This window comes from Brassica napus, chromosome A7 (genome assembly GCF_020379485.1).
Source record: "Brassica napus cultivar Da-Ae chromosome A7, Da-Ae, whole genome shotgun sequence".
Classification (NCBI taxonomy): domain Eukaryota; kingdom Viridiplantae; phylum Streptophyta; class Magnoliopsida; order Brassicales; family Brassicaceae; genus Brassica; species Brassica napus.
The window spans coordinates 24,748,344-25,013,556 of NC_063440.1; the positions used below are offsets into that span (position 1 = coordinate 24,748,344).

At 36.5% G+C, this 265,213-nt stretch overlaps 59 protein-coding genes, 1 long non-coding RNA gene, 1 other non-coding gene and 1 pseudogene across 83 annotated transcripts; 32 read left to right on the forward strand and 30 right to left on the reverse strand.

Moving 5' to 3' along the window:
- Window positions 1-3,973: 3,973 nt before the first annotated feature.
- Window positions 3,974-5,199, reverse strand: LOC125576344 (myb-related protein 308-like). Its single transcript, XM_048736156.1, has 3 exons — window positions 4,919-5,199; window positions 4,629-4,752; window positions 3,974-4,528 (listed from the first exon to the last, which is right to left on the reverse strand). Exons 1-3 carry the CDS (start codon window positions 4,956-4,958, stop codon window positions 4,102-4,104), a joined length of 591 nt encoding a protein of 196 aa, XP_048592113.1. The 5' UTR covers window positions 4,959-5,199; the 3' UTR covers window positions 3,974-4,101.
- Window positions 5,200-7,184: 1,985 nt separating this feature from the next.
- LOC106354122 (multicopper oxidase LPR2) lies at window positions 7,185-10,108 on the reverse strand. The gene is made up of 3 exons (XM_013793986.3): window positions 9,691-10,108; window positions 7,541-8,998; window positions 7,185-7,452 (listed from the first exon to the last, which is right to left on the reverse strand). The coding sequence occupies exons 1-3, from the start codon at window positions 9,931-9,933 to the stop codon at window positions 7,399-7,401; spliced, it is 1,755 nt and encodes a 584-aa protein (XP_013649440.2). The 5' UTR covers window positions 9,934-10,108; the 3' UTR covers window positions 7,185-7,398.
- A 3,780-nt stretch (window positions 10,109-13,888) lies between these two features.
- LOC106357209 (heavy metal-associated isoprenylated plant protein 20) lies at window positions 13,889-14,823 on the reverse strand. Its single transcript, XM_013796887.3, has 3 exons — window positions 14,644-14,823; window positions 14,461-14,536; window positions 13,889-14,303 (listed from the first exon to the last, which is right to left on the reverse strand). Exons 1-3 carry the CDS (start codon window positions 14,725-14,727, stop codon window positions 14,011-14,013), a joined length of 453 nt encoding a protein of 150 aa, XP_013652341.1. The 5' UTR covers window positions 14,728-14,823; the 3' UTR covers window positions 13,889-14,010.
- A 2,636-nt stretch (window positions 14,824-17,459) lies between these two features.
- LOC106354123 (beta-glucuronosyltransferase GlcAT14A-like) lies at window positions 17,460-19,487 on the reverse strand. The gene is made up of 4 exons (XM_013793987.3): window positions 18,778-19,487; window positions 18,477-18,552; window positions 18,281-18,396; window positions 17,460-18,205 (listed from the first exon to the last, which is right to left on the reverse strand). Exons 1-4 carry the CDS (start codon window positions 19,259-19,261, stop codon window positions 17,688-17,690), a joined length of 1,194 nt encoding a protein of 397 aa, XP_013649441.2. The 5' UTR covers window positions 19,262-19,487; the 3' UTR covers window positions 17,460-17,687.
- Window positions 19,488-19,618: 131 nt separating this feature from the next.
- On the reverse strand, window positions 19,619-21,638 carry LOC106354124 (ELL-associated factor 1). The gene is made up of 4 exons (XM_013793988.3): window positions 21,345-21,638; window positions 20,894-21,267; window positions 20,752-20,794; window positions 19,619-20,213 (listed from the first exon to the last, which is right to left on the reverse strand). The coding sequence occupies exons 1-4, from the start codon at window positions 21,460-21,462 to the stop codon at window positions 19,735-19,737; spliced, it is 1,014 nt and encodes a 337-aa protein (XP_013649442.2). The 5' UTR covers window positions 21,463-21,638; the 3' UTR covers window positions 19,619-19,734.
- A 2,222-nt stretch (window positions 21,639-23,860) lies between these two features.
- BNAA07G29130D (protein PIN-LIKES 2) lies at window positions 23,861-25,722 on the forward strand. Of its 4 annotated transcripts, none has more exons than XM_013793991.3 (2): window positions 23,861-24,043; window positions 24,117-25,722. In XM_013793991.3, the coding sequence occupies exon 2, from the start codon at window positions 24,243-24,245 to the stop codon at window positions 25,620-25,622; it is 1,380 nt and encodes a 459-aa protein (XP_013649445.1). In that variant the 5' UTR covers window positions 23,861-24,043; window positions 24,117-24,242; the 3' UTR covers window positions 25,623-25,722. The 4 variants fall into 4 exon arrangements, with proteins under 4 accessions (XP_013649445.1, XP_013649446.1, XP_013649447.1 ...); XM_013793992.3 differs by having other exon boundaries at window positions 23,871-24,043; window positions 24,121-25,722; XM_013793993.3 differs by having other exon boundaries at window positions 23,887-24,028.
- A 2,805-nt stretch (window positions 25,723-28,527) lies between these two features.
- Window positions 28,528-31,573, forward strand: BNAA07G29140D. Its single transcript, XM_013793996.3, has 9 exons — window positions 28,528-28,915; window positions 29,193-29,374; window positions 29,454-29,635; window positions 29,718-30,002; window positions 30,096-30,154; window positions 30,244-30,280; window positions 30,378-30,449; window positions 30,548-30,869; window positions 30,960-31,573. The coding sequence occupies exons 1-9, from the start codon at window positions 28,786-28,788 to the stop codon at window positions 31,377-31,379; spliced, it is 1,689 nt and encodes a 562-aa protein (XP_013649450.2). The 5' UTR covers window positions 28,528-28,785; the 3' UTR covers window positions 31,380-31,573.
- A 1,064-nt stretch (window positions 31,574-32,637) lies between these two features.
- LOC106354129 (protein DETOXIFICATION 14) lies at window positions 32,638-35,118 on the forward strand. The gene is made up of 7 exons (XM_013793999.3): window positions 32,638-32,975; window positions 33,254-33,798; window positions 33,894-33,980; window positions 34,064-34,120; window positions 34,198-34,436; window positions 34,512-34,717; window positions 34,822-35,118. Exons 1-7 carry the CDS (start codon window positions 32,721-32,723, stop codon window positions 34,903-34,905), a joined length of 1,473 nt encoding a protein of 490 aa, XP_013649453.2. The 5' UTR covers window positions 32,638-32,720; the 3' UTR covers window positions 34,906-35,118.
- Window positions 35,119-35,195: 77 nt separating this feature from the next.
- On the forward strand, window positions 35,196-38,226 carry LOC106354131. Its single transcript, XM_013794001.3, has 4 exons — window positions 35,196-35,931; window positions 36,020-36,113; window positions 36,194-36,403; window positions 36,486-38,226. The coding sequence occupies exons 1-4, from the start codon at window positions 35,857-35,859 to the stop codon at window positions 37,166-37,168; spliced, it is 1,062 nt and encodes a 353-aa protein (XP_013649455.2). The 5' UTR covers window positions 35,196-35,856; the 3' UTR covers window positions 37,169-38,226.
- A 3,137-nt stretch (window positions 38,227-41,363) lies between these two features.
- On the reverse strand, window positions 41,364-43,428 carry LOC106354132 (transcription factor bHLH160-like). Of its 2 annotated transcripts, XM_013794002.3 has the most exons (3): window positions 42,614-43,428; window positions 42,154-42,504; window positions 41,364-41,690 (listed from the first exon to the last, which is right to left on the reverse strand). In XM_013794002.3, exons 1-3 carry the CDS (start codon window positions 42,902-42,904, stop codon window positions 41,616-41,618), a joined length of 717 nt encoding a protein of 238 aa, XP_013649456.2. In that variant the 5' UTR covers window positions 42,905-43,428; the 3' UTR covers window positions 41,364-41,615. The 2 variants fall into 2 exon arrangements, with proteins under 2 accessions (XP_013649456.2, XP_022544884.2); XM_022689163.2 differs by lacking the exon at window positions 41,364-41,690 and having other exon boundaries at window positions 41,926-42,504.
- Window positions 43,429-43,874: 446 nt separating this feature from the next.
- LOC106354128 (pentatricopeptide repeat-containing protein At1g71210, mitochondrial) lies at window positions 43,875-47,075 on the reverse strand. Its single transcript, XM_013793998.3, has one exon. It carries the CDS (start codon window positions 46,871-46,873, stop codon window positions 44,276-44,278), a length of 2,598 nt encoding a protein of 865 aa, XP_013649452.2. The 5' UTR covers window positions 46,874-47,075; the 3' UTR covers window positions 43,875-44,275.
- A 150-nt stretch (window positions 47,076-47,225) lies between these two features.
- Window positions 47,226-57,612, forward strand: LOC106354127 (UDP-glucose:glycoprotein glucosyltransferase). The gene is made up of 37 exons (XM_013793997.3): window positions 47,226-47,465; window positions 47,549-47,896; window positions 47,985-48,138; window positions 48,224-48,395; window positions 48,540-48,613; window positions 48,787-48,883; window positions 48,964-49,076; window positions 49,175-49,290; window positions 49,600-49,657; window positions 49,962-50,114; window positions 50,227-50,325; window positions 50,424-50,588; window positions 50,753-50,821; window positions 50,910-50,998; window positions 51,118-51,280; window positions 51,492-51,629; window positions 51,734-51,839; window positions 51,933-52,027; window positions 52,125-52,237; window positions 52,342-52,552; window positions 52,674-52,742; window positions 52,865-53,010; window positions 53,438-53,539; window positions 53,632-53,779; window positions 54,032-54,088; window positions 54,180-54,310; window positions 54,455-54,543; window positions 54,619-54,971; window positions 55,057-55,143; window positions 55,280-55,344; window positions 55,655-55,757; window positions 55,888-56,046; window positions 56,138-56,278; window positions 56,352-56,395; window positions 56,472-56,586; window positions 56,876-57,028; window positions 57,152-57,612. Exons 1-37 carry the CDS (start codon window positions 47,317-47,319, stop codon window positions 57,344-57,346), a joined length of 4,839 nt encoding a protein of 1,612 aa, XP_013649451.2. The 5' UTR covers window positions 47,226-47,316; the 3' UTR covers window positions 57,347-57,612.
- Window positions 57,541-59,988, reverse strand: LOC106354130 (tRNA-dihydrouridine(20/20a) synthase). Of its 2 annotated transcripts, none has more exons than XM_013794000.3 (12): window positions 59,759-59,988; window positions 59,549-59,675; window positions 59,339-59,466; window positions 59,190-59,259; window positions 59,006-59,108; window positions 58,797-58,914; window positions 58,625-58,706; window positions 58,477-58,538; window positions 58,320-58,392; window positions 58,143-58,226; window positions 57,987-58,067; window positions 57,541-57,898 (listed from the first exon to the last, which is right to left on the reverse strand). In XM_013794000.3, the coding sequence occupies exons 1-12, from the start codon at window positions 59,914-59,916 to the stop codon at window positions 57,731-57,733; spliced, it is 1,254 nt and encodes a 417-aa protein (XP_013649454.2). In that variant the 5' UTR covers window positions 59,917-59,988; the 3' UTR covers window positions 57,541-57,730. The 2 variants fall into 2 exon arrangements, with proteins under 2 accessions (XP_013649454.2, XP_048592115.1); XM_048736158.1 differs by having other exon boundaries at window positions 59,839-59,944.
- A 5,966-nt stretch (window positions 59,989-65,954) lies between these two features.
- LOC106354133 (uncharacterized protein At5g08430-like) lies at window positions 65,955-69,785 on the forward strand. Its single transcript, XM_013794003.3, has 9 exons — window positions 65,955-66,161; window positions 66,313-66,392; window positions 66,822-67,009; window positions 67,281-68,280; window positions 68,469-68,572; window positions 68,796-68,855; window positions 68,967-69,017; window positions 69,104-69,174; window positions 69,277-69,785. Exons 1-9 carry the CDS (start codon window positions 66,085-66,087, stop codon window positions 69,464-69,466), a joined length of 1,821 nt encoding a protein of 606 aa, XP_013649457.2. The 5' UTR covers window positions 65,955-66,084; the 3' UTR covers window positions 69,467-69,785.
- A 559-nt stretch (window positions 69,786-70,344) lies between these two features.
- On the forward strand, window positions 70,345-74,329 carry LOC106354134. Of its 3 annotated transcripts, none has more exons than XM_048736159.1 (11): window positions 70,345-70,586; window positions 70,728-70,956; window positions 71,035-71,182; window positions 71,294-71,404; window positions 71,484-71,689; window positions 71,883-72,048; window positions 72,286-72,422; window positions 72,517-73,204; window positions 73,288-73,400; window positions 73,510-73,765; window positions 73,854-74,329. In XM_048736159.1, the coding sequence occupies exons 1-11, from the start codon at window positions 70,394-70,396 to the stop codon at window positions 74,127-74,129; spliced, it is 2,523 nt and encodes an 840-aa protein (XP_048592116.1). In that variant the 5' UTR covers window positions 70,345-70,393; the 3' UTR covers window positions 74,130-74,329. The 3 variants fall into 3 exon arrangements, with proteins under 3 accessions (XP_048592116.1, XP_048592117.1, XP_048592118.1); XM_048736160.1 differs by having other exon boundaries at window positions 71,493-71,689; XM_048736161.1 differs by having other exon boundaries at window positions 71,526-71,689.
- A 260-nt stretch (window positions 74,330-74,589) lies between these two features.
- On the forward strand, window positions 74,590-76,146 carry LOC106354136 (GDSL esterase/lipase At1g71250-like). Its single transcript, XM_013794006.3, has 5 exons — window positions 74,590-74,882; window positions 74,974-75,101; window positions 75,167-75,409; window positions 75,491-75,740; window positions 75,825-76,146. Exons 1-5 carry the CDS (start codon window positions 74,627-74,629, stop codon window positions 76,046-76,048), a joined length of 1,101 nt encoding a protein of 366 aa, XP_013649460.1. The 5' UTR covers window positions 74,590-74,626; the 3' UTR covers window positions 76,049-76,146.
- LOC106354135 (single-stranded DNA-binding protein WHY2, mitochondrial) lies at window positions 76,116-77,848 on the reverse strand. Of its 2 annotated transcripts, XM_048736162.1 has the most exons (8): window positions 77,743-77,848; window positions 77,553-77,653; window positions 77,365-77,474; window positions 77,188-77,280; window positions 77,005-77,099; window positions 76,845-76,918; window positions 76,555-76,643; window positions 76,116-76,448 (listed from the first exon to the last, which is right to left on the reverse strand). In XM_048736162.1, exons 1-8 carry the CDS (start codon window positions 77,772-77,774, stop codon window positions 76,320-76,322), a joined length of 723 nt encoding a protein of 240 aa, XP_048592119.1. In that variant the 5' UTR covers window positions 77,775-77,848; the 3' UTR covers window positions 76,116-76,319. The 2 variants fall into 2 exon arrangements, with proteins under 2 accessions (XP_048592119.1, XP_022544885.2); XM_022689164.2 differs by having other exon boundaries at window positions 77,365-77,653.
- Window positions 77,849-77,978: 130 nt separating this feature from the next.
- Window positions 77,979-84,276, forward strand: LOC106354137 (vacuolar protein sorting-associated protein 52 A). The gene is made up of 20 exons (XM_013794007.3): window positions 77,979-78,143; window positions 78,235-78,329; window positions 78,423-78,480; window positions 78,608-78,703; window positions 78,803-78,904; window positions 79,067-79,150; window positions 79,241-79,321; window positions 79,627-79,770; window positions 80,195-80,286; window positions 80,535-80,616; window positions 80,926-81,108; window positions 81,610-81,725; window positions 81,814-81,872; window positions 82,070-82,170; window positions 82,608-82,658; window positions 82,873-83,052; window positions 83,145-83,279; window positions 83,369-83,443; window positions 83,627-83,684; window positions 83,758-84,276. The coding sequence occupies exons 1-20, from the start codon at window positions 78,114-78,116 to the stop codon at window positions 84,060-84,062; spliced, it is 2,127 nt and encodes a 708-aa protein (XP_013649461.2). The 5' UTR covers window positions 77,979-78,113; the 3' UTR covers window positions 84,063-84,276.
- A 4,531-nt stretch (window positions 84,277-88,807) lies between these two features.
- On the reverse strand, window positions 88,808-96,159 carry LOC106354139 (glycerophosphodiester phosphodiesterase GDPD4). The gene is made up of 8 exons (XM_013794008.3): window positions 95,823-96,159; window positions 95,652-95,749; window positions 95,523-95,583; window positions 95,376-95,456; window positions 95,181-95,273; window positions 94,813-94,902; window positions 89,170-89,297; window positions 88,808-89,083 (listed from the first exon to the last, which is right to left on the reverse strand). The coding sequence occupies exons 1-8, from the start codon at window positions 96,093-96,095 to the stop codon at window positions 88,915-88,917; spliced, it is 993 nt and encodes a 330-aa protein (XP_013649462.1). The 5' UTR covers window positions 96,096-96,159; the 3' UTR covers window positions 88,808-88,914.
- Window positions 96,160-96,735: 576 nt separating this feature from the next.
- Window positions 96,736-100,406, reverse strand: LOC106354140 (serine hydroxymethyltransferase 2, mitochondrial-like). Its single transcript, XM_013794009.3, has 15 exons — window positions 100,218-100,406; window positions 100,088-100,138; window positions 99,930-100,016; window positions 99,720-99,841; window positions 99,496-99,572; window positions 99,229-99,353; window positions 99,032-99,124; window positions 98,855-98,947; window positions 98,559-98,756; window positions 98,356-98,460; window positions 98,198-98,263; window positions 97,987-98,064; window positions 97,494-97,605; window positions 97,188-97,298; window positions 96,736-97,083 (listed from the first exon to the last, which is right to left on the reverse strand). The coding sequence occupies exons 1-15, from the start codon at window positions 100,296-100,298 to the stop codon at window positions 96,935-96,937; spliced, it is 1,548 nt and encodes a 515-aa protein (XP_013649463.1). The 5' UTR covers window positions 100,299-100,406; the 3' UTR covers window positions 96,736-96,934.
- Window positions 100,407-100,787: 381 nt separating this feature from the next.
- On the reverse strand, window positions 100,788-103,828 carry LOC106354141 (eukaryotic translation initiation factor 2D). Its single transcript, XM_013794010.3, has 8 exons — window positions 103,568-103,828; window positions 103,352-103,463; window positions 103,071-103,261; window positions 102,896-102,990; window positions 102,408-102,803; window positions 102,065-102,173; window positions 101,156-101,804; window positions 100,788-101,084 (listed from the first exon to the last, which is right to left on the reverse strand). Exons 1-8 carry the CDS (start codon window positions 103,700-103,702, stop codon window positions 100,963-100,965), a joined length of 1,809 nt encoding a protein of 602 aa, XP_013649464.1. The 5' UTR covers window positions 103,703-103,828; the 3' UTR covers window positions 100,788-100,962.
- Window positions 103,829-107,748: 3,920 nt separating this feature from the next.
- LOC106357456 (putative F-box protein At3g17500) lies at window positions 107,749-109,282 on the forward strand. The gene has a single exon (XM_013797123.3). It carries the CDS (start codon window positions 107,926-107,928, stop codon window positions 109,108-109,110), a length of 1,185 nt encoding a protein of 394 aa, XP_013652577.1. The 5' UTR covers window positions 107,749-107,925; the 3' UTR covers window positions 109,111-109,282.
- Window positions 109,283-109,476: 194 nt separating this feature from the next.
- Window positions 109,477-111,939, reverse strand: BNAA07G29290D (SUN domain-containing protein 4). 6 transcript variants are annotated; one of them, XM_048736163.1, is made up of 3 exons: window positions 111,684-111,939; window positions 111,242-111,456; window positions 109,477-111,136 (listed from the first exon to the last, which is right to left on the reverse strand). In XM_048736163.1, exons 2-3 carry the CDS (start codon window positions 111,396-111,398, stop codon window positions 109,614-109,616), a joined length of 1,680 nt encoding a protein of 559 aa, XP_048592120.1. In that variant the 5' UTR covers window positions 111,399-111,456; window positions 111,684-111,939; the 3' UTR covers window positions 109,477-109,613. The 6 variants fall into 6 exon arrangements, with proteins under 6 accessions (XP_048592120.1, XP_013649467.1, XP_048592121.1 ...); XM_013794013.3 differs by having other exon boundaries at window positions 111,233-111,456; XM_048736164.1 differs by having other exon boundaries at window positions 111,642-111,914.
- A 1,312-nt stretch (window positions 111,940-113,251) lies between these two features.
- LOC106354143 (endoglucanase 9) lies at window positions 113,252-121,670 on the reverse strand. Of its 3 annotated transcripts, XM_048736166.1 has the most exons (7): window positions 121,503-121,670; window positions 121,061-121,174; window positions 114,999-115,116; window positions 114,420-114,923; window positions 114,190-114,339; window positions 114,005-114,116; window positions 113,252-113,938 (listed from the first exon to the last, which is right to left on the reverse strand). In XM_048736166.1, the coding sequence occupies exons 2-7, from the start codon at window positions 121,081-121,083 to the stop codon at window positions 113,445-113,447; spliced, it is 1,401 nt and encodes a 466-aa protein (XP_048592123.1). In that variant the 5' UTR covers window positions 121,084-121,174; window positions 121,503-121,670; the 3' UTR covers window positions 113,252-113,444. The 3 variants fall into 3 exon arrangements, with proteins under 3 accessions (XP_048592123.1, XP_048592124.1, XP_013649470.1); XM_048736167.1 differs by lacking the exon at window positions 121,503-121,670 and having other exon boundaries at window positions 114,999-115,171; XM_013794016.3 differs by lacking the exons at window positions 121,061-121,174; window positions 121,503-121,670 and having other exon boundaries at window positions 114,999-115,229.
- A 52-nt stretch (window positions 121,671-121,722) lies between these two features.
- Window positions 121,723-124,817, forward strand: LOC106354145 (annotated as a pseudogene).
- A 1,724-nt stretch (window positions 124,818-126,541) lies between these two features.
- Window positions 126,542-129,401, forward strand: LOC106354146 (receptor-like protein 11). Its single transcript, XM_013794020.3, has one exon. The coding sequence runs from the start codon at window positions 126,889-126,891 to the stop codon at window positions 129,208-129,210; it is 2,322 nt and encodes a 773-aa protein (XP_013649474.1). The 5' UTR covers window positions 126,542-126,888; the 3' UTR covers window positions 129,211-129,401.
- LOC106396777 (SCY1-like protein 2 A) lies at window positions 129,351-137,004 on the reverse strand. 4 transcript variants are annotated; one of them, XM_022700857.2, is made up of 16 exons: window positions 133,960-137,004; window positions 133,705-133,809; window positions 133,498-133,605; window positions 133,193-133,375; window positions 132,908-133,034; window positions 132,771-132,832; window positions 132,577-132,663; window positions 132,390-132,476; window positions 131,997-132,110; window positions 131,597-131,725; window positions 131,338-131,400; window positions 131,021-131,182; window positions 130,795-130,913; window positions 129,965-130,701; window positions 129,772-129,870; window positions 129,351-129,610 (listed from the first exon to the last, which is right to left on the reverse strand). In XM_022700857.2, exons 1-15 carry the CDS (start codon window positions 134,449-134,451, stop codon window positions 129,815-129,817), a joined length of 2,631 nt encoding a protein of 876 aa, XP_022556578.1. In that variant the 5' UTR covers window positions 134,452-137,004; the 3' UTR covers window positions 129,351-129,610; window positions 129,772-129,814. The 4 variants fall into 4 exon arrangements, 3 of the variants coding, with proteins under 3 accessions (XP_022556578.1, XP_013692714.1, XP_013692713.1); XR_002657753.2 differs by having other exon boundaries at window positions 129,772-130,701; XM_013837260.3 differs by lacking the exon at window positions 129,351-129,610 and having other exon boundaries at window positions 129,619-129,870.
- Window positions 134,655-136,990, reverse strand: LOC106354148 (pentatricopeptide repeat-containing protein At1g71420-like). Its single transcript, XM_013794022.3, has one exon. The coding sequence runs from the start codon at window positions 136,988-136,990 to the stop codon at window positions 134,759-134,761; it is 2,232 nt and encodes a 743-aa protein (XP_013649476.1). The 3' UTR covers window positions 134,655-134,758.
- A 4,189-nt stretch (window positions 137,005-141,193) lies between the features above and the next one.
- LOC106354159 (NOP protein chaperone 1-like) lies at window positions 141,194-141,879 on the forward strand. The gene has a single exon (XM_013794038.3). The coding sequence runs from the start codon at window positions 141,291-141,293 to the stop codon at window positions 141,825-141,827; it is 537 nt and encodes a 178-aa protein (XP_013649492.1). The 5' UTR covers window positions 141,194-141,290; the 3' UTR covers window positions 141,828-141,879.
- LOC106354151 (tubulin-folding cofactor E-like) lies at window positions 141,791-144,928 on the reverse strand. The gene is made up of 15 exons (XM_013794026.3): window positions 144,504-144,928; window positions 144,261-144,431; window positions 144,139-144,185; window positions 143,913-144,059; window positions 143,752-143,826; window positions 143,541-143,650; window positions 143,333-143,442; window positions 143,194-143,255; window positions 142,967-143,074; window positions 142,837-142,871; window positions 142,682-142,747; window positions 142,476-142,567; window positions 142,317-142,393; window positions 142,153-142,230; window positions 141,791-142,071 (listed from the first exon to the last, which is right to left on the reverse strand). Exons 1-15 carry the CDS (start codon window positions 144,811-144,813, stop codon window positions 141,973-141,975), a joined length of 1,587 nt encoding a protein of 528 aa, XP_013649480.1. The 5' UTR covers window positions 144,814-144,928; the 3' UTR covers window positions 141,791-141,972.
- Window positions 144,929-146,712: 1,784 nt separating this feature from the next.
- Window positions 146,713-149,037, forward strand: LOC106354158 (ethylene-responsive transcription factor ERF021-like). The gene has a single exon (XM_013794037.3). It carries the CDS (start codon window positions 148,004-148,006, stop codon window positions 148,553-148,555), a length of 552 nt encoding a protein of 183 aa, XP_013649491.1. The 5' UTR covers window positions 146,713-148,003; the 3' UTR covers window positions 148,556-149,037.
- Window positions 149,013-151,343, reverse strand: LOC106354149 (pentatricopeptide repeat-containing protein At1g71460, chloroplastic). The gene has a single exon (XM_013794023.3). It carries the CDS (start codon window positions 151,282-151,284, stop codon window positions 149,218-149,220), a length of 2,067 nt encoding a protein of 688 aa, XP_013649477.1. The 5' UTR covers window positions 151,285-151,343; the 3' UTR covers window positions 149,013-149,217.
- A 403-nt stretch (window positions 151,344-151,746) lies between these two features.
- Window positions 151,747-153,041, forward strand: LOC106354156. Its single transcript, XM_013794035.2, has 5 exons — window positions 151,747-152,208; window positions 152,271-152,385; window positions 152,466-152,547; window positions 152,637-152,688; window positions 152,769-153,041. The coding sequence occupies exons 1-5, from the start codon at window positions 151,855-151,857 to the stop codon at window positions 152,829-152,831; spliced, it is 666 nt and encodes a 221-aa protein (XP_013649489.1). The 5' UTR covers window positions 151,747-151,854; the 3' UTR covers window positions 152,832-153,041.
- A 597-nt stretch (window positions 153,042-153,638) lies between these two features.
- Window positions 153,639-155,750, forward strand: LOC106354155. Its single transcript, XM_013794034.3, has 3 exons — window positions 153,639-154,190; window positions 155,005-155,265; window positions 155,352-155,750. Exons 1-3 carry the CDS (start codon window positions 153,783-153,785, stop codon window positions 155,538-155,540), a joined length of 858 nt encoding a protein of 285 aa, XP_013649488.1. The 5' UTR covers window positions 153,639-153,782; the 3' UTR covers window positions 155,541-155,750.
- Window positions 155,751-157,626: 1,876 nt separating this feature from the next.
- LOC106354160 (ethylene-responsive transcription factor ERF020-like) lies at window positions 157,627-158,491 on the forward strand. The gene has a single exon (XM_022689169.2). It carries the CDS (start codon window positions 157,892-157,894, stop codon window positions 158,309-158,311), a length of 420 nt encoding a protein of 139 aa, XP_022544890.1. The 5' UTR covers window positions 157,627-157,891; the 3' UTR covers window positions 158,312-158,491.
- Window positions 158,492-159,427: 936 nt separating this feature from the next.
- LOC106354150 (probable serine/threonine-protein kinase At1g09600) lies at window positions 159,428-163,577 on the forward strand. Its single transcript, XM_013794024.3, has 7 exons — window positions 159,428-160,220; window positions 160,294-160,578; window positions 160,652-160,969; window positions 161,336-161,563; window positions 161,655-161,755; window positions 161,824-162,196; window positions 162,291-163,577. The coding sequence occupies exons 1-7, from the start codon at window positions 159,789-159,791 to the stop codon at window positions 162,462-162,464; spliced, it is 1,911 nt and encodes a 636-aa protein (XP_013649478.1). The 5' UTR covers window positions 159,428-159,788; the 3' UTR covers window positions 162,465-163,577.
- A 187-nt stretch (window positions 163,578-163,764) lies between these two features.
- Window positions 163,765-166,469, forward strand: LOC106354152 (lysine histidine transporter-like 5). 2 transcript variants are annotated; one of them, XM_022689170.2, is made up of 8 exons: window positions 163,765-163,923; window positions 164,253-164,416; window positions 164,490-164,873; window positions 164,943-165,339; window positions 165,423-165,528; window positions 165,614-165,705; window positions 165,800-165,868; window positions 165,956-166,469. In XM_022689170.2, exons 1-8 carry the CDS (start codon window positions 163,897-163,899, stop codon window positions 166,052-166,054), a joined length of 1,338 nt encoding a protein of 445 aa, XP_022544891.1. In that variant the 5' UTR covers window positions 163,765-163,896; the 3' UTR covers window positions 166,055-166,469. The 2 variants fall into 2 exon arrangements, with proteins under 2 accessions (XP_022544891.1, XP_013649485.2); XM_013794031.2 differs by lacking the exon at window positions 163,765-163,923 and adding an exon at window positions 163,971-164,060.
- Window positions 166,470-166,792: 323 nt separating this feature from the next.
- Window positions 166,793-168,054, forward strand: LOC106354154 (glucuronoxylan 4-O-methyltransferase 3). Its single transcript, XM_013794033.3, has 2 exons — window positions 166,793-167,188; window positions 167,338-168,054. Exons 1-2 carry the CDS (start codon window positions 166,892-166,894, stop codon window positions 167,929-167,931), a joined length of 891 nt encoding a protein of 296 aa, XP_013649487.1. The 5' UTR covers window positions 166,793-166,891; the 3' UTR covers window positions 167,932-168,054.
- A 445-nt stretch (window positions 168,055-168,499) lies between these two features.
- On the reverse strand, window positions 168,500-171,927 carry LOC106354153 (GDSL esterase/lipase At1g71691-like). The gene is made up of 5 exons (XM_013794032.3): window positions 170,353-171,927; window positions 170,104-170,225; window positions 169,289-169,531; window positions 168,951-169,200; window positions 168,500-168,877 (listed from the first exon to the last, which is right to left on the reverse strand). The coding sequence occupies exons 1-5, from the start codon at window positions 171,074-171,076 to the stop codon at window positions 168,654-168,656; spliced, it is 1,563 nt and encodes a 520-aa protein (XP_013649486.2). The 5' UTR covers window positions 171,077-171,927; the 3' UTR covers window positions 168,500-168,653.
- Window positions 171,928-172,536: 609 nt separating this feature from the next.
- Window positions 172,537-175,635, reverse strand: LOC106354157 (agamous-like MADS-box protein AGL12). The gene is made up of 7 exons (XM_013794036.3): window positions 175,262-175,635; window positions 175,029-175,134; window positions 174,045-174,109; window positions 173,830-173,929; window positions 173,172-173,213; window positions 173,003-173,044; window positions 172,537-172,833 (listed from the first exon to the last, which is right to left on the reverse strand). The coding sequence occupies exons 1-7, from the start codon at window positions 175,441-175,443 to the stop codon at window positions 172,729-172,731; spliced, it is 642 nt and encodes a 213-aa protein (XP_013649490.1). The 5' UTR covers window positions 175,444-175,635; the 3' UTR covers window positions 172,537-172,728.
- Window positions 175,636-189,965: 14,330 nt separating this feature from the next.
- Window positions 189,966-192,167, forward strand: LOC106354161 (peroxidase 12). Its single transcript, XM_013794040.3, has 3 exons — window positions 189,966-190,333; window positions 191,101-191,295; window positions 191,429-192,167. The coding sequence occupies exons 1-3, from the start codon at window positions 190,058-190,060 to the stop codon at window positions 192,044-192,046; spliced, it is 1,089 nt and encodes a 362-aa protein (XP_013649494.1). The 5' UTR covers window positions 189,966-190,057; the 3' UTR covers window positions 192,047-192,167.
- Window positions 192,168-194,321: 2,154 nt separating this feature from the next.
- LOC106354162 (probable choline kinase 1) lies at window positions 194,322-196,357 on the forward strand. The gene is made up of 6 exons (XM_013794041.3): window positions 194,322-194,926; window positions 195,074-195,391; window positions 195,477-195,594; window positions 195,691-195,738; window positions 195,846-195,946; window positions 196,042-196,357. Exons 1-6 carry the CDS (start codon window positions 194,564-194,566, stop codon window positions 196,132-196,134), a joined length of 1,041 nt encoding a protein of 346 aa, XP_013649495.1. The 5' UTR covers window positions 194,322-194,563; the 3' UTR covers window positions 196,135-196,357.
- A 5-nt stretch (window positions 196,358-196,362) lies between these two features.
- On the forward strand, window positions 196,363-196,433 carry TRNAG-GCC. Its single transcript has one exon. It is a non-coding gene; the product is annotated as a tRNA-Gly (tRNA).
- A 157-nt stretch (window positions 196,434-196,590) lies between these two features.
- LOC111199309 lies at window positions 196,591-198,327 on the forward strand. Its single transcript, XR_002653285.2, has 2 exons — window positions 196,591-197,998; window positions 198,150-198,327. It is a non-coding gene; the product is annotated as an uncharacterized LOC111199309 (long non-coding RNA).
- LOC106354163 (type IV inositol polyphosphate 5-phosphatase 3) lies at window positions 198,177-201,585 on the reverse strand. The gene is made up of 9 exons (XM_013794042.3): window positions 201,332-201,585; window positions 201,103-201,238; window positions 200,903-201,034; window positions 200,686-200,758; window positions 200,339-200,443; window positions 199,365-200,232; window positions 199,107-199,291; window positions 198,789-198,897; window positions 198,177-198,675 (listed from the first exon to the last, which is right to left on the reverse strand). The coding sequence occupies exons 1-9, from the start codon at window positions 201,401-201,403 to the stop codon at window positions 198,331-198,333; spliced, it is 2,025 nt and encodes a 674-aa protein (XP_013649496.2). The 5' UTR covers window positions 201,404-201,585; the 3' UTR covers window positions 198,177-198,330.
- Window positions 201,586-209,693: 8,108 nt separating this feature from the next.
- Window positions 209,694-211,980, forward strand: BNAA07G29500D (protein PIGMENT DEFECTIVE 338, chloroplastic). The gene is made up of 8 exons (XM_013794043.3): window positions 209,694-210,566; window positions 210,667-210,741; window positions 210,822-210,893; window positions 210,972-211,052; window positions 211,133-211,230; window positions 211,321-211,446; window positions 211,542-211,590; window positions 211,716-211,980. Exons 1-8 carry the CDS (start codon window positions 209,769-209,771, stop codon window positions 211,887-211,889), a joined length of 1,473 nt encoding a protein of 490 aa, XP_013649497.1. The 5' UTR covers window positions 209,694-209,768; the 3' UTR covers window positions 211,890-211,980.
- On the reverse strand, window positions 211,972-213,461 carry BNAA07G29510D (embryogenesis-like protein). Its single transcript, XM_013794044.3, has one exon. It carries the CDS (start codon window positions 212,625-212,627, stop codon window positions 212,166-212,168), a length of 462 nt encoding a protein of 153 aa, XP_013649498.1. The 5' UTR covers window positions 212,628-213,461; the 3' UTR covers window positions 211,972-212,165.
- BNAA07G29520D lies at window positions 213,032-213,575 on the forward strand. Its single transcript, XM_013794045.3, has one exon. The coding sequence runs from the start codon at window positions 213,032-213,034 to the stop codon at window positions 213,431-213,433; it is 402 nt and encodes a 133-aa protein (XP_013649499.1). The 3' UTR covers window positions 213,434-213,575.
- On the reverse strand, window positions 213,566-214,712 carry LOC106355941 (hypoxanthine-guanine phosphoribosyltransferase). Its single transcript, XM_048736170.1, has 3 exons — window positions 214,310-214,712; window positions 213,920-214,084; window positions 213,566-213,833 (listed from the first exon to the last, which is right to left on the reverse strand). Exons 1-3 carry the CDS (start codon window positions 214,607-214,609, stop codon window positions 213,735-213,737), a joined length of 564 nt encoding a protein of 187 aa, XP_048592127.1. The 5' UTR covers window positions 214,610-214,712; the 3' UTR covers window positions 213,566-213,734.
- Window positions 214,713-215,852: 1,140 nt separating this feature from the next.
- Window positions 215,853-218,047, forward strand: BNAA07G29540D. Its single transcript, XM_013794048.3, has 3 exons — window positions 215,853-217,355; window positions 217,418-217,591; window positions 217,754-218,047. Exons 1-3 carry the CDS (start codon window positions 216,989-216,991, stop codon window positions 217,975-217,977), a joined length of 765 nt encoding a protein of 254 aa, XP_013649502.1. The 5' UTR covers window positions 215,853-216,988; the 3' UTR covers window positions 217,978-218,047.
- On the reverse strand, window positions 218,031-220,956 carry LOC106354168 (polyadenylate-binding protein 5). The gene is made up of 7 exons (XM_013794047.3): window positions 220,464-220,956; window positions 219,612-220,393; window positions 219,434-219,511; window positions 219,273-219,362; window positions 218,867-219,187; window positions 218,551-218,772; window positions 218,031-218,469 (listed from the first exon to the last, which is right to left on the reverse strand). Exons 1-7 carry the CDS (start codon window positions 220,792-220,794, stop codon window positions 218,239-218,241), a joined length of 2,055 nt encoding a protein of 684 aa, XP_013649501.1. The 5' UTR covers window positions 220,795-220,956; the 3' UTR covers window positions 218,031-218,238.
- A 2,127-nt stretch (window positions 220,957-223,083) lies between these two features.
- On the reverse strand, window positions 223,084-224,080 carry LOC106354170. Its single transcript, XM_013794049.3, has 2 exons — window positions 223,668-224,080; window positions 223,084-223,494 (listed from the first exon to the last, which is right to left on the reverse strand). Exons 1-2 carry the CDS (start codon window positions 224,013-224,015, stop codon window positions 223,285-223,287), a joined length of 558 nt encoding a protein of 185 aa, XP_013649503.2. The 5' UTR covers window positions 224,016-224,080; the 3' UTR covers window positions 223,084-223,284.
- A 103-nt stretch (window positions 224,081-224,183) lies between these two features.
- Window positions 224,184-226,296, forward strand: LOC106354171 (probable F-actin-capping protein subunit beta). Its single transcript, XM_048736175.1, has 8 exons — window positions 224,184-224,413; window positions 224,604-224,674; window positions 224,873-224,986; window positions 225,163-225,245; window positions 225,330-225,403; window positions 225,544-225,663; window positions 225,782-225,877; window positions 225,962-226,296. The coding sequence occupies exons 1-8, from the start codon at window positions 224,285-224,287 to the stop codon at window positions 226,043-226,045; spliced, it is 771 nt and encodes a 256-aa protein (XP_048592132.1). The 5' UTR covers window positions 224,184-224,284; the 3' UTR covers window positions 226,046-226,296.
- A 168-nt stretch (window positions 226,297-226,464) lies between these two features.
- LOC106357210 (very-long-chain aldehyde decarbonylase GL1-9) lies at window positions 226,465-229,034 on the reverse strand. Its single transcript, XM_013796888.3, has 2 exons — window positions 227,681-229,034; window positions 226,465-227,222 (listed from the first exon to the last, which is right to left on the reverse strand). The coding sequence occupies exons 1-2, from the start codon at window positions 227,912-227,914 to the stop codon at window positions 226,674-226,676; spliced, it is 783 nt and encodes a 260-aa protein (XP_013652342.1). The 5' UTR covers window positions 227,915-229,034; the 3' UTR covers window positions 226,465-226,673.
- A 44-nt stretch (window positions 229,035-229,078) lies between these two features.
- Window positions 229,079-234,943, reverse strand: BNAA07G29590D (uncharacterized aarF domain-containing protein kinase At1g71810, chloroplastic). The gene is made up of 20 exons (XM_013794051.3): window positions 234,513-234,943; window positions 234,383-234,427; window positions 233,982-234,020; window positions 233,714-233,884; window positions 233,439-233,591; window positions 233,129-233,164; window positions 232,699-232,742; window positions 232,399-232,489; window positions 232,107-232,257; window positions 231,642-231,756; window positions 231,511-231,560; window positions 231,327-231,405; window positions 231,126-231,176; window positions 230,722-230,863; window positions 230,584-230,628; window positions 230,102-230,200; window positions 229,980-230,021; window positions 229,660-229,824; window positions 229,437-229,556; window positions 229,079-229,301 (listed from the first exon to the last, which is right to left on the reverse strand). The coding sequence occupies exons 1-20, from the start codon at window positions 234,855-234,857 to the stop codon at window positions 229,197-229,199; spliced, it is 2,088 nt and encodes a 695-aa protein (XP_013649505.1). The 5' UTR covers window positions 234,858-234,943; the 3' UTR covers window positions 229,079-229,196.
- A 569-nt stretch (window positions 234,944-235,512) lies between these two features.
- Window positions 235,513-242,871, forward strand: LOC106354173 (exocyst complex component SEC6). 2 transcript variants are annotated; one of them, XM_048736172.1, is made up of 25 exons: window positions 235,571-235,608; window positions 235,661-235,836; window positions 235,979-236,106; window positions 236,196-236,286; window positions 236,361-236,450; window positions 236,543-236,613; window positions 236,825-236,917; window positions 237,782-237,808; window positions 238,162-238,269; window positions 238,461-238,596; window positions 238,687-238,731; window positions 239,114-239,169; window positions 239,265-239,373; window positions 239,756-239,896; window positions 239,999-240,178; window positions 240,597-240,680; window positions 240,769-240,855; window positions 241,006-241,050; window positions 241,218-241,296; window positions 241,614-241,683; window positions 241,768-241,855; window positions 241,941-242,030; window positions 242,117-242,233; window positions 242,330-242,392; window positions 242,545-242,871. In XM_048736172.1, exons 2-25 carry the CDS (start codon window positions 235,708-235,710, stop codon window positions 242,674-242,676), a joined length of 2,259 nt encoding a protein of 752 aa, XP_048592129.1. In that variant the 5' UTR covers window positions 235,571-235,608; window positions 235,661-235,707; the 3' UTR covers window positions 242,677-242,871. The 2 variants fall into 2 exon arrangements, with proteins under 2 accessions (XP_048592128.1, XP_048592129.1); XM_048736171.1 differs by having other exon boundaries at window positions 235,513-235,836.
- Window positions 242,872-244,882: 2,011 nt separating this feature from the next.
- LOC106354174 (somatic embryogenesis receptor kinase 1) lies at window positions 244,883-249,160 on the forward strand. Its single transcript, XM_013794053.3, has 11 exons — window positions 244,883-245,368; window positions 245,852-245,984; window positions 246,079-246,150; window positions 246,229-246,372; window positions 246,464-246,535; window positions 246,618-246,689; window positions 246,770-246,882; window positions 246,972-247,103; window positions 247,169-247,510; window positions 247,583-247,977; window positions 248,657-249,160. Exons 1-11 carry the CDS (start codon window positions 245,281-245,283, stop codon window positions 248,969-248,971), a joined length of 1,878 nt encoding a protein of 625 aa, XP_013649507.1. The 5' UTR covers window positions 244,883-245,280; the 3' UTR covers window positions 248,972-249,160.
- A 95-nt stretch (window positions 249,161-249,255) lies between these two features.
- LOC106354175 (angio-associated migratory cell protein-like) lies at window positions 249,256-251,293 on the forward strand. The gene is made up of 8 exons (XM_013794054.3): window positions 249,256-249,515; window positions 249,588-249,638; window positions 249,713-249,754; window positions 249,817-250,082; window positions 250,150-250,381; window positions 250,464-250,579; window positions 250,663-250,821; window positions 250,915-251,293. The coding sequence occupies exons 1-8, from the start codon at window positions 249,398-249,400 to the stop codon at window positions 251,152-251,154; spliced, it is 1,224 nt and encodes a 407-aa protein (XP_013649508.1). The 5' UTR covers window positions 249,256-249,397; the 3' UTR covers window positions 251,155-251,293.
- A 1,412-nt stretch (window positions 251,294-252,705) lies between these two features.
- On the reverse strand, window positions 252,706-253,944 carry BNAA07G29640D. Of its 2 annotated transcripts, none has more exons than XM_013794056.3 (2): window positions 253,814-253,944; window positions 252,706-253,247 (listed from the first exon to the last, which is right to left on the reverse strand). In XM_013794056.3, the coding sequence occupies exon 2, from the start codon at window positions 253,174-253,176 to the stop codon at window positions 252,859-252,861; it is 318 nt and encodes a 105-aa protein (XP_013649510.1). In that variant the 5' UTR covers window positions 253,177-253,247; window positions 253,814-253,944; the 3' UTR covers window positions 252,706-252,858. The 2 variants fall into 2 exon arrangements, with proteins under 2 accessions (XP_013649510.1, XP_048592134.1); XM_048736177.1 differs by lacking the exon at window positions 253,814-253,944 and adding an exon at window positions 253,627-253,792 and having other exon boundaries at window positions 252,706-253,248.
- Window positions 253,945-254,177: 233 nt separating this feature from the next.
- Window positions 254,178-256,547, reverse strand: LOC106354176 (protein-tyrosine-phosphatase PTP1). 2 transcript variants are annotated; one of them, XM_013794055.2, is made up of 9 exons: window positions 256,216-256,547; window positions 256,040-256,136; window positions 255,880-255,962; window positions 255,659-255,808; window positions 255,076-255,210; window positions 254,837-254,988; window positions 254,611-254,752; window positions 254,436-254,522; window positions 254,178-254,353 (listed from the first exon to the last, which is right to left on the reverse strand). In XM_013794055.2, the coding sequence occupies exons 1-8, from the start codon at window positions 256,402-256,404 to the stop codon at window positions 254,439-254,441; spliced, it is 1,032 nt and encodes a 343-aa protein (XP_013649509.1). In that variant the 5' UTR covers window positions 256,405-256,547; the 3' UTR covers window positions 254,178-254,353; window positions 254,436-254,438. The 2 variants fall into 2 exon arrangements, with proteins under 2 accessions (XP_013649509.1, XP_048592131.1); XM_048736174.1 differs by having other exon boundaries at window positions 254,178-254,336; window positions 254,435-254,522; window positions 256,216-256,535.
- Window positions 256,548-257,606: 1,059 nt separating this feature from the next.
- LOC106354178 (protein WHAT'S THIS FACTOR 9, mitochondrial) lies at window positions 257,607-259,328 on the forward strand. The gene has a single exon (XM_013794057.3). It carries the CDS (start codon window positions 257,699-257,701, stop codon window positions 259,142-259,144), a length of 1,446 nt encoding a protein of 481 aa, XP_013649511.1. The 5' UTR covers window positions 257,607-257,698; the 3' UTR covers window positions 259,145-259,328.
- A 1,142-nt stretch (window positions 259,329-260,470) lies between these two features.
- On the reverse strand, window positions 260,471-263,312 carry LOC106354179 (protein DETOXIFICATION 54). The gene is made up of 2 exons (XM_013794058.3): window positions 261,920-263,312; window positions 260,471-261,157 (listed from the first exon to the last, which is right to left on the reverse strand). Exons 1-2 carry the CDS (start codon window positions 262,874-262,876, stop codon window positions 260,591-260,593), a joined length of 1,524 nt encoding a protein of 507 aa, XP_013649512.1. The 5' UTR covers window positions 262,877-263,312; the 3' UTR covers window positions 260,471-260,590.
- Between the last annotated feature and the right edge of the window lie 1,901 nt (window positions 263,313-265,213).

Consider the following 265,213-nt stretch of genomic DNA (forward strand, 5'->3'; position numbering starts at 1 on the left):
TGAATCATTTGGTAAGTAATATGCTAGATGCATTGTATTGACCATGTATACACTAAACCAAAAGGTGAAACAAAATCTTTGCCTTTGTAATTATAGCTGTCCTTCTTTTTTAAATAACTTCTTATGTGTAATTAATTATAAGTTATTTTATCATTGATTTGTTACATTTTCTGGCTTACACTAAGCCAAAAGTGAAACAATATAATTTCTTTGTGATTATAGCTATCCTTCTTTTCTTAAATAATTTCTTATGTGTAATTATAAGTTTTTTTTTTGTAACTTAAAATTATAATTATAAGTTATTTTATCATTGATTTGTTACTTTTTATGGCTTACACTAACCAAAAGGTGAAACAATATATTTTCTTTGTGATTATAGCTATCCTTCTTTTCTTAAATAATTTCTTATGTGTAATTATAAGTTATTTTATCATTGATTTGTTACTTTTAGAAGAAAAAATTCTGTCTTTAACACTTTTTTAGGAAAAATATCTATTGTAAAAGTACTTTTGTGATTTTCCAGGGAGAGACTTACATAATAGGACACAATCTGACTTTTGTTTACATTAAAAGACACATTGTCTCCTTTGCACACTTTCTCTAGACAGCTGTCTTTTCTATGACATAAATAACCTTGCTTTTTGTGTAAGGAGGAGTGTGTTTCTTTTAAGAAGGCTACCGTAAAGTGAAGAAGTAGAAACTAAGTTTGTCTTTAGTTACACAATAAATGATAAAGGTTAAAAGAAAAAGGTAACTGTATGGGAAAAAGTGAATTGTTTAAGGACGTTAGATCTATTTATATGCATAAGATCTAAGGCTGAGAATATAGTTTAAATATTTGGAGATGTGTTTGGTAATGGGTGGAGTTCGTGGTGGACAAAAAGAAGATGGTCGGATTGGGGTTCTCAGGTGTATTGTGGATGGGACTCTCGTGGTTTGTGTGATTGTTGTGGTGGTCAGATGTGTTGTGGATGGGACTCTTGTGGTTAGGGGGAGTGTTGTTGTGGTCGGGAGTGTTGTCGTCAAGGCTCTGGTGGCCAGTTTGTGAATGGATGCCGATGTTGGCTTTAGTCTGGTGACAATGCTAGTATGATCTTGTAGGCTTTAGTCTGGATGGAGGTAGTGTTGTACAACATATTAGTTAATGATATGGGAGTGGCTTCCAAGTGATTCTTCTTCCTCACATACTCAGTTCGTGGAATTAAAGTACATGAATAGACATAAGCTGAAAGGCACATTGAGAACAAAACAAAATGTGTCTATTAGGTGTATCATGTGTGGCGACATGAGACGGGTTATTGTGGTTGGGTGAGTTGTGGTCGGGTAAGTCATGGTTAGGCGTCAGCTGTATCCATATCCACCACCATAGCATCCACCATCACGACATCCATAACCACCTCCTCCTCCTCACGTCTTCTACCTCCGTATCTACATCCGCCACCACGACATCTACCATCGCGGCATCCACCACCACAATCAGACAATAAACTAACTTTTCATATATGAATCAGTTGCGAAGAGTCTCACGGGAAGACGGTGGTCTATGGCGTCCTCTGCAGAATCTGAAAAAAGGAAAAATCGTTAATGGTGGCTGTGGGTGGAAGATGAAGGAACAACGGCGGCGGAGACAGAGTACGAAACGGAACTCACCTTCCATGGCGGGTTTTTCTCAATCAACGGTGGCTGGCTGTGGTTAATGATGAAATCAACTATCGCCGGAGAGGATCTGATTTTTAGAAACTTGATTACGGTTTGGCGAAGGTTTGAGTTTCTAGATCTACAAGAAATCGGGGGAGAGATAAAACTAGGGTTTGTCTCTTGAAATCTACAAAACGAAAAAGAAAAAAAAAGATAGACTCTTTCAAAATTCAAGTAAAAAATATCTGAAAATATATTATTTGTTTTATTTTTACTAGTTAGGAAAACCAATTGTTCTGGTTAGAGAATTCATGAAACCCACTTTCACTAAGAGGTGAGGGTTAAGCTAGACATTTCACTAAGAGAAAGTGTCCACTAAGACCAAAGTGTCTTAAAGTGTAATTCATAAGATGAATTGTGTCTGTGGGCGTAAATATCTCTTTTCCAGGGCCGCATTATTAATACCTTTTAGATTTTCTTCACGAGATCCAAGACAAACTCATTTGAAAGACATGATAGACAGAGAGTACAGACTATGACTACATTAAGCATTTTCTCACAAATATAATTAATGCCACTAGGTAATAAATCCAACCAATCATAAATAAAAATGTATACCAAATAAAATGCTTGATCCAGTACACCCTGCAGTTTGGTGTTTGTGATACTAGAGGAGCTTATGTGTCTCTCTTTGAGTTTCCATGCTTAAGCATCAAGTATGTTGATTTGCTATTATATCTTTAGTACATAATATAATTAATAATCAGAAGTTGATCAAAAAAAAAATAATAATAATTAATAATCAGAATACTGGGAGTGAATGATTTTTTTTTAAAAATACTAGAACTTTTGGTCATAGTGTTTTAAGGATCTATTGTGAGTCTTAATAATAAATTTATTATGTGGGCAACTATTGCTAATCATTTAGGCATTTGGTCGAAATTTTATCAAGAGGACTCTGATCAGTACATCTGGATTGTGTTATATGCAATAATTTTTGCGAGATATGTAATCATATATATATTTGTTCACTGTACATTCAAACACTGTCGTCAAAGGACCCCTCTATCGTCTCATTCTATTTCCAGGTTTGCTCTAAATCAGTGGCGGAATTAGCACAGAACCATGGTCGTCATTTGACCCATGCGAAAAGAAAAATTCCCTCTATTTTGTAAAGAAAAATCTGAAATAATTAGCATACTAACCCATATAAAACACATTAGTTATCAAACTGACCCATGTCAAAGAATCTGATGCCTCCCGCCACTGGTCTAAATTACCAACGATTCTCTTGACACCAAAACGAAACTACCTTGGAGTCAGACGAGCTTTTGGGGAGTTACAATAGTTACAAGGTTAGCTAGCTCCTTACCTGTAGTAGAAGATACCATAGTGATTTGGCTTTGGGGTGGTTTCTCCGTGGACAATGCCACCTTAAATCATTTTTTTTAGTCTTTATCATTTATTCGCCTTTATTTTAGTAGGCGCCAGTCTTCTTCATCTAACCGCATTGCATCAATATGGATCAAATAATCCATTGGATGTAGATTCTGAGAGAGATGTGTGTCCTAATAGAGACACCAAGTCATCAAACCAAACTTTTAATGTCAAATGATCACTACGCACCTATTTTTCTTTTCTTTTTTTTTTTTTTTGCAAAAGAACGCACAATATTTTTCATGTCAATATGTAATGCTATTACAGTTATTCATCGCAAGAATACTTACGTGCTATATATATATTGCAAAAAATAATAATTCAAATTAATTAAAATAGTTAGTTTATTTTGGGGGTCAAGAAATAGTTAGTTGATTAAGTACTCATAAAAACTATTGTTTTTATTTTAGGGTAAAGAATTAGTTAGTTGATCCAGCAATAGTCTTTTGATTAAGGAATAAAAAAATCAATAATAGTAGTAATAGATTCCATTTTAATTTTGTTTTAAGTTTCAAAAGATTCTTAAAATCTCGATAAAAGACCACATATGTTGTAAAAAGATAACTAAATTTAATATTCTTCCAAAAAAGAAGATAGATTTCCTTTTGCTAGGAGAGACTTAAATTGCTTTTGCATAAAAAGATAAGTATAGTTTGGAAGAAGATGAACATACTTCTCCATTTCAAGTGTGTTAGTTCATTACTGTCGTGGAAAGCATCCATTCAAAACGTGCACCCCATTTTCTTCTCTCTGATAGCTAATATATTACGGCTTCACTGAACCGATTACCGGTTAACTTATACCAATGGTTCCACACGAAAAGAAACCTGACATTTGATTAAGAGAATAGTTGATAAAAGAGTCTGATGCAAATCAGCGGAACATTTTCAATTCGGGATTAAAAATTTCAAAAATCATTTTATTACCAAGTGGTAGGTATATATGAAGATGTGCACAAACAAATACATAATTTGAATAGTACTTTGACAAAGAGTTTTCCTTAATCTCATCTCACAGTACATTTCTTCACTGAAAAAGAAGAAGTGTTTCTTGACTCGTTGAACCATGGTTAGAGGATCCGCTAGGTTCTTGAAGGGAGCCAACTGGCAAAGAAGTCACGGTCTTTATCGGGACGAGACCGATGTTGAGGTCAGGCAACCGGCTGTTTCCAGAACTAGCATTAGCCTCAGAGCAATTGGTACTTGAAACGGGTAATAGTTTCATATCACATGATTCAGATACCGAAGAAGATTGATCACTAATAATATCGGTTTCATGTTTCTTATACGAGGCATTGATGAATCGTCTAGAAGTGTAGTTGGTGTGATGGTAGATACGATGATTAGTTGGATCGATTCCCATTTTCATGAGTTTCTTCTCTAAGTAACTTTCCCAATGGATCCTTACTTCGTCGTCGGTTCGTCCAGGCAATCTTCCCGCTATCAGTGACCATCTGAAAGCGCACCATCAAAATCTTATTATTACAAACATTCACATTATGGTATATTTTTATAATAACGCTCGAAATTGAATTAAAGAAGAAGAATGAAAACCTATTGCCAAGAAGTGCATGAAGCTTGAGGATGAGATCGTCCTCGTCTTTTGAGAAGTTGCTTTCTTTAAGTTCTGGCTTTGCGTACTTTCTCCCTCTATACCTCTTGGCACGGTGCAGCATTCCTAAAACATGATTAGGGATTAAATTTCACAAAGTAAAACGACATTTGTTGCAAACTCACTCGTGCACATGTACATATATGTAATCTATGACTTCTATACCGATCTTCAATTATGAAGAATTTGGTCATATGAAAGACAATACACAATATGGAACAAGAAACGTTACCGGAAGGCCGAGAGAGAGCGCCGTGGCTAATTTTGTTCATTTCTTTTTCAAAGGAGAGACTGGTAGGTTTCTATTGTTAGTTGATTGATTGTGAGGTTGTTTACGAGAAGCAATTGATATATAGGGGGATGATAGCTATGTGGATAGAAGTTTGACTTGGACCGGTGGGTTGAGAGAAGCGTGCATGGTCAAATCAATAATAGTTGGACGAGGAAGAAGAAGAACACATCATGATATGTGTTAAATGGTCCCACATTTATTCAATTCTAATAGACATTACCACCACGGTTATGCTCACTGACCCGTAGACTCATTAATGTGGAAAGAGCTTGCATTTAATATGCCTTACCTATATCATTCCAATCCAAACCTCTCTCGGATCCATATTTTTAAAAGGTACATACTTTCTCGCAAACTATATGGTTTTGATAGTGTAGAAAAAAAGATCTTTACCCAGACAGATAACTTTGTGAACTAGGAACTTTACACCAATATAAATTTATTCAATCAGTTATCCGGTTTGGAAAAAAAAATTAATAAAAATAAATATTAATACAAAATATCTGTTAACATTATGAATTGATAAAAAATTATACCCAATGAATAAAAATTTATTATATAACAAAAAATAATTATGAACTGGCAAAATAAATACAATTGGTAGAAATATATCCAGAATTACAAAATCAGTTCATTAGTCTCGTACATATTTTGTCCAATTATTTCAGCAAAAAATAGGAAAAAAAGATATTTCAGCAAATAAAATAATGAATATAAGAAGATATTTTGTAAGTGGCTCAAAATTATTTGGGAATATAGATAACTGATTATATCCGGAAGTTGAAGAGAAATGTCAAATTATTGAGAGACGCGATAAATTGAAAGAAAGGGACAAACTACAAAGTGTGGGTGCAGGACACGGATAAGATCGAAGAAACACGAGTATTCAGTTGAATTGACTGGTGGTTAGAGAGTCCGAGGGATTTTGTTTAATCATTCACCTCTTCTTCCCCTCTCTCACTTACCAGTTATCACCTACCCAATTTCAACCGTATTAAATGTATTATAGGACCCGTCAAAGCCCATCGTTATTAGCCCAGTTACATAGTAATCAGATTTCTTGTTTTTTTGTGTGTGTTAATAAACCGGAAATTGTAAAAACTGTAACATAACCGGTCTAAAACAGATAAAGAGCAGTAGCATCATGTAAACATCATCGGGGTAACCAAGTTCATGTGTTCTTAGAAACTGATCCAATACAACAAAAGGAAGAAGACGAGCTTTTTTGTATTAAACGGATAACTCAGTCTGAGAGACGAGAATGCCATCAGTATCAGCATAAACCCATTCACCATCACAAATCCGAGTCCCTGCAATATTAACTGGAACTCGTTGCTCTCCAAGTCCTTCCTTGCTCCAAGGTAAGTACAACCCTTTGATCTCATAGCTCACAGACTTCCGCAGTGGTCACAAACGCCATCTTCTTCCTTTTTCTCTGAGCTATGAGATCAAAGGGTTGTACTTACCTTGGAGCAGATCAAAACCCAACCAACCTTTGATAAAGCTATGTGCTACCAAATCCCTTGAATCAAGATTATCGACCCCAATCCATTGCCCTTATAACATTATTTTTTTAAGAACCACCTTGCTTCTTCAAGAGACAGAAACTTCATGCAACAATTCTTTAAGAATCACCTCCCCTTTATCTAGCTCACCAGCAAATTTCCTCAAGAAAAGCTCCCAACATTCTCTATCAACTTTCCCGCTCTTAACAGCCATCGACACAACCTTTATTAAGGGATATGTATATCCCACATTGGAAAATCAATGGGACATTAAGTAATATATAAAGGGTTAGGGTCAATCCACTAATTGCCAATTGATTTTGAGTTGGAAGCCCATAATAAACCCGAATCTAACATGGTATCAGAGCCAGGTTTCACGGGCTTCACAATCTAGGTCCGTAAGATACATATCTTACGGCCCAACATATCTCTAATAACCTTAATCCCATCCTCTTCTTTCCCTGACTCCTGCAACCCCTCGAACAATATCAAGAACGTCGTTTTATTAGGAAAACAGCCATTCTCCAGCATCTCTTCAAGAACTCTCTCACACCTTCCTTAACATTCCCCTTCTTTCGTAAAAAAAAACTTATCATGAGATTTGATTGTTAAGGTTTAATGTTGCTTGTCTCTTTAGAAAAAAATCATTTTAGATACCAGACTAAGGGTTTAGTTATATTTTGTTCTCGGAGACAATTACATTTTTGATTAATATTGTTATTATATCACCACCAAAACATAAGTTCCACACAAAAACAATGTTTTTGAGATTTATCTCGGATATGCAGTCATTTATATCTTTCTTTGTGGAGTAAAACCTCCCTTACTACACATATCACATTCCATAATTCTACGTTGTTTTCTGTAGAATTACATAACCGTATGTATCCCCATCCATCTTCCTGAAAAATCTTATCACTTGACCATCTCAAAAGGTCTCATCATCATATTGTCTTCGTGATCCAATATCTACAAATCAAAAATATATATAATTAGCTTCCATCGAAAACGGATTAAGAAAAACTAACTATTTTAATTTTAATCGACTATAACTTACATGGCAATGGTAGACGTAGCCTGGCTCTTGAGTGGCGTCGAAGGAGTAATAAGACTCGTTGGAGTGAACGTAAGAGAACCTAACGAGGATCTTCGTTACATGTCCCGGCATCATCTTGAACACGTTTTTCCATCCCCGCTCGTGTGCCGTCACCGCCGTCTTATTCCCACGTGCGTACTTGCTGATCTGGCACTTCACGGCGTCGTTTTTCTCCGTCATGCAGTCCGTGAACTTCTCAGTCTCCACTAACGCCGTTTGCTCCAGTACTTTGAACAGTCCCAAGTGAATGTGTAACGGATGGTTATCTTCCGTCAGATTAATCACTTCCCACACCTCGCTCGTGCCGATTTTTGGAGTTTCCGTTACAGGAGCGTTATAAGGCAAGCCGTTGATGTATAGATGTGTCGGCTCGTCAGCGCTCGACACGTACTCGAACATAGCTATGTAACGCGTTCGGACCGATTTTGACACGTCAGCGTGCGGGTATTGGACCAGCTTTGTCGGCATGGATGACGTGTCAGTTTCTGATTTGTGCTTGATTGTGAACTTCATGACTTTGCTGTTCTCGTCTGTCACGGGGTCTCCCGATGGGTAAGGATAAGGTGCGTTGTTGGCTAGTATCGCCGTCTTCGACGTTGACTTTGAGAAGTCAACGACGACGTCCACGATTTCAGACGGAGCGAGGAGAACCGATTTGGTCGAAACCGGTTTAGCTAGATAAGCCGAGTCCGAACCGATGACGATGAAATCGAGACCGTTGGAGAAGAAGAACCGGAAGAATCTAGCGTTACTAGCGTTTATGATTCTGAACCGGTACTTGCGGCGGCGGACGGTTAGTCTCGGCCAAGCTTTCCCGTTCACGACGATCGCGTCGCCGAAATACTCCGGCTGCCACTGCGGATGAATCGTCGGGTTGTTCCCGGTCGCGTTCATGTAAATCGAACCGTCTTTGCGGAAACTCCGGTCAAACACGATCAACGGCCGGTCAAACTCGCGACCAGTGGGTAAGTTCAGAGGCGTTTCGACAGAGCTGTGTCGGAGAATGTAAGCACCTAACAAACCTGCGAGAAGGTTGACTCTGGTCAACCCGGCAGCGTGGTCGTGGTACCACATGTTACCAGGCTGTTGCTTGTTGACGTAATGGTACGTCGGTTTAGTCCATTTGGTTCCGGTTTCTTTAAAACCGGCGGTGAACCAGGAATCAGCGTTACCGTCGCTGGAAGGTTCGTGGATTCCGCCGTGTAAGTGAACCACCGTGGGAATGCCGCCACGTTTGGCGATGGCGGGGGAGATTGTTGGGTCCCAAGGGAGGATGTGAGATGAAGGGAGGTGATTTCGCCACGTCACGTAGGTGGAGACGCCATAAACGGCTTCGATTGTAGGTCCGGGGACTGTTGCCTTGTGCTTCGATACACCGTATGCGAACACTGGCGTGGCAGGCAAATCTCTGTGGAATTTCTGTAGTTTGGAGAATATTCAAAATACAAATCATTCGATTGATTAGCAAACTAATTAAATAATTTAAAGTATGGGAGCATAATTAGCTAAGCCTAAGTGGGAGAATGGTAATCATTATTCAATGGTTAGTGGGTTACTAAGTTGCTAAAGCTCTAATCAAAATGTATATGCTAAAAGAAAAGAAGAAGAAAAACAAAGAATGTATTATTTGATGTTGTTCATAGTGCAATTAATCAAGAACAAGTGTCAAGAGAGAGCCAAGAATATTAAATCTGACTAGTCATAAAAGAAAGAGCATTGATTCGTCGGTACTAAAAATATTAGATATTTTCCTAAGAGAACAAATAAGTGAGGACAAGAGTGAAACGAATCTATTCTAATAACTTTATCAACGAGGAGCCGTAGCCACCTAAAAAGCGATTAGCCTCACTAATCTCTATGATTGCTAGTACTAATTAGTTCAAACTCAAAATTAATTTAGCCTTTTTCTTGCATGTAATACAGATGTATATCACCGAATGGTGGATGGTATGTATTTCCATCTAAATATTTTGGCCAATTATAGCCTCACGACATAAATGGAGATGATCTGGTTTCCCACGAAAGACTTGACAGTAAATCAAATTTAATAACAATACTAAAAATAGCGTCAGGAAAAACAAGAAAAAGGAAAGAAATAAAAAAGAAAATACCCATTTCTTGAAGAACATGCCGATTTGAAGAGATTTGGGTTTGAGAACGCCATTGACGATGTGGAAGCCATGAAGAGTGGGAATATGAGGAAGCTTATCCACGAACATCTCTAGCTTCTCAATATTGAACAGTCGTTCCTCTGGCTTCGTGCCTCCTGCGTCTCCGGCCACGAACCAAGTCATTGTTACGATGAGCAGCAACATCACTCTGGTCATCGTTTTCCGACAAAGCACAAACCCCATGTCTTTGTTTTTCTTCACTAGTTGTGTAAATATGTTGGAAGAAAAGTCTAAAAGTTGAGAAGAGAAGTTGAACAAGTCCTTTGGGGTTTTGTATATTTATACATGTGAATCTGTGGTGTGTGATAGCTTTATGCCCTTTGCTTTGAGACTCTTGAGTCTTCGATTTTGTTTTGTATATGTAAAGTCTAATGTTTTTTTTTGGTATATATGTCATATATGTGTAAGGAATATAACCACAATTTAAAACTTTCTCGGTTTATTTGTACATGATGTGTTTTAGATTTTTTTCCTTGTCTTCAAGATTATTTGATTTTTTAAAGATTTCTATGCAGATTTGGTCGACGAAGTTCAAAAGCTACAATGTGGTTAATTTCAATTGTACTAGTATCACTAGTTAAAGATTTTAGTCCCATTGTAAAACTTTGATTTTTTTTTGTTCTAATTGATTACATGATTCTCATTCAAGTGTATTAAGAAGACTTTCAATGACCGTTTGTATTTTTAATATACAGAAATGAACATTTGTGTTATTCATTTTTTTTATTAAATTGAATTACTTTCAGCTGAATATTAAATAATTTTTTTTGTTGATCAAATCTATATTAAATCACTTATCTTGTAGAATTTAGTCCGGGAAATTTTTCAAGAGAATATGTGCATTAGAGCATCTCCAATGTAAAACTTCATTTTTTTCTCTAAAATAAAGTTAAAGTAAAAATGGAGTAAAATTGCTTTAACCCTACTTCATTTCCCACTCCATAATAGATTGATGAACAAACAAAAAATAGATTACTTCATTTATGGAGTAAATTTCATTATAGAGTGAGATATAGAGTTGGGTTGGACTATTCCTTACTCCATATTTATTTTTACTCCATTTTAGAAGAAAAAAAAGAGTAGAGATGAAGATCCCCTTAGAGCAAAGTTCCCTTCAGACAATTAATTCGATCAACTCCACTAAGCTTTTTCAAGTTCGAATAGCAACAATGTTTTTTAGTAATGTGCTAATGTGGTTAGTCTATACTACAACGGCTGGGTTGTTATTTACTAAATAGAAACAATCTATTAGTTCATTTATCATTCAGGGAACATTAAGAATACTATAGTATATACTCCTGGCTGAGAGTGTTGAAAATTTGGTGTGTTCTAAAATCAAGTTTTTTTCAGTTTTAGTTGACTTTTTTTGTCATTTGAGGATTTCATTGATATTATGAAGTCTTGAGTCTCACAAAATCAGCAAAGGTTAATATTTCTTTTGGGAACAAGTCAAAACTATTTTTGAGATATAATAAATTACTTTATAAATTTCTGAATATTTAGGACAAAGTTTGAATAATCGGATAGTTTTGTATTAACTTGGGGTAATTTAAGAACAAAAAAATCAAACCAAATCCGACTTTGTAAATGTTTGAATATTTGTCGGTTATTAATATACTACTACCTATAAATAATCAAACCAAAACTGAAAAGATAAAACCTGAATAATTCCAAAAGAGCGTAATTGAACTACTCAATTTTTTTTAAACTAATATTCCCTCATTTTTTAAATATAAGATATTTAGATAAATACACATATATTAAAAACATTACTTTTTGTCTTAAAAATATCATCAAAATTATAAATTAATAGTATTCAATCGATTACAAAATAGATTATTAAATATAATTGATTACACATTTTTTAATAAAATAAAAATTATCTAAAAATGAAAATATTTTATATATATTTTATATATTGGAACATCAAATTATTTATAAAAATTTAGAAACTGAAGGGATATATACCTAAATAGCCATGTCCGACAAGGAAAGCAAAAACAATGCTGGTAACTAAGAAATTGTTTGCTAACCGGAGCCAAAACACCGCTTCAAAGCAAATAAAGCCGAAAACCAATCATCACTAAATAAAATTGACCAGATCGAGAGCTGAGCTGAAAAAAAAAAGAAGAAAAATGAAACCCACGCAAAAGCATTTTGGCTATGCCACACTGTCAACAAATTCTGGAGAGTTGAAAGTAAGAAACAGTACCTTTCATAAATTCAAGTGACCTGAAGGGTAAGAAGAACAAGACAATTGTTATTTGGTTGTCTTCGGCCTATAATAAGAGTATGGGTAGAAGAAACACATGATCGTTGTGTAGAACAAAAGAATGCCCATAACGAGAGACATGCTAGTCTACTATAGATTCTTCTTTGTAAGTTGGCCCAATAGAAAAAAAGGGAACCGAATCGAATTATGAAAATCAGTAGAGCGGTTGAGAAACTATACACTGGGTCCGATTGGTAATGGCTGTAGCTTTAAATATTTTGTTGTAGAAAAAAATCTGTAGACTTTTTGCTGTGGCTTTAGATTTTATTGCTGTAGAATTTTATTGAAGCACTAAAAAATTGCTTTGGATATTTGGCTCTGCAGAGCACTTGTACAGCTGTAGGATATTTTAAGAGCTGTGGTTTCAAAAAAAAATTTAAAGCTTGATTGCTCTGAATTTGGTGCTGTGGAAATAAATAGAGCTGTGGACAGCACTTACAGCAACTACCAATCACCCCCACTATCTCAAATATCTGAACCAAACCTGAATTCTATGCAGCCACAATAAATAATACGAATTAATCCCAAAAAAACTACATACCTAAATGCAGTTAAATATAGAGCAAATTTGGTATTTATCATTTTTAGTTTTTATTTTTAAAATAATAACCAAAAACTAAAATAACCAAATAAGTTTTGCAATGACCAAATGACAGTTATATCTTCATTTATAATTTTAATTGATTATTTATTAAATGTATAAATAAAAATATTTAAAAAATTAAAATATCTTTTTCAATTTTTGTTCATTTTTAGAAAACAAATTTTCTTAAACAAAAGATTATGAATCTCTTTCTGAATGCGTATAATATCTTACCGAGTTTGAAAAAATTGAATTCAAGACTGAATTCATGTGTTAATAGGTTTTTTTAATGTAACTTGTATGCAAATTTAGGAAAAAATTGTAAATATATATGTCATTTTTTCTCAATTTTATCTGTATGCATATTTAAGAAAACATTTCTCAATCTATAACATCTCTTGAAAATTTACGAAGATGCTTTTAAATATGTATAATATTTTTATAAAATTTAGATATCAAATTCATGAATGTCTTCGCTGAAATAAAATCATGAATGTGTTCCGAAAACTTTAGGAAGATGTTAAACATGTTTAAAATATCATATAATATATATATAATTCTAATACAGAATGTATTCCACATTATGAAAATATTATACATAATTATTTTCCTAAATTTTAGAAAAATCTTAGACTTACTCAAGAAGGAATTTCTAAACGCAAATTCAAGAATATATAATACATTTATGAAGGTTTTCCTAAACTTAAATTCATCAAGATATTATACATAGATATTCAAGAAAGATTCCTAAACTTTAAAAAAAAAGACAAATCGTTTATTAAAAAAAATAAGAAAAAACATTCGACAAAAAAAATTGTTCAAAAATATTATAAATTTTTGTTTTTGAAAAATTTATCTATAGAATAAAGTTATATAATTATCATTTACCTTTTTAATGAAATATGTTTTGGTCATTTTAATCTTTAAGAGCTATTTTAGTAAAAACAAATAATTTAATTGATATTCTAGGGTGTCTCTTTTAAATATATCCACATAAGAAACTGATTAAAAAAAATATTTTAGTGAAACAAAACAAGCAGATAAACTCGTGCAGTAAACGAATTGTATCATGAGAAACGCGATTTCTAACTTTCTGAAGTCTCATTAACTACTAGTGACCCGAAAGTTTTGTTACGGTTACTCTTAAGCCTCTCTTAGGTAAGATTTAATCTTATCATTCACAACATTAGGGACTTTCTAAGTTACCAATCTTTTTAATAAAACTCTAAAACCTACTGATGACAGAAAAGGCAAACCAAAGCCCTAATGATACACGCGATCAATAATAAATAATGAAAATACTACTTGCTTCTTCCTCTATGCATATTATTACCACACAAAAAAAGGAGTAAAACGTTAAGTACTATGTGCGGTGGATAGTAATATTACAATGATACTTTATTTATTACATAACGGTGCAAGCGTTGGGGTTCTCGTCGCTAAAAAGAGACATGATCACGTCGTCTGGAGCTCCAGGCAACGGCTGAGACTGCTCAGACTTCCTCACATAACCGGCCGGAGCTTTCTTGTCGTAGACTCCCACTGCATATGGATATGCAACCACGTTGTATGGAACATACGGCCACATCTCCGCCTTTTTCCCTGTTCTTTCGACTCTCTTCAACACCTTCTTCGGCTCCACGTACCCACTCACCGTCACTTTGTGTATTTTCCTGTTCAGCTCCACCGTTTCCACCCCTGCGCCATTATTAGATTCATTTCAATGGCTTGTTTTCATAACTTATAGAAATGGTTTTGGTGTTTACTTAGGTAATTATGGATATCAAGAATTACAATATTAAGGTAAACAAATTATTTATGATATTAGGAGCTAGCAGGAGCGGGAAATTTGAACCTTTCATGGAGGATACAGCGTTCTTGACTCTGCGTTCGCAGCCGTCGCAGTCCATCTTCACCTTTATATTCACCGTCTGACACCAAAATAAGAAAATGTTAAGCAAAACTAAAAAAGGTAAAATATTAGGCTTTGAATAGATTAGAAACATTTTGAGTAGCATCGTTATAAATTATATATGACCTGCTTGACTTTACGCTTCCTTCTTTTTCGAGAGACGTGGAAGTAGTCGGAGATGTATTCAGAGAGAGAATCAAGAGCTCCCATTTTCTCTCACAAGACTCAAGAGAGATCAGAGATGCATATATTATCGACTCGACGACCATATATATATAGTTGATGACTTAATGAGCAAGCAGTGTGCCGAAGATTTGTACATCAATAAGTTATAATTAAATGCATATTATTCCTAAAGTGTGATTATGGAGGTGTTTATAACTAAGAGGTGGCCCTCTAATGATGTGTTCCTCCAAATATCACACGGCGGACAACGAGGCCGTTGTTGGGGCTTGTTCACACGTCTCGGACAAAAGTATAATTTCTGTTTCATATTAGATTAACTACAATTTAAAACTAAGTATGGAATAAACAAAAGGGTGATTATTAAATGGAGCATGTAGTTAGAATCTGCAACTAAATTAAGTGATAGTTTTCTTATGCTCACAATGTCATCTATCTATCCGTTGCTATGCTTGAGTCATAAAACAATATCACGGGATTAGAGGTCTTTTCCTATTCACATCACCTCACAGTTCACATGCGTCAAATTAATGCATCGGTAATGGCAATTATTGTTGTCTCGATCTTTCTTTTGACCATCTTAAACTTTTCTTTTGGTTTGTGTTAAAATGGGTCTAGCTAGAGATTACAAATTTGGTTATGATTATTAAACCCTATACCTATAGCTATGTCGGTATGTACTTCCCATAATATATGATATTATTTTTGTAAAAGTTAAATTTATTTGATCTTTGCAATCATTTAGTATACTGTATATTATACAATGTTTTATTTGTTATTTTTTACGTCTGTTTTATTTGTTAAATTATTTTCATCATTCCATTCATTTTATTCCTGTCCTATGTTTTCTTAAACTTTTCACTTTTAAGCAAAATATTTGATAATTAGCGAAAAAAAGTTTTAAGTTTATGGGATACTTGTCATTGACTCATTGTTTATTGTAAACGACACAACCCTTTTTGTTTAGCTGTTTTGCTATTTTGGATTTATAGAAGATTTCGAATGGATGATAAATAGTGTTTATAGATAAACCAATCAATCACACATTCAATCATAAAGTTTAGGTAAGAAACAGTACAAGGGAATAGTAATGGAACTAATTAAAGAAGTAAGAAAGGAATGTATAGCGATTTAAGGGCAATGATTCCATGAGAAAATAGGGTATGTGGGGGTCCGATTTTAAGAAGTAGACAACTCAAGAAAACTATTCATGAAGTCTATATATAGTTTGAATAATAAGTTATAAGCCCCTCCACATCTTTTTTTTGTTTGCATTAATATATACATTTTGCTTGTCTTTATACTTTCCACCCTATAAACTTCGTTGGCATTTTCTTCTCTTACACCCTAATTATCACATTCTTAGTAGACCTCTTTTTCCTTTTTACAAAGTTATATTTTTCTATGTTTTCTCTTCCAACTATAATACCCATTTTTGGTGAGGAGGGAGGGTACAAGATAGTTTGTTTACATCACAAAAAGTTAATTACAACTTTATTTTGTATAATTTGTATTAATCTAAAATGGAAATGGTTTGTCATCTAAGTGTTAGCACTCGATTGATGTCCCTTCATCTCAATAAGTTGAAATGGTTTGTCATCTCAGTGTTAGCACTCGATTGATATTAAGAAGTTTCCCACAATCACACACGATATATAAAACATCTGAACCGAAGCTGTGACCAAATATGGCGCATACGTAAAACTTTGCACACAGTGAAATTAAACCATCATGACTGTAACGAGTTTACGTACTGGGCCCTAGATCCAAATATACTTCTGTACCACCACGTGTGGGTTAATGTTACCTTATCAGTATATAAATTTGAGTAATACTTTTACCGAGGCAATATATACCATTTTAGGATCGTAAGAATATATTCACCATATCAACCTTATAAGGTACTCGATAAGAGTAAAGTTCTTCCACATAGGCAAGAAGGCACACATGATCTCCATGGTTTATGAAATTTTACCTTTTATTGAAGTATCATACAAGAATTTGACCCCACCCAAAGAAAACAACAATATGCTAAAACGAAGGTTACCGATATAAAGTTAATTCCAAAAAGGATTATCCTGATATAGTCAATGAAAAAACATCTCAGCATTAAGCAATCGACGGCATTTTTTTTGAACTAACAATCGACGGCTATTATATAGTACACTTAAAATAGCATTTAGCATAGCCTGCCTTTTTAGATATTTTTAATCAGGGAGTTAAACATGATTTGATTTACTGGTAGCTTTGTCGCGAACATGATACAATAGTAAACCACAAAACATTGTAACAAAGCTACATATACTAGAGTATAGAGTAGAAATATAGTAACAAACAATTTATGACCGTATAGTCTTCCTGTCTAAGCTGCTTTGTTATTACCGGAGGATATGAGTTTGCTTTCGGACAACTTCAAGATTATGAAAAAGCAATATCAGAGATCAGACCACGATTCCGACAACTGTGTTTGTGCACTTTTGCTAGGAAAGAAAACAATCTCTACCTGCTCAGATATCCTGTAGTTCGGTATGATTTGGTTTATTATTATTTATTTTTTAAACTAACCGATTAACAAACCAAACCGATATACAAAACATGTCGAATTGAACCGAGCTAACAGATTATCGAATTAATAACCAAAACATTTTTAAAATTATTGAGTTGAGTCAAAACCAAACCTGAACCAAAATATTTATCTCCCTACAGCAGAGTCGCCAAGAGAGATGTCCTCCTTTCCAAGCGAAGCAGAAGAATCGAGAGAACAAAACAATTGTTTTTTCTTTTTAAAACTAAGAAGACCATTGTTTATGCGGAAGATACGAATACAGATACAAGAAGGTAGACGACAACTAATGAAATCTACCAGCCGCTTTACAAATACAATCAGCCGTCAAAGAATTAAAACCATTACAGACATTAAAACAATGTAAACTCGTGTCGTGTCCGTGTGTATAACTGATTCCAACACTCCCCACCATTCTCCTTCTTCACTTGCACTGATTAGTTTCTGAACTCAAATCATCAAGAAAATTCGTTACCGTCTCATCAAGCTTCTTAGCCTGAGGTCCACCTTTAACCACGTTAACATCACCCCACTCCGAACAAGGATCAGTCCACCAGCTACTATGGCTCCTCGCGCACCAAGCTCCAGGAGTCACCCTGTAACGCCCCCGTTTCAAGATCTGTCTGTCAACCATGTCCATAACCGGATCGTCTTTCTTGAACTGCCTAGCGAAAGCTGCTCCGCTCTGAGCCATCTGATCGTAATCCGATACGCTGAGGAAGTGTGGCTCCATCTTCGGCGGACTGTCCCATATCATGTAACGCAAGTCAGCGTTGACTGTCGTGTTACTAAACTCGGGAGCGTTGCAGATAACAGTGTGGAAGTAGCATTCTTCAGAGAGGATCACGTTGTTGAAGTACATGAGGAGGGTTCTTGGTAGATTGTCCCAACCGAAGATGCAATACTCCAAGAAAGATCTGCTTAGTACGATCCACGGCGAGCCTGCGTGATATATTATAAATTAGAATGAAGCATATAAAGGGCTTATGTAGTTCACATAAGGTTATAATATTTTGCCTGTGAAGACTTTGAAAGCATCTGGTGTTGGTCGCTTCTCGGTAGCAGTGAAGAGCTGTGTTCTTCTGGCTAAGTATAGTGCTGGATCCACAACAATAGGCTTGATTCTCTGAGATCTATAGAAAAATAAATGAAACTATTCATGAGTGTTAACATTGAAAGGGATTGAGAAAAAAGGAGAGTCTATGATACTTACTCTTTCCAAGAAAGATCACTAGTATGATCAATGAAGTTGATGCTTCTATTCACCGAGGCAAACACATGAGACAGGTCTGAGAACAAACATGAGTGGAGAAAACGTTACTTTTGAAATCAAAGTCATATGAAGACAAACATAAGAAGTGAGTGGATGTAATAAATATCAAAAGCATTGATTCTGCAATAAAGAGATCAGTGTCGTTATCAATAACACTAAATCACATTTCAACTAAACATAACAACAAGCTCAAAGAGAGATATCAAAACAAAAGATCTAAGAGTACAAAAGAATCACATACCGTCTTGAGTAATGAGGGGATAATCCAAGGCACTAAGCTCAATGAACCAGTTCCAAGAGCGACCAAGCTTCAACAAGATTGACACAGCGTGGAGGGTAGCAGCCGTTTTAGAAGCGCCATTGTCAGAGAGACGATCAACTCTCCCCAACACATCAACATTCCCAAAGGCGTTCACTGCAGGAACAGTTTTCAAGCGGGAGAGAAGAGAGAGCCTCTCTGCTTCAGTAGCTTCAGCGCCGAGATGGAGAAGATACCGGTTCCTAGGGTGGTAAACCGCGAGGAGCAACCGAAAGATCCGGTCGCCGTCTCCACAACCTCCGGTTATGTAGTAAGCGAAAGCTGGCGGGTGATGAGGGCCGTGACGGATAGGGGAAGGGAAAGGCTTAGAGGTGAAAGCAGAGAGAGAGTAGAGTAGTAAGAGGAGGAAGACGGAGAGGAAGACTACAGAGAAGAGAGTGAATAGCCATTTCTTCTCAGCTCCCATCTGTTTTCACCGATCAAAAGAGAGCTCATACGTGGAGGACGAGATCCGGGAGATTCAGACAAAATGGAGAGATAAAGAGAGAGAGTAGGGTTAAAGATTTGGACTTGGGAGGCTCTCAAGAAGAAGAAGAAGACAACGATTCTCGATCTCCGCTGCTCAGTCTGTTGAACTCGCTTGTTAACAGTAATAGCACACTTTCTTCCACCACTCACGGCCCTTTTAGCGCGTGTCGTCCACGTCCCTTCCTCTAGAGACAGGATTTTCTTTACACGCGCCGATTATAGCGAGTAGAGTGGGGACAGCTTTAAGACACGAGTAGAAGCTGGATTTGTTATATGTCCGAACTGGACCATAGCATTTATAAATCTGCTTTGTTCATTCTTAGTAAGTGAAAGTTAACCTTTTGGATCTTCAAAGCCAAATATTCAGACACAATAATGTCTTTAAAGTTTGGTAATATTGTTGTATTTTTGTTACACGGAGTTGACTTCATCTTCATCGTCACTCCCACCACTTCCTCCACGGCTACTGCTTCCGCTGCTACTCTGCCCACTTCCGCTGCTCACGCTTTTGCTCCTACCATCACTGTCGCTCCCGCTGCTGCTTCCACTGCTACTGCTTGAGCTTGAGCTTTCACGTTTTTGCTGCACCTCTAAGTTTACTTGCGCTCTCAGTGCTTCCGCTGCGTTCAGACCCTTCTCTCCTTCGCCGCCGCTGTCGTCGTCCACATCTGCAATCTCCTCTTCCGTGATGCTGAGCTGTTTGTTCAAGTTCTCCTCGTATTCTCCACCGACATCAGCGTTATCTTTCTCTGCATTGTCCTTCTCTGGCGTAAACGAGCCGAATATGTCAACCAAATCAATATCGTGATGCTCTTCTTCTCCGTCTTCGTTCTTGACATCATCAACTGGTGAGATCGAAGGTGTATTGTTTCTAGGGATGGCAGGTTCGGCTGCAATCAATTTTTTTCCGTTAGATACTATGACTACCACATTAGTTCTCACAGTTAAAACAAAAAAAAAACAGACATAGCTAATACATGCTTAGAAAAGGTAATTTGGATTTGTAATCAAATCGAAACAACAGTTCAAAATTCCTGCTTAGTCTCAAATCTCAATTGACTATATACTTAACCACTAGAGAAATAAATAGTCATAGCAGGCAGCTATGAGACCCATGATCAGACAGAAGAACTCAATTAACAAAGACTACTTTACAAGGTAGAGAGCTTGAGTTTCTTTAGAAAATCAGACCTCTATGCACTAGCAACCAAGCTCAACCACTAATATGTACATCAAAACCGCAGTTTATGAAGAACAGTGATGAGAACTAAGACAGGTTTATCATATTGTATTAAGGTTAAGCTCTCTTTCACTATATGCAGTGAACCTTATGATCCCAAAAAACCAAAGCCCGCTTCTGTAAAACTATACATCTATAAGATAGGACTAAAAATGCTAAATCATATCTCGCTAGAACAAACTGCTAACCTGAGTTCTCTCGCTTCCCAATTTCGATTCTTTCAACTTCAACCTGCAGAAGGCAACACATTATAACATCATCAACCAATAAACCAAATCAATAACCTGAACAACATCCAATAGACTAGTCAAAAGACATTAGGAAACTCACAGGCATATCTGGAAGCAAACTTCTATTAACATGTGGAGACTTAGCAGCACGGCCAACAGGAGGAGACACCCGATGCTCCACAGGAGGAGCCACAGCAGACTGAGAAGAAGACCCCGCCGCCGCAGCAGCAGATTCACCAGGAGTCCTGAGATGCCTCAGCTGCTTCACAGCTCTATGCAACCTCTCCAAACGAAACTTCTCCCCATCGAAAAACAGCACAGCGTCATTATCCTTATAATCCTCACTACTACCTTCAAACGTCACCTTAGGTTTACCAGGCTGGTTGTTCTGAAACTCAACGGAGACTCTGTTATCTTTCTTCTTGTGCAAAGTTCCCGACCTCTTCTTGTCAATAGAAGCGGGTTTGAACTCATCTGAGCAATTAATTACATTAAACAAAATCATTACGATTAATCTTAACCTAAAACTTATCGAAAAGATCGGAACTTACATCGCAAGGTGCAGAATTTATGAGAGGAGTCGTCTTTAGCGGAGGAGCCGAGGACGAGATCGTACCATTGATCTGTTTTCGGGGCGGTGCTGGGTTCGTCTCTGGAGTGATTCGACATCTTTCGGGAGAGCTCGATTAACCGATTGATTCAAGGCGAATCCATCAACGAAGGAGATTGAAATCGAGATTTGACACGAGGTTCTCCAATTCGGAGGTGACCCGGAACTGGGCCTAGTCACGTAGGGTTTCTCTTTTGAGTAGAAGAGACGGATCCGGGATCCGGATTTTGGATCCGGTTCACGCTTTGGATATGATTAACCAATTATAAAAAGACGCGTGTCGATAAGTCTTCGTATGTGTGGTGCCCATGTGGATCTGTTTGGTTTGTGGGAGCTATTTTATTCCCACGTGGGATTAACTGATCAAAGATTTCCACCCAAATTTTAAGACTCCAAACCGATTTTATATTATCTGTTCAAAATTCTATTATTACCCTTAATAATTCAAGTTTACATTTTGTTTAATTGTGTATAAAATCTATTCTGCACTCGTAATTAATTTAGATTCGGTTAATGATATTTCATTTAAATTATTTAACTGATTTGATCAAAATAAATATGAAGGATATAGATAGTGATCATTTTAGGAATACTAAAAATAAATAGAAAAAGAATAAAGATGAATCAAATAATAAGAATGAGTGAGAATAGTCGTTTCTTCTCAAATTTGGTGAGGAATAATTTTTTTCTATTATTCTCTACAAAAAGAAATGAGAAAGATTTTTTTTTTAAAAAATATTTCTTATATAAATTGTGTAATTTTATAGGAATAATAAGGAAGTGAATGTTCCTCCTCGTTCTTTTAATCACCATTCAAAACCAAAATAAATATTTAATAAATAAACTTACAATAAAAACTACCATAAAAAAATAAATCGTCAATTTTTATGTTTATGATGAATTTTATTTTTATGAATTTCCGTGAATCTGAAGTTGAAGCAGAGAAACTTGTTATTGTGGTTGATGCAAAATGTACTATCACAAGTATTTATATCATTTTGATAAAGATACGACATAGAATTTACAATCTTATATGTCGTAGTTAATGAGACAACACTAGTCCTTAGAATCCTTTCAAAAGAATTCTTTATATTAAAAAGGTGTTATTCAATTAATGAATGCAATAGAGTAATAAAATTCAAATTTAAAGTGAAATTCAACTGTTATTTGATTGGATATTTGTTAGATAACATATGAAATGAATTAAAGTCACATGTTATTCAATTTATATCGGATTGTGTTAGAATTTAATTTCAACGGAATTTAATGTATTTACAAAATCTTGTACTTCTAGTTAAGATTTTGGATTTCTTAGAATATATTTTATCTACGATTCTCTTTGGATTTCAACGCTTTACTTATTAAAAAAAGTTATTTAAGTTATGCGGGTTATCCACCTGCCACAACCCTTCAGTGTCAGGTGGGATGCGGTAAGGATTGATGGCGGGATGGACAGATCCACTTGGACGAATAAACTGAGCCACTCCTCGCGGTAAGATCATCTGGTGTTTTTTTTAGAAATGATCATCTGGTGTTTTGCACAATTTTTGTTAATGGACAATGTAACACTTTCCAATTTGGATATATGCCAACATAATAATTCAAGAGGTTGAGCACTACACTCCAAAAGGTAATGGACTTTTATCTCTAATAAAATATAAATGAATTTAGATTTTTAGGATCTGGTAAAATATTTAGGAATTGATGGAATTAAAATCAATGAAATTGTAGAAATGAAATACTACAAAAAATGGAATGGAATTCATTCCATTTATTCATAACAAAAAAATATATTGTGAAATGATTATCTTTATATTTTATCTATTTAGTTGTGGAATCGGTGGAATGAGTATTCCATTCCAATTATGTCAAATTACAATTCTTTTTTCTAAAATTAATAGAATAAGTCATTCCATATCACTTCATTTTAAAAATCAACAATCAAGTTGCAGGCTTAGTATTTTAGATTGTAAACTGATATGTTTAGATCTTTCTGTTTAGACTTATTTGCCAACCATACTTTTGATTTTTGAATTGTAAACCAAAACATTTTCATGATAAATGTCTATTAAGAAAACAAATATTTATTATAAATTTTGAAAATTCATTTCAGATATCAAAATCATCAAATATTTATTCTAATTCAGTTTTTAAGAGTTTTTTTTTTAAGTGAATTTTGAAGTTTTTAGATATTTGTTTGAATCGGATACATATATATCTAAACTACTACTTTGTATCTTTACATCGTATACGGATTTGGTTCGTTGTGGGTTTAAGTTTCATCTTAGTTACAATTCCAACACTGAACCGTCTGTGAACCGGTCATGGATTGACTAACTATTACTGGCTTTTGAGGGCCTACTGATTTATCAATGAAACGTTTATTGGACTTGTTTTCTTTTCCCGTGTTACCTCTAAAGCCCAATACAAATCTTTGTGACGTGTATATTAGCTTCAAAACTCACTTATCTTCTTCCCATCCCACGTGATAACCATAAAATGATTCAGACAAGACTGGATCTGAAAAAGAAAAAACTATTATAAAACCAATAATAGAGATATCGCGTGCGTGGATGGTGCATCTCATCTCTCAATCTTGTCGTCTTCTTCGATGACACCTTCCATGTGAGAGCTCTCCAGGTGTTCATTTATCTCTTCCCAATCCCAACCATCTTCCTGGTTGTGTCCTAATCAAACTTGTGTTCTGTTTCAGATAGGTCACTGTTGTGTTTGTGTTTCAGTTTGGTCTGTTTTTCTTTCCTCTGTCGTTGACTTCAAGCTTCACACGGTCAACGCTGAGACCAAAAACTCATTTTCCACAGGTAACTTTGGATCTAATATGTCAGGGAACAATGTTAGTTCTAGGGTTATGGATATCCTCAGCGGTATCGTCCCTCTGATGAAACTCATCTCCTTAACCGTCATCGGTCTCCTCCTCGCTCACCCTAAAACACAACTAGTCCCGAGAGCCACCTTCCGCCTCTTGAGCAAACTCGTCTTCGCTCTGTTCCTACCTTGCTTGATCTTCACCGAGCTAGGAGAAAGCATCACTCTAGACAACATCGTCCGCTGGTGGTTTATTCCGGTTAACGTCCTCCTCAGCACAATCATAGGCTCCTTTATAGGATACTTGGTCGTTCTCGTATGCCGACCTCCTCCGGAGTTCACCAGAGTCACAATCGTCATGACAGCTTTCGGCAACACGGGGAATCTCTTGCTAGCGATTGTCAGCTCCGTGTGTCACTCCAAGAACAACCCGTTCGGGTCGGGTTGTCACTCTAGAGGTGTTTCTTACGTGTCGTTCGCCCAGTGGGTGGCTGTGATACTTGTGTACACCGTTGTGTATCACATGATGGAGCCGCCTCTGGAGTACTACGAGGTTGTTGAGGATGAAGGTGGGGTTGAGAATCTTGAGATAGAGGAGATCGCTGTGGCTAATTCTAATGATGTTAGTAGGCCACTTCTAGTCGAAGCTGAGTGGCCAGGGATCGAGGAGAAAGAGACGGAACATTGCAAGACACCGTTCATTGCGAGAGTGTTTAATAGCATCTCGAGTTACTCGCAGACTTCTTTCCCTGAGGTTGTTGATCTCATGGGTGAAACAGGAGGAGGGGAGAGTTCAAGCCCCAGGTCGCTTCAGTGCTTAGCTGAGCCGAGAGTTATCAGGAGAATGAGAGTCGTGGCTGAACAGACACCTGTCAAACACATACTCCAACCACCAACGATAGCTTCTTTACTAGCCATCGTTGTTGGATCAGTGCCTCAGCTGAAGAGCATTGTCTTTGGTTACGAAGCTCCGCTCTCTTTTATCACAGATAGTTTGAATATTATGGCGAGTGCCATGGTTCCTTCTGTGATGCTTGTTCTCGGTGGTATGCTCTCCGAGGGACCGAGAGAATCAACTCTTGGGCTACGTACCACGGTCGGTATAACTGTTGCGAGACTCCTTGTGCTTCCTCTAGTTGGGATAGGGATTGTGATGTCAGCTGATAAGCTTGGTCTTATCTCCCCGGATCCGATGTTTAAGTTTGTGCTTCTGTTGCAGTATTCGACTCCGAGTGCTATTTTGCTTGGAGCTATAGCGAGTCTGAGGGGTTATGCGGTTAGAGAGGCCTCTGCGCTTCTGTTTTGGCAGCATGTGTTTGCGTTGTTGTCTCTTACGTTCTATATTATCGTCTTCTTCAAGCTCACCGTTGATAATGTCCAAGATGTCCCGTAAAAAAAAAGAAGGAAATGGTTTTTTCATTTGTGTGTGTTGGTGAATAATGTGACCCACTTGAAAAACTATTTGATGTATTGTATGGTCCCGGTTCCAACGATTCATTGTTTTAGAAGTAAAGCACTCGTATTAGAAAAGGGCATGAACCGTTACAAGTTACACAAAGATCTATCTTATAGGTGAAATGTTTTTGAAGTTGATTTCGAGTGAAACTATCTTAACTGTGATATGGTGAAAGGATAAGAGTTATAATTGTCAGTTGAATGCATCACACTTGTATTGTTACTGAAAATGTAAAGTTCTAATATTTTTGAATGTTTTTAACATATGTACAGATCCTTGAATTTTGGAAAAAAAATTATACAAGTTCTTAAGAAATGTTTATGCCCCAAATTCTCAGATCCGGCTTTACACACCTGTTTGGATTTTGCGGTCGCTGGCTCCAACACTCTTAGTGCTTCTTCTCTGTAAGTCGGATGTCGTAGTGTTGGAACGCAGCATCAAGAGTCTTTTGCATTGAGCACACCAGTAAAGAAACCTCATGCCGGGTAACATATGGCACAGACTCTTTCATTGCCTAAGTTGTGAATCAATATTGATCACTGCATCCTTCAACCTACCAACCTTGGTAGAAAGATATGCGCTTGTTATTGGGTAAGGCGACCAAAAATGTCTCTCTACTTCATGTAAAAAGAGAAGATGAAGCGGAATGTTAACGATATAAATTGAGCGTTGAATAACTATAACCACCGCACATGGTTTAATAGTCTTCAAATAATCTTCATGCCCACTTTAGTTCTTTAGGAAAAGAGTTACAAACAAAAGTGCTAATGGGCCATATTTCATAAACCAATGGGCTTTTCGTTATGAAATGCTTTTCAAGTTGCTTCCAGTGCAATTTGTCAAGAATCAATGTCGGCAGCCATATCCCCCTTCAACAAGGGGTATTCGTTTGCATGTTGCAGATTTCATTTTTAATCTCATTTTTTTTACTAGAAAGTAGACAATATTCACGTATGAACTATGACGAATATAATCTACATACGAATTATCAGTGTAAACATTCAGAGATCAGTTCTCATTTAGTTTTCACATTCGTTCATTTATAAATCCATACAAATACAATCGCTTAGATCTGCAATAAAGATTGGTAGAGAAGATAATAAGAGAATTGAATAATAGACACTTTCTAACTTTCTACTACGGGAGGATATAATAACATGTTATGGGCATTTTTTGTCACGGAGCAATAAAGATGCATCTCGAATTTTTAAAAAAGGTTTCACACAATTCGGGTCACATGATCCTCTCACATGCTTCTTCATGCATGTTGAGCCATCTTGACTCAACCAGATCACTCATTCTAATGGCATGTTAACATAAATAACAACCAAACATATATGAGTATATTATATAGGATTTTACTTTATTATAAGAGTAGTCTAATGCACTATATTAAAAACTAAAAAGGATAAAGTTATAAATATATGTAACCTTCTTTCGGTTTTCTATATTAAAGATAAAAGTAGAGACGTGCGTCAAATACCAAACACCACCCATATCACATTAAAGTGATTTAGGTTATTAGGTATAAAATTGTAGTCAGCTTTTTTGTACTGTATCTCTCTATGCTTGATCTAAAAATATCTTAAGATAGTTATATAAAAATGAAGGCATTAGAATGGACACTTTAATAGTTTGTATTTCCCATTCACTATCGAGAAAAAAGCTTGCCGTCACTACGAAGAGTCTAAAAAGTCTTGAGATCCCATAACCTTGACCGCAAGTTATGGTAATTCAAAGTCGTAAAGGGAGGGCCAAAAAGGAAATATTATTTTAACAATAATACTATACTAACAATGAATTTATAAAATTCCCTGAAAATTATGTATTGACAATTTTCATCACGTAACTCTTTGAAAAGTAATGAATTTATTACGTGATTACTAGGAACTTGTTTGGTAAATTACATAGACACATGGTTCTTGAATTTATTGGTCATCCATTACGTGATTACTAAGAACTTGTTTGGCAAAATTACACATACACACGGTATAGTCAAAAGCAAAACACATGGTTTCTTGAATTAATTGGTCACACACGCCAATCAATGTACCGTCCGATCTAAGGTCACACGTGGTTACAGAAACATAACGCCACTGGAGACACCGAGACGGGGAGGGCCGCAACCAACACGTTAGACCCCATGGACTGACTCTCAAGTCATTTATGGGACCCACAGGATAAATCAGTGTGCCTAATCAATTAAATTACCTTTATTACACAACCTTAATTCTCAAACAAACACATGCGGTGCTTTTTCTTAAGTGTGCACCAACAAAATAAAGAAAGCATTAGTTGTTGATTTCGTTAAAAAAAAATAAACTAATTTTATTGACACACAATTTTATATTTTTCTACAGGCTAATTAATTAATTAATTTAGGATAGATAACTATAGAAAATTCATCATCACATTCTTTTTTTACAATTTTTGACAATCTTTGGGTAATTCTATTGACAACCCTTAACTAAAATAACAAAACAAGTATATAAAACTATAGAAAATAAATTATTGCATATTGTGATATACATTAAAAAGATTGCATTTAAACGATAGTTTCAAAATAAAGTTTTACTCGCTAACAAATTTTAAGATAAACTCAACAATATGCTTCCAAATTAGGAACTAACAACTCCTTAATCTCACCAAGTTTGTTACACTTAAAACACCAACTAAATCCATCACCTGACTACGTTTTTGTTTAATTTAATTATTAATCACAAGTATATATTTTTAGTATATAAAGTGTGTGCGTGTGAAAAGCGTATATAAAAAAAAGAAGAAGGCAAGTGTGAAAATAAGAAAAGTAGTAAAGGACAATAAGAGTAAGTAAAGGTGGCCTAATAAATAAAAAAGCACCTCTCTCTTCCTCCTTTTTCACTTTCCCCCATCAAAAGGCTCATCAACGAAGTTGATGCAAGCAAAGCAAAGCAGGCATGATATAACGCGGGGATAAAATCTCTCTTCAGACTCACCCGCCACAGCTTCGACAATGGCGGCCTTTCTCATCTGAAGTGAAACGATTCTTTTCATTCCCTACTACGCTCTCTCTCTCTCATGCCTCGAAACGACGTAGCTTCTCAGTGAGGAAGAAGAAGAAATGATGAACTTGTTAGTCTTCTCTGTTTTGTTCGCTTTCGGTTTTGTTTCTCTTCCGTCTTCCGTCGCTCTATCACGTGATTCATCAGCCTCTGCCGCCGCCGCACAGGATCCTCTTAAGCTCATATTAGGTTTCTTCCTCCTCCTCTCTGTTTCACGTTTTGGTTTCTTGTGCTGTTACGTTCTATGTAATGTCATCTAGGTTTCTGGGTTTACCTTGTTGAATCAAAAGCTTTGATCTTTTTGAAGTTTCCCATTATCTGTGATCTGTTGTTTAGTGTCGGTTCCAGTTCATGTGAATGTTTGTGTCAAAGTCATTGTCTTTGGCAAGATTATCAATTAAAGATTGAAACTTGTGATGAAGTTTGTAACTTTCTGTTCTCTGATCATGTGAAATTTTACTCACAGGATCACCTAATTTTGGATCATGGAAAGGAGCAATCTCAGCTGAATCACTAGCACCAGGACCTTCAGCTGATCTCTCTGACTACCTCGTCTTGGCAGCTCACAGAACCAAGAGACCTGACATTCTCAGAGCCTTTAAGCCTTACCTTGGAGGCTGGAACATCACCAACAATCACTACTGGGCTGTAAGTCTCTTGTTCTTCTTTGTTTGTTGATTTGCTTGAGTTATAGGATCTGTAGTAATGAATGGCCATGTTCTTGCAGTCTGTTGGATTCACAGGTGCTCCTGGTTTCATCCTAGCTGCTGTCTGGATCTTGTCCTTTGGCTCTCTTCTTGTTGTATACCACTGCTTCAAATGGAGAGTATGCGAGAAAGCTAAAGGATCATCATACAATTCAAGAAGGATCTGTCTCATCTTGCTGATAGTTTTCACCTCTGCTGCTGCGTAATAATCTAAACCTTCCCCCCCATCATTCTCTTTTGCTGTTGTTGTTCCTGAGATTGAGTTGGTGTTTTCTTTTTGACAGGGTGGGATGCATTCTTTTGTCTGTTGGACAGAATAAGTTTCATACCGAAGCTTTGGACACTCTTAAGTTCGTTGTAAACCAGTCAGACTACACCGTGGGGATCTTACGGAACGTGACTCAGTATCTCTCCCTTGCGAAAACGATTAACGTGACGAGCATTTCCGTTTCATCTAATGTATTGGGTGAGATCGAGAAGCTAAACGTCAATCTGAAAGCTGCAGCAGAGACGATAGAAGAGAAAACAAGAGATAATGCTGCTAAGATTAAGAGAGTTTTCTATGCTGTGTAGGTTTCCCTTTCCCTGAGCCTTGTGTTATGCTGAAACTTGGGGATAAAGTATAAAGACTAACTCTGTATATGTATATGTACTTCTTTCAGGAGATCGGCTTTGATCACGGTGGCTACTGTGATGCTCATCCTCTCTTTTCTTGGTCTTTGTAAGTCCAGTTCATGTTCTTAAGGTTCTTTAGTATTCCCTTTTGGCTTAGCTGTGACATCCACTTGACTGTTCTTTGCTTTATTACAGTGCTTTCTGTCCTCCGCCATCAACACGCTATTCACATGTGAGCCCTTTGAACACCAACATCTTCATTTTCTTTACTTTCTAGTGTTCTAATAGAAATGTTGACCTGACACTCTTCTTGATGTATATGATAATAGATTCGTGGTGAGCGGGTGGATACTGGTGGCTGTGACATTTGTTCTCTGTGGAGTCTTTCTCATCCTAAACAAGTAAAGATCTAAAACTGTTCAATTGTTTGTTTGTTTTTTTCAGTGGTAGACTTGCAAATGTAGTTAAACTAAAACGTCATTGTTTTGTTTTGGTGCAGTGCAATTTCAGATACGTGTGTAGCCATGAAGGAATGGGTAGACCACCCTCACGCAGAAACCGCACTAAGCAGCATCCTCCCTTGCGTCAACGAGCAAACAACAAACGAGACTCTCGCTAAGAGCAAAGTCGTCATCAACAGCATCGTCACCGTCGTAAACACCTTCGTCTACGCCTACGCCAACACAAACCCATCTCCAGGCCAAAACTTCTACTACAACCAGTCCGGACCTCCAATGCCTCCTCTCTGCAGCCCCTTCGATTCAAACATGGAAGAACGCGAGTGCGGCTCTTGGGAACTGTCAATAGGAAACGCATCATCGGTACTTACTCAAACCTTAATGTATTCAACTAAACACCACATGGTCCAAGGCATCATGTCTTAATGATCTTCTTGTTCTTGATTCATTTAGGTGTGGGAGAGTTACATATGCGAGGTAACAGAATCCAATATCTGCACAACGGTGGGGAGAGTGACGCCTGATGCATACAAGCAGTTAGTAGCAGCTGTGAACGAGAGCTACGCTTTGGCGCATTACACGCCGCCGCTGCTTAGCTTTCGGGATTGCAACTTTGTGAGGGATACGTTTGAGAGTATTACTTCGGACTACTGTCCGCCGCTGGAGCGTAATCTTAGGGTTGTCAATGCGGGGCTGGGGATGATCTCTGTTGGAGTGTTGCTGTGTTTGGTGCTGTGGGTATTCTATGCGAACCGCCCCCAAAGGGAGGAAGTGTTTGCGGATCCACACCGCCCTCGAGTAAAAGATCATCATAGCTCTGGTAACGGCTTGGATAATAATGGTCACTCGGGTGATGAAACTAAGATCGTGTAGTATACAGGTATAGATAGGTAGAATCATATGTTGTATTTTTATATATAAAAAAAATAGATAATAAAAAGTCATTGTGTAGCGTTCATGTAACAGTAGTAAGTAAAGAGGAGACTAGAAGTGGAGCAAAGTTTCACTTTCTGGCTTTTGTATCCTTATAAGGGTTGTTGCAAATCTTGAATCCTTGTCTTCCACAATTACATCAATCCTCCTAGTATACCATTCCCACAACACGCATTCGAAACATCTTGTAAAAACATGATTCAGTTTTCTGATGACAGTTGAATTCCAGTTTCCATCTCAAAGATAAAATTTAATCAAACTAGATTTGATCAATGGTTTTGTTCACTTGGGTTACATTGCGTATACACAGGTTATTGAAGAAGTATTTGAAACCAAAACTCGATTCGATCAATGGTTATGGAGACTCTCAGTCCTCTCTCTCCTTAGGCAACTTAAATTCCTGACCAGAGTTTATGAGCTATGATTATATGTTAATTAGTTATGTAATGAAATTTAATTTAGGTGTCCTGCTCATTAGTTATGTAATGAACAGGACACCTATAGGTATACAAAACACATTAGTATACATTTTTTTTCCTAATATCTATTAGAAGTCTATGGAGCTTTCGGCGGTCGAAGAAAGCTTTTTTCTTTTGTTGAGTTTCTGGAGGAGTAGAAGAATCATAATACGGCAGGCCGCTTAAGTTCTAAAAATAAATATTTTTTTAATTGATATGAGATTGGAGAGAGCAATCAATCAATCATCTTTGAAGAAAACGAGAAGAAAAAGAGTGACGACACACGTTGAGTCAGGTTAAAAGAAGAAAAGGACAAATCTTCTTCTGTTGTCTGTCGATGACTAATGAAACTGAAAAAACAAGGTTGACTGGTTCACAACGTCACATCATGACATGAAGAGTTTTATTTTGTTTTGTTTCAATGCCATATGTCGCAAAATTTAATCAAATATGCAACTAAACTAATCAAAAATCGTGGACCTTATTTCATACTCCTTTAAGCAAAATACAATGTACTTAATATAATAACTTTTGTAACAATAATAATAGAAACTTTAACCAATCGTTGCACTGAGATGCTCATTCTTAATTTGGCATCAAATTGTCCCAATTAGATCCATGTATTGGCGGCTAAACGAAACCGATGTATCTGAGGTGTAGAATCATAATACGACACTCTGCTATATCCCACTAATAAAATAAACAAAAAAAAATAAAAATCCTTATAGATATATATATACTAATATAAAGTCCGTAGATTTTGATTAAAAGGTCTCAACAAAATCTCGAAATCTCCGGAGAGAAAGAAGGGAAGAACGAAAGAATGGATTCTGCGGAGAAGGGTTTGCTCGTTCTCGTCGGAGAAGAGGAAGAAGATGAACAAGTCAACATGAGAGAAGGGTTTTTCCAGGAGATGCGGAGGCTCGGTTACATCGCCGGGCCAATGGTCGCCGTGAACTCTTCAATGTATTTTCTTCAAGTCATATCGATCATGATGGTTGGTCATCTCGGCGAGCTTTTCCTCTCCAGCACCGCCATTGCCGTTTCTTTCTGCAGCGTCACAGGCTTCAGCCTCGTCGTACGTCTCTCTTCTCTTAACCTCTGTTCTTTATCAATGCGTTTAGCTTTGCTCTGTTCTCTTAACAATGCGTTTAGCTTAGCTCTGTTCTCTTAACAATGCGTTTAGCTTTGCTCTGTTTCTCTTAACAATACGCTTAGCTTTGCTCTGTTTCTCTTAACAATACGTTTAGCTTTGTTCTGTTTTCTTAACCTCTGTTCTTTAGCTTTGCTCTGTTTCTTAACCTCTGTTCTTTAGCTTTGCTCTGTTCTCTTAAGCTCTGTTTTGATTGTTAACAGTTCGGTTTAGCTACCGCGTTGGAGACGTTATGTGGCCAAGCCAACGGAGCCAAACAGTTCGAGAAGCTTGGAGAACACACTTACACAGGAATCTTCGCTCTCTTCATCGTCTCCATCCCTTTGTCTATCCTCTGGAGTTACATGGGCGAGATACTCTGTTTCATCGGACAAGACCCTCTGGTTTCTCAAGAAGCAGGAAAGTTTGCGACTTGGCTCATACCCGCACTCTTCGCTTACGCCACACTCCAGCCGCTCGTTAGGTTTTTCCAAGCGCAGAGTCTGATTCTGCCTCTGATCATGAGCTCAATCTCTGCTCTTTGTTGCCATATTGTTCTCTGCTGGTGCTTGGTCTTCAAGTTTGGGCTTGGTAGCCTTGGTGCAGCTCTTGCTATCAGTGTTTCTTATTGGCTGAACGTGATTGTGCTTGGGTTGTACATGGTGTTTTCTTCTAGCTGTGGAAAGAGCCGCGCGAAGATTTCCATGAATGTGTTTAAAGGAATGAGAGAGTTTTTCCGGTTTGGAATCCCATCTGCTTCTATGATTTGGTATGAACAAACTCTTTAACTATTTTTTTGGTTTTGGTCAACTTTTTTATTTGAGTTGACTTTAATCTCTTTGTGTGTTATGGTGTTGGTACTAGTCTTGAGTGGTGGTCATTCGAGTTTCTTGTCATGCTCTCTGGGATTTTGCCGAATCCAAGGCTAGAAACCTCTGTTCTCTCAGTGTGGTATGTTCTTTACTTATCTTGTAATGACTTAACCAAATTATTATCATACAAACTCAGTTTCTTTTTGCTTCCTTGTGTAACAGTCTATCAACAATCTCCACTTTGTACCAAATACCAGAGAGTCTAGGCGCAGCAGCAAGGTTCTTTCTCAAGTCTTTTTTATCGATTTTTCGAAGAAAGAAGCTCACACTCTATATATTTCTTCTTGTTGTTGCAGTACAAGAGTTGCAAACGAGTTAGGAGCTGGAAACTCAAAGAAAGCTAGAATGGCGGTTTACACAGTGATGGTTATAGCAGGAGTAGAATCAATATTGGTTGGTGCACTAGTCTTTGCTGCAAGAAACGTATTTGGTTACCTCTTCAGCTCTGAACCCGAAGTTGTGGATTACGTTAGATCAATGGCTCCACTGGTTGCTTTATCAGTCATATTCGATGCTCTTCACGCAGTTCTTTCAGGTCACATTCTGATCCTAATGTCATTACTAATGTATTAAATGTTAATAGTCAATTGATGTGTGGGGATTTAAACAGGTGTGGCAAGAGGATCAGGGAGGCAAGATGTTGGAGCATACGTAAACCTAGCTGCATACTATCTCTTTGGGATACCAACTGCTGTCTTATTAGGTTTTAGGTTTAAAATGAGAGGAAGAGGACTCTGGATTGGTATTACAGTTGGGTCATTTGTACAAGCTCTTTTGCTTGGTCTTATCGTCAGTCTTACCAACTGGAAACAACAGGTTTGTTAAATTAGTGAAAGTTGCTTTCATTGTTTTAGGTTTAGTCAATTTTGAGAAAGTGATGTGTATTTAATAATATCATATGAATGATCATGTGGGTGCAGGTGAGAAAGGCGAGAGAAAGAGTGATGGGTGAGGAGTTTGAAGAGAAAGACATTGACGAGGAACATGTGGCGATGATCAACTAGAATCAAAAAGACATATGTTGACTCTATTTGTCATTTAATGAAGTAGGTAGATTTTTTTTGGGGTGTTGGTTTGGTTTTCGATTATTGTAATGGGTGCAGGAGTTGAATGTGCACTCACATGTTACGTGCACATGAGTTTTGGCTTCTACTTTGTTTCCCATACACACGAGAAGATGTTCTTTTGCTCCTTTCTTATAAAAAAGTTAATAATCATTAACCAAATAATACTTGAGAAATATCCTGAATAATATTAAGGGTGGAGTTAGAATAATGATTTAGAGTTTAGAATAACTAAATCATTTTAGTATATAATTAATACTGTTTTGAATATTTTTCTTTTATGTGATATTTATCATAATTTTGTTTTTTGTATTACACTTTTGTGAATATAGATTTAGATAAGGATTCGATTAAAAGTTTTTTTTGTGAATTTGCTGAAAAAACTTGTTAAAAATGAAAAATTAAAAGAAAAGAATGGTTCAATATCTTTAGAGTTTAATGAGACTAGGTAACAAAGTTTCCTATATCCATTTTTTCAGGAGTATATTTAAGATGCTACTCGCACAGAACATCAAATTTGAGCAAAATCATTCATAGATTCATGTTGAAAAAACATAATCACATTATGGCCATCAATTAAAATCTCATAGAATTAGATCTTACTTTTAACACCATAACAAACTGATAAGAGTAAGAACACTTTTCTAAAAGTATATACTAAATGTCAAAAAGATACCTAAACTTATATAAAAAAATAAATTAATATAAATTATTAAACTAATATATAGCATAATTGTTAATATCTTAATTTTACATATATTTTCCTGATTTTTCCATATCCTTCTCGTTCTTCTAAAATTTCCAAATCCTTTTTGATATGTTTCCATAATCCTAATACTATCAAATAAAAAAAGCTAAGGATCATTGCGAGGTGAAGGAAGGAAGGAGGAGATGACGAAACCAAAGAGAGACGAACTGAATCAAATCCTTTCTAGTTATTTCGATACCATTAACGATACTCTCCAGGTTTGTTGTTGTTGTTCTTCTTCTTCTATATATGTGTTGTTAACTCGTGATTGAGTTGTAACCCTAACGGGTTGAATTAATATTGCAGTTGTTCGAGCACTCTCCGCCTCCGACACAAGTCAAAATAAACTGGAACGATGTACTTCAGATGTCTGATCACCTCTCCAGACAAGCCACCATAGGTTTTGCTTCTCTTTATATGGTTTCTCTAATCAGTTTTTTTTTGGTTCTTTTGTATTTCTTACAATTGTTTGTTTATTAGTCGGAATGCTATGGACTGGAGAACCTCCAAAAGCTGAAGCATTGAAAGAGACAATGGAGTCATACTACAACGCGCTTCAAGGGTTTTTGTTGCTTTGCCATGGAAGCATGGTTGGTGCTGTTCCTACACTTTCTTCATCCATACAAGCCTCTGTGAAGCAGATTGTTGATTCCAGCTTCAAGTTGTTGCATGGTTCTGTCTCCTTATACGGTAAAATAGCAAAAGTCTCTCAGTTCTTCTGGCTATTAATTTCATTTAAGATTACACTTAACTGTGAATGATGTTTTCTCAGGAGGTGAGAAAGACAGGAAGCCGTCAATACCGCAGCTAACAGGAGCAGTGTGGGAGGCATGCTGTAACTTAAAGAAGGTTCCTACAACAAACATCAAAGCCATTGGCCGTGCAATGACACAGGTTGCTGTTTCCGTGAAGGATGTACTTAGGGAGATGCAAGAACTTAAGCCAGCTTCAGCTTGTTCGTCACCCGAGCATGATGTTTCTGGAAACTCAGATGAAGATGATGACGATTTAGGCGATGACTTGTCACCTGGAGAGCTAGAAGTTGCTGCATTGGTAGCTGATGTTGTGTCTGAGACCCTCATAGTGGTGAAAGAACTCATTCGGGCTATTGCAAGCATGATTAAGCTAGAGAATCCAGAGGACAAGGGTGACTTTGTGGACTCGTTTGAGAAGCTACTCAAGTTATGTCAAGGAACAGGAGAACAGATTGATGAGCTTGGAGCCTGTGTGTATCCCCCACAGGAGCTGAGTCTCATTAAACAAATATTGGAGAGAATAAACGGATACATAGGTGAGGTTGAGGCTGATGTCAAGGGTTTCATGAACTCCTCTTCATCAGAAGCTTTCTTGGGAGCATGCAGAAGGGTCCAGAGTGTGATTGAACATATGGAGAACGGACTGGACACGAGAATTGAAGCTGAAGTAGTTTGCAATATGCACAATGTTACTCTTTAACACTCAAGTTTCTTACTTAGCTTTCTGCATGTGCACCGGTGACAGTTATATGAAATGAAGCTGTTGCATATATATCTTGTTAACTAATACATACTAAATCTCAGTGTTCTAAAAATTGATCTCTGGGGCAAATCAGGTTTAAGTGGAATGATTTTACTAAAGCCCTGTTCGTTTGGTTGCCGCAGGTTTCGACGGCAGCGGCAGCGGCAGCGTCAGCGGCGGCGGCAGCGTCAATGAGGACAGTTGTTGTTCGTTTCGCAGACGCTGACGCTGCCGCTGCCGCATATCATATCGCGACCGCAGGTTTTATCGGCGTCAGCCGCAGGACGCAGCGTTCGGACGCTGCCGCTGCCGCCGGTTCCTGCGTCAACGAAACGAACAAGAGTTGACGCAGAATGTTGACGCTGCCGCTGCCGCCGGTACCTGCGGCAACCAAACGAACAGCCCTTAAGACGGTTTTTCTTCTTCTAAAATAGGCATAGGCATTCAAAAAAATCGGTGTAGGCGGCTGCTTAAACAAAAATCATCTATAAAGTATTTAAGCACTGCCTATCGGTTTCTTGAACATTGCTAAGTCCTATTTCAGAATGAAATATAACAATGATTCTCTGAGAGGAGATCTAAAAGAAACAGCTCAAGAATCTAAAAACTCAGAGAGTTTTTTCCTACAATGCATGAGTGAGCTCAAGAGTATCTGTAGAAGCCTCTCTACATACAGGATACAAATGGATTCTATCAGACGAAGCATTCCTCTCTTTCGAATCAATCTCATAAATGCATTTCCAGACAGCACTATTAGCCTTAAACCCACTTCCAAACCCAATCAGCCACACATTTCCAGACAGCACTATTAGCATTCCTCTCTTTCGAATCAATCTCATAAATGATTTTTGTTCGTTTTTGCATAATTTCTTTTTGTTAAATATTTAATTTTTATTTACACTTTCTGTATAATGTTTATCAAACTACATAAATAAAAATATACTAACTTTAATCAAACCTAATATACCACTAAAAATCCGTTAAGGCTTAATATTACTATATTTATATTTCTTTATAATTTTTACATATTTATACAACATAATATACCTATAATTGAAATACATAAACCAATATGAATTTTTATGATTAATATTATTTATAATATTTTATTTTATTTTGTATACATCTAACGTATAAAGTTGCTTAGACTTTACAAAACAAAATTATTTTGTAAATATTTATATATGTTCATGAGTCTTCAAAGTTTTATTGGTAACATCTATCTATATATATATAAATATGTTCGCTTCTCTGCCAAAATAAAACAAAAGACTGAATATAAATGAATGCAGTCAGGGGTAATTGAACTCATCACCTCCAGTATTGATAATTTCTCCTAGAATCACTAGGCTAAAGTCACTTTTTATAAATATGTGGCCGCGAAAATACTTATTATCGTGTCGGCTGGAAGTCCATGCTTCTTCTGCTTGTGGCCAGAGCCGGCACTGAACTGACGTCAAGATGAAGATCGTGAAGTTAAAAACTTTGATGCAGACAGTTTTGCAATGTTTCCAACCTTTATAACTTGATGCATATAATATATATCAAAATACATTTGTTGTACACGCTATTATTAGTTTTTTTTAAAGAAGGTATTTGCAGTTATAAATGTTTTGTACCAGTGAAATAATGGTTGAAAAACCTCTATACATATGTCATTTTAAAATAACACCAACTTCTATATATAGTCAATACATATGTCCATGTTATATTTTAGACTAAATATTTTCTTTTTTAAAAATATAGAAAACAGTTTTTGTAGTCTACAAGCAAATGTTGTAGAGCAAGTATGCATTATACAAAATAATATATATTTAAAATCCATACGCAAAAACATAAAAGTTGTTATAGGTTTCTTTCTCACACATGCACACTCCACTATGAATAAGAATTAAAAAAAAAAGCAGTATTGTCATCAAACTTTATCACAATTCCACATTTGTACATCTATAATTATGAGTTGGACAATTAATTAATTTGATACAATACCAAAGCAAGAATAATCGAAAAACAACTATACCACCACATACTAATAAGTAACACATAACAGACAACCAAATTCTTGAATCTTAAAACAAATTTCAACTCGAGCATTTAGTGAATATCAAATTAACTAATATTCCGCCCGTAGGACGGTTCGACCCTAGTTAGTTATAAAACTTTGTACTTATCATCGTGTAAGTTCATCCTACTACTTTTATAAATCCACAAATATTAAATTATTCAAAATGATTTATGTATGTATATATATATAAAACTAAAACTAATCAAATTTAGTTTAACTAGAATTAAAGTTAATTGTGCTTCGATTTGAAGAAATAGTATAACTCAATATAACACAAAATGAGTATTATAAACAATCTAAATAAGTATGTCAAAAAGAATATAAATGCAAAAAAAAAAAATTAATTGAAAAGTTAATTTATTTCAGCCCAAAAAATACCATGATTAAACTTGTAGAAGTAAATAAAATTCATTATATCCAAGTAATAATCAAACCGACGTGAATATCTAAATTATATATCTAAATACAATACAATAATATTATTTAAAATAAATTATAAATAAATTTATTTGTAAAATTTATATAGTCACCTTGTAGATAATAATAAATGGATCTTTTTTTTTTAACTTGGACCATTTCCTGATAACTGTATAATATGAAAATATTAATAAAAGTATCTTTAATTAATTAAAAAAGGCCAATTGGTGAAAGTAGAATAACTCAAGCAACCGTGAGATAGAAATCCACTATAACGCTTAAGAACTACTATCACCAATTGACAATCAATTTGATTGATTTACACCTTTATATACAGAATTACAATGTTGATAATTAGCGATGTGGGAGTTCTGATTATTATTTCATAATTACCCTTTTGTTTTTTTGGGCCTCTTCTCTATCACCACCACTTTGTGTATCAAATTTCTACGTTTTGAGAAAATATAACATTCTCCAAACACTCTAAAGAAAACTTTGTTGATCAAGCATAATATTGATGTAACGTTTTGAAGGCAAAGTTGTTTAAACTTAACGGCATTTCCTAATAACATTAGTTTCATGGTTAATTTAACTAGGTAAACTTTGTCTTCAATTTGGTGTGGAGTTTGATCATAAAATAACATCGAAGCGTTGTTAGCACTATGAACGTTTGCACTGTGATAAGATGATTACACAAGCTCAAAAGTGTCCAATTGGGGATGATCAACCTCAACCTCCTATACGGCTATAACTAATTCCATTTACGAGTGATTCTTAACACAACTATCAAAAGTAAAACGAATCTTATATTAACCAGAGAGTCACTAACACAACCTACCGAGTTATCTTCCACTGCTACGTTGGAGTTGGTACACTCAGAAGCTCTCTTCCTCAGATCCCTTTCCTCTACTTCTCTTCCATGTCATATACAAGCTAATCCTGTTTCAGCAAAAAATAGGGTTTAACGCGCATGATCCAGAAGAAAGGTCTGCTATGTCTGGTCATGTCGTGTATATATATATATATGAGAATTCTATACCTCTCGGTCTGAACGGTTCTTTTAGCGAGCATGAGGGTAGGGAAGACAGGGACCATAGCAGCGCACAAGTGCTTAATAGAAATATAGAATGCCCACGAACAATATGATGCGTCCAGCTATATATGGGGTAAGAACCAGAGTTAATGATGCCAAAAGTTGCGATCTGCAGCTTCTTCCACACGTGTCCACTTCTGACCCTTTCTGTTTATTACTCAGCTATTTTTATACTGGGCCATGTTGCGTTAGAGTTGCGCTCCGTTTCGTATGTCAACCTTCTCTTCTGGGATTTAAAGAATAATGTCAAGCCTTTTTTTTATTCAACCAGTTTTGGTACAACCTTATCCTATTTTCACTAGTTCAGTGTCAACCTTTGTTGATCATAATATAAGTTGCGATCTCTTTATAACTCGTGAATACGTATGGGTCTAAAGATCGTCATGATCCATGGCTTCACCTTTGAACGAGAAGATTTTACTATAATATTCCTTGAACTAGGTTTTATTAGGTCGACCTGAAATTTGGTGCGAATGGCGTGAATGTACCTACCTGGTCAGACCGAACTTGAGTTCAGAACTCAACGCCAACGTTACTTCACCGAGTTCAAACCTTTTTTTTTTAGAGTGATCCAAATGTCACAAAAACTCTTACGAATTTAATTCGACATTCTCACAACTTGTTGAGTTTGGTCATCAAATTTACTACACCTAAATATGGTGATCACTTTGTTCAAAAAAAAGGAGATTACGAGGAATAAAGCTTCTACATCTAAATATGGTTGTGAGATTTCAAACACCAGATTAAACATGATAAAACCAAGAAGAGGAATGTCAATCGCAATATGAGTCATCAAAGCTATTCTGTATTCTTCATCTCACTTTATGTTGTCAAGAGAGGGAAGAAATGATGTTGTTCTTCAACACTGTGATGTAGTCATCACCTTCACATGGCTTCTCATCCATCTACAATTTTTTTCATACATTTCTCAATTGTTAGTTCTCTAGAAATAATGCCAGTCTCATTAGCGTATATAATTGCTAAAAACTATGTATGAATTAAGTTTAGTGTTCTCGGTCCAGAGATATGGATCAGCTGTTGATAACACATGCAACTATATGTAAACCATCTCCCTCTCTTATACACAGTACCCACACTCAAATACAGGTAATCAAGATCCCAATATAGCCTCTCTTGAACTGAAATAATCAGTATCTTAAAAACTCATTCATAACTTATAAACTATCCTCCCAAGATGAACCCAATAAGCATATATTTTTGGGAGAAGATAGTAACATCTATTTTCATATTCATGTCTAAAACTTATCTACCAAACATTAATTAATGTGCCTATTGACTAGCACATTGGCTTGATATTGTACAAAAGAACTTAAAAATAAAGAAGTATATATAAGAGAAAACAATTAACTTAACATGGAAGTTGTAGCAAACCACCCTTTGATCTCGGCACACTAGAGATGTAGAAGCACTTAAAATACTCGAACCTTGCATCTCCAATACGTGAAGCAAGTTCGAGAATTCTTCTTCTTTTTCCTTTTCCATGCTTATCTGCACAACAGCCTCATCACCTGACCTCCCCAGTTCAAGAACTGAGATCGCTAGAGTGTGAGGATCTTGCCGCTCCAATCTCTGGGACTTCTTGCTCTCGATAGCTTCTACAAGCTTTTTCTTCCTGAGAGTTAGCTCTTCAACTTCATTAAGTAGCTTGGGAATGTAACTGACCACTCTATCCATTATAGACGGTGCACACCATTTCTTCTATTAATCAGTAACATCAAGAAACTAGTTCAACAATCCTAATCATAGTCAATATACATGATTGATATATGTATCATTTCAAAAATAAAAGGGAGTAAGATTATCAAACCTTGGAGGAAGACGAATGATCAGGAAGAAGAGTGCCGAGAGTGAGGTAAGAGGCATGAAGTCTCATCCTCCTTAGACGCTCATTGGCGTTACGTTCTTGTTTCTTTGCTGCACCACTTGATGAGCCATGAGCATCTTCATCATGCAACACTATTACTACTTCCTTCCCTTTGCTTTCTGAGTGAGCTCGAAAAGTGTCGTCCTTCTCTCGGAACTCCTCAACGATTGTTTCTGCAGGGATATGGAAGAGATCGTCGAGTAAACTGGATTCTAAAATCTGATGGTCGGACATACGTACCAACGGCAAGATAATAACATAAATACGCAAACAATAAAAGAGGCTTCCTTCTCTTCTTCTATTACAAGAGGTCGTCTTAATTTAAACTCATAATTGCAGGAAACAAACTTATATTAATCTCTAAACCCTAATTAAGATAACAAGATGATCATTAATGAGGATTATATAAATATGTAGGTGTGTGTATCCATTGATAATAAAGATATATATACAGGGGAGAGGAATGAGCCCAAGTCAACCCCAAAAGCAGTAGCTGTAAGAATAAATAACTATGCAATGAAGCCCCCACAAACTATTATATTTAAAATTAAAAACTGGAGAGGTATACAGTCTATGAACAAAAAATAGTAAACTCGAAAAATGATTGAAGATAATGTATAAATAAAAAAAAGAAAGGACGAACTCTTGGAATCACAGGCCACAGCTAGTTGGCCGGAGAGGAGAAAAGAAGTACGTAGTATAATATCATCGGCTCTGCAGTACAATAGAAAAAGAACCTTGCGACATAATCAGAGATTTTTCTTACCTGATTCATCTTCTTCCTAAGGTTGCAGAGGTTGTCATATAGTCAAAAGTCTCGGTTCTTGCCTGTCTGGTTTATGTGTATGTACGTGTGTCTTTTATGTAGTACAATTGGCGTTAAACTGTAGTACACAGTACTTGCATTATCATTATTTTTTAAATGTATTCATTGGGATACATGTAATCCATACTCTCCTTGTAACGTATTTGTATGTGTTTTTTAATCACTCTAATATTTTCCATAATTAATTTTATGTCTTTCCTGTTGCTGTTAAGTGTTAAACTATTTTGAGTTAAGAAAAGACACTAGTATTAGTGTTTTTATCACTTTTCTTTATAAGCAAACATGAAATAAATAAACAATTTTCACTTCCTTAAAATAATAATGTAGACAATATTTCTAAAAATGGAAATACCAACACAACTATCAAGGCGAGAACCAAGGCGAGAACCATAAATTTTCCTTGATAAACAATAAAGATTATGACAAAAAATGTTGGAAGACTGAGTTGTGTTTCTAAGAAAGAATACAAACATTTTGTATGTAATGAAGATGTGATGCTAATAACCACCCCAGTTCAGTTTGGTGGGTAACAAACGCTTCTGTCTAACGGAACACATCTTTCGCAATCCAGAGAGAAGAAAGCCTCTGCAAGTTACAACATCTACTACCTTCGAGAAGATCCAAAATCCAAAGGAGCATAAAACGAATATGGTTTTCTCACCATCACCTATCGTCAATGATCCAAAATGCAAACCCAAAATTGAATCCATCTCAACTGAGAAATTCTTTCCCTTATTTCTTAGTTCAACAAATCTAACCTCTCTCAGCGACAATACTCTTCAATATTCAAGCTGCCCTTGTCTGCTGTCCCAACCACTCCTCACTAAGTTTGCCCGAGAATTGAGATTACCTAGTATGCGCCGAGCCCGATCAAGGATCCTTTCAGTCCGTTCATTAGGCTTATACCCTCTCCGAGCTATTCTTTCAACCAACTCAAACGCATCTTCCGCCCGATTCATCACAACCCTTTTCAACAGCATATTGTACGTGTACATATCCAGAGGATAGCATTTCTCTATAACTTCATCTAACCGCTTCAGTTCTCCTTCCATTTCGACTCTCCCTGAGAACACTCCTATCAACTCACCAAGAGCCTTCATCTCAGGGATCTTCTCTTCCACATCTCTCATCCGTGTCCACGCCTCATACACCCCTTTGCTCTTTATCGCGTTATACAAAAGAACATTACCGATGAAAGATGTGATCCGCCGCCCGCTTTTCCTGAACTCATTGACTAACCCAACCGCCTCCTCGTACCTTTCTCTGTTGCATAGCTTCTGCACGAGTACTTCGTAACATTCGATACTAGGATGTCTCCCTTCTCCCTTCATCTCTTCCAAGAAATGCATAGCGTCGTCCAATCTATTCCCTCTACAGAGGCCAACGATCATTACATGGTAAAGCCTTTTTTTGACCTCACCTTTTTCCCGCAGTTCATAGAAAAAATGGAGGGCGTCAGCGATTCTTTCGTTTTTGAGATAACACTGAAGCATGAGGATGTTCGAATCCAGCGTCGGCGTGAAACCGTTTCTACCTATCAGATCATACACTAATCTCGCGAGTTTCGGGTTCCCTGCAAACCCTGCTCCTTCGATGAAGAGATTGTAGGTTCCAACTTTGTGTTCCCAACGAGACAACTGATAATTTAGCAACGTGGTGAAACAGCTTCTGTCACCGCTCTCCATCGCGCAAACACATCGGATAACATTTCGATAGAGACTATATGTCGGAGTGTAGCCCTTTTCCTGCATTCTGACGATAAGTTTAGCAGCTTTGTCTCCCCTCATCAACCTGATCGTCCCGTATATCAAGCTGACGAACATCCCAAACGTGGTGGCTACACCGCTTCTATTGAACAGCTCGTTGATCAAAATAGCGTCGTCCACTTTCCCAGCGTCGCAAAGAGCCGGTATAACCTTGCAACCACCTAGAAACTTAGGCAACGCGTCGCGCTCTGATGCAACAATAACCAGCTCCTTGGCCATGTCAGCCTTCCCGTTCCAGCACAAAGCGTTTGCAAGTATACAAAACGTCTTCCCGCCGAGAAAATGCCCCCTGTCCATCGCTCCCTTAAAGACATCATAAGCTTGCTCCACACGCCTGTCTCCACAAAGAGTCCGAACCAGATAGCTGTAAGACATGGAGGTAGGAGCGAATCCAATCTCAGACCTCGACCGGTACAACTCAAGAGCTTCGTCTACTAAACCGGCTTTGCAAAAGAAACACAACGCAGCGTTCATCGTCTTCTTGTTAGGCAAAACTCCACGCACCATCATCTCAGTCAATATATCATAAACACTCCCAAGATTGTTCTCTTTCAAAAGCTTCGAGATCAGAGAGTTATACCTAACGACTTCAATCTCACAGCCTTCCAAAGGACTAATCTGCTGCAAGAAACCTTCGATATTATCCAACAATCCAGCTCCAATAAGAGACTTAATCCAAATGCTATAAGCACGGTCCATAGGAACTGTCCCAACTACTTTAATATCATCTAACAACTTAGTAGCTTTCTGAAACTTCTCCTGAGAGCATAGAGAATCAATCAAAATCCCTAAACCAGCTCCACAACCATCAGGATCATCAGGGAGCAAGGCGCGTAGATAAGCCTCAGCCTCATCAAGCTCCCCTTGCTTACACAACTTCTTAACCAAAATCGAATGCGTAACCGCGCAGACAAACCCACGCGCGGAGATCTGTTCGTGGATCACGTCAACGGTATCGAAACACTTCTCCTCCACAAGCGCATTCAACAGCACGTGATACCCAAACGTATCCAAATCCAGACCTCGGAACCTCATGTGCCCAAAATGCTGGAGCGCCACGTCGGTGCGTCCGGCGACGGCGTAGCCGATCACGAGCGCGTCGCAGAGACGGAGCGAGTGGCGGTAGCCTTCGAAGCCGTCGCTGCCGTCTAGGAACTCGACGATGAGGCGGAAGTGGTTGGCGCCGCGGAGGATCTTGAAGATGGCGTGGAACGTGGCGCGCGTGTGGTGGAAGCTGGGCTGGTGAGCGGCCCAGTCGAAGAACTTGAGGCACGAGTGGAGGTCGTAGCGCGTGTGGTTGAGCACGTCGAGGACGAACTTCTCCGTGAGGCGGAGGCGGAGGGAGGTGAGGTGGTGGTAGAAGGCGCGGTCATCTCCGTCGCTTGAAGGCGATTTGAGGATGTCGCAGATGCGGTTGATTAGGTCGTGGCTTTGCGGAGGCGCGTCGAGTTTGAACCAGTCTTTTACTTCGCGGATTAGGATGTCTCCGGCGGCGATTGGAGGCTTGGTGAGGGAAGAGAAGTTAGAAGGAGAGGAGAGAGCGTCGCGGGTACTGTGGTTGCAGCTCCTGAGCGACGCCGAGAGCGATAGTATCCTCCGCCTGAGGAGCATAACGTTCTAATCGCATGTTCTCGGCGGAGATGGCATCGAAGCTCCCAAATCTCTTTCTTCGATCAGACGAAAAACCCTAACGGTCTACAACCAATCAGATCCATCCACGTCACTCTCATGTCGTGGCTTTTGGTCGTTTACTAATGAGTACTTCGTCTTCTATTACGAAATTACCCCGGTCAAATTCAAAATTCGTAGTACTATACACATTTGATATTCGATTTTGGTTCGGTTTTATTTTACTCGGTTTGGCCGGGTTTATTTTTTTTGCACATTCGTATATTTTTCTGTAGCGGAAGAGATGGGCGACTAATCAGATGCATCCACGTCATACTTAATGTCGTGGCTTTTGACCGTTTTTACGAAAATACCCCCTTTGAGTTCACTAATGAATACTTCTTCCCGGTAGGCTCGTTTTGGGTTTCTCTTCTCCGTCGTAAGAAATGGGGACCAATCTGAGATCCGTGATCTATGTATTTCTTCTCCTCTTCGTCGTCGTCTTCACCGTCAACGCTCAAAATCGGAGACCTAAGAATGTTCAGGTGGCAGTGAAAGCTAAGTGGCAGGGTACTCCTCTTCTCCTCGAGGCTGGGTAAATGCATCTCTTCATTTCGTTCGATCTCCATTGTTACTAAGTGGGATTCTCACTCGATGTTTTTTCTTTTCGTGTGGCAGAGAGTTGATTTCGAAAGAATCGAAGCAGCTTTTCTGGGAGTTCAACGAAGCTTGGCTTGATTCCGATGGTGACTCCGATTGTAAATCGGCTAGAGATTGTCTCCTCAAGATATCTACACAGGCCTCTACCTTATTGGCTAAGCCCGTGGCTTCTCTGTTTCAATTCTCACTTACTCTGAGATCCGCGTCGCCCCGGGTTGTGCTCTACCGTCAATTGGCGGATGAGTCTCTCTCTTCCTTCCCTCACGGAGATGATCCGTCAGCGAGTCACTGCTGTTGGGTTGATACTGGCTCTTCACTCTTTTACGATGTTGCGGATCTCCTCCCCTGGCTCGCTTCTACTGCTACGTATGCTCTGATGTTCTCTCTTCCTTTGGTTTAAGATCACGATTTGAGTTTTTTTTTTTTTGCTAAGCTGCATTTCGTTGAATGCCAGTGCTGGAGACGCTGCTCAAGGGCCTGAGCTCTTCGACTTTGATCACGTTCATTTTGATTCGAAAGCTGGAACTCCAGTTGCTGTTCTATACGGGGCTGTTGGGACTGGTTGCTTTAGGGAATTTCACCTCTCGCTTTCTCAAGCAGCTAAGGAGGTATCTCTTGTTTTCCAGATCTCGTTTCTGAGCGTCTCTCTGCTTTTATTGTGTGCATTCTGATGAAGTCTTGGTTTTTTTACAGGGGAAAGTTACATATGTTGTTAGACCAGTATTACCTTCTGGCTGTGAAAGCAAAACGAGGCCCTGTGGTGCTATTGGGGCAAGGGATAATGTTAGCTTAGCTGGTTATGGTGTGGAGCTTGCTTTGAAGAACATGGAGTACAAGGCAATGGATGATAGTGCTATAAAGAAAGGTTAGAGTTTAGCTCAATTTTTGTGTCATTTCGTCACCGGAACTTTGAAAGGAAAAGCTTATTTTTATCAGTTACTTGTTCAGTATCTTCTTTCTGTTACCGGTGAATTTGCCACCCTTTAAGTGTTATTGCTATGAGTTTCAGGTATCACTCTTGAAGATCCAAGGACTGAAGATCTTAGTCAAGATGTTAGGGGTTTTATATTCTCTAAAATCCTGGTATGTTTAATTTTCAACATTAGTAGAATAATACATCCAAACATTTTTTTAAATCTAGGCCGTTTGATTTTTTTGTTTGTTAATGGATAAGAGAGGAATGGAGGAAAATAGTTCGTAGCAGTATATCATTTTCTGTTGGGTAATCATTAGGGTCACCGATTCTTGTTTTGCAGGACAGGAAACCCGAGCTAAGATCAGAAGTCATGGCTTTTAGGGATTATCTCCTATCATCAACTGTATCAGATACGCTTGATGTTTGGGAGCTCAAAGGTAGCTATGCATCCTGCGTGTTTTGGCTTTGGTGAGAGTAGAAGTTAATAAATGTTTCATAATTTTCCTTCATTCTACAGATTTAGGACACCAAACAGCCCAGCGAATAGTCCATGCCTCTGATCCTTTGCAATCTATGCAAGAAATCAATCAAAACTTTCCAAGCGTTGTTTCTTCATTATCTCGCATGAAGGTATGTCATTGTTTATTGATGCTGTGATAGCCTTAATCTGTTGGTTGATTTGTTTCTTTTGGTTCTTCTGATTCTAACCGTCTGGTTCATTTGTGCAGCTCAATGAATCAATCAAAGATGAGATACTTTCAAACCAGAGAATGGTTCCCCCTGGCAAGGCTTTGTTGGCTCTGAATGGTGCCCTGTTAAACATTGAAGATATGGACCTATACATGTAATACCTTTTTGCACATGGTGATTTTGTCTTGATCAAGGCGCATATAGTGTAAATTAATGGTCCTTTTCTTGAAGTGAGAATGTTTTTATGGTTTGTAGAGCGGAAATTCTGTTATTTTTTCCCTAGCTCTGCCTAAGTCCACTTTAGCTATAGTATGGCCAAAGCTAGTTTCCCGTCTTTCAGTTTACTTACATTTCGACATCTGTTTTGCTGTATTGGTTTTCGTTTGCCTTTCCGTTTACTCTTTTTAAAAGCTAATATGTCTATAGTTCCTCTCCAATGATTGTCTGATCGTCTTGTCTGTAGGTTGATGGATTTGGCTCATCAGGAGTTGTCCCTGGCCAACCAGTTTTCAAAGCTTAAGGTACTCTTTACCGACCGTGTGCGCTTAAACATTTAGGCTAGTGCTGTATGAAACATCTTGTAAGAATGGTCTTAAATTTTTAGACTTTGGCCTTTTTTGCTTGTTTTGCTAGAGATCTCAGACATACACCCCACTTGTTGTTTGATGCGTGTACAACGCCGAAAAAATAATTAAAGTTTTGGTTTATATAACATGGGGGAAATATTGAAATGATACAATTTTGATGAAGATTTTCGTCTATTTAGGACACTGAGCTCTGATTACTCTTGTTCTGGATGTGCTAACATATATATGCAACTGTCAGATACCTGATGGAGCCATAAGGAAACTTTTACTAACTACCCCTCTCCCGGAGCCGGATTCATATCGGGTTGATTTCCGTTCTGAGCATGTTAATTATCTCAACAATCTGGAGGAGGATGATATGTACAAGCGCTGGCGGAGTAATCTTAACGAGGTAATTAGTACAGCTGGCATAATGGAGGATACTTATGATATTCTTTTGTGAGCAGTATGCAATTTAAAAATGATATCTCTAATTGTCTGTATTTCTCTCACGTTGTATTAAGATTTTGATGCCTGCCTTCCCTGGGCAACTACGTTACATCCGAAAGAACCTATTCCATGCAGTTTACGTCATTGATCCAGCCACTGTCTGCGGTCTTGAGGCAAGTCTCACATATGCCCTTTTCTGGCACTGCCGGCCCTTCTTCCATTCATGAGTACTGAGCGTTTGAACTGACTAACTAATGTTGGAATGTTACAGTCCATTGACACACTAAGATCTTTATACGAAAATCAAGTCCCTGTGAGATTTGGGGTGATATTATATTCCACTCAACTAATCAAGAATATCGAGGATAATGGTGGTCAAATCCAGTCTTATGATGCAGAGACAAATGCCCAAGTTAAAGAGGACATATCCACTATGGTATTCACCTCTCTTTGGAATAAGTTTACTGCTTTCAAGTTCCCAACGTTGAATTTTTGTTTTCCGCATTAATATGCTTGTTTGTATTATGTTATTTTTTATTGTTTTGCCGGAGGATGAAACTAAAAATGAATTTGTTTTCTAATGATAAACACTATTTGCAGATCATACGTCTTTTTCTGTACATCAAGGAGCACCATGGGATTCAAACAGCTTTTCAGTTTTTGGGAAATGTAATATACACTAACATTTACTCATAGCTAGAAGTGTCTTGAAGTATCCCAAACGATAGTTGCTGAACATCTTCGTGTTGGTTCACAGGTAAACAGATTAAGGACTGAATCTGCTGATTCTTCCGAAGAGGACATTGAGCAGCAGCATGTCGATGGAGCATTTGTTGAGACAATTTTGTAAGTACCCTGGATATTTAAAATCACTATTATATCGCAGATCTATGTTAATATCTTTTTTCAAGGGAAATATAGATTGTACCCATAGCACTCCTAACGTTGGATCTTTTCTATTTCAGACCAAAAGTTAAATCACCACCTCAAGAGATATTGCTGAAACTACAGCAAGAGCACACTTTGAAGGAGGCATCTGAAGCAAGCTCCATGTTTGTATTTAAGCTGGGTCTGGCGAAACTGAAGTGTTCATTTTTGATGAATGGCCTCGTCTTCGATTCTGTTGAGGTACTTTTGTGCATCTTTGTTAATATGTAAGGTTCTAATATCTTGGCAGTGCGTATTACAAATCTTCATGATGATTGTACATACAAACCGTTTCTACTTTGATTTGCATCAAATTTGACGTCTGCATACTAAAAGCTTTTGATTTTTTATCGCTATGATTTTTTTAAGACTACTGGAAATTGGTTCATGATGTTAGCTCTTGTCTCTCCAGGAAGAAACTCTTTTAAATGCAATGAATGATGAGCTTCCCAAGATACAAGAACAAGTTTATTACGGCCAGATAGAATCCCGTACTAATGTTTTGGACAAACTGCTTTCGGAAAGTGGTCTTAGCCGGTATAATCCACAGGTAGGGAGTTTTACTAACAGCATTTTTTGTTTTAATTTGTTTGTGTGCTTGTTCATTACTGATTCCAAGAAGAGTCTACCTTCTCATTATTGCATTGTTTGTAGATTATTGGCGGAGGAAAAAACAAACCCAGATATGTGTCACTGGCTTCATCTACCAAGAGTGGGGAATCTATGCTGGATGATGTTAACTACTTGCATTCTTCTGAATGTAAGTAACCGTACATTTACATAGTCAACAGCTTCTTGTCTATATCTTCTCACGCAACTAATTGGTATATATCTTCTTATCTGACAATTCCAGCTTCCGACGATGTGAAGTATGTGACTCATCTCCTTGCTGTTGATGTCACCACGAAGAAAGGAATGAAATTGTTACATGAGGGAGTCCGTTACCTGGTTAGTTGATATACCAATAGCTTCTTGTGACGTTCTTTACATCTCGACCCTCGGTTGGATCCACCCATGTTATTGATGTTCTTGCATTTTCATTCAGATTGGAGGTTCCAAAAGTGCTCGACTTGGAGTCTTATTTAGTAGCAGCCCGAATGTTGACCCATATAGCCTTCTCTTTATAAAGTTCTTTGAAATAACTGCATCATCATTTAGGTACGTCAGTTTTTGTTTTCATGTGATTGGTGATGTGTGCTTGCAGGTTGTCATTTCCTACCCTTAATCTCTGTTTGTTACGTTTGCTGTCTAATTGTTTGCAGTCATAAGGAAAAGGCCCTGCATTTCTTGGATAAACTATGCTCGTTTTACGAGCGTGAATATCTGTTTAAAACATCAGTGGAGTCAGGTAGCTCTCAGATGCCAATTGATAAAGTCCTTGAGCTTGCTGAGGAGTATGGGTTATCTTCTAAGGCGTACCGATCTCGTCTCGTAGAATCTTTGGATGAGGAATTACGTAAGCGTATGATGAAGGTATGCCGCTTTAGAAGATTTCCTATCATGCCTGAAAAAAACATGGATCCAAGAATCTTCAATTTTCCTCTGAAACAGCAATGATGTTAGCGATGGTTTTTTGCTCACTATTGTCATGTAGGTCGCCCAATTTTTGTCTTGGGAAGTTGGGCTTGAATCTGATGCAAATGCAATCATTTCAAATGGAAGGGTAAGTAAACCAATTTTTATCTTTCTCTGTTCAATATATATTTTACTATATACCTACTCTGAGTTATAGTTTCAGTTGTATAATTACGAACCTTCAGCATACTCAATTATATATTTTGGTAGGTGATTTTTCCTGTGGATGAGAGGACATTTATGGGTCATGATTTGCACCTTCTCGAGTCGATGGAGTTCAATCAGAGAGTAAAGCCTGTTCAAGAAATTATTGAAGGCATTGAATGGCAGGGTGTGGATCCTGATTTACTGACTAGGTATCGCAATTCATGCTTGAGCTGTTTCTCCTTCCCTTGCGCGCATAGTCTTTTCTAACAAACTAAAGCTTCAAAAAGTGTTTTTCTCCACCTTGTTCTTGGCGAGCAAAGCTTCTTTAGCTACACATTTCATGGGATATTGAAATTTTACTTGATAATAGGCCCGCCCTGTGCCTTTGAATTACATATAGATCATATCCTTTTTCTTCTCCATTTAGATGTGTGCTCTTGCTGCTTGTATTTTGATATTGGCTTTATCTCTCTCTAGGCTTATAATTATTCTCGTATCTTCTTCCTCAAGGACGGATGATATCATGTGTGTTTTGAAAATAGCTGATAGGATACAGCTCATCTAGGAATTGTCCCTTGTATGATTTTAAAAATGGCTGATAGAAGATTTTTTTCTTCTCTTTTTTCACACTTGCAGTAAATATTTTAGCGATGTTTTCATGCTTGTGTCATCTGCAATGGCAACACGGGACCGTAGTTCTGAAAGTGCACGTTTTGAGGTTTTGAGTTCGGAATACAGGTATGTATATTGGGTCAGTTGGTAGATGCTTTTCTTTTTTATTGTGTTGGGAATCGAAGACTGTACAACTAAGATGTCCATACGTTTTGTAGTGCGGTTCTGCTGGGAGATGAAAATGCAACTATACACATTGATGCTGTTATCGACCCTCTAAGCCCCACTGGTCAAAAATTAGCATCACTTCTTCAAGTTTTACAGAAACATGTTCAGACAAGCATGAGGATTGTTCTGAATCCCATGGTGAGTAAAACATATACTTATTGTTTTGAGCCATGTATATGTTCAAAGGGATTTTTTAGGTTTTATGTGGTTAGTATTGTTGCTCTTGTTTAGATCAATATTTATATGATTTACAGCTGCCTTACCGATGTGGTTAATTATGAAGATATTTTATGTATAATATTCTGTTTCAAGGGTCACTATTTCTTATTGGCAAAAAAACATACATATTGTTCATGTGTCTGACCTAGAGTTTTTATTTCTTCTTGGCAGAGTTCCCTTGTGGACATTCCTCTGAAGAATTACTACAGATATGTGTTACCCAATACGGTATATCAAGTGAAAAGATCTTTAAAGTACATGGCAATCCTGTTTTGTCCACATTCCCTGGCCAAATACTGATTCTGCTTATTTCTTTCAGGACGACTACAGCAGTACAAACTTTGATGTGGATGGGCCTAAGGCATTTTTTGCAAATATGCCATTGTCCAAGACACTTACCATGAATCTTGACGTTCCAGAGCCATGGCTTGTCGAACCAGTAATTGCCATGTATGGTATCTTCCCCTGAAAAATATGCTGTTCTTATTGGCTCGAAATGTTTCACTGCGTTTAAGGCATTTTTGCTTGTTTAGGTATCTTATATTTTGCTGATGCTAACTTTCTTTTCTCTCTTATGGATTTTTCCATGTCCAGTCACGATCTGGACAATATTTTGCTTGAGAACCTGGGAGATACCACTACGCTACAGGGGGTTTTCGAGGTTGAATCTCTTGTTCTCACAGGTTAGCTTTTCTAAACTTTTTCTTCTACGCTGGCAGGATATTGTTCATGTTTTTATTAACAAAATCCTTGCACAGGTCATTGCTCGGAAAAGGATCATGAAGCTCCTCGTGGTCTTCAGCTCATTTTGGGAACCAAAAATAGACCGCATTTGGTTGATACTCTTGTAATGGCTAATTTAGGTTACTGGCAGATGAAAGTATCCCCGGGGGTTTGGTATTTGCAACTTGCTCCGGGTAGAAGCTCTGAGTTATACGTTTTGAAAGGAGGTAATGATGGGAGTCAAGACCAATCCTCGTTGAAACGGATTACCATCGATGATCTGCGTGGAAAAGTTGTTCATTTAGAAGTAGTTAAGAAAAAGGGTAAGGAGCATGAAAAGCTTCTAGTTCCTACAGACGGTGATGATGGTGTGCAGCAAAACAACGAAGTAAGTACTTACTCCTACAGAAGTTTTAAGTATTAAAAACTATTGGTCTTTGAAAATACTTCTCCAATGATGCCTCTTGTTATAGCGGGGAAGCTGGAACTCAAATTTCTTAAAATGGGCGTCTGGGTTTGTTGGTGGTCGTCAACAATCGATGAAGGAAGTTGCCAAAAAAGTGAGTAGCTTCTGTAATATGACTAACTCATTTACATGTTGTAAGCTTATTGCATCTCACTTATGCATGATTTTTAACACGTGGATTACCTTTGCAACAGTTTTAATCTTGTTATTTCTATTTTTCGTCTTTTCAGGAGAACGAGAAGGGTGGGCGACATGGTAAAACGATAAATATATTCTCCATCGCTTCAGGCCATTTGTAAGTTCAAGTTTTTTTCTTAACTGTCTGAGCACATACATTGATATATAATCAACTGCGTTGAGCCATTATACTTGGAGGGGAAAGGAAAACGAATTCTCCACACCTATATATGTGCCAAGACATTTTAGATAATCTTAATTACTTAAGTGCATCACGCATATGAAAAAGAAATCATTTATGGTTTGTCTAGGTCTAGATATATCGTGTGCACTAAGAGTTTTAAGTATATCATGTGAAGAGAAAAGTTTAATATAGAAATATTTTGGAACCATTCCGTTTCTGATTCCTAGACACTGCCATTTGACAGATATGAGCGTTTCCTTAAGATCATGATTCTCAGTGTCCTGAAGAACACCAACCGTCCTGTAAAATTCTGGTTTATAAAGAATTATCTTTCTCCTCAATTTAAGGTTTGTTCATTTCTTCTTGGCATACACATAGCTTATGTCTATTTTTATTTTTACCTAGCCTTTAATGTGAATTTATCACTAGTTTTTGTAACTACTTCAAATTCATGATTGTCGTGATCTACTCTTGCAGGATGTGATTCCACATATGGCACAAGAATATAACTTTGAGTATGAGCTGATTACGTACAAGTGGCCTTCCTGGTTGCATAAACAGAAGGAAAAGCAACGAATTATTTGGGCCTACAAAATACTTTTCCTTGATGTTATTTTTCCTCTCTCACTGGAGAAGGTACGGCTGATCCCATGATGTTTTCATTTTTAACTTGCGATTTTTATGCTTGGAATGTGTCACTATAAGAAAGTCTACACGTATTCTGTAGGTTATATTTGTCGACGCAGATCAAATTATAAGGACAGACATGGGCGAACTGTACGATATGGATATAAAAGGAAGGCCTCTCGCGTATACTCCTTTCTGTGACAACAATAAGGAAATGGATGGCTATCGGTTTTGGAGACAGGTAACCACTAATCTGTTCTTTCTTGTAGTGGTAATTGGTTTTCCGTACTAACATTCTCATTTACTTGAAACAGGGTTTCTGGAGAGAACATTTACGTGGTAGGCCATACCATATCAGGTAGACCAACTATTTCACTTGAATCTTGATAAGTTACTGTTTTTCCCATTCTTGATGTGCGTTGTTCTACTTGTAGTGCTCTGTACGTTGTTGACTTGGTTAAATTCCGAGAGACGGCAGCAGGAGATAATCTAAGAGTATTCTATGAGACGCTTAGCAAGGATCCAAACAGTTTGTCCAATCTAGATCAGGCAAGTTGTTCAATATGGTTTCCACATTTGGTCAGGTTTTTTCCGTTTTTTGGAAGTCTTAGCATGTGGAACTTAGTCTAACCTAGTTTCTAAATGGCCACAGTCGTTATATGTGTGCCTTGAACCCAATAGGCAATAGTTGAGAAAAATGGACTTTTTTATCTTCTGAAGCTTATATCTGCTGCTAACTATGCTCTGAATCTTTATAACATACTCTGCTGTTTTCGGGTCATCTTCTTGAGTTCTAGGTTCAAACTTTGATGATTGGCATTGCATTATCTTGTTTCAGGATCTTCCTAATTATGCTCAGCACACTGTTCCTATATTTTCACTTCCCCAAGAGTGGTTGTGGTGTGAATCATGGTGTGGCAACGCCACAAAATCCAAGGCCAGAACCATCGATCTATGCAATAATCCCATGACAAAGGAACCAAAGCTTCAGGTAAAATTATTGCTTGTCTAATTACACTAATAATCTAGATGCTTCCAAGTTTCCCGGTAACAGTTATTTTCCATATTTACAACAATGATAAAGCATTTGTTAAATCTGGTGATTCTTCTACAGGGTGCCAGAAGAATTGTAACTGAATGGCCCGATCTTGATCTCGAGGCCCGAAAGTTCACAGCAAAAATCTTGGGTGAAGATATTGAACTCAACGAGCCAGTAGCTGCTGCTGCTACAGACGAGCCTAATCCTCCTCCATCAAGCGACATCTCTGAAGATTCAGAACAAGACTTGGAATCTAAGGATGAACTTTAAATGCAGGTTCCTGTAGCTTTTAAAGAGAAGATAGCATCACGCGTTGTTATTTTCAATGGCTAGATAAGGTTTCTAGTAATTTTGTACCATTTTCCAAGACTTTTTCAGCAGAACTATAGTGTAGCTGGGAGAGTGAACAAACAAATATAGTTCGCAGTGTTCTGTTCAACATTATCTGAAGTAGATAAACCATATGCACGAGAATAATATCACTATCATATGATTATGTTTCACAAGTTGAATAATATCAAAAGTTGACACAGCTATTATGATTAGCAAGTACAGTATTGTATACTATATTCTGTTCGAAAACATACAGATAATACTTAAGCTGAGAGAGACAATCGCCTCAAAAATACGTTACATTAGGCTCTTTGTTCCTAACTAAGCACATAACATGACTTGTTCTACAGCTTTGTAAGGAGGCGGCAATACTTTGTGCACATCAGCAAACACATCATCTTCTCCACTCTCTGGACTTTCGGAAATAGGGGAATCCAAGACAGAGTCTGGGATCGCCTTCAAGCTTTCTTCCAGCAACGATCCAACCGTCTGCAATACAGATCTCAACACTTACAGCACTTTACAAACTTTATAAGATGTTACTACGAAAAATATCATACTTGCACACACTCCTCACCTTGCATTCTTTGAAAGCAGCGTCCGCTTTTCGCTTCCACAAGCTATTTCCATTCTCTGAGTGGAAGATGTTTAGAAGAGGCTGCAATGAATTGGAACATTTTTTCAGTTCATACACAAGGCTCTTATTAGTTTTAACACACAACCTACTGCTTACCTTCACTAAATCCCTCACATTAGGCCTCCCGTTTCCCTGTGTTCCTAAGACAGAATCTGCGTATACTTGATATTGCTCTAGAACCTGCCCAACACTCAGAGACATCAGAATTTTGTTTCTTCAGCAAAGTGGCAGGTATGGCAGAGAAAGCAACTCAAAAACTGAATATTATGGAACCTGCCGGCGTGTAAGTCCACTACTTGGAACACCATAAACAGCAGTGTCAACAAGTCCTAGAGTTTGCCATGGGCTGTCAAGGATAGACAGCGGATCAAGAAGAAAAGAGAGGCTTTGATATAGAGCTCAGATCAACTAGGCTAAACTTTTCACATACTTGTTGTATGCAGCGCGGCCTACCATGACTCCGTAAGCTCCTTCCCTCAATGCAGCGTTTACCTTATAATCACAACATATTTCTCAGTCTTAACCCTACTAGAAGCCATCAGGGCATAAAGCTAGTTCCTCATATTCAAGATGGTCACCTTCGATATAGAAGTAATGCCTCCATTAATTGTGAATCTCAAGTCCGGGAAGTCACGCACAAGGGCATAGTAGTACTCATACCTAAACTACGCCCAAAAACAGGTGATTTTAAAGACAACAACTTTATTTCAGAACACGATAAACATTAAGCAAATAATGGTAAAAACATACTTTAGAGGAGGGATTCTCCTGTTATCGGCAGGGCTTATCCCACCAAGTAGTGCCTTGCGTGAATGAACAATGAAATGCCTCGTTGGTGATAGAGTAGAAACCTTGTAAACAAAGTCACCTAAGTGTAAAAGGAAAAGGTGTATAAGACACAGCCCATACACGAACTCCAAAACAGAAGGCATTTGTAAATTGTAATAAAAGAAACTCACAGAGCTCATCATAGGAATCATGATCGTCTACACCAATTCGACATTTCACAGTAACAGGGACGTTGGTATTATCAGCAATGGCAGACATTGCCTCTCCAACAAGCTTACAAACAAAAACTACCAAGCGTGAGTGAGAGAGACCAAAATATATACATATCTTAAAAAATCATGAGGAGTAACGAACCTTGGGGTTGAGCATGAGGCTAACACCAAAGCATCCATGTCCAGCTACCTTAGGACTGGGGCATCCACAGCTATCTCATGAAAAAGAAAAACAAACCCAGTTTAAGTTTCTTGATTCCATACGCAAAACCGAGCTAAAAAGAAACTAACTTGAGATTAATCTCGTCGTATCCGTAAGGATGAGAAAGCTTAGCAGCTTTTGCAAGGCTTTCCACATTGCTCCCACCGAGTTGAAGAACAATAGGATGTTGTTGCGGAGAAAACGCCAAGAACCTGTCCTGATGCACACAAGAAGAGGACATGTCTAGCGAAGATAAAGGACATAACAACAGTCATTGAATGAGTGTAAGTAATAAATACCAAATTGGTCTGCTGGTGAACTAGTGTTTGAGCAGCAATCATCTCAGTGTAAAGCCAAGCGTGCTTTGTTATGATGCGAGCAAGCGTCCTGTAATGATTATCTGTCCACTCCATCATCGGTGCGACGCTGGAAGGAGGTAAAGAGAAGGCTTTTAGTGAGGACAAGAATCAAGAAAGTAGCTGGGAAGCTGAGACAGAGAGAGAGCAAACCTGAATAAAGGAGGAAGATAAGGAGATGACTCAGATGAGAAAGTGGTGGAGAATCTAGCAGAAGTGGGTTGTTTAAGTACCGGAGAATGAAAGCGGCGGAGAGAAGAGCACTTGAACATCTCGGAGACATTAGGTCGAACACTTGGTAGGCACCACATTTAGGCTCGTCGGAGGATAACGAAACGACTGTTGGCAACAGAAGAAAGAAATGGGGAAATCGGCCAATTCCTACATTAACAAGGGTCAACGGTCCCGATCAGTACATAAACATGTTACCTGTGCGAAAACATACATCAACTAGCACAAAATTTAATTTTCATACATGAACTTTTAAAATTTGGTTTTATCATACATTGACATAATTTCCGTTAGTCAAACGTTGAGTTGTCGTTAACTGGTAATAGAAAATCGGCTAATTTCTACATCAACAAGGACCAATGGTACGGATCAATACATGAACACTTCACCTGTGCAAAAACATACATCAACTAATACAAAATTTAACTTCACTACATGAACTTTTGAAATCTGGTTTTAACATACGCTAAAACTTGACATTTACTTAATTTCCACTAGTCAAATAATATTGAAGCTAAATTTTATGTCACGGATTGATTAAATAATGTTTTTATTGTATAATATGGTAATTAAACTGTATTACGTGGTAATTGAATGAGAAAAATAAATCATATAGGTCAAACGATTTATTTCTCGTGTAATTCATTAGTTAGCTTTTCTCTTTAATTTTTTCTTCAACTTTTTCGACAACAAAAAACACCGAGAAAACGAAAGAAGACAAAATTGAACAAAGAGAAAAGAGAATGTCTTCGATAAGCTAAACATTATCCTTTCTCTCTGTCAATTACTACGTACTATGGTTTAATTATCACATAATACAATAAAAACTTTACTTAATCAACACGTGACAGACAATTTATTTTCGGTATTATTTGACTAGTGAAAACTAGGTAAATCTATTTTATTAAATTTAAGTAGAAAATAAAACTAACATTATTTTCAACATATTTATTACATATTTTCTTTCCTTATTTTCACTCAACTTAACTACTTTATTAATTACATTTTTTCCAAATAATTTGACAGCATGTCTTATAAAAATATAAAAGAGAACTTACCTATATTTAAGTGTTTTCTTATATTTTTTACATTTTTTGTACTTCTTAACTACTTCATTAAGGTATGGATATCAGGTATATGGTTGGGTATGGATTGGGTCTTTCGGATATCGAATTTTTTTTTTGTTTTGAAATTATTCTTTGTTTAGGTATTATAAATTTTCGGGTGGGATTCGAATAGGGTCTTTTCAGATCCGGGTGAGTTTGGTTTTTATGTGTAGGAACATAACAATGAACAAAAGTTTATATATTTAGGAATGTCATTAAACAATTTATAAAAAAAGTTAACAACAAATATCCGCGCGGACGCACATGTCAAGCTTTAGTGTATGTTTAAACCATATTTCGAAAGTTCATGTATTGAATTTAAATTTTGTATTAGTTGATGTATGTTTTTGCACAGGTGAAGTGTTTATGTATTGATCTGGACCATTGGTCCCTGTTGATGTAGGAATTAGCCGATTTTCTGCTACTGGTTAACGACAACTCAACGTTTGACTAACGGAAATTATGTCAATGTATGATAAGACCAAATTTTGAAAGTTCGCATATGAAAATTAAATTTTGTACTAGTTGATGTATGTTTTCGCACAGGTAACATGTTTATGTATTGATCGGGACCGTTGGCCTTTGTTGATGTAGGAATTAGCCGATTTCCCGAAAGAAATGCTCTCATCCTAGAGAAGTCGTAACAAACGACGTCGTTTCCAGAATTAAAATTAAATTGATTTGATTTCACCCAATTTGAACCGATAGCGAACCAAAAACCGAGATATGTATGGGAAAATTGTCAAACAAACCCCTGAATTTTTAAAACAAACCATATTTAACGGTTTCTCTTCTTTTTTTTCTTTTACTGAAAAATTTAATTGTCTTTACTTAGCTGTTTTCAGTGGAGATTCTTCACATGTCTGCCTTTAAACCGATTCAAATTAAAATCTATATAATTTGATCCATATTGATCCCAAAGCTATGCAACAGGATGTTGTTGGTGTAGTTGCTGCTCTTATGATTTGGTGGTGGGAACACAAGGAAAAGAAAACCTTGAACAAAAAGAAGTCAACAGTCTCACTGGAAATAAAGGCGCCAAATAACAATATTGGCCAGAGTCAGATCATAAAACGTCATGCTCCAGATAAAGCGAACCCAAAGATGATCATACTGGTCACACAAAGAATCTGATTACTTGATAAACCAAGGCTACATATACAGATCCAACAAAAGAATACCAAATCGTAACAAATCATGTTCTAAAGAAAGGGGACAAAAGGGACAAAGACGCCAAAGATGGTCAGACTTGTCACACAACAGAGTTAATTACTTCAAACAAGGATAAAAAATAGTATAGCCTTATGTTTAGAATTGTGATACACAAATATATGAGAAGAGAAATTCATTTTCAGTTTAGAGTCTACAATTCATATTGCTACTACATTTTAATAATGTAAACACAATGTTCTTCGATATAATATATATATATATATATCATTAAATCACACATATCATTTTTATATCTATTTCGAATAAATACTACAGAAAAAAAAAAGAAATGGTTGTTCATCTTCTTCCCTTAGGGTTCGTGGCCATGGATCATCAGACTCATGGTCTTAAGTCTTAGCTATCAATGGGGTTACGAAAGACGTATTATTCAACCCAGTACGAGAGTACAAGAAATATCCCACTTAACTCATCAGATCAAGAGACTATGGTTTACACTTGAAGCTGTCCTTTTGATTTCTACTTGTGTCATTTTGTTTTATTGTGTAAGAATTTACGGTAAAAAAATGTTAATAAATTCATCTTTATATTACTTGAATATAAAGATGAATTTAGGGGAATTGGGGCATATAGCCACGAAAAAAACGTTAATTAGAGGACTAGCACTTAACCCTAACGGATCGATATACGCCGTGATATATACATAATATTACTGTAAGACCCTCTTTAATTTACCGGCTCACCTGCTATGAAAAAAAATGAAAAATCATTTTCTTTTAATCCCTAAGTAAATCGTGTTTCTTCCCTTTCCACACAACCTCCATTCCCACTTTCTTCATCTACGGTTCTTCCCCCTCCATACGCTTCTCTCGCAAATCTCCTCCACCCGCTCGCCTCCGTCTCCGTCGTTCTCGCTTCAGATCGTCTCCGTCTTCTATTTTGCTTCTCGGTTCTCTCCATCTTCGCTAACGCGTTACGGTGTCGGCAGAGCCAAGTAAAACCGCCGGTGTCTTCAACTTCATATCGCCGCGGGGTTCTCAATTCTCTGCCACGACCGTAAGTTCTTGCCTCCTTATGTTTCTTCTCTGTTTCTCTGTTTTGATTATTCTATCTCGTCAAAATTAGGGTTTTTACTAGTTCTATGTATCATCGTGAAGGAACCAATAACAGATCGTATGAAGCTGTTTATACTACTATTGCTTGGAATTATCCATTTCAAATGACATAGTATTCGGGAATCACTCAACCATTTTTTGTAGTATATTATATTATATCCTGTCATATCATAGTATGTATTGTCATTTTAGGTTTCCACTTCGAATGACATAGTAATCAGGAATCACTCACCCAGGATATTTAGTAAACTATAAGTATGCAATTGCTTGATTTGCTACCGGTGATTCTGTGTTGTTTGAGTAGTATGCGCATGTTCAAAAGAACTGGCCTTAACCATTATGTGTAGTTTTGGTGTGGTTTGATTAGTAAGTTTGTCATGTCCGTTTTGTTGTTCATTTAATTAACAAGTGGAATAGAATTCAGCTACACTAACAAGACAAATAGTATACATGTCAAACTATTCCATTTCATTTCTAATAGTAAAGCCCCTAATACTATTTCCATTCTTCTATCGGTTCACCATCCTCCTAGTCTTTCATATGTACTTGTTTTCATTAATTTTTGTTAAGTGTTTAACGTCATGTGTAGGTTTACCACTCTCCCATTAGATTTGTATCCAAGTGACGTATACAGTATATGGAATGGAAAATGTCCACCAGAATATACATGTCACTACAAGCTTTGTATATAAGTTTACTATAGATTTCGCTTCCCTGTGCTGGATTGGGGTTTATATTTTTCTATCTTGGGTTTAGTATTTGATGTCAAGTGTTCTATTATCATACCCCCTATCTTTCTATTTGATTTTGCTCATGAAGAGTCTACATACATATGTCCCCTATTATGTCAGGTGAGTTTTATTCAAAAAGGTTTGGGTTCCATTAACTAGGTTTTGGGGTTTACATTCCCCTAACTTGGCTTTAGTGTTTACTCTCAAGTATTGTTTTAACACTCCCTCGTAATGAAGCATCTAAATACATATGTCCCCTATTATGCCATGTGGGTTTAATTACAAAAAGGTTTTGGTTCCGTTTACTATGTCTTGGGGTTTATATTCCCCCAACTTGGGTTAAGTGATTACTCTCAAGCGTAGTTTTAACAGGCCCTCATTAAATTTGTTTCCACCTAACTTAGTATACTGTAAATGGAATGGAATGAATATAAAACTATATAACTATCAGAATAGGATTTGGGGTTTATATTTCCCCTAACTTGGGTTTAGTGATTACTTTGTCCCCTATTATGCCATGTGGGTTTAATTAGAAAAATGTCTGGGTTCCGTTTACTTCGTCTTGGGGTTTATATTCCACTAACTTGGGTTTAGTGATTACTCTCAAGCCTAGTTTTAACAAGCTTTCATTAAACTTGTTTCCACCTCACATAGTATACTGTATGTGGAATGTAATGAATATAAAACTATATAACTATTTTGGATGGCAGAAGAAAGCTTTGATTGAAGCTAGAAACGAAATTTGGGAGAAAAACAAAATTATTGCACAATTGAAGAAGACAATTGCTGAGCTTAGTAGTGATTTGGTCAAGAAAGAAGAGATAGAAAAAGACATAATTAACCGCTTTCTTAAGATGTAATGATCTTATTGTAATGTTTAAGCGATATTATTGTAGTGCTTACGACATGTCTTGGTCGGAACTTCTTTGTAGTTCCTATAATATCGACTAGTTTTTAATTGAAGACATCATGTTTCCTTTGTCGTAGGGTGAAGGTGAATGCAAATTTCCTTTACCTTTGTATATAATCTAGCTCATTAGGAATGTAAATACAAGTCTCCCATCTCCATTATATTATTTAGATATATGTATATATGATATACTATACAGTTACTATATGATTAACATGGCTTATATAAGGTTGAATTGTAGTTCGGATCGAATATAAATGATTAAGTGATAGAAATGTACATAACATACACTATACTATATGGAATATAACTACCTTCAATTATAAATTTATTGCACTAACGACATCATCACAGACGAACTGTAACCCACAATTGCAAATTTTTTGCACTAACGACATCACCACCTTTCCCCAACCGCACACTTCACCGTCTTCGGTTGTGATTATTTTAGTAAATATAAACTGATCTATATCCGATAGAATGGAAAATATTATCATATGACATGGCGGTGACAAACTTTAAACTGTTGTTATACTATGTGTATTCTATTTGAAGTGGAACTATTTCTATATTTTGGCATCAGCATTACGATCCATGCATTCTCCGTTTATAACGTTCTTTCTTTTACACTTCTGTTTTTTTTATATTTTCATCTCTCTAAAATGTTTTCCTTCCTTTCATTTTTATTTCAGGCGTTGCCAAAATACTCTCATTGTTACTATGGTCAGTAAATCACCACGTCGTTTACTTTAGTTAAAGGAACTGGGAACCTGTTTTCTACAAGGGTATAACCGACTAGTAAGATGGTAAAAAGACAGTGAATACATTATGTCAACATCATGGCTACTCTCTTAATTTTCATCTCAAATATGGCTATTGCTGCAATAAGCCCATGAATTTATTAGTTAACGAAACATATCAGTTCCAAAAAAAAAATATAACGAAACATATTCCTACATATTAGATCACATGAAAAATACGTTAAAATTTGCAAAAAGGTACTAGATTTTCCAATATTACCCTCTGTAATTGTGCGTTGCCCAGATTCATGACGAGAGGGTATAATAGAGAAAGTAACCGAAGATCGCGTTTAACGTTTGGTGATTGGTTATAAACCTTTTTGTTGAACCAAAAAATAAAAAGGTGACACCTTTGCTTCCCGGTGGTCACTAGGTTACACCAGGTAGCGACTCGAGAGTGAAACCGACGGCAAGAGATGGCGGAGGAGAAGGAGTGGGAAGACTGGTGCTTCATCTGCAAAGACGGTGGTAGCCTAATGCTCTGCGACTACAAGTCAGTCTCTCTATCTCTCTTTTACTCTCTGAGAAGATCTACTTAAAAATCAAAACTTTCTTTATAAATCAACCGTTCAGACCATTGTTGTCACATATAGTGTGAATGAATGCATATCTTACTCAACCTCACTGTGCTGTTGTCATTTCAGGGACTGTCCTAAAGCGTATCATGCCTCTTGCGTTGAAAATGATATCTCAGCTGGAGAGAGTGACGATTCTTATATCTGCGGTTAAGTGCTAATCTTTCTCTATTTATATATTCGTTGCAGTATATTAGTATAATCATTTTGTAATTAGCACGGTTCTTTGAGCTTCCGTCACATGCCTCCTTGATTAGTTTAATTTGTTTTATGTCGGGAAATGAGAGACATTGAAGGACAATATATAGTTTGAGATTCTTATTTAATCATTAAGCATAGAAAGTTTGTTTCTTTATGCTTGCAGAAAGACATTGCTAACTCAAAGTAACAACCTTTGGGTCACTTTTTATGTCTCTTTAGCAAAACTAGTGTCTTACCTTATTAGGTTCTTGGGTCTGTTAAAGTTTCCGAACACAAATTTGATTCATTATTATAGATTAATACTGAGAAGGTTACAATTCGAAATACTTGGTTTAAAGAGGTATTGGTGTTTAATATTACAGTTTTGTCAATTTCAGAATGTCACAGTTGCTACTTGTGTGGGAAGAGACCGAAGCTACTCTGTCTTTGTTGCCCACAGTCTGTATGTGAAGGCTGTGTCACTCATGCTGAGTTCATTCACCTCAAAGAGGATAAAGGGTTATGCAACCAGTGCCAGGAGTATGTGGTTGTTCTAGAAGAGATTCGAAGATATGATGCTGCTGGGGTAATGTTTTAATCCAATAATATATATCAAAATTATTTCATTTTTTACCCAAATTTGAAAATTTGGTAGCCATCTGTTGCAGATAACTAATGTGTTTAGGAAATGATATCCGAATCCCTTTTATATTTGATGTCTTGATTGGAATGAAATATATATTGTCATCTTTTCCTTAATTAAAAAAGTGAATACAAATATTTGATACCTAAAGCTTTTTCTCCTGACATTTGAAATGTTATTCTTCTCTCTATAACATTCCTTTACTGGTTTGCAGGATAAGCTCGACCTGACTGATACCAATACATTCGAGTGTCTGTTTCTTGAGTGTTGGGAGATAGCAAAAAAACAAGAAGATATAACTTTTGAGGATGTGCTTCGCGCCAAGAGTTCACAAAGGAAAGTTACCAAGTTAAAGCACAAAGATGACCGCAGATCTTCACTCAATGACGCATACACTTCAAAGTCACAGAAGCGAATCGTCAACCTGAAGCAGCAGAAAGTGGATCGTAGTAAGCATTCACTATCTGCCCACATAGTTGATGGTTCAGAAGATTCTAAAACGGTGGGCAAAAACAAGAATATGAAGTTTACCAGATGGGGTTCGAAGCCGCTCATTGATTTCTTAACATCAATAGGGGAAGATACCAGACGTGCAATGTCGCAAGGTAGCGTGGAGTCTGTTATCCACAAGTACATTCGTCAGGAAAACCTGCTTGATCCTAAAAAGAAGAAGAAAGTTCGTTGCGATGAGAAGCTGTATTCTGTCTTCAGGAAGAGGTCTGTGAAGCAAAGAAAGATTCATAGACTTTTAGATGCTCATTTCAGAGAGAACCTTGAGAAGCAGTTGGAATGTAACACACGCTCGGAACGTGGCTTCAGTAGAAAGAGTGAAAGGGTTCTCATGCCGTGCAAGAAGAAGCAGAGAATAGAAAGGTCACATGAGAAGGAAGTGAAACCTCAAATCTGGCCAACCAAGACTTGTGAGAAGGAAGTGAAACCTCAAATCTGGTCAGCCAAGACTTGTGAAAAGGAAGTGAAACTTGAAGTGCGGCCAACGGAGACTTGTGAAAAGGAAGTGAAACCTGAAATGCGGCCAACTGGTTTCGCTGCGATCAATGCAGATAATATAAAGCTTGTCTATCTGCGGAAGAGCTTAGTTCTAGAGTTATTGAAGAAGTGTAAAGAGAGCTTTGGGGAAAAGGTAGTGGGAAGCTTTGTGAAAGTGAAGAATGACCCTAGGGACCGTATAGCGTTCCAGATCTTGCAGGTTACAGGTAACCAGGCTTTGCAGTTTCATCTTTCTAGCTTCTAGATTTTAGATAATTTTGAATGTTATCCTTTTTATGTGGTACATGGCAGCCTTAGACATTGTAATATTGTCCCATTGTCACATTTAAGCTATGAATTTCTCATCTGTGTCATGACCACTCCATCACAATCACTCTTTATGAGTTTTCTGTAGGCGCTAAAACTGCTGATGGCCAAAGTCAGGGCCTGTTTCTTGATGTCGCTGGTATGGCAAGTAGTGTTAGCATTTCCAAGTTGGATGATTCCGACATAAGCAAGGTGATATATATATGTCTGAGCTTATTTCATGTAGTCACCATTTTATTTCCTTCAGTTTTCTTTTTCTCTCCTTTGTGTTTTTGGAAAATTTATGATAATTTTTGCTACGTTTACTGAGAAGTAACCTTTATAATATTCCTCCAAGGTGACTGGTTACAAGTGGTTAAATTTCCTTTTGATTTTTACTTTCCTAAATGCCAAAACCTCCATTTTTCCTTTTCAGGAAGAGATTGAAAATTTGAAGCAAAAAGTGACGAGTGGCCTTTTGAGACAGCCAACTGTTGTAAGTTGTTAAACGAAATCCAGATCTCTGTGTGTATCACAAATGATAGGGTTCTCTGTTTCAAATATAGCTATATTATTACCTCCACTAAGGTGACAAGTCTCTTTGTAGGTTGAGATGGAGCAGAAGGCTAAGGCTCTCCATGAAGATATAACAAAACATGTGAGTATCTATCTCTGAGAAATCAAGTAAGTTTCATACTCAATGTTTTTTGGTGCTGCTTCTCACATTTCTTGTGTAAAAAACAGTGGATTGGAAGGCAGCTTATCATCCTCCAGAAACGCATCAACTGTGCTAATGAGAAAGGACGGAGAGAAGAATATCCTTTAAGATCATATATCATCTAAAAACACATTTAAATCTTCGTCTATATGATCCATAAACTGAACACCTTGACTCTATTCGGGGGACTATATTGTACATTAGATGAGTATTTGGAGCAGAGAGAACGTCTCCAAAAACCGTCAGAGCAGGAAAGACTATTAAGAGAGACTCCAAGGATCATTGAAGACCTCATCGAGGTTAAACGGGAATCAGCTGCATCCTCAGAGAGCAGCAAACAAGGGAACATGAGTGGTATGTCTCAGGAGGCAGCCATAGAGATCGACTGATGAGTAACCAAAGATTCTACAGCATCTTCAAGAGAAAGTAGATTGATATTCTCGTGGATCTTTATATGTTTGTGTGTGTGTGTAGTTTGCGTTAGGAAACTAGTATGGAAGTTATCTCTTCCATTAGAACTTAGGAAACTCGGCTAATCTCTTAATTTTGGAACTGACAGAAACATGAATCTAGGGGATGCTTTATGTTTGGGTACTTTTGCGTGATGGTCATGTAAGTGACATGACGTGTTTCATGTTCATGTATGTTGTATATGGCCAGTGACATGATCTTTTCTTAGAGAACTTGTAACCAAAGTTCAAACTATTATTTCCTCCTGCTTTGCCAATCCTTTACTGACTCGTCCAAATCCAAGAGCCTGTGATTATTATTATCCTAAAGTTGATGTTATTTTGGTTTCTAGCTTCGGTCGTTTGCGTGAGGAGTGAGGACTTTGTGTGTTGACCACAGATCGGTCGCTGTTATCTAGCTGTGTCATCTCCTCTCTTGTGTTTGTTGAGTAAGAAAATTTTAAAGCAAAATGAGAATGAATAATACGAAGTTAACACGAAATGATATGATATGTGGTAGAAACAGACCACATGGTATGTTACATCAAGATTACATATAAACGTTGAGTTTGTATCATGCTAAACTAAATTTATACAACTACTGGTTCTACTTACATCATGTTGAAAATATACACATTATCCTAAAGATTTCGTGTCAAGCGTTCAGTTTGTATTATGCTAAACTAAATTTACGAATAATGGTTTTATTTGCACAATGCTAAAAATAAATTTCATGTAATCATTTTATTAACCACATGATTCGGTAATAACAGACCACATGATTTGGTAATTAAAAAATAATAATATAACTAGTGGTGTTTTGCTACCGTACGCCTCCACTTCTTCAAGCTTTGTCGACTGCAGAAAATGGCGCAGAGAGTCGGAGGAGGAGTAAAGAGAGTGAAAGTCTCTCCTGCAGCTCTAGATCTTCCCCTTGTTTTCCGTCTTGATGGAGTTCGTGTTCATCGACGTTGCTCCTTCTCACGAAACTGTTCTTCTAATCGAAAGCCAAGACTCCGGATTGTTGCTCAGAGATGGAAACTAAACGACATCGACACAAGTACGATCCTTTTCTTCTTCTTCTTCTTCGACTTTGATTTCATTTACGCCTTTGGGAACAAACCCGAAACGTTAATTGACAGTAGCTGTTAGAAAGTTTAAATCTTTTTTTGTTTTTGTGGGTTGTCTTTGTTTCCGACAGATGCGGTGCAAGAACGGTTTAGTAAGTGGGTGTCTAAATCCCAAAAGTATCTTAGCGAGGTAGCCACTCCTTTGATTAAAAAGCGCCAGAGTCTCAAGGTCGATCTTGAGGATCAAGATGATTTTGAAGACTTGGAGGAGCTTCTTACAGTTGAACAAACGGTTCAAAGCGATACACCGAGAGGATCTCTTTCCTTTGATGCTATCATCTCCATAGAGCAGTTTAGCAGGTGAAACCAATCAAACAATCATCCTTACTTGTGATATTTTTGATGTCAATCTAATAAACTAGTTTTCTTTGTGTTCAGGATGAATGGGTTAACTGGGAAGAAGATGCAGGATATATTTGAGACACTTGTTCCTCCAGCTACGTCTACCAATGCCAGATACCTTGTGGAATACTGCTGTTTCAGGTTTTTATCAAGGGATAGCTCAGATTTTCATCCCTGTCTTAAGGTATCTGTCAGACGCTTTACAGTTTACACCGAGACTCTTATTACATCAACAAAGACCTTCTTTACATTGTTTATTGGTGTTTGAACCATTGAAACTTTGATTTCTTCATAGGAGCCTGCTTTCCAGAGACTAATCTTCATTACAATGCTCGCGTGGGCGAATCCATACTGTAAAGAAAGAAATTATGCACGCAATGATGTCTCGAAAAAACCTTCCTTTCAGGTATTTGTTAGAATAATCTCCGTTTCTATTAGGTTGGTAGTATTCTGCTCTTCTGGAAATTATGATTCACAATACTCAGGGGTTGCAGATCAGCACTGATGAATGGTTGTCGGTGTTGAAGGGACGCTTTGTTGAGGAAGAGGCATTTGTTCGTATTGCTCCAGCAATTTCTGGCGTGGCTGATAGGGCTACAGTGCATAACCTTTTCGAGGCACTAGCTGGTGCCAGTGATCAGAAAGGCATTTCTTTGGAGGTTTGGCTAGCTTACATCCAGGAACTTGTCAAGTGAGTTTAACATTTTGGTTCGCTTTCCACCACTGTCTGCAATTTTATATGCTGACCTTTTGATAAACGTGCATCTAATTGAGCATTTGATTGATATCATTAGCTTTGTAAGCACTTAGAGTTTAAATGTATGTCATAACTATAGACCCATCATTGTTTTTCCGAGCTGAGTATGTTTCCATTGTCAGAACAGAATACACGAGGGACGGAAGTCATACCAGACCACAGAGTTTCCGCAGTTGTCATCAGAGAGACTTCTATGCATGGCCTCCAACAGGAAAGGGCCTGTTTTAAAATGGGAGAATAACGTTGCTTGGCCTGGGAAACTGACTTTAACTGATAAAGCTCTCTATTTTCAGGTATTTATAGTTCTTTCTCTGCAAGTCCCTCGTAAAGGATCAATAGAACATTATTCTCCTTTAGCCCTGTGCCAACCAGTACTGTATTATATAGGATTAAACTGGCTATTGTATACCTTTTTCCTTTAGGTTCACATATGCAACTTTAGATGGAGTTCTTAGTCTCACTAGTATGGTTTTAAATCACACTGAACTGTTCTATTGGTGTCCAAATTTATTAATTGTCTTCATTTCCAGCCAATTGACTTAAAGCGCAGCAAAGGGATCATAAGACTTGATCTCGTAGGGGACAAGTCATCCGTGCAGAAAGCAAAAGTGGGTCCTCTGGGGTTCTCCCTCTTTGATTCTGCAGTAACTGTTTCATCCGGCTCCGGGTGAGTTCATATGTTCATGTAACTGATGTGGTTTTGATATCTATGTGGTTGTTTTACTTAGAGACATGCTCACCCTGTGATATGTTCATTTTAGGGATCCCACTTGGGTTCTCGAGTTCGTTGATCTAGGAGGCGATCTGAGACGAGATGTTTGGCATTCGATTATCAGCGAAGTCATAGCTCTGCACACGTTTCTACGAGAATTTGGACCAGAAGAGAATGATAGATCGCTGTCTCAAGTTTTTGGTGCAAGGAAGGGTAAAGAAAAGGCAATCGCAAGCGCATCTAACTGTATTGCAAGACTCCAAGCTCTTCAATACATGCGGAACTTGCCAGAAGATCCTATCAAACTAGCTCAGTTCTCTTTTCTTCGACAAGTAGCCTATGGTGACATCGTGTGTCAAACTCTAGCTGTAAATTTTTGGGGCGGACCATTAGTGACCAAAGTTGCAAACACTGTCTACAACCGAGGTAACATGGCCAGGGCTTCAGGAGAGTCGTATGAAAGTTTTGATAACGCCTCTGATCTAGATGGAAGTGTCTACTTGAAAAAGTGGATGAGATCTCCTTCCTGGGGCTCAAACGCGTCTATTAACTTCTGGAAAAGTTCTTCTCTAAGACAAGGCTTGATTCTGAGCAAAAACCTCGCCGTGGCTGATCTCACGCTTGTAGAGAGAGCAGCAGAGACATGCAGACAAAAATATAAGGTGGTGGAAAAAACTCAAGCCACTATTAATGCTGCAACCATCAAAGGGATACCCAGTAACATTGATCTCTTCAAGGTAACACTTATTGCAAAGATAAAATTAGTAGAGAAAGTTGTGATTCAATCTTATCCTTTACGCTTTGTTTTTTTCACTCTTAGGAACTCATCCTGCCACTGACTATAACTGCCACAAAGTTTGAGAAACTCCGGCGTTGGGAGGAGCCTTATATGACAGTCTCTTTTCTAGCATTTGCATCAACAATAATTTTCAGGTTAGTTTACAGACTCGTGCAAAAAGATCATATTATCAACTGGTGGACCTATAAGTTAGCTATCTTAGTAATGATCTGATACTACTGAGAATACTTTTTTGTGCATTAGGAACCTTTTGCAGTACGTTCTTCCAGTGTCTTTAGTGTTTTTGGCAACTGGGATGCTTACGTTGAAGGGACTCAGAAGACAAGGGCGTCTTGGAAGATTGTTTGGAATGGTTACAATTCGAGACCAGCCATCTTCAAATACTATTCAAAAAATCATTGCTGTCAAAGATGCTATGCAAGATCTGGAGAGCTGTCTCCAGAACGTGAATGTTGTGCTTCTAAAGCTACGGACAATTGTACTATCTGGCCATCCTCAGGTATGTAATGATAATTTGCAATTGATAGTTGTTGTGACAGGTAACTGTTATGTGCTGTTATTATAACCTGTTTATATAATCTTGTCAGGTAACAACGGAAGTAGCGCTGGTTTTGCTATCTGTTGCAACGGTTCTAGTCATTGTCCCATTCAAGTATGTTCTGGCATGTGTTCTCTTCGATCAATTTACTCGGGAGCTCGAGTTCCGGAAAGAAATGGTCATGAAATTCAAAGCTTTGTTAAGAGAACGTTGGGAAATGGTGCCAGCAGCTCCTGTCCTTGTTTTACCTTTTGTAAATGAAGAGTCTACACCACCTCCAACTCAAGGGAAGCAACCACCTCAGAAAACCAGTACAGATAGGTGATAGATAAAGACAGTGGCACGTTGTGTTAATGTTGTGGTATTTGCATATCAAATGTAGTAAAATAATTTATTCTCTGGTTGGTAAAATGTATATGGCAAGTACAGAGCTCTGTAGATGTTAGTTAAATCAATATTTATCTGTATGAATCTCACGAATTAGTTACTAGTTTAGCTCTTTAAGAGATCATTATCCGTTACACAGTTACAGTCGCAGATAATCTTCTCTCATTACTTTCTTGATCTTTATCTGAAGAGGGTGAGAAAGTGCGTCATGGTCTTTGTCTTAGCATATGCAATTGTAGTTTCTTGTGAAATTTCAAACGTGATGCAACCTTATTGACTCGTTTTACATGCAAGCAGCCGAAAACAAAAGAGAACCGTTACAAAAATTGAAACGTATTAACTCCTATGTGTCACATGCAGCATGTTTCGCATTAAACTTTATATAGTAAACATTCCATGCATTCTAACTTCAAAACGAACACAAACTAAAAAAATATGAGAATCCAAGTTAGAGGATATGCGTTTATAGTTGCAGTGGTGGCGTCTGTTATATTACAGCAGCCTGAGTTGTTGGTGACCGGACAAGGTACAGTGCCGGCTATGTTTGTGCTTGGAGACTCATTAGTCGATGTTGGGAACAACAACTTTCTAGCATCCGTGGCTCGAGCCAATTACTTGCCTTATGGCATAGACTTAAACTACCGTCCTACTGGCAGGTTTAGCAACGGCATGAACTTCGTTGATTTGCTTGGTAACGTTTTTAGACACTTTCTCTCTGTCAAAAATCAGTTTAATTTTAGCATAAATCTCCTCTTACTGACACTGTTCTGAAAAAATAACAGCTCAGTTGATAGGAATCTCGTCGCCTCCTCCCTTTGCGGATCCGACCACATGGGGCACTAGAATCCTCGGAGGAGTTAACTATGCCTCTGCAGCTGGTGGCATCCTCGATGAATCAGGCCAACACTATGTAATTTCTGAGTTTTGTATAATCACATTTAGTTAGTAGTGTTGATAGAGGCTTTTAATGTGCAGGGAGACAGATTCAGCCTGACCCAGCAAGTGGTGAACCTAGAGGGGACGCTGAGCCAGTTGAGAACCATGATGAGTCCCCAAAACTTTACGGACTACTTGAAAAAATCGCTTGTGGTTCTTGTTTTTGGAAGCAATGACTATCTCAACAACTACCTTATGCCTAATCTCTACTCATCCAGCTTCAGATACAGACCGCCTGAGTTCGCCAACCTACTTATCAACCAATACGCTCGACAACTTCTTGTATGCGCAACATCCGAATCTTGATATAGTCAGTATCCTTTCAATGAACCTTCTGATAATCATTTTGAAACTATTGTGTAGACTCTGTACAGCCTAGGTCTAAGGAAAGTGTTCATAGCTGGAGTAGGACCACTAGGCTGCATACCAAACCAAAGAGCCACAGCACCACCAGGGAGATGCGTTGATAACGTGAACGAGATTCTAGGCACATTTAACCAAGGGCTAAGAGCACTTGTTGACCAGCTGAACCAGCGTTCACCTGGAGCCATCTTTGTATATGGCAATACATTTCGCGCAGTTGGTGACATCTTAAACAATCCAGCTACTTACGGTATAACCTCCTCCTTAGATTACATTGCTGATGATAAAAGGAGTTTCTCTAATGAGTCTGATCAAAGGCTTATGTATGGTACAGGATTCAGTGTAGCGGACAGGGCTTGTTGCGGGACTGGTAGGAACCAAGGACAAATCACATGTTTACCGTTGCAGAATCCTTGTCCTAACAGGTCTCAGTATGTCTTTTGGGATGCATTCCATCCTACTCAGACTGCAAACTCTTTTCTGGTCAGACGAGCTTTCTATGGTCCACCTTCTGACGCATATCCTGTCAATGTCCAACAGATGATTCTCCTTCCCTAGTTGTTTCTTTTCTCTGTGTGTTTATAAGTCTTATAAAGTTGTATGTTATGATATTTGAACCTGACCATTAAGCTGAAAACCAAAATGCTTTTACCGCACAATAACATAGAAGTGCTAATGACAACGGGCAGAAGCCCCAAAATTAGTAGTCTTAGAGTTGGACAAGTTAAGATCCAAGAACAGAGCATGCCAAGTTTTGTGTACGCCAAACTAAAGCAAAAAAGAACACATGCATTGTCAATTTACTCCATTGCTACTCCCATATCAGTCTTTACTCTTTACCCCACTCCAGCTCCAACTGCATCGGATCAGCCTTTGGAAGTGAAGCAAACCCCTGCGCTGCAATACCAACGTCACCTCCTGTTATCCTATCCCAGCCTAGGATGTGTGGAAGGGCAAACTGCACATAATACAAAAGCTGGTTTTAGAAAAAAAACACAAACAGCTCTTCCTTAAGATAAGAGAACAATGAGAGAGAGAGCAGAAAATTTTAAAGCATATCTTACACTAAAAGCACTCTTCAGCACTGCAAATTCAGCTTTGGAGACAGGAACCACAATACGGTCATTACTGTTGTGGATGTTGTCGGTAACGCCTGCAATAATACCGCAGATGTTAAGTGTTTGTACATCGTTCCTATTATTAGAAGGAAAACTATTCCAAGCAAAAAATGTAATCGCCTTAACACTGATAATACAAAACCAAAACAAGTGTATTTTCAATTTTATATTTCAGTAGAATTCAGACTGGCTCTACCATTAGTTATATAAATATTGTGTAGAAGAAGAAGCCTTACTCAATTGGAAGAAGTAGCCGGAAGAATCTGCGAGTGGCTTGATAGAGAGTGACTTCCTGACTTGACCAGCATTACTGAGAGGAAACAAAGATCATCAGAAGATGATTTTTTTTTCTTCTGAATTAAGCACACATATGCAACAAGTCAGCAAATAACAAACCTTGATTTCATGGAAGGGTCATGGAAAAACTCAGAGCTGTCCTGAGGACCCATGCTGATCACAGATCCAACTTCAGTAGGTGACAAAGCAAACAACTACGACAACAACAATGAAGCAAACAGAATCACATATCAGACAAGAAATATATATAAAAGGGAAGGTAACATAGTATTAGATTAAGACCTGTTTCTTCTCCCAGTCGTACTTGCGCTCACTAACAGCAGGCATAAATGTCATCATCACGGATCCACGACGGTCTATCCTCAGATTCCCAGGCTAAAACATCATTGTACACAGTAAGTGATGATGAGAATCTCCAAAAAGTCTCACAGCAAATCACACACAAAGGGGTCTCCAAACCTCGATTTTGGTGAAAGTGGGGAGGACCGGTTCAACAGAGAGTGCAGCTCTTCCTTTGAAGATAGCGTAAGGCGCGAAGACACGACCACTACTAGGCTTAGCCGCATCAGCTTTGAAAACAAAAGGGAAACAAATTAAGGCAAAACTCAAAACAGAGACGAAAAGGAGAGCAAAGGAAGTAGCTTTACCACGTTTAGTGGTAGAGGAATCAACCCAGGTTGCGAAACCACGAAACGCCGAAGACTTAGAGCTTTCTTCGAAAAGTGAGCTGCTTTGGTTGCAAAGGCTCCTGCTTTTAGCAAAGAAACTCACTTTTGAGAGAAAGGGGTTCGATAAAGTTTGCGTTTTTATTGAAAGAAATGAGGAATTAGGGTTTACCTGGAGAGCAAAGTGCGAGCTTGCTTCATCATCTTTCTCCCGAGTGAGACGAGTGCTGCGTCACTGAGGTTTTTCTTTTGAGGTTTTATTATTGAATTAAAACGGGTTGTACCCGACCCATATAAAATAACCCGCGTCTCAGATGCAATGGGCCTTTTAGTTGTTCCTTGCTTTAGGCCCATCTCGTTGAATTGAGATTAATGGGGGCCCATTGCAATCAAATATCAGATTAGTGTAAGAGAAGACGAATCTGAAAAAAAGCAAACACTTGTGAAAACTCTACGATATGTATGACGAACTAAAAAGGTAGATCGGAGTATCAAAACGATCTTTCGACGGAGATCGAAGCATTCTTAATTTCGCCAGCAACGATGTCCGACGGCATCTCCATTGACGCATTGGTTCGTTTTCGTTTTCGCTTTTGAGTTCTGAGTAATCCTGGATCTCTGAGCCTTGGATCTCTTATTGAAGTTTGTGTCTATTCTCTCATAGGGTCAAGCCGTGGGGGACTTCAGTAATCATGAGAAACTTGGATTTGATTTGGGAGCTTATGTTGGAGATTTGGCTTTTGAAGAGGATTCAGGCAGGTAACATTGTCTCAAACCTTTTATCTGTTCCAATTTTTGGAATCAAGGAACGAATTGGTTGTGTGAGCTTTTTTCTCTCTGTTGTTATGGCAGTGAGGATATATCATTGGAGGGACTTCAGCAAGAACTAGAGGAATGTGAGAGTGATGAGGTTAAGCTTTTTCACAGATCTGTGATCAAATCGTTATAGGATTTACTCTGTACATGGATTAGTCATAGACTTTTGGTTAATCCAAGGATGTAATGTTCTCTGGATCATTGTTTGTGTGTCTGCTCAGGTTGTTGCCAATATACTGTCCAGTGGTGCGAAACTTAGAGAATATGCTAAAGGTGTAGAGAACAATCTACGGAAGGTCGAGTTGGATTCCATTGAGGTTGTTTGTCTTACCTTGTGGTACATCATGGCACTTTTTGTATTCAATTTATCCTGTAACTGGCTTTAATTTATGGATTTACCGTCCATGGATACACAGGATTACATAAAAGAAAGTGATAACCTTGTCTCACTTCACGATCAGATTCATGACTGTGACAGCATCTTGTCGCAAATGGAAACTCTCCTCAGTGGATTTCAGGTATTTGCCCATTAGCCATTTTATATAGTCGTTTGTGTGTTTTATATAGTTGGTTGTGTGTATTCTGACATTTGCATATTTAATGAAACGGATTCGGTAGTTTTTAGTTCTATCTGTAGTTTCCTTGTAATCTAAGTGCGTTCTTTGCTTCTTTTCTTTCAGGAAGAGATTGGTTCTATAAGTTCCGACATAAAGATTCTTCAAGAAAAGTCGATGGACATGGGGTTGAGATTGAAAAACCGCAGGGTATTTTAGCCAATCAGAAACCACTATTAGTATTTATCTCTCGCTGTTTCTACCAGTGACTCATCCAAATGAGCTCTTCTATTTGAACAGGTGGCTGAATCAAAGCTAGCAAAATTTGTCGAAGACATTATAGTGCCACCAAAGATGATAGATGTTATTGTGGATGGAGAGGTATTTTGCTAATCCCCTTTTTCTATTTGTTTCTGGTGTTGTAAAAGAGTTACTAGTTTGGTTCATATGCTTTATTCCAACAAAAATTGGGGGGTGGTGGGATTAAAATAATTGCTGGTTAAGCTGGGGGTAGATGCTGCCACTATGTGCAATAGCAGAACATGGTATCTTAACTTTCATTTGGTTCTTCATCACGTATTCCGAGTACTGTGTTTTGTGTTATAGGAGTGCAGTTAGGCTTAGGAATAACTGCCGATGAATAGATTTACTTTTAATCTGATAGTCGTGCTATTTTCCTTATTCAGGTGAATGAAGAGTATATTAGAACGCTTGAAATTCTGAGTAAGAAACTTAAATTTGTAGCAGCAGATCCTGCGGTTAAAAGTTCCAAAGCATTAAAAGATGTGGAACCTGAGCTAGAGAAGCTCCGGCAAAAAGCTATTTCCAAGGTAATTGATCTGCTTTCTGGGTGACATGAATCCTGCAGTTATACATTTTTGTGTTGTACTTCTTCTACGATGTCGCTGAAGGAAGTGTGATAGGTCCTAGCAATTATGTATGTTTTGACTCAAATCAGACTACATGCATGTTTCTTTAAGCTGTTAATTGTTCGATAAATAAGTACAGAAAGAGTTATGTTACTTGCATAATCTAATTCATTCTAACTCATTGAGATGAGATTGGCTATCTAAATCATTGTTCCTTCCCTCTAAGAGAGTTCATGCCCAGGAAAAAGTTGCTATCTGGCATAAGTTCAATACATGTTTGTGCCGTATTAAGTCCAAATTGTTTGTGCCTGTCTTCTCCAAGGGCATGGACGTGGAGAGAATTCTAAACCCGTTCTTATGCTATAGGTTTATTTCTGTTTTGCAGGTGTATGATTTTATTGTCCAGAAGCTTATAGCCCTAAGGAAACCCAAAACAAACATCCAGATTCTTCAACAGAGTGTGTTATTAAAGTACAAGTAAGTAATATTTCAAGCGCCTTTCCTTGGTTGTACGTATTAGAACTAGTTTTGGAAAACATTTCGTGCTTAGTTTTTTGAATGCGAGTTATGTTGGTTGTCTCCTTACAAACGATTTGGTTCGTTGTTTTGCCTGCATGACATTGGCGAAGTTGTTTTACGCACATGTTACTGATATCCAACATTGTTATATGTTTGCTTCTACATTTGGATCTATACTTCACTCACCAATTACAATTTAATGATAGGTATATTATCTCCTTCCTCAAAGAACATGGAAAAGAAGTGTTTATGGATGTTCGTGCTGCATACATTGATACCATGAACAAGGTAATATTCTTTATCTTGTTTGATTAGCGTCACTGTGCTGCAACTCCTTTGTATAGTCTGAGATACATTTGTCTTAGGGTAATGTGTGCGTATGTAAGGTAGTGAATAGTACATCCAATTGCACGATGCACGTTACATGCAAGTAGCTGTTCTGTTCTTGTTTTCATCTTCATTCAAGCTTGTTGTCTCGCTAGATCTGGGCAAAGTTATTTTTTTTGTTGATTGGGGTATGTTGTTTATAGATGTTTGTATGTTAGTTTAGGCTTTCAATCCTTGTTACACCTAATGAATTGTGAGATCTGGTTTCAGGTGTTAAGTGCACATTTTCGTGCTTATATTCAAGCTCTTGAGAAACTACAATTGGATATAGCGACAGCATATGACTTGATTGGGGTGGAGACTAGAAGCGCCGGTCTCTTCTCAAGAGCCAGGGAGCCACTAAAGAACCGTTCTGCCGTCTTTGCTCTGGGTGAGAGGATAAAAATTATAAAGGTATTCATCATTAGTTGATTAGCATTGCTGACTGATTTTTGTCAACCATTGTACATGCTCTGGCGAATTCGTTATAGAGAATGAGTTGTCTTTCTGATCTTCTATTCAAAAGTTGGTAATAGGTGTGTTTTTTTAATGGAAAATTGGATGTTGCGTTAACTTAATGTAGCCCATTGGTCTCATTTAGGTGTGCTCACATTTTTTCTTGGGTTCAGATGTCTTGATTTTAGGTTCTTGTGTAGTAATAATAGAAACTCATTTAGTTTTGGGTTTTGGGTATAAACACTATGTATGTTTATTTTAAAGGCGCCTTAAGTAGATGTAGGTTTTGGTTTGGTTTTTCTGGTATAAAAGAATCCAGATTAAATTCATGTCTGGTTTAACCGTGTTAGTTACCCTTATTTTCACTTGACCATTCTCTGTTTTTCTTATAGTTGGAGTGATGGTATTAAGTTATAAATGTTTGTTAAAAAGACTTAAGTTTCAGAATGTCCCCTGTAGGAAATCGATCAACCTGCATTGATCCCGCACATAGCTGAAGCCAGCGCTCTCAAATATCCTTATGAAGTGCTCTTCAGGAGTTTGCACAAGCTACTTATGGATACAGCCACTTCTGAGTTCTGTTTATTTACCCTTTTTCATTTCCTCTTTCTGTTGATCATCGTTCAACTCCGTGGTTAATGTCGTATATTTTTATTTTAACAGGTATATATTTTGCGATGATTTCTTTGGTGAAGAGTCTATATTTTATGAAATTTTCGCGGGTAATTTCTTATCTGTCTCCCTTTTCTTTTGCGATGATTTCAACATAGTTAGCATAGCTGTTACAGATTTACTATGGTATCGAGAAGATATAAGAAATATATTGTCTACGTCTGTACAGATAGTCGAACCCTTTCTTGCCAGATGATATGATAGTAGCACTTTTTTTTTGGTAAAATCTGAACTCTCTATTATACAGGTCCATTTTCCGTCATTGATGAGCACTTCAATCCCGTTCTTACAAACTGTTTTGACGCTATCGGTCTGATGCTTATGATTCGCATTATACACCACCATCAGGTACAAACTGTTTTGATGCTAACGGCCTGATGTTTATTTTTCTTTTGGTGAATCCATTTGGAAGTAAGGACCATCCCTTTGCATCTTTTTAGTAGCATTTTATATGTGAAAAATGTATCAGAAGTTAATGGTCCAGTGAACAACGATTGTTAGATATTTATCCTTCATCATTGGAGGTAGAAACCTCGCTGTCTTGCAAACTTAAGATTCAGATACAGTGGTCTTTAAGGAATCTGTATTTGTATTTTGTACCGTTGTCTGGTCAACGTGGACGTTCCACGAGCAGTCTACATTTTGCTTCCAGAGTATCATAGTGTAGTATAGCATATATTTCATTGGTCTCACACTCTCAGCCATTTTCAAGTGTCTTTTTAACAGAATAAAAGAGATTGTTTATGTGCTAGCGAATAACACTCAGTTTGCTATCTGTGGCACAGCTTATCATGTCTCGCCGGAGGATTCCATGCCTAGATTCATATCTGGACAAGGTGCATAACTCATCTCTTTTATTCTGTTTGATCTAATCTTAAATACATAGGTTGTTTGCAATTGAAGCAAAAAATGTCCTTATTATTGTGGATCCGCAGCTGTTTTCACTTGGTTACTCTATGTTTTCGGGCATAAGCTCTTAGATGCGCCATGGCCGATTTCCTTACGTTTTCCATATTCCTCTCACGAAGATTATTTTGCAAATGTGAGCAGGTTAATATATCTTTATGGCCTCGTTTCAAAATGGTGTTTGATTCACACATCAGCAGTCTGCGAGATGCAAACATAAAGACATTATGGGAAGATGATGTTCATCCTCACTATGTCATGAGGCGTTATGCTGAATTCACAGCTTCGTTTATTCACCTGAATGTTGAATATGGGGATGGGCAGGTTCGTTAATATCATTCCCTCTCTTTCTACCGATTTGTGTCACCTGTAGCTTGTCACTCAAAGCGCTTGACATTGCCCATGGTGCTTTGCAGCTTGATATAAATTTGGAGCGTTTAAGAATGGCTGTAGATGTCTTGATTCTCAAGCTTGCAAAGTTGTTCCCAAGGCCAAAGCAGCAAATTGTGTTTCTCATAAACAACTATGACATGACAATCGCCGTACTGAAGGTGAGTCAAATCTTTGTCCAGACTCATACGGCGAGCCTTACCTACCAATGGAAACTAGTGTGTTCATCTACATGTAATCTTAATTTCAGGAAGCTGGACCAGAAGGTGGTAAAATCCAAATGTATTTTGAGGAATTACTGAAGAGCAACACTTCGTTATTCGTGGTAAGGGCCAATGTTGCAGTTAGAAATAAACTTTTTGAAGTTTCGTTCCCTTATATATTTGCTCCTCTGGTAACACAAGCATGACTTTGTAGTTGTTTTAACCTTAAATTGGATGTCAAGTCATGCTAGTTCATGGGTTGTTATGTGTCCATTTAATTTATTTTGTTCACTTCAATCTCGCAGGAAGAATTACTGGTGGAGCATTTCAGTGATTTAATCAAATTTGTGAAATCTCGTGCTTGTAAGCAACATACTTTCGTTCTCTTATCATTTGTGAAGTCAAACCAAACACTTAACTGACAAAACATGTACAGCTGAGGATTCAAGCTTAAATCCAGAGAGATCCATCACAGTTGCTGAGGTAGATCCGCTGGTGAAAGACTTTGGAAGCAGGTGGAAGACAGCGATAGAGTTGATGCACAAAGATATCATAACCTCCTTCAGTAACTTCTTGTGTGGTATGGAGATCTTGAGAGCTGCATTGACACAACTGCTTCTCTATTACACAAGACTTACGGACTGCATCAAGAAGATACCTGGTGGATCTGGTCTGAACAAGGATCTTGTCTCCATTCAGTCTATAATGTTCGAGATCAGGAAGTACTCCAAGACTTTCTAAAAAGATAACATATGCTACTGCTTATGTAGAGAGCATGTAAGATGGTGAAATATTTCAAAGTGAATCTAAAGCCGTTGTTATGCGTTATATGATGTATTCTTGAGACGTTTTTTTTTTGCTACTGTTATCCCATTTTGGTCTTCCTTCTTTCTCTCTGCCCGAGTGTAATCGACTCACTATTGTTAAAGATTTGAAAAATGAAAATTTGAGAAAAGGACAGGAAATAGAGTTCAGTAGCCATTGCTTTAAAACATGCAATAGGAGATTCTTTACGTAAGAAAAAGTCTTCTTGAGCTCATTGCAATAATCGATTTTGAATCCTAAGAGCATGATCAATGAGGAGGTTTTTAGAATGTTGTTTTTATTACTGGAATATAAAAAATCATCTCTTAACTGTGGATTCTACCTCATGAAGCTAAAACGTAGTCTTTTTTGTAGCTTTTAACTAAAAAAAACTAACAACCGGCTCTTAAGTAACCTCTATTAATTATGCTCTAAGGCTATCAGTAAAAGCAAACTTTAGTAAAACCTCATAGAGCAAAAACGTGGGTTCTATCTCATGAAAGTTTTGAGTCGAAAGTTTAAGGTTTGATTTACAAATCCCACTTGATTTGTAAAAAAAAAACTTTTTCATAGTGTAATATTATATGAATCTGATCTGAATCTAAACGTGCATACAAAACCCAAAAAATCTAAAATCGAATAAATATATGAAATTAAAATAAACATACAAAATATGTTTTAAAATCTAAATAAATAATTCAATTTCATATTTATTTTAATAAACCTAATGTATTATCCATTGAAGCTGAAATTTGGATAAAAATAAATTTTAAACATAATTACAATATCATAAAGTTAGGTATTTAATGTTGTTGAGTTCAATGATACAAACAACTTATAATATCATTAAAGTTTAATGTTAATGAGGTGTGTCTCTATAGAAGCTTAATGATATTGTAATTATGTTTAAAATTAATATATTTAGAAAATAGGAACATGATGTATGTATTTAATGTTGTTGAGTTCAATGATAAAGTCAAGCTGATGGATGTGTTACATGGTGGATTTAATATATATTCTCAAATAAGTCTATAAAAACCATAGAACAAATTTTCAACTAGTATGTTTTTGAGTCCATAGTTGACTTCTTCAACCGCACATGAAGGAGTTGTAAATATGTTTTGAAATGAATTTAGATAAAAATATTATTTCATCGATGAAAGAAAATTGTGAGTTTAATAAACCAACATTAGAGATTATATAGCTACACGTCGTAATTTTGAGAAATGATGCATATCTTATGTGCTTGTAGCATGTCATGAATTTTTTCAAAAGGTTTCAGTTGATGCATGTGTTGGGTACATTTAAACATCTAGTTTTATCTCTTTATATAGAGAAATATCTCAATGCTAGGTAATTAAGAAAATTAAGCCATTAATTTAAGGATCCAGAAAAATTCCTTGCCTCGTAAAATGGCTAAGCATTATCATGCTCATCTTGGTATTTTGGAACAAAGGATTTCCGAGAACATATAGCGAACTAATCAAGTAGTTTAGATTTTGTTATGCACTATTTATGACCACTAAATTACTTGAAATATGATGTGATTTGGGAGGTTTTATTTTCCTTTTCTGAAATTGAATTTGAGTGTTGATAAGAGCCCATGAAGAATGTCTTATGTTTGGCATATATGATTTTCTAAACCAAAACATTACATGTTAGAAGCTACTAGCTGAATTTTAAAATATTCATGTATAAATAGTTTTATGAACTAGTTAGTAAAGATCGTAGATCAAGAATTGGTCTTGAGTCATTTCTCAAGTCTTAGTTCAATCAAATCAATACCCATATTGAATCTTATTCACCATGATTAGAGGAATGAAGAATTTCATTTGTGAAAGTCGATTCAATGTAACATCTTTAGTTGATTGCAGTTTTATGGAAACTTTTTTTTAGATAGCATGTAATGTCAAATATATGTAGATGTGTGTCTCTATAGAATTCAATAAAACATTTGTCTTAGGCATAGTAAGACTTAATAAATTTAAGAATTATTTTAACAAAATAATGCCATAGTAAAATTCTAAAAAAAAAATATAGATCACAATTGCAAATATGCTTATCTAGCAATGAGATGAACAATAACAACGAATATTTATGCTTATCGCTATCCAAACAAATCTCTATGCTTGTCTATCTATGAGATGAACAACAACCAGTCCTATGACCAAACAAGTACATTTAAAGAACGTAGATACATAATCACATCAATTAACAATTAATTATTTGTTGATGTGGTACATTAACATTTCTTAAGTTAAGCTTCTTTGAAAAAGGTTTTGAAATCCTCTTCGGACCTGAAGACATCATAGATAATATGATGCACTTTCATCAGCAGCAAGGGGAATCTACCTGCTTTGATATAGTTGTCTCATTTACACAAGCACCATCTGGACTACATTTATCACCATTTCTGATCAACAATGTGGAGAGCCAAAGAAGCCCCATAAGAGAACAAAAAAAGAGGTTATGAAACTTTGACAGCTTTAGATTGCAGCCTACAAAGTAGTACATGAGAAAAAAAAACTATATAAGTCAAAGGATTCGTAACTTCAAATTGTAATAAAATAACATAAAAACAAGAACATAACTTCAGCCTGTAATAAAATAACCCAAGTATTCGTAACAAGACAAGACTTTAGCTCCTTTTGAGGCTGCTAGATAGTTGTAGTCTTTGTCACCATGTTACATCCTGAGTCACGTCACAGACTACGATCACCATCTCATTTTGCTTCACAGAGTTATTGTCTTTGACATCTCCTGCGTTATCTGTAGAGAGTCAAAGAAGCTCCCGTAAAAAAAAAAATAACCAAAATATTTTTCATTAAGTTATTTAATTTTTTTCTTTTCGTTTCGTTCTCCGTATTTTGAGTCTCTATCTCTCTCTCTCCTTCCTTTGACACACTCTATCTCTCTCTAGTATATCTCTCTCTTCTTCTTTTTTCTATCTCTCTCTAGCGCTAGTGGGTTGTTTAAACAAAAGTCATCACCTCTATATATTTTGTGGCCCATGCTACCAACGTAATATTTTTATCTTTAAAAAAATCAAAATGTTATTTTATATTATTAATATCATTAAAATTACATGTATTATTTTACTAGCGACGGTTATGAGTTGAATATGAGTTAGAAGCTGAATCAATTATGAGTACTAAATGGGTTCTAGTTAGCTTTAGTCTATAAATTTAAATTTTGAATGGATCTGGATCCGACCCGGGCCCATGAGACACACCCGAACCTCACTGCAAGAAAAAACAAAAAACCTCACACTCCAATCTTGCTTCTTCTCATCGTTAACGGGCCATCTCCTTCAAAAAGCTAATTCCAAGGCAATTGATCTACTTTCTGTGTGACATGATTCCTGCAGTTATATATCTGTGTGGTGTACTTCTTCTACAATGTTGCTGAAGGGTCCTAGCAATTATGTATGTGTTGACTCAAAACAGACATGTGCATGTTTCTTAAACTTGTTAATTGTTCGATAACTAAGTACAGAAAGAGTTGTGCTACTTGCATAACCTAATTCATCCCAGCTCATTGAGAAGAAGATTAGCTATCTAAATCATTGTTCCTTCCCTCTAAGAAAGTTCATGCCCAGGACATACCTTCAATGAAGGTTTAATACCGTATTAAGTCCAAGTCTTCTAAATCTGTTCTTATGCGATAGGTTTTATTTCTGTTTTGCAGGTTTATGATTTTATTGTCTCAAACATGTTACAGCTGTGTCGTAATTCTATCATGTTTTACGTACTTGTCAGAAACCTGTGGTTTAGTGAAACAACATAAACGTGAAAGAACTTTATAAGAAAACTTACTTTTACTGGTTAAATCTGAGTTTCTTAATCATACTATGATCTTTAAGAATGCTTGAGTTTAACCCCTGTTCGGAAACTCGCTAGGCGCTACGCGTGCGGCACACTAGCGCCTAGCGATTTATTAGAAAATCGGAAAAAAATCGGGGAGTACGCGGGGAGGAATTTTTTATATTTTTATATGTATAATACCTTATTGTATGTATAATGAAAAATATTCTTGGTACCGAAATTATAGATTTGTAAATACATACCAACTTTTTTCACAACAATACAATTATATTATTTACACTTCAAATCTAGTAGTACAAAATATAAAAACAAATCACATATAGGAGAAAAAATGTTGTTGGAACACTTCCATAATGGAAATAATGGGGTCAAATTCTAACGATAAATATTTTATAGGGATCAATATGCAAATTTACATGAAACAATTGTCACGTGTTACCTAGCTACTGACACCGCACGCTTCAACAATAACTTTATGACCAGAGTTACCTTCTTCTTCTTCTGTATTTTTTACTGATTTTATTTTGACTGAATCTTGTTCTTATGTTAAACACACATACCGAATCACGTGCAAAGAAAAAAAGCTTTTGTTTCAGGCCAGTCCTCTCACCAAAAATTGCTTTGTCAGGGTCCGTTAACTATCACTGCGGATGAAACGAAGATTCACTGTGGAATAACCGATTTCTAACCAAGCGATTTTGTCCATTACACGGCCGAATTTTATAAATCTACACAGTCCACGCTCGTTACTCGGCTCACCGCGTAATGCAACCGAAGTGGCCTATTTCGCCACGGTGGCTAACCGAATCACGTATAATCGGCCGATTAAACGTCTCCGCGGCCGATATTTAGAACAAGGAGTTTAACGAATCGTATTAAAAATGCTATAAGTAGATGTCAAACTGAGACATGGAACTTGTAGCCATTCTAATATCAGTCCTCTGTTACTCGAACCAGAAATTTCATCATGTCCGAATTGGAAAGCCTTCTTCAATACACTCAGTTCTAAGATCTTCCATGAGACCCTGAAACATAGCTGGATTGCTCGTAACAACTGCATCCACACCTAAGTGAAGCATCCTTTTCATTGGATCAGTCTCATCCACAGTCCATGCGTAAACCTCTTTCTTTCTCCTGTTCATCGGATCAAGCAAGGTTTGTAAACACATGGAAAGCGAACGGTAGCGTGTTGGTTGAAAACATTGGATTTTACTGCTTACCGGTGCACAACTGTCAACAAGTTTTCATCGATCAAGGGATGATAGACTCCCACAACACTAGCTCCCTTCATTCTCAGTAGTTTACTTCTCACTCCAGTCAGAGGATCCACCATCACAATGTATCCCACCTGCCAAGAGAAAAACAAAAGCCCAATCACAAGGAAAACTGGACCCAACATCTCTATCCAATCCTCACATTCTGATACGATGCAGCAAGTCTACTTCCGCAAACGTACGAAGAAGACTGGAGAAGGTACTGAGCCGCGCGCGGAAGAGATGGCGCAAGTTAGCTCAGACCCATGAGCAAATGGAGTGGAGAGGAAACGAGCAAAGCCTTGGAGTCAGAGAGAGGCTTTGCGAGTCTGATAATTTACCTTATAAATATTAGGAATAAAGCTCACACCTTCCTCATGTTGAGTATTGAGAGAAGTGACGTATGTGTCCTTCAGGTTGATCATATGTGATCATTGTTTTCCTTTTGTGTAATCGATACTGAGTACTTGGGATCTGGGATTCTTAATCGGAGAGTATTATTCAGTATCTTGTGTGCGAGAGTTATTATACACGAGAGAGTGAGATCATCGAGAGTTCCTACATACAAACTTAACAAATTGGTGCGTTTGTGACTAGATCGAAACCGTGCAGTGTCATCTATGGCGGAATCAAGTCCTGCGTCAGTGGATTACGACGGTCCCCCCGGCGATCATGAGATGGCGTTCATTCGCACGGAGTGGGAACGTTTGGCACATCACGCGGAGATTACAGCAGCTCGCTTTACGGATATGGATAAGCGCCTTGCGACGTACGACACGCGCTTCGACGCGGTTGATCGTCGTTTTGATCAGCTTACCACGATCCTGATTTGCATGGAGAATAACCAGCTACCTGAAAAGGCTCAAGGAAAGGCGATCGCTTCCGCAAGCGATTCTCCGAGTCCGGCGCCGTTTTCGTCGTCTCGATCGCCTCTTGACCATCATCCTCCTGGGTTTAGTGTTCCACCGTCCGTTTTCGAGAACCGTGAGGGGTTACTGAAGAAGCTTGAGATGCCGGTTTTCTCTGGATCTAACCCATTTGGATGGATCGCTCAGGTTGAACGCTACTTTCGTTTCGGGCAGTTTCAAGGGATTGCGAGGTTGCAGATGGTCTCGATGAGTCTGGAGGGACCGGTCCTGAATTGGTTTAACGCAGAGATGGAGCATGACCCTTTCACGGACTGGCACCAGTTCAAGCGTCGTTTGGTCGCACGTTTTCGTAAAGGAATGGAAGAGGACCCAGGCAAAAGGTTGTTTTCTCTTCGTCAGACGGGGTCTATAGCTGATTATGTCAACGAGTTTGAAGAGCTGCGTTCAATTGTTACAGGAGTTGATGAGAGGAATCTGGTTCATGTGTTCTTTAATGGGTTGAAACCAGAATTTCAAGAGGTTATCAAGATGAAGGAACCGCAGGGTCTTACTCAACATATTACAGCGGTGATTGGTATGGAGGGTAGCGCTTTCTGCAAGTCTGTTAGTCTGGATGTTCAGACCGAGGGTGGAAGTTCAAAGGGATCTTACTATCACGGTGCTAAAGCTACGAGCTTTGGTTCTCAGTCAGGTTATAAAGGTGTTCAAAGTGGGGATACCAAACAAGCTGCGGGTGGTTCTTTTCGGCCACGAATGAAGTATACCCCAGCAGAGTTGGATGCTATGCGAAGAGATAACATTTGTTTCAAGTGTAAGGGCCCGTACTCAAAAACTCACATTTGCCCAAAGAAGGAACTTCACATTCTCACGGTGATTAATGGGTACGAAGTGGAGATTTTGGATGTGGGTGAAGCAGAGTGTGCAGTTACTAATGAGACTGATCAGGCAGAGCTTTCACTTAATGCATTTTTGGGTGTGGACACTCCGACTACTACGAAGCTCATGGGGGTCTTTGGCAACGTCGGAGCTGTGGTGATGATCGATAGTGGGGCTACTCACAATTTTGTGTCTCCTCGAGTAGTGGAGGCAGCAAAGTTACAGGTAGCCACCGACAAACGTTTCCAAGTGTTATTGGGCACGGGGGTTACGGTTGACGCATTAGGAGTCTGTCGGGGAGTTACGTTCTCTTTGCAAGATGCTTTCTTTGAGAGTGATTTTGTCTCCCTCGAGCTGGGTAATGTGGATGTTATACTGGGGGTACTGTGGCTACGTTGTTTGGGAAAATGTTTGGTGGATTGGGAACATCATGAGTGGTCTTTTAAACACGATGGGAAGACAGTAACACTGCGAGGCGACCCGGCGCTAACACAGCCAGCTGCGTCATTAAAAGCTTTGTATGTTTCGGAGTTTGCTGAGGTTTTGGGGTTGGGAACAACATCAGTACCTGATTCTATTCTGCTGCCTTCTATTGGCTCAGTGTTAGATAACTTTCAGGATGTTTTCGCAGTACCAACGGGGTTACCTCCACTTCGTGGTCGAGAGCATGCACTTCACTTGCAGCCAGGGGTGACGGCGATCTCCGTACGTCCGTACCGTTACCCTCACGCTAGCAAAGAAGCCATGGAAGCTATGGTTACTGAGATGCTGCAGAATGGTATTATCCGACCCAGTAGGAGCCCCTTCTCGAGTCCGGTGTTATTGGTCCGGAAGAAGGACAAGACTTGGCGTTTTTGTGTGGATTATAGGGCGGTGAATCGCGTGACGATACCAGACAAGTATCCTATTCCAATGATTGATCAATTGTTGGATGAGCTTCACGGCGCTCGTGTCTTCTCAAAGATTGATCTACGGTCTGGTTATCATCAGATTCGGATGCGAGAGGAGGATATTCATAAGACGGCTTTCCGAACTCATGAGGGCCATTACGAATTTCTTGTTATGCCCTTTGGCCTCACCAACGCTCCAGCAACGTTTCAGGCTCTGATGAATGAGATTTTTCGGCCTTATCTTCGTCGGTTTGTGTTGGTCTTTTTTGACGATATCTTAATCTACAGCTCGTCTGTTGCAGAACACGAAGAGCACTTGACGGTGGTGTTACAGGTTTTACGGGAACACTCTTTGTACGCAAACCGTAAGAAATGTACGTTTGGCCAGGCTCAAGTTGATTATCTCGGCCATATCATCTCTGCTGAAGGCGTGTCTACGGACCCTGCTAAGACTGAAGCCATGCGTTTATGGCCTACTCCACGTTCGGTCAAGAACTTGCGTGGGTTTCTGGGCCTTACTGGCTATTATCGTCACTACGTGAAGGACTATGGGCTACTGGCACGTCCTCTCACTACCTTGTTACGCAAAGATCAGTTCGCTTGGTCAGCAGAGGCTCAGGATGCCTTTGACGTCCTCAAGAAAGCTATGATGTCAACGCCGGTGCTGACATTACCTGACTTCACTCAGTTGTTCGTTGTGGAGACAGATGCTTCGGGTTTTGGTCTGGGCGCGGTGCTGATGCAAAACAAACGACCTGTCGCATATTTCAGCCACAGCCTCACGCCACGCGAACAGCTCAAGCCCATCTATGAGAGAGAGTTGATGGCTATTGTGCTCGCCGTCAACAAATGGAAACATTACCTAACAGGCCGCCGCTTCGTGGTTCATACGGATCAGCGTAGCCTTAAGTTCTTACTCGAGCAGCGTGAAGTCTCAATGGAATACCAGCGCTGGCTCACTCGTTTGATGGGATTTCAGTTTGATATCATTTACAAACCGGGAATCGAAAACAAAGCAGCCGACGGCCTTTCGCGACAGATGCAGGATTCTGTTCCGGAGGCCTGCTCAACCTTGTTCGCGTTATTGGTTCCGTCTGTTGTTCAGCTGCAAGATATTTATGCAGAAATTGCGCTAGATGAACACATTCAGACCATAAAGCGACAAGTGCGAGCCGGAGATCAGTTGAGGAAAGGGTTCTCCGTGGCTGATGATAAGTTGTGGTACAAAGGGGGATTGGTTATTCCGTCTTCCTCTCACTTCATTCCTTTGATACTCAAAGAGAACCACGACAGTCTCATAGGGGGTCATTCTGGCGTCTTCAAAACATTGAAACGTATTCAACGAACTTTCTATTGGACAGGCATGCGGCATCAGGTCCAAGACTATGTGACTCAGTGCGGTATCTGCCAAACTCACAAGTCTTCTACCCTGTCACCTGCAGGCTTACTCCAACCGCTTCCGATACCATCTCAAGTGTGGCAGGACATCAGTATGGACTTCATCGATGGTCTTCCTGCTTCACGAGGGGTTAGTGTCATCTTTGTGGTTGTGGACCGCCTTAGCAAATATGCTCATTTCTATGGGTTGAAGCACCCTTACTCTGCGGTGGATGTTGCGGGTAAGTTTACGTCGGAGGTTGTTAAACTACATGGTTTCCCTGACTCTATTGTCTCGGACCGAGACAAGATCTTCTTGAGCTCGTTTTGGAAAGAATGTTTTCGGATTGCAGGCACCACACTGAAGTACAGTACAGCGTTTCACCCACAGACGGATGGTCAAACCGAGGTCTTAAACCGCTGTTTGGAGACTTATCTACGTTGTTTCGCGTCCACTCACCCCAAGACATGGCTCCAGTATTTGAGTTGGGCTGAGTACTGGTACAATACCTGTTTCCACACTGCGATCAAGACCACTCCTTTCAAGGTTGTCTACGGTCGCGACCCGCCTGCTCTGGTTCGTTTTGAATCTGGTTCGACCACAAATTTTGAATTAGAGAAGAACTTACGCGAGCGTGACCTCATGTTGGATCAGCTTAAGTCATTTTTGGTTAAGGCTCAGGCGGCAATGAAGAAATCTGCTGATCAGCACCGCCGGGACTTGACCTTTGAAGTGGGAGATTACGTGTTCCTGAAGCTACGTCCGTACAGACAAGTCTTCTGTTGCCAAGCGCCTTTGTCAGAAGTTAGCAGCCAAGTTTTATGGGCCGTTTGAAGTCATGGAACGAATTGGGAAGGTTGCCTATCGGCTCCGCCTACCTGAGAGCTCGCGTATCCACCCGGTCTTCCACGTCTCTCAGCTTAAACCGGTGGTGGGAACGGTGCCTCAGGTTACACCTTTGCCGCAATCCTTCTCTGCGACGGGAGAGCTTATCGTGGCGCCAGAGAAGATATTGGAAACTCGTTACTCCCCATCTGGGTGTTTGGAAGTGTTGGTTCAGTGGCTGGGTTTGCCTTCGCATGAGTCATCATGGTGTCTGGGGTGGAACATAGCTCAACAGTACCCGGAGTTTCAGCTTGAGGACAAGTTGCGTTTCGTTGGGCGGGGTATTGATACGATGCAGCAAGTCTACTTCCGCAAACGTACGAAGAAGACTGGAGAAGGTACTGAGCCGCGCGCGGAAGAGATGGCGCAAGTTAGCTCAGACCCATGAGCAAATGGAGTGGAGAGGAAACGAGCAAAGCCTTGGAGTCAGAGAGAGGCTTTGCGAGTCTGATAATTTACCTTATAAATATTAGGAATAAAGCTCACACCTTCCTCATGTTGAGTATTGAGAGAAGTGACGTATGTGTCCTTCAGGTTGATCATATGTGATCATTGTTTTCCTTTTGTGTAATCGATACTGAGTACTTGGGATCTGGGATTCTTAATCGGAGAGTATTATTCAGTATCTTGTGTGCGAGAGTTATTATACACGAGAGAGTGAGATCATCGAGAGTTCCTACATACAAACTTAACACATTCATAATCTACTTACTGTAAGATCTGGTGCTTGTCTGATAAGGTCTCTAGCCAAACTGTCACTTTTGGCCCATACGATGCAATTCTTGCACTGCGCTCTCTCAATCTAATAACAACAAAAGAGGACTGATGATTCAGGTAGACAAAGAGAGATATATGACCATTAAAGTAGAGGCAAAGCATCAATACTCTGTTTTTCAAATATTTATAACGGCAGTTCTAGTTGTATGAACAAAACTTAAAGGAGAGAGCTGGTTAAGAAAGCTCATAAGTAATCAAAAACAATATTTTTATATTGCAGACATTTGGTAAGGAGCAAACAAAGATCTCGTGCCATTTGGTACTACAAGGAGAGAGCTGATAAGTAAATTGCTTAGTGCTTACAACAGAGAGAATGTCTAGTGCGAGTCCCTTTTCATACATTGGGGGTCCGACTTTAGCATCAAGAATCACTTGCCGTACTGAAGTTGATATCGCCTAAAAGATGATTGAAAGAGTAAGGTTACACTTGTTAATAATCAGCAATTACAAAGCAAACCACGAGAAGATAATAATAACAAAGCAAAAGTGTAACTTTACAGCTAAAGCATCTTCAAGTGTAGGAATCCTACGATTATCCAAGGTCCCTTTAACAATCTGTGAGACATCAAGCTCCTTGATCTGCCAAAAAGATCACAACTTTAAATCGAGATCCCATAAGATGATGGGGAATGGACATGATTAGACCTGTTTCATGCTCAGATCTCCGACTTGTACAGAAGAGTTACGAGCTATACGCTGCAGATCCCTGACTGTGATCATACGATGAAGAACATCTCCAATAATGAGAATCCAAACATAGAAGAGTTCTGTAACCTGTTGTGGAGAGCGAATAGAACACCATCGGAGGAACGAGAAACATCGACTTCAATGCAATCAACGCGAGAACCAATCGCGTAGCTGTAAGCATCCATCTGCAACAGAGAGAGAGTAAGATTTACAATAAGGGAGCAATGATCGAGATTCGAGAGTGTTGTATATACATACAGTGTTGGGGAAAGCTAAGGTGGAATCTCCGCCGTGAGCACAGACACGTGGAGGATGCTGAAGCCAATCGCACTTCTTCGCGACGTTCTGGCGGATTCGTCGGAGCTTGAAGTGGAAGAAGAGAGGAGGGACGATTGCTAAGAATACCACTGCGAATAGAATCATTCTCTTGAGTTTTCTCGAGTATAGTGGTCTGAAGGGGAGACGGCGGCGAGTTCCTCCGCCACCGTCGAGTGGTCGTCTTCTTTGTCGCCGCCACTCGAAGATCGCCATTTGGTGTAAGGTCAGAGAGGTTGGGAGATGATAGTGAAAGTGAAAGTAAGTTTATTTATCAAGTTGACTAATCACCATAAGACATGTGACTTTTGTTAACTAATAATATTTGGAAATAATTTAATCAGGAATATTTAACATTTCGATAGATTTAATAGCTCAAATACTCCCTCCATTCTAAATCTATTCATATTTTAAGAAAAAAAACTGTTTCAATTCTTTAACATTCTGATGCATTTTTATAAAAAAACAATAATAAACTGTAAACTAAAACAAAATGTGTTTATTAAATTTTGATTGGATAAATTTTTTTGGAAATAGTTAATAAAAAAATAATGTATTTATAATCAAAATTTTGGATAAAACATACAATTATTTTGGAACGAATGGAGTATTAGCTACTCATAAATCTAATCTTCACATCTTACTTTCACAAATGTACAGACATTTAATTTAGCCATTTTGCTGAAGATCAAAAAAGTTATGAGTTAAAAACAATTTATTATTTGGAAATAGTTTAATGAACATAAAACATTCAATAGGTTTCTATGTTCTCAAGTATTGTTACTCGTAAATGTAATTTTCACTTGATAATCTCTTCCACTTTCACAAATAATGGTATAATTTTGCATTAACAATACATAAAAAAAAACCTTTTATTCTCATTTGCTCAATATCTGAAGAGTGAAAGTAAGTAAAGAGTAAATGTAAAAAAAAAAAAAAAAAGCAAAAGAGGTAGCAAATGAAATCATTACAATCAAGAACTTCATAGTCTCTCTTTGGAACCATTGTGAATGCTTTGTGGAAACGTGTCGAATTTCACTTTTGATGAATGAAAACTACTCTTTGTATCTCATCGTCTCTTTCTCGAACCCAATCGTTGGGAACTGTTTAGCATATTCTTCAACCATCTCACGCAGCTTTGTCATCTCTGACTGTAATTTCTCATTTGATTGCATTGTTGCTACAAAGTCCTTCAGCTTTGTTCCTGCAAATACACATTACATTATACATCCACCCCTCGATATAGTCTCCCTTAATTTTCTGAGAGCATGCATCACACAAAATCAACATAGGAACTTATTTATATACCTTGAGACTCTGCCTTGATCTTCAAGGCTATCTTGACGGCAAAATCAAAGTATTCCGCCACTTTTGCAAAATCTTCCTCAATGAATCCTCTTGATGTGAGAGCTGGCGTTCCTGTAAGAAGAAACATATACGATTCTTTCAGTCATCACCAGGTCTCTATGATCACAGACTAAAGTAGAGTTTCAAAGATAGTTAAGTGCCAAGAAGCATATGACCATTTACTACTTTTACCACATATACTAAGTTACTAACACATTACTTCTTTCAGTGTTCATTTTCTTTCAGTGTTCATTTTAAGAGCCTTACCCATACGGATGCCGCCTGGAACCATGGCGGAAACATCACCCGGAACAGTGTTCTTGTTTGCTGCAATATGTACTGATTCTAATACTTTTTCCACTCTTGATCCATCTATTCCCTGCAATCACACAGTTTCCAATATCATCATCCATTAGCAGAGAAATTTAGCGACACTATGCACTGCTTAATGAAGTTCACAGTACAAAAACAAAACATTTAAACTTGATTTGCTACATGAGGTCAGCAAATCGCCAGTAAGAGAAATGAGATCACACAATATATATGAGAAGCAAGAAATCATAATTGATTTAGTTCACCAAGATGTCATAATCTTTAACATTGATTTCGTACTAAAACTAAATTTTGTGAGTTTAAGTTATGATCTCTAAAACCAATGAGTTTCACCACCTTTTTATGCAAACATATAAGTCGAAAGCAATGCATCTCCATCTAGACACTAAAGGGTACATAAACTAAAAAAAAATAGAATGAGAAGTACCTTATTTTTCAAGTTCACCAAGACTAAATGATTGTCAGTGCCTCCAGATACTAAGTCATATCCTTTTGATAGCAAAGTCTGCAATTACAAGCCATTTTACAAGCAAAAAGTGAGATGATTAAGTAGGCCTTATACTCGGGTATTCCACAAACATGGCAGGATACTTGAGGCATATCAACTAAGAAGATGACAATCGGCAAACACATCTCACCTCAGCAAACTTTGAGCAATTGCGGAGAACTTGATCCTGATAAGCCTTATACTCTGGTGTTTTCACCTGTAATAGAGTATATCTAGGTTATGAAAGAGAACAAGTATAGACCTTAACCAGAAAGTTGAATTCATTAAAAAGGAGTTTGATGACCGAACCTGCTTCAGAGCAACTGCTAGACCTGTTATAGTGTGATTATGTGGACCACCTTGTAGTCCAGGAAACACAGCTGCGTTAATTCTATCTTCATAGTCATACATGACCTGCCATGTACAGATTAAAACGACATGTGATCAAATTCAAATTCAGCGCCTTCAAGTAATTTATTAATTCATTTACACAAATATGACTTGAAACTCACCTCTTTCCCTTGTTTGTTAACCTCTTTCAACCCCTTCCTAAAGAATATCATAGCCCCTCTAGGACCGCGAAGAGATTTGTGAGTTGTAGTCGTAACAACATCTGCATACTCAAAAGGAGAAGGGATAACCCCAGCAGCAACCAACCCACTGATGTGAGCCATATCAGCCAGCATGACCGCCTTTTGCTTGTCACATACCTACATATTTGTCATTGCATAGTCTTGAAAAGTGCAATCCACATTTATTTTACCATACAGTTTTCGAAAATATACTTTTTCACTCGACAGCATTTTACCTTACGGATACGTGCATAGTCGTATAAACGAGCATAAGCACTTGCACCCGCAACAATAAGCTTGGGTCTGAAAAGCACCGCACTTTTCTCTAGCTGCGAATAAGTATAACAACATGTTTCTCAGAGAGTTATTTGGTAAAGATATAAACTGTGTAAGCTTAAGCTCAACTACGAAACCTGATCATAGTCAATGTAACCAGTGCTCTCATCCAATCTGTATGGCATTGTCTCAAAGAAGATGGACACAGCAGATATTTTCTTTGTGTCAGTCTGCACAGAAGCAATTAAAGAAAGATAAATTATCAATTTCACATGGAGATGAGAAAAGAAAGCTGAAAACGGACTTATACTACAGAGATTATATCCAAGGTTACCTGATAACCATGAGAAAGATGGCCACCATGAGGTAAGTCAAGTGCCATGATTCTTTCATGAGGTTTAAGTAGCGCGGTGTAAACTTGGAAGTTAGCTGGTGATCCTGATAAAGACTGCACATTGACTACAAAAAAAAAGAGAGAGAGTAGAGCTCATGTCGTAAGTGTTCTCATCCTACTAAAAACTGGTTTCTAGTAGATAATGTGTGTTAACCACCAAAACTAAGTAAAAATGTCAAATAATCAAGTAGTAAAACTCGTAGGTACCTCCCCATGTGGAAGGATCTAAGTGAAAAGCTTCGAGGGCACGTTTTTGACATAATGACTCAGCCATGTCAATGTACCTATATTATATAGACAAGAAGAGCAAATAATATTTGAGTATCGGATACTAACAAGAAAGTGTTGTAAGCATAAAAACAAATATATCTCAGAAAGTAGCACCAAAGTGAACAACACTATAGTAAAGTGGAAAAGGAAATGTTACATACTCATTGCCTCCATAGTATCTAGCACCAGGGTAGCCTTCACTATACTTGTTAGTCATAACAGAGCCAACAGCTTCCATCACCGAGGCAGATGTGAAATTCTCCGACGGTATAAGTTCAAATCCCTGAAACAGACACACACACAACATCCAGAATCTCCAAATCAAATATAAAGATTCCAGCTTTCAATAAAATGATGAATCAAGAAGATACCTTCCATTGCCTAGCCTTCTCGAGTTCGATGATATCTGCTATTTCTGGATCGATTTCTTCCAGAGGTGCATTCAGTTGCTTTATCCACTGATCAAATTCAAAAAAAAATGTTCAAAAGACAGCCTTAAAGGAATAATAAGGTGATAATTATTTATTACACTGGAACGAGATCTCTCCGAGTCCGCCATAGCCGAGGTTGGCAAAGACGACTGAACATCAAAGACATTAAAAAAAAAACGGATCAGAATCAAAACAAATACAAAGAGGGGATTGAGAATCAGATTTAACCATGGAACGGAGGGAAACGCCATTTGAGAAGATGGGCTTCTTAAGGGAAGTTGATAGTCTTCGAAGAGCCAACGCCATCATGTTTCTCTATCTGTTTCTGTGTTTGAACGTGTGCAGCAGTTCAAAGCGGCACTGACTCTGTTAAAAATGTGTTGTGGTTGGTGAGAGCAAAAGGTGGTCTGTCACTTTATTTTATTCGGTGCAATGCAACGTCACCACTTGAGAGCGACTGTGATTAAAATTAGAAGTGACATCTGTTTTTTTTCTCTTCAGATCCACCTTGACTGATCCGTGACCTTAGTCTGGGTTCAGAAAAAAATATCTCGTTGGGCGTAGAATCAAGCCCATATCCCTTATGATTAAGAGCTAAATACAAAGAGTTTAGAAGCTTATGATATAAGATCACCAATTAAAACTCATCAACTTATTATTTGGAACCATACAAACTAGTAATGATGACTTGTTATTTTCTCAACTTTAACTCATGAAATGTATTTTCATGCATCTCGGTATTAGCTTCTTTAGCAAAAATGTCATCTATTAAGTTCAGCTCATTCATGCTTCCAAGCGGACTTTTAACTGCTTGCTATTTATTCACTTCCCATTTCTCTTTTATTTTCACAAAGCGAAAAATAAAAGATTTGTTCCATAACTGAGTAAAGTAACCTCAGGGAAACTAAATAAAATTAAAAGTTTAGAACACGAAACGAAAAGTAAAACAGAAGAGAGGTAGCAGCAAATGAAATCATTTCCTAGTCTTATCCAGAACTTCAATGTATCTCTTTGGAACTCCATAGTGTTCCACCATATACCTCGCCACATCTTCAATCACTCCTCCCTGTATCAGAACCTCGTACCCTTTCTTACCTGTAAGACAAACACAATCTCTCACTAGTTTTATTCCCTTTCACACAAACAAACAGACAAAACCAACATACCTGGAAGTTCGTTAACTGAAGTACTACAAGCAAACTTCTTCTGCAGTTCTGATCCAAACGAGTCAGGATCCATCAAGAACGTCTCTATCCCTGACACCTTGGTCACTTTCTTGTTACCTTGTCTTCGCTCCGTCATTATCTGAACCGGCTTTATACCTCCTTTGCGAACCACCGGTTCGCATCCGCCTCTCATCACTACCTGATGAGGCTGCATCCTCCCTATGAACGTCGACCCAACATCCTTTTTGTGAATCTCTGACGGATACGCTGATCCCTTTTTGATAGCTCCTTTGAACAATGCGTCGCACAGGATCGGATCCAGCACCACCATTGACTTGTTTGTTGGCTTCACCAGATTCTCCTTCTCGATGTATTTGAAGACGACGTCAGAGGCTTCTGAAGCTGTGTATAGCTTTCCCTTGTCTTCCCCGACTGATGCAAATATTGCGCTGTTGTGTATGCTTGGTTTATAAACCTCTATGATTTCAAGCATTTTCTCTGACTGGGGTTTTGCTGTGGAGCTGGCGACAGAAGACTCGGAGACTTCTGCCTTCTTTTTCTCCGGCTTGAAGGATGAGTAATCAGGGTGCCTGCGGTTCACCGAGATCAGTACAATCTCCTTCTTGTGCTTGTCTTCTTTCACAGTTATCTGTGCATATGGTTAAAACAATCAGAGTGCCAATCAATACATGAGACTAAATATAATTGCAGTTATCAGTATATGAGGGTTAAATGGTAAACTACCAATGACGCAATGAGTGTTGAGATACATAAGCACTTTATGACTATAGTTGCCAAATTGATAAACCAGTCGGTGTTGGAAGGGAAAGTATACGTACACTCATATTCTATAACATAGAGCAACAAAATACAATCAAAAAAGGAGAAGTGGCAAAAAAAAAAACTAACCATTCCTGCAGAAGCTTTAGATTGCAGCCACTTTGACAGTTTTTTATGCGAAGACTTCTTAATGTCTAGTGTGATCCCAGGAGGCCTACAAGGTAATACATGATTTGCCCTGCACCACCCAAAGAAAAACCAATGTAAGCTAAACTTGGAGAGGAGAAGGAAAAAGGGTAAAGTTGTCTTGCTTGTCATTGGGAGAGTCAAGAGCTTTAGAGTGTTATAAAACAGTCCAATCCCAACAAGGTAAAGCGGGAAAAGCATACATCAGGATGTAATACTCTTAAGCAATTACTAGAAAAAAAGTTTGCTTTCAAAGTAACTCAAAGTATCTGAATGGCGTTCTTACCATAAAGTGCTTCCTGGTAAGGGAAGGTCCTTCTCTTTCAGTGTTGTATGCAATGCTTGCAAAAGGCATTGGTCAAGAAGGGCATCTACCTCCTCTGTGGAGAGAGGGTTCTGCTTCTCGGTATTCGCTTCATTAGCAGAAATGTCATCTCCTAAGTTCATCTCATTCATGCTTCCAACCATTTGTTCTTCTTCAGTACCATTCTTAGCATCAGTAGCTGAGGTCGACGCTGTTTCAAGAGCAGATTCATCTTCTTCATTTCCTGTGCTTGTCTGCTGCCCAGCTGAAGCGTCTGAAATTTCCTCACCTGAACCAGAAGCAAGGAACACTGGATCCTCCATGACAACATCCTCCCAAAACCCAGAATTTGGAACATAATGCCCCTCCGCTGATTCCCTGTGAAACACACACATTTACCACGTAAAAAGCTGAGTTCCTCCAGAGAACAACAAACAGAAAAGTAAAAAAGCATCATCTCAAGTACGTACCAGAGGAAGTCACGGTAATAATGAGCTATCCGCAAAGCCTTCCCACGCAAACCTGCTTTAAGCCCTTCTGCACTACTCATTGTGGTAAACCCAACCTTCAAAAACACGCATAACCATCATGTAACTACCCAAACTTGAAACTTGATGTTGTCAACAAAAGTATAAAGAGACTTACAGCTATAGGTGCCGCATTTCCAGGAACTTTGACAGACCATATCTCTCCAGCTGAGAAAGAAGGAAAGCCTTCGGGAGGTATCAAAATACCTGGAAACATCAAATCAGCACCGCCAAGTACATACCGTGAAACCTCACCTCCTTTCAACATAAAGGAAGGTAACATCTCAGGAGCCTCCCACAGAGCAAAAACTACAACAAAACAAATAAGAAAAAAAAACAAGAGAAACGAATCATTAAGTGTCCTTGAAGCATTTGAATCATACAAAATTATCTACAAACCTGTGGGTAGAATCTCATTCCCTCTTCCATCAATATCGAAAAACATAGGACATCCACCTTCAATACTATAGACAAGAACACGGTTCTGGAACTTTGAAACAGTTATCTCCACCTAGTAAAAGACAAGAGAGTACCGAATCAATCCATTACAAAACTCGATGCAATCTAATCAGATGTAAGAAGAAGTAATCTATCCACTTTAATCTCCAATCAAACCTTGGGAGGAAGGATGGCGTCGAGGAGCTCATCGGTGAGGAGAGAAAACCTATTTTGAACGGTTCGCCGGAGTTTTTTTCGATCGGCGCCGGAGAGACGCTGGTGAGACTTAGCCTCCACCGCCTTCTTGAACATTCTGCTGTGTCGCTTTAGCACCCGCGAGAGAGCCGAAACCACAAACCAGACCAGTACCTGTCTCTCTCTCTGACCTAAACTAAACCCTTTTTCTTCTCTCTCTCGGTTTCCTTTCCTGGCTTCGCGTCTCTACGCCTGCCACGTCACGTAAGGGTGGCAAAAAAACACAAACCCAACCGAATTAACCCAATCGAAATTAAACCGAACGCGTTTTCTACATGATCCAGTTGGTTTAAACCGATAATCCAATATGTTTTTTTCTGTTAATAAATAATAGATATATGTATAATGTATATTAATATATTGTGAAGATTTTTTAGATAAACTTGTGTTCTCCTTTTTCCTTAACTTTCTATATTTGTTTTACGTTCCAAAATATGATGCAAACAATACCATTATATATATTCTCTAACTAGGGATTAACCCGGGCTACGCCCGGGATTTTTATGTTTTTTTCAATTTAAGTTGTTAAATTATTTATATTTAGGTTATGATATATATTTATATAAATGTTAAGATGCATGTCATAATTAAAATTTATTTTTAAATTTTAACACATTAAATTAACATATTTTTTACTATTTAAATATTTTTTTGGAATTTTGTTGGCTATCTAGTTATCATATTTAGCAAAATTATCTGTTGAGTGTTGGAATAAATGTTTTAGATATTTAATCAAACTGCAGAGTATTTTCGGATCGACCATATGCTAAACAATCGATCGATCCGTAAAAAAATGGTCGATCTCCTTAGCCAGGTAAGTACAATTTTAGCAAAAATATCTTTGATTTTTAAATATTAAGTATATAACTATTCTTTTGAATATTGTTTTTTTGAATTGTATTTTCTGATTAAGTCATTGTATTATAATGTTTATGTAAATATTTTTTTGTGATGTTTGAATTTGTGTTGTTCGTATACTTAACCTAGATGATATTGATGTTTAACAATTTATTGTTTTCTGGAAATAGAAAATAATGATATATCAAAACATATCTAATACTTATTAAATGATAGTATAATGTAAATTACATCCATTATTTGAAAATACCATTTGTTGTTTTTATTTTATTTTTAAATCAGAAATTCTTTTTATTTAAAAACATTATTCATATATAGTATAATAGTTTAAGTTTGGAAGATTAATATATATATATATATATATATATATATAAATTGTATATTTAAAAAAAAAAATTAAGAAATTATATATTGAGTAACTGAATAAAAGCTGAATTTCTTATCTTGAAAATCAAATAATTATATTTTTTTCTTTATGTTATACTCACCAATCCATCATTGATATTTATAACTCAGTATGTTTTTAAAAAATTTAGTTTTAAGGAATAAACAAATTTAATAAATTAAATTCATCACCTATAATGTTCTGTAAACTATATTTGAAAACTCTCTAAAATTGTATTTTAAGCATAATATTACTATTATATAATTTAAGTTATTTTAAGCATAATATATGCTAAACCAACTTAAATTATATTTACAATAGGACCATCCTAAACCGGTTAATAAACCAAAAACAATACTAAACCAACATGAATCAATACCTGATTCGGCGAGAAAGGAAGTGTTTCGGGATAAACGCTTGAATGGTTATTAACTGTAATGGTTTGATCATGAAAGAGTTACTATGAATATTAACAATAAAATTATGGATTAGATTAATTTAAAATTGTAAGAATACCTTTGAGTCTATGAAAAGCAATTCAATTCCCATGAATAGTTTGGCTTTTGGAAGTTGCGGGTTTTCCAACAATGAATCCACCTAACAAAAAGTTCGTTGTTATAAAAAATCTCTTTCAAGGTCATTAAAGGTTTTTGGGACGGCAAGAGTTGATGGTGGAACCATTTTTTTTGCTCGAGTGCTTTGAAGTTTTCCTTGATAGTGTGAGGTTGATGTTGATGGAATAATGAGTTTTATAGAGACTTTCTTGATGTAAAACTACACATTTTTATTTTTTTTGTTTAATGTGGTATTTCTATTTTAATATAGTTTACTACCATTTTAAGATAGATGTACATTTTAAGATAGATGTTTAAATCTTAATGTACTTTTTCCATTTCTTATATTTTTTATTTACATAATATCTATATTTTATATTTTAAAATAGATATTTAAATCTTAATGTACATTTTCCATTTTTTTCAATTGTGTATTTACTTATATTATATATTTTCCATTTTAAGATAGATGTTTAATGCTTCATGAACTTTTTCCATTTTTTTTTAAAATTGTGTATTTACTTATTATTATATATATAATTCATATATTATATATTTACATTATTCACTTATTATTTATTTTCATGTTTATGTATTTCCATTTCTTGTATTTTTTATTTACTTAATGTCTCTATTTTACATTTTAAGATAGATGTTTAAATCTTAATGTATGTTTTCCATTTTTTTAAATTGTATATTTCCATTTGTTATACTTTCTATTTACGTAATATCTGTATTTTAAATTTTAAGATATATTTTTAAATCTTAATGTAATGTTCCATTTTTTAAATTGGGGATTTACTTATATTATATATTTACTTAATATTTTTTTATTGTGTATTTATATTTCTTATATTTTCTATTTACTAATAATTTTATAATTTAAGATAGATTTACATTTTAAGATAGATGTTTAAATACTAATGTAATTTTTCCATTTTTTTTCAAATTGTGTATTTCCTTTTTTTGAACTTTCTATTTGCGTAATATCTATATTTTATATTTTAAGATAGATGTTTAAATCTTAATATACTTTTTCCATTGTTTTTAAGTTGTGTATTTATTTTTCTTATACTTTCTATTTTCTTAATATCTATATTTTACATTTTAAGATAGATGTTTAATATTTAATGTACTCTTTCCATTTTTTTTAAATTGTGCATTTACTTATTATTGTATATATAATTCGTATATTAATATATTTATAATATTTAATTATTATTTATTTTTCTATATATTTATTATTTCTCTTTCTTATACTTTATATTTATTTAATATCTATATTTTATATTTTATATTTTAAGTCTCAATGTATTTTTTCATTTTAATGTAAAACGGTAATATTTAATAGAAGAACTTGGACAAATAGTCAAATAGTTATATTTATGTTTTTTTATTTTTTTATAAAATGATAATGTTACATTATGGAGATAAGCCGTTTTTTCTAGTGTAAAATGGTAATCTTACATATGTTTAATATAGTATTTTCATATTTTATGTTGTATGTTTACATATTATTTATTATTTTCAAAATTATATATAATGTTTTTTTTACAAAATAGTAATGTTACATTATGGAGATAAGACGTCTTTTTTTTAGTGAAAAATAGTAATCTTACATATGTTTGATGTAGTTTTTCCATTTTTTATGTTGTATGTTTACATATTATTTTTAAAAAAATAAAAATGTAAAATGGTAATCGTACATATGTTTAATGTAGTATTTCTATTTTTTATGTTGTATGTTTACATATATTTATTATTTTCCAAATTATATATAATGTTTTTTGTTTTTTTATAAGACGGTAATGTTACATTATGGAGATAAGCCGTCTTTTTTCAAGTGAAAAATGATAATCTTACATATGTTTAATGTAGTTTTTCCATTTTTTATGCTGTATGTTTACATATTATTTATAATTTTCGAAAATTAGTAATATTAAAATGTAAAACTATATTTTATATCACGTGTCATCTTTCGGAAGAAGTTTTTTTTGCTGATGTGGACCCTCTATGGAGCCTCAAAAGGTCACTTTTATTAGTAAGGATTTCGAAAGTAAGTAATATTAAAATGTAAAACTATATTTTATGCCACGTGTCATCTTTCGGGAGAAATTTTTTCCACTGATGTGGACGCTCTATGGAGCCTCAAAAGCTCCCTTTTATTAGTAGAGATATGTTTAATGTAGTTTTTCCATTTTTTTATGTTGTATGTTTACATATTTTTTACAATTTTCGAAAATTAGTAATATTAAAATGTAAAACTATATTTTATGCCACGTGTCATCTTTCGGGAGAAATTTTTTCCGCTGATGTGGACGCCCTATGGAGCCTCAAAAGCTCCCTTTTATTAGTAGAGATTCTAATTCTAATACATAATTACATAATACCTAAAGATTGTAAAAGGTAAAAAAACCTATAAGCATCTAAAGTTTCGTAACCGTCTCGTAGCCACCTCGCGCCTTCTTCTAATTCACTGGGTGATGATGACAAGAGAGGCATTGAGATTGCTCGATCTTCCATGGGATTTGGTACTTGAGATACTCTCTAGAGTTCCCGCTACATCTCTGGGACGATTAAGTTTTACTTGCAAGCGATGGAACGCTCTATTCAAAGATCACGAGTTCATCAAGAAGCACTTGGATAAAGCAGCAAAACAGTGTATGGTTCTCATGTCGGGTAATTCACGGAAGGTTTATTCAATGAATGTAAATCTCGATGGGATTCACGACAACTTTGTTGATCCACAAACGTTGCTTAACCTCAAAAAGTTCCACAGTCCGAAACAGTTCAACATATATAATATCTTTCACTGCGACGGGTTATTGTTATGCATAACATGGGGCGTAAGACTCGTGGTTTGGAACCCTTGTACTGGCCAAATCAGGTGGATCCCATTCTGTGGTCGTTACAAGGATCACACGGAGTTTGCTCTTGGATACGAAAATAACAAGTCTTGCCAAACCTATAAAATCTTGAGAAGCAGCTGGGATTTTTATGCCGCACAACCTCAAGATGTTGACTGTGGAATCTATGATTTTGAGTCTCATTCTTGGAAGGATCTTAATGACGTGTTTCCCAATAGCTGCAGAAAATTACTATCAAAGGCAGTGTCTTTGAAGGGGAATATTTATTGGGTTGCCAATAAAAATGATGAAGAAGATTTCTTACTTAGTTTCGATTTTTCAACAGAGAAGTATACGTGTTTATCTATTAGTTTTTCGAGTGACGACGGTGATTTTGTTCCTACAACTCTCTCAGTTGTTAGAGAAGAACGACTGGCGGTATTGTATAGCAGCTATTCTCATCCAACAAAGATTGAGATATGGATGACGACACATGATAAGATTGATCAGGCCAGACTTGTGTCGTGGAGCAAATTTTTATCACTGGAACTAGATGAGAATAATCCTCAAATAGATCTTTCAACTGACATAACTTTCTTTATCGACGAGGAGAAGAAAGCGGCCGTGTTATGCGATGTGGAATATTTTAATAAGAGGGATATGGGTATGGTATACATTGTTGGAGAGGACAATCGGTTCATGAAAATACCCGTAGGAACAAATAGTTCGGGTCCAGTTATTTACAATTATGTTCCAAGCTTGGTTCAAATCCAACAGGGTGGAGTAATGACACGAGAACGAAAAAGGAAAAACAGACATTAGTAGGTATAAACCACCGAAAAGGATTTTTCACTGTTGAATGTTTTGGGTTGATCTTTACATTATATACATCTTCGGATATTTAATCTTTTTAAAGTTTTTAATTCTGTGGACTTTGTCTTAAACTAGTGTTTTGGTTTTGACTGTTTACAGTTTTGAATGTTTTATATTGTCTGCCAAAAAAAAAAATTCTTCTAGGATCAATAAACACCAAAGATAGATGCAAATAGTCAAACCTCCAAAATTTGTTTAACAACTTGATTGTCTAAAAATTGTTTTTTTCAGAAACAAAATCCAAAAACTATTTCAAAATCTATAAACAATCAACCTCCAAAATTTATCATACGAATTGGCATAAGAGAACCATAGTAACTAGCAAAAACCAATTGAACTGGAAATTTGAGCACAACAAAACTAATCATCATCTGAAGATGAATATTTTATTCGGTATAAGAAAAGACGCAACTACCTCCTCTACAATAAAAACTAGAACAAAACTGAAAAGCTCAAAGAGACAAGACAAACATAAGGAATGTAGAGCTTATCAACAACATCAGCCAAGCCAAGCTACCAGTCATCTCTGCTCGACCGATACCCTTACCAAGAAGCACAGCTACAACCGCGATAGCCCCAAACCCAACACAGATGGTGAACACAGCCACGCCTTTCTTCTCCATCCACTCCATTCTTTCCAACACTAGCTCCAACCTCTCCTTCACTTTCTCCTTCTCCTTCTCACTGTTCTCAATCTCTATCTCTACTCTACTTCGCCACTCTCTCATCTCCATTGCTTCCTCCTTAATCTTCTCTTCACCCTCCTTCATTCTATCTACCTCTAGCCACATCTTCGCCACCTCCTCCTCTCTCTTGCTCGCCTCCTGATCCATCTCCTTGAATATCTTCCCGTATCTAGAACTCATTTCCTCCAAGTAACTCTCCAGCACTGACAAGCTCAAGTCCAGCGACCTTATCTTCTGCATCAGTATCTTCAACACCGTGTCCCCTGGCATCCTGCTCCCTGGTTGATGATGTTTTATCTCTTCCACCAGATCTGGCAGCTTTTTTTTCTCATTCGATACTTCAACCGCACTCTCTGGTGAGGTTTCTTCTTCCTTCTCCTTTTGTTTACTCATGTCGTCATCGCTCTCCTTCTTCTCTTTTTGTTCTTCTTGAGGTCTCGCTATGTTTTTGTCTTGGATAGATATCAAATCCTCTAGCATTCGTTCCACAGCGTCCACTCCATAAACTTCTAGTAAACTCAAGGTGCAATAAAACTCTGAACCGTAATGGCTTAGGAAACTTAGCTTTAGATATCTCACCCACTGTGGATCACCGAGTGTAAAGTTCTGCTCGTTCTTCATGTTTAAAGCTGTGAAGTTCCCCAGATGAACCCATGCATCAGTAGGATAAACCAAGGTTCCAAGAATCTCAAAGTCCTTGAGATTAGAAGAGTAATGCTCGAAATTTGCAATCTTGATTGTGTTCACCAACGTTTCTTCTGAAAGTTCTAAGACAACGAACTTCTCTTCAGTTGAACACGGGTTCCGTAGGTACTTGTCTTTGTCCCGGCTTATGATGCTTGTAGCTCCTTTTGCTTCCTTGTTACAAGACAATACCTTAGCTCCTTTTGAAGCTGCTGCGTAGTTGTACTCTTTCCCACCAGGCTCCATCCTGTGAGTCACGCCGCTGACTTGGCTAGACAAAGATTTGTCTGTGGAGTTGGACGGTCTGCTCTTGAACTCATCAAGGCCAAAGGGAACAGCACGAGAGAGATGATCAAGCTTTGAAGCATTCACTAGACCTGAATCATTATTAGTCATCTCACTTTGCTTCACAAAGTCACTGTCTTTGCCTTCTGTAACATTTGCTGCAACTGTGTTATTGACGTCTACTTGCTTTGATATAATGTGTACGTCTTCGATTCTTTCGGCTGAAGCTAAATCAAGAGTAGAATGAACTAAAGTAGAGTCTAGTGATGGTGCATCAACATGTCCAGCTGTCTCATTTGCACTAGCATCCTGTGGATCACCTGCAAATACCCACGAGTAAGATTTTAATACACATATTCATGATTGTACGTTCTCTGAAAAGCAGATGTTAGCCAAATTAGGAGCTTAAAGGTTACCTTTCTCACCATTTCCATGGCTGATCCACAACGTGGAGAGCAAGAGAAGCCCCCAAATGAGGAAAACGAGAGACAAAGAAACTTTGTAGAGGCGGTTCCTTCCATTAGAAGCACTCTCAGAAGCTCTTCTTCTTCTAATCAGAAGAGCTTTCCGTGATCTTTGCATTTCACATCCAGTCAAGAATCAGATCACCAAACAAACACTAGATGGCCAGTGCAGACACCTGTCATCAAAGATACGTATCAGACACACAAAGGAATACAGAGCCTTATGGTTTCAAGAAGCTAAATCGAACAGAGAAGAATGAAGAGAACGACCCATAACAAGAGAAAAGGCAATTTCAAGATCCAATTGAGCGGAAAATAGTTGTGGAGTAAATAAAATAGAGAGAATCGTAGAAAAAAAAGCCTTTTCAACGCGGCCGTCTCCGATGAGAATCCGGCGATCTACCTCGTCTCTGCAAAGCACCTCAGTCTCTGCCACTATGTTTTAAAAGCCGTTGTGGTGTAAAAAGGAAAGGAGAAGAGTCAAACAAAAGATTTTGAAACTGTAGAGTCGACAAGCACTCTGATCCGCGAAGACAATGGACAGAACAGAAGAGAGATTTAGAGATAGGTTTTATATATAGAAAAGAATTTAGGAACAATGTATATAAGATGATTGTTAGCGGTCCACAGTTTTTTTTTTTTTGAATCTTGATTTATTTCTTTACTTTAAGGTTTTCCTTAATATAGTTGCCTTCTAATCAAAATGATGTGCTTAGCTGTATACAGTTTTTTTTTTTAAATATCATTTAAAAAACGTCTTTATCTGTACGCTTTCTCCGCTGGATATTTTTCAAAATTTTTTTGTATAGATCCCCATGCATGAATGTTTGAATATTTGATTTTCATTGCTTGAAATGACTGTTCTTGGATCTAACCTAGCTTCGAATTAAACGTATACTATTGGCCTTGATTTTCATTACTATCGAACTATACACCCCGATAAACCAAGTTACTATATCCAATATTCCGGTTCACTTCACTTTCTTCCTTACCAAGAAAAGCAATCATGTGCTTTGCAAAAACTCTATTAAGCTAGACCATTTTACTCAAATTACTATTATCATAGGGAATTAAGAATGTAGGTTAAAGTTTTAAACCGTGTCTAAGTCTTCTTTTTTTTTTTGAAAAAGGGCTTACTATGTCTAAGTCATTTTTTGTTGTTGTCTATATATGTAGTTTGAATATGGTTTAGGTTATTCACTATTTTTTGCTTTCTTTTCTGGTCGCAAAAAAGAAATCTTTATGAATATGGCATCTCAACGTGTGGTTCAAATGCAACGATGTCGGTGTTGAAATGTCATTTCGTTTGTGTGTTAAGTATTACATACAAATTTTCAATAATTCTTTTTAATCGATCTTATGCAAATTTGTGTGTGTTGGTTTACATAAAAGAAATTGTTCTTTAAAAAAAATCGTGTGTCTTCCAGATTCAAATCAGCAAGAAAGGATTTACGATTTACTTTCAAAAACACTGTTATTGCTACACTGTACATAACCAATAAAAATAGTATAAAATGCTTGGTCCACTAAATTTTGAAATGAATAGAAAACTATTGAAAACGGTAGAGAAGGAGAATGACGGTCGGAATCACGGAGATGGGCCCCATGAGGCTGACTAATGATTGAGTAACTACGTGGCATTAACAGAGCCAGCTTGGATTGTTCCCTTCTTTTACGACACCTGGCGGGTTACTCTGCGTCGACCTCGCCTTGGCCGACCTCACACAGTCACACTAGTATTTCTATAAATTTTATCTTTTCGGGTTCTAATATTACATAGATATTTAAAAAATGAAGTCTTTTTCAAAACATCAGTCTTTTTCAAAACGAAAAAAACCCCAAAACTAATTTCAATAATGTAGAAGTCAATACTAATTTCATGCAGCTAAGCTACACGTCGTGCTAATTTAGAGGCATTAGCTATTGACGCTTAGATTTAATGTATATAAATATAAATATGCTCCAAACCAATAATCACAAGACCACGAGTAGAATTTCTTCCTGGCCCATTAATATATCATATTTGGGTCTTAGCCCATTAAGAGTTGTACATTTTAAATTACGTGTCCCTTACTTGAGTTTCACGTTAGGCTTGTGCCAACGGATCTAACTATAAAACAAAAGGAACTACACACACCGGAGAAATGACGTGGCAGATCCGATTTCAAGCCGATCTACCGGAGGCGAAGTACGCCAACGGCCCAACGAACGCCGCGTTGATGTAAGTCGCCGGCTCGGAGTGACTATAATCATCCCTCTGATCCGGATACCCGTCGCTCTGATTCGGCCCTCCCACGATCGCTCCCGTGAGAACATTAGGGTTAGGGTTCTGACTGTAGAACGATTGAAACCCTCCGTTGCATCCCAAAGGTTTCGAGAGAAGCGCGTGCGAAGGGAGAGACGACGCTCTGTGGTGGATCCTCTTCGGGAAGCTTTGCCCGAATCCGACCATGTACGACATCTTGATCGGATTCTCTCCGAGTATGTAGTCCACTTGCTGCTTCGATACGCTTAACAGTGCGTTGGGGACGATGACGGAGCTTCCGCAGTCGAAGGTGTGACGCGTGGCTTTCATGTATTTGGCGTAGGTTGTGAGGAGGAATGTGATGGCTGTTACGTATTGGAGATTGCTCTGTGGTAGCTTGTACATTAGTCCTCCTGATGATAACGTTTTAGAGAGTTAGATTGATTAGGATTAGTGATTGTGACTTAGCTTTGCTTTACCTTGAGTGTATTGGGTAGAGGAAGAGGGAGAGTTTGGGAGGATCTTGCACATGAAATTCTCAGCTGATTGTTTGTATTGTTCAAAGTTGCTGTCTTTGTTAAGTAATGCTCTCTGTTAAAAAAAGTAACAAGCTTTGTTGTGAGTTGATGAGTCTAATAGTGAGAATTGTAATAGTTAGACGCACCCGTGAGAGAAGAACATAGGCGCCAGCGTATTTGTTGTCCCAGCTGAAGATGTCAGGCTGATCTCCACCTCCTAGAGATTTTATTAAGTTTTCGTAATACGGGTTGTTGGTTGCTCTCAGTAGCCACGCAGCACCCCACATCAGCTCGTCCTGTTATCATAAATTCACATTTTAGTATTGAGGATCCAATGTAGCAAGTAAAGGAGTTTCAGGGGATAAGAGAAGCAGACCTTGTAACCAGAGTAAGAGCAGTAGAAAGGACAGACTGATGAAGAAAGGGAATCACTGTAAGCGCCTCTGTACTGAATAGCAAACTGCATTACGTTCTTTGCTGTCGCCAGCAGCAAGCGCGAGTACTTAGGATCAGCTTTCCTGAAAACCATAGAAGCTGCGGCCAGAGCTGCTGCGGTTTCAGCAGCTACGTCAGAGCCAGGGTTGGAAGAGGAAACAGAGTAGACTGTACGAGGCGTGTCCATGTCTTCAGGACGTTCCCAGCATTTGTGATCAACGTTAGGATCTCCTACCCCAACATAAAGCTTCCCCGGAGTGGCTCTAGCACATTTCAGGAGATAGTCAGTTCCCCAACGGATGTTCTCACGTGCGTTTTTGAGCTCAGGACCCATCCGCTTACCGTACTCAAGCGTGCTCCATGAAAGCATCGTGGTGGTAAAAGCCATTGGGAAATTGAACTTGATGTTGTCTCCCGCGTCGTAATACCCACCAGTTAAGTCCACCTGCAATATTCACATAGCTTAGTTATCAATTGTTACTGACATAACTGTAACTTGTATAACGGTTTCAGGGTGTACATGAGCGGTTGAACCATCAGAAAGGCCGGAGCTAGCCCTCCAGGAGACTTGCTGGTCTCTAGGGAGGCGACCAGATCGCTGACCTTGGAAGAAGAGCAATGACTTGGAGAGTGCTTCTCTGTAATTTGGATTAGCTTCAACATTTCTCGTGAGAAGAGACGAGAAAAGGAGAACTAAGAAGAAGAGAGAAGTCATTGTCCAAAGACGGAGAAGTTGAGTACTTTATGAGTTTTGAGGTACGAATCTATGATGTGAAGGTCCACATATTTATATACAGGGAAAGTGTGAGAGAGAGGGATTTGATCCGGCGCTGATGGAAGCGATGAATACGGCTTTTTGGGAGAAAGTGGCCTTAATTAACCTTAATTTCTCCAATCTAAATCTTTTTCTGGTTAAATGCTTAATTTATCCGACCAAATCCCCTTTTTCTTTAACTGTCTCTACTGATTACCTTTTCTTTATCCATTTAAATTCCTCTTTTTATGTCCGTTGAATCTTTTCATAAAGTGTTGAAAAAGAAAAACAGAGAATTTTATGACAGAAAATGGAATAAAACTAGGTTTGCCACCAGTATGATTTAAGAATGTGTTAGTGGTCTCCTGTTTCCGAAGAAGCAAGTAGTAGTATTTGTTTAAAAACTGGTACATGAATGACGGAAATATAAACGCACGTTACGACTTTGCGTCTGCCTAAACGTAAACTGTGATGGTCAAAAGCCAAATTCAAAAGTAGAATTGTTTTATAAGACGATGTGAAATTTAGAGAGATTTGTGATATAAATATAATGCATTCCTAATCTGCTTGAAATATTTTTTTTGAATTATTAAAGAGGTTTTAGACGATATGGATCATATAAAAGCGAAATCCAAACCATATAATAATTCAACTTTCCTTTGGAAAGAAGATTCTCCTCAAAAATTCAAACCATATATATCAAGCAGTTTAGAAAAACAGATGGAAGTCACAGTGTATGTTCATATGTTGATTTTAGGGTATAGTTAGGTAATTTATACTATTTTCTGAAGTTGTCTTATTTTTCTAACATGAAATTATAACAGATATATCAAGCAGTTTAGAAAAATAAAACAACTTCAGAAAATATATATATGGAAGTCTTACTTCATTTTATGAAATAAAAGGTATTTTAGACACATTACTTATTGGGAAAATATTACATCAATGTATTTATTTTGATGTTTACGTACGTCTTAATAATCATATCGTTAAGTTTGATTTCCCGTGCCGTTAAAAATGAGGATACTTGGATATTAGGGAGATATTATGTTCATATGTTGCTTTTAGGGTATAGTTAGGTAGTTTATAGTTAAATTAGGTTAGAGCTTAAAGGGAGGAGACAAAATTAAGATAAGAAGGAAGCGTGAATGGCGCCAAGATAACGGCGCCGAGTCTTGGGACTTAATCAAAAGAATGTTTAGTGTAATGGAGACGAAATTGATACCTTAAGTTCCTCTTTTTATGCATGTTAATTAAAGTTATTCATCGACCCTCCCGCTTTTTTCCTGGGAGTGTTTGTGTAATGACAAAAGCGAATAAAAAGGGGACAAGGTGTCTGCTCTATGTTGTTACAATGATTATTACTACTAGATTTTTTAACCGCGCTACGCGCGGATAAGATATTATATGTATTTCTCAATTCTAAAAAATATTGTATAATATTGTATTATATTATTTAAAGAATATAAAATAAGACCACATAATATAAATATATTTTTTATATTTTCTTTGTGAAAATCATTATGTTGTTTGATTGTTGTACTTAATTCACATATTTGCATAGATATTTGTGATAGATGAATAACTATATTTTTATTATCAGTAAATAATATATATTTATTATATAATATAAGAAAAATGGAATTATTTACTTTTTAACAAACTTGTCTCATGTTGGGGACTCGGTTATAGACATATCATATTCGAATGAAACATTTTTACACTTATCAATGTTCTTAACAATCAAGAAACAAATCTGAATATCAAAACAATATCTCATACGATCTCTTTGTGGAATAACTGCTCTGAAGAAATTGAATTTATGCATCAAAAAGGACTGGAAATGGATGTGCATATGTGTTATCTAAGTCAGCTTTACAAAAAACTATTTATAGTTCATATATCATTTATGTCCATCCTATTTTTTTGTCCATCATTTCTTAAACATCTTGAAATAAGTAATGCTAATTAATAATAAACTTTTTACTCACAAAATAAAAATCAAATTTGTCTAATTATCGCTTAATTTGTCTAACTGATATATGTATTTCTCAATTCTAAAAAATAATGTATAATATTGTATTACATTATTTAAAGAATATAAAATATGACTTCATAACATAAATATATTTTTTAAATTTTCTTTGTGGAAATCATTATGTTGTTTGATTGTTGTACTTGATTCACATATTGCATAGATATTTGTGATAGATGAATAACTATATTTTTATTATCAGTAAATAATATATATTGATTATATAATATAAGAAAAATAAAATTATTTACTTTTTAAACAAACTTGTCTCATGTTGGGGACTCAGTTATAGACATATCATATTCGAAAGAGACATTTTTACAGTTATCAATCTTCTTAACATTGAAAAAACAAATCTACATATCAAAACAATATCTCATACGATCTATTTGTGGAATAACTAAACTGAAGAAATTGAATTTAAGCATCAAAAAGGACTGGAAATGGATGTGCAGATATGTTATCTAAGTCTGCTTCATAAAGTACTATTCATAGTTCATATATCATTAATGTCCATCTTATTTTTTTGTCCACCATTTCTTAAACATCTTGAAATAACTGATGCTAATTAATAATAAATTTTTTGCTGGAAAAAAATCAAATTTGTCTAATTATCGCTTAAATATTTTATTAATATGGTCTAAGAAGCTTTTAAGTGATATCATAGTTTAATTTATTAGTTTTTTTTGTTAATTTTTAGAGGTTTTTGTATTTAAGATTTTTTTCCATATTAAGCTTCTATTTCTTTCACAGAATTGATATATATATATATATATATATATATATATATATATATATCATAAAAATTACCATCAAATCAGTTTTACTTATTTATTATTTTGTTTTAACGAAAATACACTTTTTAAATAATTTAATTTAAAATAAAATTATATATTAATTTGCTGTATTTTAACAATTTCATTGATTTAATTAATTTGCTTTGGTGGATAACTTAAAAAGTTTTCATATGAATCGGGGAAAGCAAGCTTATGTTGTTATATTATATTTATTTTGTGTATATAGAATCTATATACAATGCTAGTGTAATAAAGAAAGAACATTATTTTTTTGTAACTTCAAAAAGATACATTATTACAATTTGAAATGAATCAAAATTGAATAAAATGGTAATTAAATATTTGTAAATCTAATTGTTTAGTTGGATTCTCATGAAAAAAAAAATCGATTGGTTAAACAAATGTTTCAAAATTTGTTGTGGTATTGTTTTGTCTATAAATTATAAAATTTATTGAATTAATATATTTAATTATTGCATCCTTAAATAATATTTTATTAAGACATTAGAAAAATATGTTTTGAGTTGTTTTGTCAAATTGTACAAAAATCTATGCTTTTTCATATTTGTAACTTCAAAAAGATACATTATGACAATTTGAAATTAATCAAAATTGAATAAAATGGTAATTAAATATTTGTAAATCTAATTTTTTTTTATCTTGTTTAGTTGGATTCTCATGAAAAAAATCGATAGGTTAAACAAATGTTTCAAAATTTGTTGTGTTATTGTTTTGTCTATAAATTACAAAATTTATTGAATTAATATATTTAATTATTACACCCTTAAATAATATTTTATTAAGACATTAGAGAAGTATGTTTTGAGTTGTTTTGTCAAAATTTTACAAAAATCTATGCTTTTTCATATTTGTCACGAAAATTTATATGTTAAACTTACTTTTACAAAATTCTTAACTTTGTCACGAAAACAAAAATCCATGCTTTTTCATATTTGTCAACGTTCTCACACTTTCTAAGAATATATTAACTTAGCCACTTACTTTTTTTTTTTTTACAAAACAAAGTATCGGAGTCTTGAAAGTTGAATTCATATTATTGTAAATGTACATAAAAGATTGTGATTATATACTTAGTGGTTCTTTATATGTGTCCAAGAAAGTGTCAATGGCTTAGTGGTAACTGTTCTATATATATATCATACCAACCCGGGTTCGATTCTCACCTTCGCATTGTTTTTTTTGTTTTTTACGAAAAATAAATGAGATGACATGGCAATTTCGGGTTCTCTGATTGGTTGATTTTTCTATCCTATGTGGACACCCTCTCCATGGCTTATATCCCCCTTTTAGTATAGTATAGATGGGGTATATGATCTGATTACCACGGTGTCAAGCAGACGCGTGATGAAAGAGTAATATCTTATTAGTAATTGTAATCATTCGATGTCACTAATAGGACTCGAATACCATATTATTATACATTTCCCATCGTAAAAGAAAAAAGGGGTTGCATGAGATGAGACTAATGGAAGATGCGATTTCAAAACTAAGCAACCACTTTTTTCCTTCACACATACTCAGTCTCCCCCCTACGGCCCTACGTACCCAGTGATACAACTCGAAGAATTTTCATTGGTTTTCTAGCACCCATGATTTTATCAATATTATTAAAACAAGATCATGACAACAAAAAAAAATATTAAAACAAGATCACTGCTATTTTTTACCCTTACTATTCCCTGGAATATTACTTATTTTACCATTGACTTACTTTTTAAAATAAATAAAAATTATGCAACTGCATCTACAGCCACTCTATGCCCATCCCGTTTATTCTTATTTGAACTTATGGATCATGTGAAGAGTTGGGTTTACATTTAGCATGCAGTGGCCAATTCTTTATTTTAATTTTGGAAAAACGAAGTCTAACAAAGAGGTTTACAAACCCAATTTCTATTACATATGTTGTTTTTTTGGTACCAAAATAGATAGAAAATCCAAACACAAAAGTAATTAAATTTTATTTACCATTGGTAAAAGATATGCCGAAGAAAGCATAGATACACATACTATTTAATATTAATTTAATATTTATGTTTATCCAAATCCAAATTAATAGAACAATTTTATAAAATGATGTTGTTAAAATTATATATATTGACACAATATTAATATATAGTTATAATAACAATTTTTCAGTATACTTTTTAGTTTGTATGTACAATAATAATATTCATATCATGTCGAATTAGCAAAACATAACTATTAATGGATAGTTTAGATTATCCTATTTTGCCCACTTAGCAAAACATAAAATCTTTCCAACACATGTGTATCATAAAACACATATAACATTATTGAAATTTTATAAAAAATCAACAAAAATCATATCCACAGTTTATCAATATTATTAAAACATAATAATTTCTAATATTTACCTATACTACTATTTGACATTATATTTTCCCAATGAACCTAACAATCCAAATAAATGTATTCATATATTTGTTTCTACTTTTAATAATATAGTGTACTTTATTTATCGGGACCGAAAAATCCATAGTTTTTTTTCTTTTTGATGGTTACACTTTTAAAAAATCACTCCTTATTTTTGATTTAATGCATATTTGTATGATTACCGTATATTATTCTTATCATACAAATTTTTTTTATTTTAATCTGTTGCATCATATACATCATATAAAATGTTACATCATATACATCATATAAAATGTAACATGATGATGAATTAGGCATTTGGTATAATAAATATATTATTCATGTTCATTCGCGTCAATGCAACTATGTCTAAATTTGTAACAATAATATGAATATACACAACTGGTATTCAGAAACAAAGAGAAGCCAGACGAACTTCAATATGAAAGCTTTCAACCAGACTACGATAGGTAAAAGACAAGTCAGAAATAGATGTCAAAAGATGTGTCTGACCAGAGAAGACCTTAAGCAGAAATAAACATGTGCAGGGTAAGAAAAACATAACGCAGTAATGCATAAAAATTGATCAACCTTACCTTGTTAATAATAAGCTCTGCATGCTTTACAAGCAACAGTAGTGTATCTCCAGAAGCAGTCCTCAGAACAGGAACAAGAGCCGGTAGCGTTATCAACTCAAAGTCATTCCTATCCTGCAAATTTCATTTTCAGATTGCCACAACTAAGCGTTTAGTCAGACAACACTGTTGACACTCTACTGATCAAATACCTTCGTTAAAGAAAGTTCACGGTTTTGTAAGAAAGTGACAGGTTGAGAAATAACAATCTAACAAACAAACATCATTTATTACAATTAAAAATAATTGAGGGGGAACCATTGATCGTATAAAAAGTATGTGAGAAGGAAAACTAGTTCTATCTAGAAACCACTGGCACCTATAAATCAACAACAACCCATGGGAGTTATCAAAAAAAAAAAACAACAACCCATGGGACTCTGATTAACAAAATTTAAATTACCTGAGACTGCTATAGTTAGAACCATTGGCCACATGTTCTAATAGACTCCAATTATATGTTTGTTTGATTTCGTTTTTATTATTCATATAGCCAACGCTAAAATCAAATGAAAAAGAATAACTTAAATAAGACGTTGAGAGAGAGTGTGGAGAGGGTCGAATTGAGTTTATGCATGGTCCAATTCATTGATGAGAGGGAGGGGAAGACCTAAAGAAGTCAACTAAATCCGACATGTTGATCGCTAGACTTGTCAAGACACAGACCCACTAGAAATGAGAGAGTTTCTCATTCAATCCTTCTTCCTAGAAAGAACCAAAACCTTTGTTATTGGTATCATCTATTATGAAATTTATGTGGAAATATTGAGACGGGAGGCACAGTTCATTGACGAAGACAAGTCCACCAAATTTGACTAGTTGACGCAACCAAATAAGAGGTTTCTTCTTCTTCTTCTTAAAGATAGCCAGTGAAGCATACAACATAAACCCATTACTCACTACAAATACTCAAAAAAAGAAGAAGAGAGAGAGAGAGAGATGATGATGATCCTAAGTCATTGTTATTGTTTTTCTGGTATTATTATTATTACCATCTATTTCTCATTCCTAATCCACAGTACCCTTGCTTCTCCTAGGCCCCACTTTTGCCGCCACGACCAGAGGGATGCTCTTTTGGAATTCATAAACGAGTTTCCCAATGATGAATATGAGAGTGATGCTGATCAGGTTCCAATGGGGATGGTAGTGGGCGATGAGCTTTCGATTGATGAGGTTCTGAACGATAATGCTCTGAACCATGACATTTTTATTTATCCCGATGGAAGTGAGTGGAATAAGAGCAATGATTGCTGTCATTGGGCGGGTGTCACGTGCGATGATAAATATGGTCAGGTGATATCACTCGACCTTACTTACACCTCTCTCAACGGCTCTTTGAAAACTAACAGTAGCCTTTTTAGACTTCAATATCTTCGCCACCTAAGCCTTGCTTGCTGCGATCTCAAAGGAGTTATCCCTTCTTCACTAGAAAACCTTTCTCGTCTCACCCTTGTTGACCTTTCTTTTAACAATTTGGTAGGTAATATTCCAGTTTCAATCGGAAACCTTTCTCGTCTCACCATTTTTGACCTTTCGTTTAATAAATTGGTAGGTAAGATTCCAGTTTCAATTGGAAACCTTTCTCTTCTCACCCTTATTAACCTTTCTAATAATGAACTGGTAGGTGAGATTCCAGCTGTTATAGGCAATCTAAACCATCTAAGAAACCTTAGCCTTAAGTATAACCATCACACCGGAGTGATTCCTTCTTCATTAGGAAACCTTTCCCATCTTATAAAACTCGATCTTTCGATTAATCATTTGGTTGGTGAAGTCCCAGCTTCCATTGGAAACCTACACAAGCTAAGGGTCATACGGCTTGACAATAACAGCTTAAGTGGAAAGTTTCCTATTTTACCCGCCAATTTTACCAAGCTTTTTCTTTTTAGCCTCAGCTATAATAACTTGGAATCCACGCTTCCATCAGATATGAGTGGATTCCATAGCTTGGAGTATTTCGATGTTAGTAAAAACTCATTTTTTGGGCCTTTACCTACATCCTTGTTCTCGATTCCTTCGGTAAAATATGTTGATTTGGGAGGAAACCAATTCACTGGTCCTATACAATTCAATGGCCTAATCCCGGAATCCATATCTGAGTTTCTCAACCTGGCCGTCTTATATCTTAGCCACAACAATTTCACTGGATCAATCCCTAAATCTATGTCAAAGTTAGTCAACCTCACAGATTTACAGCTTTCAAAGAACAACTTGAAAGGTGAAGTACCAGGTTTCGTATGGGGATTGAGTAGCTTGAATCTTTCTCACAATTCTTTCGAAAGTTTTGAGCACTCTTCTAAAGAAACAATGATTACGAGTTTGGATCTGAGTTCAAATTCGTTCCAAGGACCATTTCCCCATCGGATATGCAAGCCTCATTGGGACTTATACTTCCTAGATTTGTCTAACAATCTCTTCAATGGATCGATTCCTCGATGTTTGAGAAATTCTGCTGTTTTTATTGAAGTCTTGATGTTGAGCAACAACAGTTTCAGCGGAGTTATTCCAGATGTATTTGCAAATGCTACCAAGTTACTATCGTTAGACGTTAGTCACAACCAGCTGGAGGGAAAATTTCCAAAGTCTTTAATCAATTGCAAAACTCTGCAGTTGGTGAATGTGGAAAGCAATAGAATCAAAGATAAGTTTCCATCTTGGTTGGGATCTCTGCCGTCATTACATGTTCTCATCCTCAGATCAAACAAGATCTATGGGCCATTGTATCAACGCCACATGTCCATTGGGTTTCAGAGTTTAAGGGTTATAGATGTGTCACATAACGAATTGACTGGAACTCTCCCACCTCACTATTTTTCCAACTGGAATGAAACAACCACGTCAGCTGAAGGATATGGATACATGAAAAATTCCTTGAATGATTCTACGATTTATCGTAATTCAATGGAAATGGTGAATAAAGGAGTAGACACCAGGTTTGAGGGAATCCGAGAAGATTTTAGCGCATCGATTTTTCTGGAAACAGATTTTATGGCAAAATCCCTGAATCTATTGGCTTCTTGACGGAATTGCATCTTCTCAACTTGTCAAACAACGCATTCACAAGCGGTATCCCACAATCTTTGGCTAATCTGACTAATCTTGAGACGTTGGACCTCTCGAGTAATAAGCTTTCAGGTCAAATCCCTCAAGATCTTGGTAAGCTCTCGTTTCTGTCATACATGAACTTCTCCCACAACCTTCTCCAAGGTCCAGTGCCAAGGGGCACACAATTCCAGAGGCAGAAATGTTCTTCATTTATGGACAACCCTGGACTCTACGGTCTCGAAGAAATCTGTGTAGAACCCCATATTCCGAATCCTGCATCACAAGCAGACGAGGAATTGTCAGAGTCGGAAGAACCAATGTTCAACTGGGTAGCTGCTGCAATAGCCTATGGACCTGGCGTATTCTTTGGTTTGGTGATCGGTTATATATTCACTTCACATAATCATGAGTGGTTTCACTGAAACGTTTGGTCGAAGAAAACTCTGAGTCACTGTTACTGCTTGTTTGATTCTCATCTCTTGTACTCTCTCTAGTAAGCATTTGTGAAGCTTATGTTGTCCAAAGTCTTGTTTGTATTTGTACTGAATTTGCCATATGTTCTTCGAAAGACTTTTGTGTTTTTGTTTGTTTGTTTGTTGTTGTAGTTTCCTATTTAATATTTTTGTAATAAACGTATTTGGTGGTATTCAATCAACATTTTGATTTGAAAATATTATACCGGAACTTCTTCGTAATCAAATCTTAAACTTGCGCTTGAAAAGTCTTCCTTCTCTTGTATACAATTAACAATCCACGCGTATTACAACCTGTTTCTTTTCACACTTCCCAAACACCCTTGCGTATTCTGTGGATTGGTTCTGTGACATATCTTCAAAAATTATCAAATCTAAGTCTAAGCCTAAACCTATTTTATCTAAAAACCTAAGCCAATTATGTAAATCTCACGCTTTTCCATTCTTTCTAATATTCTCATTTTTATATATTATGTAAAATACTCAAAAAATAAAGTGTAAGTACATATGTCAAAAAAGAAGTATAAATATATAGCCAGTGCATAATTTTGGTATGGCTAATTATCTGACCGATGTAATAGTTGTATTTCAAAATCACATGGTTACAAACTAAACTATAAGCAAGATTTTGGTGAAAATTGATGGTCCATTGGGTCTATGTGACTATGTGGAAAGTGGCACAATTCATTTGGTTGTATTTGGTTTACTAGCCTTCTAAGAATTTCCAAAGTTTGCATGTATTAGATGTCCCATGTCCCATGTCTCACATCGTGTGGGATTAATTTCCTTGGGCAATATATATGTGTTTGGACAATCCTCCATTCTAAAGCTAGCTTTTGGGTGTGAGTAGGGATGTTAACAATGGGTTTTTACCCATAGGGTACCCTAAACCCGGTTGGAATTTAAAAACCAAAACCCGTATATTCAGTTTTCAAAATTCGCGGGTTTATTTTGGGCGGGTCTTGATTTATAAATTACCCGTTCGGGTTTTACCCTATAGGGTTTCGGGTACCCTATGGGTTTAAAAAAATATATATATATAATTGAAAGGACGACTTTTACCCTAATTTTTAAGGATTTAAATGATTGAAATCAAAAATTAGATGTATAAATCAAAACATACAATGCCCACTATTAAATTTTGCACTCTCTATAACTTATTTATTTACTTACATTATGGATATAGTATAAATTTGCAAATTGAAAATTATGAATGATGAAAATTTTATTTGTTACTTTATACAGAAAATAAATTTGATAATTGAAAATTAATCAAATTTAATACAAAACATGATTAAAATTAAATATTCAATACATATAAATTTAAGTTAAAACTATAAAACTTTAACTAAAAAACCACAAAACTCAAAAAAAGGTTTTTTCGGGTACCCGTGGGTAACCCTAAAGTTCTAGGGTTTTTCGCGAGTTACCCTAATAGTACCGGGTTTTTTTCGGGTTTTATAGTTTAAGGTATTTTCTGGGCGGGTTTAGTTTGGGTTCGGGCCGGGCCGGGTTTTTTTGCCCATGACAACATCCCTAGGTGTGAGTTAGGCATATCACTAATATGGTATCAGAGCCCATGATGAAAGTCCAGCAGATGATTTTCCATATAAATAGTTGTCTACTTATGTAGCCTATAAAAATGGCCCATCTTGCTGTGGTATGTCCGAGATGTTGGGCTTAGGCTGTTTCCGATGGACCGTTTCCCACCCACATCTCGAGAGGAGCTATTAGATGTCCCATGTCCTACATCGTGTGGGATTAATTTCCTTTGGCAATATATATGTGTTTGGGCAATCCTCCACTCTAGAGCTAGTTCTTGGGTGTGAGTTAGGCTCATCACTAATAGCATGATGTCTAGACGCTAGACTATAGTTAAAGTATATTTAGAAGGGATTCATTGCTCATAACTCCTCGAAACATGTGTTTCGGGTTTAACAAAACATATACATGAATCTTTAGAATGGGTTTTTGAGGAATTGATGAAATCTTTAATGAATGCATGAATCTTTAGAATGTGTTTTCAATGAATTTAGAAAAAAGAAAAAAAAATGTACAGAACTTAAATAAAACGTTAAGTGATATTTGGGTTGATGGAGAAAGAGACGAGCCAGTATTCATTGACGAAGACTTGGCCAATCAACTACGAGTTGACGCAAGACTAACCAAGTCACTACGTTATAACTTCCTTCTATAAGAGAATTAGAGCAGCAGTGAAGCATACAACAGCATAACTCAACTACTTTAACACCACCAAACTCAAAAAGAGAGATGATGATTCGAAACCATTGTTATTGCCTTTCTAGTATTATTACCATCTATTTCTCATTCCTAATCCACAGTACTCTTGCTTCTCCTAGGCTCCACTTATGTCGCCACGACCAGAGGGATGCTCTTTTGGAATTCATGCATGAGTTTCCTGCCGCTGAGTCTTTTCCAAGTTCGTGGAACAAAAGCAGCGATTGTTGTTTTTGGGGGGTAGTCGAGTGCCATAATAAATCTGGCCAGGTTATATCACTCGACCTTTCTTTTAAATATCTCAACGGCTCTATAAAACCAAACAGTAGCCTCTTCAAACTCCAATATCTTCGTGATTTAATCCTTATTGATTGCAATCTCCAAGGAGAGATTCCTTCTTCACTAGGAAACCTTTCTCGTCTCACTCAAGTTGACCTTTATGGTAATCAATTGGTAGGTGAGATTCCGATTTCAATCGGCAATCTAAACCAACTAAGATATCTTAACCTTGGGTATAATCGTCTCAGAGGAGAGATTCCTTCTGTACTAGGAAACCTTTCTCTTCTATTATATCTTGAACTTGCGAAGAATCAATTGGAAGGTCAAATTCCAACTTCCATCGGAAACCTCAAAGAACTAAGATTGATTTGGCTGAGCAATAACAAGTTATGTGGTAAAATTCCTATTTCAGTCACCAACTTAACGAAGCTTTCCGATTTTGACATCGGCTTGAATAACTTCACTTCCACGCTTCCATCTAACATGAGTGGATTCCACAACTTGGAGACGTTTGATATTGGTGAAAACTCGTTTCATGGGCCTTTCCCTAATTCTTTGTTCTCGATTCCCTCGTTGCAATGGGTTGATTTGGGAAAAAACCATTTCACGGGATCTATACAGTTTGTGAAGAATACATCTTCATTATCATCTGAGCTTCGTTCTCTAGACCTTTCTCATAACACATTCACTGGCCTGATCCCGGAATCCATATCTAAATTTCTCGACCTTGATGATTTACGTCTTAGCCACAATAATTTCAGTGGGGCAATCCCTTGTTCTATATCAAAGTTAATCAACCTGTCTTCTCTTGGTCTTTCCAGTAACAATTTGGAAGGTAAAATACCAAGTTGCTTATGGAGATTGAGGACGCTGATGCTTATGAATCTAAGCTCGAATTATTTCCGAGGATCATTTCCCCATTGGATCTGCGATCTTAAACGGTTAATCTATTTAGATTTGTCCAAAAATTTCTTCAGCGGCTCGATTCCTCAATGTTTAAGGAACCTCATTAATGTTTCTTTAAGAGACCTACTTCTGGAGAACAACAAATTCAATGGAACTATTCCAAATATATTTGTCAATGCTACCACGTTAGAATCATTGGACGTTAGTCACAACAATCTAGAAGGAAGGTTTCCAAAGTCATTGATCAATTGCAAATCTCTGCGATTTGTGAACATGGAAGACAACGGAATCAAGGACAAGTTTCCATCGTGGTTGGGATCTCTACCATCATTACAAGTTCTCATCCTCAGATCTAACGAGTTCTACGGGCCGTTGTATCATGACCACATGTATATTGGGTTTCAGAGTTTGAGAGTTATCGATATATCAAACAATGATTTCACTGGAACTCTTCCACACTATTATTTTTTAAATTGGAGTGGAATGACCTCAACTGAACAAGGTCGGAAGGAGTACATGGAAAATCTTACGAATGTTTCTTCTATCTATCAGTCTATGGAAATGGTGAATAAAGGAGTGGAAACGAGGTTTGAGCGGATTCAACAAGACTTCATTGCCATTGATTTATCCGGAAACAGAATCTATGGTAAAATACCTGATTCAATTGGCTTATTGAAGGGATTGCGTCTTCTTAACTTGTCAGGGAATGCATTCACAAGCGATATCCCGCAAGCCTTGGCAAATCTGTCAAATCTTGAGACATTGGACCTCTCCAGTAATAAGCTGTCAGGTCAAATCCCTCAAGATCTTGGTAAGCTCTCATTTCTATCATACATGAACTTCTCCCATAACTTTCTCCAAGGTCCAGTTCCACGAGGCACACAATTTCAAATACAGAACTGTTCTTCTTTCTTGGATAACCCTGGACTCTACGGCCTCGAAGAAATCTGTCAAGAAAGCCATGTCCCCAGTAGTCCTACATCACATCAATCCGCGGAATTGTCAGAGGCAGAGGAAAAAATGTTCAGCTGGATTGCAGCTGCAATAGCCGTTGGACCTGGTTTACTCTGTGGATTGGTTATGGGACATATCTTCACTTCACACAATCAAGAATGGTTTACAGAAAGGTTTGGTCGAAGAAAAATGAGAGTCATCACAAGTGCTCGTTAAGTCCATCTCTTGCAGTCCCTCTAATAAGCATTTCTAAGGAATATGTCGTCCAACATCTTGGTGTTTGTAACGAACTTTATAGGTGTGTCCTCCAAAAGTCTTCTTCAGTTGTTTGTGTTTGTTTGTAATTTTATCTGCAATGGTTTTGTAATAAATGTTTTTGTGGTATTTGATATATCTTGGTTTGATAATGTACTCATGAACTTTCTCCTACTCGAATCTTCAACTTGTCGCAGTCCGGCGAAAAAGTCTTACAATCTCTTAAATATAGAACTTCCTATTGACATATATTATCAACTTTTAGGATCACATGTTTGTTACTAATGCAATTTTATTTCTAAAAGACAAGTGGAGAGACTGACTCCCACACTCAACTTTATATTTATGACGGATCTTGCAACTGCCAAAAACAAAAACCATTTGAAAGATGACTCAATTTTATAGTCAACAAAACCCGTATAGATGAAAATAGCGTAGAAGCTGAATGACCAAAGAAGCAACGGTGAGAGCAAGAAACCAAACAGAACAAAATTTACACAATTTGAGAGAGACGGAAACAACCTGAAAACCATGAAGCTGTAGTAAGGTTTATTTGTGAACAGAACTAATCCAAGAAGATGCTTACATCGCGCACTCTCCATGTGTATAAGCTTCTCTTCACTGCACGACCAAACACCAACCTCGGGAGCCTTTAGTCATAATAAATCTAATAAAGATGTTTGTGAACCATTGGGCTTTGAGGTGCCACCTCTACCTCTTCCCATTGTTGTTGAAGGCGGTGGCGCGAGTTTCATTGCAGGTTGACCGGTTTTGCTTGAACTGAATATAGAGCTGATGTCTGCTGGCTTCTGGTTATTGTTAGAACCGCTGGAGAAAGATGACACTCCTTGGCCCTGTCTTTGCTGGGGTGGTTGCAGCGAAGACAAGGAGGCATTGCTGAATACCCAGTTGTCATTGTTAGCTGTCTGGAATGGAGTGCCGCCTGTTAAATTGTTGCCAAAACCAGATGCGGTGCCATTGTTGAGACCAGTAGAAGCAACAGAAGTGCCGTTGTTGGGACGTGGAGGCCAATTAGCAAAAGGATCTAGTTCATCAAAACCCGGAGTAGATGATGTTCCTGTGTTTATCTGTGTCTCATCAGCTATAACTGGAGCAGTGAGGCTTGACGATTGTCTTGGAGGCCACTCAATGTCCACAGGAGAGCATGTGGTTGGCGCTGTTGACTTGTTTGGCAAAGGCTGTGACTGGTTTGAGGATTTGTTAAGCTGATCGTTTGTGACTTGATGAGAAGACGCATGATTTCTCACAGAAGAATCTTTACTCGGAGAACCCCAATCTTCATCCCAAGCTGGACTGCTCTTTGCTGCAGAAGCAACCTTCTCAGGCGTTTGGTTCGACGACTGAAACTGGACTCCATTGGCAGCAGAATGAGATTTCGCCTCTGGGATTCCAGAATCATTCACTGTAACTCCTCTCTTTTCCTCTATTTTTCTGTTGCAAGAAACACAGGCAGAGATCATAGTAAGACAACAACACTATGCAGTTGTAAGGAAATGAAAACACTATTCCTAAAGTACTGGATACCTGAGAATATCTTTGACAAATAGCATATATTTGGCAAACTGCTGGACGTTAAGTTGTTGGGCAGTGAGAAGCGGCATCATCAGAGCAAGAACATGCTCCGCTGTAAATTCAACTCCATACTACAGAACAATAACAGAGAAAGAGTGATGCTACCGAGGATAGAGAAAAGGGAAGTCAAAGAGGTTCAAATCTCAAATATGAAGGTGAATTTGAGCCAGTTTCCTACCTGTTTGAGAATTGCGTTTGCGATGGCAAGGGTACACATAAGGGTAGGTGCAGAACGATCAACAGCAGTACAACGCTGAACTGTTTGCAGAATTTCAATGACAGCGGGTCTATCAAGCGTTTGAACCAGCTCTGCTAGGCAGAGCAAAGCATTTACTCTGACCTGAACACCAAGTATATTCAATCAAAATTTTGATAAAAAGACGGGAGTAATTTCATAAGATGATGGAATCTGTAAATCGGCTTTCTCTTTATTTTACGGCTATTGATGATATTAAAAGAAAATCAGGCTTAGATAATCAACAAGTCATAACATACCGCAGCAACTGTTGTTTTGAGAGCCAAGCCATGTACGCGAGGCAAAATTGCTTCCTTCACAACCTGCAAAACAAGAAGGAAAAAGAAAATATTAACTAAAAGAACTCATCTAATGTTGAGTGACACTACTCTGCCCAACCAACCACAGAGACTAAATGTGTGCGACACTACTGTGCAGGCCACAAGTCACAATTAAATTCACCATTTTGGATAAAAATATTCTTCTAATTAAACATAAGAACAAAGCATTAAGCATCACCTGACCATCGAGTTGTTTAGCGACAGATGTTGATCTCTTAAGAACTTCCTCCTGTATGCGTACATCATTATCATTGTAGGCTCGGAGAAGCAAAGGGAGGACATGCGATACAAGGTGCTCGCTATCAGTCTGAAAAGTTGAAGAAAAATATAAGCCAAGTAAGGATCTCACCCTGTAGCTATATAAAAGAAGGGATAGTGATTTCAATTAATAAAACTTGTATTCAGAAACAAAGAGAAGCCAGACGAACAACAATATGAAAGCTTTCAACCAGACTACGATAGGTAAGAGACAAGTCAGAAATAGATGTGTCTGACTAGAGTAGCCCTTAAGCAGAATTAAATATGTGCAGGGTAAGAAAAACATAATGCAGTAATGTATACACATTGATCAACTTTACCTTGTTAATAATAAGCTCTGCATGCTTTACAAGCAAGAGTAATGTATCTCCAGAAGCAGTACTCAGAACAGGAACAAGAGCCGGTAGAGTTATTAACTCAAAGTCATTCCTATCCTGCAAACGTCATTTTCAGATTGCAACAATTAAGCATTTAGTCAAACACCACTGTTGACACTCTATTATTGATCAAAGACCATCGCTAAAGAAAGTTCAAAGTTTTGAACAGAGTGACACGTTGAGAAATATCTAACAACAAACACCATTTATTACAACTAAAAGTAATTGAGGGAGAACCATTGATCGTATAAAAGTATGTGAGAAGTAAAACCTATAAATCAACAACAATCAAGTGAAGAAACCCAAGGGATTCTGATTCACCGAATTTAAAATTACCTGAGACTGTGCTATAGTTAAAACCATTGGCAAGATGATTGGTTGCAAAACCAAATTCCTAAGTTCTGCACAAAGAGGTGGAAGCACCTACATGATAAAATCTGGTTCGCTTAGTTGATGCAAGACAAATCACTTGATCATCAAATATTATTCTATCAAGTCAAAAACAAGTCATTATAGTGATTACCTTATACCGTAATACACGGGAATCAAAATCTTTCCACATATCTGATAATGCTTTTAAGAACTCAGACTTCTGCATATTATCTCTTTCCTGCAGTAAAGACGAAAATGTCCGAAAACGTTATCAGATGTGGAAATACATTTTCCATCACCAACGCACAGCCTGTATGAAAAAAGATTCGAAGTTTATATACGTACAAGCATATGATCAAGAAAACGGAGAGCACGTAACCTAGCGTCGCTTCGAAAAAAACTAGATCCTGTCGAATAAGGGTTTAAGACAAAAATGTTTGCAATAAATCAGGAAACCTCATCAAAATTATATGTCCTCTTACCTGTGAAATCTAATGCTGTTGGTCTGTAGGTCTCGTTCATTGATAGCATCCTTTGCAAATCAGATACCAAATCCGAGGGTATAGATGAGAAAGATTCATTTGTTATATAGTTCAACGTGTTCAGGTACTGCAACAAATTTCAAGATAACCATCACCAACCGTAGATCTAAAGAAACATTTCAATTATACAAGATACCCGAAAGTACTCCAAAGACATATAGCATGCATGATACACGACAAATGAGAGCTTATATCTGAAGATCAAAAATAAGGGTTTAGAGTTACCATCTTGACATTGTTATTGCAGTCTAACAACGGTTTCCGAGCAACTAAATGATAGGCAAGGCATCCAAAACTAAAAATGTCCGACGAAGCTCCAGCTGAAGGACTTTTGCTGCGCACCAGTTCCGGTGCAGTGTAATTTAGGGATGGCTGAACTGGCAGCATCGAATCCTCGACGTCATATTCCTGCACGTTCCATATCAAAAGACAACAGTCATCATACATATAAAAGTTATCTAACGTGTCCAGTTGAATACAACAAAATAGATGCACAGCAGTCTAGTAACATTGTCAAAGTTTAAACTCACAGAATAGTGGAATGATTGCTTGTTATCCAAATTCCCAGCCTGTGCTGCTGAAATAGCAAAACCAAATCCGGCAAGCTTCCAAGAACCAGCTGAAGTAATAAGAACATTCTGCAAGGATGTTACAATACAATTCCACATGTTAATTAACCATAAACATACAACTTATAAGAAAACAAACAAGCATGCCTTTAAGAAAAAAAAAGTAACCTCGGGAGATATGGCTCGATGGATGAGCTGGGCGTTATTGTGTAGAAAGTTCAGTGTCTCGGAAATCTGGAGCAGACCATGCTTCACCTCTAACAAGCTCATCTCCTACACAATTATAGCAAACAATAACCAATCACTCATTCTCTCATTACAGCAGTTGTCTCCAAGCCAAGGTTGACCTCAAATTAAGTTGCAATGACAGTAAGCAACATGATAAAACGGATACATGAAGCTAACAGAGCACAAAAAGCTTACCATTGACTTCAGATCTTTCGGCACATTAGCCACATTCTCCACATTCCCAAGCGCATTAGCCACAGAGGCAACGAGAGGTTCCGTAACCAAAGCCATAGCATTCTTATTCTCATCAAGCGCCTGCACCACGTGGACCACACCGGGATGCCTCAACCTCACCAGCTTCCCTGCATCAGCTCGAATCAGATCAAGAAACGCGTCTTCAGCCGCCTTAGACAGCCCAGCTCGGACACGAGCCTCCGACAAAGCACGCTTGTCAAGCATCCAGACGCATACTGTCGGGTACTGCTGAGAACGCGTGGCGTCACGCGCTTTGGCTGCGTAGAGCTTCCAAGCGAGGCCAGGACCAGCGGAACCGATCTGATCGAGAAGCTCGTAGTCCTGAAGAGGCTTCGGTCCCGTGACTTCTTGTACTGTGGTTTGCACCGTCTTCTCGATCACAGCCGCTGTTCTGGCCAGAGCTTGAGTAAACGTTTTCATGTTTATAGACATTTCGGTCAGATTCCGACAATGTTAAAAAATGGTGATCCGACAAGAGATCTACGAACAAAGCAGAAGTAAGAATACGTATCTAAATGGGATCGAGGAGGAAGACGATAGCGGATCGAAGATCAGATGGTCTTCTTCCTTCCCACCTCTCTTGACAACTTGTCTGTTTGATTTTTCTTTTCTATTTTCCTTAATTGCACCACACCTAACAGTCTTTTAAAATTCTTTAAAAAATAATTTTATTGTACTTCCAAACCAGTCCTTGTCCTTGTCTTGAGATGGAAGTAACATTACGCCTCACTGTCGGCGGTTACCAGTAGTCGTTACAAGAGCAGGAAGAATCTTTAAAATGGTGAAAGCGATTCGAGTCTCTGACAAGAATCTCTTTCCCCAAAAGCTTAGAGGCCAGCTTCATGAAGTTATGGCAATCAATACATATCCTTATGTTCTTCATTATCTGTATCAAATTCAAAGCAACACCACCATCATGTGATCTTCTTCGTCCCTCCATCACTGCAAACGCTAACGCCAGTTTCTCGCTGTGATGCAACAAATGCTCTTCCTTCTGTTCTTCCTCTTCTATATCTTGCAAAGCTGACCTCATCTCTGGAACATAACCCATCTCCTTTAACCGACCAATCAGTCTCTCGAGTTCCTTGTATATGGCTTCCCTGTCTGCACGGCGCCGTCCTCCCGATGCGAATTCGTGAACTTTGTTTCCTATCTCAGTCCAGCTCAAGCCTGGTTCTTTCCTAACTCTCCACGTCTCCATCTCCTTCCTGCTTTTACTGGCTTCGTTAAAGCTACCTTCTGCACTGTATATGTTTGACAGCTGGATGTAGCTTAACGAGTTTGTTGGTTCTAGCTCTTTCAGTTTATCTGCCGCTAACTTACCTAAACGTGTGTTACCATGTTTCCTACACGAACCCAGTAGCGCACTCCAAACTACTGCATCTGGGACCATTGGCATCTGCTCGATAACTTCTTCTGCCTCGGTAAAACGCTCAGCTCGACCTAGCATGTCGATCACACAAGCGTAGTGATTTAGCTGAGGGAGAGTTTCAGGTGTCTCAAACATGGATCTGAATATTTTCATTCCTTCTTCTACTCGACCAGCGTGGCTACAAGCCGAGAGAAGGGCTATGAAAGTCGCTGAATCGGGCTTGATGTCCATTTGCATAAAGACCCGTAGAATTGAGTCTACTTGGCCGTGCAATGAGTAAGCTTTGAGCATTGAGTTCCAAGACACCACATCCCGCGAATCCATATCATCAAACACACGTTTGCACAAGTCAAGAGAGCCACACTTGGCATAAGCATGGATTAACGAGTTGTTCAGCACCGTATCAGCTCCAAAACCACCTTTGATCACCTGAGCGTGTATAGTCAAAGCTTGTCGAGCTGTGACAAGTCCCGCACAAGCTTTTAATACACTTGAGAAAGTATACCAGTCAGGGCTTAGCTTCTCCTGACGCAACTGACCAAAGAGATGAATAGCCATCTCCGGATCATACACTGCAAACGCCGTTATAATCCCAGTCCAAGCAACAATATCTCTACAATGACTCATTTCCATAAAAAGCTTGTAGCAATCACTAAACTCTCCTAAAACTTCCGAATAAACTTTAACCAACGCAGTAGCCACTTCAGCCTGAGTAACAAACCCGGACTTCACACTCAAACAATGCAGCTGAAGGCAACACTTGGAAACCTCATCAGGAACCAAGTCAGAGCATTTGTACAATGAAGAACATACATTAAGCAACGTGGCGCGATCAAACCCCACTCCATCACTACGCATCCGCATAAAAACACCAACAGCCTCTTTCCCGAGATTGCAGCACTGAAAAGATGCAATCATCGAATTCCAAGCAACCAAGTTCTTAAACTCCATGGCCTCAAACACAGTCCAAGCCTCGTATCCATCAAGACACCTACCATACATAGAGATAAGCGCATTCGCCACATAAACCGAACAGTGCAAACCAAGCTTCAGAGCAAGTCCGTGCACCTGCTTTCCAGCCTCGTACCGGCACGAAGTCAGCACGCTTGACACCGCAAACTCGTTAGGTAAACAGTGGGCTAACATAGCAGAGAAGAGACTAAAACCCTCTTGTTCGTTCCCTTCCTTTGCATAGCCTGTAATCAACGAAGTCCAGGAGACTACATTCCTCTCAGGCATTTCATCGAACACCTTGCGCGCGTATAACATTTTCCCGCATTTCGTGTACATAGTGATGAGATGGTTCGCGAGGAAAAGGTCTTGCGAATACAAACAGGGATTCGAGAGCATGTGGTGGTGTAAGGCAATGCCGTGGCGGAGATTGCGTTGCTCTGCACATGCTTGGAACAGAGCGCCGTAAGCCTGGTGGGACTGAAGCTCGAGCGGCGCAGAATAGAACAAGGAGAAGGCTCGTTGAAGATCGTTAGACCTTACTAACGTACGCAGTCTTTCAATAAGTTCGTGATTCAGTGGAGAAGGTGAAGCAGAGATAAAGCGCTTTAAGCTCCCGAAAGAGATGTGAGATACACTTGCAATCATCAGACGTCACAGATTCTTTCACCGAAACATGATAAAATTCATGTAAAGCAATAGAAGAGGAAGGTGATCGGAGCTCCGACGAAGTCGTTCCTACCGGGAAAGCCAAATAGTCCGACCCGTCAACGTTCCCGTTTTGACTAACTGTTAAGACAACCCTCTCAACTTATGCAATTGAGCTAAGAAAAGTTTTATAAACTTTTAAACCATTTCAATCTTTGTTTTTGAAAATTAGTATATGTTTAAATTAAAAATTACTGATTGGACTGTTTTACATGCGAAAAGTTGAATTTGATTTAACAGTTATATTTTCACGCTTTTTGAGCAAATATTTTCACACATATAAAATAATTTAATTGGTAATTCTCTCAAATTGTATTTTTAAAATTTTTGTCACGAAAATAGTTTTCAAAAAAAATATTAAAATAGTTTTTTTTAAAAAAAATTTGAAATCCTAATCTCAAAATTAATCCTTTTAATTTCAAACTATAAATCTAGAATAGTTAATCCTATGTATAAATATATTTTTAGTTTTTAATAAAAAAAATTTTATCATCTTTTTTTCATTAAAACTATGATTGTGACAAAAAAAATAAAAGAACTATGTAGAAAATTTCTCTAGTTTAATAGCAAAAAAAAATTAAAATAAACAAATCTATAATAATAAAACAGAGTTTTCTCTCACCTCCTTGCGCCACGTCACCATGGAGGGTGGGGCTTTTCGTGACAGGTGTCCTCACATTTGAAGCTGTTTCGTCTCTTCTTCGATGCTCAAGCGCCGTAGACCAAGGAGACCGATCTAATCCCCGATCTAAACCTCAGTATTTTGTTATTGCCTTCATCTGATACTTTAATTCTGCACGTCTGTACCACTTCCCCCACTTGCTCTCATAAATCCAAGGTAACCGATTGTAGTAGTGACTATAAATGTGTTCCTTTCCAGCGATGAATAGCCACAATCCAACGAAATCCGAAAGGCCAATCTTTGTTCAGAATCAACTCCAACTATGGCGACGTCGTAAACTGTCCTTGCCGATGTACAAACACCGCAGTTGTCCGTCTGAAATATGATGCGAAGAGCACTAAGAAGCTTTGTGTTGTATGTCCCTTCTTCTGTTTGTGTCCTTTGAATTGATGTTTTTGGCATACACGTGTTGCAAGTCCTTTTTGGGTTCTTTAGTTTATGCTTGATTTCGGAGTTGCAAGTGACCAACAATTCTGCAAAAGCTATTACTCTTAAAGTTGATGGATGTGTGACTTTGAAACCGAATTAAGATCAAGAATGATTAGTGTTCGTACTGAAGTCCTTTCTATTCATTTAATGGGCTTGCCAACGTTTGTTCTCTATGAGAATGAGATAATATCATATAGTTCCTGTTTGATGTTTTCAGGCAGTGAAGACGGAATACCTATTCTGTTCAGCTTGGTTTGAGGTAAAAAAAAATATAAATTTATGAATGATCTCTATGTTGAAGTCTTAGACAGTTGAATTTATGTGTTGTACTAACGGGTCTTTCTTCTTCCTCGACATCCATAAGCCAATGAAGAATACTTGGGAAGGATCCAAAGAAAACAGGTTAAGAATCAGTAGTGTATCTTATTATAATGAGATTAAATTTTTACTTTATATTGACATGAAAAAAGAGTCGACATGTAGAGGAAAGAAAGACGAACAGAACATAGGATTTTCAAATATCCTCTTCTTTCGTTGTTCTTCTCATGGTTTGTTATCTTGATCATAAATCACAGAAAGTTCACATTTTCAAAAATTATTTGCTCTTATTTTTAATGGGGTTGAAATTTATTTACGGTTCTGCTTAGGAATGATCCGAGTTTTGATTGTATTCATGATTATCTTGTCCTTTGTGACTGATTATCTTGCTCTGTATAAAGACAGACTTTTAGGTAATATATGTGCAGTCACAACAGCGAATAAGGCACAGACCGCACTGGAGTTGCTGAGGGATAACAGGAACAAGTTTGATCTCGTGATCAGCGATCTTGAAATGGACTTAACTGTCATTAGTATGACCTATTAAGTTTCTGTTTGATTATTTTCATGTTTCCAAGATAGAATGTTTTGATCTCTTTTTATAATGTTTTGATCTTTTTAATTATATCTTGCACTGTTACTTGCGCATAGCGATCTAATGTATGTGATGGTTGCCTGCGACTATCTCCTTAAACCAGTTCGAATTGAGGAGCTCAAGAACAGATGGCAACATGTGGTGAGGAAAATTAAGTTAAGAAGATGAAGAGCATTTTGTAAAGATCATCTTGAAGTGGAAGAAGACGAAAGAGGAAATGAAAACGATGACACGACAGCTCACAAAAACCTCGTGTAATTTGGACGCTAGAGCTGCACAACAAGTTCCTAGCTCGTCTTCTAACAACACAAGACGGGAACACAATGAACACCAACTGGTTTCAGAATGCTTAGGTTACGTAGCGCCTGAGCTAGAGTTTCAGAACTAAAGGGTCAACGAGAAATGCGATGTTTACGGGTTTGGAGTTCTGATACTCGAACTCCTGACTGGTCGGAGACTCATGGAGTATGGTGAAGACAGCTTTGTGATACTAAGCGATCATGTTCGAGTTTTGTTAGAACAAGGGAATGTGTTGGAGTGTATTGATCCTATAATGGAGGAAGAATACTCTGAGGATGAGGTTTTGCCTTTTCTGAAACTTTCTCTTGTCTGTACTTCTCAGATTCCTTCAAATTTGCCTACAATGGCAGAGATTGTTCAGATCTTGCAGGCCATCAGTTCTCCTGTTCCTCACCGTCACCGGATGCTCGATAGTTTTTCAAAAAGCTCTGTGTTAATTTGAATTTCTATTATGCAATATTTTCTTTCTTTTTATTTATTTGTTTTTACTTTTTTTGTAGAGATTGCCTTCTTTCACAATGGTATGTTCTATCTTTCTCGCTATGTCAATCATGAATCAAATTGACGATCATTGACCATTGTTATCATTAATAGGCTTTTTCTTGAGAATTTTTCATGTTTTTGTAAGTTAGCAAATAATACAAACGAACAATAATTACTGACACTGGAAAAACTAACTTTGTTTCATATCTACATGGCATTTTATTGTCTGCTTCATCATCTTGCACAAGTGTGCGTACATATTAATATGCTTTCACCTACTTACACTATAACTATTTACAGAACCACTCTGTTTCTCATATTTACAACTTCATTTGGGTATATACTACACCGACATCAAGAATTCATAGCCGACGATAACACATACCGCCACACTTCATCTGGTTTTCAAAGCACTGATGAGTTCTCCGTTTTTTTTGTACTATTTGATACATCCGATATATGAGCTTTAACCTGTAACCGCGACATTCAAGAATCCAATTATATTATTGCATACGCAATCACTCTCCTCCTTCTTCATTTTTAAAGCAATCTAAGAGTCTAAACTAAAATTTAAAGCGATACTTTTGATGATCCTATAGGTTCACAAATTCTGAAGATCGTAATCAAAAACGTGTTTGTTAGCTTACCCCTACGGAGTTCTGTTGCATGAAGCGCATATGTTGAAAGATGCACTACACATGCTTTTTTTAAAGGAGATGCGCTACACATGCACAAACGTAATCCATAATTAAAAAAAAACATACAACACGGTAAACACAATTACCAAACAAAACATAAAATCACTCTCCTCAACTGCACAAGCACACAAATCAAAACAAACAAATGCAGTTCCTTTTATATACTATGCACATGAACTTAATAGTATAAGTATGTTGTCTAAATAAAACATCAACTTTACTTCTTCTTCTTTTTCGGTCGAAAAAACATCAACTAAATGTTTATATTCCAATAAAATTAACTTTGTTATAACTATTGACTTTTTATTCTATTTTTATTAAATCTATTAGTGATATTCCACTTTAAACTAAACAACATTAAAATAAAGTAATATACTACGGTCGCTAACCAATATCAAATAGATCGGAAAAAATATTATTCTCTTTCAACATATTTTCATTTTCATATTTTTAAATATATTTTGTTTACTAAGATTATAAATGAACTTTAAATTTATTTAAGAAAAAATATACTAACCCGGCGCGTAGCGCCGGAATACCACTAGTTTAACAATATAATAAGGTAAAAGAGTCTGAATGAAATTTCAAAAACTCAAGTTTGTTTTATAAATTATTTTTATAAATTTTACTATAAAGCGACTGCTTGTACCAAAACCCTACCAGTAAAAGCGGCGACCTCGAGCTCTTTTCTAGGTCAATCCCACAGCTCTCTTCTTTCTCCAAAGTCTCGTAACCATGGGAAGGAAAGGAACTAGCAAAGATCTTCTTGAACTGGAACACAAGAATCCATCATCTTCTTCCTCCTCTGCTATCGATTCAGCACTTTTGATCTCCAAGAAGCAGAAGAAGAAGCAGAAGAAGGAGGCTCCTCCTCCTCCATCGAAGCCAACGATAGCTCCAGTTCCCAAAAGCGAGTTTCTCGACAAACTCAAAGGCTTTCTTGGAGTCATGGCGGAGGCTAACAAGAAACTTGAGCAAGAAGCAGAGGAAGGAAACTCTGAAGCTTTTGACCTCGAGGCACTTACGGGAGACGAGTCTCAAGTTATAGAGATGGATTTGATGCTCGGTGTCGCTGATCTCAACACGCCTGAAGCTGTCAAGGCTGCTGAAGCAGCTATTGCCGGTAATGGTTTGGCTAATGGAAGCAGCGATGATGAGAGTGATAGCGACGATGATGAGAGTGATAGTGGCGATGAAGATGATGATGACAAGAAGAGCTCTAAAGGTGAAGAAAGTAGTGGAAAACGAGCCAAGATCGTTGAGCTCTCTTAAAATTATGTTTCAATACTTTAATTTATATAAAACATTGCATCATCATATTTCATCAGTTGTGTTTTGTCGGAAAAAAAAAACACTTAGAAATAATGATTAGGACAGTGATCTCAAGTAACTTGCCAAAAGTGTGTCTGTGATGGTCTTAGCTCTCTTCGTCGACAAGAAGTGTACAGCCGTCGTAGATTCCAGCGTCAAGTAATCTCGATGTCTCGTCATCGATTGGTGTAGGAAACGGCGAGCCCTGTAATGGAAATATAGAGTTGTCTCATTGAGATGAACGTAATAGAGATACAAACACACACTCATAGTTCTTTTCACGAACCTCTTCATGAAGAAATAGCCTTAGCTTGATAGACCTGAGCTTGAACAAGTTCTCACATAAACTCTTTAGCTTCTTAACCTGCCCATAAACACCAACCGAAAGCATTTAACGACAATTTTCACAGTTTAGACTAAAAATTTTCAAGATAAGACGTAAGTAACAACCGTGATACTGCTTGGTAACTTGTCTGTCAGTGGAGGTTTCTCACCCATCGATGGACCAACGCATTTGAGAGTAATAGCTGCACGTGTAATAGCTATATCAAAGCAGCTTTCTATAGTATCAATGAACCATGCATGAGAAACCTTTAATAAAAGACATACAGATAAGGCCAGACGCTATATTCTTTGGGCGGGTGTTCTCAGCTGATGCCATTTCATCATCAAGTCCGTGTAGTTTCTTGAGTTCATTAAACCTAGCAATCACAAGCAGGGGAGACTTTCTTATATTAACTTCATTAATCTAAACCCTTTACAATTCTATTTGTGAAGATTAGAATAAAGAAGATATATAGTTTTGAAAAAAGTACCTAGGGTGAAGCAGCTCAATCTCCTCGAGCTTGTTACTGAACTTTGACATCACCATTCGGACATACCTACAATTATCCAAAATAGAATTAAGCATACTCCTGTCGCTAAAATCAAACAAGAAGATCGACCAAGAAGAGAAGAGTTAGCCATTTACCGGATCTCTGATTCCTTCTTCTCACGAGCTCTGACCTGTAAAAAAAAAACAAATATATTCAGATTTAATAGAGCAGTGAAAGATTGAAAGGTAACAGTATCTTGAATAATGATTCAGGCACTTGTTCTACCTCACTCCCATTCAGCACTTGTACTTTGGTCAACCGTGCAACGAGAACATATCTTGGGACACCGTCTCTTGCAAGATCCGTTATTGGGTTATCCGACAGCCTGATATCCTATTTACTTGAAGAAACATGTTCAGTTAAAGTATACGAAATTTTAAAAGTCCTATTAGATTAGTTAATTAATGCTTATTCTTGATCTATTAGACTATCAAAAAACAGAAGATCAATACCACCAACTTAGGAAACACATTCAGTGCGTCTATCGAAGCCAGGTCACCAATGTTGTTTGCTCCTGCAAATAAAAATGCAATGGGGTGAGCCAAATTGCTAAATTTCATGAAGAGGGATATAACACTTGAAGTGATTTACCTAGAAGAAGACAACGCAGACTTGGAAACGGGTCGCTGACTTTCTTTGGTGATTCATTGTCATTAAAGATGCGTGAAAGCTTATTCTTGTTCAGGTAAAGGTTCTCCAAGCTGAGAAACAACATTTTCGATGATCATTTTTTAAACAAGGATATGCAATGTGTATTATCCATCAACTACAAGTAGGAGGGAAAACATTTATTACTAACCATGGAAGTTTAGATAGCTTTAATACTTCACTCCACTCGGAGATACAATTATCCTCCAAGTTGAGAAGCCGCAGAGAATTAAATGCTTTGTCATCTGAGCATGATGTTGACTGCAACATAAAAAAAAGTTCACAGTTTACAAACTGAACTGAACGTAAAATGTAATTCAAGTATCGTCTACAAAGAGACGTTTTACAATATAGAACATTACCGTTATGGAAGAAATCATGTTTCCCATCAGATGCAACTCCTCAAGTGCAGGCAAAGAGGGCCTAAGTTTTTCAACCTGCTCCATCATGGTAAGAGACATAAAAGGTTAAAAAAACTGGCGAGGGTGATCAATCAGTTCATCTGAGAAGAATCATAGATCACCTGAGTCCAGCTCAGACCAGTATTATTCAGAACCAAAACACGGATGTTTTTCAACTGCGGCAGAGAGGTAACTTCACTTGACATAGAGTTGTAAGACAAATTAAGCGTGGTAAGTGCTGGTAAGTGCTCACAAAGAGCACCGATCTCCTGTAAGCCAGAAACAAAAGATATCAAATCACAAACTGTAAAGGAATAATCTTTTTGCTGATATGTTACAATCATGTACCTCCCAGTCAGAAATCAAGTTTCCAGTCAAATCCAGCAGCTTCAAATCTAGAACAGAGGAAGCAAACGAAATAAGTAACGTTACACACGAATATTTTAACTCAAAGAAAGAAAGAATCTTACTGGGTAGAACTGATCCCAAGTCAGATGAAACTCCAAGAGAGCCAACACCAAGAAAAGGAAGAGAAGCACTCGTAAGCTCCTCAAGGCGACTTAACTTATCCTGGATCTTGTCCCCTCCCAAAAGCTGAATCGAAACACGCTTGTTCTTCGCAGACAAAACATACATTTCATCTAAACAACAACAAAGATAACATTAGATCAGAACCAACCATGTGTACTGAGGGGATAAAGCCTATGCATTACCTTCTTCGTCTTTAGTTGAAGTGGTTTGGTATCTAAGCTCCAACGCTTGAATCAACGTGATACCGCGGCTAAGCTTCTCGGATCGAACAAAGGATGCAGAGGTCTGTGAACGGCCGTTAAAATAGAAAACGCCGTTAAAAGTTCCGTCGTGCTTCCCGTCACCGTCATTATCCCAATCAACGCCGATCCAGGCCCCTGAGTACCCTTCCACGCCTCCGACGTACTTCACCGTGCCCACTCGCCGCAGATCGTTGAGCGAGTGGACTCGCCGCCCGATTTCAAATGACTCGGTGCTTGACTCGCCGCTCATTTCGATAATTACGATAGGATAATTCGCCGGAAAATCAACCTAGCCGTCGGATTTAGTACAAACCGTACAATGTGTAACCTCGCGGAGCGACCAAGGAGTGTTCGGACACTGGCTTTTCTCACGGGGAATGGTAATGGGCTTCCGACAAAGGCAGGTCGACACTTATTGGGCTTATGAAACTTATTGGGCTTAGAAAGCCCACATGATTAAGAAAAAACGATCCTCGCGCCGACAGACAAGTATGTACTACGAATAGTCAAAGGAGATCATAAGTCCACGAAGGACTTGTGTGTTTTGGATTAAACTACTAGATTAGATTAAGACTTAAGCACACGCAGACAGGGGAGTCCAGCTGCAACTCACCATTAATATTAAGTCTACTAAATTAGGAATCCAGCTGCAACTCACCACCGCTTCATATTCATGTATACATCTCTCTTTCTCTCCATGGTCGTCTTTAGGAAGCCCAATCACCATCTTCCGTTGTTTGAGAACCATACCTTCTCTTTCTAGGAAATGTTAGTGGCAAATTAATTTTACTCTAATGTATCAAGGTATGTGCTGGTTATGTAATGAGTCAAAGCTTACATCATTGAATCTTTTACTAACAGGTAATACATTGTTTTCCCTCAACGCGTAAACCCCCATCCTTAGTGCTTATGCTGAGGATGCCACATATTACAAACTACAAAGGGAAAACAAACAAACAGCAAAAGGGAGAGGAAAAACATCCATCAGATTTGGATAACTGTTTTCGATTTGATAGGGTATTTTTTATAACTCCGCCTTTATCAAATCAGATAAATAAAACACAGATGAAGTCGGTGGTCTAAAGTCACACCTTTTTTGTTAATAAAGTTCTTTTATTTTCCTTATTGAAAATTCATCTGCTCTGTCTCCTTTCACCTTAACGTTTTATCTGCTGTCTTTCCCGAAAGACACAAAACGTATCTCCTTTTCAGACCAAGACCATTCCCTCCTACGCTCCCTTGTAAAGCAAATAGTTATGTGATTGATTATTACTATTTCTTTCCAATTAAACAGAAACAAAACTTAACTGAACTATTATTAATGGAACCTGAAATGAATTTTGGGTGACAAACTGATTTAAAAAAAAACAGAAACAAAATTTATTTGAACCCGAAATATTATTAACTAGTGTTATTTCCCGTACTACGTACGGGCACTAATATGTAAAAAAAATTTTTAGATATAATATGGAGAGTTTACAGGTAAACTAAATGTTATTTTTGAATATAAACCTAAGAAATTTTATTTTTGAGGTTTATCAGTGATAAACTTAAAACAAAATAAAAACTTTGGTTTATATTTACCATTTTTCAATATAGACGCAAGATAATTGTATCGAGTCAAAAAAAAAGACGCTAGATAATTGTAAAATATTGAATTTTCTTTTTAAAAACCAGCAAATAAATTATTAGATATAAGAATTCAGAGAAAACATATATCTTGAAAAAATAGTAAAAATATTAACCTTATTTTCTAAATAATTGTGTCAGTATCACTTGTTATCTTTTATTTCTTCTCCATGTATATAAGAAAAGATAAGGAACAATATATAAGAAAAATAAAAATAGAATGTGTAGGTTATTTCTTAAGCAAACAAAAATAATATTCTATAAAATTGTAAAAGCATCTATAAACTAAGGATAATCATCCTGAGATTAGATATGAGAGTCTTTCTTTCTTGTCTTTCTTAAACCCCGATTTTTTGTCTTTCTAATAGCAAAACAAAAGAAGAAAAAGTTATAAATAGGTTGGAAGAGAGCTCAGTTTATGAAAAAAAAAATTAAGCATGGAGATTATAGACATTTTTAGTTTCACTAACCCGGACTATAACCTTCGTTTTTCCAACTTTGCATGGTAAGCCTATCAATCCACAACATGTTTATATTCCCTTTTTTTTTCTCTTTTCATTGAAAAAAATATCTTTGTAAGACTATTAATTCTTGTGCTACTGTTTGGCCAGAACTGTTTCGGTATGGATCTAGTAAGAATTGTAAATTTGGCAAGAAGAAATGAATTTAGATTTAGGACATCGTGAGTTAATTTTATCCAGTGAAAAATGCACAGTTTCAAAAATAGTGGGATCATGGGTGTAGTGGGAGAAATATTAGCATTTTTATTTTACATAGAAAAAAATCAGTTACTATACAAAACTGTTTTTTTGGCACGAAATACAAAACTGTTTTTCTTTTTAAGCATTTACAGTTTTTCTTTTTTTTTGGCATTTTTCTATATTTATTTTAATATTTTCCACATGTCAAAAATTTATTTGTTGAGTGACTTGTGCTTTAGTATATAAGGGATATGCTTGAAGTTGAAGTTTTATTAATCGAACTCAAAATAAATTTGCATCAGAAATAATTTTTAAACAGAGATCAAATATATCTGAACTGAAAGTATTATAAACTGAAACCAATCCAAGCATATACATAAATGAAACTTAAAAATGGAACCGGAAAACCTGAGCTAAACCCGGAAACCAGGTGCTACAAAAGAAAAGATTACAAACAATTTTTTCTTTATTTTTTAATTGACTCCGTAGAGAGTTTGGGAATTTATTTTGTTACAAAAAGAAGAGGGAACTGCCACTGCCAGTGAATTTATTATTCTTGTTGAATTGACCCTGGAAGAGTACATGAACCAATGAACTTTGACATTTGTTTGAGGATAAATCCACTTTCTCCACCAACCATTAGCATCACAAGTTATGGAATGTATCACATGAGGGTCCACAGGTGATGCAACAAAACCGCGTCTTCTATAGCAAAAATCCAAACTCATCCACTCTCTACTACTTCCTTTTCTTCACTACACTTCTTTTCAATATTAAACACACAATCCAGATTCTGACTCCTCCCTTTAGATTCTCATTATTATAATCATGATATTACTATCTAAGTGAATCTACAGTATCTCCATTTGAGATATAACACTTGTTAAACCCACACACCACCTCTGAAGTTTCCTGGAAGCTGCACTTACAGAAGCCTTGAGATATTATTATAAAACATGTACACGCTTTATCTGCTGTTTTGATATGATACTAATCCACACCTATAAATATAACTGCAAACTTTGTTAACATTCCAACATCATAATCCAAGCAGACAAATTACAAAAAAGGTATAAACATTTTGAGTCACATCTTGCTTCTGTGTGTGTTATGTCTGGTCTTAGTGATTCCATTAACAATGGACGATATGATGGTCAAGCTGGTATGCCCTCTGTCTACAGGGGAGTCCGGAAGAGGAAATGGGGCAAATGGGTGTCTGAAATCCGCCAACCGGGGACCAAGAACCGTATCTGGCTAGGTAGCTTCGAGACTCCTGAAATGGCTGCAACCGCCTATGACGTTGCAGCATTCCATTTCAGGGGACGAGAGGCTCGTCTCAACTTCCCTGAGCTCGTCGGCAGCCTGCCACGTCCTGCAGACTCGAGCTCCGACAGCATTCGCATGGCGGCTCATGAGGCAGCACTCTGTCTCAGAACAGAGCCGCTGGAGTCAGACATGCATGTGGACACTTCAAGCTCTTCTAACGGAGGTCCAACGATGGTGAGGCTCTCCCCCAGAGAAATTCAAGCGATCAACGAGTCAACTTTGGGGTCTCCTACCATGTTGATGCATTCAACAGATGACTACTCAATGGGGTTTGCTAATTATATGGGGATGAATGTTTGGGATACGTACCATACTGACTCTCTTTGGGACGCTTAAAACCAGAAGAGTTTCACAGCTCAATATTGAGTTCATAACAGCTTAAGTTACTAGCCTAGACTGCTTAAGTATTAGGGTTTAGTTTCTAGAATCAAGAACAAGGGTTGTTGATTCTGACGTTATAGCAAAGAATAAAGTTTATCTGAGTTATGGAGGGAAGGACACTTGTATTCTTCAAAAGGAACAGATGAGCTTGATGGGTCCCAGATATGGACCTCTTCACCAATAGTTTCAAATTAAATAGTTTGTTACTAATATGACACATAGCTTCTATTTAATAAGCTGTGTTAAAGATTGTGAGGTGTGACTAATTTTTTATTTTTTATTTATTTTCAGTTGTTTATTACCTCTTTTGCTTATGCAATTCAATATGAATTGTAGTTTAGTAACCTGGATTTGGTTTGGTATATGTATGGATTCCTGAAAACTATACTATATTTTTTTACTCTAACTAATCTTATGAAAAGAAAATCTACATTTCATTACTGCATGACTTTTTTACAAATTGATCAAGTAGTAGTTCTTCCATTTTCAAAACCAGTACATACAATAACTCCAAGCTATTTCAAAAAAAAAAAAAACAGATTATACTCTTTAAGAAATCGTTGAAGTGCAACTTACATGATGCCTTAAGAGAAGCAAAGTAGATATCTGCTCTTCAGTCAGGTTTGTAGGGATGATGAAGAACTCATGATCGCAAGTCTTTGCGCCTCTTCAACACGACCAAACCGATTGAGAAGTTCTATAACAATTGAATACTGATCTTCTGATGGCTGCAATTTGTAGGTCTGGTGCATTAAGTGGAAGAAGCGACAAGCTTCATTAGCAAATCCGGCTTGACTGCAAATAGATAAAACTGCTGTAAAGGTGAAGGCGTTGGGAGTAAACCCTTCTGATCTCATTTGCTCAAAGCAGTTCACTGCATCTCGAAGGCGTCCATTGCATCCATAGGCTTCTATAATGGCGGTCCATGTCAAAGAGCCCTTGACAACAACAGCATCAAAGGAGAAATTAGCACTTTTGAGATCTCCACATTGTCCATACATCTTGATGATTCTTGCAGAAACAAAAGGGATCGACTCGAACTCTTTCTTCAGGATGTGTCCATGGATCTCCTTCCCCAGCTTTAATGCTTTGAGCTCGCTGCAAACAGTCAAAACCCTACCCATCGTAACAGAATCCGGCCTGTGTTTTGACAAAAGCATTGATCTAAACACTTCGATCCCTGCTTCTAAATCCCCTGTTTCCACATAGGAGTCAATCATAGCCGTCCATGCTTTCACATTCCTTTGCTCCAACCTGTCAAACAGTCTGGCAGGATACTCTGGAACACCACACTTCGAGTACATCACCATCAAGGAAGTGACTAACGAAACATTAGGCAAGTAGAGTTTCTTTAAAGCATAACAGTGAATCTCCTTTCCTTGCTTTACAGCTCTCAGCTCCGCACAAACAGGAAGAACAGTAGCAATTGTAACAACGTCTGGCTTAAACCCTTCTTGCTGCATCCAGACAATAGACCTCAAAGCTTGATCAAACCTTCCGTTGGCTGCGTATCCAGACATCAACGCAGTCCAAGAAATGGCATTCCTCTTTTTAGAGCCATAGAACACCCGTCTCCCAGAGACCATGTCCCCACACTTGCAGTAAAAATCAATCAAACCAGAGTGAACAAACGGCTGCTCCACGTAACTCTTCGATTTCAACACATGAGCATGGACCTCCTTGCCCAGTTTCAGTCCCTTAACATCCCCAAGAACAGGAAGTATCGTTGTAATTATAACAGAGTTCGGATAAATCCCTTCTTGACTTATCATCATCCTAAACAACCCCAACGCTTCCCACTGCCTTTTGTTGTGAGCCAATCCAGCAATCATCGCACCCCAAGCAACAATATCCCTCTCTTCAATCTCATCAAACACTCTACGCGCAAGCCCTACTTTACCACACTTAAAATACATATCAACAACCGAAGTCTTGAGAAAATCACTACTAAACAAACCGTTCTTAACCGCAAGAGCATGCGTCTTCAACCCCTGCCTCAAAGCAGACGCGCCAGCAAAGCTCTTAAACACGTTAGACAAACTATAAACATTCAAATCAACCCCTTGCTCTCTCATCTCCGCAAACGTAGAAACAACATCCTTATACCTCCTCTTCCCGGATATAACCGTCCCTCTAAGCAACGCGTTCCAAGAATAAACATTCGAGCTAGAACTTTCGTCGAACACCTTCTGCGCATCCTCAATCGAACCACAAGCAGTATACATATGCACGAGCTTCGTCCCAAGGAACTCGCTTTTCTCCAACCCGTTAATCCTTATATGAACGTGAACCTGCTTGCCGTGAACCAGCGACTTCCGGCGAACACAGGCGGCTAAAAGCGCGGAGAAAGTCGTGGCGTTTACGGGGATCCCTCGCTGTTCGAGGTAGTCGAGGATGGTGAGAGCGTCTTCGAGTTTGTTGCGGCGAGCGAGGTTTTGGAGGGCTCTGTGGATGATGTGTGGGTTTTTGGAGTGGAGAGGGAGGGAGGAAGGGAAGGCGTCTCTCTCCCTGAAAGGTTTGGGCTTTTTGGATTGGGGAGTTGAAGGGCGTCTGGTTCGGCTGGTTCTGGGTGGGGATTTCGTTGGGGGTCTGTCTTTGAAGGAAGGGTGAGGACGGTGGTTGAGGCTGGAGGTTAGTGTAAGGGACGGGAGGTCACGGAATCCGAGAGACGACACTACTTCCATGGTGATACTCGCCACTTGCTTAAGCTGTGGTCGTTAGTATTTATAGCATTCACTATTTAATAAATGAAAATTAGTAGTATAAAAATAGTTTTTAGCATCAAAATATTACACACAAAAAAAATCAAAATAATATTTATAAAAAAAAAACTAAACTATTTTCTGTTAATAATACATTTGAATTTTTTTTACTTCACTATATTCAATTGAAACTAGTGAAATTTTCTCATACAATTTTTTTAAAATTTAAATTTTATTTTTCATACAATTTTTAAATTTTTTTTTGTAAAATCTCTATGAATAATTTATCTCACATAATTTTATCCCACAAAATGTACATGTAATTACATTTTCAAAAGACAGAGATATAAAAAGTGATGCAAACATTTTTTACATTCCAACTAACCAATCAATAATCATGGACTAAATATTTTATGTTACTTATTCCTCTCTCATGTTTATGAATCAAATTCAAATTTTGTCAAAATGAAAAGAGGTTTGTGGATAATCCGCTATTAAAAATATCAAAGCCATTCGGGACTTCGGTAAAAATCAAATCCAAGACAAACGACGATGAGCTTCACTGTATCTCTCGCCCCTTCTCTGGCTTCTCCTCCGTCTCTCGTCCCTCCCCACCCTCTTCCTCCTTTCTTCTCCCTCAGAAACACAGTCCTGAATCCAACAGTCCTCACTCGTACACGTCAGCAATTGTTCGCATCCTATTGTCTGGCCGCAAAAGCAGCCACGTCACCGTCGGAGACAGCCAACGACGTTGTCCTCGAAACAACTCCGACGCCAGCGCATGAGGTCGTCTCCAGCTTCTACGCAGCTATCAACGTCCATGACTTATCCTCAGTCACAGACCTCATCGCTCAGGACTGCGTCTACGAGGATCTCGTCTTCTCTTCCCCTTTCGTTGGCCGAACGGTAAAACCGATGAAATTTTCACCCTTCTCAGAGCTTTCTTTACCTAACACCATTTGACACAGGCGATTCTAGAGTTCTTCGGGAAGTTCATCGAAGCAACAAGTACGGATCTTCAGTTCGTGATAGATGACATTTCGAAAGAGGACACGTCAGCTGTTGGAGTTTCATGGCATTTAGGTTAGTAGTCTTCTTTGTTACATTAAACGCAAAGCTTATATATGTTGTTGTAATGATAAACTCTTGGAGTTTTTAAATAGAATGGAAAGGCAAGAACTTCCCGTTTAGTAAAGGTTGCAGCTTTTACAAGCTGGAAGTTATTGATGGCAAGCGACAGATTGTGTAAGTACACTCTCCTCTACACAACTTTGTAGCAACGTCAATAAACCGACATTAATGCCAATTTGTCTTGCCGGGTGTTTCGTTTGCAGATATGGAAGGGACTGCGTTGAGCCTGCAATCAAACCTGGAGACACAGTTCTGGTAACATCAGCTACTATTTAATTCCGATTGCGTTGGATGCATTTGGTTTTATTAACTATCATTTTTGCATTTGTGTTTAGGCTGCTATAAAAGGAGTTACCTGGCTGCTGCAGAAATTTCCTCAACTGGCTGACCAGTTTTGAAGTAATTACAAAGCTCCTGCTTGATAAAGTAAATCACCATGTGGTATATAGGAATAATACTTACCCAAGCAAGCCCCACCCTTGTCCAAATTGTGTTTATGGCAGGAAAAGTAGTCGCCATGTGTATAACATATTGTGTCCGGTCTGATGATATATAGAATATGTGTGTTTTAACTATAAAAAGGATTCATGAGGGTCACCTTCATTCTACTTCCTGAAGTTCTTTGCCTGAACTTTGTTTCTGATAGATGGCAATGGCATAACCAGCAGCGTCTTTCATCAGCTGATTTAGTCCTTTGAACAGTGGATAGGCACAACATGCTTGAAGGCTTGATGTGTCTCCTACAGAGAACGTTGCTAACTCAGAGCCTGTGTCAATCCAAGCCTCCCAGGAGCCTTTTTCACACTCTAGTCCTTCATGATAGTCCTAACTTCAGCAAGCTTGCTCCAAGAACCAGCAGTTGCCTACTTACATATCAGTCAACATATAGTATCCTGGATTCTCTGGCTTCATCTCCAGGAGATTTTCTGCCGCCCATCCACCAATCTCTGTGTTCCCATTGACGTGGCAAGAGTTCAGTAGAATGGCACTGGATAGCATTCTGTGAATTATATCTCTGGCTTCCCCCAAGAGGCCTGCTCTGCCATAACCAATAATCACAGGCACAGCCATAAGGTCCAAGCTCATGGGGAAAGCTATGGGCTTTTTATCTAAAGGCCCATAATAGCTTCAGTGTTCTAAAGCCCATTTAAGCTAGTTTTTTTTTTTGAAATATCTGAGGAAGAGAGGGGAGAAAGAGGCGTGTTGGCAAAACAGAGGCCCATGTAGAAAAAGTGTGGCTACCATCAATCATCCTTCTTCTTCCATCGTTATCCACTTGTCCCTTCTGTTGTGTGGACAAATGCACTTCCTCTATCCTCCTCCTCTCAAGCTCTCTCTCACTCACCTCCATGGCGACGACCGCATCTCCTTCTCTCCCACGTAACTACTCCATCCCTCCTTCTTTCACCCGCAACATTTCGTTAGCCAAAACGTTGCCGCTTTATCCCATTCGTAACCGCCGGTTTACTCTCGGTTACGGATTAAACCAAAACTCGAAACAGAGGAGTATAGGAATCGTCAGATGCGAGGCGACGGAGGTTTCTCCCTCTTCTTCTTCGTCTGTTACTTCTCCCGGAAGAAACTGGGTGCCGGTGGTGCCGTTATCTGCGCTTCCGAAAGGTGAACGGAGAGTGATTATCCAAGACGATGAGACGATATTGCTGCTTTGGTATAAGAACGATGTCTTTGCGATCGAGAATCGTTCTCCGGCGGAAGGAGCTTACAGCGAGGGGCTTCTCAACGCTAAGCTCACTCAGGTTTCTCCTTCTTTTATACTTAATTCGTCGTTGTGTTTGTGCATAAAGATGAGAACTTTGCGAGTAGATAAGGTGTTTGTGAAAATGCTTGACAGAGTAAGAGTGACTGAGTTATGAATTAACGAGTTTATGAGATAGACATATTTACATCCTTACACGTGGCCTGAGTCACTTCCACTGACATAGGCTCTGATTCCTGTATGCATTAGCTTCAGTGTTGTTTGGTTCTACAGTAATTTGAAGTCTGGTTTTCGCATTGAGGAAGATATGATCAAGAACACTATAGTATGTACTAACTCGCTGTGAAATGTAGCTACCTGTATGGAATGATTAATGCTTTAATACATTGTTTAGACATGTTAAACATCTTTACCTCCTTAATCAACACATGGCTTGAGTTACTTACTTTCAGTGACAGTCTCTGGTTGCTGTCTGGATTAGCTTCATTGTTATTTGATTCTACAGTAATGTAAAGTCATGTTTTGACAATGTTGAAGTTAAGATTTTAAGAACACTATTGTATGTAGTGAAATGTAGCTAACTATATGGAATGATGAGTGCTTTATAAGATTGTTTTGGACATGTTTAACTTCTTTGCTTAGTTGGAAATTACTAGATTTGACACTGAATCAGTTACAGCTAACGTGGGTTCAAAGATTCGCTTTATAGACATATTGGTTGTACATCATATGTTCACCGTATCTTTTGTTAGGTTCGTCAACTACTGTTGTGAATCAAACAACTTGTGATGCATCAAGGTCTTAGTTTGATTACTGCTTTTTACTGACGGTTCTTTTTTTTTCCCTCACAACAGGATGGTTGCATTGTGTGCCCGGCAACGGACAGTACATTTGATCTCAGAACTGGAGAGATCAAAGAATGGTACCCAAAGAACCCGGTTCTTAGAGTCTTGACACCTGCACTGAGAAAGCTGTTTGTGTACCCTGTTAAATTTGATGAAGAAAACATCTACATCAGCATTAGAGGCAACGGGAAGAACGAGGCAGCTGCTGAAATCGTCTTCAGTGGAAAAGCTCAGCCTGGTCTCACAGCAACAAATGTCAACGTAGACGAGGTATAACAATAAAAATAAGCCCCAGACATGTAAATCTGATTCATCAAGAATACCAAAAGACTGATGATAAATTTTGTGAAAAACAGGTGAGAATGATAGTGGACGAGGGTTCTCAAGGATTTGGTTTCTCAAGGAAGAACGAAGTGATAAACGGGAAAGCAGCAGTGATAGGATTCTTACTGCTGCTAGATTTTGAGCTGCTGACAGGTAAAGGTCTATTGAAGGGGACAGGGTTCTTGGACTTCCTTTACTCTGCTTCAGATGCTTTCAAGTAGAGATCAATATATATCTCTTTGGTCTGGTTTTGCTTTACCTCCCTTGTGCAATTTGTGGAAGCATTACCCAACAAATGGAGAAACAAAGAAACATACTTTTGTAACAAAACTCTCACCATGTCCTTAGTATATGAATCACATTTTATAGAGATGTCTTGCTTTTGCTTTGTTTGTGTGTTTACCTCTTTATATAAGATATTCTTTGTTCTATCCCTTTATCACTTCCGTTTCTAAAATTTTATACCATTACATAAGTGTTAGTCCTAGACATAGCCAATGAAACAATGACATTAGCCCCCAAATTTTAAGAGGTTAATATTCATTAAGTTTATGGCCTCCAAATTATTTAAAATTAATAAAGTTACGCTAAAATGTTTAGTCTTTTAAATTTCATCTTCTACGTATTATCAATAAATATAGAGATTAACATTCTTCATATTTCTGTTTTTCTTAAAATTTTATGTTACACATATCTTCTTCCTTTTTGGGCAAATGTTAGCCATAATAAACGTTTTTGCAAGCCTAAAATAATTTGAAAAACATCTCAAGACGATCGACATGTTAACCATAATTTAGGAATATTATTTTTGTGAATGTGATAAACTATGTGGCGTGACGTGAACCTCGAATACACAAAAGAAGACATGGTCTTTGTAGATAGGTAAGGAGGAAAGTTGATTGCATTCAAATTGGGTTGCTCCAAGGTGAGTGGGATTCTTCTTCCGTGTGTAAGGAATCTTCGCAGTTCGTGTTAGATTTGTGTACCAGTGAATATAACTGCCACCAGAAACGCCATATCCTTTTTATTTTAGTTCGTTTTCTGTGTGCAGAAGGAAACAGACAGTAAACAACTTTATGTCTTTTAGTCAAACTCAGACAACAAGACTATATGATGACGTCACCCGTGATGAATTTTATCACAAACCCCAAAAAAGAAAGAAAGAGAGGCGAGTTGCATGTGGTTCACCACGTGATGTCGTGATATAGCCTATAGGGCATCAATCGTAATATATCTTTCGTTAAATGCATGTTACACCTAAATTTCTTTTTTCGGCGGATATATTTGTATTTTTGATTTATGCATGTTAAATGTTGAAGTTAAAGCCATGATTCTTATTTGCGGAAAATGTATAAGCTTTATGATGCAAATATATAGTTTATTCACATCGGTCTACGAAGCTATAAATAAATTTATGATGAACTTTTGCGCCAATTTTTTTCCTTAAGAGCATGATTAACGCTGTACGGGTTTTTATTTGATTTTTTTTTGTCTGATAAAAAAAAAGTCGAACCAATCACAGACCGCCACGTATCAGTGAGATCTACGAACAGTGCAAGAATTAAGTTAAACTCGGTCCTTATAAAAGATGTAGAAAACACGGTTCTTATAGAAACAGTGGAACCCACCCTTTAAGAACCAAGTTAATAATCACCGTTAATCAGTGGCGGAGCTATGTGGGTGGGAGGGGGGTCAGCTGACCCCTGTGATTTTTATAAAACATGAATTTCACTTATATATTTTAGGTAGTTTTCAGAATATTTCGTTAAAAACCTTTAGTTTGACCCCCATAACTCAAAACTAATTCTTTTTTTTGACCCACTTTAATATCTTCTTAACAATTTTACATAATTAGTTTAGTAAATGACCCATCTAAAATGTGATGCTAGCTCCGCCACTGCCGTTAATTATGTTCTAATAATTTTTTTTGAGCAAATGAATCACATTAATTTTACCAAAAAAATGAATCACATTAACTGGGGTTCTTCTTTAGGTATGGTAAATCTTGTATTCAATAAAATGAATGATTTGATTATCCGAATCTTTCAAAAAATGATTTCATTATCGGAAAATCATATAAAAAGCTAGTTTGATAACTAATTATATCGACATCACATTTGTTTAATCCTACATTAACCAAACTTATTTTCTGAACAAAACCTATATAAACCAAACTTGTCCCGCTTATGTAATTTGTTACGTACCGCTAAGTCTGTTGTCACAATTCAATCAATCACGCATTATGTTGAGTGATCCATCTTTTATCCACCACTTGTTTCATGTTTCATATGTTGAAATTTCATTTGTTTATCCAAATGTATTTATAGCTGATGTAAACGTTAATATGTTGAAACACAAATAAGATCATCCTAGAAAAAGAAAACATCAAATGTGCCAGCCGCATGTCAATATTACATATTCCCCCTGGTCATATCTTTGACTTTTATTATTTTTTTCTCTAACCTAAAAGTATTATATAAGTATTGCACAATTCATACAATCGGAATTGACTTTCTTCTCCTCCAAACATATTTATATTCAACAGTTCCTCTCAAGATCATCAACTCAAAAAATGGATCCTAGAGACGGCGGAGAAACCCATCAGGCCAAGTACAAAGGCATCCGTCGCCGGAAATGGGGAAAATGGGTATCGGAGATTAGGGTTCCGGGAACTCGTGAACGGCTCTGGTTAGGCTCTTTCTCCACCGCAGAAGGAGCTGCCGTAGCCCACGACGTCGCTTTTTACTGCTTGCATCGACCATCTACCCTCGACAACGAAGCTTTTAACTTCCCTCACTTGCTGCAACCTTCCCTTGCCTCCAACACATCTCCTAAGTCCATACAAAAAGCTGCCTCCGACGCTGGCATGGCTGTCGACGCAGGATTCTCCCTTAACAACGACAGCGCGAGTGGTGGCGTGGAGGAAGGCAGCGAACGGGAAACGTTGAATATCTCCGTGTACGATTATCTAGAAGACGACGGTCGCATTTGATATATTTGATTGATATCTACGAGCACCTTATATTAGTCATTAATATAGGATGTGAATAGAATTCGTTATTTTTTTTTTACTTTTGAATTTTATATTATTGCCACATGAGCTTTCATTCCCCGGCTTATTTTCTTATGATGTAATTGTAGTCTTTCATCAAGGAAACAATATTCTCATCCATGATCAGTTTGTTGTTTGCATATATCCGAATTTGATGTTCTGGATAGGAGATTTGATACTAAAAGCCGAATAGTGCCAGTTTAAAACAAAAAGGAGACTCATGATATTAGAATTGAGTTTGTGGGAAAGTTTAAAAGATATGAGGATTCACTTAAAAGAAGAAGAAAAAGTGTCAGGATTGAAATGACTGGTGGATCACCTACATTCGTTTGAAATAAGAATGTATGGAATCATGCATATGTTAATTAAACAGCATGATTATGAGCTAGTACCTGTATATTTTATTTCTGTAACATTTAAGCAGTATTTATTGTTTACGAATTTTGTCTCTATGCTTTTTTATGTTCAGTTTGTTATAATTAGGTTACTTCAATTAAAAGAAGTTATTCATTTTCTGAAGAGGTTGCTGAGAAAAATGTTATCTATTTTCTTTGCTAGATATATTTTCAAAGACATATTAAAAATGATTTGTTTAAAAAAAAACTAGTATCTACTTTCTTTGTTTCAGTAAATCTTCATCTTTTTTTTTTTTGAATAATTCAGACATTTTTTGAAGTGAAAAGTTCTTTGTACAATTCTCGCTACTGTCATATTATCAATAAATATATTTGTATTTGATTACTTGTCAGCCAATCTAAGATAAGAAAAAGAAAGAAAAAAAGATAATAGCTTGATCATATTGAAATATATGTACTATCTTGACCACATAAAAATAGCTTCAAATATTTGAGAGGTTTTAAAATCCAAGATTCTCAAAATATCTGGCATATGTGTCCAACTTGCAAGGGATATAAATGATGTCATTGTTGTACTTGAAAGGCAGAAATCCAAAGGACTCCTATACACACAAATTGTAAGATTTGATCAAATGACGCGATGTGTTTTCTTTCTTCCGTCTGTCTAAGTAAACTTCATCGGACTTGGTCATGTTATGTTGGCACGAATGAACAAGGCGACAAAAAAGAAAAAAAGACATGTTGTTGACACGAGAGAAATAATTGTCGGGCTTTGCAAGTTAAAACAGGCCCATTCAAAGAAACCAGTAAGACCCAACTACGACCAGAAGAAAGAAAAAAATCAGCCTGTTGAGTTGACAAATCGTTTTAGTCGCCTACTTACAATCATTTGAATTCTAGAAGAATCATAAAAAAAATAAAGACATTGAGTGGCACGCACGTTCCACTTCTCTATCACAAAAACGTGAGAGAGACAAACAACATTACAAAACATGAGAGCTTCTTGGTCGCCGATCATATCCGAGTAGTTAGGAGTTTTGAATGGTTGTTTGTCTGAAATAATGGGTTGTATTTGCGCTACCGCGCGTTCTCCAAACGCCGCCGTTGCCAACACTGACCTATTGGATTCAAGCAAATCCATCCTTCAACTTCTCCCTCCTCCTTCGTCCTCTTCATCTAAAACGGAAGGATCTTTCACACGTCCAAACTCTTCAGCTTCCATCACCGTCGTGGCTAATGGTTATCCAGTGGCGCGCCGTCCCTCCACCTCATCTGATCGAAACAGCAATAACCCAGTAGTTATTGTCGGAGCTCCAACCAGGAGAGTTACGGCTATGCCGGTGGGGCAGCCTAAGCAGAAGTCAGAGAGTTTGACTCTGGATAAAGCAGAATCCACTAGCGGAGAATGGCCATCTTGGTTGGCTTCTGTCGCCGGAGAAGCCATCAAGGGATGGACCCCTCGCTCCGCAGATTCCTATGAGAAGTTAGACAAAGTTAGTTAATATTTTTGAACTCATGTTTTTTTTGCTGTCTGAATCTCTTTGTGTGACCAGTTTCTTGTTATAGATTGGACAGGGGACATACAGCAGCGTGTACAAAGCCAGAGACCTTGAAACAGGAAAGATTGTGGCGATGAAGAAGGTTCGGTTTGTTAACATGGATCCAGAGAGTGTTCGGTTTATGGCCAGGGAGATTCTCATTCTTCGTAAGCTTGACCATCCTAATGTCATGAAGCTTGAAGGTCTAGTCACCTCTAGACTCTCAGGTAGTCTCTACCTTGTCTTTGAGTACATGGAACACGACCTCGCTGGTCTAGCCGCAACTCCTGGAATCAAATTCTCTGAAACTCAGGTACTATTACACCTTTTGTTTCCTTACAGACAAAAAAAAAACTCAAGTGACAATAGTCTTACTTCGTTTTCAGATCAAATGTTATATGCAACAGCTGTTTCGTGGTCTTGAACATTGCCACAGACGAGGAATCCTCCACCGTGATATCAAGGGATCTAATCTCTTGATTAATAACGAAGGTGTTCTGAAGATTGGTGACTTCGGTTTGGCTAATTTTTACCGGGGTGATGGAGATCTCCAGCTGACAAGTCGCGTTGTAACATTATGGTACAGAGCGCCTGAGCTGCTGCTTGGTGCAACTGAGTATGGACCAGCCATAGACCTCTGGAGTGCCGGTTGCATTCTCACTGAGCTCTTTGCTGGAAAGCCTATCATGCCAGGACGCACAGAAGTAATGGGAACATTCTAGTACATTTTTAGTTTCTTTGCAACATATAGCACTGACTTTATAATCCTAAACACCATATATCAGACTGATTATGAGTGTATAGTTAGAGAAAAAAATACAACTTAGGCAAATATTTGTCTCGTGTTTGTATATTGATTATGTGAATTTATAATTTACAATCGTTTAGACCTATATTTATACAGATTCAGATATCTAATATTTATTTTCTTTTTAGTTTTTTTTTATTTATCTACTAAATTCGGTTTTCCTTATCCTAAAAGTTATAACTGGTGCACTGAGAGTTAAGTCACTCCGGAATCAATACTATAGAATACAAATGATGAGATAGTTATACTTTTTGCTTCTCAGGTGGAGCAGATGCACAAGATCTTTAAGCTATGTGGTTCACCCTCAGAAGATTACTGGAGAAGAGAAACTCTACCACTTGCAACAAGCTTTAAACCAAGTCACCCTTACAAGGCTGTTCTTGGTGAGACCTTCGGTCATTTCCCTGCATCAGCTCTGGCACTTATAAACAAGCTACTAGCAATAGAACCTGAGAAACGTGGATCAGCTGCTTCTGCATTGAGGAGCGAGGTAATATATTAATACTAACCCTAAATCTATGCTTCTTTCACAAGTTATTAGATGCATTGTCATGATCAGTTGAATACTTTCTTCTATTCAGTTCTTCACCACGGAGCCACTCCCTGCTAATCCATCAAGCTTACCTAGATATCCACCAAGCAAGGAACTTGATGCTAAGCTTCGCAATGAAGAAGCAAGAAAGTAAGACTTCTTGAGTTCACTATTCTTTCTCTCTTGTGGGTCTTTTCTTATTAAAGTTTTGGTTTCAGAGTAAGGGCAGAGGATAAAAAGAGAAGAGGGGGAGAGACAGTGACAAGAGGACGGCCAAAGGATCTTAAAACTGCGCAGACACCTGAGTTTATGGTCGCAGGGCAGTCCAAGGTCACATGCATAAGCCATAAGTTCAAAACAGACGAGGAAGGCGGCACAGGGTTTAGGATTGAACCACCTAGAAAAGGGATCCAACAGAACGGCTACGCTCATGCTTCTACAGTGGTTCACCCAAGTGTTGCTGATACGGAATGGAACAGAGGAGGAAGCATCAAAAGGGAAACCAATGCAGAGCTGAAGTCAAGGGTAACACAAACAGGAGACTTGCCTGGTGATTCTTGTAGGAGAAGTTCCAGCAGAGATTACTCAACCGTAAGCCTCACGTTTCCTTTTTCTAGTTATTCTGTGTGCATTATTAACCTTTTGGTATGTTAACTGTTGAGTTGTGTTTTTGGGATGTGGTCAGGGAAACGCACCAAGGAAAAACAGGATTCATTACTCAGGACCATTGATGCCTCCTGGTGGAAATCTTGATGAAATGCTCAAAGAACACGAGAAGCAGATCCAACAAGCTGTCCGCAAAGCTCGTGTCGAAAAGTCAGGGCAACAGCAGCGTTACACAGGAAGAAATGCTCGGTAGCTAAAAGAGAGAGTGAGAGAAAGAGAGAACAAGAAGAAAAATTAAAATACATAGCAACATGTTTTGAGGTTTCATCAAAGCCATAGAAACTCATTAAGGGTTTTTGTTTTGGGCTCTTCAGTGCGTGAAGCCAGGGGTTGATGCAATGTATAGACAAGTTTATTTTTCTTAGGCCAACGAGATTGACCACACAAAATGTCAAACTTCCTTTTGTACATATACACACAAGGTTTCGGTTGACTTGAGAGTCAAGCAAACATGTGTTTGCAAGCAAAACCAAAATAACTCAAAGAAATGTGCTACTCAATTTTGAAATAGTATTTCTAAGTGACAACAATTCCGCATATCATGCTAAAGCTACACGCAGCTCTGATTTTACTCTTCAAGCTGATCTTTTCTCCACAACAAGCTGAATTCTGGAAAAATATTAAAATTTATGCATTAAGATTTATTTATCTGTTTTACATGTTAAAAATCATATCGCAAAAAGCATAAAGTAAAAAATTAAAAATCCATGATCAATTACTACAAATAAATACTGTAAGATAGTACTTAAACATGTCTCATGTTCCAAAAATAGCACAAAATCACAAAAATAACCGATTAAAAAGTAGAAAACGCGTACCCAAATAGGGTTAAATGATTAGAAATTGGTTTAAATTTTGAGGATGGGGGTTTAGGGACTAAGAGTTAGGTTTTAGGATAAAAATTGTATTTATTTATTTTAAAAAATACTTTAAATATATTTATTTATGCTAAATGTATTACTTATAAATTCATTAAATTGTAAGTTTATCTTTTCACTCTTTAATAAATGTTATTTTGGTCATTTTTGTGACAGACTATTTTGTGATATTTTAGAGATTTGCCTTTGATAGAATGCTAAAATCTCAAACAAAATTATTGGTCATATTTCAGCATTTTAAATATGATTTTCTTTTAAAACAAAAAAAGTAAGTGAACAGTGAAATTGTGTAATAAGCTGATTAGTTTTATAGTTATCTCTTAAATTGTTAGACGATTTGTAGACTTTTAAGTTTAAAAAATATTCTTCAATTGCCTTAATGAATTGTGGGAACGCTGGTTTATAGGGATGAATTAAGGCTGGAAACGTGGGTAATAAAACAAAGAAGAAGAAGAGATCAGAGAGTAAAGAAATAGGAAGAGACCAGTATCGTTGGATTTGGGGAGTAACTGCAGACTCGTTCAAAAGACCATCCTCACTTTCCTATGATCCAAGTAATTAAAAAATTACTTTCACCCTAGTTACCTCTCTATTTAAACTCTTCACTGTCCCCAATCATACCATAAAAAAAACAGTAATCACTAATTTTTTGTTTTCTTCTCTATACGTATTTTATACTAAAAAAAGAAAAATACATTTCCCTGTATTTTAATTTTTTGTGAGTATTAAAGAAAACACAAAACAAGAATGACATTCAATGCGCCTCTTTCAGCGGTAACAAGCTTTATCTGCATTACAAATATCTTTTATCTTTGTTTATATATCACATGAATAATGTAGTTTTCATCAATGGGACTGTAACATTTGATCTCTTTTTCTTTTCTTCTACAAAATGTATACTGTTTTTAAAGGTTGGTGCTCTTGAACTGAATTTAGAAAATATTTTTTTGTATCATATAAATCCTCTTATAATTTTAGCGATGAACATTAAATCATTCACTCTAATAAAACATTCTTGTAACGCCAACATATGGTAACTCAACAGTTTTCATTTTGACATTTAATGTCATCGCTATATGAATCATTACAAAACCTTGAATCAGGATGATGAGGAGAACAATAACAAGAAGCAAATGGATTACAACGATTGGTTACCGATCACCGCGTCTAGAAATGCCAAGTGGTATTACTCCGCCTTCCACAATGTCACGGCCATGGTCGGCGCCGGAGTTCTCGGTCTCCCTTTCGCGATGTCACAACTTGGCTGGTAATTTTCTTTTAAATGTTTTTTTTGGTTACTATCACAGAATAGAAGTTGTAATTAATTATTATTGTAACAGGGGACCTGGACTTGTTGCAATAATGTTATCATGGCTTATAACGTTCTACTCGTTGTGGCAAATGGTTAATTTGCATGAAAGCGTTCCCGGGAAACGGTTTGACCGTTACTCGGAGCTAGGCCAAGAGGCGTTCGGACCAAAACTAGGTTACTGGATCGTCTTGCCGCAACAGCTCATGGTCCAGATCGCTTCCGACATAGTCTACAACGTGACCGGGGGAAAATCGCTTAAGAAATTCGTCGAGCTTCTTTTTCCTCATCTCCATCATATCCGTCAAACTTATTACATCCTTGGGTTCGGTGTGCTCCAAGTCGGTCTCTCTCAGTCTCCTGACTTCAACTCTATCAAGATCATCTCTCTTCTCGCTGCCCTTATGTCTTTCTTGTATTGTCACCAAACCCAAACCCACAACACATCCTCTTGTTTTTTTTTTTCTGATCTCTTTGTTTGTAGGTACTCAATGATAGCGTCTGTAGCGTCAATAGTGAAAGGAATGGAGCATCATCCAGCTGAGTACGGAGTCAGAGGACACACCACGGCCTCAATGATCTTTGACGCGTTTAATGGCGTTGGAACCATAGCGTTTGCGTTTGCGGGACACAGTGTGGTTCTTGAGATTCAAGCTACTATTCCTTCAACACCTGAAGTCCCTTCCAAGAAACCGATGTGGAAAGGAGTCGTCGTTGCTTACTTCATCGTCATCGTTTGTTACCTCTGTGTGGCTATATCCGGTTACTGGGCTTTTGGTGCTCATGTGGAGGATGATGTCCTCATTTCCCTTGAGAAGCCTGTTTGGCTTATAGCTGCAGCTAACTTCATGGTTTTTATCCATGTTATTGGAAGTTACCAGGTCTACTTTTTTTTTTTGGCTCTTGTTCTGTTTCTTTTTCTTGAAAATGTGATTACAATGTAACTGATGATTTATCTGAACAGGTTTTTGCGATGTCGGTATTTGACGCGATCGAGTCATATCTTGTGAAAACACTGAAGTTCACTCCTTCAGTAATGCTGCGTCTAGTTGCACGTAGCACATACGTTGGTTAGTTCTCATTTATCTTTCTTTTTTCCACTTTTTTTTTTCTGGAGACATGTAAACTGATATTCACTTCTTGTGTGTTGTGTAGCAATTGTATGCCTTATAGCAATATGTATCCCCTTCTTCGGAGGTCTTTTAGGGTTCTTCGGTGGCCTTGTCTTCTCATCAACCTCATACTTCGTAAGTCATGAAACATATATCTCAAGTTGTTTGAAAACATTATATTTATATAAAAATGGATGATGTATATATAATGTACCTCTATAATTTGCAGATACCTTGCATTATATGGTTGGTGATGAAGCGACCAAAACTATTTAGCTTCCATTGGTTTGCCTCTTGGGTTAGTCTTTCTTTCTTGATTCCACATAAGCTTTAGTCACAGGGTGATTAAAATTTAATAACTCGATAACCCGTTGTTTAACTACAGTTTGCAATAACAATCGGAGTCTTGATAGCAATCTTTGCACCAATTGGAGGAATGAGACACATTATCCTTTCAGCAAAAAGCTACCAGCTCTTCTCATAGGCTTTCAAAACACACAAAAGCAACCATTATCGCATCAACTTCTTATAAAAGTTTTTTTCTACCATTTAATTTAGCATAGTTTAGATTATTGAATTCTGGGGTTTCTCATTTCTTTTGTTTTCCGTTTCATGGAGTTTCACTCTTTTCTTTCTTTTTTTTTTTGCTATAATCCTTCCGTCAAGAACTGCCTTCCGAATTGCTTCTGGATATCCGTGAAAGCTTCTACGTGGTTTGGTCCGAGGCTGTGACGGATGTTCTCTCCAACCAGTCATTTGAAATCACCTTACAAGGGAATACCATATGGTCTACAGATGTTCTACTGCAGCTAAAGTACTAAATGGCTGTGTAGAATTCAAAGCTTTTTTGGTTTTGGATTGTAATAAAACATCTGAATAATATGATTGGTTATCCGTAATTTCGCTGTTAAGTTTTTTTCTTATCAAATTCGTATTCACCATCCTTAAAAACGTAGCACCAATAGTGCTAGTGTTCTCGTATACAGATGTTTCAAAATGTATTGAAAGATAGCAAAAGAGAAATTGTAACTGCGAAGCCTATATTAACTATCTAAAATCTTTCAAACTTAATCCTCTATTAGAGTATTAGGTGATGACACCAAAGCCTATATTAACTATCTGAAGTTCTTACTTCTTATTGTTAATATCGACCAATCATATTGAGACACAAGACATTACCAAACCACCAAATGACATACATAAGCCCAAAAGAAACTTAAAATCTTTTGTCTCTTTGTCCCCTTAACCTTTTTAGTAAACTGTAACGCCTCTCACTTGAACAATTCAAATTAACACAATCACTGTCTCTCCGTCCATCACAATGACAACTAACCTCCACTTTCCGATTACACTGAAACTCATTCTCTCTACCTTAGCATCTCTCCTCGTGATCACTCTCTTCTTCATCACCAGAACCGATTTCTCACCGTCTTCATATCAGCCAGCGCCGGCCAAAACTATCCAGATCTCCAGCTCCTCCACCAGAACTAAAGTACAGAGCCAAAACTCCGTGAGTTGCGGTAAGATCCCTCCTTCGCTCGCCGATGCTCTCATCCACTACGCCGCCTCCAATGTCACTCCCCAGCAAACACTCTCTGAAATCTCCGTCACCAAGAAGGTAAAATTAACAAAAGACTAACAAAACAACATGCAAGTCAAAAACCAAAACTGAGTAACTTTTTTTTTCTTTTTTAACACGGAGGAACTTAAAAAAAAACTGAGTAAACCACGGAGTAACTTAAAAAAAAACTACTTAAATTGCATCAGGTCCTAGACAAGACATCGCCGTGCAACTTTCTTGTGTTTGGTCTTGGCCACGACAGCTTGATGTGGGCGTCACTAAACCACGGAGGAAGAACTATATTCTTAGACGAGGACGAGTCATGGATACGCCGGATCGCCGAGAAGTTCCCTTCTCTGGAATCGTACCACGTACGGTACGAGACCAAGGTGAGAGACGCGGCGGCTCTGATGTCGGCGGCGAGAGATAGAGAGGAGTGCCGTCTCGGTGCGTCGATGGATCTTAGAGTTTCCAAGTGCGAGCTTGCGCTGAAGGGCTTACCGGAGGTGGTTTACGAGAGGGAGTGGGATTTAATCATGGTGGATGCTCCGACGGGGTTTCACGAAGATGCTCCGGGGAGGATGTCGGCGATTTACACGGCGGGGATGCTCGCGAGGAGCCGAAAGAACGGAGAGACCACGGCTGTTTTTGTGCATGATGTGGATAGGACTGTGGAGGATGAGTTCTCTATGGCGTTTCTGTGCAGAGATTACATGACGGAGCAAGAGGGACGGCTCCGCCATTTTACGGTGCCTAGCCACTGGGACTCTAACATCGCCGGCGGTAAATACTGTCCCTAATCCGCCGATGATAAAATGATTTTTAAAAAAAAAAATTATATATATTTTGGCTGTGACCCGTGAGACTATCTAAATGATATTTTAATTCAACATTTTACCGTTTAATCAAATTTCTTCCACCTCTTTTTTTTTTGGACAACAATAACTAAACTATGATTTTTCTTCCATCTAATAATTTAAAACACACTTAATTTTATGTTATAATAAATAAAGTTCTTTAGTAAATTCAAACAAGTTTTGATAAGAAAAATATGGTTAATACAAATTAAATGAAACAATATTTATGTATAAAATACAGAATAATCAATTTGTATTAAATTTCTGTTAAAATAATTTAAAATAAAAATTAAATAAAAAAATTGTAAAAACTTAGTAAATAAAAGAGCAAACACATGGCACACTGATCAACACCCTAATTATACCAATTCAACTGTAAAAATTATTTATTTAACACCTTATTGTAAAATGGTCTTTCTATAGTAGTTAGATCATTATTAAAACAAAACCAGTAGATCTGAGTTGGACCGTTTGGTGATCAAATTTTGACCATTTGGTGAAGCATTTGACGTTTTCAAGAACTAAAAAGTAAAAATGATTTGACTCAAATGTTTTTAACATGAACGAAACTAATGAAAAAACGTTACAAGAACAAATGACAAAGACACGAAACAACACAAAGTTTTATATTACTTCTTGATTGACTCCATAAGAAAGTTAGTCCTCTAATTGAGTCTCGCCAGTTCCTGAATGTTGATAGGAAATGCAACGGTACGATCACCAGCGAACGCTTTCCTAGCCATAATGAGATTAACTTTCTCGGTAGGATGAAAAGCGTCCCAAAACAGGTACTGATCTCTGTTAGGACAAGGCGTCTCAAAGGGAAGACATGTGATTTGACCTCTGTTCCGTCCTATCCCACAACATCCTTTGTCCAAAGTAGTAACTCCTACAAAACCAACACAGCCATTATTACCCATAATTAAGAGTTTGTGTTAGCTAGCTTAAGATTTGGTAGTTACCATAAACCGCCGGGTTAGCGATGATGTCTTCTAACATTTGAGTGATATCGAGATAAATGAATTTAGCATCCGGGAGATTCTGGTTGAGATTGGAGATCATTGTTTTGACGTTTGTGTTGAAAGGAAGAACAAGTTGGTTAACTTCCTCCGAGCATTTACCGTCGGTTCCTTGAGCTAGAATGCTAGGAATGCATCCCATTCTTCCAAGTCCAGCCACTATAAATTTCCGACCACCGAGATTATACAGTCTCTGCATTACCAAAATAAAAACAACACATTTATGATTACATTTCAGCTTCTTGCTTAGTAAGTACTAATTAATGTTTATGATGTATTACGGTGAGATGATTGGCGTAGTGCTGAACCAAGAGATCTCCGAATTGGTGGGCGTTGAATTGGTTACGGGTAGGGAAATTGGGCAACAAGTAGTTGTTGAGATAGTCGTTGCTTCCCATTCCAATGAAGAACAAGCCTCGAGCCACCGAGTCTGCAATGGCCACCGGACCACCGGACTTGCTGGCCATCTGATCTAACGTTGTCTGGAAGTTATGAATCTGCTGGTCGAATGGTATACGCCCCATCTGACCATCGGATTATAAACTCATTACAATTTTCGATGTTTATTAAGAACAAATATATACTTATATGACCATCATGTAAGAGCTTTGAAAGTACTTGAGTTGATTTTTAATGATCAATTCATTTTAGTAAGTATGAATATAAAATTGTTACTAAAATGTATATAAATTTTTCTATAATATCACCAAAAGGATTTCTATATAAATTAAAATTTTGATTTTATACAATTGCATTTTAAAAATACAAGGTACAATATTTTAACAAGTCCTTCAATGTATTAAAAACAGAAACGAATTTAAAATAATAATTTTGCTAAATAAAACACAAACGAATAAATTAATGGTATAGTATATTGGCTTTCAAAAGTTCATATTAGAACATTATAAATGTACGTTTATATTTGAAAACCACGCAAGTATTATGCGTAGTTCTAAAATGTATACTACAAACAAAACAAAAAAAAATTCTAAGAATCGGTTGGTATACTACTACAAGTAATTATTATTAGATCTAGTAAATACATATTTACTTCTTAGTTCTTATAACAAAAGGTAAAAAGTTGCATGCAACTTACAAAGTTTCCTCCGGTGTCAGGAAGAATCCCCGCGGCTGCAGAAGCGTAGTTGACACCACGAAGCACTTGATCTCCGGTAGCTTCCGAGTACGCCGGAATCAATGGCAACCCCAATAGTTGAGCTATATGATATGTGCATGCATGCATGCATCAAATTACTTCATCGATCAGCCTCATCCAAACGTTATCATTTAAAACCTTTTTCCAAATTAGGAGGAAACGAATACCATGTTTTGAAGAGAAACGTACCAATCCCATCGACCATGGTTAAGCCATTGCAGAACCGACCGGTTGGACCGCCATTGAAATCAATGCCATAAGGGAAGTAATTGGCTTTAGCAAAGGAAGGGATGTTATTGTTGTTCCCATTGTCTATGAGAGAGTCACCAAAGACAAACAATGCCGGCACAATGGCATCATTGCCGTCTTGTTTGACTAATGGAGGCGGAGGAGCAGAAATAGGTTCCTCGACCACATGTAATGGAGGCGGAGGAGCAGAAAGAGGTTCCTCAACCACATTTAATGGAGGCGGAGGAGCAGAAATAGGTTCATTAACCACATCTAATGGAGGCGGAGGAGCAAAAATAGGTTCATTAACCACATCTAATGGAGGCGGAGGAGAAGAAGTAGGTTCCTCAATCACAACTAGTGGAGGCGGAGGAGCATAAGTAGGTTCCTCAACCACAACTAGTTGGCCGCAGACGCCATGCAAAAGCTGGATAACCACCAAGAGAAGAGCTGGAAAGTAGCATAGTCGCCGGAAGTAGAAAGCCATATTGTGAAGGTGTTTGAGTTTGATAGGGTTAATTTTATTGGGTGAAGAAAAGTAAGAATTTGAAAGATTTATAGAGGGAAAGAGAGGGGTTTTGGTGAAGAGTAGTAAATGTTTGTATCCGTCTTCTACCACACAGTAATAAAAGCAATTCACGACAATCACAATATGTGAGTTATGGTATATATATAGCATATCCATAAAATCATTATACCATATCCTGTATTTTTTATACACTATATAAACACATAATTCGAAGTGAATGACTTACGTACGTAGATATACAAACATTTATATTATTAGCAGTTAATTTTAGATCAGTTAACGGAACTTATGGTAAAAGGTATGATTAGAGAATAATGTAGTCGTTGAGCTAGTGGAAGATTTGCAAATGCTTAATCAAAAAAAAAAGAACCTCCTTTACAAACGACTACTTTTGTTAAGCTCACAAGGAAGAGGCAAATATAATCAAAAGAAGATAAAAGAAGAGAAATGTTGCATTTGTCTAAAAAAATAAAAAATAAAAAGAGAGAAAGGTTGCATTTAAATTGTCGATGTTCTCAGTGACGTTTAAGGCTTTAAGCTATAGCTTTCAAAGTCAGACAGTCGTGAAGACCAATTATGTTGAAGAAGCGAGAAAAAGCAACAAAAAAGTCTCTTCTAATTCAAGATGGTAGTTATACTAGTAGAAATTCGCATCTTGCTTCCTGAATACTGATCTATTAACTGTAGGGTTGACTTTAAATGTTTAACTTCTCAGACTGTGTGATGGAATGATACAAACGTGGGACCTACTAAATGGTAGTCGTTTTGTTTTTGCCATAAATGGTAGTTCACTCGTATCATCGAATGTTAAGCCACTTTGAAAGTTTCCACATCTATGGAGCATTGTTTTAAGTTTCATGACATTATCAGTTTTCGAATCGAGTCAAATCATTTCGATTTTGTGTTGAAATACCACTTTGTTCTTAACTATCCATTTTCTACGTTGGAGTCTAGAGGTTACATAGATAACAATGTAAATACATTGAAAAAGAGGATATGCATCCTCAGTCAACACAAACCATATAGAGTAAAAACTCTATAAATTAATAATGTTGGTACTATGCCATTTTATTAATTTATAGAATTACTAATTTACAAAAGTTTTATTTTCTGATTTTTTTTATATTTATAATATTTTTTAACAAAATAATTGATTTTACCGTATTTACATTAATTAAATTTTTGAAATTCGACTTTCACCATTAGTGTATTATTTGGTGCATATGAAATATGTTTATAATTTTTTTTAAATGTGGTTTAGATATAATTTTACTAAATATTAGTAAAATATATTGAAGTGTTAAGAAAATAAAAAATAATTCTATCGTGAAATAAAGAAAATAACACAATTGTTTGTTTGTACTTATATAAAATGTATATATACAAAAATTATTAGTTGATGCTTTTAACGGGACCATATATGTATAGGATTTTCTAAAATACTATTATGTAATTATTTTATCGATTTGTATCATATTTTGAACCGATCCAATTCGGAACCGAAAAAAATTATTAATTTATAGTGTTTATTAGTTATCGAGTATTAATTTATTGAGTTTCTATAGTAATCCATAAACTCAAAACATAGATAGAAAGAGTTTAAGTGCAAAGTATACAAACAACACTTATAGTCATTTCGCCGCTCACACCAACAAATTTAAAACAAGAGGAAAAAGTTACAAACAGATTTTCAACAGCCTAGCAAGTACCACATACCTTATTATACTTGTGCATGATTTTAAAACACTAATTATGCTTACCAAAGATTATTTGAATTCGTAAGACATAGTCTTCAAATATCCTATGGTCTAGAACTGAAATATTTCACTTGGCATGGCTAGTGGAATATAAGAATAGTTAGTCTCCACTGTTGCGAAGTTAGCATCTAATATGCTATTGTTGTTCTCCTCTATCTGCATTATTTCACCAACACAGCAACAAAGTAAAGCGTTAGGGCAAATCAGTCTAAATATCATTGGAATGTTGTGACTATAGCAAGATATACATTTGGATATAACTCTCATATAGATCTCCAACTTCATAAGAAGTGCAATTATAACAATTTCATAGTAAATTTGATACCTTATCGAGGAGATACTTGTTGGCATTTTTGAGGACTCCTTCCTTCACACAGACATACAAAACCGTTGAGCAATGTTAATTTAATGTTTTGTTTTTCTAAACCAAAATCCTGACTCATACGTACTGATTTATATGAAGCTGAATATACAATATGATGTAATGGGCTTACCTTGTTCCTCAAGGATTGAATTTCTTGAAGCATAATCTCCATCTGCAACATTACATATAAACTTCTTTATAATAGAAACATATAACTTTTTGCCAAAAAAACAGAGATATGCAGTAGAAACTCTATAAATGAATAAACACGATAAATTAATACAAAAAAATCCCGAGTTAGGCCAGTTAAATATGACACAAATCGATAAGATAATAAGATAATATTTTTTTAAGAAAATTCAATGTAAATATATAATCCTATTAAAATCATAAATTAATAATTTGTATACATATATAATCCTATTAAAATCATAAATTAATAATTTATATAAGTACAAAAAAATAATTCATCTATGTTTTCTTAACATTTCAATATATTTGACAATAATATTATAAAGCAACACTTAAATTCTATGAAAGATATTTTATGTACACCAAGTAATATAATAAAATATAAAATATCTTTCTAAAATTTCATTAATGTATATATATATCTAAAAATGAAAGTTTTATAAATTAATAACTCTATAAAGTAATAAAACACCATAATCCCAACATTATTAATTTATAGAATTTTACTGTATAATTTTCCTAATCTGCAGTATTTAATATTTATTTTCCATAACATATTGATTGTACATCTATACAAGCATTAATGTCATGTATACCTTAGCAGAGCGGATCTGAGAAATCCAATACTCAAGATGCTTCTCTAGCAGAAGAAGTTCTTCAAGATTCATCGCCCCATCTCCTCCTCCAAACATATACCTGAATCCATTTTATTATTACATATGTATGTATGTATGTATGTATGTACGAATTTATAATCCATAAGAACAACTTAGTAAGGAAGTAGCTAATGTGTAAATAGCTAAACATATACCTTATTCCTTTCTGAAGCATCTCAACCTCTTTCTTAAGCACATTGACCTCAATATCTTTCGGATCCTAAATAATCAAATCTCGTTTCAATGTTTCTATTATTTGTAAATAATAATGTTAAGTTACAATTAGGAACCATGTCCGTACTGACCGTACATATAGACAGACGTACATGTATTTATTCCAAAAATGTATAGATATCATGCGTAAAAAACAAAAAAATAGGAGTATGTACATGGTTCCGCGCGTGCCAATGACAACAGCTTAGGGCTACGTTTTTTAAGTGTCTAGGGCAACTTTTATCAAAAGACTGTGCTGAGATAAAATAATATGATACTTCGTTCGAAATATAATGTGATTAAAGAACAAAAATATTCAAATATTTTTAAAGTGTTATGGGTATTGTTGTCTCTAAAGCATCTTTTACTTTAACAGTAATAGTTTAAATTGTTTTGCTTTACCAATAAAAATTGAAACAATATTACTTGTTTTTGTTTTCATTTATACTTGTAGTACAAACGTTCCACAATATGTGAGTGACTCACACTAGTAGACAAAATTAATAAATCAGAAAATGGGAGCGGTAGTTGCAACGACTGTTTACTTCATAACTATTAATTTCATGTATAACCGGAATCTGGTGCCCTACCTAGCTTGCAGACTATTTTAATTCAAATCAGTTAATTATGAACAACGCCCAACAGAGTTTCGCTTTGCATGTCCACACGTGTTACCAAATAGCATAATATCAAAATAAGGAGTATATTTATACGGAAAAATAAGAAACAGAAAACCCCATAGAACGAAATGAAAAGAAATGATTAACGGTGTTTATGAGACGTTGAGCACCGGCTAGTTTTAATAAAACCAAAAATGGCATAACAACCAAACAGTTTCAAAAGTTAATTCCAAAACTCAAAGAGAAAAGTTTTATATAAGTCCGCAAGGAAATAAAGAATTAAAATGAAAGAGAGGAGAGACGTACAAGATTTGGGGGTTGAAATTGTTCTTGAGAAGTAAAAGTAGCAGAAGAAGAACCACGATGACCACCAGTACACTTCATGTACTTATCAATCACCCCCTCCATTGTTCTGTTTTTTATAAATCAATTTTATATATATATAAGTTTCTATTTAATTACATTAAAACACAAATAAGGGAATTCTTGAAAAAAAAAATACATATATGAAGACTATGAGATATATAATACATTAATACCCTTTAGTTGCAAGCTCAAAGAGCTTGCCCTGAGGAGAAAAAATTACAACACCAATCTCGGCGTCACAGAGCACAGAGAGCTCCTTAGCCTTTTTGAGAAGACCAGTTCTCCTTTTGCAGAACGTTACTTGTCTGTGAACCGGGTTCTCGATCCTCTTCAGCTGAATCTTTCCACGAACCATCTCTATATGATGCTTTTAAGGTTTGGATTTGTGTTTAAGTTTGGATTTGAAGTTAGAACGTGGATCAACCTCCCACTAGTTTGAACTAGCTTCAAGGTTCCCCACTTACTGTTTCGGTTTCTCTTTTTTTTTCTTGGGAGAAAACTGTGAAGTTATGACCAACACCTTCTTCTCTTTATATATAATCTCCATATACAGATCCCCCCCCCCCCCCCCCCCCCCCCCACTCACTTCTGTGCTTCTTATTAAAACACCTTTTTTTCCACAAACCCTCATTTCCATTTATATATAATATATGTATGTGCCCATATATGTTATATTATATGTAACTATGCATTCATACAAAGTATATAGCTACACAAGCGAAAGCTCCTTCTAAAGCATTGTTTGTTATTTTATGGGTTTGTATATCACACACTTTCCCTTCTTCTCTAGCTTGTATAAAATAAACTTTTAGGTTATACTTGATTGATTGATCTTACATCGGAGTGACATATGACTTGGCATGCACTAATTGATTCAACATGTATACTATATTTATATAAATTTAACTATATTATAAAATACCTAATAATCCAAATATTTTTCTAATTTAATAGGTTATTTGAAGTATGATGAAGAATGTACTTATCATTGGTAATAATTTCTAGTTTGCTACCTTTTTTTTTTTGGGAACTAGTTTGCTACCTAATATACCTATCAAAGACCAATACTCTTATAGCTTACATGTTTTGACTGAATTCATATCTAAGAGTATCTCCAAAAAGAAACTCTATAACTTCAAATATAGAGTTTTTTTAGAACAAGACTCTTATCCATCTTCTTGCTCTAAAAAAAAACTTCAAAATTTCAAATTTAGAGTTTTGAGTAGTAAAACTTCATATTTGAAATTTCACTACTCAAAACTCTAAATTTGAAGTTTCATCTTTTATTTGCATTTTGGTCATTATAAATAATTATACATCACATTTATGATTCTTAAGTATTTTCTCATTCATAGTTTTAATTAATATTTATAACTTTTGTATATTTTAAATATTTCAAATTTATTTTTATAAATTAAAATTTTACACATAAGTTTAAAAAAAAAATCAAAATAAGATTTATAATATTTTAAAAGTAGAATTAGACAACAAGAATATTACAAAAGAAACTTAATAATTTTTTTTAAAGAAGATATATACATGAAGACATAATTATTACACAAATTTAAATATTACAACAACACTAATTTTAATGAAACTTCTAAAATATTGTCTAAACAAATTTTGTATAACCGAAAATGGAGCATTAATAAAATAATTTTATGTAATGATGTGGTATTTTGCTTGTAGTTTAATATTTAATTATCTATTTCTATTTATAATTTTATATTTTAGTGTAAGATTTATTAATTAATATTACAATAATATTTTATATATGTGCTTGTTATCTACAAAAGTTTTATGAATTTATATTAATTATGACAAATATAAAGAGCATAGTATAAATTACAAATAATTTTGAAATTAAATTTAAAGTTTTGGTTTTGGATAATAACACTTTGAAACTTCAAATATAGAATTTGCAAAACTCTATAATAGAAAGTCTTTTTAGAGATGCTCTAAGAACGAATGTATATACTCGATCAATGCTCAACCGCACAACAATAATCATTGAAACGTTGATGAAATTTATATCAAGGTCAATTATGAAATTTAATGATAAGAACGACACTTTTGGTTTCTTATATATATGTTCAGTTATATACTGGTCGATGGGGATTCTTAGCCCACTCTTAACCACTAAAAGTACAAAACAAGTGATGGTCACTAAGAAATAAGTATAATTAGTCAATATCTAAAGTGGGTATTATGTTCATCTCATCGTGGTGGAGAACCAATGACCTGCCCATGTTAGGTTCCAATGTAGCCTTTTTGGCTATGTAATATATTTATCTATTTATTTGATCCATTTCAAAATGTTTTTTGGCCATCTTGCTTTGCCCTTTGTCTACGTGACAACTCCTGAATCTTATTCTTCAGCAGTACGTGGTTTTCAACTATCTTTTCTTCTTGGAATATGGAATTACTTTCCCTATACATGCATAGAAAATACGCCAATTTATTCCAAATATATATATACCTATATACATTAGTTGTTTATTTTATTTTTTTAACTGAACATTAGTTGTTTAGTTAATCTTTACAGATCATATGAAAGAACTTTTGGTTAAGCATAGTTATTTTAAGGACTAATGATGTACTTGTAACCATTTGTTTCTCTCTCTTAAATCCACTCTTATATCCTATATTTGATGTAACCGGAGATAAAGTTCGGGTAAAATATAGAGATGCAAAAAATAAACAAAAATAGTATGAAGCATTGATATTAGTAAGATTTATGGCTGAGCTTCAGAAACTGGTTGCTGTACAAAATTGTGACCTACTAACTACTTTTTTTTAATTACTAATTTTCTTGTTTAACGTACTAATGAAATTTTTACAAATTAATGTCTCCAGAAAATGATTATACCTTTATAGTACTAACAACCACAATCTGGGGCAAGCAACTGTCTCACAGTTTTTACTAAATTTGTTTCATTCTTGTATTTATTTCCAGCGTAAATTATAACATCCAAATTAAATCCCACCATGAAGAAGTAAGGATTTAATGAATGAAAAATCGTCTTCCTTTAGAGATATTTTTAGCTAATATAAGAGTATAATCCTTTTAATTAATTTGATTCATCTATACAAAATCTAAATCTATTTGAATATTTTCAACACATTTTTTTATATAATAGACAAACTTTAAAATGTAAAAGTAGAGATTAGTTTATCTCTAATATATTTTTTATAATAGAATAATGTTATATTTGACTCTATATGAAAATATCATTATTATATAAATAGAAAAAAAAACGTTCATTTATTATAAAAGAATATATTGGAGAGAAATTCACATATATTTCATATATAATTCATCTATTAAAAAATAAAAAAATAGTAGAAGTGGGTTTCAGATTGTTTAAATATATGACAATTTAGTCGGGATGTATTCAAATAATCATCTTTTTGTAGCCAAGGTTAGTATCCAAGATATTATCAGAACGGGGCTCCTCTACAAATGGTTTGAGTTTGCCGGCCACTACAACATAATAGAATTGTTGTGGAAGCAAAGTTCTAACTAGCTAAAATAGTACGTGGTCAAAAAATGTATTAGGACACTACATTACTATCTTAATCCTTTTAAAAATTTGGTTCACGGTTTGAACAGACTATTTCTAAGACAGAAGGATAAAGAGGGAGACGTTTATCTCTATAAGGTAGGTACGATGGACTGATAGGTCAGGTTAAGTAAGCAAGAAGGGAGTAGAATTAATAATCTTGGCAAATCAAAATGTGTCAAACATGCAAAATCCAGAAAGTGTGTGTTCGATCAGTTACTTATTTTGCCTTGCATCTTTGATCTCATTGGCTCTCAAGATCGTATCTATGATTGACACATGGTTTATTTTTCTTGTCTTGTAAGGCCATAAAGTGTCTTTTTATTCCCCACTCCCTATATTTTTTGTATTTAATTTTATAATATTTAATATTTATCTTAATACATGATTTTAATCTTATTCTATTTTTTCCTCTAAAATAGAGTACAGAGTAAAAATGTTCCAATTGTATTCTATTTTCTACTATATAATAGTGTAAACCTATTTTTTATTTTATATATAGAATAATTTTTTATTATTTTTTGTTTATCACTCTATTTTTTACTCTAAAATAAAATATAAACAGCATCTAATTCTATTATAGAATTATTCTATTTTAGAAGAAAAAACAGAATAAACCATTGGAGATGATTAGTTTAACTATGAGTACAATCCGATCTGCGAGTGGTTTTCTTGAGTTAACTTCAGTATAAACATTAATATAATATGTGATAGACTAATTAGTAGAATTATTACACATTCAAACCAATTATTTTTGGGTCGATGGACTTTATCGGTGACGTTAACCTTACTGGAGTATAAGATATCGGGTTCGCAAAAGTTTATGTTTCAGCCAAAAACTTTTTGGCAAGAAAAATAATATATTTTTAAACTAAAAATAATATAATTTTTTTTTTAATTTCTGCAGCTACGACCAGCACAGATCAGTGACTTTAATAGTTTAACGTATTAAAAAAAAGAACCAATGACACCATCTGCATCAAAAATATCTCAACTCAAACCTATCACCACAAAAACTAATATTTTATTACGAAAATCGTTCAAACGCTTAAAAATCTATGTCAAATTTTTTTATTTGAGAGTTTGGTATGACTTTCTTTAATTTAGACTCTCGCATTAAAATATTTGAGAGATACCGAATAATAATGCCCTTAATTAATACATATGTATGCGTTGTATATGAGTCTGTCATGTACGTGTGAAGGATAATGCTTAAGACTACGAAGGAAACAAAATAAAGGACAGTTAAAAAGGAGAAAATACAAAAGTTATTATTAATATCTAAATTTACAAGAAGCACTAAACTTATGTAGTAGTGTTCCCAACTTCCCATTGAATCATTGAATCTTTAAAAGAAAGGACTAGATGCCTTAGGATAATTAAGATTGCCTTTATATTCTTATTAATCCTCAACTAATTATGCACTATATATTTGGTTAAATACATTTGTTATTGGAGGAATCATTGTACTATTATTTTGGGGCTGATTATAAACCTCTGTAATAGTTAAGCATAGCTAACTTTGTTACAGATTAAGATTTAGTGTCTTTAGTATTTTTTAAAAACAGTTCTAGAAAATAAATTTATAACAATACAAGAATATATAAACAATAAAATAGTCTATGACTCAAGTTTGTTTAAAATATATATAGTTTTTTCTTTGTAACTTCAAATATACTCTCTTTGTTTCAAAAAAATCTATATTTAAATAAAAAAATGTTTCAAAAATATATATGTTTTACATTTTCAACATATAAATTAATTGCAAATTGTATACTGCAAAAAATATAATTGTATTTATAAAGATTGTATTAGGTTAAAAGTTGTGGGGAATAGTTGATAATGGAAAATAATGCATTGGTAATTAAAATTTGATATATTTTTTTAATAAGTGTGAAAAACTTAAAACATGCATCTTTGTAAAATGGAGAGTATATAGTTACTATCTCAAACCAATGATAGAAATAGATTCCAACCTATTCATTTCATCAACTAATAATCTTTACAGCGATCAAACATTCAAATCAGATAGAAGCTCCAACGGACAAAGTTCTTCACTCACTTTTACATACTTTTGAGTGTACCATTTTTTTTTTTTTAGTGACAAAAAAAAAAGAGTGTACCATTTTTAATTGATTAAGATTGGCTTAGTCATTATAGAGTTTTTATAAAGGAAATTCTTGCTCTTCCTCCCAATAGTTATTGTGATCTTCCTCAAATGTGCAGGCAACCTGAACCATAGTCATCCATAAATCTCCGGCGATAGATCGTTCCTCATCTTTTATAAGAACCATCCATATCACAGACATATCCAACTGGCACAAAGGATATAAGTCTACTATTTTGTCCCGAATAATTACATAATTTTTATAGGATAAATTAGTAAATATGATAACATCATATGTTTACAAAATTATTTATAAATAAATAGTTCCACTTATATCATAATCTAAATTTTTTTTATATAAATTTATGCATACAAATATTATACAACTTCATTTATACAACATTATCGGATGAGATGTTTCTAAAAATTATTTCTTTATAAATCAATATCTTCATAAATTTTCAAAATTTTCAAAATTTTAACATTATTGATTTATAAAATTTCTATATATGTATAAACAAATGCAGTCAAAAAATTAAGAGATAAAAAATATTTTGTATAAAATGATATGAGAGAAAAAAAAATTCTCTCAAAGAATCATTTTTCTATAAAAGAAATTCTAGAATGACCAGATCAGCGATGAATGATTAAAAATGAATCTTTAAAGTAATTAATATTTATTCAATAATGTTATAATTAGTGGTGGTGATGCGAGACGGGATGCAGTGGAGCATCCAGCCATCCACAAAATGGGGTCACAGCTTATAGAATAATCCGTACACCAAGTTGATTTTTAACAAACGCCAATTTGATTTAGTTAAATGGGAAATATGCAGGCTTTTGTATTTTATTTCGTTCTATTTATTTAACAATGTTTTATGATACCAACACTAATATTTTGAGGCATATGCCATATTTGGGAAAAACTATAATTCAAAAAAAAATACTATCCTTCCTTTTCCCATAACAATCATAACAATACTATACAATTAATTATGGAGAACAATGTGAATAATTATCTCCAAAGTAATTAACAATGTGTTCAAGTACTTCTGCTATTCTTCTGTTCATCGTTTCTGTGCACCAAACGAATTTTATTAAGAAGAGCTTAAGTACTTTTGTAGAAACTTTTTTCAAAAAAAAACTTTTGACACAAAAAAAATTGAGGAAAAACTGAAAGCCGAGAGATCCAGATTTTGATTTTATTTTCTTGTGCCAACTACTACCAAGAGTGAGATAGCTTGTGGAAGATAAACTAGGAGGTTGATTGTTTGTAGTTTCTAAAATGGTTTTTGATTTTTGGTTTTCTAAAAATTACTTTTTTGCCAATCAAGATTTTTGAAAAATAGATTTCCTAAATTTTAGAGAAACTAGATTTTGAAATAACTACCTAATTTTTAGCAAAAACTAAAAACTACATTTTCTTGGATTCCTTGAGCAATGTACGTGATTTGTTTTCTTTTTTTTTTCTTTTTGCTGAATTATTAGTATATCTATATCCATGCATTAATATAGTATAAACAACAAAAATACATTAGTGATAACTATTCCAAAAAATAGTAAGAATCACTAAGAAAAAATAAACAAAATTTTTTTTTGTCTATCATGTAAATTTAAATTCTAAAATTACAAAATAAAAATCATCCAAACAATCATCACCTAAGTAAAAAGCATTTGTACATATCAATAATATTTTAAAAAATTTCAACAAAATAAAATTAATTATTTAAATTTACTTTATGTAAAGTTTACATGTTTTTTAATAATCTATAGGTATTATTTGCCAAAATTTATAGTACATTTTTACTAATCATAAAAAAAAATCTTTAATGTAGTAAGACTACTTTATTAATTAAATGATATTTTATTTAGATTAAAATATTTGAATTACATAAATTTTATTTGTATTCATATTTTCTGTTTTGAAATAATTTTATCAAATAAGTTTATGTGTATTTTGATGATAATATTTTATATTTTATTATTTTAGAGTAAAGTGTTAATAATATCTATATTATTAAAGTTGAAGTACACATTGGGATTGTTTGGCAATATGAATAGTAGTTAAAAAATAGTACTGTTTGGAAACATGGATAGCAATAAATTAGAAAAAACAATAATGGGCTTATGCTACTAAAAAAAATTGAAAGTCCATTACATTATATTAAAAAGTAATGGATCTATGTTACTTGATATATATATTCAAATCAAAATAATAATTTAAAATTAATTTATATCAAAAATTCATTCAAAAATATACATATATTCAAAATTTGATTTTTACTAACATATTTTCCAATAACTATTATAATTTTTTTAAATATATATAATAAAAATACAATACAAAATCCAATTTCAAACACCAACTTAAATTATGGTTTTATATTTCACATTAAGTTTTAAAATATAATATGTGATTATTTATATGATTGTACGTATAAAATATTATTAATTATAAGAAAACTTATTTGATGGTACGTATAAAATACGATTAGTTATATGATAACACATATTTTGTAACCTATGATAACACATATAGGATATATATAATAGTGATTAGGGGTGGACGTTCGGATTCGTTTTCGGGTCTTTTTGAGATTTCGTGTTCAGTTCAGATCTTTGAAGATTTGGTTCTGATTTGGATAACCAATTTAAATAGGTTTGGTTTAAATATTTGGATAGAGAATTAATAATTATTTAAGTATTTTTAGAGTTTTGAGTATTTTTTTAACTATTTAAGATATTTACGTTTAATTATTTGTATATATTTTCAAGCATTTATGCGAACTTAAAAGTATCATATATATAAGTATATAAATCTATTTTGGATACCCAAAATAATTCGGTTCGGATCGGATTAGGTTTCAATTATTCAAATACCAAAATTTTGAATAATTCAGATATTTAATCAATTCTGGTTCGGATTTAGTACTACTTATTCGGATTAAGATCGGTTTGAATCTTCGAATTCAAGTTTTTTACTCAACCCTAAATAGTGACATAAGAAGCAAATATCATCATATTTTTTTTTAAAAAAAATAGACCCGCACGGGCGTGCGGGTCAAAATCTAGTTTTTATATTAAAATCAAAAACCAAAAACCAAAATCTAAAGCAACCATTCATGATTTTCAAAAAACTAAAAGCTACTGCAAAATCAAAAACCAAAAACTAAAAACTAAAATCCAAAAACCATTAAAACAATCATCACCTAGGTACATACAAAATTGTGGAAATATTGATGATCCTCATTCCTCACATATGTGTCAAACCGAGGTGTGCCGTAGACGCTTAATTTCGGTTGGTTTTCTCAATTCGTCGGGAGGAAGCAGTAATAGCTAATAAGGAGAACATAGAGCGGAAATCAGATTAGTTAATTAGTGGTAGACTGGTAGGCATGAAAGAAAAAGAGAGAATTATAATATACTAAAAGAAAATTGATTCGTATCCCAAAATTTTGTCATAGATTTGTTAAGAGGCATCACTGAATTGTCATGAATTTGTTGAATCCAGACAACATTATTGTAGCTCATAAACTTGTATATAATCTGAAATTTCACCAACAGTGGTTTATAATCTGGTACATTTTTAAGGCTGGTAATGCAATGAACTCAAAGAAATTTTGATTACTTTTGGTGATAAAATTAAAAACTAACTGAAAGGTTTGATCTACAGGATCATGAAAATCTTTTTTATTTTATTTTGTATTCCTCTAATTATCATTTCGTTAAATTTAAAATAGGTGTTTAAAATTTAAAATAGTTAACAAAATAAACAATAATAAAAAATATTTTCATGATTAACTATTTTAAATTTAGATAATTATCATTTATTGTTTTAGAGTTTTATGTTTATTTTATATATAATCGTTTAAATTAATTATTTGTATTCAGTTTATAATTTGATTAATAAAAATTAAGAGTTTTTCGAAATATCTTTTTGCATCACATAATGTTTGCCTCTATAATGTTTCGTCAATCCAAATTTCAAAATAAAGATGTTTATCCATATAAATACAAAAAGCTTAAGGACATGCTTTCAAGATGGTTTACTTTACCATAAAAAAATGTCATCCACAAAGTCATGCATGACTTTAGCAATGCCAATATACATCGTATGTTTCAAACTTTCAAATCTATTTGTGCAACTCTACTAAGTGCAATGGTTGATTTTTGATGGAATTCTTAAGAAAAATAAAAAAGACATTAGGTTTTTTTTTGTTAAATGGTAAATATCATTGATGACAATGAAAGTCTGGTTACAACGTAATTGAAAACCACATTCTGTTAATAGCCAATTTGACCCTAGTGACCACAAAAGACATTAGGTTGTTAAGGAAAATGTGTCTCACAAAAAGAAACAACGGAGAATTAGGGTTTAGGGGACATATATTCAATGTTTCAACCAAGCTTTGCTGGTCACATTACAAATATCTTTCCTTTCGAACAAAACTATTTCGGATTTAACATCTGTACATCAAAATCATCAATTCCCCTTAACTATAAATATTCGATTTAAGATGATACTAGATTTTGACCCGTGCAACCGCACGGGTGTTTGTTTTTACTTTTTTATAAATAAATTATTGTTTTACAACATAAATGATATATATTTTTAATGTTAATCATACACTTAAATGTTAATCAATAATTTTATAATTTACATGTTATAATTAATTAATTATTTAAACCTTATGTATTTGCCACTTTTTATTATATATTTATCTTATTATATTTGCATTTAGTTATTAAGCAAATTAATATATTCATGAGAAAATATATTTAAAAAATATTTTGTATTTAATTTAGGATAAATTCTGACCCGTATTTCAAAACTGGATTTCTTTTTACCAATATTTTTATGCTTATTCATTTTAGATAATTTATTATTGTATATATAAAAGTGTAAGATATGTTAATTTTTAGACATGTATTATATAGTTTGTTAATTTTAAGCCGTTCTATCATCATATTATATTTTAAATAAATAGTTTATATTTATGAAAATAAAATTTATAAATTTATCAATTGAATATAATTTATCATATTTATTTTAGTATAATAATTATATTTTAACATGATCATGACTATAAAAATAGATAAAATATGATATAATTTATTTATTTTCATTTCTAAACGATAACTTAAAATACATTAAGTTATTGTTTAAATATTTTTACACATATTTATTAGAATTTTTTAAATATAGTATATAAATATATACTATATTTAAAATGAAAATATATTATGATTAAAGTAGTTACAAAGATTTTATATTATTAACTTTATAGAAATACATGTTAATTTTTATACATGTATTATATAGTTTGATAATGTTAACCCATCTTACCAACATATTAGATTTTATTTTTGAACATAAATATTTTATAATTACGAAAATAAAATATATAAATATATAAATTTAATACAATTTTATTATATTTAGCTCAATATAATAATTTTATTTAGCTCAATATAATAATTTTATTTTAATATGATTGATTATGATTATATAATAAATAAAATATTATAGATTTTTTTATTTTTCTTTTTATATAACTGAATATATTAATATATAATAATATTTTAAACTAATTTCGAAATTAGTGAAAATATTTAAATATAATTTCGAAAATGAAGATCTTGTAAAAATCTTTTCAAACATATTTGTTAAATTTTTAAAATAAATATATTTATATTTAAAATGAAAAGATATCAAAAGATATTATGATTAAAATATTTTAAAATTTCTATTTATTATTAGTCTGAATTAAAATGTAGTATGAATTTCTATGAATAGGTCCATTAGGTCTATTTTTAAAAAAATCACACATGAATCAAAGTTGTGACTTCTGTTTTAATATATAAGATATTTTGAACCAAAGATTATACAAATAAACCCTAATATGAAAGGGCTATAAAGTTAAAGCCCAAATACAATTTATTGGGCCCAGGTTGTCATGATCAGGTCCAACACTAAGTTTTTTCTGGGTAAAGTTAGAACCTTTGTTCACTTTTTGTTACGTCTTTTGTTTATTATCAGCACTTTTCAAATATATATATTTTTAATTTTATCTAGTCTTTTTATATTGCAATGCATTTCTTATTACCTTTTGCAATTTGGAACGTGGGCTGCTAGTTTTGCACAATTTGTATTTTTTTAAAGGAAAAAATGATGAGAGGCTTTCTTTTGGGTAATTTAGTTTTTTTGCTTTCGGCTCTTTTTCATTATTACCTTTAATGTGCATGTTATATGGTTTAATCAAAGAACATGATGTTCGTTTTTAACTCAGTTATTTATTACTTTGAATGCTTAGATTAGATCCATATATTTAATCATTATTTTGCAGTTTGCACCAACACCTTCGGAGTTCATTCCATAAAATTAGAACGCTACAAAAATTGGAATTTCGTTTTCACCTTTTTATTGCCCACGAACTTATTATATATATAGATTTGTTTTTTTTTTTTAAAAAATTTAATAAAACAAAATTCATAAGGAATAAAAAGTACATTGACAATTGTCTAACTTCTTTAGTTATATGCTTATCGTAAGAATATAAAACTTTGGTGCTTTCAATTATTGAAAGTTTGGATTATCTCGCTGTATTTTGTTATAAGAAATTTTTGGGTTCACCCCCTAAGTGAATCTATAGATTCACCTTTTATTGGTTATTTTATATACAGATTTTTCCAAAAAAAAAACAGAATATTTAAAATTATATTTTTAAATAAAAGAATAGAAAATAAATAAAAAAGTATAATAACAATAAAAAAATGATTTTTTTAATATTGTTAAAACCGTTCATACTAAACACTAAACCCTAAACATGAAATTCTAAATCTTTAGGTAAACACTAAATCCTAAACCCTTGGATAAATCCTAAATCCATGACAAACTCATAACCTTTGGAATATATCTTTACCCAAGAGTTTAGGGTTTACCCAAGGGTTTAGGATTTACCCAAAGGTTTAGGATTTAATATTTAGAGTTTAGAGTTTAGGGTTTAGTATGAACGGCTTTAACAAAATTCTTTTTTTACAGCTGCTACTATTTTTTTTTTATATTTTACCTAATGGTTTAGGGTTTATCCAAGAGTTTATGGTTTAGGGTTTAATGTTTAGGATTTAGGGTATAGGGTTTAGTATGAGCGACTTTAACAATATTAAAAAAATTCGTTTTTATTGTTATTACATTTTTTATTTATTTTTTATCCTTTTATTTTAAAAAATAAATTCTAAATATTCTGTTTCCTTTTTTAAAAAGATCTGTATATAAAATAATCAATTTTTATTGGTTGGTGAACCAATTCTCTTTTGTTATAATGCCCTTTTAAAATGAGATAACATAAAAATGACTATCTTCGTTTTAACGATTTTAATTAATAAATTTCAAACAATTCCTCTATAGAAAAATAATGGATGTTCAAATCCAACTACTCCCTCTGTTGTCCTTAACACAAATAAAGCAGCAAAGAGAGCGTAGCTTGGACCCCTAGAAAAATATATTGTACTTTTAGTAGTGATTGTAATCATATCTTTTCTTGATGATATGATTTTTTTATATAGATTATAATCTACTTACTACAGAAAAGAGAATACAAACTTATTTTGATAGTAGTTTGATAAAAAAAAAACTTATTTTGATAATTTATTCAACAATTACACACATTTATGGAGACGAACTTGCTTTTTCAATTATATGCAAAAAAACATGTCAAATTCTGGGTGTAACGTATATCCAATGAATAATAGGAAAGAGAGAGCAGAGAGGAACGTGGCGAACACAACTAAAAGGAGTCCTCAAATACATACAGATGTCAGGTCCTGTGGAACATACTTGTTTGGTGTACAATCATATGTGCTCACTTTGCATTAGGATGTTCAAACGTCAATGTCTTTCATCCTTTTTGGTTATCTCAAATTGTCCCACCACCTCTGCAAAGTCACATACTCACCATCTTCGACTCTTCGTAAACCATTTACGATCATCAAGTGCCTTAACGAATATGCCAAAACAAAGACATTATTCCACTGTCATGAGCTTTATTCCTAAAGTGGATCAAATATGTGTTGGCCTTTCATACCGACAAAATCATTTTCTTAAGTGAACACATTATGGTTGGTTAAAATTTATACTGGTTTCGTACGTAATATGTATTTTGAACTTGTAATATATTAGCTAGTTAAACAAATTAACTTACCTGTAAATCCAAAAAATGTTAACTAAAAAGTAATATTATTACGTAACATTTTAGTTTAATATATTGTGTTTACCACGCATTGACAAAATAAGTTATGTGATATACTTGTCGGTGATAGTATTTGTTGCCTTTGGATTCTATCTAAGACTTTCGTTGCGCCGCGGTATTATTTTCCGTGGTCCCGTTCATAACAATCCAAATTGCATGCCACTAACTCGTATACTTTGACACTATACGCACATCTTAATTTTCAAATTAATGTACCACTATATATATGTGTACCCACATAGGTAGATAATTTGAATCTTACACTAATCTTTTATGTTTATAAGTACTGTTCATTTTTGTACTTGTGAAATGATCTGAATGATGAAATTATCTCCCTAAAACATAGCACATGGGTTTTAAATTGAGGTTCAATAGCGCTGGGACAAGACCCTTTAAACGGTTAGGTTGCAGACCAATTATTATTTATAACATCAAAAACAAAAAATTCACGCGACTATAAGTAGTAAAATTAAATAGTTTTTTTTTTATTTTTTAAAAATTAAATAGTTATGTATGTCCATTATTGACAAGGGTTTGACATTCATTCAAAAAAATTTGACATGAGTTTTTTTCTGTGTGTTAATTACATTGCCAATAATTATTAGAAAACTTCTCATAGGTGAACCAACTCAACAAAGTCACGAAATTGACGCTAGGGAAGAGAAAATAAACACGGTTTTGCACATATTTATCTGCTTTAATCTTGATCTGAAAAATGTAAGATGTATACCTTTTGTTATATGAAAAGAATGTTTGTTAACCAATTGATACGTTAATTATACGAAGAACGAAACGCAAACTTTTCAACTTAGATTTTAAATAAAAAGCTTTCACTTTTGAAAATATTATCTAAAGACTAGCTTTCCTTTGAACAAACAAAAAAAAGCAAATAAAATACTTTATCATTCCATTTTTTCTAATTAAATAGATATTTAAAATACAATACAAGGACCACATTTGGCTATAAAACGAAGTCCTCTTGTTTCCGAAGAACATCATTAGGCAGAGAAGATAAAAACTTTTAAAACAAAACACCAACAAGAGAGAAAAATGGGTAAGGATTTATCCAGACGTGTCCTCACTTTTCTGATATTGATCTCGTTACTGGCGGTGGCAATGAACCTTCTGTCCACGGTAGAGGCACAGAACAAGAAGAAGCCGAGGAGAGATGTTCCTCTAGTGAAAGGTCTCTCATGGAGCTTTTACCAGAAAGCATGTCCAAAAGTGGAAAGCATCATCAGGAAAGAGCTCAAGAAAGTCTTCAAGAGAGACATTGGTTTAGCCGCAGCCATCCTTCGCATACATTTCCATGACTGCTTCGTTCAGGTCTCTATCTTTTTCTTTCTTTTCTCCCTTTTGTGTTGGTCTATTAAGAAACATAAATTTGATGTTCGCTAAGCCTTATCTAAACAGCCTTACGCAAGTGATTTAACGTACTTTTGGTTTGATTAAAAGACTTGTTTTTTTTAAAGATAAGAAACCATATCCACTTATACCCACATAAAAATGAAATTTGTAAAATCAAGAAACATGTTTAACTGTTACTTATGTTATCACGTGCTAGACTAAATTCGACCAAAACTACCTCAAGAGAAAAACATAAAGTCGCCTCGAAATTCTAAAGAACAAGAAGTAAGGATTGTCCGTTCTTTATGTTTTTTTTTCTTGTAAAGAACAGTTTAATACTAATGCAAGTGTAAACACTATAGTAATTTGTTTCTGACATTACATGCATTGGGATATAGACTTGAATACAGCAGGACGTGTGGCATTAATACTACACACCCGCTTTTCGTGGGTTAGTTGAGTCGCTTTTAATGAGAGAAAAGTAAATACCCTACCAATGGTACAAAATTACAAATAAAGAGAATGCTATTGATATATATTCAGTTCATTGTGTAACAAAAAAACAGTATTCGATTTTCCTCTACACAAATACTAATCAAATTTTTGTAGCGTTAATTGCAACACCTTGTAATGAGATGTGTGGCCTCCTTTGATCAGACATATAATATAGCATAGGAAAATCTTGAATAATGTTTTTTTGTTCATTTACTGCTTTCACCATTGAGATTTAATATAAATTGAAACAGGGATGTGAAGCATCAGTGCTGCTAGATGGATCAGCGAGTGGACCAGGAGAGCAATCATCGATCCCGAATCTGACACTCCGTCAAGCCGCCTTTGTCGTCATCAATAACCTTCGTGCCCTCGTCCACAAGCAGTGTGGTCAAGTCGTCTCTTGCTCTGACATCCTCGCTCTAGCCGCCCGTGACTCCGTCGTCCTTGTAACCAAACTCTCCCTCTCTCTTCATCAAATCTCTTTGTCTATTTATATCTTTATACTATATTCCAACCACACGTGACATACCAATACTATATACTAATAATTGCTGATTACTCTTTGGCCAATTAATGAAGTCAGGAGGGCCAGACTATGCTGTACCACTTGGCCGACGCGACTCACTAGCATTCGCGAGCCAGAACACAACGTTAAACAACTTGCCGCCACCATTCGCCAACGCGAGCCAGCTCATCGCCGACTTCGCCAATAGAAACCTCGACATCACCGACTTGGTTGCACTCTCCGGTGGACACACCATCGGGATCGCGCATTGTCCGTCTTTCACAGACCGTCTCTACCCGAACCAAGACCCAACCATGAACAAGTCCTTCGCCAACAACCTTAAACGCACTTGCCCCACCGCTAACTCGAGCAACACGCAAGTGAATGACATAAGGAGCCCTGACGTGTTTGACAACAAGTACTACGTTGATCTCATGAACCGACAAGGGCTGTTTACATCAGACCAGGACCTGTTCACGGACAAGAGGACACGTGGTATCGTGGAGAGCTTTGCCATCGACCAAAAGCTGTTTTTTGATCATTTTGTGGTGGGGATGATCAAGATGGGTCAGATGAGTGTCTTGACGGGGTCACAAGGAGAGATTCGTGCAAACTGTTCCGCCAGAAACACTGAAAGTTTCATGTCTGTTTTGGAAGAAGGCATACTCGAGGAGGCTCTTTCCATGATCTAGATGAAACCATATAAAATATCGCCTCTTATTTTCCTTTGACTTTGTTTTTTTTAGTTGACGCACTTGTGGTTTGTGGAATGCTTTAAGACTATCTGATAAATAAGAGTGTTGCTTCATCTTAGCTTTGTTTTTAAGTTCATGCACGTATGCTTAATCTGTGGAATGTTCGAGATTGATTATCTGATTAATAAAGAGAGTTATCATATATCACAACTGGTAACAATCTTGAGTGAGAAAGACATTGCAGAAGGAAAATGATGCATGCAAATCCAACACACTTGTATTTCCAAGAAGTCAAGTAAAAAAAGCCTTAAATTTAAACGGGCTAAAAGAGTTGAATTAAATAGGGCCCATTAAAATATGGTGGCCCATTTCAAGCCGAGTTTGTTGTACCGTAAATTGTAGTGGCAGCTTGCTAATAGAGTTCGTATCTCTTATTCAGCTTCCCACGATTTGGGAGTACAATAGAAAGAGCATACTGAATCTTGCTGCAAGCTTAGTGAAGGTGCCACCGTTTTAATCTTTGTTTAAAGAACCAACACTTTGATCTTGTTGTATCGTTTGTTACAATAAGCCACTAGTGACTTCTCACATTTTCTGTCAGGAGTTCAGGGGAGAATCTTTTCATCAGACCAGAGAAAACGACTCCCTGGGCCAGTTATTTTTTCTTTTTTTGCTAAACTCCCTGGGCTAGTTATGGTCAAAGGAAAAAAACTATACGGTATTTACACATTAACCTTCCCTTCTAAAATTTCTTAGTTTTCATCATAATTCGTATACTATCCACGTTTAAAGCACATCATGCTTAGAACAACTCCAACAACAAGAAACCATATAAGTTCATAAGAGAAGAAAAAATTAGTATTATAGTTAGTCAATTCTATTTTTTTAATCAATAAAAATAATAACTTTCTTTTACACGTTGACATATATATATGTATCTTAGGGTTACTAATAGTTTCTAAAAATCTCTAAATTTAGAACTTTTTGTCTTTTCTTTTTTAATTTCATTTTTTAAAAAAATACTTAGAATCACTCTTCGTACCCATTGTTGAAAATGCTCTTACGCAGACTATCACTGCTTGCTTGCTCCTGTACATGAATATGAAAGTAAAATGTTATTTCCATATATTCAGCATAATGAATACAAGGGCCAAAGTATAGAAATTAGTAAGCAATATTAATCTATGGAAGCAGTAAGCAAAGACAATCCTCCAGAATATCAATAACAGTATGACTATAGGTATAGTTATACAACTATTTGCTCTAATAAGCAATCCCAGGATTTGAACCACTTGAGCCCATTCCTCGTGTAGTTGTACTTAGGTGTGTTTGGTGCTCGATCTCATCTCTTAGTAGCAATGATGAAGTCAAAGTGTGTTTGGTGTCATGTCCCTGTCTCGTTCATGTCGTGTAACTTAAATGTCTTATACTGATACGTCGCTGGCCCAACATTGTCGCAATATTATTATTATTATGTCATAAGGGGGGCATTTTTCAACTGTATACCGAAGAAAATTCAAGGTGATTAACAAAAGATAAAGTGTGATTGTTTTTCTAACGAAAGATAAACAATACGTTCACATATGAAATGTCAATGCCAAGCATGAACTAAAGTGATAACCTTTTGAATTACAAATCCATACGTGTTGTTACACGTAGCTTTCCCTTAGATTTTCTGAATACTTTTATGTACATGGATTCTCTTTTATCTTTTTTGATAGCGTACTTTATTTAGAAAGTAGTATTCTGTTTTTATTATTGAAAAGCTTTCCTTTTTAAGTTGAATCACCATCTAAGTTTGATGGTACTTGTTAATATAGTTTGATTGTACACCGAATTATACAACACTATTCAATACTTTAGAAGAAAAAAACAAATTTCTTTTAAACACAAATTTTTATCACAATTTCATATTTTAATCCTAATCAACATTAATTATTAAAAGATAATGAGTCACACATATCTTTGTGATAACACACTGATTGTAATATAATTAATTAAAGCTGGATCTTGCATAGTATTTCATATTTGATTTTGTACATCTCCAATAATTTCTGGATGAGTGAGAGATAACAGTTGACCTGGCAGACAATCAAAGCTGTAGTATTATTATTTCCCCATTCGTTGACTTCGTCATAAAAGTAACCAACCACCTCTTTACGCCGTTGAATTATCTCCCATACATATCCACGTGGTTACTCTTTATTGGCTCCAACAAACCGTCGGTCACGAAAACCGTTTTAAAAACCCGAAAAAAAAAACTTAATTCGTATCTCACACACACGGGATAAACAAGGAACGCCGAAATAACGCGTTCATCTGGGTTCTTTTTAATATATTTTCAATTTTTTTCTCTATATAATTAAATCACCCAGAAACGTAGTTTCGTTTGTGTTTCAAACTTCAAATCCCCAGATTATTTCTTTCCATAAATAAAAGATTCTTGTTGATAATCTCCTTTCTCAGAAGAATCTCATACCATCCTTAACTTTTTATCTACGTTTCATTTCCCCCATGGCGATCAAGAAGATGACTAGTTTGATTCCCAGCTGCTCTTCCCCTGAGGATCTAAAACGCGTTTTGCAAACGCTAGGCTCGACCTGGGGAGACGTGGTCGAAGATCTCGAGAGTCTCGAGGTTGTTCCGTTGAAAGGAGCCATGACCAACGAGGTTTACCAGATCAACTGGCCTACCTTAAACGGCCAAGACGCTCTCCACCGCAAAGTTCTTGTTCGGATCTACGGAGACGGCGTTGACCTTTTCTTCAACAGAGACGACGAGATCAAAACCTTCGAGTGTATGTCTCATCACGGTTATGGACCTAAGCTTCTTGGCCGCTTCTCCGATGGTCGTCTCGAAGAGTTCATCCACGCAAGAGTACGTTTTCTTGTCAAACACACAAAAAAAATAGGTTTAGAAACAGAGTTTTAGGGTTTTATGTATTGTTTGCGGTACAAGAAACCTATAGAGAGGGAGATTTGTGTATATGACATGATGAATCTATTGGTTTGGTCCGTTCACCAGACTCTTTCTGCAGGTGATCTCCGTGTAACAGAAACGTCTGATTTAATCGCGGCGAAGCTAAGAGAGTTTCACGAGCTTGATATGCCTGGTCCGAGGAACGTGCTTCTCTGGGAAAGACTCAGGACTTGGCTTAAGGAAGCTAAGAAGCTGTGTTCACCGACAGAGATTGACGAGTTTCGTTTGGAAGTTATGGGAGATGAAATCAACATGTTGGAGGAGAGGCTGACTCGGGAGGATCAAGAGATTGGTTTCTGTCATAATGATCTTCAGTATGGTAACGTCATGATCGATGAGGAAACCAACGCTATTACCATCATAGTAAGCTTGTTTTTTTTCATGAACATAACATTTCCCTCTTCATCAAGAAAGTGCTTTGTGTTAATTAGGGTTTTATCTGTTACAGGACTATGAGTATTCGAGTTTTAATCCTATTGCTTATGACATTGCGAACCACTTCTGTGAAATGGCTGCTAATTACCATTCAGACACTCCTCATGTTCTAGATTACACTCTATATCCAGGTACTTTTCTATAATTATAAACATGTTACTTGGTACGTTGCTTAGGTTACTCAAGAGTCTAATTGTGTGTGTGTGTGTGTAATGATGAACAAACAGGAGAAGAAGAACGGAGAAGGTTCATTAGCACATACCTTGGCTCTACAGGTTTTTTCCCATACCTTCTTGAATCATTAGTTACTTTTCTTCACACATCTAAAGAAAAAAAATCATCTCTTAACCAAAACATATCCCTTTTATTGTGTTAATCTCAGGTAATGCAACAAGCGAGGGAGAAGTGGAGAGATTATTGACTGATGTAGAGAGATACACTTTGGCAAATCATATATTTTGGGGCTTATGGGGAATCATCTCGGTTAGTCTCTCTCTCTCTCTCTCTCTACTTTAAGATAATTTTAGCAATTATATGGAAACTTGGTAGTAACCTATTGTGGCGTTGTTGCAAAACAGGGGCATGTGAACAAGATTGAGTTTGATTACAAGGAATATGCAAGGCAGAGATTTGAACAGTACTGGCTTAGAAGACAATTGCTCCTAGATTGACCTTGAAAGATGAAGAAGATTCACATATTGAAGCAAACTTGAATTTCTAAAAGTTTCAACAATTAGATAAAAGTAAAGGAAAAGATTTAGGTGACTATTATGCTGTTGTTACTTTCACCAATTTGTCTGTTTTCTTCCATTATATAGAGAGGTTTGTAAACTTTCAAAGCAATGGACATGGCTTGTGTTACATAAACAATATCTATAGCAATAAATTTGGACAGACAAGCACCAGTGGTCTAGTGGTAGAATAGTACCCTGCCACGGTACAGACCCGGGTTTGATTCCCGGCTGGTGCAAGCTTTTTGTAACCCAGTTATTTTCGTTAACAGTGAAAATAAGAAGACGAATCAGAAACAAAATACAGAGTAGTTGGCCTTACTTAATCTTCCTCTTCTTAAATAAATTTTCCCAAATTTTAATTGTTGTCCAAAAAAAGTAAAAAAAAAAAAGATTGATTATGGATTTGATCAAACTGCACAAATTATGAGTGGTGGATTGGAGGGGGACCTGTATTTATATAATTTTATTTTTCTTCCAAAACGAATTAGGATTATGAAAATTTTTAGTTTCCTTTTCTTTTTACTTCTTCACTTTGCGGCAGTATATTTGAATATCTTGGAAAACTGGATTTTGGAATATTATGATTTGTCTACTTTAGATAATTCGATAGAAATATTATAAATAGACATAAAATGCTGTATACATTTTACATTTTAAATATTTTATTTTCAGATACAAAAGTCTTATTCCAATATTGGATATGAAGAAGGAAAACAACCATAAAAGTATTTAATGGTTCTCAACAATAAGGAGTTCTTTTAGGTTTCACTTTAAACTTCAAATTAAACGAACACAATTTTGGTGTTTGGTCAACATTTGACTTATCATTTTTCCAAAATCCAGTTTTCCCAAGATATTCAAAATATACTGCCGCCAAAGTGAAGAAGTAAAAAAGAAAAAGGAAACTAAGTTTTTTCATAATCCTAATTCGTTTTGGAAGAAAAATAAAATTATATAAATACAGGTCCCCTCCAATCCACCTCTCATAATTTATGCAGTTTGATCAATCCATAATATTAAAGGATATGTATCCCACATTGGAAAATCAATGGGACATTAAGTAATATATAAAAGATTAGGGCCAATCCACTAATTGCCAATTGGTTTTGAGTTGGAAGCCCATAATAAACCCGAATCTAACATAGTATCAGAGCCCAGATCCTAATAAGTTAAACCCCTAATTAATATTAACCGTACCCGACCGGGTATATAGGTCGTAATTGACTCGCTCGACCGAGTATAACTGTCTTAAAGTTCTGAGATTTCTGGCCGATAAGAGCCATCATCTCGAGGAGGGGTATTAAGGGATATGTATCCCACATTGGAAAATGAATGGGACATTAAGTAATATATAAAAGGTTAGGGCCAATCCACTAATTGCCAATTGATTTTGAGTTGGAAGCCCGTAATAAAGCCCGAATCTAACACATAATCAGTCAAATCAGATATAGAGACGTGATATTTTTGAGTTGTATGTTGAGAGTTCGAGAGCAGGCGATGATCTCCTCTGACGCATCCGAAGTGTCACCACAGCACAAGAAAAGAAGTAAGAAGACGAATGAGGAGGAGGCTTCTCCATCATGGTCGTCGTTGCTAGACGCTGTGGCTCTGAGCTGTTTGGCTCGCCTCACGAAATCGGACCACGTGGCCGTGTCTCTAGTCTCTAAGAGACATCGCTCTCTTGTAGCTGCCCCTGAGCTTTGCATCACGTGGTGGCTGATAGGTTGCACCGAGGCATCTCAATATGTGGTCTGGTGTTATATTGAGAGATGATCCTCTCTCGTACTCGTATAGCCTTAAGGTCCTATATTCTGCTCCTGTCTATTCATGAAATTAAAATCTTATCACTCCTTTGGTTAAACTATTTTATTTGTCTTGTTCTAAAAAAAACTATTTATTTGTATATATCCACATTGCGGTAATTAACTTTTTCAGTATCTTTGTGTGTGTAGGTGGCTTTTATGGTGAAATCACTAAAGAAGAGAAGATAGAACTATAGTGTAATGCATCAGTAACGACACTAGAGTAATACATATCCGTTGAAAGAGAATGTCTCTTTCGCCAGTACTTCATATGCAAAGATCAAACAACAAGCAAGCACCAAATATAACCACTTCTTTGTTTCTTATTCTTCTAAGCCACTACGGCCACAAGTTTCTCGTCTTCAATCTCTCTATCTGTCAATGTCAACGCTCGCTGAAGCTTCCTCACGGAAAACACCTCGACTTCAGCCATGTATATGGCTGTTACCGGACGATGATCTGAGAAGTTCTGTTCGGTCCGCCGGTAATGAACCAGCTTCATTCCATTGCCGTAAGATAATACTCTATCACACCAAGCTGGTGTTCTCCGCGTCCCCTTTCCATCTCCACAAGTGTACTCATCGGAATGTGCTTGGTATTTATAGGTCGGTGGAAAATGTAGAGTTCCTTCTGACCATCCGTCAAATGCTCGACCTTTCTTGTACTCTTTTACCAGCTGCAATATCAATATTCATTCATAAGAAACAAAAAAAAAATGAGGAAAGTTGAGCTGTGGAGCTTAATCATATTTGAGATCTAAATCCTAATATTAACAAGTTTATTATTTACCTGATCATATTCAAGTAAGTGTGACCATTCTTTCTTGGAGATCAGGTCTCTGGCTTTCTCATAAGATAGATTAAGCCTATAGTTAAGATCGCCTAACCAGATTACTCTTCTGCAAAGAGGTGATTACAAAGTTAAGTTCTAGAAATAAAAAACTAGCTTTCTTTAGGTATCGAATGGCAAATGGATAGAACCACACCATAGTTAATAATAACAAAAGTCTATATATATGTTTTTGTTACTATTAGAACCACAATGCAATGCAGTTATTATTCCGTATGTTATCGTTAGGAAAAGATAGCAAGAAAAGAAAAGACTTACTCGTGATCATAGATAAGCTTGGGAAGTCCAAGAGCTGAGACAGAGTGGAAGATTGTTCTCTTATGTATCTCGTGAACATCAGCGTTCCTCTTGATCTGATCAACCTCTCGTTCTCCTGCCGTCAAATGTGTGCATATGAAACAGAAGAACGTCTGGTTTATCGACATACTCACAGACACAGCTCCCTGCACACCACAAAGCACATTAAAAACCATTTTGAACATATTGTAACATAAGTCCAATCTTTTTTTTATATACCTTGTTACCAATGTAACCCATGATGCCAACTCCAACCGTAGAGACTCTAACGTTTTGAATGTGTTTTCTCAAACTTCGTTTAACCCAAATGGTTAAAAGAATCCCAACCATTTGTTTACTCACTAGCCTCACATAAGCCGGTCTCCGTTTCCTCTCCATCAACAACTTCAAGTCCATCTCAGCTAATGCCAACACCTCCGGGGGAATCCCGTTGGCGTGTCCGGCTACAGACTTAAACGAACTGTAAGCCTTGAAAGAGTTTGCTGTTCTCAATGACTTCACTGTCTTTAACGACGGCTTTTTATCGAGAACGCAAGAAGGTCCTAACATGTTCAAAGGAGGCTCAGGCCAGCTCAAACCGATCCTTTCTTTCCCACTTAGCATCCGGTGTAGCGTCTTTAAACCGGGCTCAGAGGCATCATCATCCTCGTCGTTCCTTCTCTTCTCTAAGCTGTCTGAACGTAAACACACTTGTCTGTCTAGCTTCTTAGTAGAAGAGAACTGTGTATTAATCTCAACAACGGGCAAACCGGAACTGGGGTCAACGAAGGTGTTGACTTCTCCTATAACTCCACCGTCATGTTTTAGCACCCGGAGGCTTCCTTCTTCTTCCTCGTCGATGGGGTGGATCTCAATGCCAGCGTCACTATCAGTCTCGTAAGCGACTTCTCCCTCTATAACATCGTGTGTTTCCTCGAAAGGTTTGAATCTTCCTGGAGATGGTGGATCACTGTAGCTCTTAAACCCTGAGTTTTTTGGTCTGACTCTGTTCAATGATTCTCTGATCACTTCTTCCCATTTTGTAACCGGTCGGTTATCTTCTGCTCCAAGTATGTTTCCAGCATTTAAAGGAACAATCTCTTGTAAACTTCATACAAAACAAAAAAAAAACATAATGAATCTCTGAAGAAGAATGTATTGAACAGAGTTAGTTTTGTCCATGTCGTTTTGAGGAAAAGTCAAATGTGTTTTACCCAAGAACGTAGATATCAGCAGGTTGATTAATTTCGATCCAGTCATCGATGTCAAGATCAGACGGCGGTGAGATTCCTCCTACGTTCCACGTACCAACACATACTCTGCATACACACACACAACTAGTTTTAGACTTTTAGTTTATATAAAATTCCGACATGTTGTTCTAGGTCTCCCCTTAGTTTATATAAAATTCCGACATGTTGTTCTAGGTCTCCTTTTCACCAACAAGAATGATAGGATCCGAATCTATATACTATATAGTACTATTCCTACTAGAATAAAAAAAAAAATATACACTAAATAAAATAGAGTTACATCTCAAAAGAACACATCAAGATCGTACCTTATTTCTTTGTTGTAAATATATTGTGCTCTTAAAGTTTCAGAATTTCTTCTCCGTAGCTTCATTGGGGCATCTGATATCACCAAAAAAAAAGAAAAAAAATTAAAAAGACTCACTAACTTTTTTGTTTTTATTTTTAGTTCATTAAAGATTTTTTAAAATTCAGCAAAAGGGACTAAACTAACAACTCAAGAATCTCAAGAACTACCGGCATTACCATTGTTAATAAACTCTGCGGCAGCTGCGGCGGCGTCTACGGTGGCAGAAGCAGCGGCGATGGCATCCTCGGCGTTCTCACAAACCTTTGGTTGAACCGGTTCTTTTCTTTGCGTGCTCGATTCTTCACAATCTGTGAAACCAGATTAGATAACCGGGAAACAAGAACCGATGATGATGATTCTGAAAGAAGAAACAAACCTTCATCTGAGCTAGAGTCTTGGTTTTCCTCTCCAACGTCGTCGTTTTCGGATTCGTCTTCAGTATCAGCACCGTACTCAGGATCTCTAGCACTTATGTTCAACCACTTCCTCATCACCAGCTTTGCCCATAATCTCTGTGTATATCAAATCATCCACACCTTCTTTGTTTACTACCAGGTTCTTGTTTTTAAAGATCAAAATTTGTATGATGGACACACAAAGCTTACCTGAGATTTCTGACGATGGTAGCTTTTCTTTATCGTCCCGGCGGGCTCGGCAACTGAAGAAGAAGACATCATAATCGTAATTTCACAATACTGATATTTTTTTAATAGAAAAGGAAAGTGAAGAAACTTTTATAAATATGGAATATTTTATTTTTTATTTATTTATTTTTTTTGCCAACTCCAAAACTACTCGATAGAGTTTGGTCGGAAACGCGTGAGTCAGTCCTCCGTCTTTCTTTTCATCATTTTATGTAAGAAAACCCTTTTTTGTTTGGAAACAACTATGTAAATTATTTTCCCCTAACATCATGATCACCTTTTAAAACAAAATGGTAAATATGTAATTTATAACCAATCCCATGCTAGCGTCATCGAAACAAAAGTTAATTATTTTACTATTTGTATCCTTTATAATGATTGATTATGATTGTAATTAAAATTTAATAACTCGAAATGTTGTCCCTGGCTAAACTTCTAAGATGAACTTTTCAAGAATTGGACCACGTTAAATTAGTTTGTTACGTGACATTTATCACTTTTGTATGACAATGTATGTATATTTTATCAACCAACTAAAAGTTAATTTACATTTATATAATGAATTAAGAACTACGAAAATATGCACACTAGGTAACATAGTGGACTCGGTCTAACAACCTTCACGGGAGCTACTTTTTAATCTGAATCTTGACATAAACTTATGGTCTCAGTCATTTGGACTTTAACTTTTGGACCGCAACTTAACTGCTTTTATACATGTTAAAGTGGATTATTATCTGTTCTTTATAACGCAGCAAGGATGCTGTTTCAAAAAAAAAAAACGTTGCAAGGATGCTAAGAAATATATTATTTACATGGTAAATTTAAAATTGCGTATTTGATAGATAAATAAAAAGTCAGAAAAAAACAATATGAAGTGGGTATCAAAAGGGTGGTGGTAGCGTGCATCACTCGTTTGCATAATGCGTATGCCACTATACCAGCAAACTATAACTTTATACTTGTAAAGATTTATATAATTATTTTGATTTTTCATAACCAGGGATCCCTTACCAAATATCAAATTAGTGCCAAAAAATCATTTTCTTTCGTCATTTAAATCATACACAGTAGTGTTGAAAACACAATTTGTAATGGTCAACAATTATTGTTTCAAAAAAAACATAGTCAACAATTATTATAATTGTTGTGGAGCAGCGCGACCCATTATTAAAGTACTCGACAGAATTTTATTGTTCTTAAATATTAGTATGATAATGGAGAAACGTAACCATTATTCAATACATAACCTGTCAAAATTGTTCCAAAATATCATTATTAAAGATGAGTTTCAAATGTTCGAGGTTGAAAACTGAAAGCAAGACACAATAAAAAAATATTTCGAAAATTTACCCCAATATCAACCATTACGAATGCGAGGGAGAATGTGAAAAAATCAAAGTTTATTTTTGGAATACCATAAAAAGGGGGAAAAGAAACGCAGAGTACATGGCGCCGCCAAATTAGTCGATAAGGTGAAAAGCAATCTATAGAAGATCCGGTCCGGATGTCCGGTTATATTCCGGTTTACAGATAAGGTGATTAGGTCGGTAAGGTGCAATGTGGGACCCAAGAAATACACGGACCATACGAAAGAGTTGGACTCTATTGGGCCCACCTACCTTCAACTAGAGAGTCGGCGATGCAACGAGTGTGTTGTATGTTACCCAACCTATTTCTTTCATAGCTCTGGATTTTTCACCCAAAATCCAAAATCATCTAAATCAAAATAACTTTTTTTGAGAAAGATCAAAATGTTTTTTCACCTAATAAACTAATTAAACGGCTCAACTTTACTTTTAGTAGTTTGTAGTTTAATATAAAAATCAACCAGTAATAATTCAACACGAAGGTTCATTAGATTTATTTTCCAAACTGTGGACACGTATTTATTCAAGTTATGTGCTCTTGTATTTGGTAGGTGTAATAACAAGTTTTTAGAGATTTATAGTTCGATTTTATTTGACCTATATTTCAAGATAATTCCACTAGGCTCAGTCGTATATTGAACTTTTTTAAAAGTGTTTATGTGTCTTGAACTGAATTCATGGATGTCTAAAAATTATATTAAATGTCTAAGCTATTATCCAAAATAATAAAAATCCGTACAGAATTATGGATTAGAGCTTAAATCAGTGCTGAAGTTTTTTTTTTTAAGTTTACAAACACACAGATATACAGACTTTAACTAAGTAAAATTTTAAGAACACGGGAAGTCACCTTTTATCATCCAGCAGTATCCTGGGTCAGGATTACTGACCACTGCACCTGAAATGAAAGAGAAAAAACTATTGTTAATAACCGAGTGCCTAAAATTGCATGAGTGCCCTCTGCACATAAACCCTACCATGACCATCATAACGTAATAACCTAGTTTAGATGATAACTATAGATTTAATTTGCTGAAACCAGGAGTATTACAGACGTTTCAAAAACTTCACATGCCTAGTTGTTGGAGAAATAAAGGTGCAAGTCACATATGAAGAAGCTCAATAGTTCAATAGTTCAATCCATCATCGGTGATGTCTTCTTATCAAAAATAATATATATATATATATATATATCGCCTGTAATATTCAAGACTGTGTTTTATTATTTTTTAATAATTCCAAATAATTTATATTAAAACCACGAAAATTGCTATTCAGAACTAATTTTGTTGTTACTGTTGGAAGTCAGCATATATACGGCATAACATACCAACAAACATCAATTGCTTATAGTGTCTTCCAAGGACTTAGCCAAAAATATATACTGGAAAGGTACAGATAAAATATCGAACTACATATGAATTAACAAAACTATCGACGAGGATGGGGTCAGTGACTAAAGAAACAACAAAGGAATTAAGAGAGCAAAAACAAAAGGATGCAAAATAAGAGAGAATGGAGGTAAACAGATCATGAGGTAAAGAAAACATGTTTGGTCCCTTTTGGGATCACATCAATCTTGACCACACTTCACAATATAGGAATGGTCGACGCCTAATTGTTTTAGCCAGAGCTTTGGCTACACATGTCCACACCAGTCTAAAGATAACGTTGCATTTCATCTTGATTAAATTAAATAAATCACAAGGCTAACCAATTACTGTCAATCAATTAACTCAGTATTTGTTTTTTTTTTTGGAGTCAAAACTCAGTATTTCAAACCAACAAACCAAATTTTTTTTTTGGGGGGGGGGGGGGGGGGGGGGGGGGGGGTGTCAAAACTCAGTATTTTGTTTCAAACCAACAAACCAAAGCTTAAAACTCTAGACTTTTTTTTATTGAATTTTTTCTTTAAAAGTAAATTAAAAATAGTATTTACTTTCAATATTTTCACCAATTAACTTCAGAAGGATGAAGGTTTTTTTTATTCAAGTTTAATAAACTGAATACCGAAAAAAATTAAACCGAAATTTTTAACTTGTTTTTTACACCAGGACATTTTTTGTATTTTTATCCTGATGGGAACATATATACATATACCCACTTTAAACTCAGCTTTAGGTGAATCAGAACTTAGTCACGTTGAAAATGACATGAAATACTAAAGACTCTAGTCCAATCAACTACTGTCTTCGTATACATTTCAAACTTTAAACTGAACATATATATTTTCATGGTTTTAACCCCATATTTGCTTAAGAAAATGATTTGAAATATTAATTTCGCCATAAACATGTAATGTCATGAACAATGGAATTGGCTTCAAATTTTGTTATTTTATTATAACGAACAAAGACAAAAAAAACAGCTTTAGGAATTAAATCACATAATAGCTAGATATGATATTTTAGTATTATAGATTGTGTAGATAACGAGCCGAGTACAAAAACAAGTGACCAAATATATCTTTGTTTGGGAATATACTGGTCCCAAGTAACACAGTAACTCACTGTTCTTCTGTTTACTTGTTTTGTTCCTTATATATGACTGTAGACAAGGTTCACATAAATATTCCATATCCATTTTTAAGTAATAAATACGAATGTTTTTATTGGTTACATAAAAGTAATGAAGCAATAACAAGATTGGTAATTTTTATTAGATATGGAGAAGAAACTAGAAAGTAATAACAGTCACTTGCTTAAATTGAGAATCTTTTGTGTTCAGATTAAACCCTTCAAACAGTGTTTGAAAATGAAATACACAAAAGAAAAGTCTGAAATGTAACAGGAGATCAGAGCAAAGTACTTGTGACTGTGAGGAGGTGACGACTTGAAGAAGAAGAAGAAGAAGATGAAGAAGAAGAAGGCAATTAATGGCTTGTTGGGTCTTTTCTAAGTGTGAATGTGAGCCTTTTATTTTTGGGAAGGTCGAAACAAACACTTTCTTCAACCGACCTTTTGCTTCTCCACTTATACTTGTGTTTATAACTACTATTAAGCAAACATTATCATTCTTTTTATTATACACCTTACATTTCTTTCACTCTACAATTTCATGCCACGTGTACTCCTCACGAATTTTTTTTTTTGTAATTTTAAAGTTTAACTCTTAATGGTTTTTACAAAATTTAATTAATTAGGAATATTAAACTACAAAAGAAATAAATTAAATTATTATTAGTATAAAATATTTGAAAGTGTTAATTATAGTTAAAACTATAAAAGGTTTTTAATATGCGTAAAATACATTAAAATATTTTCAGAAATGAAAAAAATTTGTGATTGACAAAAAGCTTTTCTCTTCGACTCCTAGGCCTTATAGATGAATAATATTATTGCACAGTTATTTTTTTTTGTTAAAATGTTATTTGTATTATTTGGCTCTAATTATTTATGGGGGAACATGATTTTGTATCTTTTGAGTAAGAGACAAATTTTGAAAAATATCGAAAACGAAAGAAGGAAATTTAGGAATATCATCTTCTATTTTTGTATTATCATAACATCACCCAAATTACTTATCGAAAACGAGAGAAGGAAATTTTTAGGAATATCATCTTCTATTTTTGTATTATCATAACATCACCCAAATTACTTTTGTTTCTCTAATTTAGTTGCATCGTTGTGGAAATAATAAATCCTTCGACAGAGACAAAATTTGATTTCCCATTTGATCTAGACCCAAGGCAAACAAAACAAATAAAAACTATATAATTTAAATAAATATAGGAAAGTATTAAATAAAAAGAACAAATGATAATAGTAGGGAAAATGATAATGTATAAAATTTGAACAATAGTACAAATTATTTACATATTTTCTCTTTCATTGCGATAAATAAAATGTAAGATCATAATTTTTTTTTATATATATATGTTGGATATTACTCTCGACTACTAAAAAGAACTTAATAATTTAGAAAAGTTTTTTAAAAATATTAAAAAATAAAAGCCGCCTCTTTTCTTTTCTTATTTGCTATAATGAATAATTTATTTTTATCTTCTGAATTGTTTTTAGCGGCAGAAAGGTGGAAATATATTCCCATCTTTCCATTGCGATTTGTGAGTGAAAACTGGGAAAAGAATCAAAGAATCCAAGGGTGATAGTGCCCTTTCTCTTTGATTCTCTATCTCCCTAATATAATCATATACCAGTCACATTATGTTACTGTAGTTTAAAGTTTAAACCGGCGAGAAACGAAACCCAACGTCAACCCTCCTACATTATGTTACTTCCGCAGATTGGACCTCCGGTTTGTGTAACCACAGCTGTACTGGTACATCTCAGCACATGTCATTTGGACTTCAAAATCAGAAAATTAAGCAGCAAAGTTTAATTCGTTGTTAAAATCTGTGAAATTTATCGTACGTGTCATATGCATATATGATCTATGATTCGTATAAATTTAAAACTTTAGTTTACCACGCAAGTTTACAAATTGTTTTCTTCTTTCTATTATTATACGAAGAGAACGATCGAGCAAAGCTGGGACTTGTCTTACATCAGACTTCGTTTTCTTCCTAACTCACCACATATCTGTCAAGCGATAACGACGAGCTCGTTATTATTTTATTTTCTGAATAGACACCCTCATTATTACATACATTTATGACGGATGATGAGGCAAGTGTAAATATTTATCAAACTTATGAACAAATAAAGTTTCAAACTTTCAACTACTGCAACAACACGAATTTGATTGTGAATGTGTGGTATAGTAATATATGACCTTTGAAAGTGAACTTAACATCTTGTAAGCCTACCTTAAAAATGCTTAGTACATACTCTTCTGGTTCTATAACCACTAATCTCAATCTATGAATTTATTAAATTATTGCACTACGAGAGAGAAACAAATAAATTCTGATGCTAATCAGCGAGCACAAAAAGACTGATAGACTATGACTAATTGATTAAGTAAAACATTTAATCTATAATTATTTATATAATTGTGGATAGGTGGGAATTGGGAAAGCCATCGCTAATCATAATCGATCGGTGAGTTTTATTTTTATTGTTTCTATGGCCATCACAATTATGTTAATTAAACAGAGATATTTATTTAAAGTGATGTTGGGTTTTTGTCAGGCAAGAACTTGATAATCATAAACAAGTATCATCTCGTCTCCATCTTCGTAATAATTTACGATTTGAAATTTTGCATTTCGTCTAATCGCTGTATAGTGTCTACTAGTTTCACTATAATCCAACAATTTTTATATATGAACAAAACTTCTCTTTCATGAATTATTAAAAAGAAGAGTATTAAAAAAAATTAAATGTAGTGTGCATACTGTATTTTATTGGCCGACGCAAATGATTTTTAAACCACAAAGCAGTATGTTCAGGTTCACTATAAGTTTTACCACTTATATTGCTAATTAAAGTTACTATTTTTTTGTTTTTTTCAACTGAAAACAATATTAACATGAGAGTTACTTAAATCATACTTTCTGCCTAAATTTTAAATTAATATAATTTTACATTAATTAATATAAAGTTTGACATTTTATCAAAAAGACTAAGCGTTTATAATAATCAAACTTTTGTTATTTAAAGCGAGAAAAAGATTATAACATAATATATATATTATTAACATAAAGGAACTATATATACATAAATATATCAGACACATAGTAGAGTATTTTAGATATAATAACAATTCATTTTTCGAATCGTACTAATTAAATTAAAATTTCATAAGGTGATCCAACCTAGGAAATGCTAAAGTTCAAATATTTTTAGTAAATTAAAATCTCAAAGTACATTTAGATATGGGTATATATTGTAAATAAAAAAACTAAAACACAATATCTCGTAAGTCAGACAAAACATCAATTTGAAACCAATAATGTTGTATTTCTGGCGGATCAAAAATTCAATTTTTTTTAATCAATATGAGTCTTGCAAAATTAAACATTCACATAATTAAACATTCACATAATTAATATACACTCTAAATTGATGTTTGTCTCAATCGAATTTTACTCTCTTAAGTTTTTTTTTTCAAAATTAGTTTGCATTTATCCACAACATGTGCCAACTTGATAACCATTTATGTGTGGACACAAAACTTACTAATTTAATTTTATGTAATTAGAAATTGAAAAACTACCACTTAAAAATGAACTATATGATAATTAATCATCAAATTTGTATGGTGCCCAGAACCTTCCAAATTGGCATAGAGCGTCTAACACACAGTCTCCAAAAACCAAAATGGCTAGTACCGTCTAAACCGCTTGGCATCGAGTAAGGCAGGTTCTCTTCTTGTGCATTGATTCAAAAAATTTCTTGGTTAAAGAATTAATAAGCATCTGATGAAGAGTGGATTGTTCTTGACCGATCAAGCAACTTAACGAGTCTATTCGAGTTAAGATAACTGAGTAGAATACTGGAGGTTTTCCCAACCGAATTGAGGTAGGCTTCACATGTTTGCCTAGAGTTCACACCAATTTAGTAGTATATGATTACAACATATGCAACTGTATGAAAACACACATATGCCAACTTTGACAACCATATATGTCTGAACCCAAAACTTAAAAACCACCACCTAAAAATGATAACTAATCATCAATTGTGTAGGGTTGCCTAAATCTTCAAAGCGCCATAGAAATGTTTAATACAGTCTCTAATAACCAAGACGCCTAGCACCGTCCAAACTCCCCAAACCAAAAATGCTTTCACCACTCTTAAAACGTTCTGGAATCAATTGAACCGCCGACCGATTATTGATAGGTTGTTTAATAATGGTTTAATAAACGCGAAGGCCCATATAAAAGACAGCTCCATTCTTATTAGGTCCACTTTCAATGTTGGGCCTATTGTTAAGTTGTCGTCAAAAGTTCGTTGTTAAAACTCGACAAGTATGGGCTCTATTGTTACATTTCAAACTTCCTGCCCGATTTAATAAATCGTACAAACTTAGAGGACACATTCTGCAAAACCAGCGAAATAGCAAATGGATAAAATAAAACCGTTTGAAGAATCCTCTGCGCGGCGGATAAGAGAGGAGACAAGAAGATGCAAACGCTTCTCATTCAGCCATCTAAGTCTCTCTTCCCTTCCTCGATTCACAGCTCCGGCGACGTCAGAGACTGTATCCACTTCAAACCATCGGAGAAAGCTTCTCGGTTTCAGTTTCACAGAGCCCTAAGCCCCTCTCCGTTTCGCAGTTTCGCTGCTCGAAGAGCCTACGGGATCAGATTCTGCTCGCGCGACGGCGTCTCCGATGTACGAAACGTGGCGGAGGTGGAGGAGGAGGAGATTGAGCTATTGAACAGGCCTAATCCTCAGAAACCAGAGGAAGAGGAGAAGGAGAAGCCTGACGATGACGAGATCCTTGAGCCGTTTTTGAAATTCTTCAAGCATGGAGAACGAGAAGAAGAGGAAGAAGAAGAAGAAGGAGACGAAGAATCGGAGAGACTCACCGTGGAGTATTACGATCCCAAGCCGGGTGAATTTGTCGTTGGAGTTGTGGTTTCAGGTAACGAGAACAAGCTCGATGTGAGTATAGGTGCGGATATGTTGGGGACTATGTTGACGAAGGAGATTCTTCCGTTATACGACAAAGAGTTGGATTACTTGCTGTGTGATTTGAAGTACGACGCTGAGGAGTTCTTGGTTCACGGTAAAATGGGGATTGTTAAGGATGAGGAGGATGATGGTGTTGAGGTGATGGAGTTTGCAAGGCAAGGGAGGCCTGTGGTGGAGGTAGGGACGGTGATTTTCGCGGAGGTTTTGGGGAGGACGTTGAGTGGGAGGCCTTTGCTTTCTTCTAGACGTTACTTTAGGAGAATCGCTTGGCACCGTGTGAGGCAGGTTCTTATTCTTGTCTCCTTGATTTTCAAACAACTGTTGTTGGTTTGGTGTATGATGAAGATGATAATGTAAGAGTGGATTGTTGTGGTGGTGGTGATAGATTAAGCAGATTAATGAGCCTATTGAAGTGAAGATAACTGAGTGGAATACTGGAGGGCTGCTTACCCGGATTGAGGTTTGGGGATTCACATGTTTGTTTAGAGTTTGTACGTATTGAAGTGGATGATCGATGGAATTGAGTTGGTTTGATTTCAGGGTTTGAGAGGGTTTATTCCGAAGCAGGAGCTGGTGAAGAGAGTGAATAGCTTCACTGAGTTGAAGGAAAACGTAAAGCAAGAGTTTCTTCTTCTTCAGCTGTAACCCATTTTGTTTTCTTTGCTGAATGCTGTTTTCTGTGCGTTCTAGGTGGGTCGTAGATTGGTTGTACAGATTACGAGATTGAATGAAGACAAAAACGACTTGATACTGAGTGAAAAAACAGCCTGGGTTGGTTTCACTTTCTGTCTTGTGTTGATAAGGAAAACCAACGATTAGACTAAATGATATGTCGCATGATGCTGTAACAGGAGAAGCGGTACCTTAGAGAAGGAACACTCTTAGAAGGAACAGTTGCCAGAATCTTACCGTATGGAGCCCAAGTCAGACTCGGTGAAAGTAGTAGAAGGTTAGTGTTCATGTCTACTGCTTCTATAAGTTTGTTCTCTTTCATGGTGACTACTAATTTTGACTTCATTTCGTATGCATGTTTTCATAGTGGACTGCTACACATTTCAAACATTACCCGCAGAAGAATTGGATCTGTTAGCGATGTGCTTCAGGTGGACGAAAGCTTAAAGGTTCTCGTTGTGAAATCTCTATTTCCAGACAAGATCTCTCTAAGGTAAACACCTTAACTACAAACACAACCAAAACTCACTGGTCCTCAGTAACAGCTAAAACATGTTTCTTCCTACTCTTTTTTCTTCGTCTCGACAGCATTGCAGATCTTGAAAGCGAGCCGGGTTTGTTCATCACCAACAGAGAGGTACAACTTGCAAAACCTTTAACTGACAGTGTTCGTTCACTCATAACAGGCTTAATCATGTTCTATTTTATTACAAAGACGCCATTTAGTCCCTTAAAAGCTATACTGTAATCTTGTCGAAGCAGAAAGTGTTTATGGAGGCTGAAGAGATGGCGCAGAAGTACAGAGCAAAGATGCCTACGGTGACAACAAGAAGCGAGATTTCTACTGATCATCCTCCGATCACAAGCAGCTTCCCTCAGGGAAAAGATGAAGAAATCTATGCTAACTGGGACTGGTTCAAGTTCGAGAGTCAGTGACATATTAGCAGATTCTGTTAACGAAACTGTTGTACAATTTGAATTTTGCGATTTGTTATATGTTAATGTTATTATGAGTAAATTATTTCAAGTTCTTCCTCATAAAAAGCTTGTTCCTTTAACAGAAGATGTGTATCTATGTAAAGATCAAAACACACAACGTAAGCTGCTCGGTAACGAGTACATTTATTGAATAAGACAAGAACAAAGGTTCGGTAATAATACCGCAGAGGAACTGTTCTGCTAACCTCTTCGTTCTTCACAAAAATCAAACAATCATTCGTTAAGCTGTTGAAGCTCAGCTTTGAGCTGTTCCATCTTTAACCCCATGGATCGCTGCAGAGACGATTTCTCTTTCTCCGTTACCTTCCCGAGCAAACCCTCGAACATCTCCATAACCTCCGCCACGGCTGCTCTCGCGCACTCCGCCTCCTCGTTGAAGTAAACCGTCTCCTTCGCATCCATCGCCATTTCTATCTCCTCGCGCGCCTCTGCGAACTTCAGATTGATCTCGTCCACCACCTTGTTCACATCTGGCGGCGAGCCGCCGGTGCTGAATTTCCTCTGGATCATTGAGCTGAATGATGCTTTGATGAGATTGGATGTCGAATAAGGAGACGGCGAAGGAGGTGTAGAGTTTACGGCAGCTGGAGAAGAGGTAATGCTTCGATTAAGAGGGAGTCGTGGAGAGTTTCTGGTGAATAGGCATCGGAGAGCGATTGCTGAGTGACGACGCATGGTTTCCTCCGCCGGGTTAGGTTTCTCGGAGAATCTGTTTGTCGGCGGCGCAGAGACGAAATGAACTTCAGATTGCGTACAGAAAAAAGAAGGGGAAGAGAGTTTTGGGTTTAATGGGCTTTAAATTTAGGCCCACTAATAAGTTCACACACAAAAAGAACTTGCCACGTGGAGAAAGCGCTAACACGGCATTGGTCGCACAAAAAAAGTCAAAAGAAGACTGGTTAAAGTCAAACCATCAACCAAACCACATAAGCACCTAAACCTGAACCAAAAGCTTCTCACTGACCTTTCATGACTAACCACTCCATTTCCACTGACTTATACCACTACATAACCCCCTGAACTCAAAGACAGTATCAACTCACAACCCTTGAGCTGCAACACCAACGATCTACACATCAATGGCTAGTACCGTTCCAGCATCTAAAACGCAGTCGCATACATTTTTTCAAATTGGTCTAGCCGTAGCAAAACAGCTTGTGTCCGGCGTTTCAGGTTTCGCTTCTAATTCAAAGAGGAAGCTCCGCCGTTGGACTGCATGTTATGGCTATAGAGATCATGAACCTGTTATACATCTCCAAAACGACATGACGATGATGATTGGTGGTGTTTATGAGCCAGACAACGGTGAGCCGAGCATGCTGCTGAGTGGGGATCAGAGACGTGGTCCGTTGTGGCAGAAGAACATTCTCATGGGTGGAAAATGCCAGCTTCCAGATTTCTCAGGTGTTATATTGTATGATTCTGAAGGACTTGTTGTTCCTCCTGCCAAGAACTCTCTTCCTCTGCTCACCTGGAAGTAACCAAGCAAAAGAAAGAAGATACATCCTCACCTTATTGTCCGTTATTACCCATTTGTTTGTTTGTATCTCTATTTCTTGGAATATAATGTATTGTATTGTTTATGAAATTTATGTATTGTGTGAAGCTCTTGCTGAACGAACATATCAAACCTTATTGCATAAGAATCATTGTCAAAGTGTAGTATAACTTTGTATTTCACTGCTTTGAACAACAATATAAAGGAGCCAGGTCACAAAACTTCTCATGACTGCCCAATAAATTCTTTTAAAGATATATGAAATCAGTTAATGTAATATTTGATCACATGTAATATTCAGGCTTCAGTACGCCAATGTAAGGTAGGTTGCGGTACTGCTCTGCAAAGTCCATGCCATAGCCCACAACAAACTCATCTGGACACTGCATATATTCAGAAGGCGCAACACATGTTCAACACAATCCCATGAAAAATAAATAGTGTTAGTCCCCTAGTAGAAGCAGCTTACTTCAAAACCACTGTAGAACTTCCCGTCTCCAACCAGTTTGAAATAAACCTTTCTTCTCGATGGCTTGTCGAGAAAAGTACAGACCGAAACAGATGATGCTTTCTTCAACGTCATGTGCTCTATCAGGCAGCTGACTGTATTACCAGTATCCACAATATCCTCGACCTTGAAAACAGAAAACAAAACATCATAGCTAGTTAACAAAAAAAAGGCAGTGAGAATTTCTAATGCTTGTACCTAGACAACGTCCAAGGTGGTCTCTTGTCTAATTACACATTTCGCGTATCACTACTATGTTCTTATTAAACACAAAAAATTTCAAACTTTTCAAGAAATTCATATGAATCTGATACTGCATGACATGAGATGAATCGAACGGAGACTACTTACCAAGATGACGTGCTTGTCCGTGATGTCGAGCTTCAAGTCAAATGAAATTCTGGGAGATCCATTGGAGACTGTACCAGAGCCATACGAATCGGCTCTGATGAAATCGATGGAGATGGGAAGGTCGATTCGCCTGACGAGATCGGCCAAGAAGAGGCAAGCACCGGTGGCTACTCCGACGAAAACAGGAGGATCTGAGTCGCCGGAGAACTCGGAGGTAATCTCGGATCCGAGCTGAGCCACCCGCTCAGCGATTACTTCGGCGCTGTAAAGCACCTTCTCCATGTGCTTATCTAGCGACATGGTCTTTTACTCTCCCACCTACTATCTACACGATTTGGGTTTTTAGGGTTGAGTGTTGATTGCGAATTGCGAGTGCAAGAAAACGCGGGAGGTTACCGAAGCTTCCTTATATTTTTTTTAGGGTTTTTAGTAATTAAACCCCTCAACTAAAGATGAATCGTAAAAAAACCCTCAACTAAAAATCCTGTGAAATAAACCTTCAACTTTAGTTCCGTTAACATATGTTACCCTCCGTTTAAAAAACCGTAACGGAGGGTGACATATGTTAACGGTTTATAAGTTGAGGGTTTATTTCAATGGATTTTTAGTTGAGGGTTTTTTTCACGATTCATCTTTAGTTGAGGGGTTTTATCACTAAAAGTCATTAAATATTATTAAATTATTTATTATCATTTATACATTGTTTTAAGATTTATAAGCCTTTAAAACTAATTTATAAATTTTAATACATTAATATATTTGTATATTAATTTATACATCTTAAATTAATAATTTTTAACACTACTTACAACTTATTATAACTTTGAAATATTAAATTATTTGATATTTAGAAATAGTGATATAAAAAAAATTTGTGTGTTTATATCGTCATTGTCAAATATGAAATAATTGAAAGTTTCTAAGTTATATTAAGTCTTAAGTAGTGTCGAGATAATTCATCCATAAAGTCAATCTTTCTATTTAGAGTATGACGCACTTTTTCTTTTTTTCATGATTTCTGTCATCCGGTTCATACTTCTCCCCCTCCAAAATAATGCATGACTATTTTTATTCTCATTGATTTCTGAATAACTACATTATATTTTTATTTTCTTGATCAATAATATATTTGAAACATAAAGTAATACAATAAATCAAGAACAATATAGGAAAATAGGAAAGTATGAGTCTGATGACGAAAATCATGAAAATAAGAAAAAGTACGTCATACTCCAAATAGAAAGATTGACTTCATGGATGAATTATCCTCAACACTACTTAAGATTTAATATAACTTAGAAACTTTCAATTATTTGATATTTGAAAATGACGATATAAACACACAATTTTTTTTATATCACTATTGCCAAATATCAAATAATTTAATATTTTGAATTTATAATAAGTTGTAAATCGTGTTGAAAATTATTAATTTAAAATGTATAAATTAATTTTATAATAGATTAATGTATTAATAATATACATTAGTTTTAAAGGCTTACAAATCAATCTAAAACAATGTATAAATGAATAATAAATAACTTAAAAATCCTTTAATGACTTTTAGTGATAAAATCCCTCAACTATTTTTGAATCGTAAAAAAAACCCTCAACTAAGTTTTCAACATTATAAACCCTCAACTTATAAACCGTTAACATATGTCACCCTCCGTCACAGTTTTTTAAACGGAGGGTAACATATGTTAACGGAACTAAAGTTGAGGGTTTATTTCACAGGATTTTTAGTTGAGGGTTTTTTTTACGATTCATCTTTAGTTGAGGGGTTTAATTACTAAAAACCTTTTTTTTTATTAGTCTTGATTATGTGGAACTAAAAGAATCTTATCGAATCGAATCGAATAATTAAGGTAGTCAATGGTGACATAAGAGCGGAATTTAATTAATTTTTTTATAAGTCCGCAGTGTTTACATTATGGTTCCGGGGTTGGCTTACTTTTATTTTCTCAACCAGTAATTAGCCAGCTTTTTTTGAGTTCGGCGTTAAAAACATAAAATTTTTTTTTATTTTTATTTTTGTATTTAGTTTTTTTTTTTTTTCCCTGAAGCTTGCGAATTTCTTACAGTATACTTAGATCTTGTGCATATTAACAGATCCAAATAATCAAACTGAATCAAATTAATTTGAATAATCAGAACAGTTTCCTACTTATATGTATTCAAAATAATTGCAACGGATGAAAATTAGATAGAAAATTAATTGAATATACTAATATCTAAAATATAACTCATAGGTCGGGATATTCCATGTTAATAAAAAAATTATATGTATTCTTCTAGTTATTCAGATTATATGCTATTTTATATAAACGACTTAGTTATCTAAATTAAAACCAAACTGAGCCTGATATCTTTTGGATATTATATAACTTTTAATTTTACTATCCAACCAAACCAAAAAAAAAAAAAAATTAAAAGAACCCACCTAAAGCTTACTTAAATATCATAAATATCCGGAACTCTCTATATTTATATACCCACTACTAAAATAACCGAGTTGAACCAAAACAAATGTGCTACTAACCAAACCGGATACAGAATAATCTCGAATTTCCCAAAATTCGCTAACTTGGCGCTTAAAAACACTTGAAAGAACGAAAATACATTTAAAGCCGAAAATCAAAATCCCTAGAGAGCAGCAGAAGGAGAAGAAGAAGGAAAATGTCGAGTGTTCTCTTCTTGGCTCTACAATGTTGCGAATGCTCAACGATGCAAGTGAAGCAGAAGAAGAAAAGCAGCAACAACTGGGTTTGCGTCATTTGCAATCAGAAGCAGTCGGTGCGGAGAGTGTTCGCTCAGGGCTACAAGGCCAAGGACCTTCGTCTCTTCGTACAGTCCTTCAACATGTCTCGTAAAGTCGCCGACGAGGAGAAGCAGGAGGTCGCAGATACGTTTCCGGAGGTTGAAGCTGATGAGGAGGTTGAGGAGATTCGAGGTAAGAAGCGATCTGATTGGAGTGAGTACCTCGATTCCGATCCACCTAATGAACGGCGGAGATTAATCGTAGAGGAAGACGGCGAAGAAGAAGGTAATATTTAGTTTTTGAAAATCGAAAGAATGAACATATACTGATATGTTTTTGTTTCACAGATTTGAAGATTGTGACTGAGATTCCGAACGAGATGTTCAAAAGGCCCAAGCTTAACAGATACTCTAACGACGGTGGATATTCATCAGCTAAGGACGGCGTTCAAAGAAACGATAAGGAGCCCTTAAAGCCCTCCTTCTCAAGAAGCTGCATCCCAAAGCAAAGATTTTCTTCAGGTAAGAGGAGGACCTCTGCTACATACATGTTTCTGCTTGGTTTTCATATTGGGTGATTGAATCATATTTGATTTGACATACATTATCACTTTTTGAATGGTTAAATATAACTAAGGGTAATATCTTTGGTGTTTAGTTAACTTATGCCTTTCCATTATGCAGATGGAGTAATGAAGAGGAAGAAGGATACAGAGCAAGGAAACTTCAAACCAGCAAGAGTTACTAAGCCAACGTCAAAATGGGACGCTTACTTGATAGATGACGAGGGAGAACACCAAGCAGCAAGAGGAGCTTCGAAGGATGATTGTGTTGGAGAATGGGACAGAGGTATTACGGATGTAAGTTACCAGATTGTAGATGACGAGGTACATCCCGATTTCATGTAGATTAGAGAAAGTATTATGTTAAGGACAAGGAGGTTCCAGATTAGAGAAGAGACTTGCTTGAGTTAAATCATTAGATAAAGACTCAAAACAAAAAAAAAAAACTACATAAAGGTGCTAAAGAGTAGAAGTCTCAAAAGAAAAGAAACGATAAGAGTTGAACTCAAAACAAACTAAAGTTGCAAAAGAGAGATTCCTAAAAGTTTTTTTGAAGTCTAATAAAGCCAGAAATAAATAATGCCTTTGAGTAAATAAGTCAGATCATCACTCGGTTGCCGAGGGTGCGAACTGGTCATCAACGGAGGACACAGCTGGCGGATTAGCAGAGAGCCTGAGCACATCCAGAGCTTCAGAGACTTTGGCCTTAAGTGCTTCAGGAGACTCGAGAAGGTGCAGGATCTCGGCCTGGTCCATCTCCAGCAACATCCCTGTAACTTTGGCCGTGTGGACTGGCTCCTGCTTCTCCACCAGAGGGTAAAGCTGCTCCCCAAGCATCTGTCATCATTTCACAATTCTTCAACAAACCAACTCTAATGCAACTCTGAGATGAGATAAGAGAATCACAAAGACAAAAACCTGTGGGTGACTAGCAGGGTTAGCCAGAGCCAAGGCAGACATGAGCTTAGAAATGGGGAGGAGTGGTGGCTTCTGTGGGTTTTGAGAAGCATTGTGAGAGATTGCAGATGCATCCAACGGCAAAGGGATGATGCCTTGTGGAGCAGTTCCTTCCATTCCATTCCTCCTGTTGCCTGGGCCTCCCATGTATCTCATACCCGGACTTGCATTTTGCTGCATCATCTGCCAGTTTCAAGATAACAACAAACCCCTAGCCAAGTTGAAGATAACAAACTTTCTACTATCCATTGATCTGAACAAAATAAGCATTACACACCTGTTGCTGCTGGAAGTGCTGCTGCATGTTAGTAGCACCACGCCTGAACCCAACACGGGGACCAGGCTGGTTTTGCCTTTGAAGAGGGTAAGGCATCATGAAGTTAGATGGACCAGAACCTGGACGTACCCCAGGCATGAACTGAAGCTGGTAACCATACCCCATAGGCTGCGATGGCACCAGACCTTGACCGTTCTGGCCCACGTACATGGGATGGTGTGGTCCTGCCATTGCACCACCTGGTGGGTGGTGATGGAAACCAGGCATTGGTGATGCCATTGGCGACATTGTCCCATTTGGCCTCATATGGGAAAATAAAGTCTAAAACATGACAACATAAAAGAGAATTTGAGGATCATTGTCACTATACAAGTCATCCAGTTCAGAGAAAGAGTAGGATAAGAACCTGGAGGTGGCTCCTCCTCTCTTCCTTGCGTTGAGCCAAAGCAATGTAAAGAGGTTTCCTTCCTATCATCTTCCCATTCATTTCATTCATCTGTATAATCATCATCTCAAATGAACATCAGCATTAGTAAAATATATATTGAGGATTTAATTGACACATACAGCTCTTAAAGCTTCTTCAGGACATGAATAAGCAACGAAACCAAACCCTCTGCTCACACCTTCTGAGTTCATCATAACCTAAAAATGACCACAAACATAACACTTAATTGAGCTTAGTCTAAGTCTAACTAAACTAATCAATCATTATAAAATGTATTTTAAGATCAAGAACAAAAACCTTGCATGAGGTCACATTCCCATACTCAGAAAACATCTCCTTGAGCTTCTCATCATTCACACTATCATCAAGATTCTTCAAATACAAATTCGAACCTTGCAACTTCTCAAACCTACTGATCCTCTCAAGCTCAAACTTCCTCCTCAGCTCCTCCTCCCTCTCAGACTTCTTCTGCGCCCTCCCAACGTACAGCACATCCTCCCCAAGACTAATCCCATTCATCTTCTCAACCGCCACCGCAGCCGCCTCGGGGCTCTCGAAGTTCACAAACCCAAAACACCTCGAGCTCCCACTCTGATCCTTCATCACAACCGCGCTCGAAATGTCACCGTACTTCCCAAACGTCTTCTTCAGCTCATCATCACCAATCTCCTTAGGAAGATTCTTCACATACACGTTAGTAAACCTAGGGACCGTCCCGCTCTCGGACCGAGCCCTGTCCTGACGCCTAACAAAGTGTCCCACGAACACTTGCTTGTCATTAAGCAGCATTCCGTTAAGCTTGTCGATAGCAGCCTCAGCGGTCTCCTCCTTCTCAAACTGAACAAAGCCGTAACCTTTGGACCTTCCCGTAACATCCATTGCCACCTTGCAAGAGAGTATAGTCCCGAAGATGGAGAACGTATCGTACAAAGCTTTGTTATCAATCGATACGTCGAGGTTCTTGATGAAAACATTGCCTTTACCGCTAAGTCTCGTGCTCGGGTCACGGTTCGAACGCATGATCCTTATGGGCCTGTCTTTGATGGGAGTGTAGTTCAGACTATCCATCGCTCGCATCGCTATTACAATAAAAAAATAACAATATTATAATCATTTTATTATTATAATAATATTTAAATTAACAAGTACCATCATCGGGATTAGCGAAGTTGACGTAAGCGTAACCAAGAGAACGGCGAGTGAGATCACGACAAACCCTAACTGTCTGAACAGGAGCAACTTGGTTGAACAGATCCAACAGATGTGCCTCATTGACACTTTGGTCTAAATCTCCCACGTAGAGCGACGAGTTAGGGTGCGCTTGTAACGCCTCGGCGGCTGCAGCCGCTGCAGCCACAGCGGCTACCTGAGTGAATGGAGTTGTGGATTGAGGAGACGCAACCGTGACCGATGGTTGGTTAGGGACTTGATCAACCATAGCCGTCGTCGGGGCAATTCCTGATGCAACAGCCGCCGCCATAGGTGGATGATCTCTAGGGGTTTTTTTAGGCGTTGCGGAAAGAGATTCGCGTGGGTTGTGTGTGTTTTCCAGATTGTGAGATTTTATTTTTTATTTGATGTTTTGATTTTTTTCCGTTTTTAGGTTATACTCTCAGAGAGAAACGTAAGGAGTAAAGAGAGTGGAAGGTATGTTGTGTGTATTTATACATTCGATAACCAACGAAACGGTCTTAAGGATCTGAGTTTGATCATCTTGTGTCTCTTCATTCTTTTGACCGAGTTTTACGTTGGACATTAGACTGAATCATTTTTTTTTTTACTATTGAATTATCTATATTATTATTGAAACTAAAATATTGTTTTTTTTTAAATAAACCTTACTTCATCTTAGTAATTACACATGCCATTCAGTTTTTTTTTTCCATCTGAAGTTTATGCCATTCAGTTATAATTAAAATCTCTTAAAATCTAAAACTTCCAGTGAGATAATTGTCATTTATAATTTCACTTTGAAACAATGAATTTAGGCCAAAAGCCAATTAATTATATAGTCCAGCATTAACATTGACACTAACACTAACACTATATCATTATCAACAATAATTATTATTTGGTCTGACTACAAAATCATTTGTTGACAGAAACATTCGATCTTATAGTTAAAAGCATATTACAAGGTGGTACTATATGTTGACCCTATCAAATTCTATATATTACAGACAAATGCACATATGATCATATTATGATTATGGGAATTAGTACTCTAATTCAGTAGATCACGGGTTATGTTTCGGTGATTATAGATTTAATGCACCCTGTTAAGTAATCCACCGGTTCTAGATTTCATATCACTTTTTCTCACCTATACGAATATTTTAAAAGTACTTTAAAATATGAACTATTCTGTAGAAAGACACTCATTGTTGTATGTAATATCTTTACGTGCTAAATAAAGTATCACTATCTAATTTGTAAACAAAATACTGCTGAAATATAGATACCAATTGAAAATCAAATCTCTAACCTTTATTTTATACTTATAATAAAACTACATTTTATATATGAACAAATCTATTTCACTCATCTTTTGGTTTTAATATTATTGATGAAATATTTAATGTGATTATAACAATATCTTCTATCCAATACAAATATCATTCCAAATACATAAACAAATTAATGAGTATTCAAGAAAGCAATCAATGGATTAGTAATGTTTATCAAGGCTTTGTCCACATAAAAAAAACTTGTCAAAATCGTAAACAAGGCAAAAATAGGACAACTTGATTTGACATAGTTTGAAAAATTCATTGTTATTAATTTCTATGATTTGTTTATATATTAGGAATGTTATCATCATTATATGGATTATTCATTGTTATTATTTTCTATTGATTACGTTGAATATTCACTAATATGTAAAACAAGAGAACTGAGTGAATGTTATATTGTGTCTCTTCGAATTTGACTATACATTCTCTTTAAGCAGTGGAACGGTCCCTATGGATCTGAATTTGATATTGTGTCTCTTTGGATTTGACCGAGTTTTACGTGAACTGATGTGTAGGAGTCACATGTTATTGTGTTTGAGTGAAGTAGATGCTTTTTTGGTCGCCTGATTTGTGAATCTTCATGAAGTGGTAATAACATGAGAATATTTATTTTAACCAAATCAAATCATCTCCTATTTTTGTGTTGCTTATGAATTGACAAAGTCTTGATAGCATAAACGAAAATTTAGGTCAAGTCCTTATTTACCATCTTGTAGTTTAGGAGTAGTGCTTTTTTTTAATGTATTTTAGACGACTTTTTGTTTTAAAATATCAGTGTGTGATCGGTCTGAGTTTAATAATAATTATTTTTATCTAACATCTAATGAGGATATCATTTTCAAAATGTATAAACAAAATAATAGATGATGCATATTTGAATTTGTAACAATATAGTCATTACAAATCTAATTGTACTTGACAATTTTATTACGGCTAATTTTGTTTGGAGATGCCTATTTTGTTGGTGAATGCATAAATCCTTTTCTTCTTACAAATAAATGTGGTAAACAAAAGGATTGACATTTAACCATATAAACATGGTTCTTGAAAAATATTTAAAAATACAAAATTCATGTCACAATCCTGCATAGTTAAATTCCAATCTTCTCTAGTACTAGATTTTTAAAAATGGTTCATGACATGATTATGACAAGAAGTTTTCTTATGTACGTTTTCAGATATAGATAAAAGTATCAGTTTCCATAACGCATACACATGAAAATTCATAAAACTATCAAACTCAACAAGATGCAAAATGGAGAAAAATGCTTGCTCTCTCTTGGTTCTGAAAGCAAGCAAATTGGCGCATGAGGCCTTATCAAAGAAACAAAGAGTGGTTAACAAGGAAGGGAACTTGCTGGGTTGAGACAAGACATAACATCTCTATATATGGTCGATGGAAGACTACAATATCGACCACATTTCAAGCCAAGACGAGTGTTAAAAGATCTGTGAAACTACCACCCACACTTCCTAAAGAAGTCTCTGGTTCTCTTCCTCGCTCGGGTGAATACTATTACTATGCACGCGAGCACCCACGGAGGGAAGTTCCCAATGGAGATGTTGTTCTTGATCCACGCTGGCGGGTCCTTCATTAGAAACGTTATTAACGCCGTAGCAAACACGACTCCGAGAATGATTCTTGTGATCGGTTGGACCATAGAATCCTGAAAACAAATCATTATAATTCCAAATTAAAGTAAATTCACCAAAAATTCATATACTCTATTCAATAAATCAGTAAGGCTAAACAACACAATCACTTTCTTCTTCCTCATATGAAAGTCAACTCAGAATCAAAAACAATCAGAAGACTCCAAAGGAAGAAGAGATTGATTACCTGAGGTTCGCCGTCGATGTAAACGGTGGCACCATCTCTGTACGTCAGCACAGACCGGCCATTCCTTTGAAATCGGATCGGGACGCCTCGACCTTTGTCGACGTTGAAAGCGAAGATTGATTTCAATCCGTATTTCTCGAGAATAGCTCGAACCTCGAGCTGATCCTGCTCCCAACCTCCGAGATTCGATTTGAACACGTCGATCGGTCCTTTCTCGGATCGATACAGATGGATCTCCACCTCCGGCACCTTCGTCGTCGCAGATTGCGATCTCGATTCGCCGTTGGGTTGAGAATCGTCGAGCAACGGAGCAGTCTCTTCGATCTCCTGCATCGCTCCTATTGACATGATTAACGGATTCGCCGGAGCGATTCAGAGGTTTTCTGTTATTAAATGAAGAAAGCAAAAACAAATATTGGATACGCAACGACGCCGTTTTAGTGTGAGTAGTATACAGATTGGGCCTTATAATGGGCCTAAATAAATTTTAGAGGATAACGACGGCCCGTTAGACCATTGGTTTATGCGGTTACCAGCGGTTGTTTCCCTTCGGTCGTCTTCCTTTTTTACCTCATCCATCGGAGATATTGATTTCTCCGGCGACTGAGGTTGTAAAAATGGAAGCAGCTTTGGGGCTTCTCAGAAGAATGCCGCCGAAGCAATCGGAGACAGCTCTATCAGCACTACTCAGCCTCTTGCCTCAACATTCTTCCGATCTCCTCTCTCAAGTCGATCTCCCTCTCCAGGTATCTCTCTTACTCGAGATTTGAAATTTCATTTTTGTTTCTTCTGCCTGAGTCGTGCTTATCTATCGATTCTTCCGGTCTAATACAATTGATTCCTAGTTAATTGGTGTGACACTTAAAATTGATTCCTTTTTGTATTGTGTTCTGTCTTCATGTGTGAAAAGAATGTAAGTTCTTTGTACTGAAACAGGTGTTACGTGATGCTGAAAGTAGGAAAGATTTCATCTTGTGTGAGTACAATAGAGATGCAGATTCCTACAGGTATTTTTTTTTTTTTGCTAGTTGTTTTTTTTATTACATACTTTAATGTTCGGTTGGCTTTGGTTTGGTGGTCGGAGTCATGTTAGAAAGAAATAAGTTATATAGGATGAGAGCTATTATGAATATAACTAAGGACCTAAGTTACATCTTTGTTCATAGTTAAATTGTTTCTTTTAATTTTTTTGACTTTTTTTGCAGATCACCGTGGTCAAATAAGTATCATCCTCCGCTAGAGGATGCTCTTTACCCATCTTCAGAGTTAAGAAAGCTCGAAGTTGAAGCCAACGACATCTTTGCTATCTATCGTGACCAGTGAGGTTCTTTCACCTACCTCGTTGGTTCAACTTGATAAGCGATCTGAGTTAAATCTTAAAATGGATGCATATTTAGCATCTGATCTGTAAAAGGGTTGAGAGATGAATCACATTTTCTCGTGCTTATTAAAAATTATACCTGTTTTAATCATTTTTTTTTTCTTTTTCTTACAGGTATTATGAAGGAGGTATATCTTCAGTCTACATGTGGGAGGATGATAATGAAGGCTTTGTGGCATGTTTCCTTATCAAGAAAGGTATTTTATTTCTTTGGAGTTCAAATCACAACCAAAGGTTACTCTTTACCTGAGCCGTTCTGCTTTTTTTTTTCCGTCTCGAAGATGGGTCAAAGTCGGGACATGGTCGGAGAGGATGCCTGGAAGAAGGAGCTTGGGATGCCATACATGTTATTCAGGTGACTCTCCTAACATAGTCAATACATACCATCACCATGCATGCCTGCATTTGGTGTCCACAGCTGCAACTATCATATTTTCCCAAGCAGCTCTTTCATGACTTGCTTTGCTTATAACACTTAAGGTTGTCTCAATCTAGGTTGGTCCAGAGGAGGAGGAAATGGCACAGTACTGCTTAACAAGTACTATTATGCTCTCTCTGACCACCGATGACGAACCCTCTGGCAAATTCGGCTTATCCGGATCAATTAGAAGACAAGTAAGCTTTACCTTCTACATAACTCCATCCATGCCTTTTGCAGATAAAGATCCTAGTAGACATACTTAATATTTCTCTAAAACAATAACATCCTTGTCTCTGATACTGGTGAAATCAGATGAAAATGGAGCTCGCTGTAGCAGAGGGGCATTTGTGCAATATGGGGAGAATGATTGAAGAATTGGAAGGCAAACTGAGAAACTCACTTGATCAGGTTATAGGATCTCACAAATCAGAATCTTTAAAAACACTGATGTGTGGTTCCAAAGGTTTGAGAGTTGTTTGGTGAAAAACGCAGGTTTACTTTGGGAAGACAAGAGAGATGGTTTGCACGCTGCGTCCACCTGCTGAGATCGTACAGATGAGACTACCCGACTCCTGATGCTCCCCCTCCTCATCAATCTTTTATAACACTTCATATCACATCACTTCTTTTTTTTGTTTGTCTGTCTGATTTTTAATCGTTTCTCCCAGTGTCTTGTGTGAATCTTGTGTGAATGCCTCTTACTTACTTTGATCACGTGTTGTCTCTTGGCTAGCTTCACAATTTATCATCATGTGACTGTTTTGTTCCATAGATATGCAACAGAACGATGCGCTTTTTAAGGTCGTAGATATCTCTTTTGATATACCTTTAACTTCTCCAAATCTATAGAATAAGTACTGACACTATTATCAATTATCAATAATAACTGACACTATTATAAATGGTAGATTTTGACATATGTTACTGAATGAAAAGTAACGTTAATTATCAGATGAGTAAAGCTAATTGCATGGAAATTAATTTCAAGATTAATCTAGTTATTATATATACTCTCTCCATTTTATTTTAGTCAACGTTTTAGGTTTTTCCATACAGATTAAGATGCATATACATCTAACCATATATAAAGAAAATAGAAAAATAAAATGGAAAATTTTGTTAATAAATTTTAAAACAACATTGATTGATTTTGAAACGAAAATTTTGACTCTGACCAATTAAACTTAAACAAGGGAGCATATAATTATGAACGTTTCTTCATCATCCTAACCTCGAACCCTCCTCCGGGCCGTTTCATGACGTTATACGGCATGTAAGTCCCCATAACTCTGTCCCAGAACGTGAAAAACGGCTGCGAGTAGTTATACTTAACGCCGTTAACCTGGTGGTGAACGTCGTGATAAGCGCCGTTATTCTTGAACAGAACGTGGAACAAGTTCCCCGGAAGCCGTAGACCGCTGTGATCATCTACGGCCTTGACGGTGATGAGGCAGAAGAGCCAAACGCTAGTTCTCGGCGTCATCCCTGACCCGAAGAACGCAGCGGCTCCGCCGAGCATGTCGGATATGACTTCCACCGGGTGGTTGTAGAGAGCCCCGACCGCGTAAGGGACCACGAGGCGGTGGTGGTGCGAGTGGACGTGGCGGTAGAGGAACTTGTTGTGGTGCATGTAACGGTGGACGAAGTACTGACATGTGTCGAATATGAACATGGCTATTAATATCTGAAGGATCTGGATTGGTACTGAGGGTTGGACCGTTGGCCTTGAGGTTTCCTCTGTATAGGAAGTAATCTACAAAGAACAAAAAAATCATTATGACCAATGGTTGAGGTCCTGAGCTACATCAAAGCCTTGTTTTGATGCAATTATTTGCATCTATTAGTTTTTTTTTTTGGTCAAAGCATCTATTAGTTTATCATCGGTTTGTTTTACATCATATTAACAAACATCTATGACTTTTTATTGAACGTATATAACTTTGCATAATGTTTAACAATTATTTATACAAAATATTGTAAGAGAAGAGTTATAAGCTTTTTTCTGTAACTTAGATTATACTGAATCATATTCATTCCTAAACATAATTAACTAAGGTATGTGTTCAATTTAGTACGCTTCCACATAAATTTCTCACATCATCAGAGTTTATGAACTCCAAAACGGCGTAATTCCATATTAATCCCGAAAAATATTAACTACATAATGCAAATATCATTTTCTTGAAATGCATATAAATAGTATTGACTCACAAAGAATCCAAGTTGGGTAATTAAGATCTGGAGAAGCTGTTGAAGCAAGACTCCTTTGACCACTGTGATGATCGGTATTACGTTTTTTCCATTCTCTTCATCAAGGGTGTGAAGCCGGAACTTATCTAAAGAAGGGCTAAGAAACTGGTTAACTCCAGCGTAAACCCAATAGACAATAATGGGAGCTATAGTGCCCATCGTCTCATCACTCACGTACCCTTCCCACACCACCATTCTATTATACCACCACAAAGTACTTCAAAGAATTATAAAATGGCGTTTTGAGGAAGCTTTCTTTTGTTGTTGAAAGTTTCTTGACAAGTAATCTATTATATATTATTTGAGAACCACTACAACATTTTAACTAGACACTTCATCAGTAGAATTTATATTATTAAACTGAATTACTTTTTGAAAATAACTTTTATTTCATTTTATAAATTACAGATTCTGTCAATGAAATTTTAACTATTTGTAGATTTCATCATTAATTATTTTTGTCATTTAAAACAAACTTATAACATACCTTAACTGTTTCTAACTAATTAGTGATAAAACATATTATTCTTCATCTTCTAAGATAAATAAGAAAGAAATATCTTAGTGTTTCTCAACATAATGTTTATAAAATCCCCCAATATATCATTAGTTATATAAATGATAAATCTATCCAAAACACGAATTACTGGGTAGGTTTAAATATTTATTTAAGCCCAGTTTTTTATGCTTTCGATCCCTTAGCATTTTCAAATTCTAAATCAAAAAAATAACTAAACCTCCTAAAACATAAATTATTAGTGCACATGATTATTTAAATAAGAAATAAAATAAAATAAAATTTCTACATAATTAATTAATTACATATCGATAATAAATCAATGGCAATATTCTTAAATGTTTACAATAAGAAAGGTCACAACATAAGTGAATCACGATTAATATATATGCAAAATATTTCCCTAGAAAGTTACATGAATAAGCATTAATTTTGTTTATATATAATTCAGTATATGTATTATGTATGAGACCGGAAAACGTGGGAGCTAAGTCTTAAATTGGGTTTCCATATTTTAGATTGTTTCAATAGTTTGTCAATATTTAGGATTTTTTTTTTTTTTTTTTGATTATGCCATTTTCTAAATATATATTGTGATATCTAATTAATTACATATCGATAATAATTTTAAAATATTCGTAACTGATTTTTAATTTGACAAAAAGTAAATATGAAAAAAATGTCAATATAAATTTGATCCGACTCAACAGACAGTACTACAGTGAATAAAAATATCTTATTTCTTCAATACACAAGAACTTACGACTAACTCAATGGACAGTTTTGTTCCAAAAAAAAAAAAAAAAAAAAAAAAAAAAAAAAAAACTCAATGGACAGTGTGATTCTCATGAAAAATATATAAAGAAATAACTCATGTGACAATGGAGTTTATATAAAATACTATAGTACTGTTATAAAGTACTAAGAATTCTTTAAATGCATTTATGTAATCGGACGACATCAAAGAAACATCCGACGAATGGTTCTAGCGAAAGCTCGAGACACCAATCTTCCAACTAAGTCACCTGGCAACTGAAGCAACCGCTGTTGCGACTCTTGCGGAAGCTGCAACATTCGTTCGAACAGCCCCCAAAAAAAAGAAGCCAGGAGAATTAATCTCAAATAATAAATAAATAAAAAATGTAGGGATGAGCCAAAACACTTTGAAAGTGTTGGTGATGTGTTATGCAGAGACGTTACCTCGGGTAAGATGGAGAGAATCGGGAGCATCTCTTCAGCTGATGGAAGCTGATACATGACTAGTGATGCTTCTTCTAGAGGCGTGAGTGCCTCGCCACCTTTACTAATCGCTTTTACTTGCTGCAAAATCGATGACGACGCGAACATTAATGATAGAAATAGCAAAACAATATTTTGCTCTTACTTATTTTCACAAAGCAGAACGAAGAGAGGACATTCTTACCGTTTCAGCACCCCGCACCCCTGAGAACAACGAGATGAGTCGATAGAACGTTCTTAGGTTTATCATATCTTCTTCTGTCAAGGAGTTGAATGGCCTTGAACTAGAAAATGGCATCGTCGTAGATGTGAAAGAGTCCAAAGTCGCCAATCCATATGCATCAAGACCCTGATGGATAACATTTAATAATAAGCAACAAAGATAACCAATCCTTTTGATCACCAAAGACTGATATTTTTGCGAACAACTTAATAACCAAATATATATATATATATATATATATATATATATATATATATATATAACACGTTTTCAATGCTCACCTTAGCGAATTCTCGAAGAAGGATTTCTCTTACAAAAGAACCCTGTTCAATGTTTCAAGATCTCAGTAGTTGTAACATTAGTTTTTATAATTCGCAGTACAAAAGCTACAGCTTATATATACCTGTTCCGTGAAAGTAAAAGCAAGTATTTGCTTCATGACGATCTTAGAGTCAGCGCCTTCCACCGGTTTCTGAACCAATGCTGTCTCTGTTCTAAGAGACTGCAGAAAGAAGACAGTGATAAGAACCAAATGATATTATTTATTCTTTAAACAGCCAAACCCTAAAACATCCAAGCTAATCATTTCCTACTACCATACACTTGGTCGAGGAGTAGGACATGTTTTCATAGTGTTCACCCAAATCATCATGCAGATTTAACAGTCTTTGGTTGGCTCTTAGACCATCTAGTTGTATGATTATTCAGCTAGCTATCTGCTGACTAATTTGTCATTGAACAGGGATACGCACAATCCCAAACCAAAGATACAAGCTCAGTAACAATGAGGAAAAACTGGCGCACTAATGCACAAGAAAAGAAGCAACTATATTCACCAACCCATATAGATAGTCCAACAACGAAAGGAAATTAATCCAGTCTCACCTCGGTAACCAAAGACTCAAGACGATCAATTCGGAAAACACCATCCTGGACGAGACACATATAAAGGAGGGTACGTTCAGGAAGAAACAGAATGCAAAATGAGGATGTTCAGTCTAACTAGACAAGATAGTTTAGTACCTCGTACAAAAGAGACTGAAGAGAACTTTTCAGCTGGGGAGAGCTGTCAGTTAGGATTTTCCTAGCAATCCAAGGGTATGTACTACCCAATACCTTGTAGTTTGGGTTAATACCAATGGCAATGCCCTCCAAAACAGCAAGGCTGGGGAATAAAAGATGAGAAACCAGAAATCATGTGAATGCTGTCTCAGTATACAGAAAAAAAAAGACTAATCACACATAAGCCGAGGTTGAGAGTAAAACTAGGATAAATTTAAATTAATCATATAACGCATAGACCAGTTGGACCTACAATCTTCTGCAAAAGCTCTTAGAAAGCTTTAAAACTCTCAACATCGCAAAACAAGAATGTCCACTATACCAGCAAAACGGCGGGATGACTCTACAACGAATATATATAATACCTGCGGATAACGAGAGAAAAATAGGGCGGTATTCTGAACTTGAATTGGTACCTGAGAGTTTGACAAATGAATATCAGCATCTAATAAGTAATCATAACATATGCAAGTAGAGCTCTTGCAAATGTCCCACTTCCAGAGGTATATTGGTAAAAAATAATAAAATCTTATGGTATGTGTTAGTTTAAGTACAAGTGTTACTACATAGTTTTTCCTAAGTCGCCAGACAGGTCACCAAAGCTTATATTGCGAACCCCTCTGGCAATTGCATCTTGAAAAACGTCTGTAGAGAGAAGATATTTGTTTCAGAACGCAACATAAATTTTTGATACAAACATGTAGCTGCAAATTAACACTCTTTTTTCCCAAACCGAAAGCCAGAACAAACCTGTTAAAGCCTTTGTCACAGCGCCCTTCTCAGCTGTCGGTGGAAGAAGCCTATAGAAGTTGTGAAGATAAGATTAGGAAATGTCAAAAGTTAAAAGTTCAGATTCAAATGGACACCAATGACCAGAGTACCCCAGAGTTACAAAGTCTTTAGCCAGCGATTTGAAGTCACGATTAACGAGATGAAGACATGCTTCCATGAATCCATCTCGTAGTTCTGGCCTAAAGTCCCCCATCATACCAAAATCTGGCAGAAAACAAACGAAAATTTCAATCAGTTATAAACAAAAGTTACTTTTTAGGACAATAAATAAGATATCCAGAGAGGCAGGAAAAGTCCCCACTTTTTGCTTCAGTGGTATTATATAAAAAAACAGAAAAAACAGCGAGTAAAAAAGTCACACAAGTGTACATGTTTCTGGTTATTAACTGTATGATCAAATAGATTAGCTGAAACACAGGTGGAATCTACCACCATAGCATCAGCGACTAGTCTCTTTTCTTTGAGAAAAGAAACAACTATACACCAACAATATAATCTGGGGCATGGAATGCAGCATGATAACACAAAAAGTTAGTATTGAGATTGAGGAGTACCTAAGTATGCAAGTTGACCATCGTATGTGCGAAGAAAATTCCCAGGGTGGGGATCGGCATGATAAAAACCATACTCCAGAAGTTGATTAAACGAACAGTATACGCCAACCTCAACTAAATAAAGATCATTAACTTCAGCAAGCTTCTGACCCTGCAATAGAGAAAGTAACTACATGAAACTAAACTAATATGTGCTTCAGAAATATAAAATTCGCTTTGACTGAGGGAAGACATAAAAGAAAAATACACAACTCTTTGACTGATTCTTTATTTGCAACGTCTAACGACATACCTCCACCCACTCCATTACAAGAACTTTGCTGGTACTGTACTCTGTGTACATCTTTGGAACCAAGACATCCTTGATGCTACCATACAACTTCCTATTCAAGAATACATAATGTTACTTACAGAATCCCTTATAGAAGATTTTTAACCATTAGATGAGCAAGTACCACAATTAAGCAACATGGTCTATAGCTCAGAGCCTCAGATCAATAATTTATAATGAGAATACAATGGACTGGTCATAGCCATAACATAAGTGGCGATCAAACAAGGCAGGTGAGACTCAAACCTTAGCAGGCTTTACCTAAATTTTATTCCGTTTTGGGCTTCTTTCAAGTAATCCATCTCCTGCATTCAATGTGATTTACCTGTATTCAATATAAAGCTCTAAGATATTCCTCGAACAAGAGTATTTTAAAATGCAACAACTAGTCCATCAAAATCATCTTTCGATGAATTATATAAAAATCGTTTGCATCTATCCATTACTCACATAATAGCTAGAGATGGAGTTTATCTTTTCCCAGTATCAACTTAAGAGCGTCAAATTTCATTTTCTACGGAACATAAAGGTAGATTGCACAAAGAGAAAACAGTGTGACACTCTTTCCTCAATGGCGGAGAAGAGAAGCATCAAGAACTTACCAATTTTATTTTAAGCAAAATATACTCTACTAGCCCGAATAAAAATGTCTACGCAAAACATGTACTTGTGGTGAATGTGAATGATTTACCTTAAAAAGACTTGTTGCCCATTCATCAACAACTGCCTGCAAATGAAATTTCACACTTCAGCATTGGAACGGGTTAACAGTACACTGTGATTTACTTAAAATTCCATTTTTTCTCTCAGATAGTGGGAACCAGTTTTATCCAACATAAAAAAACTTCTACTAGAATCGTCTGAAATGAATATTAGACTACGTCTCAACACATTTCAGATGTTCTTCTGCATAGCTAAGTTCAAAAAGTGAAGTAATGTTGAAGAAAACATTTGATAATCAGTTCAGAGGAAGGGCCAAATTTACACAAGTTTTACGTCACCTGGAGATCTGAGTTGAATCTCCCAGCCTTTTTAATCAAACCCGCTAAGTATCGCAGAATTAGTGTGTCCAAAGCAATAGCAGCTCGTACACCAGGACGCTGCACTTTAACAGCAACAACCTCTCCACTTCTACGGAGCCTAGCTTGATATACCTGACACGTAGACCAAAAGTTGAAATCCCACATAATAAGAGAAGCTCTCATACATAAATTTGGGAATAAGAAACTAGTACTAGGATAAGGTTTAGACCCTGAATAACATGATTTATGTGTACCTGTCCAAGGGAGGCTGCAGCTACAGGCTCTGGAGAAATCTCAGAGAAAAGCTCATCTATAGGAAGACCAAGTTCATCCTCAATCATACTGAAAGCAACTTCGGTTGAAAACGGAGTTATTTGATCTTGTAGCAGGGAGAGTTCATCCAAGTATATAGGCGGTATCAAATCCTATCAAATGATTCAAAAACCATATCTTAATAGCACAAGAAATATAGTGTGGACAATGATATACTAAAGCCTGAAGAACACATAAGGATAAACTTACAGGACGAGATGAGACGGCCTGAGCTATTTTTACATACGCCTGAAAACAAGACAAGAGAAAAAAACACTCGTAGTGAGCAATGTGATATTGAACTTCAAAGGAATCTGTAAGTTAAGGCTTTGATTGGTAACACAAATCCTAAGTATTTTTAATATATAAAGTATTTTGAAATTTTGTTCTGTATGATTTATATTCTTCCACAAGTATTTTAATATATAAAATATTTTGAAATTTTGTTTTGTCTCATTTATATTCAGTCACCCTACAAAATTTATCTAATCATAAAAAAAACATTCCAAAGTTTTTCATTCCGCATATTTTTTAATTAGTTCCAATTCATGATTAAACAGTGTTACCAATCAGAGCCTAAATCTCAGAGAGAATGAGAGAAGCAGCCATACCGGACCTAGCTCCACCAGTAACTTCCTAAGCTCCGCCGCTCGTACCTAATCAGAACCAGTCATCAAAACGATGCATGAGAACAAAACCATCAAGAGAAAACATCAAAGACCATCATCACATCTAGCATACCTTGAACATTTGCTGAGAGCGATCGAGAGCCTCATCGGCCAAGCGAAGACCAAACCAGAAACCAAACGTAGTCCCAATCTGAGCCAACCGGCGCAGCAGAATCAGAGGCTTCTTCTTATACATCGCATCGATCCTCGGAAAATTGTACTCCGACAAAGAATCAGCCTCATCGGCGCTGAGATTGAACAGATAACCGGATTTACTCGTGAAGCTATCTACATCTCTAGAAGCAGCGGAGACGACGGGGGAGTTGTCTCGTCGCCGAGGCCAATACGGTGGCGAAGATAGCAGTAGAGTGGGATTGGCGGGAAATGAGGCGATTGGAGGAGCAGGGAGCAGAATCATCTCTCCCAGAAATTGTACGGTTATTTTGTTGACGACGATTATTATTTTTATTTGGTTCGTCCACTCTTTATTATCTCTTGTTTTTTTTTCGTCGTTCACATTCTTTATACGTTTACTGGGATTTTCCGAATTTTCTGTATCACACAATTGGCACCAGTGTATTTAATCAAAATAATAATAATAATAATTAGTATCCACATATTAATAATTATTTTATACATATCAAAACCTTGATTTTTATTATAATATGCTTTTCATTTTTAATATTACTATTTTACAGATTTTTTTCTTCAACTTACATTTTTTCAATATAAATTTTTGTAGTCTTATATCATTTGAATTATTTTTTGGGAAATTTTCATATTTACCAATTTGTTGGTATCATTATTAGTTAAATTGTGTTTATATAAATATATGTTTTTTATTAAAAATAAAAATAAATATTTTCCTATTTATGTGGAAAATTATAAACATTTTGTTTCCAAAAAAAATACAATAATTGTTAACAATCTATCATTGTTATTAATAAAATTTTATCTTTTGAAATTATTTTTTTAAAAGATAATTTATCTTTAAAAATGCATGGGATAATTATCCTACAAAAACACACGTTTATAGACAGACCGACTATGGGTGGTATGTATATATGCGTTTTGCTCACCGGATCAGCGTTTAGCGTTTGCGAGAGAAAAAAAAAAATCCACAACAGCCGTCGAGGTGAAGGAATTTTCAGCGTTTCGGAACGACGGAAGTAAACGCTTTGGCTCTTCGAATTGGGATCTTCAATATTTCTTTCAGATAAGGTCTTCAATTTAGGATCGGAGTTGCTAAATAAAGTGATCTAGCGAAGATGATGGTCGAGGATCTCGGTGTGGAAGCCAAGGAGGCGGCTGTACGCGAGGTGGCGAAGCTCTTGCCCTTACCTGAGCTTTTACAATCTATTTCTGCAATCAAAGCCGATTACATCGCTCGTCAACAGGTTTGCCTTCTTGATTTCAATTGCAATCGGAACTAAATTGCCTTTAGAAATATCGATTGCACCGAGTATCAGCTGTTTCTGAGTGATTCTAGGTTTGAATCGTTAGGTTCCTATATGTATGACCTTTGCTGTTTTTCCTCAGGCGAACGATGCACAGCTTAGTACCATGGTTGCTGAGCAGGTTGAACAAGCTGAAGCTGGATTGGAGTCGCTTTCCTCATCTGAGAAAACAATCTATGAGCTGCGTGATAACTTCATCTCTATAGACAAGTATGTATTATCTTGGCGAGAGATTTGAGAAGTGGAGTTTTGAATTTTGGTGTATTTTTCCTCTAACTTCACTGCTTATTGTTCCACAGGCTTTGTCAGGAATGCCAAACTTTGATTGATAATCATGACCAGATAAAGCTGCTGAGTAACGCCAGGAACAATCTAAACAAAACTCTAAAGGTAGATACATACGCCAACGAGCTCTGATTCCATTGCTCAAAACGTTTATTTTATATCACATTGTTGTTTTCCAGGATGTAGAAGGTATGATGTCAATTTCTGTGGAAGCTGCTGCTGCTCGCGAGTCTCTGAGTGATGATAAAGAAATTGTTAACACTTACGAGGTAGCATGAGTTCTCTTCCTGTGCATTCCAGAAATTTTCTGAGAAAGTGAATGTCAGGTGTAAGACATAATATTCTTTTTGTTCGTCTATAGAGACTAACTGCACTTGATGGTAAACGGAGATTTGCCTTAGCAGCTGCTGGAGAGGAGGTTGGGAGGCTAAGGTTTGTATTTACTTCACCCTTTTCCTTAATCCTAATTACATGAGGAAACTAGGTTCCTATGCTAATGTAAATGAACCAGTACATGGAACTGTGGTTCTTTTGATAGTTGCCAATGATGCATGATATAGTCCCGCCTCTGGAGTCTGGATTATCTTATCTTTTTACATTATCACGCACACCAATTTCTGAAGAGTTCTTTTGATGAATTCAGGGAGTATTTTGAAGACGTTGATAGAACATGGGAAACATTCGAGAAGACACTATGGGGTCATGTTTCCAACTTTTACAAACTTTCTAAAGAAAGGTATTTTGAGTAAATATAGGCTCTGATGCTAGAAACCTCTCCGCCTAATCAAATTTTGTTCAGATCTAAGCATGATTTATATTTATAATTTATCGTCCTTGCTGGTATTTGTTAAGAATGAGGCTAAAAGCAAGTTAGATCAAGGAAAAAGCAATGTCAATAGACGAGAGGGACGTTGTTAGAATGTACTAATTATGCGGTATCTAGATATGAGCATTTATATAGGTCTAGGCATAAAATCCGTAATACCCGGTCTGAAATGTAAAAAATACCCAAATGGGTTTTGTAAGGTGTTACAAAACATATCTGAACCCGAAGTGTAATTAGCCGAACCCGGATAATCCAAAAAACCCGAAAAACCAAAAAATATCCAAAGAAACCGATCCGAATGTCTAAATTAATACAATATAAATATTTAAAACATTAATATGTATTTAAAATATTCAATTTCTTAATTTTGATATGATATCTAATAAGTATTTAAAATTTAAATAAATACCTTTAATACTCTGTTATCCATGTTATATCCGAATCTGATCCGTACTTGTAAATTTACTAGAATGGGACCTAGGAAGTGTTATAAATAGAACCGAAATCCGAAAAACCAATCCGAACATCCAGACCTACATTTATATATGACAAGACATAGTTTATGCAATGCTCTACTCTGCTCTCTGTTTTATTTTGTTAGCCAGATAGGGCGTAAGTCCACATTTGAAATTTGTGCCTTGTTGATACAAGTAGTTCATCGCTGTCAAACTCTTAACTCTGCTAAGATATCAAGTGTTACATATTTTTGGGTTTTGTCAAAATTACTTATTAGTTACTTCACTCTTGTTACTGATGTACCTCTTTGTTCCACAGTCCACAAACGCTGGTTCGTGCTTTGAGGTATGATTCCCCTCCATCGACATCCTTCATCTTTGTCTATTGCATATATTACCAATATTTTTACTTTTCAGTAAATTTGTTGCAAGGAAATCTAATTGAATATGCAAGGAAGATTATGGAAAAATAATTTCTGATGATTAGTGTTTAGTACCTAGATCAGTTCAAATTGGTAAACAGGATAGTGAAATTGTGTTACCGTGACAACCTGTTTTGGACAATCAAACTGTGTCTTTCTAATCTCATGCAACATACATTGCAATACCGTGGATTAAATGCTGGCATTTGAAGTCCTCTAAACATGGGATGATGTCTCATATGCTGGTACTAACTTACAATGATCTCTTCTTTCAAAGGGTTGTTGAGATGCAAGAAATTCTTGACCAACAACTTGCTGAAGAAGCAGCGGAGGCTGAGGGAGAAGGTGTGATGGCATCTGTAGCGAATCCTCGGAGGCCTGGCAAGTAAGTGATAACTTTTTGTTTATTTTCTTCTTCTTGATCTGTTGTCTCAGAATCTCTCACTTCTTCGCTGTGCATATAACTAAGATAAGTGATGCACTGATCTAGACATCTAGTCTCCTGAAAAGCAATAGTAGTTTGTTGAATTTCCCATAATCACTTGTGCCACTTTTTTGTGTGTGTGTTTAATCCAGGAAATCGACTACAACGTCAGCTTCGTCAAAGGGTCTTGCACAGCAGAAGTTAAAGGTCCAAGGGAAAGGCTACAAGGACAAATGCTACGAGCAGATTCGAAAGTCAGTCGAAGATCGGTTCAACAGGCTTTTGACGGTGGGACTTTCTTTTTGAAAATTATCCTTTGGTGGCATAGCTAAATTAATATGTTCTGTGAGTTCATGCTAACGCTGAATTATTGACCAGCTTGTATTTGAAGATCTGAAAGCTGCTTTGGAGGAAGCTAGAATGGTTTGTGCAACTGATTCCTTTGCTTGCATACTCTTCTACTTCATTGTGTATTTCTGAAGTTCATTGAATTGTTTCTCAACTATTTTTGTTTCTGCTAGGTGTATCAGTAGATCTCCTTTAGTTGCTGAATTAGTTAAAAGTCGTCTTCTTTTGTATTTTATGAATATGGTTGATGATCTAGTATGTTATTGTATTGTTGTTCCACATAGACCTGCCAATTTTATACTGATGTTCCTGTTCCGTAGACGTTAATCCCCAGTTTAACCTTTTTTCCACGGTTATAATGATTGATGTCAACCTCGTTTTCTTCTGTTATCATTGACCATTTTTGTTTGTAATTTAACTGGGTTTTCACTCTCTTGCTATTGTGTTTGACGACTAGATTGGAGAAGAACTTGGAGATATTTATGACTATGTGGCTCCATGTTTTCCTCCAAGGTTTTTTCCTATATCAACTTCCTTTTTATCCTCTAAAACAGCGATTACTTCACCCGGTAAAAATTATCATCTTAATAATTTTTTTCTGTTGGCAGATATGAGATCTTTCAGCTTATGGTGAACCTGTATACCGAGAGATTCATACATATGCTCAGATTGCTCAGTGACAGGGCAAACGATCTGACTAATATTGAGATATTAAAGGTGTGTAAAGCTTAATTCTTTGTAGTGTTATTTCCATGTTGTGTCGCAACTCAGTCTTTGCATATTTTACCTGTGTTTGCTCCGTGATTCCTGGCTTAGTACCAAGGACATTTTTAATCAATCATGCATGACATTCAAGCAATTGTCAAGCTAGTGCGAGTTATTTACAGGGAATACCATTGAATTTTCTAAGGGGGTAGTATTTTGTGGTTTCCACATTTCCACCTTTGTATTCATGCGCTAACACATTGCGCAATATGCCTCATTTGTTTTATCTTGTTTATGTTGTGCAATATGCCTCATTCGTTTTATCTCATCTCTGTGCATCAGATATTCTATTGAAAGTAATGCATATCCTCTTTCTCTTTTGGATCCCTTGTAGGTTACTGGTTGGGTGGTAGAGTACCAAGAAAACTTGATTGCACTTGGTGTTGATGATTCACTAGCTCAGGTGTGTTCAGAGAGTGGTTCAATGGACCCTCTAATGAATGCATATGTTGAACGAATGCAAGCTACAACGAAGGTAATGAGATGCACGTTTGACAAGCTAGTGCTGGTTTTAAGGCCTACAGTTATAATAAGTCTTTTTGCTTAAACTTTAGTTGCCAATCGTCTCTGGTTGCAGAAATGGTACATGAACATCCTTGAGGCGGATAAGGTGCAACCACCTAAGAAAACAGAGGAAGGAAAATTATACACACCGGCTGCTGTAGATTTATTCAGAATACTTGGAGAGCAAGTGCAAATTGTCAGAGATAATAGCACCGATGTCATGTTGTACAGGATTGCGTTGGCGATTATTCAGGCAAGTCAGAGAAGTTGGAAATGTTTTTTTGGTTTCCCCCAATATCTTTGCGTGTCTATGAATTGAAATGGGTTATAATTGGAGACTATTCATCTTCCTTCTCAGGCTTTTCATTGTCTATATACTGAGCAATTTCAAATCGTTCTTGCGTTCTTCTAGGACTCTTGTTAACGTTAATACTGGATACTTTACCAGTTCCAGCTATTTTCCATATTTCACCCTATTGTCCAGTTCCATTTATTTATTTTTCTTTCCCCTTTCAACTTTTTCCCCTCTTCATTTAAGCTGGTCTTAAATTTTCTACAACAATCTATCCTTCATTTATTGTTTAACTTCTATACCTTTTAAATTTCTTAGGTAATGTATCATAAGCCATATGCATGTTCTCTGTTTTGATTCATATTGTTGATTACTTCAGGTTATGATCGATTTCCAAGCAGCTGAAAGGAAGAGAGTTGCAGAACCCGCTTCTGACATTGGTCTGGAACCGCTTTGCGCTATGGTATGTCAGAACATACGACTCTTTATATGACACAGTACCACTCTTCCATTTTTTCATATAAGTTTATCTTTGTTAATACTTCCAACAGATAAACAACAACCTTCGCTGCTATGACCTTGCCATGGAGTTGAGTAATAGCACTTTAGAAGCTCTTCCACAGAACTACGCGGAGCAGGTAACCCCAACTGCCATTTTCTGATCTCGATTTCCTTGCAATATATTATTTTGATCGAAATTGTTAGATTCCACTCTATCATGCCCATGCCCGCAATCACCCTCTTTTGCATGCTAAGAAAATGTTTTTGAACTGTTGTGTTTCTTTCAGGTAAATTTTGAAGACACTTGCAAAGGTTTCTTGGAGGTGGCTAAGGTGCGTTAAAGATTCTTATTTCTCCCGTCTGTAATTCAAATGTACTTCTTGCGTTTGTATTGCCTGACCTTGAAGTTTCCGGGAAGAGAAATTTAACCTGACCAATCTATTAAGATAAAATATTTGTTTGGATTTTACACGAGTGACACCTTGTCTTCTGATCGCAGGAAGCAGTGCATCAAACAGTTTGTGTTATCTTTGAGGATCCAGGAGTTCAGGAATTACTTGTCAAGCTTTACCAGAAAGGTATCTACCATTATGTGGGACTAGTCTATTTAACCTTGTTACTTTTGCTACTAATCTCCACTAATTTTTAATAAATTTGGACTATTTTCATCCGCATTAGATTTTCTATATGTTTCTTAATGTCATAGTTTTTAAAAAAATTTGTAACACACCATTTAGGAATCAAGTCACGCTCTTTCATACTTCTTATATGTTTTCCTCCTATAACAGCATTATGGACATGTTATCTCTCAGCGAGATGACATTCATACTTGGTACTTGTTCTTGGCTTGGTCCTTCTATGGTTTCGTTCCTAACCTTGGCTGTTTACTTTATAGAATGGTGCGAAGGACAGGTTACCGAGTATCTCGTGGCAACTTTTAGTGATTATTTCACAGATGTGAAAATGTAAGTTTGTCGTGTTCTCGTTTATGTAGCAGAACTTATATAACCGCAACTCTACTAAGCGCTTAGTGATGAATGGTGATGCAGGTATGTCGAAGAGAGATCATTTAGAAGATTTGTCGAAGCTTGCCTGGAAGAAACAGTCGTTGTTTATGTTGATCATCTCCTCACACAGGTTTCTCCATCTATTCTCTCAGTCTTTGCCTTCAATGTATCATCAGTATACATACGTTCTGAACCTTGGGTGTTGATAATTCCAGAAAAACTACATCAAGGAAGAAACTATTGAACGGATGAGGCTGGACGAGGAGGTTCTCATGGATTTCTTTAGAGAGTATATAAGTGCATCTGTAAGTTGGTTAAGCAACCTGGAAAATTTTATTTCATTTAGTACGACTTCATAACCAGCGATGTCCACTGTGGGTTTGTGATACAGAAAGTGGAGAGCAGACTCAGAATAATGAGTGATCTGAGAGAACTTGCTTCCGCGGAGAGTCTAGATGCATTTACACTGGTGTACTCGAACATTCTTGAGCACCAGCCTGACTGCCCGGTAAATAATATACTAAATTAACAAAGCCTACTCTTTTGATTTTGCAAAAATAATCTCTTTTCAATTTACATAAAGCTGTAATAAATCAATTTGCAGGCCGAGGTTGTGGAGAAACTTGTTGGACTGCGTGAAGGCATACCACGAAAGGACACAAAAGAGGTAAACACCAAACTCTGTTTTTAGGAACAGGTTAAGTTTAGGACAACACGGGTTCTAAGAAGGATTGTATACATCACGGTCTTGAGATTTGAATAGGAACAAAACAATAACAGTGTTGATTAAAATGGTTATTGTAATGAAAAAAAAAACAGGTGGTACAAGAGTGCAGAGAAATATATGAGAACACTCTGGTAGATGGTAACCCTCCAAAGACAGGCTTTGTGTTCCCGAGAGTCAAGTGCTTAGCTGCTTCCAAAGGATCTATTTGGCGTAAACTCACTTAGAACAACGTTAAGCGTTTGCGTCCTTTTCTTCTCTTTTTTCTTTTGCATGATATCTTTTTCTTTTGTAAATTCTACTATGTTCTTAGATTCTCGCTCTACTTTTTTGCTTTTGTTTTTACCTCTTCCTCACCTGAAACGTCTGTTGGCCACTTGCACTTAGATTATTTTATGGCGATGGTATCTTTATGCGGCGTATATTTATCGTGAACTTGAATTTGTTCTTTTATTGGCTTTAGATTTCTTTGCAATTTTATCACATCTTTTGTTTCAAAATTTGATTAAATAGCACCAGATCTAACTCAATAGAGTTCTCTTTATAATAATCAGGGACATTATGAGAAGTGAACTTACAATTCACTCACTAGACAGATGCTGATTATATGAATGTTATAGCCACACGCATAATTAATAATTGTAGGCATTATTTTGAAAATGTTTCTGAACTGACTGGTAGGCTCGTTTTTATTTTTAGATTTTTTTGTTCTAGAAACCTTTTCAGCATAAAGAGTCCACCACATGGTGTAAGCATAATGTGTGATATTTACAGGGTAACAAATACATTTTGCCTTTTTCTTTATTTTACTTTCTGCACTACTCAATGTGTTCATTGAATGGGAAAAATATTGGAAGAAGACAATTTCAAGACGAGTTTCTGTAATATTGTGGAATAGTAGTAAAGTAATTGAGAGCACACCATACTACTCCACAGTGGAACTTGGCCAAATTTTGTCTTTGCCGTCTCTACAGTATCTTCCACCAAATTGTTGACAAAAACTCAATTTGAAAAGGCTTCTTTCCATTTCTTCTCTGCGGAAGTTACGTTGTGAAAAACATAAAAACTATTACCTACGGTTTTCTACAAAGTTTATGAATGTTTTTACATCGGAAAGTCTAGAATCCAACATTGTAAATATAATTTCTATAGATTAGTTGAAGTTCAAGAATGAAGAGATAATGATAATCTTCTTAAAAATGAAGGTGTAACCTTTTTTCTTTAAGAGGTCTTCCAGGATTTACAGTCTCATACCTATATAACGTTTTCTTGTAAGACTAGACTTCTTGTGGGTCTGTCTCTCTAGGAGTCTACCTTTTTCGTTTCTCATGTCTTTCTTTCTCTTACGTTTATTATATGTTTTTTTGTCAACCATTTGAGATATGTATTGATGGAAAATTTACCTAATAGTTTATGTTCAGGCCGGTTTTGTGAAATTTTGGAGCTGTCCCATCAGCCCAGCTTTGGTCAAATGCAGGTTTTCAGTTGCACGATAGTGAAGCAGACCTTTTAGGTGCATAGATTCACGGCATTTTCGTTAGAGCCGCAATTTGAAAGATTCTTCCTTTGTAAATTTTTGCGGAATGCGTGTCAGTTTACTAATCATATTCAAAGGCAATGGCGTAGATTATAGTATAAATCATTATTCTCAACAAATGACTGAGAACTTTTCATTCTAATCATGTTCTTTCAAATTTGGGATTTGTGAACGCCTTAGAACATTTTTACCACATAAGATTATCTACGACCCAATTTCATAATTTACTTTAAAATTGAGTTAAAAAAAGAAGAAGCTCCAGTCCCATTTTAGTTTCTATTCCATAATGACATAAATTTACTTCTTAAAGAGGGTAATTTTTTTAAATTTTTATTCATTACTCTATTTTTCACTCTAAAAATAGAGCAAGACTGAAATAAATTCAACTCTATTATAAAATTAAAATTACTCAAGAGAAAAATGAAGTTTTAAATTGGCAATCGTTGAATCTCTCTAAAAAATATTTAACAAAAGCAAAAACAAAAGTGAGAGAATGATGAGAGGTTTTAAAACAAGAATCTTGAAAATATTTGTAAAAACTCTTATGCCATCTATATTCTATTCTTGATTTCTTTCATTTCATTTTATTATATAATTTGTTTTTCATAAAGTGTATATATATATATATATATTTTTTTTTTTTGGAGCAATATATATATTTTTTCTTTATCGGAGACACACACATAGGTTTGACCAGGACGAAAAACGGAGCTTCAACTACTGCCCAAAATCAAAGTGACGTCGTTTTCATCGATCTCGCGCGAACCCGTTTATTTGACTGGCAAAAGCGGGCAGCACCGTTACGGGCAGCTATATGCCTCGTCTTCATCACTCACACACTGCATGACCATAAATAAGAGAAGCATGCTGAGATATAAAAAACTAAAATTCATAATATTTTATTCAAAAATAAGAGAAAAAAAATAAAATAAAAAGGATAAGAGCGGAAGAACAGTAGTAATCATAGTTTCTCTGGCAGGCTTTGTTGTTTGCGGCTTAATAAGATTTATTTTAAAAAGAGAGCTCTTTGTTATTATTACTTCACGTAGATCTTTCCCAAAAGCAAAACCTTTTTCTCAAAGCTAGAGAGAGAGAGAGTGTGTGCGTGAGTGTGGTTTGATTGAGAAAAGACGACGAGAACGCCGGAAAGCAAGGATTTTTATTCTCTAACTCATTGCTATCGATAATGGGTTTCCTTCGTTAGCTCAGAGATTGATTAGGGATTTGGATTTTGTGGGTTTCTCGGAGGTGATGTTGGATCTGAGGGTTGATTAGCATTGTTGTGGAATCAAAAATGGAAACGATTCATCTGGTGTTTATCTTACTTTCGCTCATCTTACTTCCGATTCAGACCTTCTGGCTTGTATCTGCTAATCTGGAAGGTTTGTAAGCTACTCAACGCTCTGATTTAATTAATTGGTTATGTGGAGTGGATCCTCTCTCACATTGTCAAATGGGTTCTTGATAAAGATTTGGTTTTGAGTTTTACTTGAGTTCTTTGTATGCTTTGAAGATGTTTGTTCATTGTTTTCTATTATGAGAAGATGTGTTGTTCTGTGGATGTTCAGAGTTAGTGGCTATTCCACTATTTACAGACCACTGTTTCTTCTTTCCATGTGCTGATAAAAGTTTGGTGTGAATTGGATCTTTGTGATTCATTGCTCCTGTCTGTTACAGATTGAAGTTTATATTGTTTGTGATTGGTGTGTCTTGATACTGTGTATGTTTCTTGATCCAGACATGTCTCTGACAGACTTTATTTTTTTTTCATTTTATATCAGTTTTGGTGGTTGAATCTCTTAATTATATTGTAAATTAGACCATTTTTGTCGCTAATCTGGAGGATCTGTGGTTCTTGTTTACAGGTGATGCGTTGCATACTCTGAGGGTCACTCTTGTTGATCCCAACAATGTCTTGCAGAGCTGGGATCCTACTCTTGTGAATCCTTGCACATGGTTCCACGTCACTTGCAACAACGAGAACAGCGTCATCAGAGTGTAAAGCCTCCTACTAAACCCTCTCTCTTTTAACTTTGAATTTTCAATGTGCTTCCCTCCCTGACATGGCTTGTATCTTTTGTGTCGACTACAGCGATTTGGGAAATGCAGAGTTGTCTGGCCATTTAGTTCCGGATCTTGGTGTTCTCAAGAATTTGCAGTATTTGTGAGTGCACACTTATATTAGATAGCAGTTGTAGTTTTAAATCTTCTTATTAAAGTTGTTTCTTTGCTCTCTTAACAGGGAGCTTTACAGTAACAACATAACTGGCCCTATTCCTAGTAATCTTGGAAACCTGACGAACTTAGTGAGCTTGGATCTTTACTTAAATAGCTTCACCGGTCCCATCCCTGAATCATTGGGGAAGCTTTCAAAGCTTAGGTTTCTGTGAGTACACTTACTTCACCTGCTCAGTCACATTATTGTTTAATCTTGGTGTAGTCACAGTTTCTGACTGTTTGCTTTCATGCAAGAATAGCCGGCTTAACAACAACACTCTCACTGGCTCTATTCCCATGTCACTGACCAATATCACCACCCTTCAAGTGCTGTGAGTCCTTTCATCAAGTTTCATTCTATGGCTGCTTTATCCTCCTTTAGTTGATTTGTTTGAGTTAATGCAATTAACACAGAGATCTATCAAATAACCAACTCTCTGGTTCGGTTCCTGACAATGGCTCCTTCTCACTCTTCACACCCATCAGGTTTACATTTCAGTTATATCAGTTATCATGTCAGTGTCTGAACTTATCAACAACTGAAACCCTCATTTGACTTTGTGCAGTTTTGCTAATAACTTAGACCTCTGTGGACCTGTTACAAGTCACCCATGTCCTGGATCTCCCCCGTTCTCTCCTCCACCGCCTTTTATTCCACCTCCTCCTGTTTCCACCCCTAGTAAGTTGCCTCTTTTCAGTTTACATCAGCAGAATATAAGATCTTCGCTTCTCTATCAAGTTTTTTAATGCATCTAATATGATTTTCAGGTGGGTACGGTATAACTGGAGCAATAGCAGGTGGAGTAGCCGCAGGTGCTGCTTTGCTTTTCGCTGCTCCTGCAATAGCATTTGCTTGGTGGCGTCGAAGAAAGCCACAAGATATCTTCTTCGACGTACCAGGTGATTACTATTAGTAACTACAAACTCTTTTGAGTAAAATTTTGAACTTCAAAATTATTATGCAGCCGAGGAGGATCCAGAGGTTCATCTAGGACAGCTCAAGAGGTTTTCTCTGCGTGAGCTCCAAGTTGCAAGCGACGGGTTCAGCAACAAGAACATACTGGGAAGAGGCGGGTTCGGGAAAGTCTACAAGGGCCGTTTAGCTGACGGGACTCTCGTTGCCGTCAAGAGACTGAAGGAAGAGCGAACACCAGGAGGAGAGCTTCAGTTTCAGACAGAAGTAGAGATGATTAGCATGGCGGTTCACAGAAACCTCCTGAGATTGCGTGGTTTCTGCATGACACCAACAGAGAGATTGCTCGTGTATCCTTACATGGCCAACGGAAGCGTTGCTTCATGTCTCAGAGGTAACTAATTAAAAAAAAATGTTTTAAAATGTTTTTTTTCTTTCTCTAATGGATTGGTTTATTACAACGCAGAGAGGCCACCGTCACAGCCTCCACTAGATTGGCCAACGCGTAAGAGGATAGCACTAGGGTCAGCTCGTGGTTTGTGTTACTTACACGACCACTGCGACCCTAAGATCATTCACCGCGATGTGAAAGCTGCGAACATTCTGCTGGATGAGGACTTTGAAGCTGTGGTTGGTGACTTTGGATTAGCGAAGCTGATGGACTACAAAGATACTCATGTGACGACAGCTGTTCGTGGGACTATTGGTCACATCGCTCCTGAGTATCTCTCGACGGGGAAGTCATCGGAGAAAACGGATGTGTTCGGTTACGGTATCATGCTTTTGGAGCTCATCACGGGACAAAGAGCTTTCGATCTTGCGAGGCTTGCTAACGACGACGACGTCATGTTGCTTGACTGGGTAAGACATAAAACTGCTAACTTTTGATCACGAGAACCCTCAATGAAACTGCTAAGTTCTAGGCTTGGGCATTTGGTTTCGGTCCGGGTTAGGTTCGGGTATTTTGGTTTTTGATTTTTCGGTTCTAAAAATTTAGAAACTGTTTGGGTATTTACAAAATTTAGGTCGGTTTTTCGTTCAGTTTGGATTAGCGAAGTTGGAAACCGACTAATATCCTAGAATTTAAAAATTCTAGTCCAGTTTGGTTCCCGTTCTGGTTTAAAAATAGGTTAAAACTTCACATAATTCGGGTTTTTCAGTTTTAATATTGGGTAATTTGGATCATTCGGATAATTTTTAATATTTTGATAATAAAATTTGGATAGTTCAATTTATAAATAGTGTTTGTAGGATATTTAGTTATTTAGAAATTAAATAATTAATATTTAGATATATAATTTGTATTTTAAATAGTATTTGTAGGATATTCGGTTTTCGGTTTCTGTTTTAGAGATAGGATCCGCTCGGTTATTTTTGAATTTTGATTTGGTTTCTTGGTCTCGGATAAATGTGCAAGCCTGGATAAATGTGCAAGCCTGTTTCTAACTTTGATCCCAAGAACCCTCAATGAAGTTTCTAACTTTGATCTCAAGAATCCTCAGTGAAGCTTCTAACTTTCTGTGTGTTTTGTGTGTTTTAGGTGAAAGGGTTGTTGAAGGAGAAGAAGCTAGAGATGTTGGTGGATCCTGATCTTCAGACGAACTACGAGCAGAGAGAGTTGGAACAGGTGATCCAAGTGGCGTTGCTTTGCACGCAAGGTTCACCGATGGAAAGACCAAAGATGTCTGAAGTCGTGAGGATGCTGGAAGGAGATGGGCTTGCGGAGAGATGGGACGAGTGGCAGAAAGGGGAGATACTGAGGGAAGAGATTGATTTGAGTCCGAATCCTCACTCTGATTGGATCGTTGATTCTACTTACAATCTGCATGCTGTTGAGTTGTCTGGTCCTAGGTAACCCCAAAAAAACATATTTTAAAGAGAGAAAAATAATTATTTTTATAAAATTAGGTAAGTTTTCACTTCTTTTTTTTTTCTTTCTTTATTTGACAGTTAACAATAACATTCGAAGATAATGTGATTTTGTTGTGTAAGATTTGTCTCAGATTGTGTATAAAAATGAATAACAAATTGCATACTTGCAACATTATGACGTCATTTTTTACATTTATCTGACGTTGGCTCTTTGATTAACAATCTAATCAAGTTAAACGACGTAGTTTTGTGGAAAAACATTTAAAAAGGTTTTTTTTTTGTAAAGTCTGTCTCCGAGCTTAATCGTCGTGACACGTCACACCTCCCTCTCCGCCGCCTCTCTGTTTCTTTTCTTCGCCCATTTGCTTGCTTCTTCGTCGTGGTGAGGTAAGAGAGGAAGGAGTAGAAGATGAGTAACTCAGCGAAAAATAATAACCCAACAGTGGAAGAGGAAGAAGAAGAAGATGAGGGAGACGTTTTCCTCGGTGAATCCGATGTTATCCATGAGTTCGATGTCGACGCTGAAGGTTTTTTTTATTTCTCTTTTCTTTAAAGTCGTGACCTTTAAGCTGTATGTGACTCTTGTGTTGTGGATTCAGATCTTCCTGAAGCAGATGATGATGATGATGGCAATGAAGAAGAAGAGTTTGGTACTGACTCTCCACCACACCTCTTGTATATTCCCTTGTGTTCCTTTGAGCTTACGGTTGTTTTGTTGTTGCAGATGAAAACGATGACTCTGTTCACACATTCACTGGTCACAAAGGTAACGACTTTCCATCATTTTGATGTTTTCATGAAACTAAGGATGTTATATCTTTTGCACAGGTGAGGTTTATGCATTGGCTTGCAGCCCAACGGATCCAACCCTTGTAGCAACTGGAGGTGGAGATGATAAAGGCTTTCTCTTCAAGATTGGTAACGGAGATTGGGCTGCTGAGCTTCCTGGTCACAAGGACTCTGTTTCCTCTTTAGCTTTTAGCTACGATGGACAGTTACTTGCTTCCGGAGGATTGGATGGTGTTGTTCAGATCTTTGATGCATCGTCAGGGACTTTGAAGTGTGTTTTGGACGGTCCTGGTGGTGGAATCGAGGTAATATAAACCATGATGGTTACTCTCTTCTGATCTCATAATACTAAAACATGTGTGATGTTTTCAGTGGGTGAAGTGGCATCCAAGAGGACACATTGTGTTGGCTGGATCAGAAGATTGTTCTTTGTGGATGTGGAATGCTGATAAAGAGGCTTATCTTAATATGTTTTCTGGTCATAACCAAAGTGTTACTTGCGGTGACTTCACCCCTGACGGTAAACTAATTTGTACTGGCTCTGATGATGGTAGTTTGATTGTGTGGAACCCGAAGACTTGTGAAAGCATTCATGTGGTTAAAGGCAAGTGAAAATCACTCTCTCCATCGGTTTACATGTTGCTTATGTACACTAAGTTTGGAACCTAACTTTTCATTTCATGTAGGTCATTTGTTTCATACGGAAGGGCTGATATGCTTGGACATCAACTCGAGCTCCAGTCTTGTTATCAGTGGCTCAAAAGACGGTTCTGTTCACATTGTCAACACAGTCACCGGAAAGGTTTGCCTTATTGGTTCATTTATCTGTATCATCTCAATTGACAATAATTGTGTTTGTGCTTGTGCATAATCATACCAACACAGGTTGTGAGCTCTTTGACTTCTCATACAGAGTCAGTTGAATGTGTGAAGTTTTCACCAAGCTCAGCAACCATCCCTATGGCTGCAACCGGTGGAATGGACAAGAAGCTTATAATCTGGGATCTTCAACACTCAACTCCCAGGTTCATCTGCGACCACGCGGTATAAGTTTTTCTTATGAGATAGATATACAAAACAGAAATTGGAATGAAATAACAAGAAGCCCTTCTTCTCTTTTTTGCTTTTCAATTACAGGAAGGTGTGACATGCGTGACTTGGATAGGAACCTCCAAGTACTTAGCCACTGGCTGTGCTGATGGTACAGTTAGCGTTTGGGACAGCTTATTAGGCAACTGCGTCCATACCTTCCATGGTCATCAAGATGTGGTCCAGGCAATCTCAGTGTCGGCCAACACCGAGTTCATTGTTTCGGTCTCTGTTGATAACACTGCTCGTGTCTACGAGACATCTGAGTTCCTAAACAAAACGGCATAGGCAAGTGAGAAAACACTTGTTAACAACACACATGTCCAGTTTTATATGGTACTTATTTACCTCTCGTTATGTGTTCGGATAAGGGATGAAAACATTTTACTTCAATTATCTATGCAATGCAATATCAATAGTTATGTTTCTTGTGTAGCTGATAAGCAATATCAGTTAGCTCTTAGCAGTTTAGTTGAGCAGCACACATCACACTATCAAGCTAGCTCACACATCACATTATTAATTTGTGGCTCACACATCACAATTTTTTCTAAAGACAATTTGTTAAGACTTAAGTCACTTAAACCATTCACTTTATTATCTTATTAACTTTTAAACACTAATCAACTTTTAAAAAAGAAAGAGCATTTAAATTAATTCTTTCGCAATAATGAATCGATGATCTGTTGTCAACATATCCGGATCAGGCTCATATGATAAGGACACGTGTTGGTGCTGCTTAGGCGTTACTATGTCTATAGGCTGCTCCGAAATTAATGTCAGGGACGACGCCCAATTCAGTTACGAAGATTTATCCCATAAATGTCCCCAAAAATCAACAATAGAATTACTATAAAATATACTAGTATTATTTAGTAATATAATATTAAAGATATTTTTGTAGAATTTATGTGAGAAATGCTAAAACGGCTATGTTGGAAGTAAATGAGAGTGAACAAAGAGTGAGGACTTCATTAATAGCAAGGTCTCTAGGAGTCACGTTTGATGGCAGGTAGGACTTTGATGATGGTGAGTTTATACATATTAATACAGATAATATGTGTGTGCATGCCAGTGTATTGCCAGAATATGAATTGAGAAATAAAGCAAAACAGTATGAAGATTGAAAATTAATTGATAAGGATCAAAGAATGTGAAAGCCTTTGAAAAGTAAAGGATGAATAAAAAATGAGGATGAATCATGTGAATCTAACACTATTTCATTTAAAATGTTACTGTCACTCTCTTATATATATCTTCGTCGATCTTCAACTCTACACTTCATCGTATCTTCATAACAACATTTTCAAAGGAGTTTTTTTATATGAGAACCTGAATCATAACTAAATGAAATCTGCATCTTTGTTCGTGTTCCTTCTTCTTCTTCTCCATCTCTTTATTAGTACTAATAGTTTCCGAGTCGACCTCTTTAATGGTGAGTATTATTTGGAAACTACATGATTCAATCTCAAAGAATCAAAACTATATATTATAGACATCTTATGTTGTATTTGTGTTATATAACCTTGACGAGTGATTGTTTGGTTGTAGATGTGGCAAGCGGGTCAAGCATACCGGACTGCACGAACGCCTGTGGACCATGTAGACCATGCAAGCTCGTTGTGGTTACTTCCACGTGCTCTTCCTCCGAGGCTTGCCCTGTCGTTTACAAGTGCTTGTGCAAAGGCAAATTCTATCACGTGCCTTCCAACGCCTAACCCCCTCCTCACATCACGTGACCAGTTTGTTTTAACATTTTTAAGACAGCTTAAGAGATAGTTCTTAGACTGTATGTTGTTGCTTTCCCAAGTTCTTGTTTCAATTTAACGTGTAGTTAAGTTGTAATAAAACGGATAATAATATTAGATTATTGGTTTATAAAAGAAGTGAGCACAATACAAAACTTTGACAAGTGATGAATATAAGATCTCCCTGAGGTTGAACCATTCATGGTGATACTAATCTACGGAGAAGAGAGTCAGATTTAAATTTTTAAAGCTCAGTCTCGGTTTCGTTGAAGTTCCAGTCTCTGACAATGTCTCTTCTCACCGCACGGCTTCGCACTAACCTTGGCGAAGCTCCTTCTGTTATCATCAGATCACCTCCTTGGAAATTTGGTTGTGGGGTTACCTTTGAGGATGATGAAGCAGGGAAAGTGTTGGATCTTGCAGCTTGAATGAGTGATGTCCTTGAGAGGCAGCTGGCAATCACGGAGCAACGTCCTTCATTGTCTGAGCTAGAAACAGAGTAGCTTCTAAACGAGTGGGAGGGGCTCTCTACACTGTGGCACACGAGGCACGCAAAGCTCATTTCTTTTTGTTTGCGTGGGTGGTGTGTAGCTTATGAGCCACAAGATAGAACACGCCTTGCTTTTTAGGACTCCTGCAATATTGACAAAAGCCAAACGATTCAGCAAATTAGATATCTGTGGAAAAAAAGAACTTCGAAAGTAGCTTTCACAAGAAGAACCAGGAACTAAGCTAGCCGTTCATCAGTAGAGTAAATTCATTTACAAAAGCTCAGCCTATAAACAAAATCTGATCCGTTTGCAACCAGAACTCTAGGCTAAAACAGCAGCATCAACAATAAGGTCATGTCAATTATCTTATCGAGGATGATTCTTCACTAACCACTATAATAAATTGATAAATAAGCTCATTTACTTTCCACACAACCGAGAGTAAAGGGAAGGGATCACCACAACTTTGTTGGCATTATGTCCAGTGACAGAAGAATTCAATATAAATGCACTAATGATACCTCACAATCACAAACGCCCCATCTCTAGCTTAAACCTAGCTCAAAGGCCTATCCCGAAAAGCACATATACGATTCTCAAAGTCTTGAAATTTGTGAGATAGAAGCAAAAGATCCACACGAAATTCAATTCAAATTGCGTTAAAGGGAGAGTGAGAGAGAGATTTGAGATCTGGAGACGCAAACTTACCCTTTACAGAATCTGGAATTGGAATATGGTATCTGGAGATGAAGAAGCCTCGAGGCGATGATTGCCCAGAAGCTCAAAGAGGGGTTTTTAATAGTTAAAGTTTACTGCGCGTGGTGACACGCTCCGCAACAAGCGACATTTTCCCGCGTGACGAGGTTGTTGACTCGACATTTTTAACCCCTTGCCACTTATTTTTTACCAGAGAAGCTCGGTTTAACCTTAACCAATTAATGTCCTTAATTTAAATTAATCTAAACTCGATCCCAAGTCCCAACCAAATCAAACCGGTATTTCAGCAGAAGAGCCTGCGATACGGTTTATAGTCTTTTTAACAATCTTTTTACCACGCATTTTCGCAGAGCAATCGTTACGAAAATTAATCACCATATGCAAATTTTACAGAAATGGAAAAGTTTTGATAAGACTCGTTTTCACTAGATATAAAACCACACTGGTTTCTCCATAACCAGCTTACGTGCGTTAAAGAATTCTCCTGTCTTTTACTTATGCAGAAGACCACACCGACAATGTAGCATTCAGCTGCATTAACGATAGAGAAGTAGTTGTAATCAGATATTTATACAATTAACCCCAAAAGCTTTGCATGCTAAAATTGCCTTACCCTTTATGAACTCGTTCCAGCATTTGTCCCCGCGGTTAGGTCTCCTAGTTCATCAACAATGGCGTTGTAGCAAAAGAAGTATTGATCCTTCAAGATTTGGATTTTAACAAGTTAGAACGACCATGAACAAAACAACAATGTGGTAACATACTGACAAATTTACAGATTAGATTACCATGGTTTGAACCATGCCATTGCGTTGCCTGCGGAACATTGTCACGGTTTTAGCAAGATCCAACGCAGACATATCCCCAACAAGAATCCTCTGGATTGTGTTATGTATCGCACAGTATGTTCCGGTTCTTCCTATCCCTGCACTGGAAGACACAAAACCAATTCTCTCAGGAGCAATTGCAAGACACTTGCTTATAGAGACACACATTGATTGACATGCATCGTACCTGCAGTGAACAATGATTGGACCGAGACTAGGTGGTACTTGATACAGTCTTTTCAGAATTCCACGGGCAGCCACGGTATCCTTTGGAACTCCATGATCAGGCCATTCCGCATACTGAATGTGCAAAACGGACATGGGCTGTTGATCCTCTGTCTGAAACACATACACCAAACAGTTTTCAATTTAGGTGGTGAAACTTTGTGTATGACCCTTTGAAGAAAACGGCTACAAGATTCTTACCTCCTTGTGATTAACCTCAAGATTCCGCAGCAACAATGCAGCATCAGTAGTCTTTACCCATTTGGTCTTAACAGATATGTTGCCAAATTCTCTGGGTTTATCTTCGGCTGGAAAGTAGTCACCGCATTTCACAGTCTGTAACAATAAGCCGAATAAGCAAATATGAAGATACATAGCAGATAAGTCCATTAATCAACATCATCAGCGAGATAGTTATGTTTCATCCATTCAACACTGCTTATGGACTATTCAAAAATTGTACCAATATCCCCCTCCCCCTTCTACTTGGCTCTAAAATTAAAAGCAGTCATAGATTCCCTTGATGATCATCTGAACAAGTCTGTGAACATCCTTCCTTATTCGTATTTTCCAACGTACTTTCAATTCATTATTTATACGAGGGTTGGAGAGACTCAAACATTAAGGTAGTTTCATATCAATTGGCCTCAAACCAGCTACCAAGGAGAAGAAAAACATCAAACAAATAAGACTAATGACTTCATCAACATCAAACGAATAAGATAGTAATATTAATCTCCTTTTCAAGCAAACCAACACAAGTCATACACACAAAAGCAAGTACCTTGTAGTTATCAACCAAGCGAGTGAGCATCACAATGACAGGACAATGCTGCTGAATCACCATCTCCCAGAAGTCCTCAATCGTGTGTGGTAAAGGACCTTGCGTAGCAATGAACTCAGAAACACTCTCAGAAGCCGAAGACGACGTCGTCTGCAAAAACATAACCCATTGTAAAAAAAAAAACAATCACAAGAGAATATAAACTAATAAAGAACCATCACCTTAATCAAGCTTGCATTCACATATCCATCTGCAGACGATCGAGAATCTTTGCACGGATTCAGAATAACTCTGTTATTGTCAACTACACATCCAAACCAAATCAGATTAGAAACCGTTCACGCTAAACCTAATCCAAAGCAGCAAAGAAGGAAGACTTACATGGAACAACGTCAGTGTATCTGTTCTTCTCGTAATTGACACTGTTGATAGCCACCGTACTGCTTCGTAGCATATCCGATGCTAGCATCCTATTAGCCTACGTTTCAAGAAGAGGTTGTATTATTATAACACTATAATAGAGAAGGTAAGGAGAGTCGAGAGATGGATCTATAAACCTGCAGATTCGCGAACTCTCGAGCGATTGAGTCAGGATCTGAGATCTTCTCGCGGAGAATCTTGAGAGCTTGGTGGCAGTAGCTGAGCTGATCGGGGGAGAGAGAGAGCTTGGGAGGAGGCGAATCAGCGGAGGAGAAATCGAAGACGGTGGCGAGATTCGCGGCGGAAGTAGAGTTTGAGGTAGCCATGATTGATCGGCGGTGGGATTTAGCGCGACGGCAGGAAGAAGTGAGGTTGCCCGTCGTGTGAGGCGGAAGAGAATCGACCCTTTCTTAGGTTTTTTTTTTTTTTTTTTGATCGGCTCTGATTATATATTTCTTTTTTTATACTAAAGTCGGCCTTTTTAATTTGGTGTGCAGACTCTTTGACGGGCCTGTGAAAGAAAATGCAACTGTTTTCCCAAGCATCCAACTAATTATCGTTACTTTATTAAAGTTATTAAATAGTTAATAATGACTTGACCCAAAAAAAAAAAAGTTAATAATGACTATATAATATATGTTCGTTATGTTTTGAATGATATATATTGGCAAGCTTTAAAGCAAAGCAACCTTGCTGTCCAAAAGGAAAAAAGCCAATGAACTCCATTTTTTTTTGAATGATTTATTGGCAAGCCTTTTACAACGTATAGTTTATTTTAAATTTCGCTTGCTAAACATGTTTGTTTAGACTAAAATTGTGATCAGAGCTGTTATGACATCAACATAAATCAAAGTGATGGTAGCCTATTGACAATTTTTCTGAGTTTGATGTGTACTCATATCAGTTATGGGTTTAATTCTCTCTAGACCAGTCTGCATTTGGGTTTCGGCCAAAATAGTTTACATGGTGGATCGTAACACATGATCGGTTTACCTCTTGATAGTAATCGGAAGGTATTCTAAATTCGGACCGGACAGTATGGTAGGTCTGGCCCGAATTTAAGAAAAAAATTTGAAAACCTGGTGGTAATTGCAACCAAGAATATTATAATCTAATGAGCATCATCAGGAGTCAATGCTGCTGAATTACCATCTCCCAGAAGTCCTCCATCGTGTATGGTAAATGACCTTGTGTCAATGTAACTATGAACAGAGAGACGTCTACAAAACATACCCGTTGCATAAACCTTTTAATATCAATCACCAGAAAGTTTCAGAATTACATAGGAAAATAGAGTGATTAAAATTGTTCTATTAGAACCGTCACGCTGCCTAACGAATCCACAGAAGGAAAGATAAACTACATTGCACAACATGATCTATCACCAGCGCTAAACCCAGACAATAACCGGATCTGAACAAATCAAACCGAACCGAAATAAAATTCGAAATAGCGTTAGTTAACCAAATGAATATTTTGAATTTCGGTTTGGTTCGGTTATTTTTTTCTGATCTGTTCCATTTTCAATTTTTCTTTTTTTGTTTTGTTAAATCCTCCTTAAACCCTTCTCCATTTCGTCTTCCCCGAAACCCTAGAGTAACCAAACTCGCCGCCTCCGAAATGAAATCAATCTTCCGCACCATCTCCCTCCGCCGTCAACCCAACCGCCGCATCTTCTCCGATACACCCGAAGAAACCTACAAATTCGTAAGAGACAGAGGCCTCGACCACGCCGTCGAAAGAGAGAAGAATCTCAGACCTCTCCTCAGCATCAAGGACCTCGTCACATCGGAGCCTTCCAAATCGCTCCCGATCTCCGTCATCACAGCTCAAAGAGACTCCCTCCGAGTCCCCCTCCGCCCGATCGAGTTCATCCGGAGCTTCCCCTCCGTCTTCCACGAGTCCCTCCCCGGAGGAATCGGCGTCCAGCCTCACATCAGCCTCACGCCGGAGACTCTCAACCTCGACGCCGAGGAGCAGCTCGTTTACGCGAGCGAGGATTATAAACAAGGATTAGCCGATAGGCTATTGAAGCTCCTGATGATAAATCGAATTAATAAGATTCCGTTAGAGATTCTTGATTTGTTGAAATGGGATTTAGGTTTGCCGAAGGGATATGTGGAGACGATGGTTCCTGAGTTCCCTGATTACTTCAGAGTTGTCAAATCGAGGCTGAGAGGATGTAGCGGCGAGCTTGAGCTTGTTTGCTGGAGCAAGGAGCATGCTGTGTCTATGCTCGAGAAGAAGGCGAAAGGGTATACTAAAGGCTCTCCGATTGCTTTTCCGATGAAGTTCTCTAACGGCTTTGTTGTTGACAAGAAGATGAAGAGATGGTTCGATGATTGGCAGAAGCTGCCGTATATCTCTCCCTATGAGAACGCGCTTCATCTCTCGGCGACTAGCGATGAGTCTGACAAGTGGGCGGCGGCTGTTTTGCATGAGATCTTGAATCTTTTTGTGGCGAAGAAGGTTGAGAAAGATTTGGTTTTGCATCTCGGTGAGTTTATGGGGTTGAGGTCGAGGTTTAAGAGGGTTCTACATAACCATCCTGGTGTTTTTTACTTGTCGAGTAAGCTTAGGACTCATACTGTGGTTCTTAGGGATGGTTACAAGAGGGGAGTGTTGGTGGAGGGGAATCAGTTGGTGACGAGCCGTAACCGTTACATGAAGCTTATGAGTAAGGCTAAGAAAGAGAGCAATGCTGTGTCTAGCAGGAAGAGAGAAGATAAGGGTAAGGTAGAAGGAGAAGGAGAAGTGTGTGAGGATGAGGCAAAGGGTGAGGATGATGATGTTTCTGGTTCTGAAGTGGAGGATGAGCGTGATGAAGATGTTGTTGATGACGAAGAGGAGGAGGATGATGAAGGTGATCAAGACCAGAGTCTGAAGCGTGGTCGTAGAAACACAAGTCCAAGAGGTGGTAGGAGGAGTTTTGGGAGTTTAGGTTCGGAGGAGAAGCCGCATACAAGGTCAAGAGCAGGTAAGAGGAGTTTAGGGAAATCAGGTTCACAGGAGAAGCCACGATCAGGGCGCATCAAGGTCAAGTTAACGACAGAGAAGAGTAGCTAAATGTCTTAAATACTGAATCATTGTTTACTGGTGTGGCTGCATGTTCACCTGGTTCGTTTATTCTCCTGTTTAGTAGCGCTTAAGCTTATCTTTTGCATTCTCACTTCTCAATGTAAGAAAACAAGTTTTGCTTTAGAGGTCACAGTTACATAGTTATGCTCAGACTTTAAATCTGACTTTTCCAGGTGGATTTTGCAGAATCATGATATCAAGTAATTGAATTGCTACCGTGTAATGTTATTTAAAACTACTGAATCTCAGTCACTAACAATATCAATGTAATAAGTGTAAACATTCCTCTTGAGGTCTGTATGAGTGAGATATCCTCGAGAATTCTGTACTTGGCGACTTGGACAAGTTCAGAAGAAGTTATGAAGAGTTGTGAAACAGAACAGAAAAAGGAGCCCCCTACATCAATTTAATATTAGACAGCTTATCACAATGTCAGAACTCAGAAGCGGTTCTCTCGTAAATTAACTACTATATAGTCAATTGTGATCAGCGGTTGTGCAAGAAAAAAAATTGCAAAATAAGAGTTTTCATCTGCAGAGATTTGTAGGTTAGATCTTTCTTCTGTCACTACCTATCTGCAACATATTTAGTACACTGGCGTACAATTAGTACCATCTCTGACACTGTTTCATGTTTTCTGCATTTACTAATCATAAAACGAAATTGCTACGAGCTGTACCTTATTATCAATTCCCAATATGATATTTGTGTCTATTTCTTAATAACATGGAAATAAAACCTATCTCTGAAAATTCTACTATGTTTGGTCACTGTGTTATGAATTTCTAATAATAATCTAAAATTTCTAGCTCATGACATTTGTGCTACAACAATTACAAATCTAAATGGGATTGGTGTGTAATAATGACACTTTTCTTCTAAATTCATAGTTTAAGACTCGAAGTGCACGACCAAAAGAAGTCCTTTGTATGGGGGCTAATATGGCAGTGGTATGTCCCAAAGATATTTGCTGGGAACACTTGTATCTGTGTCGGGCTTTGAATCATTGTGCTTTTCAAAAAATTAAATGTATCGTACCCTTTCCCCATCATCGTTTTTTGACCAAACTTTAACATAATTAGACAAATAAAACTTTCAAAAATGTTTTTTGTTTGTTTGTTATGAAAACCACACTAAAAGGGAGACAAAGGGATATAGGCATGCATTCAATGATGTGTGGCTTAATATGGCCAAAAAAGGTTTCTTATATGCTTTTATTATATTCTCCTTTTTCACCATTTCTGGCAAAAAGACATTATCCAATATTCCTTCTTTTAATTATTTTTTAATTAATCAGATTTTCAACATCTAAAATGATTTAGCTTCCATGGTTTCAATTAGAAAACGAGATGGACACAAAAACATTAACAACACTCGCCACTAGTTAAAATACCAAATATCAACCAACAACATGTCTTTTGACCCCACACTTTATTACAAAAGATCACTCAACTTATCATCACTTCCATTACGATCATCCACCAACAACAACGACGATGACTCCTCATCCTTCTCAACCTTACCCATCTCCAAACTCGTCAATCTCATCGCCCTCACCGATTCTCCTTCCCAATCCGTTCTCGCCACAACCGCATACAATATTGAAACCGCGCAAGCCGCTTGAGCCGAAAGCAACCCAAACCACAACCCGCTGAACCCAATTTTCAACCAAAACGCTAGTCCAACGGCCACTGGCGTCCCAACAAAATAAAACGACCCAAGATTCACATGTGCCCCGACCGCAGGCCGGCCTGTCCCTCTTAGAATGCCACAACCCGTAGTTTGCGGGCAGTTCCCTAGCTCGCAAAGCCCAACAATCGGCATAACCGAAGCAACCAGCACTTTGAGTGGCTCGTAGCCAGTGAAAAGCCCTGCCCACCGCTCTTTTAGAATCACGGTCCAGGCCACATTCAATGCTCCTATCACAAATGCGCAAGCTAGAGCCACATTAGCCGCTAGTCTCGCCTTGTATGGTCTACCTGCACCGAGCTCGTTTCCAACCTGTGAAATATTAATGCAAAATGAAATCTTAAAAGTTAGTTATTGAAGCCAACCTTTTGTCACGTTTAAAGGAAACAGACAAGGACAAGTGGGTTTCGATGAGGTTGAAGAGTGTCATGAGATTGGCAACAATAAAATAGACCACACTTGACTACTTTCTTTTCAACCACTTTTTTTATTTTATTTTTAGGTATGTTAATGTCCAATCACATGTCACGGGGTGGTCTATTAGTGGAAGTTGATGCAGTACATTTTACAAACCCTACATCACATTGCACGTTTTCTATCCTTGGAAACACTCAAAAGAAAAAAAAAACTTATGCCAATAACAAGAACAAAGTGCATCAAATCTTTCTTGAGTAACGTTTTTGCTTCTTGTATATTGTTTTCACAGCTTCGAGTTCCAAGACTTTAAGTCCTAAAATTTAATTAATTAATACTGTATCTCATACCATATCATATCTAATCAAAAGACAAGTCTTTGCCAAAGACGTTTCAACTACGCTTTGATTTTAAACAATCATTTGTCTACTCATAACTTGACCACTTAATCAACTTGTCAATAATAGTCTTTGACTCAAATCTTGACGACTTAATCAACAATCGTTGACTCAAATCTTGACCAATGTTTAGAAAATCAGTAGTGGTAAATATGCATTTTTTGCTTATATATGATTTACCAAATTTTAGAACACTGATATTTTATTTTATTTTTGACCAGTTAAATCCACAAAAAAAGAGAGATAAAGACAAGACACGTACCCGAGCAGAGACGCATCCAGCTAAAGCCATAGGAACAGTATACATAAGACTCGTTGTCTGAATCAAAATCCCAGTGGCAGCTACAGCAAGCTTAGGATTCTCCAAGTAACCACCCATTATAGTCACAATCTCATACCACCACCACTCCAAACATATCCCCAAACAACTCGGAACCGCCACTCTCATCAACGGCCCCAACCCTCCAAAGAACTCCACCGCCGACGACGACTGAACCGCCACCGTAGACCCACTAACTCTCTTCTGCAGCTTCCCGCTAGCCCAAACATAGCCCACCAGAAGCCCAACCATGATCAAGTTCGTCACAACGGAAGCAATCGCCACACCAGGAACACCCCATCGCTTCACCATCACGAGCCAATAGTTCAACGGCACGTGGAACGCCACGGCAGCTAACGTGCACCACATCATCGGCTTCGTCACGCGCTGCGACCTTAAATAAACCCGTAACGGCTGGAGAAGAGTGTTGGTCAAAAGATCAGGAAGCGCGTAGAGACAGTACTCAGCTGCCGTAGCCGTTATCTCCGGGTCTTGGCCCATGAAGAGCATGATGGGCCCGAGGTTGACCCAAAGGAAGCTGATGGGCACGGAGGCGATCAGGAGAATAACGACCATGCGGTGGAGAGAGAGCGTGAGGAGATCCCAGTTCTTGCTGCCGAAGGCTTGGCTGCACACTGGCTCGAGGCCCGAGGCGAGGCCCACGAGGACTGAGTAGCCTGTGATGTTGGTGAAACCGATCGAGAGAGCTCCTCCGGCGAGCTCGAGGCTACCGAGACGGCCGAGGAAGAGGACGGAGACGACGGCGCGTACGTAGACTAGACAGTTCATTGCTGTGATCGGTAAGACCATGGCCCAGAGCTCTTTCAGCTCCTCTATGACTTGAGGAAGAGTTGGGTGTTTATGGGAAGAGAAATCGTCTGTTTGGTTTTTTTCCTCCATTGATTCGATCAAACAGTAGTTGCAAGAGGAAGAAGCTCTTTGGACGTGTTACACAAGGAGGGAAGTAGGTTGCGAGGTTTACGGTGAAACAGGGGAAGAGAGATAGGGAAGACGTGAAACAGGGGAGCTAGAAAGGAAAGCGAAAGTATAAAAATGCAGAAAAAATAAAAGATCTGTTCGATTGTCTCCTGAAAGTGAAAGGAGGAAAGCTGCATTAAATAGAGGAGTTGAATTTTTTTTTTTTAACGCACTTGTGAGTTTCTTAGTGATAAACTATCAGCTAAAAACTTATCGCCATCGCTAGGATCGATAACCTTCGAGACACAAAGCTGCAAATTAACAAAAGCCTAACAGAAAAACCACAAACAAAACAAGTTTTTCTTTTCAAAATATTTAACATTTAAAATTTGTAAAAATGGTTATTGGCTTATGTCTTCTGTCTTCTGTCTTCTACTCCTAAATATATACACAGAAAAATATAAACCATTTTACAAAGTTTAAATGATAAATCTTTTGAAAAAAAAAACTTGTTTCAAAAAATAAATCTAGAAGTTTTTAAGTATCTAGCTAATAATCTAATCTATTAAAATATAATCCTATTTTGGACATAGCCTTTAATTAACTAAATATATATTTAATATAATCTATTAAACTATGAACTTTTTAAAAAGAAATATTTAGTTGATGTGTTTATTACAAGATATACCACTGATTTTTATTATTAATTTAAGTGTTTGATAATAATATTTAAATCTAATCTAATTATACCATAATGTCTAATATATTAAAATAGTGATATTTTGGACATAACATTTAGCTAACGTCTTATGTTTCACACTTTTGAATCTATTCAAAATATTTTGCACTTAAAGTAAATTTAATTAATCTATTAAAATACAATCTTTTTAAGTCTTTAGTTATTTTTTTACTAAAATATATGCTACTAATTTTTACTATTAATTTAATTATTTATTAATAATATTTTGGTAAAATAAATGCATAGAATATATTATATTTAATATATTAATCAAATGCATGCATAGAATATATTATATTTAAATCATATCTATTTATACCATAATATATAATATTAGTACATAAAATTATTTGATACACCAATATATTATACCATAAAATAATATTAATACGTTTAAGTTATTATTTGAACTATACATTTAAATTATTTGATACAGTAGTATATATTATGTTTAAACTTTATTTTTATATCTAAGTCAAACAAATCTAAACCATATGAATTCAAATATCTCAAAATATTCAATCTCAACAATTAAGTAAATGTTCAGATTTTTGTAAATATCCTATATTTTAAATTTTAAGATGTTAATCTTTATATATATAATTTAATTTTCATGATAAATTTACAAATATATACAACACAATATTTATTTCAGATCAGGTATAATTTTCTATTTTAAAATATATATTAGCATTTCTATTTCAAGAAGAATAAATTTTCAAAGAGTACATTTAACTCAAATATCACATTTACTAAAGCATGACATATATTAATTTTTATCATACAAATATTTTTGTAAAAATCAACTTAGATTTTCTAAATCACATAGATATATAATAAGTATAATTTGAAATATAAAATAATATTTTGTTAAATATTAGACATGTAGTATATACTGAAATCTTTAGACTTTTCAAAAAATAATTAACTATCAGTATATTTTCAAATGCTTTATCTATATTCACATTGATTGATTTTAGAAAATATGAAATCATATAATGCAAGTATAGTTTATAATATTGGAAATTTATAATATTATTAAAATAAAACATAACAATGCTAATTTTGAGAATCAAAAAATATTTTAAAGTATTTAATATTTCAAATCATTATAAATTTCCTGTAAGATAATTTTGAATGATTTTGTTTAAGTGGTAATATTAAAAACAATGATAATTCTAATTACTTATATATTACCTCGTATAAAGATCGTTATATAAAAACAATGACTCTAAGAAAAGTGTATAAGATAATTGATATAGAAAAATGATATCAATTATTGTCTATTTCAATATATATAGTTTATAAAGAGTAATGCAGAATAACTTTAAGTAGCTTATATGTTATCTTACAATCATTTTAATTTTGCGGAAAGTTGCACTTTATTTCTCCTAAAGGCTGAGTACTTATCCTAAATTGAACCAGTATTTCAAATATCTTAAATAAACTTACCTGATGCATAAATTACATACATAAAAGGCCCTATATAAAACATCTACAATTTTGTGGGGCTCCTTAAAAAATATATATTTTTGTATATGCTAAATATATAAATGTTTAATGTAAAATAATAAAAATGA

Coding starts and splice junctions, on each gene's coding strand:
- LOC125576344 (XM_048736156.1), bottom strand. CDS start 4,958: ATGAACAAAATTAGCCACGGCGCTCTCTCTCGGCCTTCCG. Junction 4,753..4,918: donor CGCTCTCTCTCGGCCTTCCG/GTAACGTTTCTT, acceptor ATCATGTTTTAG/GAATGCTGCACCGTGCCAAG. Junction 4,529..4,628: donor CATGCACTTCTTGGCAATAG/GTTTTCATTCTT, acceptor GTGCGCTTTCAG/ATGGTCACTGATAGCGGGAA.
- LOC106354122 (XM_013793986.3), bottom strand. CDS start 9,933: ATGGGGTTTGTGCTTTGTCGGAAAACGATGACCAGAGTGATGTTGCTG. Junction 8,999..9,690: donor GCATGTTCTTCAAGAAATGG/GTATTTTCTTTT, acceptor TCCAAACTACAG/AAATTCCACAGAGATTTGCC. Junction 7,453..7,540: donor GCTACGTCTACCATTGCCAT/GTAAGTTATAGT, acceptor TTTGATTTGTAG/ATATTGGATCACGAAGACAA.
- LOC106357209 (XM_013796887.3), bottom strand. CDS start 14,727: ATGGGAGCTCTTGATTCTCTCTCTGAATACATCTCCGACTACTTCCAC. Junction 14,537..14,643: donor GGAAGCGTAAAGTCAAGCAG/GTCATATATAAT, acceptor TTTTGGTGTCAG/ACGGTGAATATAAAGGTGAA. Junction 14,304..14,460: donor CGCTGTATCCTCCATGAAAG/GTTCAAATTTCC, acceptor ATAATGGCGCAG/GGGTGGAAACGGTGGAGCTG.
- LOC106354123 (XM_013793987.3), bottom strand. CDS start 19,261: ATGGGAGCTGAGAAGAAATGGCTATTCACTCTCTTCTCTGTAGTCTTC. Junction 18,553..18,777: donor TCCCCTCATTACTCAAGACG/GTATGTGATTCT, acceptor GTTTGTTCTCAG/ACCTGTCTCATGTGTTTGCC. Junction 18,206..18,280: donor TGCTTTCAAAGTCTTCACAG/GCAAAATATTAT, acceptor TATATCACGCAG/GCTCGCCGTGGATCGTACTA.
- LOC106354124 (XM_013793988.3), bottom strand. CDS start 21,462: ATGTCGAATCACTCCAGAGACGAACCCAGCACCGCCCCGAAAACAGAT. Junction 20,795..20,893: donor GTTTGCTTCCAGATATGCCT/GTGAGTTTCCTA, acceptor TGCCTTCTGCAG/GTTGAAGTTGAAAGAATCGA. Junction 20,214..20,751: donor TGGGAAGCGAGAGAACTCAG/GTTAGCAGTTTG, acceptor AATTGATTGCAG/CCGAACCTGCCATCCCTAGA.
- BNAA07G29130D (XM_013793991.3), top strand. CDS start 24,243: ATGTCAGGGAACAATGTTAGTTCTAGGGTTATGGATATCCTCAGCGGT.
- BNAA07G29140D (XM_013793996.3), top strand. CDS start 28,786: ATGATGAACTTGTTAGTCTTCTCTGTTTTGTTCGCTTTCGGTTTTGTT. Junction 29,375..29,453: donor CCAACAATCACTACTGGGCT/GTAAGTCTCTTG, acceptor ATGTTCTTGCAG/TCTGTTGGATTCACAGGTGC. Junction 30,003..30,095: donor AAGAGAGTTTTCTATGCTGT/GTAGGTTTCCCT, acceptor TACTTCTTTCAG/GAGATCGGCTTTGATCACGG.
- LOC106354129 (XM_013793999.3), top strand. CDS start 32,721: ATGGATTCTGCGGAGAAGGGTTTGCTCGTTCTCGTCGGAGAAGAGGAA. Junction 33,799..33,893: donor CCATCTGCTTCTATGATTTG/GTATGAACAAAC, acceptor TGTTGGTACTAG/TCTTGAGTGGTGGTCATTCG. Junction 34,437..34,511: donor TCTTCACGCAGTTCTTTCAG/GTCACATTCTGA, acceptor GGATTTAAACAG/GTGTGGCAAGAGGATCAGGG.
- LOC106354131 (XM_013794001.3), top strand. CDS start 35,857: ATGACGAAACCAAAGAGAGACGAACTGAATCAAATCCTTTCTAGTTAT. Junction 35,932..36,019: donor CCATTAACGATACTCTCCAG/GTTTGTTGTTGT, acceptor TTAATATTGCAG/TTGTTCGAGCACTCTCCGCC. Junction 36,404..36,485: donor TGGTTCTGTCTCCTTATACG/GTAAAATAGCAA, acceptor ATGTTTTCTCAG/GAGGTGAGAAAGACAGGAAG.
- LOC106354132 (XM_022689163.2), bottom strand. CDS start 42,904: ATGTCCGACCATCAGATTTTAGAATCCAGTTTACTCGACGATCTCTTC. Junction 42,505..42,613: donor ATCATTCGTCTTCCTCCAAG/GTTTGATAATCT, acceptor ACTGATTAATAG/AAGAAATGGTGTGCACCGTC.
- LOC106354128 (XM_013793998.3), bottom strand. CDS start 46,873: ATGCTCCTCAGGCGGAGGATACTATCGCTCTCGGCGTCGCTCAGGAGC.
- LOC106354127 (XM_013793997.3), top strand. CDS start 47,317: ATGGGGACCAATCTGAGATCCGTGATCTATGTATTTCTTCTCCTCTTC. Junction 48,614..48,786: donor TTATATTCTCTAAAATCCTG/GTATGTTTAATT, acceptor CTTGTTTTGCAG/GACAGGAAACCCGAGCTAAG. Junction 50,589..50,752: donor AAGAGGACATATCCACTATG/GTATTCACCTCT, acceptor CACTATTTGCAG/ATCATACGTCTTTTTCTGTA.
- LOC106354130 (XM_013794000.3), bottom strand. CDS start 59,916: ATGTGGTGCCTACCAAGTGTTCGACCTAATGTCTCCGAGATGTTCAAG. Junction 59,109..59,189: donor GCCTCATGCTCAACCCCAAG/GTTCGTTACTCC, acceptor TTTGTTTGTAAG/CTTGTTGGAGAGGCAATGTC. Junction 58,227..58,319: donor GTGGACTTACACGCCGGCAG/GTTCCATAATAT, acceptor AGTGTTGGGCAG/GTTCTAGAGCAATATCAAGT.
- LOC106354133 (XM_013794003.3), top strand. CDS start 66,085: ATGGCGGAGGAGAAGGAGTGGGAAGACTGGTGCTTCATCTGCAAAGAC. Junction 66,393..66,821: donor TGACGATTCTTATATCTGCG/GTTAAGTGCTAA, acceptor TGTCAATTTCAG/AATGTCACAGTTGCTACTTG. Junction 68,573..68,795: donor ATGATTCCGACATAAGCAAG/GTGATATATATA, acceptor TTTCCTTTTCAG/GAAGAGATTGAAAATTTGAA.
- LOC106354134 (XM_048736159.1), top strand. CDS start 70,394: ATGGCGCAGAGAGTCGGAGGAGGAGTAAAGAGAGTGAAAGTCTCTCCT. Junction 71,690..71,882: donor TACATCCAGGAACTTGTCAA/GTGAGTTTAACA, acceptor TTGTCAGAACAG/AATACACGAGGGACGGAAGT. Junction 72,423..72,516: donor ACTGTTTCATCCGGCTCCGG/GTGAGTTCATAT, acceptor TGTTCATTTTAG/GGATCCCACTTGGGTTCTCG.
- LOC106354136 (XM_013794006.3), top strand. CDS start 74,627: ATGAGAATCCAAGTTAGAGGATATGCGTTTATAGTTGCAGTGGTGGCG. Junction 75,102..75,166: donor ATGAATCAGGCCAACACTAT/GTAATTTCTGAG, acceptor TTTAATGTGCAG/GGAGACAGATTCAGCCTGAC. Junction 75,741..75,824: donor AAACAATCCAGCTACTTACG/GTATAACCTCCT, acceptor TGTATGGTACAG/GATTCAGTGTAGCGGACAGG.
- LOC106354135 (XM_022689164.2), bottom strand. CDS start 77,774: ATGATGAAGCAAGCTCGCACTTTGCTCTCCAG. Junction 77,654..77,742: donor GCTCGCACTTTGCTCTCCAG/GTAAACCCTAAT, acceptor TGCTAAAAGCAG/GAGCCTTTGCAACCAAAGCA. Junction 77,281..77,364: donor CCACTTTCACCAAAATCGAG/GTTTGGAGACCC, acceptor ATGATGTTTTAG/CCTGGGAATCTGAGGATAGA.
- LOC106354137 (XM_013794007.3), top strand. CDS start 78,114: ATGTCCGACGGCATCTCCATTGACGCATTG. Junction 81,109..81,609: donor AGAGGATAAAAATTATAAAG/GTATTCATCATT, acceptor TGTCCCCTGTAG/GAAATCGATCAACCTGCATT. Junction 83,685..83,757: donor ATTTGTGAAATCTCGTGCTT/GTAAGCAACATA, acceptor AAACATGTACAG/CTGAGGATTCAAGCTTAAAT.
- LOC106354139 (XM_013794008.3), bottom strand. CDS start 96,095: ATGGCGATCTTCGAGTGGCGGCGACAAAGAAGACGACCACTCGACGGT. Junction 95,584..95,651: donor CTATTCGCTCTCCACAACAG/GTTACAGAACTC, acceptor GATCACAGTCAG/GGATCTGCAGCGTATAGCTC. Junction 95,274..95,375: donor CACTTGAAGATGCTTTAGCT/GTAAAGTTACAC, acceptor ATCATCTTTTAG/GCGATATCAACTTCAGTACG.
- LOC106354140 (XM_013794009.3), bottom strand. CDS start 100,298: ATGATGGCGTTGGCTCTTCGAAGACTATCAACTTCCCTTAAGAAGCCC. Junction 99,354..99,495: donor AGATCCTTCCACATGGGGAG/GTACCTACGAGT, acceptor TTTTTTTTGTAG/TCAATGTGCAGTCTTTATCA. Junction 99,125..99,228: donor ATCTTTCTCATGGTTATCAG/GTAACCTTGGAT, acceptor GCTTCTGTGCAG/ACTGACACAAAGAAAATATC.
- LOC106354141 (XM_013794010.3), bottom strand. CDS start 103,702: ATGTTCAAGAAGGCGGTGGAGGCTAAGTCTCACCAGCGTCTCTCCGGC. Junction 103,262..103,351: donor GAATGAGATTCTACCCACAG/GTTTGTAGATAA, acceptor GTTTTGTTGTAG/TTTTTGCTCTGTGGGAGGCT. Junction 102,804..102,895: donor TATTACCGTGACTTCCTCTG/GTACGTACTTGA, acceptor TGTGTTTCACAG/GGAATCAGCGGAGGGGCATT.
- LOC106357456 (XM_013797123.3), top strand. CDS start 107,926: ATGATGACAAGAGAGGCATTGAGATTGCTCGATCTTCCATGGGATTTG.
- BNAA07G29290D (XM_013794013.3), bottom strand. CDS start 111,398: ATGCAAAGATCACGGAAAGCTCTTCTGATTAGAAGAAGAAGAGCTTCT. Junction 111,137..111,232: donor CCATGGAAATGGTGAGAAAG/GTAACCTTTAAG, acceptor GGGTATTTGCAG/GTGATCCACAGGATGCTAGT.
- LOC106354143 (XM_013794016.3), bottom strand. CDS start 115,193: ATGACTTCTCTCTTCTTCTTAGTTCTCCTTTTCTCGTCTCTTCTCACG. Junction 114,924..114,998: donor CTGATGGTTCAACCGCTCAT/GTACACCCTGAA, acceptor TGAATATTGCAG/GTGGACTTAACTGGTGGGTA. Junction 113,939..114,004: donor CTCTACCCAATACACTCAAG/GTAAAGCAAAGC, acceptor CGTTATCATCAG/GAGGACTAATGTACAAGCTA.
- LOC106354146 (XM_013794020.3), top strand. CDS start 126,889: ATGATGATTCGAAACCATTGTTATTGCCTTTCTAGTATTATTACCATC.
- LOC106396777 (XM_013837259.3), bottom strand. CDS start 134,451: ATGTCTATAAACATGAAAACGTTTACTCAAGCTCTGGCCAGAACAGCG. Junction 133,035..133,192: donor GCAATAACAATGTCAAGATG/GTAACTCTAAAC, acceptor AATTTGTTGCAG/TACCTGAACACGTTGAACTA. Junction 132,664..132,770: donor GTTTTCTTGATCATATGCTT/GTACGTATATAA, acceptor TCTTTACTGCAG/GAAAGAGATAATATGCAGAA.
- LOC106354148 (XM_013794022.3), bottom strand. CDS start 136,990: ATGATTGCAAGTGTATCTCACATCTCTTTCGGGAGCTTAAAGCGCTTT.
- LOC106354159 (XM_013794038.3), top strand. CDS start 141,291: ATGGGAAGGAAAGGAACTAGCAAAGATCTTCTTGAACTGGAACACAAG.
- LOC106354151 (XM_013794026.3), bottom strand. CDS start 144,813: ATGAGCGGCGAGTCAAGCACCGAGTCATTTGAAATCGGGCGGCGAGTC. Junction 144,060..144,138: donor ACTTGATTTCTGACTGGGAG/GTACATGATTGT, acceptor TCTGGCTTACAG/GAGATCGGTGCTCTTTGTGA. Junction 143,443..143,540: donor AAGCTATCTAAACTTCCATG/GTTAGTAATAAA, acceptor GTTGTTTCTCAG/CTTGGAGAACCTTTACCTGA.
- LOC106354158 (XM_013794037.3), top strand. CDS start 148,004: ATGTCTGGTCTTAGTGATTCCATTAACAATGGACGATATGATGGTCAA.
- LOC106354149 (XM_013794023.3), bottom strand. CDS start 151,284: ATGGAAGTAGTGTCGTCTCTCGGATTCCGTGACCTCCCGTCCCTTACA.
- LOC106354156 (XM_013794035.2), top strand. CDS start 151,855: ATGAGCTTCACTGTATCTCTCGCCCCTTCTCTGGCTTCTCCTCCGTCT. Junction 152,209..152,270: donor CCCCTTTCGTTGGCCGAACG/GTAAAACCGATG, acceptor CATTTGACACAG/GCGATTCTAGAGTTCTTCGG. Junction 152,386..152,465: donor TGGAGTTTCATGGCATTTAG/GTTAGTAGTCTT, acceptor GTTTTTAAATAG/AATGGAAAGGCAAGAACTTC.
- LOC106354155 (XM_013794034.3), top strand. CDS start 153,783: ATGGCGACGACCGCATCTCCTTCTCTCCCACGTAACTACTCCATCCCT. Junction 154,191..155,004: donor TCAACGCTAAGCTCACTCAG/GTTTCTCCTTCT, acceptor CCCTCACAACAG/GATGGTTGCATTGTGTGCCC. Junction 155,266..155,351: donor CAAATGTCAACGTAGACGAG/GTATAACAATAA, acceptor TGTGAAAAACAG/GTGAGAATGATAGTGGACGA.
- LOC106354160 (XM_022689169.2), top strand. CDS start 157,892: ATGGATCCTAGAGACGGCGGAGAAACCCATCAGGCCAAGTACAAAGGC.
- LOC106354150 (XM_013794024.3), top strand. CDS start 159,789: ATGGGTTGTATTTGCGCTACCGCGCGTTCTCCAAACGCCGCCGTTGCC. Junction 160,970..161,335: donor TCATGCCAGGACGCACAGAA/GTAATGGGAACA, acceptor TTTGCTTCTCAG/GTGGAGCAGATGCACAAGAT. Junction 161,564..161,654: donor CTTCTGCATTGAGGAGCGAG/GTAATATATTAA, acceptor TCTTCTATTCAG/TTCTTCACCACGGAGCCACT.
- LOC106354152 (XM_013794031.2), top strand. CDS start 163,977: ATGAATAATGTAGTTTTCATCAATGGGACTGTAACATTTGATCTCTTT. Junction 164,061..164,252: donor AATGTATACTGTTTTTAAAG/GTTGGTGCTCTT, acceptor ACCTTGAATCAG/GATGATGAGGAGAACAATAA. Junction 165,340..165,422: donor ATGTTATTGGAAGTTACCAG/GTCTACTTTTTT, acceptor TTATCTGAACAG/GTTTTTGCGATGTCGGTATT.
- LOC106354154 (XM_013794033.3), top strand. CDS start 166,892: ATGACAACTAACCTCCACTTTCCGATTACACTGAAACTCATTCTCTCT. Junction 167,189..167,337: donor AAATCTCCGTCACCAAGAAG/GTAAAATTAACA, acceptor AAATTGCATCAG/GTCCTAGACAAGACATCGCC.
- LOC106354153 (XM_013794032.3), bottom strand. CDS start 171,076: ATGGATATGCTATATATATACCATAACTCACATATTGTGATTGTCGTG. Junction 169,532..170,103: donor CTGACACCGGAGGAAACTTT/GTAAGTTGCATG, acceptor TCCGATGGTCAG/ATGGGGCGTATACCATTCGA. Junction 168,878..168,950: donor CGCTAACCCGGCGGTTTATG/GTAACTACCAAA, acceptor TTGGTTTTGTAG/GAGTTACTACTTTGGACAAA.
- LOC106354157 (XM_013794036.3), bottom strand. CDS start 175,443: ATGGTTCGTGGAAAGATTCAGCTGAAGAGGATCGAGAACCCGGTTCAC. Junction 173,214..173,829: donor CTCAGATCCGCTCTGCTAAG/GTATACATGACA, acceptor GTAATGTTGCAG/ATGGAGATTATGCTTCAAGA. Junction 173,045..173,171: donor TTCAATCCTTGAGGAACAAG/GTAAGCCCATTA, acceptor GTCTGTGTGAAG/GAAGGAGTCCTCAAAAATGC.
- LOC106354161 (XM_013794040.3), top strand. CDS start 190,058: ATGGGTAAGGATTTATCCAGACGTGTCCTCACTTTTCTGATATTGATC. Junction 190,334..191,100: donor TCCATGACTGCTTCGTTCAG/GTCTCTATCTTT, acceptor AAATTGAAACAG/GGATGTGAAGCATCAGTGCT. Junction 191,296..191,428: donor CCCGTGACTCCGTCGTCCTT/GTAACCAAACTC, acceptor CAATTAATGAAG/TCAGGAGGGCCAGACTATGC.
- LOC106354162 (XM_013794041.3), top strand. CDS start 194,564: ATGGCGATCAAGAAGATGACTAGTTTGATTCCCAGCTGCTCTTCCCCT. Junction 195,739..195,845: donor CACATACCTTGGCTCTACAG/GTTTTTTCCCAT, acceptor TGTTAATCTCAG/GTAATGCAACAAGCGAGGGA. Junction 195,947..196,041: donor GCTTATGGGGAATCATCTCG/GTTAGTCTCTCT, acceptor GTTGCAAAACAG/GGGCATGTGAACAAGATTGA.
- LOC106354163 (XM_013794042.3), bottom strand. CDS start 201,403: ATGATGTCTTCTTCTTCAGTTGCCGAGCCCGCCGGGACGATAAAGAAA. Junction 200,759..200,902: donor CGCAGAGTTTATTAACAATG/GTAATGCCGGTA, acceptor TGGTGATATCAG/ATGCCCCAATGAAGCTACGG. Junction 200,444..200,685: donor ATTTACAACAAAGAAATAAG/GTACGATCTTGA, acceptor GTGTGTATGCAG/AGTATGTGTTGGTACGTGGA.
- BNAA07G29500D (XM_013794043.3), top strand. CDS start 209,769: ATGCAAACGCTTCTCATTCAGCCATCTAAGTCTCTCTTCCCTTCCTCG. Junction 211,231..211,320: donor CTCGGTGAAAGTAGTAGAAG/GTTAGTGTTCAT, acceptor ATGTTTTCATAG/TGGACTGCTACACATTTCAA. Junction 211,447..211,541: donor CCAGACAAGATCTCTCTAAG/GTAAACACCTTA, acceptor TCGTCTCGACAG/CATTGCAGATCTTGAAAGCG.
- BNAA07G29510D (XM_013794044.3), bottom strand. CDS start 212,627: ATGCGTCGTCACTCAGCAATCGCTCTCCGATGCCTATTCACCAGAAAC.
- BNAA07G29520D (XM_013794045.3), top strand. CDS start 213,032: ATGGCTAGTACCGTTCCAGCATCTAAAACGCAGTCGCATACATTTTTT.
- LOC106355941 (XM_048736170.1), bottom strand. CDS start 214,609: ATGTCGCTAGATAAGCACATGGAGAAGGTGCTTTACAGCGCCGAAGTA. Junction 214,085..214,309: donor CGGACAAGCACGTCATCTTG/GTAAGTAGTCTC, acceptor TCTGTTTTCAAG/GTCGAGGATATTGTGGATAC. Junction 213,834..213,919: donor AGTTCTACAGTGGTTTTGAA/GTAAGCTGCTTC, acceptor GAATATATGCAG/TGTCCAGATGAGTTTGTTGT.
- BNAA07G29540D (XM_013794048.3), top strand. CDS start 216,989: ATGTCGAGTGTTCTCTTCTTGGCTCTACAATGTTGCGAATGCTCAACG. Junction 217,356..217,417: donor GGAAGACGGCGAAGAAGAAG/GTAATATTTAGT, acceptor TTTGTTTCACAG/ATTTGAAGATTGTGACTGAG. Junction 217,592..217,753: donor AAAGCAAAGATTTTCTTCAG/GTAAGAGGAGGA, acceptor TCCATTATGCAG/ATGGAGTAATGAAGAGGAAG.
- LOC106354168 (XM_013794047.3), bottom strand. CDS start 220,794: ATGGCGGCGGCTGTTGCATCAGGAATTGCCCCGACGACGGCTATGGTT. Junction 219,363..219,433: donor CTGAAGAAGCTTTAAGAGCT/GTATGTGTCAAT, acceptor ATGATTATACAG/ATGAATGAAATGAATGGGAA. Junction 218,773..218,866: donor AGCACTTCCAGCAGCAACAG/GTGTGTAATGCT, acceptor TGAAACTGGCAG/ATGATGCAGCAAAATGCAAG.
- LOC106354170 (XM_013794049.3), bottom strand. CDS start 224,015: ATGTCAATAGGAGCGATGCAGGAGATCGAAGAGACTGCTCCGTTGCTC. Junction 223,495..223,667: donor ACATCGACGGCGAACCTCAG/GTAATCAATCTC, acceptor ATTTGTTTTCAG/GATTCTATGGTCCAACCGAT.
- LOC106354171 (XM_048736175.1), top strand. CDS start 224,285: ATGGAAGCAGCTTTGGGGCTTCTCAGAAGAATGCCGCCGAAGCAATCG. Junction 224,675..224,872: donor AGAGATGCAGATTCCTACAG/GTATTTTTTTTT, acceptor CTTTTTTTGCAG/ATCACCGTGGTCAAATAAGT. Junction 225,878..225,961: donor TGAGAAACTCACTTGATCAG/GTTATAGGATCT, acceptor TGAAAAACGCAG/GTTTACTTTGGGAAGACAAG.
- LOC106357210 (XM_013796888.3), bottom strand. CDS start 227,914: ATGGTGGTGTGGGAAGGGTACGTGAGTGATGAGACGATGGGCACTATA. Junction 227,223..227,680: donor TTACCCAACTTGGATTCTTT/GTGAGTCAATAC, acceptor TGTTCTTTGTAG/ATTACTTCCTATACAGAGGA.
- BNAA07G29590D (XM_013794051.3), bottom strand. CDS start 234,857: ATGATTCTGCTCCCTGCTCCTCCAATCGCCTCATTTCCCGCCAATCCC. Junction 231,757..232,106: donor TGGTCAACTTGCATACTTAG/GTACTCCTCAAT, acceptor GTTTTCTGCCAG/ATTTTGGTATGATGGGGGAC. Junction 230,864..231,125: donor TTTTCTCTCGTTATCCGCAG/GTATTATATATA, acceptor TTTATTCCCCAG/CCTTGCTGTTTTGGAGGGCA.
- LOC106354173 (XM_048736171.1), top strand. CDS start 235,708: ATGATGGTCGAGGATCTCGGTGTGGAAGCCAAGGAGGCGGCTGTACGC. Junction 236,287..236,360: donor ATCTAAACAAAACTCTAAAG/GTAGATACATAC, acceptor GTTGTTTTCCAG/GATGTAGAAGGTATGATGTC. Junction 237,809..238,161: donor ACGCTGGTTCGTGCTTTGAG/GTATGATTCCCC, acceptor CTTCTTTCAAAG/GGTTGTTGAGATGCAAGAAA.
- LOC106354174 (XM_013794053.3), top strand. CDS start 245,281: ATGGAAACGATTCATCTGGTGTTTATCTTACTTTCGCTCATCTTACTT. Junction 246,373..246,463: donor CTTTCAAAGCTTAGGTTTCT/GTGAGTACACTT, acceptor ATGCAAGAATAG/CCGGCTTAACAACAACACTC. Junction 247,978..248,656: donor ACGTCATGTTGCTTGACTGG/GTAAGACATAAA, acceptor TGTGTGTTTTAG/GTGAAAGGGTTGTTGAAGGA.
- LOC106354175 (XM_013794054.3), top strand. CDS start 249,398: ATGAGTAACTCAGCGAAAAATAATAACCCAACAGTGGAAGAGGAAGAA. Junction 249,755..249,816: donor CACATTCACTGGTCACAAAG/GTAACGACTTTC, acceptor TCTTTTGCACAG/GTGAGGTTTATGCATTGGCT. Junction 250,382..250,463: donor AAGCATTCATGTGGTTAAAG/GCAAGTGAAAAT, acceptor CATTTCATGTAG/GTCATTTGTTTCATACGGAA.
- BNAA07G29640D (XM_013794056.3), bottom strand. CDS start 253,176: ATGAGCTTTGCGTGCCTCGTGTGCCACAGTGTAGAGAGCCCCTCCCAC.
- LOC106354176 (XM_013794055.2), bottom strand. CDS start 256,404: ATGGCTACCTCAAACTCTACTTCCGCCGCGAATCTCGCCACCGTCTTC. Junction 255,211..255,658: donor GCTTGGTTGATAACTACAAG/GTACTTGCTTTT, acceptor TTATTGTTACAG/ACTGTGAAATGCGGTGACTA. Junction 254,523..254,610: donor ATGGCATGGTTCAAACCATG/GTAATCTAATCT, acceptor CAAATCTTGAAG/GATCAATACTTCTTTTGCTA.
- LOC106354178 (XM_013794057.3), top strand. CDS start 257,699: ATGAAATCAATCTTCCGCACCATCTCCCTCCGCCGTCAACCCAACCGC.
- LOC106354179 (XM_013794058.3), bottom strand. CDS start 262,876: ATGGAGGAAAAAAACCAAACAGACGATTTCTCTTCCCATAAACACCCA. Junction 261,158..261,919: donor CTGGATGCGTCTCTGCTCGG/GTACGTGTCTTG, acceptor AATATTTCACAG/GTTGGAAACGAGCTCGGTGC.